The 288,358-nt window shown below is 37.2% G+C and overlaps 9 protein-coding genes and 1 non-coding gene across 16 annotated transcripts in view; 3 read left to right on the top strand and 7 right to left on the bottom strand.

Annotated features, from left to right (window-relative positions):
- Window positions 1-13,136: 13,136 nt before the first annotated feature.
- Window positions 13,137-15,242, bottom strand: LOC131962979 (small integral membrane protein 11-like). The gene is made up of 3 exons (XM_059328097.1): window positions 15,116-15,242; window positions 14,042-14,288; window positions 13,137-13,542 (listed from the first exon to the last, which is right to left on the bottom strand). The coding sequence occupies exons 1-2, from the start codon at window positions 15,128-15,130 to the stop codon at window positions 14,076-14,078; spliced, it is 228 nt and encodes a 75-aa protein (XP_059184080.1). The 5' UTR covers window positions 15,131-15,242; the 3' UTR covers window positions 13,137-13,542; window positions 14,042-14,075.
- Window positions 15,243-15,917: 675 nt separating this feature from the next.
- On the top strand, window positions 15,918-15,999 carry trnas-cga (transfer RNA serine (anticodon CGA)). Its single transcript has one exon. It is a non-coding gene; the product is annotated as a tRNA-Ser (tRNA).
- A 1,604-nt stretch (window positions 16,000-17,603) lies between these two features.
- On the bottom strand, window positions 17,604-28,331 carry gpr180 (G protein-coupled receptor 180). Its single transcript, XM_059327542.1, has 10 exons — window positions 28,098-28,331; window positions 26,647-26,790; window positions 26,467-26,561; window positions 25,303-25,408; window positions 24,021-24,201; window positions 22,018-22,067; window positions 21,768-21,925; window positions 20,724-20,921; window positions 19,828-19,905; window positions 17,604-19,199 (listed from the first exon to the last, which is right to left on the bottom strand). Exons 1-10 carry the CDS (start codon window positions 28,234-28,236, stop codon window positions 19,044-19,046), a joined length of 1,305 nt encoding a protein of 434 aa, XP_059183525.1. The 5' UTR covers window positions 28,237-28,331; the 3' UTR covers window positions 17,604-19,043.
- Window positions 28,332-29,415: 1,084 nt separating this feature from the next.
- Window positions 29,416-35,145, top strand: LOC131962938 (dTDP-D-glucose 4,6-dehydratase-like). Its single transcript, XM_059328053.1, has 12 exons — window positions 29,416-29,619; window positions 30,628-30,694; window positions 30,779-30,847; window positions 30,941-31,031; window positions 31,915-32,063; window positions 32,151-32,249; window positions 32,767-32,826; window positions 33,029-33,072; window positions 33,190-33,355; window positions 33,437-33,492; window positions 33,978-34,075; window positions 34,868-35,145. The coding sequence occupies exons 1-12, from the start codon at window positions 29,573-29,575 to the stop codon at window positions 34,957-34,959; spliced, it is 1,038 nt and encodes a 345-aa protein (XP_059184036.1). The 5' UTR covers window positions 29,416-29,572; the 3' UTR covers window positions 34,960-35,145.
- Window positions 35,146-35,886: 741 nt separating this feature from the next.
- On the bottom strand, window positions 35,887-63,375 carry LOC131963129 (ATP-dependent RNA helicase DDX3X-like). Of its 6 annotated transcripts, none has more exons than XM_059328274.1 (19): window positions 63,073-63,375; window positions 59,957-60,008; window positions 58,753-58,809; window positions 57,537-57,740; window positions 56,641-56,737; window positions 55,672-55,791; window positions 54,369-54,468; window positions 54,146-54,281; window positions 53,504-53,601; window positions 53,062-53,160; window positions 52,515-52,675; window positions 51,982-52,126; window positions 50,038-50,182; window positions 49,565-49,615; window positions 47,497-47,702; window positions 46,681-46,798; window positions 46,437-46,590; window positions 45,426-45,550; window positions 35,887-44,725 (listed from the first exon to the last, which is right to left on the bottom strand). In XM_059328274.1, exons 1-19 carry the CDS (start codon window positions 63,115-63,117, stop codon window positions 44,646-44,648), a joined length of 2,193 nt encoding a protein of 730 aa, XP_059184257.1. In that variant the 5' UTR covers window positions 63,118-63,375; the 3' UTR covers window positions 35,887-44,645. The 6 variants fall into 6 exon arrangements, with proteins under 6 accessions (XP_059184257.1, XP_059184256.1, XP_059184258.1 ...); XM_059328273.1 differs by having other exon boundaries at window positions 56,641-56,743; XM_059328275.1 differs by having other exon boundaries at window positions 47,497-47,673; window positions 49,560-49,615; window positions 56,641-56,743.
- A 6,962-nt stretch (window positions 63,376-70,337) lies between these two features.
- LOC131963151 (sodium/myo-inositol cotransporter-like) lies at window positions 70,338-93,413 on the bottom strand. Its single transcript, XM_059328305.1, has 6 exons — window positions 93,348-93,413; window positions 77,252-77,427; window positions 73,693-74,645; window positions 73,395-73,590; window positions 72,501-72,628; window positions 70,338-72,415 (listed from the first exon to the last, which is right to left on the bottom strand). Exons 3-6 carry the CDS (start codon window positions 74,327-74,329, stop codon window positions 71,220-71,222), a joined length of 2,157 nt encoding a protein of 718 aa, XP_059184288.1. The 5' UTR covers window positions 74,330-74,645; window positions 77,252-77,427; window positions 93,348-93,413; the 3' UTR covers window positions 70,338-71,219.
- An 18,913-nt stretch (window positions 93,414-112,326) lies between these two features.
- Window positions 112,327-193,030, bottom strand: ptgfrnb (prostaglandin F2 receptor inhibitor b). The gene is made up of 15 exons (XM_059327834.1): window positions 192,654-193,030; window positions 185,895-186,007; window positions 183,742-184,000; window positions 173,656-174,063; window positions 168,443-168,874; window positions 152,139-152,285; window positions 150,958-151,112; window positions 150,747-150,867; window positions 149,194-149,413; window positions 147,752-147,939; window positions 139,715-139,834; window positions 117,593-117,779; window positions 116,771-116,889; window positions 116,642-116,692; window positions 112,327-115,036 (listed from the first exon to the last, which is right to left on the bottom strand). The coding sequence occupies exons 1-15, from the start codon at window positions 192,703-192,705 to the stop codon at window positions 114,924-114,926; spliced, it is 2,685 nt and encodes an 894-aa protein (XP_059183817.1). The 5' UTR covers window positions 192,706-193,030; the 3' UTR covers window positions 112,327-114,923.
- Window positions 193,031-199,135: 6,105 nt separating this feature from the next.
- LOC131963126 (T-cell surface antigen CD2-like) lies at window positions 199,136-211,606 on the bottom strand. Its single transcript, XM_059328268.1, has 8 exons — window positions 211,525-211,606; window positions 204,816-205,106; window positions 204,647-204,723; window positions 203,376-203,559; window positions 203,222-203,281; window positions 203,044-203,121; window positions 201,648-201,895; window positions 199,136-199,468 (listed from the first exon to the last, which is right to left on the bottom strand). Exons 1-8 carry the CDS (start codon window positions 211,604-211,606, stop codon window positions 199,379-199,381), a joined length of 1,110 nt encoding a protein of 369 aa, XP_059184251.1. The 3' UTR covers window positions 199,136-199,378.
- A 17,311-nt stretch (window positions 211,607-228,917) lies between these two features.
- Window positions 228,918-235,529, top strand: pln (phospholamban). 2 transcript variants are annotated; one of them, XM_059328270.1, is made up of 2 exons: window positions 228,918-229,020; window positions 234,110-235,529. In XM_059328270.1, the coding sequence occupies exon 2, from the start codon at window positions 234,318-234,320 to the stop codon at window positions 234,477-234,479; it is 162 nt and encodes a 53-aa protein (XP_059184253.1). In that variant the 5' UTR covers window positions 228,918-229,020; window positions 234,110-234,317; the 3' UTR covers window positions 234,480-235,529. The 2 variants fall into 2 exon arrangements, with proteins under 2 accessions (XP_059184253.1, XP_059184254.1); XM_059328271.1 differs by having other exon boundaries at window positions 228,983-229,020; window positions 234,113-235,529.
- An 8,572-nt stretch (window positions 235,530-244,101) lies between these two features.
- Window positions 244,102-288,358, bottom strand: part of LOC131962987 (protein FAM184A-like) — an 84,518-nt gene continuing 40,261 nt past the window's right edge. Inside the window, exons 11-24 of the mRNA XM_059328112.1 lie at window positions 286,693-286,815; window positions 286,447-286,608; window positions 278,709-278,830; window positions 277,502-277,652; window positions 267,936-268,050; window positions 265,952-266,049; window positions 260,621-260,774; window positions 258,588-258,715; window positions 257,081-257,265; window positions 254,968-255,114; window positions 254,726-254,843; window positions 251,861-251,965; window positions 248,707-249,071; window positions 244,102-245,215 (exon numbers count right to left, since the gene is read on the bottom strand). Coding sequence (XP_059184095.1) covers window positions 245,101-245,215; window positions 248,707-249,071; window positions 251,861-251,965; window positions 254,726-254,843; window positions 254,968-255,114; window positions 257,081-257,265; window positions 258,588-258,715; window positions 260,621-260,774; window positions 265,952-266,049; window positions 267,936-268,050; window positions 277,502-277,652; window positions 278,709-278,830; window positions 286,447-286,608; window positions 286,693-286,815 — 2,088 coding nt within the window. The 3' untranslated portion in view covers window positions 244,102-245,100. The remainder of the gene's footprint in view (window positions 245,216-248,706; window positions 249,072-251,860; window positions 251,966-254,725; window positions 254,844-254,967; window positions 255,115-257,080; window positions 257,266-258,587; window positions 258,716-260,620; window positions 260,775-265,951; window positions 266,050-267,935; window positions 268,051-277,501; window positions 277,653-278,708; window positions 278,831-286,446; window positions 286,609-286,692; window positions 286,816-288,358) is intronic.

Raw genomic sequence — 288,358 nt, forward strand, 5'->3', positions numbered from 1 at the left:
CTTATTTCTTAATACTTCTTTTATTCACTCAAGCTTATGTTACCTTTAATGCTGTTTGGTTAATGCTGCCTCTTTAATGCTTCTGATTATTTTCTTATAGTAGCTTGTTTACAATCCCACAGTTTACTCCGGGTTCTCCGGTTTCCTCCCACAATTCTTAATAGATTTTTTTTTAAAAAAGGGACAGGACATGTATGAACCAAAGGAGGTCCAAATATAGAAGTAGGTTCTTTGGGTTAACTCTGGGTGCTCCGGTTTCCTCCCACAATTCTTAATAGATTTAAAAAAAAAAAAAAAAAAAAAAAAAAAAAGGGACAGGACATGTATGAACCAAATGAGGTCCAAATATAGTAGTAGGTTCTTCATTTCTGCTTATTTGTTTGTTCGTAATCTTGGTTCTTGTTTGTTTTCTTTTGCTTATCATGTCATCAACAATATATTTAAGAATTATTATCAAGAATTATACACATCCTCTCACAACCCAAATACTTCTGACATACATAAATTCCTCAACACCCCTCTTTCTCAGAATGATTGAAGAATTCCTCATAACCAATTATATATGTATATATAAGTGTACTTAATGCCCATACGGCCACAAAACAGCATGAAACTTAGACAAACTCAAAAAAGCCAAGGAAAGGGCAGATAAGTTTGCCATGGCTTCATGGGAAGATCAGTTCTAACTCTTCTTAACGAGCCGTGGGTGCTGCCAGCAGCCCCTCCCCCGTCCCAAAGCACTTGCAGTCACAGGCGGCACAGTCGCGCAAATAAAAACCCTTAAATAAACCCCTAAGTAACTCCGCCAGAGTGTCTCTTTTGAGTCACTTTTGCCGGTCCCAAGCCCGGATAAAGGAGGAGGGTTGGAATTGTTAAAAAAAACAAAAAAAAAAAACAAGAATCGACAGAAGAAAGTTAATTTGTAGTTCTAAACATATTTAGAGTGTGTTTTATTCACTTCTTGTGTCTCCCATGATGTTATGCCTCTCTTCTACAGCATCCATTACAATTACATGTAGGCAGCACTTGGTCAGTCAATTATGCAAATTTTGTGATTACGTCATTAAGCGACTTCTGGCAACTTTTAGGACAGCCGGCTGCTTCATGGTGTTGTTGTTTATTGCCTTCTTCTAAAATATACTCCTGAGCACACCCCAGTATTCTCAACTACACTGCTAAAAAAAAATTAAGGGAACACTTAGTTGTCACAGTATAGGACCAAGTCAGCTAAGCTTCAGGGACATCAATCTGTCCATTTAGGAATAACAAGGGATTGTGAATCAATTTCACCTGCTTTGGTGCAAATGAAAGTGACACCAGCTGCAATGGAAGGGTAAAAGCAAGACCACCCGAAGGTTTTGCATGTTCAAGTGAGAAGTAGCGTCATTTTCTTATATACTTCTATACAATCTGACTCCGTTTTGCAGCCCCCTGCTGACGATTGAAAAGATGGTCAGGTTTAAGGCATTTCTGTATTGGCTTCACTATTTAGATGGAAAGGTTAGCACTTAATTGTAATAATATTATATGGTTATTATGACATCATAATGGGCTGTGATATTTCTGAACAGTCAGAATATCATCTGTGTGAGATAATAACTGTTTAATGCAATTATTTAGTTCACAAGATCTATTCATTTATAATTTTATTGCCTAAAATATATTACAGTATTATTTTTGTAGTGTATTTCCAGCTTGTTAAATGTAAAGGAAGCCAAATGCAAAGCATGGTGGTACACTTAGGTATTCCGACAGAGTAACACACAAACGAGTAACTCGTCTTTCTGCAACAGCAGATAAGCACGGGGTTGACCCGGGCGTCCAGGAAACCAGAGTTTTCCCCAATCAAAATGTCCATTAACCTGGAGCACCAGGAGCTAATTGAGAGCGGTAGAGGGTAAGATATATCACCGTGTCATTTCAGCCGCATGGCTCGCCAACGTGCCAGGCGTCAGCAGACATCATAGGGTGACACGTCTGACATATTTGTAATCATCTGGGATAATAAGAAATGAAATACAGCAACAAAACGGCACCGTTTTCTGATGGTTGTGTCTCTCTTATCTCCTTGAAAGGGTGAAAGATATTCTAATGTGTCGCCCCAATAGCCTTGGCGAGTAGGCCAATTTTTGTTCCACATAATCCCCTTCACCCCAGCAAGGGGAGGTAATGTTTGTCAAAATGTGGCGAAGTGAACATGGAATTTTTCTCCCCCCTCCTCCTCCCCCTTCTTCTTCCCTGTAAAATGTAAAATTCTGAAGTTGTGTAAACAACGGAAGTTACTTTAAAAGTCGTTTACTTTGTTTACACGCGGGACACGAACCCAGTTCTCCTGGGTTCCTAATCCCAGTCAAAAATTATATGATCAAAGTCAATAAGATTCATCCTCTGTGCAAAATTGCTAAACTCAAGTCATCAGGTCATTCTCCTTATAAAATAAATTTAAGCTGAACAATTCCACCCTCTCTCTCTGCTTCCCTTCACTTCTCAATTCCATAAAGTGAATCTACACTTTTCTTCTCTTTCTTCTTTCCATCTGTAACAGAGTCCCAATATTAACACCTTTTTGTGAGCTCTGCTGCTCTTTGCACATTAGCAGCAGCAACATTTTATTTGTGTCTTGTGTGTTTAGCGTAACAATTTTGGTCATTTTATGTATTTTTTTTTTGTCAATTTGTGTCTTTTTTAGTCCTTTAGTCCAACATAAAATGTGATTTTGAATCTTTTTTTTACTTTCAAAACACTATCATGCTCAATAATTAAAAGAAGTTCTGTAATTTTATAAATCATATATTTTACCTTGTCTCCAGTTTTACTTGGTATATCATCATCAAACTGAAACTGGCCTCATGGAGTTTACAGCCAGAACTTTAGAGGTAAATTTACAGTAGGGCTCCACGCTGCTTTGTTTTCTAGTCTGGATGTGATGAAGAACTCACGATTTGGTGCTTTTGGAGACTCCAGAGGGTTAAGTAAAAGACGATGCATCCTGTTCTCCCTCAGGCCACAAAGAGCGAGTTGTTAAGCAAATCTGAATTGTAATAGGCGATTAGAATTCATTTCTGTGTCCTTTTTCTACACACTGAATCTGTGTATGACTTCATAGCTATTATGTGCAAATTAGTATCTTTAGTCAAAAGAACCCAACAACATCCAGAGGTTCCTTGAGGAATCCGTCAGCAAAGATTTAGAGGCTCTTTATTTAGACTTAGGCTCTCTTAAAAAATTAAAAAAGGGAAGAAAAACTCCTCTGCCCAGAGTTGTTGGTATAATTATTTGGCGAATTTAGAAGAAGATTTTACATGTAAGTTATATTTGACTTAGGCACATGGTTAATATTGTCTGTATTATTTGTTTATTTTCAGTTTGACCTTTTCTTCATTAAAATGCTGCCAAGTACAGATTGGCTAAAGTGCTCCTCTGTAAAGCTTTTTTCATTATTTTTTTTAAACATTAACACTTGGTTTAGTTTAGTGTTCAGCACCCTGGACAGCTCTAGGCAACTTCACTGAATGCTAGAGTAGATTTTAACTGACGAAAGCAGCATATTATTTAAATGATGCTTTAAAGCACTTTGTAACACTTGTTTAGTAAATATGTTTGTGATTAATACAATAAAAAACTCATTTGTGGCTCCCAGTGGGTTCCTCTCATCTGTAGATTCACAGTCAAGGCTTTACTTTCATAATGTACATTATCGCCTATGGGTAAACTTTTTCGTCGTCACCGCAAGGTCAGAAATGAGGAACAAGTGCCACACAGATTGTCCCACAACTTGAAGTGCAGGTAGGAGTGGAAAAGAAAACTCACTCAACGACAGTTGGAATGAACACGGCAATAATCATGGGAAGGATCAGTAATGGGAATCAAAGTCCAGTTGCTATTGCGTTCCTTCCGTCTGTCTGTCTCTCTCTCAGTACATTTGGCTACTCGGCCTCGTCTCTTCGCGTATTTAACTCTTCGTTGTGAATGTTAAACCTTCGAACCGAACCAACAGCCTTCTGTCTTCAAAGCAGTCATCTATCACACTGAGCTACCTGCTCTGACAGAAGTGATTGTTTCTCTTCGTATATTTGACTACTTCATTCTGTTATAAAGCTTCAAATTTCACCTCATAAGGTTTGAACCCATAACCTCCTGTTTCAAGCCTGTCACTTATCTGACTGAGCTATCGGCTCTGACAGACAGTCATTTTCCTTTGCGTGTTTCACGTCGTCACTCTGGCTGTTAAACCTCAAAATTCACCGCACCTTATAAATGTCGAACCAACAACCTTCAGAGCAGTCATCTATCTCTCTGAGCTACCTGCTCTCAAAGAAGTTATTGTTTCTCTTCGTATATTTGACTTCTTTGTTCTGGTAGCTTCAAATTTCACCTCATAAGGTTTGAACCCATAACCTCCTGTTTCAAGCCTGTCACTTATCTGACTGAGCTATCGGCTCTGACAGAAGTGGTTGTTTCTCTTTGTATATTTGACTTCTTCATTATGGTATAAAGCTTCAAATTTCACCTCATAAGGTTTGAACCCATAACCTCCTGTTTCCAACGTTGTCACTTATTACACTGAGCTATCGGCTCTGACAGAAGTGATTTTTTCTTTTCGTACATTTGACTTTATTTGGGATGGAAAGCTTTAAATTTCACTGCGGTTCATAAGTATGGATCCGCAAGGAAGACATTTCATGAGGAAAATCTTCTTTTTCTGTGGCTGGACTGAGGGGTTAGACCGCTCCGGCAACTATCTCGGCGGAGTTCTCGATGTCCACGGTCCAGACGTGAGGCTGCACGATGTGCACCTCGGTGTACGGGTGCTGGGAGGTCAGCTGCAGACAGCACAGACAGCACAGACAGCACAGACAGCACAGACAGCATGTAGCTCAGTGTGATAGATGACTGCTTTGAAGACAGAACGCTGTTGGTTCGATTCCTATAAGGAATTTTGAGGTTTAACATTCACAAGGAAGAGTTAAATACGCAAAGAGACGAGGCCAAGTAGCCAAATGCACTGGTGGACAAGTGGTTTGGGCAGTGTCCTCGAGTTCTCACCAGTGAGTGTGTAGCAGTGAGTTCGACCCCGGGGCCCCTGCCAGTGTCGGGAGGCGGCGGTGGGGGCATTGTCCCCACCGTTGTTTCTGAGAGATAAATGTGGGGGGTTATATAAAAAAATCACACGACCAGCTGAAATATTACTGACGAGGGAGATGCAATAGCAACTAGAAGACAGTTGGAAGGAACATGCAATAGCAACTAGAAGACAGTTGGAAGGAACATGCAATAGCAACTAGAAGACAGTTGGAAGGAACATGCAATAGCAACTAGAAGACAGTTGGAAGGAACATGCAATAGCAACTAGAAGACAGTTGGAAGGAACATGCAATAGCAACTAGAAGACAGTTGGAAGGAACATGCAATAGCAACTAGAAGACAGTTGGAAGGAACATGCAATAGCAACTAGAAGACAGTTGGAAGGAACATGCAATAGCAACTAGAAGACAGTTGGAAGGAACATGCAATAGCAACTAGAAGACAGTTGGAAGGAACATGCAATAGCAACTAGAAGACAGTTGGAAGGAACATGCAATAGCAACTAGAAGACAGTTGGAAGGAACATGCAATAGCAACTAGAAGACAGTTGGAAGGAACATGCAATAGCAACTAGAAGACAGTTGGAAGGAACATGCAATAGCAACTAGAAGACAGTTGGAAGGAACATGCAATAGCAACTAGAAGACAGTTGGAAGGAACATGCAATAGCAACTAGAAGACAGTTGGAAGGAACATGCAATAGCAACTAGAAGACAGTTGGAAGGAACATGCAATAGCAACTAGAAGACAGTTGGAAGGAACATGCAATAGCAACTAGAAGACAGTTGGAAGGAACATGCAATAGCAACTAGAAGACAGTTGGAAGGAACATGCAATAGCAACTAGAAGACAGTTGGAAGGAACATGCAATAGCAACTAGAAGACAGTTGGAAGGAACATGCAATAGCAACTAGAAGACAGTTGGAAGGAACATGCAATAGCAACTAGAAGACAGTTGGAAGGAACATGCAATAGCAACTAGAAGACAGTTGGAAGGAACATGCAATAGCAACTAGAAGACAGTTGGAAGGAACATGCAATAGCAACTAGAAGACAGTTGGAAGGAACATGCAATAGCAACTAGAAGACAGTTGGAAGGAACATGCAATAGCAACTAGAAGACAGTTGGAAGGAACATGCAATAGCAACTAGAAGACAGTTGGAAGGAACATGCAATAGCAACTAGAAGACAGTTGGAAGGAACATGCAATAGCAACTAGAAGACAGTTGGAAGGAACATGCAATAGCAACTAGAAGACAGTTGGAAGGAACATGCAATAGCAACTAGAAGACAGTTGGAAGGAACATGCAATAGCAACTAGAAGACAGTTGGAAGGAACATGCAATAGCAACTAGAAGACAGTTGGAAGGAACATGCAATAGCAACTAGAAGACAGTTGGAAGGAACATGCAATAGCAACTAGAAGACAGTTGGAAGGAACATGCAATAGCAACTAGAAGACAGTTGGAAGGAACATGCAATAGCAACTAGAAGACAGTTGGAAGGAACATGCAATAGCAACTAGAAGACAGTTGGAAGGAACATGCAATAGCAACTAGAAGACAGTTGGAAGGAACATGCAATAGCAACTAGAAGACAGTTGGAAGGAACATGCAATAGCAACTAGAAGACAGTTGGAAGGAACATGCAATAGCAACTAGAAGACAGTTGGAAGGAACATGCAATAGCAACTAGAAGACAGTTGGAAGGAACATGCAATAGCAACTAGAAGACAGTTGGAAGGAACATGCAATAGCAACTAGAAGACAGTTGGAAGGAACATGCAATAGCAACTAGAAGACAGTTGGAAGGAACATGCAATAGCAACTAGAAGACAGTTGGAAGGAACATGCAATAGCAACTAGAAGACAGTTGGAAGGAACATGCAATAGCAACTAGAAGACAGTTGGAAGGAACATGCAATAGCAACTAGAAGACAGTTGGAAGGAACATGCAATAGCAACTAGAAGACAGTTGGAAGGAACATGCAATAGCAACTAGAAGACAGTTGGAAGGAACATGCAATAGCAACTAGAAGACAGTTGGAAGGAACATGCAATAGCAACTAGAAGACAGTTGGAAGGAACATGCAATAGCAACTAGAAGACAGTTGGAAGGAACATGCAATAGCAACTAGAAGACAGTTGGAAGGAACATGCAATAGCAACTAGAAGACAGTTGGAAGGAACATGCAATAGCAACTAGAAGACAGTTGGAAGGAACATGCAATAGCAACTAGAAGACAGTTGGAAGGAACATGCAATAGCAACTAGAAGACAGTTGGAAGGAACATGCAATAGCAACTAGAAGACAGTTGGAAGGAACATGCAATAGCAACTAGAAGACAGTTGGAAGGAACATGCAATAGCAACTAGAAGACAGTTGGAAGGAACATGCAATAGCAACTAGAAGACAGTTGGAAGGAACATGCAATAGCAACTAGAAGACAGTTGGAAGGAACATGCAATAGCAACTAGAAGACAGTTGGAAGGAACATGCAATAGCAACTAGAAGACAGTTGGAAGGAACATGCAATAGCAACTAGAAGACAGTTGGAAGGAACATGCAATAGCAACTAGAAGACAGTTGGAAGGAACATGCAATAGCAACTAGAAGACAGTTGGAAGGAACATGCAATAGCAACTAGAAGACAGTTGGAAGGAACATGCAATAGCAACTAGAAGACAGTTGGAAGGAACATGCAATAGCAACTAGAAGACAGTTGGAAGGAACATGCAATAGCAACTAGAAGACAGTTGGAAGGAACATGCAATAGCAACTAGAAGACAGTTGGAAGGAACATGCAATAGCAACTAGAAGACAGTTGGAAGGAACATGCAATAGCAACTAGAAGACAGTTGGAAGGAACATGCAATAGCAACTAGAAGACAGTTGGAAGGAACATGCAATAGCAACTAGAAGACAGTTGGAAGGAACATGCAATAGCAACTAGAAGACAGTTGGAAGGAACATGCAATAGCAACTAGAAGACAGTTGGAAGGAACATGCAATAGCAACTAGAAGACAGTTGGAAGGAACATGCAATAGCAACTAGAAGACAGTTGGAAGGAACATGCAATAGCAACTAGAAGACAGTTGGAAGGAACATGCAATAGCAACTAGAAGACAGTTGGAAGGAACATGCAATAGCAACTAGAAGACAGTTGGAAGGAACATGCAATAGCAACTAGAAGACAGTTGGAAGGAACATGCAATAGCAACTAGAAGACAGTTGGAAGGAACATGCAATAGCAACTAGAAGACAGTTGGAAGGAACATGCAATAGCAACTAGAAGACAGTTGGAAGGAACATGCAATAGCAACTAGAAGACAGTTGGAAGGAACATGCAATAGCAACTAGAAGACAGTTGGAAGGAACATGCAATAGCAACTAGAAGACAGTTGGAAGGAACATGCAATAGCAACTAGAAGACAGTTGGAAGGAACATGCAATAGCAACTAGAAGACAGTTGGAAGGAACATGCAATAGCAACTAGAAGACAGTTGGAAGGAACATGCAATAGCAACTAGAAGACAGTTGGAAGGAACATGCAATAGCAACTAGAAGACAGTTGGAAGGAACATGCAATAGCAACTAGAAGACAGTTGGAAGGAACATGCAATAGCAACTAGAAGACAGTTGGAAGGAACATGCAATAGCAACTAGAAGACAGTTGGAAGGAACATGCAATAGCAACTAGAAGACAGTTGGAAGGAACATGCAATAGCAACTAGAAGACAGTTGGAAGGAACATGCAATAGCAACTAGAAGACAGTTGGAAGGAACATGCAATAGCAACTAGAAGACAGTTGGAAGGAACATGCAATAGCAACTAGAAGACAGTTGGAAGGAACATGCAATAGCAACTAGAAGACAGTTGGAAGGAACATGCAATAGCAACTAGAAGACAGTTGGAAGGAACATGCAATAGCAACTAGAAGACAGTTGGAAGGAACATGCAATAGCAACTAGAAGACAGTTGGAAGGAACATGCAATAGCAACTAGAAGACAGTTGGAAGGAACATGCAATAGCAACTAGAAGACAGTTGGAAGGAACATGCAATAGCAACTAGAAGACAGTTGGAAGGAACATGCAATAGCAACTAGAAGACAGTTGGAAGGAACATGCAATAGCAACTAGAAGACAGTTGGAAGGAACATGCAATAGCAACTAGAAGACAGTTGGAAGGAACATGCAATAGCAACTAGAAGACAGTTGGAAGGAACATGCAATAGCAACTAGAAGACAGTTGGAAGGAACATGCAATAGCAACTAGAAGACAGTTGGAAGGAACATGCAATAGCAACTAGAAGACAGTTGGAAGGAACATGCAATAGCAACTAGAAGACAGTTGGAAGGAACATGCAATAGCAACTAGAAGACAGTTGGAAGGAACATGCAATAGCAACTAGAAGACAGTTGGAAGGAACATGCAATAGCAACTAGAAGACAGTTGGAAGGAACATGCAATAGCAACTAGAAGACAGTTGGAAGGAACATGCAATAGCAACTAGAAGACAGTTGGAAGGAACATGCAATAGCAACTAGAAGACAGTTGGAAGGAACATGCAATAGCAACTAGAAGACAGTTGGAAGGAACATGCAATAGCAACTAGAAGACAGTTGGAAGGAACATGCAATAGCAACTAGAAGACAGTTGGAAGGAACATGCAATAGCAACTAGAAGACAGTTGGAAGGAACATGCAATAGCAACTAGAAGACAGTTGGAAGGAACATGCAATAGCAACTAGAAGACAGTTGGAAGGAACATGCAATAGCAACTAGAAGACAGTTGGAAGGAACATGCAATAGCAACTAGAAGACAGTTGGAAGGAACATGCAATAGCAACTAGAAGACAGTTGGAAGGAACATGCAATAGCAACTAGAAGACAGTTGGAAGGAACATGCAATAGCAACTAGAAGACAGTTGGAAGGAACATGCAATAGCAACTAGAAGACAGTTGGAAGGAACATGCAATAGCAACTAGAAGACAGTTGGAAGGAACATGCAATAGCAACTAGAAGACAGTTGGAAGGAACATGCAATAGCAACTAGAAGACAGTTGGAAGGAACATGCAATAGCAACTAGAAGACAGTTGGAAGGAACATGCAATAGCAACTAGAAGACAGTTGGAAGGAACATGCAATAGCAACTAGAAGACAGTTGGAAGGAACATGCAATAGCAACTAGAAGACAGTTGGAAGGAACATGCAATAGCAACTAGAAGACAGTTGGAAGGAACATGCAATAGCAACTAGAAGACAGTTGGAAGGAACATGCAATAGCAACTAGAAGACAGTTGGAAGGAACATGCAATAGCAACTAGAAGACAGTTGGAAGGAACATGCAATAGCAACTAGAAGACAGTTGGAAGGAACATGCAATAGCAACTAGAAGACAGTTGGAAGGAACATGCAATAGCAACTAGAAGACAGTTGGAAGGAACATGCAATAGCAACTAGAAGACAGTTGGAAGGAACATGCAATAGCAACTAGAAGACAGTTGGAAGGAACATGCAATAGCAACTAGAAGACAGTTGGAAGGAACATGCAATAGCAACTAGAAGACAGTTGGAAGGAACATGCAATAGCAACTAGAAGACAGTTGGAAGGAACATGCAATAGCAACTAGAAGACAGTTGGAAGGAACATGCAATAGCAACTAGAAGACAGTTGGAAGGAACATGCAATAGCAACTAGAAGACAGTTGGAAGGAACATGCAATAGCAACTAGAAGACAGTTGGAAGGAACATGCAATAGCAACTAGAAGACAGTTGGAAGGAACATGCAATAGCAACTAGAAGACAGTTGGAAGGAACATGCAATAGCAACTAGAAGACAGTTGGAAGGAACATGCAATAGCAACTAGAAGACAGTTGGAAGGAACATGCAATAGCAACTAGAAGACAGTTGGAAGGAACATGCAATAGCAACTAGAAGACAGTTGGAAGGAACATGCAATAGCAACTAGAAGACAGTTGGAAGGAACATGCAATAGCAACTAGAAGACAGTTGGAAGGAACATGCAATAGCAACTAGAAGACAGTTGGAAGGAACATGCAATAGCAACTAGAAGACAGTTGGAAGGAACATGCAATAGCAACTAGAAGACAGTTGGAAGGAACATGCAATAGCAACTAGAAGACAGTTGGAAGGAACATGCAATAGCAACTAGAAGACAGTTGGAAGGAACATGCAATAGCAACTAGAAGACAGTTGGAAGGAACATGCAATAGCAACTAGAAGACAGTTGGAAGGAACATGCAATAGCAACTAGAAGACAGTTGGAAGGAACATGCAATAGCAACTAGAAGACAGTTGGAAGGAACATGCAATAGCAACTAGAAGACAGTTGGAAGGAACATGCAATAGCAACTAGAAGACAGTTGGAAGGAACATGCAATAGCAACTAGAAGACAGTTGGAAGGAACATGCAATAGCAACTAGAAGACAGTTGGAAGGAACATGCAATAGCAACTAGAAGACAGTTGGAAGGAACATGCAATAGCAACTAGAAGACAGTTGGAAGGAACATGCAATAGCAACTAGAAGACAGTTGGAAGGAACATGCAATAGCAACTAGAAGACAGTTGGAAGGAACATGCAATAGCAACTAGAAGACAGTTGGAAACTAGACTTTGATTCCCATTACTGATCCTTCCCAAGGTTATTGCCGTGTTCATTCCAACTGTCTTTAATTGAGTGTGAGAGTGTCTCTCTCTCTCTCTCTCCTCCCTCCCCCCCCCCCCCCCCCCCCCGCATTTATCTCTCTCAGAAACAACAGTGGGGGCATTGTCTAGTTGCTATTGCATTCCTTCCAACTGTCTTCTAGTTGCTATTGCATCTCCCTCGTCAGTAATATTTCAGCTGGTCGTGTGATTTTTTTATATAACCCCCCACATTTATCTCTCAGAAACAACGGTGGGGACAATGCCCCCACCGCCGCCTCCCGACACTGGCAGGGGCCCCGGGGTCGAACTCTCTGCTACACACTCACTGGTGAGAACTCGAGGACTCTGCCCAAACCACTTGTCCACCAGTGCATTTGGCTACTCGGCCTCATCTCTTCGCGTATTTAACTCTTCCTTGTGAATGTTAAACCTCAAAATTCCTTATAGGAATCGAACCAACAGCGTTCTGTCTTCAAAGCAGTCATCTATCACACTGAGCTACCTGCTCTGACAGAAGTGATTGTTTCTCTTCGTATATTTGACTTCTTCATTCTGTTATAAAGCTTCAAATTTCACCTCATAAGGTTTGAACCCATAACCTCCTGTTTCAAGCCTGTCACTTATCTGACTGAGCTATCAGCTCTGACAGAAGTGGTTGTTTCTCTTTGTATATTTGACTTCTTCATTCTGGTATAAAGCTACAAATTTCACCTCATAAGGTTTGAACCCATAACCTCCTGTTTCAAGCCTGTCACTTATCTGACTGAGCTATCAGCTCTGACAGAAGTGGTTGTTTCTCTTTGTATATTTGACTTCTTCATTCTGGTATAAAGCTACAAATTTCACCTCATAAGGTTTGAACCCATAACCTCCTGTTTCAAGCCTGTCACTTATCTGACTGAGCTATCGGCTCTGACAGACACAGTCATTTTCCTTTGCGTGTTTCACGTCGTCACTCTGTTAGACCTCAAAATTCACTACATTTCATAAGTATCGAAGCAACAACCTTCTGTCTTGAAGGCAGTAATCTCTCCCTCTGAGCTATTTGCTCTATCTGGCTGCATCTTCTTTTGAGTTTTAAAGCTTCAATTTTCACCTCATAAGATTTGAACCCTCCTGGGTGAAAGTCAGGCGATTGGAAGCGATCCCCGACCTCCTGGGAGTTCGAAAACGATCGCAAAAAATAAGGACAATAACATCCTTTTGCCTGCGTACAGCAAATCCCCATGGTGCATCAGTGGCACTTTGATTATGTTCGATTAAACGCCACTACAATGATCGCAACTGCTCTGGTGACATTTTTCTGATTATTGCAACACCTCATGAGATCTTTTACCCCAAGGAATCCCAGGAAATGAAGACAGAACAACATTGTAGCACGTGGAACAAACTATTTAATATAGTCACAAAGCTGGTTCCCATTTACAAGGAATATAACAGAATAAATACCATGCTGTGTTCTTAAAAATAAGCAGATTTGACAAGCTTTGATCCTACCTCTATTCCATTGTACCAAATGAAACTAATTCAATATATAGTTCTTTTACGGAGTTCATAACTGTTTAAAATTACAAAACAGTCCCTCATGCCAGTCTCACTTCAGTGTTGTAATTTAATTGTATAAAAACTTTGTTGAGTCAAACATTTACATAAAGTTATATATATGTGTAAAAAACAGGTACTGATTCCACAAGCAGTTTGCTGCTGCCCACAGTCAGACATCTGGATCATATGTGGGGGGAAAATGGCTTGTTCCTCAGGTCAGTGACACATTTCCCTGGAAAAGAAAGAGGGAAAGTCAGTGAGATATATAAATGCAGGATGTGTGCTTGAGAGAACCAAAGATCTTAAGAGGTTTAATAGAAAAATCTAAATGCTTTAACAAGTTGGAGTGTTGAACTGTTTACTGTCATTTTACTGAGGAAAGCCTAGAGGTCACAACAGGTCATTTTATACAGTAAAAACTAGGACAAAAATGGGTGACACATCACATATGGGAGTCTCAATCATACCATATCATTCTCAGTCATACCCAATGTCTGCAATCCCATGACTACAGAAATATTCAAATACAATAAGCAAAAATCTGCATTTCAAAAAATATATTTAAAAAAGGCCCAGTTTCTGCCTTAAACTGCATGTGATTAGCATGAGGTGGGTATGTCTGTAAAGGGGAGACTCATGGGTACCCATAGATTTTAGGATGTGCCAGCTGATTGTAAATATTACTATGATTGCATCACTACTGCCTGTAAAACAGCTGAAGTTAAATGTACCAGCAGTTCCTGTGTAGAGCAGCTTCTCTCCTGTTTAGTCCTCCTTCTTGTTGTCTATGTCGTCATTGGCCAAATTGTCCAAGAGGTCCTGGGTCTGCTGGGCGAGCCTCCTCTTCTCAGCCTGCTCCTTCTTCAGAGCTTCTTCTACTTTCTTACCCTGGTAGATCTTCACCCCAGCGAACGCCAAACACAGCAGCAGTGTCTTCAGGGCCAGGATGTACAGGAGTACGGGGACATTATCCAAAGCCTGAGGACACACAAGGGATCATGTTTTTCCCCAACTGTTTTTCAGTGCTTTCACATCTAGACATACTAACTTTTCCACTGGCCTCAGGACACAAATGGAGCAGTTTTTCCTCCTTACTGGACTGACTTTGTGTGACTGGTCAAAAGGAAATTGAAGACGGATGAACAAAGCTCTGGAACATTCAAGGATCCTGGAGAGGTTTCCCCCCCCCCCTCCCCTCTTTCCACCCGAGGCCTCAGCTGTCCACACTGGAGGTGGGAGTTAATTTGAGTCACACAGAGGGGAGGCGGCGTGTGAAAGAGAGAAGCAGCTGCAAACCATGTGCATTCTGGGCTTGTAGATGTCTCAGGTCATAAGCACATTTTTCATTGCCGAGACTGTATTCATACATTTGACCAGTTTAAAAACAGCATGCTAGGTTTCAAGACATTTTCCTAATCATTACAGTACTCTCTTTCTCTACTTATTAACTTGCTACTTGTTATTTTTGACTGTTAAAACTGCTTTGCCTGTTATTTTCAACTTGTTTATAGGGGCAGTGTTAAAGCATTTCTGAGAGAAAAATCACAGCTACTCACACAACAAAGAAAAATGAAGAAACAGACAGACGGAATATGCCACGAAAAGACACTCATTTTCCGGACATAGTATTTATTATGCAGCTAAAATGTGAAATGTTGGATATGCAAATTCACTGAGCTACAGCAAAGTTAGCAATATGCTAACGACCCTTAAGACCAGGAAGGAACTAATGACCAAACAGCGATTACACTAATAACAAAACATGCTTATGGTATCTATAAAATAGTATATTAAACAATATTTACCTTCCAGTTGATCATTTTTGCGGATGTATTGTTGAAGTTTGTTGTTCACTGAGAGCCTCTCTGCTATTAATGCTGTCCTGAAGGAGGCGGGACTTACAGTGACGGACCAATAGAAATGCAGCTTTTGTTTGACGTAAGCTGTGCTGCATTCAATAATGAATGGACAATGCGGTTTTAGTCATTGGTTTCAGTTTCCCTTAAAACCCCTAATAATGTTGATAAACCATTGTGGCATAATACACATACACATGAATACAAATAATTTCGTGAAGTTTATTTCATTAAATTTTGTTTAAACATTTAAACAAGTCATTCGGTTAAATCATTACAACTATTCCCATTGAACCTGAACGCATCCGGCAGGCTGTTATGAAAAAGGTTCTAACAGACATAGTCACTCATCAAAAAAAGTTACTTTACATATAGTTATTTTTATGAACGATATCTCCGATACAACGCAAGGAGAAAAAACAACAAAACACCAGAACTTTCTACAATCACAAATTTATTTTTCACAAATCTAGAATGCATCATACACACAGATACAGAATATACCAGTAGTTAGTAAAATGTCACCTTTTATGAAATTGAAAAACATTATGCTGCGCTTTCAAACACAATATTCCCTTACTGTAACATCGCTTCGGTTGCGCATTAAACCACTAGTATATATATACATATATATATGGAAATATCGCTAAAATGAATAAAAAAAATAGAACAGACAATGTAGCAATACGTCAGCAGTAGCAATACTGCGGTCGATATTCATATAGTGACCCATAGCCCACACACATGCGTAGTCACGGTGGCCGAGAGGTTAAGGCGTTGGACTCGAAATCCAATGGGGTTTCCCCGCACAGGTTCGAATCCTGTTCGTGACGATTTTCAGTTTTTACTTTTCCACATTATTGATGCACTCTAACACTGTGTGATTCTTATTATATGTTTGAAGACCCGTAAACGTTTCTATAGACATGGATTTACCCATCATAGGAATTACCTTTTAATAACTCCTATAGCACCATCACTTAACCCTTTATGGTACACATTATAATGCCAGTTAGGAAAAATATGTTTGGATTGTTTTTTTTTTGTCTTAAAATAGACTAAATAAACATAATCTGAAGAAATTTTTATTTTAAAAAAATTTTGTGGAAGTTTTTTGGGGTTTGTTTCCTGTAGGCAACATTGTACCATAACGGTACACAAGAGAAAAATAACGTTTTTTTAATTAATTTTGACATCATTTGATAAACATGTGTAAAAGATTCAGTAGCTTCAACAGGGTACAGTACTTAACATTTTAAATTTAAAAACATTATAAAAGGAACTTTTTTAATGGGTGTCTTGTCTGAATGTTGCCTGTAGGAAACATTGTACCATTGAACCAACAGCCCATTGAAATGATTGTCTATCAAAAATGATGGTTTACTCACCTATCAGTAGGAATATATTTTTTCCAGATGCAAAAGGGCCACGAAATGACGTTTTGAGTGATTTTGTGTGGCACAAAATGGCAAAGCGGTTTCCTTTGGAAAAGTCTGCAAAATAAGGTTTCAATATAGCCTCCTGGAGATCATGTGACAAATTAAAGCATTGCTATTGGTTCCCTATTCTCTTCCCCTCTGTTTTAAAGTATTGCATCACTCAAAAACATGCATTGTAGATATTTGACAGGCCAAAAATGGGAATTTTGTCTGAGGGCAACACCGTACCATAGAGGGTTAAATAAGTGCAGTGCCTTCTGATCAATTTTAATCCAAATCTATCAGACAGATAATTCGCTTCAGATACATTGAAACAGACCTGAAAATACCTGCAAATAACACAAACTGGGGAACTTTAAGCAGGCAGTGTAAATGTAAACAGCTTTGCACCAAGACTCCACCAAACCTCAGCAGAAAAACAGCAATTTTAGTAAATATGATCAATGTAACATAATGAAGGACATTAGCAATAACACAAACATTTGGGATTAACTAGGTAACATTTAAAATCTATTTTATAACAGTTACTTTATTACAGATTACACAGGTCAAATTTCCACAGGTTGTATTGAAAATAAATACATGTTATATATGTAAACTGCAGTGTGCATACTGCAAAAATAAAAGAAAAAAATGACAGGACAACTGTTTCTTGTGTGTTTTTAAATTAAACCATAATCACATATGACAATCGGTGTGGTGTGAATATTTAGCAAACAATACAAACAGAGGCCCCTCATTTTGTTGTTTTTGAATAGAATTAGATTGTTATTGTGGGCAGATGTATTCTCTTGCAGCCACATACTGTGCACTCACAGTATAAACCACCCAGATAACTGGTTTACCTCCAACATTCACTTTACAAATATTCACTTTAAAAATAAATACACAACAATGAATAAATATGTCAATGCTCCATGTCAGCTATCAGTTTAAGTGGAGTCCTTAAAACAAGAGAAGTCATGCAGTGTGTCTCCAGCTACATACAGTTTACAAGAGAAGTCATGCAGTGTGTCTCCAGCTACATACAGTTTATATGATTTCACATGCTGTCAGCTCAGTAATTCATGTCGAGAGTGAAAAAATAACTCAAAGTACAGCTTGATCAGTGATGTGCAGGAAGCACACACTTATCTTTTGGCTCTTTGGATGTGCAAACACAAAAGTGCGCTAATCCTTTTTATTATGGCGACTAAAAATAATTTTGTTAACCTGTCCACATCCTGTAACCATCTGTCCAAACAGTATCCATCCTTCCACCTGTCCCTTCTTCAGTGTTTCCATAGTAACATATCAATCTCACCACATACTGATCCATTCACCTACACTAATCAATTCTCTTATTGGAAATAAATCCCATGAAAACTAACAATGCATTATCTGTTTAGCCAGTGCTTGTATATCTTATTACTCATTCATTAGAAATATTGCTGCTTCATTACCATAAACACACCCACACATGCAACAAATGTGACTTAATCCGCAGCTGAAAATAGTCTCCCAAAATGCACAATTTCCTCCCGTTTAAGCAGCATTTTCTAAAAACTACAGTGCCTACAGTGTTTAAGGAATTACTGAGCCTTTTCTGAAAATGAAACTGTATTTTTGACACATTTGGAATATTTTACATTATCAGTCTGGGCTGAAAAGTCAGAAAATGCAGTTGTTTTTCATGGGACTTGTTGACCATTAAGAAAATGATTGCAAAAGTCCAGCCTTATGCTGCGTTTACAACAAATGCAAAGCAATTGAACCCACAGTGCAATTGCAATAATAATTCAAAATGATGCTGAAATATCGCAACTCTTAAAATGCTTGTTTTCTTAAAGGAGTTGGGATTGATCAGGGCTATGACACAGTGAATTTATCGCTCAAATTGAAACATTTTATACAAAAGTTTTAAATATATGGGATTCACATCACACATTTTGTGCACAATTTTGCTTTGCATTTGGTGAACACGTCTCTAAGACAAAACTCCTACTTAAATCTATCTTTGGCAATTTGATCCTGTCAGTAACACTTCATCCCTGCAGCCCTAAATCTGACACATGTAACGCTTCCCTGTGCTGAGTGTTTTCTTTAAAAATAATAGTGATTATCAAAGCCAAGAGCGCAAAGATTGCATCTGTGTTCCTTCGCGAGTCTTTGATCCATTTGTAGATGCGTCCTTGGCCTGTCTGTTCTGAAATTGTACTTTGGCCTTTAGTTCTGGCATCCAGCATGTCATTTTCCATTCTGAAGTTCAAACCATCTTTCCTTCTGCTCAGCAATACCGATGTATCTAGAGGTAGGGTGTTGCTGTGACAGTCCTGACCTGCTCAGCACGGTTTCATATCATCAGGAGCTCTGCCTCATCCGACGCAGCGTTCAGAGCAGTGAAGCCTTTGTGTCGTGGCGTGCTCTCCCCTCGCTCAGAAGCGTGACAGTGGATGTCCTCAGTAGCGCCCCCTGTGGTTGGTCCTGGACATGGTGAGGGGCAGAGACACGGAGGACAGAGAGGAGACCTCCCAGTAGAGTGAGCGAGACAGGAAGAGCTGGTAGAGGATCACCATGGAGATGGACTGGCAGAGGATCACACCGATAGTCACCACCTAACAGAGAGATACATAGATACATTACTTTATTCATCATCATAATGTAATAAAAATCTGCACTTGAGTCCATTGAAAATGTAATAAAACCTGATAATGTAATAACTTCCCGATAATGTAATAAAGTGCATTTCCCAATAATGCAATACACTTTTTTACCAATGATAATATATATATAATATAATATGTAATAATAAATAGTAACAATATGATAAAATAAATAAAATAATTATAAATAAAATAATATAATATATAATAATAAGGCCAGTATAATAATAATAATAATAGTATATCACAGTATATAGTAATAATAGGAAAGACCAGGTAGCAGGGTTTGTTCACTTTTTCAGTAGTCAAATTCAAGCACTTTTCAAGGACTTTTCAGGTCCATTTTCAAGCTTTTCCAGGACCTTTCAACGGTTGTAAATGGCATGTTTTAGATGAGAAGCTACTTATTTACAGCCCCAGAAGCTCCACAGCTAAAGACATTTAATCAAATGTTAATTTCAGTCACCTTTGCGTTTCTTCCCGACTAAAAGATAATGTTGAACATATTGCAGTTGTTTAAAAAAAAAGAAAGAAAGAAAGTTTAGGTATGAGGTGAGTTTGTGTTTGTGGTTGTTCAAACCTTCTCCTTCTGGTGCTCGTTGAAGATGGACGACATGAGGAAGAGGACCGGATGGCAGAGGAACCACAGGAAGCATCCCTGCAGAGGACACAAGGAAGAGCACATGACCAGCCGACAAGATCGACAGAATATGTCATTTGTCAGTTACGCCCATAACGACCCATATGAGCATACGTTTTAGAAATGGCGCACAAGTCATTACACATCGTCACACTTTTAAAATAATCGCCTAAGTCATTTTTTGTCAAAATTGTTTTTTTTGCCTAAACCATCTCCTCATTGCCACCTATGGTAAAATCTCCTTCATCCTCAGTTGATCAGATCATGTGATTTTACCCCTTTAAGATAATGGCCTATGTCAAGTGTGTGACTTAGGCAATTTTCTGAACATGCCTTTGTCATAAACATGACATGGGATGTGTCATGAACATTAATGACACTTTGAAGTAACATTAATGCTCATGATACTTGTCATGTCGTGTTTCTGACAGGCTTGTGTGACTCTTATGTAGACACCTTCAAATAAAGTGTTACCATATCTTGCTTAAGTCACAAAGGCATGTTCAAAACATTTCCTAGTCATTTATTTCTCTTAAGTTACATCATTTACACACAGTGTTATTACTATGCCAATAGCCATTCTTTGTTACATCCTTTTTGAGTGAAATGATCAATAAATGTAATATATTACACTTTTGGTGAAGTTTTTTGTGTTTCCTGCAAAACTTGAAAAAATTAGTTCGCCGATTATTTTAACAGGGTGACGACATACAGGTACGGTCCAGGTTTGTAAAAAAAAAGGATGCAGTTTCATTAAATTTAGGCTGCAAAATGACTGATCTAGGGCAAAAAGAACTTCCCGGTGTGGTGTTATAAAAGACAGTTTTGTGTTTCACCTTGACGAAGCAGAGGTAGAAGTCTCTCTTCAGGGTGCTCCTCTCAGTAGAGATGATCTGGTAGAGGACGGAGGCCAGCAGGAGGGCCAGGCAGACCCTCAGAGCCATGAGGAGCAGCCCTGCCAGGCTCTGCTGGGCGTGGTAGCTGTGATGTTCATTCTCTGACTCGGAGAACTGCTCCCACAGCAGCAACGCTCCCTGAAAATGACACGCTTTCTTGTATTGATAGCAAAGCCACAGGACGGATTGACCTACAAGTCTTCAGATTCTGTCACCTATTATTCTGCATGACACAGCTCCTGGAATTTCAAAATAAAGGCCCCCAGAGGATAACAGAAGTTAAGCTTTCAAATAGAACATGTTTACATGTTTTAATGTAAAAAGAAAACATATTTTCTCTTTAAGCCCTGTAGAACCCGATAATGTAATAAATTCCCGATAATTTAACAAAAAATCTGCACTTGAGTCCATTGAAAATGTAATAAAATCTGATAATGTAATAACTTCCCGATAATGTAATAAAGTGCATTTCCCAAAAGTGTAACATTAATGGGAGGTTATTACATTATCAGCCTTCATTTCGCAAGTACTCATAATGTAATAATTCCCCAATATTGTAATACTGTACATTATCAGGTTCTACAAGCCCCCCTCCCAAATTAGAAAGGTTAACTCCTGTTATTTTGTCCTGACAAATATCCATGATCCAGTTTACTTTACACACTGTCCTTATCAGGGACATCCACACCTAACTCAATGCTCGGCACCTTATATATTTATATATTTACACTATTGTTTTAATGCATACAATGGCACTAAGTTGATGGTACAGTGAATGAATGACATGAATATACTAAGTGCTGAGATGATGAGAATGTATCTTGTTATTTACTATTTATTGTGCTTTTTTTTAGTCCAGTATGTGAGTGCATTGAATTTCGTTGTATTTTTGTGCAATGACAAATCTAATCTGAATCCTTATAAATTCATTTAATTTATGCAAAACAAAAATAGTAATTTACCTGAAATAACAGTCGTGCTCACCTGTATGACGACTCCGCCCACAGCGACAGCCGTGGAGGTGCGTGACTGCTCCCACTGCAGCGGTCTGGACTGAGGCTTCCTGCCCCGGCTCAGGGTCCAGCCCACACACAGACTCAGCAACATGTACAGCATGGACACCTGGGACACCATATCCCAGACTGCACAGGGAGCAGGCACACAACAACACAGTTAATCTGTTGGAAAATCTGAAATAATAGCAGATAATTGATAGTAGTAATAAAGAACATACACTCTGCCAGACTGCCCATCAGAGGAATACCAGCACCGTCTCTGGAATACCTGCACAACACCACCAGAGACAGAAAATCATCATTACAACGTTAAAAACACTTGATAAAATACATATTTGCAGTTGGTAATAAACACGTAAAGATTAATAATTTACTTTAGTACCTGTGTCTTTTTTATCTACTGCTGATTTTAATGTGTCTGAGTTTTTCTCTTAGTCTTTTGTTTTTTTGTTTCTGTAGCACTTTGAGATTTCTTTATGAAAAGTGCTTTACAAATAAAATGTATTATTATTATTATTATTATTATTATTATTAATAAGAAAAGCCACTCTCGGAAATGAAGGTGAAGGCGGACTGTGGTCAATAGTGTGATGGTTGCCTCCTGTTTTAATTAATTTTACCTGTCTTCTTATGTACTTATTTTAATTGTATTGTGTTTACTTTTATGTTTTATTGTCATAAGATTGTGTATCTTAATTTTGCACCTTTTTTAAAAATTGGTTGTTAGTTTGGTCTTGTAAAAAATGTAAAAACTCAATAAAAGTTTAATCATAAAAAAAGAAAAGCCACTCTCCAATTCACCTCCAAGTCTCGTTAATAATTACATTAAAACTAGACTAACAGATTTATCAGTTGGCAGATATTATCGCTATCTGTGCATCAGCTGTCCGATATGTGCCGTTATGAAAACTTTTTTACACAATTTATAATGCAGAAAATGTTGCTTGTCATGTTTTTTGTTTTATTCCTTTTTTAAAAATATAATCAGCAATTGACTGACACTGAACAGTAAAGATGTTTATTTAGCTATTTTTTAATTCCTATTTAATCTTTATTTTCTATGTTATCGTTTATAGTATAACTGATAATGTAATGCATTAATTGTATAATATTTAATGTTATGTAGTGTTTCGTCTTCTCTTTTATTTATTTATTTGCTTGTTTCTATGTTTTATTATTATTATTATTATTTTCTAATTTTTTATGTGCAGCACTTTGTGTTACATTTCTCTTGTATGAAAAGTGCTATTCAAATAAAGTCTGATTGATTGATTGAATATTTCCTCTGCTTTTAGCTCTGTTTTTGGTCTCCACCAGCTCCCACATCAAACCACCAGTAGGGTTGTCAAAAGTATCGATACTCAAAAAAGTATTGATACTAAAACGTCATATCCGGATACAATACTCATTTTCAAAAGTATTGATACCCTCAGTATACACAGTGTCAGTATACATAAGCATAGAGTTAATACGTTTACATAAGTGTTGGTGACTGAAAAGTGTTATTTTCTCAGAATGAAACAGAGAAAAGTCGACCTGCAACACACACAGCCGAAAATATTGTTCTAATTGTTATTGTTTATTGTATTTATTTATTTTGTGCACTTCCTCAGACCTGAAGTTTGTTATCATAGTTGCAGTTTCTTTTTGCACAACTGTTTTTTTATTATAAATATTTAACCTGTGGTTCTGTTAATTTTTACATGTTGCATTTTTCGGTAATGCTTTATATTAAGGTCCTTGTAATAACCATTAATTAACAAGTAATAAGGCCCTTGTAAGTCCTTACAATATGCTTATTAACATTATTGTGTGTTTATAAGCTTATATAAGTGTTAATAATGGCATTACAAACACCCATGACCCACCCATTATGTCTTTGCCATGCCTTTATTAATCTTATTTTGTTTGCTTATTGATATTAAAATATACTTTATTGCTCATCTATTATAAGTTAACTATGCTTTTTGCAACTACCGGATCTAAAGTGAGAACAATGCCTTATAACTTGTTAATTAATGGTTATTAAGGACCTTATTATAAAGCGTTACCCGTTTTTCTTGTTAATAAAAATATTTCTGTTAAATTTTGGGGTCTTTGTATCGGTATCGAGTTAAAAATTTTAGTATCGTGACAACCTGCATTATGCATTATGGCTAACTCTTTAGCTTTGGGTTGTGTGAATGCTCCAGTCATGTGCATGGTGTCACTGGGTTCCCACCTGGCCAGGTGGATGTAGTTGCAGAGGGCGGAGCAGCCCTGCAGGGCCAGCACCGTGGTCAGCACTTTGAGCACGGTGTGCATGGGACCTCCTTTCTTCAGGGCCTGGTACAGAGGCTGCACGTAGATACAGCTGGCGATGAAGTAAGCCAGCAGCAGGAGGAAGTAGAAGCTATGGAGACCTGTGAGAGAATGAAACGAGTCAAGGGGAAACATTTTGTCCCACATAAATGATGCATATCTCTCAGGAACAATCTCTTGATGCACTTTCTACCATTGAAATATTAAACACAAACATCTTTTTAATAGCAGCACACGAGCATGAAGCAGTGTGGGTGACTGTTGACTGAAAACAGTTTGATAAAAGCCTCAATTCAAGCAGATTTATGATTTGATTTATTAACCCTCTGAACCCCACAAACCTCCAGACAATATGCAGGGTTCGTACACTTCAGCAGTGGTCAAATTCAAGAATTTTTCAAGGACTTTCAATGTCCATTTTCAAGCTTTTCCAGTATCTTACACCTGTTGCAAATCACATGTTTTAGATGAGTACTTACATACTAAAAGGGGGAGATTTCACGTAACCATACCAACAGCGATGGTATTACACTTTTAGGAGGAACGGTCTTCATTTCAGATAGATTTTTGGTCATTTTATTTCTTTTTTAAGTAATTTTGTTTTTTTCTGTCATTTTGTGTCTTTTTAAAAAAATAATTTGGTGTTTTTTCAGTAATTTTGTGTCTTTTTTTAGTAATTTTGTGCCTTTAAGTAATTTAGTTTTTTTCTGTCATTTTGTGTCTTTTTAAAAAAATAATTTGGTGTTTTTTCAGTAATTTTGTGTCTTTTTTTTAGTAATTTTGTGTCTTTAAGTAATTTAGTTTTTTCTGTCATTTTGTGTCTTTTTTTAGTAATTTTGTGTCTTTTTTTAAGTAATTTTGTGTCTTTTTTTGGTCATTTTGATACTTCCTCCAGCGGAGGAATTCCTAATTCCTAATTTGAGTTTGAGACCCCTGATGTAGATCAGTACAGGAGAGGCTATTTTTGCCTTTCCTGTACCATCCAGCCATGGGGCTTCAGCCTATTCCTTTTTTGGTTGCTGTCTGATGGATTCTTTTGTAAAAACATGATTTTATTTTGTTTTTTCTTTGTTTTTGGAACCGAAATAAAGCATTCATTCATTCAATATGTGTAGCGTGCAGAGTCCCATTTTTCCCCAATATTAGTCCCACTTGTTGGCACTTGAAAAATGTTGTACAAAAACATTTTTGAGATGTCTGACCTGCCTCCTGCGCGCTGAAGTGCTCCAGAGGATTCCCAGCCGAGTCGGCGTTGAACAACAAGACGGTAAAACTCAGATCAGCGAGAGAAGGAATCACGGCGCTTTCCTGGAGACAAAGAAAACAGAATAACCACGAGACTGAAAAAGGATCATTCAGGAGTTTATTCAATTTTGAAGCATGCTGATAATGAAACACTGCTGGTTTAAGTGTGTGTTGCTAAATACATTGTGAATTTTATTTATTTAAGAGTATTCACACTGACATGTGCTTGACCGATGAGGACAATATTCTATAACTGCTCATTTATTTGTTTATGTATTAGATTTTCTGGTCATTTTAAGCACATAAATGTCAACGGCACAGCTAGAAGTACAGAGAACTCAAAAATGTTATTTTGTGCAGGTATAATGCCATGAATTATTGAAAAAAGAAAATGCAAATGTATTCACAAAAATTGGTAAAAAAAATGTTTTACAACATTTTCCATGTTAATTAGATGTTATTTTATTCACTTATTTATGTTGTAAAAATTTGCAAAAAGACACAGAAGTACCAAAAAAGACACAACATTATTTAAAAAAGACACAAAATGACCAAAGAAATACACAAAATTATTAAAAAAGACACAAAATTATTTAAAAAAGACACAAAATGACCAAAGAAATACACAAAATTATTAAAAAAGACACAAAATTATTTAAAAAACACCTTTTTTTAAAAAAAGACACAAAATTACCAAAAAAAGACACAGAATTACCAGAAAGACACAAAATTATTCTAAAAAGACACAAAATTACCAAAAAAAGACACAGAATTACCAGAAAGACACAAAATTATTCTAAAAAGACACAAAATGATTTTAAAAAAAGACAAAAAAAAATGTAAAAATGATTTAAAAAAGACTTAAAAAAAAAAAAAAAAAAGACACAAAATTACCAAAAAAAGACACAAAATTACCACAAAAAAAAAGTAATTAAAGGGACCTTCCACACACAACACGGTAAAGTGCCATTCATATAAAACTCACATTAGACTTTCATATCAAGGTGGGGGCCACAAAATATCGTCACGAGGGCCACAATTGGGCCGCAGGCTGCGAGTTTGAGACCCCTGCTGTAAAAGACAGACTCTGAATGTGATATATAAGGTGTGTTTGTTTCTACCTGACATGTGTATCTGTCAGCGTACAGGGCCTGCCAGGCTGTCGGAGACGACTGACGAGGGATCGTCTGGTTGTGTTCTTCTTCACTGAGAGAAACTGAAGCGGGAGGACAAACACAGTGAGAGGAGGAGACGGTGTGGATGAAGAAGAAGAATCAAATCAACACAGCTCTGGTTCTTACTGGTGTAGTAAGCTTTAGCGAGCCTCTCGGAGCAGCTGAGGTTGTCCAGCTCTGAGCCCATATCCTGATAGAGCAGCAGCCTGGACTCCTTCTCCACGGCCAGAGCAGAGTTGTCCAACCTGCACACCAGCAGACCCTTCTCACCTGCAGACACGCAAACAAGACAGTCAGAGAAATCTCACTCAAAAATAAACGCCATTTTGTGTCTGTTGTTGGGTCTTTTTTAGTTATTTTGTGTCTTTTTTGGTCATTTCTGTCTTTTTTGGTCATTTTGTGTCTGTTGTTGTGTCTTTTTTTAGTTATTTTGTGTCTTTTTTTGGTCATTTTGTGCTTTTTTTTTTAGTCATTTTGTGTTCTCTGTGTTTTCTTGGTCATTCTGTCTTCTCATTATCAGATTTCACGTAACCATACCAACAGCGATGGTATTACACTTTTAGGAGGAACGGTCTTCATTTCAGATAGGCTACTCATTTTTTTTTGGTCATTTTATTTCTTTTTTAAGTAATTTTGTTTTTTTCTGTCATTTTGTGTCTTTTAAAAAAATAATTTGGTGTTTTTTCAGTAATTTTGTGTCTTTTTTTAGTCATTTTGTGCTTTTTTTTAGTCATTTTGTGTTCTCTGTGTTTTTTTGGTCATTCTGTCTTCTCATTATGTGTCTTTTTGGTCATTCTGTCTTCTAATTTTGTGACTTTTTGGTCATTTTGTGTCTTTTTTTTTAGTCGTTATGTGTCTTCGTCATCACATGATTTTAAACATTAATGCTGAATGAATGAGCTAACCCTGAGATGACACGTCTTCATATTTAACCCTCTGGAGTCTCCAAAAGCTCCAAATCATTCAGACTTTTTCATCACATCCACACTAGAAATCAAAGCAGCGTGGAGCCCTACTGTAAATTTACCTCTAAAGTTCTGGCTGTAAACTCCATGAGGCCAATTTCAGTTTGATGATGATATACCAAGTAAAACTGGAGACAAGCTCAAATAGATTTAGTATAAAATGATAGAACTGGATGTAACCCTCTTATATGTTATATTTGCAACCTTTGTTCACATTTGAAACATTTAAAATTCTTTATTGAGCATGATAGTGTTTTGAAAGTAAAAAAAAAGATTAAAAATCACATTTTATGTTGGACTTAGTAACTAAGGACTAAAAAAACCACAAAATGACTAAAAAAAAGACACAAAATGACCCAAAAAAGACACAAAAAGACACAAATTCAAAAGACAGAATGACCAAAAAACCCAGAGGACAAAAACTGACCAAAAAAGACACAAAATGACCAAAAAAAGACACAAAATAACTAAAAAAAAAGACACAACAACAGACACAAAATGACCAAAAAAGACAGAAATGACCAAAAAAGACACAAAATGACACGTAAAGACATGAAAAGGATTCAAAAATGGACAAGATAGCCCTATAAGACTCCATAGAGTGAATGTTACCTTGGTACATGAATTTAGTGATGAATTGGCCATTCTGCTGTCTCGCTGCTTCGCTCTGAAAAAGTCCTGTTACAGTTTTACCAAAAGCCCCCGAGCTGAGCAGCGCTGCAGCCACAAGTGCTGCTAATAAACGCGACATTTTTCACTTCTGCACTTTGACGTTATCGATAAATAAAACGTGAGCTGATGAATTCAATGAGCCACGAAGCCAGAAGTAAACCAGCTGCGTCAAGCTGCTGAAAGTCACCACAGGTGACACCGGAAGTTAGGTCTCCCGATTGCCATATCGTCACCCTGTTAAAATAATTGCCTAACTAATTTTTTCAAGTTTTGCAGGAAACACAAAAAACTTCACCAAAAGTGTAACATATGGCATTTATTGATCATTTCACTCAAAAAGGATGCAACAAAGGATGGCTATTGGCATAGTAATAACACTGTGTGTAAATTATTTCACTTAAGAGAAATAAATGACTCAGGCAATTTTTTGAACGTGCCTTTGTGACTTAAGCAAGTTATGGTAACACTTTATTTTGAAGGTGTCTACATAAGAGTCACACAAGCCTGTCAGAAACATGACATGATAAGTACCATGAGCATTAATGTTACTTCAAAGTGTCATTATTGTTCATGACACATCCCATGTCATGTTTATGACACACTCATGTCAATCTTAAGTCACATTTTATTTTGATTTAGGCATAATACATACGCTTAAGTCACACACTGGACAAAGGCTAGGCCAGGCCATTATCTTAAAGGGGTAAAATCACATGATCTGATCAACTGAGGATGTAGGCGATTTTACCATAGGTGGCCGGCGTCATGAGGAGATGATTTAGGCAAAAAAAAAAAAAAAAAAATTAGACCATTGTTTTCTTTAATTTCTTGTTCATTTTAATGTCTGGTACATTAAAAGGTACATTTGTTTAGACAAATATTATAAAAACAACAAAAATAGTTCAAAAGAGTTTAATTTAAGAGATGATATCTAGAAATGTTCCATGGTTTTCTTAATAATAACCAAAATCATTATCCATAACCATATTACATTTGTAATTACAAAAGTCGCCATGTCATCTCTGTTCGGTAAAAATATTTAACTAAATGTCACTTTTATTTAGAAAATATTTTTCCGGAAGTTACAACTTCACTGCGGCTCACTTGACACCGTTACCTCAATAAGTCGGCCTGTCTGTCATGTACGAGAACCAATCAGAGCGCAGAATCCAGTCTCCATGCGACGAATGACCCGCCCCTTTTCAACGTGTCAACACTGCCGTAAAAGGGGCCGCAACTGTCGCAAATCACACAATGTAACCTGTGTACTGAAGGGAACTTCTATGCTACAAGAGCTATCTGTTAGCCTGCACGTGAAATAACGGAATATAAAAGGATTAATATGTCGTTTATACATCTGAAGAAGACCTTAATGTGAGCAGACAGCTAGTTTTCACTGTTGTGATGAGCAGAAGATGGACTTTAGCAGGACAGTTCTGGTGACAGGAGGCTCTGGATTCATGTGAGTGAACAGGAAACATTATATAAACATTATTATTTACCACTATTTATTATAACTAGCTCGCTCTTGAGTTACTAGAGTTATTAGACGACCCCTTAAAACCTAAAAAAAAAACAATTCCGATTTCTCTCAATAGTTGCCTTTATTGATGGTTTCTCAAACACTACATTACACTGAGTTGCTTAATACAGAATATTTGTATATATTAAAACATTGGGTTCATATAACATGCTATAACTGTTGTAACAGGCTGTGGTGGAGCTAATTCTGTCTATTTTATAGTCCTACCCGGTGGTTTTATGTATTGGACATAAATACATTGTATTTAATACGCTAAGTATACGTAGTTCTTCCCCCTTTCTATTGATTAAGCAGTGTAAATAAACTTCTGGTTTGCATTCTCAAAATAACTTATCATAAAGTAATCGCTTTGTATCTCAAAATTATAACTTATCTTACAAAAGACTTATTTCCTCAAACATATTGAGTTAGTGTCTCAAAATAATGACTAATTATCCCAAAATAATGATTTTATATCCCCAAATAATGACTTAATATCCCAAAATAATGAATGACTTTCTCAAAATGTCTTTATAGCTTATAATAATGACCTAGTTCCTCAAAATATTAACTTATTTGTGCATTTTAATCAGACACTATCTCAAAATGAGTTGGGTTTTATCAAGTAACTCAGGATAGACTGAGATACTAAGTCAGTATTTAGAGAAAAACATTTTGAGTCATGTTTTTGAGAACATTTTTTTGCATAATTTTGAGGTTTCTCACGTTGAGATATCAAGTCAAGATTTTGAGAAACTAGCTTCTCACAGTTTTTGAGATAAGTAATTAATTATTTTTTGAACAGGTTATAATTTTGAGATGCTGAGTCATTACTTTGGGAAAACCCATTAGATCTTTTTTAATCCCAAGGCTAAATTCTCTTATTTTAAAATAAGACGTTAAAATGGATGTTAACAAACCTGGTAAAACTCTCATCTTCCTCTCCAGCGGCTCCCATCTGGTGTGTTCGCTGGTCAGCAGGAACCCGGACTGGAGAATTATTAACCTGGATAATGTAAGTCTTCAGTGATGTGTGGTGGGACTGTTATAAATAAAGAAGAGTTTATATTTCAGTATTTCTCATCGTCTGACCTTCCAGTTGGATTACTGCTGCAGCCCCAGGAGTCTGGAGAGCGTTGAAGACAGGCCCAACTACACCTTCATCAGGGTGAGAAGGAAACATTCAGCAAGAACTTAAGAGGAGCACTAACATCTGTAGAATAACTCTCTAAATGCTCCTAAAATCTCCTTCCTTCTGCAGGGAGACGTGTGTAACTCACGGCTGGTAAATCACATTTTCAACACAGAAAACATCGATGTGATCTTTCACCTGGCGGCTAAAACGCACGTTGGTGAGCACCTGTTGGGATTTTCAAAGAAAACTTACCTTTTTTTCTCTAATCTAGCTTTTAAATGAGTTATATATTTTTTTAAATTATTATTATTCATTTATTTGTATTATTATTTATTTAGTTTTAGTCTGGCTTCTAATCAGGCTTTATTTATCTGCATATCTAATCTAATTATTAACTGTATTTTATTTTTTTAGTGAAGTCATTAATTAGGTTTTATTATAATATAAATTATTTATTTTACAGTTTTAGTCTGCTTTTAATAAAGCTTTATTTATTTGTATGTCTAATCCAAATATTAACTGTTTTTTTACTTTTTAATGTTGTCTTTAATTAAGTTTTATTATAATATAAATTGTTTATTTATTTTTACGGTTTTAGTCTGCTCTTAATAGAGCTTTATTTATCTGTATATCTAATTTAATTATTAACTGTATTTTACTATTTTTTTAATGTAGTCTTTAATTAGGGTTTTATAAAAATAATTTATTTATTGTCTTTTACTGTTTTAGTCCGGCTTTTAATAGAGCTTTATTTATTTGTATGTCTGTCAAATTATTTACTGTATTTAACTTTTTTATCTAGTCTTTAATTAGACTTTATAAATAATTTATATTTTTATCATATCTTTTTAACAGTTTTTTGATTTCTATTGTTTTTAAAAAATATATAATTTACTTTTTTTTACCCATTCCTTCACTGTAAAATGATGACAATAAAGACATTATTTTGAGAAAACATCTCATTATAATGATTATAATTATCCATATCTAACTATATAATCATTTGTAAAATCGAGTTGTTTGCGCTGCATTTTATTTGTATGAAAAGTGCAAAACAACTAAAGTCAGATTGACTCACGTTCTTTTTGCCCCTCGTCCAGAGTCGTCATTTGAAACTCCGTCTAGTTTCCAGCGTGTGAACATCGAAGGGACCAGAGTGTTACTGGGAGCCGCCCATCAGGCCCGACACCAGCCGCAGCGCTTCGTCTACGTCAGCACCGACGAGGTGTACGGAGCCGGTCTGGACCAGGTCAGACAACAGACAACTCGCTGGAAGGATTCTTCTTGTTGTTGTTGTTTTGAGTCATTCAGTGGTTTGTGTATTGGGTATTTGCAGGTGTTTGATGAGAGCAGTCCAGTGAGGCCTTCCAACCCGTATTCTGCCACTAAAGCAGCTGCAGAGTACCTGGTCAGAGCCTACTGGGACAAATATAAGGTAATACTTTAGAATACCTTATTCTAATGTAACTCTTTTACACAGCTGCTCATCTGTTACTTCTGGAAATGCTGTCTGTAAAGTCCGTCTCCTTCATGAACATACGACGCTTCTACAGCATCACTACAGAAGTAGGAAGCCAAAATAAACAGATTTTGCTGTGATTAAATTGCAATAAATGGGTCACAAGTGTGCCAAAATAACTACAAAATGATGCAGATGTGTGAAAAGTCTGAATTCATGCTTTGTCAGGTCGGTCCACGGCAAGGTTATTATCGTTAACGAAAACTAACGAAATAAAAAATAGAATTGTAAAAACATATTCAATAACTGAAATAAAAATAACAAGTTTAAAAAAAAAAAAAAGATAACTGAAACTGTATTTGTTTAAGTGTGTGAAGCCGCCAACCGATTCCAAGTCACTTCACCTTTTGGTTTTCATACAAACAAGCAATTTCATAACATCAACCCGGGGCTTCTTTGTATTTTAAATGCTGCTCTGTGTATTTGTTACCAGTTTCCCATCATAATCACCAGGAGCAACAACATCTACGGGCCCAGGCAGTACACAGAGAAGGTAAAGCACCTGCACTTTCCTCTAATACGTTCATCACAGTCATTTTATCTTACACTTGTGCATTACACAATAATAAAGATGCTACAAATACTTGTGCATATATATAACAGTTGGAACTGCAGGTTTTTCTAGTTTTAAACTTCTTAAAGTGATAAAAAAAATATTCTGTACTTACTTTGAAACATCATCTTGATCTTTTCAGGTCATTCCGAGGTTTCTCTCTCTCTTGCAACTGAACAAGAAATGGTAGGTTTGTTTTATTTTGAAAGGGCTTGACTGAGAAAACGTCTTCCGTATTTGTTTGACTTGAAGAGAAACAAAAAGCGGAGAGAATCTAGTTTCTAAACTCAGTTTCTGCCACAGCACCATCCAGGGAACCCTCCCCAAATCCCGCCATTTCCTGTTTGTCGATGACGCCATCAACGCCTTCCTGCTGGTTCTGGAGAAAGGGATTGTGGGAGAAATCTACAATGTGGGAACAAGCTGTGAGATTCCCATCATGCAACTGGCCAGGGAACTTGTTAAGATGGTGAGAACTGTTGGCGAACGCTCTCCTCATCTAAACAAACAGCACAAGTCGCAGATTTTCATGAAACTGTTTGTGTTTTAGGTCAAGAATGTGCCGGACTCCGAGGTGAACGATTGGCTCGAGTTTGTGCCTGACAGGTACAAATGTTTACTGAGGCGTTTATTTAATCCATTTATTTTCTATTTTTATGTAAATATGTATGTTTAGGGGAAAAAATTGTTAATTGAGTAGTGGAGAAGGGGTAGGTTTAAATAAGCATATGCTTCATCCTACTCCTTTTCGTTTTTTTTGTTTATTGCTATTGTTGTTTTGACTATTCTCATTGGATTTGTTTGTTTTTCAGTTTACTTTGTTGTGTTACTCGCACATGTTCGAAATAAAAAAAGCTAAACTAAAAAACTAAACTAAAAATCCAGTGAGAAGTGGAGTGATTTTCTCATAAACCTCTATACGATCAGACTTCTTTTTGCAACCAGATGAGTCGCCTCCTGCTGGCCATTAAAGAATGCAGGTTTTAGGCTTCAGACACTTGGTCCTCGCCTAAAATATTAAATATTAAAGTGTTTGTTTCATGAACTCATGAGGACAGTGAGCTAAGCGACCTTTGACCTCTTCTCTACAGGCCGCGTGTCGACCTGCGCTACCCAATCAGGAGTGAGAAGCTGCAGCAGCTGGGCTGGAGAGCAGACGTGTCCTGGGCTGAAGGCATCAGACAGACTGGTACAGTTACACACCACAAGCCTCTCCACATGCTTTTAATGTTTATTTTTATTTCTCTAAGTTTCTTGCAAAGCTTTGTTCTGTATTTCATATATAAAAGGTGCTATACAAGTACATTTTATTATTATTTTTAGTGGTTTGGTTAAGACCAATGGATAAAAATGTATTTATAGTTCATAGACATTTTACAAATGAACCGAGTGTAAACTATTTAAATAAATAATATATAAATTAATATTAATATAATAATATAAATAATATATAATTTACAAATTTACATATTTTTTAATCCAGTTTGGGTTAAAAAAAAAAAAAAATCACTTAAATTGTAATCCACCATAGGTGAAGATTTTAGCCCAAATTGTAAAAAAAAATGATTAGACCACCCTTGGTTTCTTCAATTTCTTCTTAATTGTAATGCCTGGAACAACTAAAGGGACATTTGTTTGGACAAATATAATGATAACAACTAAAATAGCTCATAAGAGTTTAATTTAAGAGCTGATATCTAGACATTTAACATGGTTTTCTTGATAATTGTTTTGGTTATTACCAAGAAAACCATGGAAAATGTCTAGATATCAGCTCTTAAATCAAACTCTTATGGGCTATTTTTGTGGTTATTATATTTGTTGCAACAAATGTAACTTGAGTTGTACCAGGCATTAGAAGAAATTGAAGAAAACAAGGGTGGTCTAATAATTTTTCCATGACTGCAGATATAAGCAGATGAAAAAAAATGTGTTTTCCTCTTTATATCGTGTGCTAATAATTCCCGTTTGTGTCTTTTAGTCAAATGGTACCAAGACAACCCAGACTTCTGGTCAGACACAAGCAAGGACCAAGAACAAATCACAAGCCAGCTTGAAAAAGCTGAAAAATAGGTGACAAACTAATGAGTTTTTAATGACGCAGCTGATTCATGTCTTAACTGTACAAATTTTCAAACGATTGTTGGACCAACGGGCCCTGAAGTGCCGGACTACAGGAGGGCGGAGCCTCCCTTCAACCAAAGTTTCTCATGGAAATAAATGCACTTTATTTTGATATTAAATTTATCGCTGATTGAGTATGAATGTAAAGTGTAATTTTTGAATGAATGGAGAGTGTGAACTTGGTAGTTCTAGCAACTGCAGGTGCAACTTTACATTTCAAATGTATGCATAATATCTTACAGCATTATACTACAGCAGAGGCCTTATAATAATAAAATAAGAAGGAAACTGGATCAAACTTCAAATCAATCTGTCATCTGTTTTGTACACATTGTAAGATTTTTCACAAAATGATGTATTTAACTGCAAATAAACTTGATTATTTAATAACTTAAGGTATGTGACATGCTTTTCTAAACAAACATCTAAAAGACATTCAATTAATAGGTTTAATAATTAACTTTTTTACATATTAAATTGTCGAAAAACAACTTCATCCGTGTCACAAATGTTTCCAAACGTTTTCAAACCAAGAGAAATATGTGATTTTGCATCATTTGGTCGTCTGTGTATGGCATAATTAATTTGTTCACTTATCCTTTAATTAGCCAGGAAGGTCCCATTGAGATATGCAAGTTATCTTCTTTCAGGGAGTCCTGCACAACCAGTTTCACATGAAATAAAATGCAATATTTAAAAATGCATATCATCGTTAAAGCAACACAATACAGATAGTAAAAAAAGCTTTTCTCATCAGACTTTTAAGTTATTGAAGAGACAAGCTGAGGAAACATTAGCTTCAGCTTTGTGTCAAACAGCGCCGGAAAATGATATATTGTTCGTTTAAGAAACAAGAAGAAATGGATCAAAACACTCTTTACATTTGCAAATCCAAACCTTTATTTGTGGTAAAATCAGAATAGATGCACAGTTTTTTTTCTTCGTGCAGTGCTCCTCTTCGTGCACAACTGCTAAACTAATACATAAAGCAAATACTAACTACCAGGCTGCAGGTGCCGTGAGTCCACTTTGAGGGGTCTGGCCAGTCAGAAATGTCGACAACACTGCCGCTTTATCTCATTTCAATTCAGTCACTAAACAGCAATCATTCCTAAATATGTCTACACACTTCTTATGAAATAACCCTCTAAAAAGTTTGATGAATTGAAAGTAAAATAAAGCTTCAAAGTGTTCGTTTGGTGTCCCCACTTTGTTTCCCAGAATGCCTCAACAAGAGAGGAGCAATGAATCGTTTTGTTTGTGCATACAAAAAGTGTTGTTTTTCACCTACGTACCTTATCTTTTTAGCATTGCATTCTGGGTCACTGAGGCTACTGTTGATGGACAATCAGATTTGTCCAGAATAATATAACTGCAAAATGTCTGCAGCTGCAAAATGTTCTCGTGTAAGAGACGGATGAATCAGCTACAAGCAATAAAAACTTGTATAAAAGACACCTGCTTCAGGTCATCTTTCCCCATTTCTGATTGGCCAGTAGCTTCCCCACATGAGCATCAAAACACTGATGCCTGAAAATATGCAAATCACAACAACATAGCAATAGAACCACAGTTAATTCTGTGTTATGAAGACTTTAAAGATCACCACTTGCCAGACATTCACAACAAGGGTATTAACGGGAAGGAAAAGTGTAAAGACTCCAATGAAAATAACTAAACAAAACAACAACAACATCTGACTTGGAGAGAATCTGGACACTTGTTTTTTGTACTGCATGTTTCTTTTTTTTTTCTTTTTTTACAAAATGGTCTTTGATCGTAACATTTTGTTAATTGTTTTTTTTTTTAATCCAAACCTTGGCATATCTGGTGGTATTGTCTCAAATTTTGTTTGCCAATTAAAAATGGCTGCTTATGGTTGATTATCATTATTGGCAATGGAACCTGTCGCACAAACGGGTTTATGGATCTGATACTGAGTCCAATGTGACTTTAAAGGTAACTCGTGTAGGATGTTTCTCTTAATATGTCACGGTCACATCAACTGCCGGTGCTTTAACTCTGCATGACTCCACGTGCACATCTTTACGTAATGTTCACAGAAAAAGGGAAGAGCCCTGTTATGGGAAGTACACATTGGGTGAAACTTTTAAACTAAATACTTCTATAGAATGAGTAGTAATGCCACCTCGTAAGAGAACGCCTGATTTTCAGACAACTGGATCAGCAAAAAGAGTCAAAAGTGAAGGCAAAACATCACCATAATCGCTTCCAAGTGGCAACTTCTGGGTCTAAAAAGTGAAGCCACTGTGGAAGTGACATAAACCTGCATTCTTTAAGGTGACCAGCAGAGGGCGACTCGGCTGGCAGCAAAAAGGAGTCAAAAAGAAGAAGGAAAATAACCCTACTTCTCACTTGATTTATCACTTGATTTATATATTATTTATAACTTGCACTAGCCTGAGATGAATGTATAATTTCAGATACCGATCTATGCGCAGTTAGCAAAAAAAAAAAACATACGCTGACAGCCAAAATGTCGGACTCAAAGCTTTAAAACTTGTCTATAATCGCTCCTACAATATAAGCCCCAAATACATTTGTTTAGTCATTTTAGGTCTTTCTATGTTCGTGATAATTTTTGTAATTGGTTTTAATTTTATTCTACAAAAAAAAGGTGTTGTGACAGACTCATGATTAGTCATGGAGGAGTATTCACATCCCCGTTGCATATCTGGGATGTTTTGGCTTCATTCTAGTACAGTGGTAGGAGGTTGGAGACGCGTTCTACATGAAAAGATGTGCACGTAGTATGGGTTTGCTTTTTAGTGGCTATTGAGTATTGGAGTATTGAGATTTCTGGCAAACAGATGATTTGAATTAGTTTTGGCACCAGTGACGAATTTTGTTTTTAAAACCTTTTTGCATTTGATCCTAATCCCGAGCCGTAACGGTGACATATGTAAAGAGAAACCCCTACACGTTGCATCTTTAACATTAAAAAGCTCACACTACCCCAGAAAAATAGAAATTTTCACTCATACCAATGACATTCAACATTCAAGTGCCAGTGTTTTTGTTTACTGTCTTTTGGTCAAGTCACTTTGTAAAATATCAACTTTTGTATTAGGCTTATAAAAATAAATATTTCTCAAAAATGCTTGATAAATTACACAAACTAGCAGCGAAAGTAGACTCGAGAACTCTGTGTGCAAACAGCTGATTCCTACGGTTGCTGTTAATTACATCTCCAACTGGTCCCAAAAAACGGTTTCATATCTGGAAGAATCTTTCCATACAACACACACACACACACTCACACACACACTCACACACACACAAGCGCACCACCTCTTTTTCACACCTGGCTGCGCTACACTTCAAACACTCACTCACTCACTCCTTCATACCTCTCTGAGGTTTTAAAGGACATGTACTACAGAAGACTTTAGTTGAACATTAAACTAAGTAACTGAAGTATTTATTGTAAAACAGGATGGGATTTCTACAACAGAGGGGCCTGCAGGCCGCAGCAATGGGAGCATAGCACCATTAATTGTTCACTGACAATCAAAGCACTCCTGCTGAAAAGTTAGTTACCATAGCGACGCTTTATACAGTGTAACCAACGTCACCATCTTCTCCATTAGGGCTGGGTATCACCCTTGAATTTAAGGCATCAAAAAAGGTTTTTAAGATATTTAAAAACCAAAAAAACTAAAGTGCTGGATTTCTAAATGAGAACTTTTCTTTCAGAGGAAATAAACTGGATGTCTTACTTGATGAAGTAAAGCTGCTAGTCCAAACAAATGATACATCTAAGCTCATTTACTAGGGAGGATATGGATTTGTTCACATTTACTCACACACTCCTGAGTGGGACAGCATGCTAGCTTGTGTTAATTGGTGCTGACAAAGACAAACAACAAGTGAGGCTGATAATAATGGCATTAGAGTCCAACATTTAGCCTTCATTCGCAACTAATGATTATTTTAATTATTAATAATATGACAATTGTTTGTGGAATTATTCAGTTAGTGGTTAACCTATAAAATATCAGGAAAAAAAATGTCCAAAGCGATGTCTTTAAATGTCTTGTTTCTGATGCTAAAAAGAGCATTTTCTGCCATTTTCCCTTAAACTATTTTGATTGCCCTATTTATAATTTAAGCAAATTTTTGATTATTCTTCTACTGTCTAATAAATTAATCTGTAAAAAGCTTCTGCCTGAATTGTTTCTGTATCTGTGCTGCTGATTACAAGACAGTTCTTAAAGCATACACAAAGTTTAAAGCCATGTTTTAATTGTGTTATTTAACAGAGAACACTTAAGATTAACACTTGTGGCGACTTCCGTGTACATTCATGCCACATGCACATCTACACCTGCAGCCTTTGCTATATTTCTACATTAAAAGAAATCGTTCACGGAATGATTTTAACTCTTTTATCTGTATATATAAAAAAAATAAATACCCAGCCCTAACCAACACACGTCAGACTTAAGTGAATCAGTGATTCAGTTATTTCAAGGCACCGCGCACGTGTTTTTCAGACTTTAGGCTGATTTCACTTGTGCCAGTTTCTGCTAACGCACGCGGCGCACGGACAGAAAACGGCCCGAACAAAACTCCCGCGGAGAATCTCGGTGACAGCAAAGTGAAAAGCAAGCCGCAAGTAATTTATCTGTATTGCACTTACTGCTGAAGTTCAGTACCCAGGGGGGCGTTTTGGACAAGGTGGGATGGGGGTTTGGGGCACAGTGGTAGATACATGTTGCTCCAACTGATAATTACAGCTGACAGATGTGATCCGCCCGTTGAGAAACAGACCTAAATGCATTGCATATATATGTGCGTACTCTGAACAACACTACATGACGAGATTGCTCTACAAACAAGATGAACGTGAGGTAAAGTGAAGTTTTACCTTCCATGACTCCCTGCTATATAAATCACAAATTCCTATCTGCACTATTGCATTAAAACAGCAAATCCCTAGTCTCTGCATCACTGCATCCTTCATTTGTTCACGGTTATTCCATCTGCCCTCTAGTGGCTGTTAGAAGGCACAGCAATGTCTGCACACTGAACCAGATTCCTTCACTAAAAAGGGATTCCTTTGAATTTAGGCAGCGAGAGCAGCACTTATTACTAAAACACGAGAGGCTGCACACAGGAAGTATGACAGTCAGGCATTTAAAACGCTTATTCGGTTCATGTTTAAAGGTAGACTCTGATTTTGTAACAACATCCAGGAGTGTATATTCATAATGAGATTCAGTTTGGCATTTGTCTGCCTGTGCAGATCCGTTTCACAAGTTGGGTGTTAGAAATTAGAAACAACTGCCAATAAGACAGCTGGTTCAGAAAACTAAAAGGCGTACTCACACTTAAAATAAAAAAAAGTGCAACTTAAAGAGTTGTGTTGATGCATAAACTAAGCAAATCCTTCATACTTGATTGTCATTTGCAATGTTATCTTCAACTTATTGTCATTTTCACACTGAACTACAGCTCTCTCTACCATTGCCGCAGGAGAAATTAAAGTGTGGTATTCACGTCATGGCCACAGAAAAATCCTCTGATAGTGCTAAAATCATCTATTGGGACACCCCAAACAGTTCTGGTCCACAATGCAATCGCTGTGCGCATAATTTTATCTGAACTTGACAGAAAAATCGTGTTTTGAACCACACTTAGCTGAAAGATAATGCAAACTTCTTTTCTATATTTGGTTCCGTTTTAAGTGGCCATTTTTTATTTCTAACATAATATGACAACTGTCCTTCAACGCAGCATCCCTTTACATTAAACTGGCCCCTCATTTTAACCACAACAAGATGAACTAGGTTTAGTGAGATATAGTAAAACACTGTCTGCCTGAATCCTGAGTCCTTCAGCATTACTCTGCCAGAAACTCCTCAAAAAAAGATGTTAAAGCCAACTCGTTTCCCTGAAGGAAACAGATCGACCTGAACACGACCTCTGATTAAAAAGTGGTAAAAAAATAAAATAAAATAAATAAATACAAATCACAGATGACGGGGAAAAAACAGAGTTCTAATATAACTAAAGCCTGCTGTAGAATTGTATCTATTTGCTTGGCATTTTTAACTCCTTGACCAAAAAACAACAACACTTGCATATGTTTTATTGTCTTGGTCCAGCCGTCGTTTGTCAAAGCCAGTGGGCAATTTGAGGGAATCTGTCTCGAGAGCATTAATTGGTAAATCAATCCCTATTATTTGTTTAGGTATGTGAAAACATGCATTTTTCATTAAATAATATGTCTAAAGAATAAATCTGCCGATTGTGTTCAAATTGCCCACTGAGACACTGTCTGGTCCAACGTCGAGTGATCAAACGTGATTTTCTACACAACAAGTGTTCACTTGTAATTCACATTCTTTTTTTAGTGGAGATTCTTCTCTTTCGGTTTTTAAGAAGAGTTGAACTATTTACATTTAAGCTATATTTTCACTTCGCTAAAGTTGTTCATGTAAACAAAACAAATTAAGACCCTGATGAAAAGTTAACAATTCCCCCCACAAGGTAGCAACAGAGCGTTTTTTGGGGCTTTTTTATGCTGCTATTAACACAATGGGGGATTGGACTTCTACCACTGAACCGTCCAAACGTGCAGTGGCGCTCCTTTTAGAAGTTTAATCAGGGATAAAACATAGACATCCGGTTCCACAGCAGGGCTCAGAGGGGCTAACCAGGGATCAGGCACCCATTAAGTCACAAGAAATTAATGAGGTGTTCCTATGTGTTGTAGATGTTTTGTTGTATTGTGCCAATTTTATCAGTTTTTCACTGCTTGATATTGCCCGACTCAAATCTACATGACTTTGTCTTTTTCTTGCACTTTTTTGGTCATTCGACGTTCCACGCCGATACTTGAGGGTGGAGTTAAAACACTGCACGACACAAACCTGACATTTTTAAATAGCCAAGCTATCGTCAATACGACCCCAATTTTAACAGCATCCCACACAAGTCCACTGTTCACTACACTTCTACTTTGGTCGCCGATGAAAGGACTCCGTGTTGCATCAAAGATGATGTCACAGCACTTTCATACGGCAACAACTTAGGGACCAAAAGGGTCTGGAGTTGAGTCAAACGGAGCCGTGCCAATGCAGTGCAAACTGTGCAATGCTGAGCTGCGAGGTGTCCTTTTAATTTGTAGCACATGCAGCACACATGCAGCTATGAGGCTTGAATGAATAGTAAGAATAAAGAGGGAATGTTCTATTTTCTGTGTGCAAGAGAAGGGCTAAAACTGGACCTTAAAATATGGCGAATAAATAGCTGCAGGGACAGTTTGGGGTAATTTTTAAACCTCCAACACATCGATCCAAGTCTGCACTGCCTTCTCCTTGCTACACAAGGCTGGAATTGCGAATCATATTACAGCAAGACGTGGCTAAAATGTGCTGTGAAGTTGTGGTATCACATCCCCTGGAAAGCCCCGGCTGGGCTGTCCCTGCTGTGAAATGGGTTCGGCGAGATTATCCAAGTCTTTACTTTGATCCCTGACCTCAACAGATCTTAAAAAGACCTAACAAATAAACTGGAATGACTTATTTTAGAGAAGACTCTTCATGTAACTCTCCAGGATAGAGTGAGCGAAAAACATTTTGAACTCTTTAAGCCTTTTAGTTGTGTATCCCCCTTGAAAGAAGCTTTTGGCAAACAAGGGTTTCAATGTTTGTGGTGGAAGCGGAGCGCGTTTCCCACGGAAGAGCATGGTGGCACTAAGAGTCAGCTGAGCAGCCACAGGCACTGACAACACTTGGTGTTTTCAGCAGCAGCCGTTTCAATTCCTGCACCCCAAAAGTGTTGAAGCAAAGCTTAGGTCCCTGGTGGTGACGTGGTTGAAGAATTTGTTCCTCTTTCGCTGCTTAGATTATAGTTGTACTGCGAATTAGGGCAGATTTCAAAAGCTTTATTTGTCGTTTTTAATTAAAAAGTGCTCCACCTGTCCGTGGACAACAATAGAGGATCGAATTGAGAATGAAAATCTGACTTCAAATGGGAACAAAGCAGGACTGCTGCTGCACATCTGGGCGTAATTTCCCCTCAGTGGCTCTGTGACTGACGTAATGCGACCCAACTATTAGTGACAAGATGCCTTTGAGAAACTCAAACTCAAGCTCAAACCAGAGTGTGACATATAGGTCAATTAGTAGGACTCGGTTTCCCAAAAGCATAAAACCAACTGTTGTCGTCTCTGCTCAGTGGCTACTAATGCAAAAAACTTCTCTTGAATAAGACGCGTATAATGTCTTTTTTTGACCCATTTTAATCACTCAGGATGAGGGTATATCAAAAGAATCTATAAATATGTACAGTGGTAATATGCTTTTGGGAATTAGCACATCAGAGTTTGAACTCTGATGAATTTGAACAGATAAGGAGTCGCTTTGAGTTTCCTCATCGCAGTTTTTGTTTAGTTTTTTTTTTTTGCCAAGGTTTGATTTAGTTCAAGCCTAGTTTGTTTCCTTCCAAATATAAATAAACAAAAAACATGTTTAAACCCATACATGACATTAAATACACATTTTTTTAGTCACAGTTGGCCAATACTTGCAGCCACTTATGTATTATGGCAATTAAAACAACGGAAATAAGAGACAAAGTTCAAATTCTTAAAGGCACAGTACAGAAACAAATGATCCTCCATTATGTTTTTGTTTCAAACAAAGGAAATGCTGTTTGCTAGCATCAATGCTAATGGGCGACAATGTCTGCTGGCGTCCAACTGGCTGGGTGTTTCAGTTTGTCCAGCCCCTTGTCCCTTCTGTCTCTGTTACACATCTTTCTCAGATCTCTGGAAATCAAGACTTCAAGATGTTTTAAAAAAAGGAGAAAAAAAATCTGTTTTTGTGGCTGCTTTCTATCAGCCGGTTCCCATTTTGAATTTATATGCAGACATATTTTCTTCAGATTTGACATCTTGTCTATCTCTGCGCTATTTAGTTTTAGAAAAGTTTTTGGCCGGTGATTTACAACATGGCCATGCGTTACATACAAAGATGACATGTGAAGGTACACAGGACGCCTGGCTGGCTTTGGGTGAATGCAGACAAAAACACAATGAAGCCAAAACTCAAAACTTAAGTGGAAAAAAAAAATGTGATTTCCCCCTTGTCTTCTACAGCTGTGTTGTAGGACTAACTCACCGTAACTATTCAATCCATCTAGTCATATGGGGTTAAAGGAACACCTAGAACTTTACTTCAATTGGTTATTTTTCTTCAAGCACTTGCCATAAGAGGAGAAAACTGTTCAAAAATGTCCCCACTGAAACTAAAGGAACTCGCCAGCTGGTGGCTAGCTATAGTGCTGAAAACTAAAATTGAATCCCTTTATACTGTGGTCGCTTGTAGAAGGTGAGATTTACCCAGAAATCAAGAGAAGGAAAAGATGGAGGACTATAAAGACGAAGGTGGAGATGGAAATGACAAGAATTTAAAAGATCTGAGCGAAAAGGGACGGAAGGAGGGCTATATAAATGAGTATAAATAGTTTAATAACATGCACGTGGGTTCTTGGGGTTATGAAGGGGAGGAGATGGATGGGGTGCAGACAGTGTGGAGAAAGAAAGGAGGATGAGTGAGAAGAAGAAAGAGGGATGAGTAGAGAGGGAAAGGAGGAACCCAGTTTTACTGGCCCCACCAGTCGACTTGAGAGTGTGAGTAGTTTCCTCCGTAGCCGTCACTGGTGTAGAAGTTACCGAAACCACCTGAGAGGGAAGAAACAACGCAGAGAACTTAAGGAAATAAAGCATTTTTAAGAGCAAATTTAAAATATTTTTCTGCTCATGCATCTTAGTGTTACAACATCTTCTCTTTTATTTATTTATTTGCTATCTATCAATCAATCATATATATATATATATATATATATATATATATATATGTATCTTTCATCTTTTACTTTTTATTGTAATTATTTACTTTTGGGTTTTTTTTTAACCTTATTTTTATTTATTTTATCTAATTAATTTCTAACCTGCCTCCAGTGTTTCCTCACTGCTTCTGAGATGGAGCTTCCTCAGTTTGTGCTTTGTTTTTACAAATCTTCAGAGTATTTTTTACGATAATGCTATTCTTGATGATATTAAAAAATACTAAAAAATATATAGAAAATGATGTATGTATGTCTGTATAAAGAAATAAAAACCATACAACAAAATAAAAATCAATCATAAATCTAAATGTAGTGTAAATTGCAAATCTCAACAGTTGCCAAATACAAAAAAAATTCCTCTTGACTCTTGAGTATTAGCAAAAAATAAAAAAAACAATATGTGCAGCACTTTGTGTTACATTTCTCTTGTATGAAAAGTGCTATACAAATAAAGTCTGATTGATTGACTGATTGATTGATTGAAGGTGTTCTCAGTTTACCAAAAGTAACAAGCTCAGTTTGTTTTAACTCACCTCCTCCAAAGCCGCGGTTTCCTCCGTGTCCGGCCTGGTTGCGTCCTCCACGTCCTCCGAACCCTCCGGCGGTTCCTCCGGCAGCCGTCTGGCGATAATCACGAGCTCCGAAACCGCCAGAGAACCTGGCGGCAAAATCAGACAAATTGTTTACATCCAACACAAGTGAGCTCCCTGAAAAACACAAAAATTATTAGACCATTGTTTTCTTCAATTTCTTGTCCATTTTTAAATTATCTAGCCATTTTCCATGGTTTTCTTGATAACCAAAATCATTATCAAGAAAACCATGGAAAATGTCTAGATATCAGCTCTTAAATTAAACTCTTGTTTAATTTAAACAATGGTGGTCTAATAATTTTGACCACTGTATACCAAAGGTCATTATAGTTAACGAAAAATAACAAAATAACGAAAACTAGAATTGAAAAAACATTTTCATTAACTGAAATAAAAATAAAAACGAGTTTAAAAAAAAAAAAAAAACTCTCGGTAAACTTTGGATGTTACCAAACACACAGCCCATTACAAAAAAACTAAAACTAACACTAAAACTAATAAAAACTAAGCATTTTCAAAAAATAAAAACTAATTAAAACTAGCAAACTCATTCTAAAAACCAATTAAAACAAACTGAGTTTGAAAACAAAAAAATTAAAACTAAAACTAATGAAAAATCCAATACTATTATAACCTTGCTGTATACATCAACATTTGGGGGAAAAAGTTCATGCCAAATGTATAAACAAGCAAAATCATACAAAAAAAATAATCAATTAAAAAGCTTAAATGTCCCTAATGAGGGTTAAGAGGAGAATGAAATGTTTAATTAAAGAAACTGAATAAAACAAAGCTGTAGTAATGTACTTTGGTCAGCAGATGGCAGTGTAACGTGTTGCTGGAGGCTAATCAGTCAGTGAAAAGGAGAAAAGGTGGAGATTGTGTGTGTGTGTGTGTGTGTGTGTGTGTGTGTGTGTGTGTGTGTGTGTGTGTGTGTGTGTGTGTGTGTACCTCTTAGAGCGCCCTCTGTTGCTGCTCTTGTGCTGGTGTTCATAGGCCAGGCTCTCCAGCCATGAGGGAACTTCCTGTTTGGCCTCTACCAGGATGTCCAGCAGGTCTTTAGTGATGTTCCCATTTTTATCATTGAAGAATGATGTGGCCAGTCCTGTAGGCGAACAAAACAACAACCCAGTAAGTCATCACAGACATATGTGTGGGTTTAACACAATCGATCTGACATCATCTGTAGTCTCACCCAGGTTTCCAACTCGTCCTGTACGTCCAATACGGTGGACATACTCCTCTATGTCACTGGGCAGGTCGAAGTTAATGACATGTTTCACATTGGAGATGTCCAGACCCCGAGCTGCTACCTGAGAGTGTTTAAAAGAGAAAGGAAAAGGTCACACACATGCCAAGAGCCTTATCTTTGCTACCACATACAGGAGCATCTCAATAAATTAGAAGATGATGGAAAAGTCCACCCTTTTTCTTCAATTTCTTGTTTATTTTAATGCCTGTTAGAACTAAAGGTCCATTTGTTTGGACAAATATAATGATAACAACAAAAATAGCTCATAAGAGTTTAATTAAAGAGCTGATATCTGGACACTTTCCATGGTTTTCTTGATAATAACTAAAATCGTTATCAAGAAAACCCTGGAAAATGTCTAGATATCATCTCTTTAATTTAACTCTTATGAGCTATTTCTGTTGTTGTGAAATATAAGAAAAAAAATATTTTTTTCTCATGGTTGCAGATGGACATACTTTTCAGAGGCCAACATTCCCATATTAAACATACTTTTTAAAATTGGTCTTTTGTTATATTAAATTTTTTTTTGAGACACTGAATTTCATGTTTTCATTAAATGTTAGCCATAATCATTATAATTAGAAGAAACTAAATAAATTAAGACATGAAATGTTTCATTCTGTGTGTAATGGATCTATATAATGTGTTATTTCCACTTTTTTAATTAAATTATTTACATAAATAAACGTTCTATGATATTCGAATTGATTGAGATGCACCTGTATGTGTGTAATGTACAGTTTGGGTTTTACTGACCGCTGTGGCCACCAGAATGGGGCATTTTCCTGATCTGAACTGGCTCAGAGCCTCCTCTCTGTCTCTCTGGGAGCGATCTCCGTGGATGCTGGTGCAGGCGTAGCCCTCCCGGTACAGGAAGTCCTCCAAGGCGTCCGCGCCTTTCTTGGTCTCCACGAACACCAGAGTCAACGAGTCCTTACCTGTCGAGCGGAGAGGAAAGAAACCTGAGATGAATCATTAAAAAGGCAGCTGGGCAAACGTGGCGGTCAAGATTCAAATAGCTGCAGCATTTTCATGTTTTTCAAATATCAGATTTTGAATGGTGCAAAGTAGAAAAGTCAGGTGTGTTGCCATGGATACACCACACCTGAAAAAAACCAACCAGTCAGATTTTATCCTGAACAAAACAGTGATGTCAGCTTGCAAGGAGCTTTGTGACATTTCAATACAATTTGATGTCACACAATCTGCAGATTTTGACACAAAAGTCACAATATCTTTTCTTGAGGTTCATAACAATAATTCACCATTTTAAATACTTTTCACAGGGGAAAAACTAATCAAAAATATGGAATATATGTTGACAATATTTTGAGTGTAAGTGCTGAGCTTCATCGCCCTGTTTGAACAGATTCTAATGTGTTCATCAGGCGTGTTTATTAGTGATACATGACCTTTAATACAAGGTTTAATGGTCAGCTGATAAAACACAGTGAGCTCATATGCTCGTTATTATAATAACTGACTATTGCTGTCCTAAATGGTCAGGGTTTATAGTCTCATATCTTTTACAACGACTCCATGTAATTTCTGACACAATTAATGTCTGTAGTATAATATCTAATGCACTTCGGAATGAATGCATGTTTTCCCCTAATCAGCTATACTGATAATGACAAAATCTACTTCGATTGGCTTGTTTTTAATCTGCATTAAATAAAAATATAAAAAATATAATGTACTGTCAAATAAGGAGGTTTTGGATTCAGTGTGAATAGGTTTTCTAAATTATTGTGCTTTTTTTTGCACAAATAATGCACTTTTAGTCTGAAAAAACCTTTATGTATCCTAGGTAGAGATCCTTAAATTATGTCACTGTTTTTGCCCTTTTGACAGGTTATAAAGAGTGAGTTTTATAAGGATATCTAGTCCTGGGAGTGATACATACACCTAACATGCAGTTTAAATTGATCACATCATACATTTTTTTCTACCAACAGAATAGTGAAACAGGCAGCAGGAAGTGCAGTGTGAAAAAGAAATAAATAAAATTATAAGAAATAATATCCAAGAGTAACAGCAGCACTGTGTTGTGGTGACTAGAGCCGCTGATGGAAAGAGTTTGTTTGTAGCACAAAACAAAACTGTAGTCTTCAACTTCTTGTTTATTTTAATGCCTGGTACAACTAAAGGTACATTTGTTTGGACAAATATGATAATAAGAGTTTAATTTAAGAGTTGATATCTAGACATTTTCCATGTTTTTTTTGTTAATAACCAAAATCATCATCAATAAAACCATGGAAAATGTCTAGATATCAGCTCTTAAATTGAATTCTTATGAGCTATTTTTGTTGTTATCATTATATTTGTTCAAACAAATATACATTTAGTTGTACCAGGCATTAAAATGAACAAGAAATTGAACAAAAAGGGTGGTGTAATAATTTTTTCCATAACTGTATATCGGTATCAGTGTCTCTTACTAGCAGAAATGTGATTCAATATCTTCCTCAACCCCCCTGCTGCTTATTAACAGATTATGAAATAAAGGGCAACTTGTGTATCCATTCATTAACTGTTGAGTCTACAACGTGAGCAACTCTCTCCATCAAGGCTTCGCTTCGGATACGAAGACACCACAGCAACGTACTGTACATAAAGATGCCACAAAAAAAACTAAAAAAAACTAAAATACAACAGGCATGTCTGATTCAAGCCGAGCAAACCGGACTCATGAAATGGTACACAGAACCAAATATAACCGAATAAACAAAAAGGGGATTCTCCATCCACATCAAAAGGGCAGGCAAAATTATTTCAAATATGAAATGACACATACAAGTTTCCCCATTGAGGACCTTACCAGGTTTCTCTATGTTGTCTCCAGTATTGTCCTGTACCTCGCTGGGGATGACTTTGGATAAAACCACACCAAAACCACCAACATGTCAACTGCACTCAGTCAGCAGCAGAAAACCAGCTCTGTATGTTTGACGCACCCGAGGTTTGCCTCAACATTTGTTCTACTACCACAAGAAAAATGGCGTATTTTCCCCAACCACAAACACGTCCCTTTTAAATGGAAGGAACATCAAATATTTGTTGGAAGCTACGGTCTTTTTATGGAACATTCTCACTGCTCAACGTTAGAAAATTGTCTAAATTTACACTGTGCTGAGATGAGAGGACAGAAATATGATAATGGTAAAAGGATTGGGGAAATAAAACCATTCTGTGTGTGTTTATGTGTGTTAGCAGAAGCTCAAATTGAAGTTTTATGCAGTGTTAGAAGACATGTGAAGGTAATAAGCTGTTAATATTTTCCGACTGTCTCACCTGTAGCACTGAGCAGGTCCAGGAGGAAAGACCTCTTATCGCTCTCCTCCACCCACACAACTTTCTGAGTGATGTTCTCTGAGGTGGAGCCCACTCTGCCCACCGCCAGGAAGATGTACTCCTCCAGGAAATCCCTGGCCAGGATCTGGAGGCGGAGCAGAAAAATATGTTTTTTTTAAAAATAGATTTTCAGCACTGTCTGGGCAAACTCGGTCCTAGTTTCACTGTTTTCATTTCAGGTCTTGTTTAGTCTGATAAGAATCCTCAGAGCCCCACAACACGCTGCTGGGTTTGAATGTTTTCTTTAGAAATAATTACACCATTTATCAAAGTCAGAAACTGTAAATCGATCTCCAGTAGGGCTGGATGATATATTGATATAAAAGATATATCAGTATATTTTTAAATGGGATATGGAATTAGACCATATCATATATCCATATAGTTCAACTTTTTTTTCTTTCTTTATATATAAATGCTGCCCTTATGAGGGTTTTTTCATATTTAGTTCTTTTGTAATGTTCGTTATTCTTTTCTCATGTAAATATGACTCTCAGAAAAAGATCGGCCTATTTTATTTCATAGGCTATTTTTATTTAAGATATCTTTTTATTTAAATATGGACTTTATGGAGCTTTGATTTTTTTTTTTGAAAAAAGGTACTCCTGTTGTTAAACAGTATTTATGTTCACTTAAATAAACTTAACTCAAACTTAAATTTGACTTTGAATGAACATTTGCTCTCACCTTGCGATAAAAATACCGGGATATATATTGTATATCGATATTCAGCCTATCTTCCTGTCTGGTTTGGTTCCTTAAGTTTTAAATGTAAAACCAAACTAAACAAAATTGTGTCGGGGGTAAGCAAAATAGTGGGACAACTCCAAAAGTCACTAACAGAAATGTACACAGAGAGGACAATGAGGAAGGCCAGGAACATTACAGCCACCCACCCCCGAACCAACCAATTTGAGCTCCTGAAGTCCGGGAGACGTTACAGGGTCCCACTAGCTAAGGGAGCCTTTAAAAAATCTTTTATCCTCAACACGACTTGCCTCCTCAACTCAACATAAGTGATGCACTAATTTTTAACTGCTCTTAATTGTCTTTTTCTTTTCTTATTCTATGTTTTAACTGCATTCTCAACTGCTGTATGTTTTTAATGAAATTCTGTATCTTTACAGTGAACCGAAGGCTAATTTCCACCATGGTGTATAATAAAGATTTATTGTATTGTTTTGTAAATATATCAGGATATGACTTTAAGTCCATATCGCCCAGCCCTAATCTCCATGCATCCTTCCACTTTCATCCGTTTATCCGGGGCCGGGTTGCGGGGGCAGCAGGCTAAGCAAAGTGATCCAGATGTCCCTCTCTGCCATAAAATCCAACTCCTCCTGGGGGACCGAGGCGTTCACAGGCTGTTCGCTTTCCGGCCATTCACCACAAAAACGCTTGCGTCACTGCTGACGCCACAGCAAACCGCCTGTCCGTCTCACACTCTGTTCTAGCCTCACTCCAGATACTTGAACTCTCAGTCACTCTCTCCCCACCCAGAGGGAGCAGGACACACTTTTCCACCAGAGAACCATCATAGATTTTTAAATTTCTCCAGTAGTCCTTGGAGAGATTCATGTTTGATGAATGCTTCTATTTGGCAAAAAAATACCAAATCTAATCTTAAAATAGTGGTATTTCATCAAATTGTTCAAGCATTATAATTATACTGCACAAAAGACATTTTGAGTTCCCCCTTCTTCTAGCCATGGTTGGTTTGTTTTCATAGAGTTTCCAAAAACTCAAGATTGTCAAGATCATGCTTTCTTCTTTCAGTAAGACGTTTTGCAAATGGCCCCAATAGTCATGACAACAGTCTAAAACAAAGACTTCTCCAAAGCCTCTGTAATGGGAAAAACATGCGACAGATTACTGTGAATCTACCTGGATCTCTTTAGGGAAGGTTGCGCTGAACATCATGGTTTGTCGGATGCCTTTGTGTGGCATCGTGTCCTGTTCAACGATGCGTCTGATCTGTGGTTCGAATCCCATGTCCAACATACGATCTGCCTCATCCAGGACCAGGTAGCTGAAGGGAAGAAGACACAAAGGGAGATGATTAACATGGCAGCAACAGTGGCATCATTAACCCATTTAAGCCAAGAAAGCATTAACGAATTTCTACCATTAAAACCGGGGGTTCTCTTGCGTTATTCTACCATTAAAGATGGGAAAGCAGATACGTCGTTTTGTAGTATTTGTAGTTTTTTCCACCTATTTTCGGTCGCCAATGAAATGCATCAGAATACATGTGGGAGTGTCGCAATGCAACATGGGACTTTTCCTGGGACACTTCTGTTGAATTTCCAGAAAAACTTCAGGTTTTAGGGGGTTACATTAAAATCGCCCAGAGGTTTTACAGGCATTTTTTCCAGGCGTTTTAGGCCTAAATGGGTTAAAAAGTGTCCATGGCTTACTTGCAGTAGTCCAGTCCAATCTTGCCCCTCTCCATCATGTCCACCAGTCGTCCGGGCGTGGCCACCAGCAGGTGGCAGCCTCTCTCCAGGTCTCTGATCTGCTGGCCGATGTCTGCTCCCCCGTACACCACACAGGGACGCACTCTGGAGCGGTAGGAAAACTACAGACAAAGAGAACAAGGTTGAAGAAACACACGGATGAATGTTTTCAGGCTTCAATACTGGTAAAAAAAAACTAAATTAAAACTAAAGCATTTCATAAAATAAGTACTAAACTAAAACTATCAAACTCACTCTAAAAACTAATTAAAACTAACTGGATTTGAAAACAAAAATTCACAACAAAATTAAAATTAAAACTAAACTCCAAACTATTCTAACCTTGGCAAGGAATTCACTATAACAATGAGGGCCCTCACAAAGATAGAAGTGCAAGAATGTGTGTGTGTGTGTGTGTGTGTGTGTGTGTGTGTGTGTGTGTGTGTGTGTGTGTGTGTGTGTGTGTGTGTGTGTGTGTGTGTGTGTGTGTGTGTGTGTGTGTACGTACCTTCCTGGCTTCATCATATATCTGGAGTGCCAGTTCTCTGGTTGGAGCCAACACCAGTGAGATGGGGAAGTGCTTACGGCGGCCATACTTTCCATTCTCCTGTGGTACAATGACAACACATCACTGCAGTAACAACAATTTATGTTATTTTTAGCACAGTGAAGTCAAAGATTCATAGTTTCACAGATATAAAATAGTTCTGACGTAGCAACATTTAAGAGAAGATAGAAGAGAATAAGTGTTCTTTGTTTTTTTTCCAAGGCATTTTATTTTGACAGTCTTCTTGTAAATTCTGTGGTGGACTCAGTTGTGTTTGCTCTTATTTTGAAGGCGGGTCTAACACGTTCTTATCGTACCTTTTCAAACCCGCCGGCAACCCTGATAAATGTGTTTCAGTCCATTTCAGAACCTTGAGGAAATAAAGAGCCATTACTTTTCTAACCTGGCCGGATGCTTTAGCTGCGTTCAGAGCTTCTCCTGGTCCATCAGTGTAGATCTGGCTGAGAATCGGCAGCAGGAACGCTGCAGTCTTCCCAGAACCTGCAGACACAAGGCGTTTCATATATGGTTTATAATAATAATAATAACAATACATTTTATTTGTAAAGCACTTTTCATAAAGAAATCTCAAAGTGCCACAGAAACCAGAAACAAAATAAACAAAAGACTAAGAGAAAAATCAGACACGCTAAAATCAGCAGTAGATAAAAAGACAGAGGTAATAAAGTACATTAAAGAAAACAGCTAAAGGAGGAGATAAATGTGCAGAGACAATAATAAAAACATCTAGGGACAACCTAAAAATGCCTGCCTGGACAAAAAAGTTTTAAGTCCTTTTTTAAAAGTGCAAATGTGGGTGGTGAGGGCGATCTTGTATTGAATTCTTGAGGTTATAGGAAGCCAGTGTAGGATCTGAAGAATGGGGGTGATGTGGTCGTATTTGTGAGTTTTCATCAGAGTTCGGGCAGCACAGTTCTGAATGAATTGAAGTTTCTGGAGGTATTTATTGGGTAACCAAGCCTAGACTAGACTAGATTAGACTAGGGAGGTTTACTGTGTGTGTGTGTGTGTGTGTGTGTCCTACCTGTCTGTGCACAGGCCATGAGGTCCCGCTTTGACTTGACAATAGGAATGGCATATTTCTGGACAGGGGTCGGTCTGGTGTAGCGACTCAGGCCGATGTTACCCATGATGATCTCACCCATGTCCACGTCTTGGAACTACACAACACACACACACACATGTATAAACTCAGGCAGAGTATACCACTCGTGCATTGCTATATAATAAAACATCCGGCAGCTTACACTCTCGATGTGGTGAGGGCAGTTCTGTCCTGTGGCCTCGACGGGAATGTCATCGTATTTCTCAAAGTTAATCCCAGTGTTACTGCCGGAGAACAGCTCGCTGCAGAGAAAACAGAGCACAAGAGAAGACACACATTTTAGCAGTGATTTATAATAAACACTTGTTTTCATTGTTTTTTATTTCTTACTATATTTGTGTATGATTTTATTGTATTTTAACCTGTACAGCACTTTGGTCAACTAAAGTTGTTTTTAAATGTTCTCTATAAATAAACCTTGACTTGACTTTGGGCATATCTTTCTTCACGCACTGCAGATTTTTAAACTATAGATTATTAGACACGGCCAATTATGTTCTTATTTGGTTTATAAAAAGTAAAATTGTGAAAACTGTCAATTTACTCCATAACCTATGGTCTTTCAAGATCCTGATTTGCCCAAAACATAGTCCAAAATCCTGAAGATAATCTGTTTATGACATACTATACTGTATAATGACATACAGTCATGGACAAATATAATGATAACAACAAAAATAGCTCATAAGAACCATTACAATAGAAATAGATTGTTGGCTTGTTTTTTTTACACTGCCATATTGGCAGGAAAAATGTGAGCAAATGAATGGTGACACTAGCCATGTTTCCATTAGAGTCGAAGCAAATTTTCAACCCAAATTTTTAAATGTTGCATTAAAGAAAATGTGAATAAAGCACATTTCCATTGACTGATTAAGAGCAAAAAAACAAAGCTGCATAAATGTCAGTAAACAGTAAAAGAAGAGGTTGCTAATCGGACAACTTTGGCCACCCATGAGAGAAAATTGTCTTCAGGAATTGCAATGTCATGAAATATGTGCTCTAACTTGCATGTAACAAACTTCAGTCTATAACATTATGTTTGATTTAACAGGAGTTAAAAACATTTTCACAACCTCATACCTTACTTCTTTGTGATGACTAGCCGTTATTAATCAAGTGCCATGACATTTTTATTACAGGCGAATAATTCCCAAAGACTGAATGACCCAAACCTGATAAAATACTCAACCCTTTCCCTGATTGTTCCATCATAAGCCTGGGGGTTTCGTGAATTAACCATATATAAATTCCACGTTATAAAGAACAGTGACGATTTAAAATTGAAAATGACTTTTTTTTGTGACGTCTGATCTGTAATTTTTTATCGTTTATTATTCTATGGCACAATAAAACCAGCAATAAGTCATTATTTCAGGATAAAGCTCTGGTGAACAGTTTCCCTGATATTTCCTGTTGTAAAAAAATAAAAAGCACAGACTCACTGTTCAAGTCGTTCGTTACGTGGTGTTGGTTTGGACCAGTCTCCCTCGTCTCTGGACTCCTCCACCCAGCGGCTGTTTCCTCCTCCTCCACCGCCGCCACCGAACCCACCATGCTCGAACCTGAACACAACACAGAGACGGCGACAAGATGTGACGCTGCTGGGATGTTCTCCAAATTCTACAAGTGACACTTAAATGTATTACAATTAGTGGTGCACCGATCGATCGGCCGGCACAGATTTCCTTAATTTTGCAGGATCGGTGATCTGCTGATTCTTTTACGTCAAACCGATCTTATCTAGCGATCTTATCTACCTCCGCAAAGGTCTGAAAGTGCGTCTGCATGTACGCGTACTTCTGCATGACTGAGCACGATACCAAAAACTCAGGACACTTTATTTATGGTTGCAGTTCTTTTGTTAGTTTGTCCTGTAAATTGTTGCTATTTATTTTAAGTTCAATATTTTATTAACTACTTCAGACATTGTGATTTCCTTTATTTGTTAAAAGGAAAGTACTGCTCTGTTATTGTTTTTCAATATAATAAGATTCAAACATTAAAAGGTGTATGCTGTGAGTTATAAAAAATCTGTATCAGCCAAAATCGGAATCGGCAGGTCAGGCTTTTTAAAAATCGGTGATCGGCCAGAAGATTGCAATCGGTGCACTCCTAATTACAATGTATTTTTTACAATGTTTGTATTTTTTGCAATGTTTGGAATGGCCATGTTGCCTCACTCTGCAGTCCTTGTTGCTTCTAGCTCCCTCTGTTGGTCAGGGGAAAGCAACAGCCATAGATCTAGTATGATATCAATAAAGTCATGCTACACGCTTTTTTCTTTCATCCAACACTTTAACAGACAAAACAGGTTTGTGAAACACCTTCTAAAAGTTGTTTCAGTGCAGAAAAAGAGGAAAGAAGTCCTGTGAAAGAAGGATTAAGTGTGACTGCGTGTCTCGTCTCCTTACCGTCCTCTATTAGCGTTCCCTCTGTCATTGAAGAATGCAGACTTCCCTCGGTTGTTGCTAAAACTGCCATAGGCGTCTTTGGCAGTGTTCCAGCCGCCTGCATCTGACACGAGGTGAATAAACCAAAAGTATTAGAAGACACCTTCATGCATGTACTGTTATTAGTGCAGGATTCAACAGGGTGTGAATGAGGAAAATATGGGATATATGCAACCAAAGCATGCACACACAATAATATATACATTACATAAAATGTCACAAAGTCCAAGGTGAGGTCCTTTAATGTCTTGTTTTGTCAGTCGAAACCCAAAGAAAGAAGCATGAAAATATCATATTTGAAACACTAATATCTGCATTTTTTGCCATATTTGGAAGATTTATTACTTTAACGCTTAATCAATTACCATTAAAGTTGGCGATTACCTTTTCTGTCCATTGATTCATCAATCAGTTGACTAACCGTTGCAGGTCTGCAGAGCAGATCTTACATTCAGGGTTCATACAGCAGCATCCAAGATACTCTCAGAGCTTTTATCACCACATCGGAACTTATAAATGTAAATGCAATTGCAAATAAATTGCAAATAAAAGGCAGATGGTTGTCCTCATGACTCTGCCGAACGGAAACAGTAAACTCCTTTTCATTTGAGCAGCCGTGTTAGTGAATCTAGCTCCGGTCATGTCGGGTCAGGTCTGTGACGCCAGAAGACAAACAAATACAATAACGGGATTGTTTCATGTAAAATATTTTGTCATGATTAGCGCATGAATCCCTGAGTTATAGCCTAACATTTATTTTGTGCGGCTACAGTGACATTTGTGCCAATTTGGAGAAATCCCCTCCAGGCTTCCTTGAGATATCCGATTCACGAGTGAGGAATAAAAACAAATCCCACCTTTATTTTCGTAGCCTCCGAAGGCCATTGGCTGTGCAGGGTTGATGGGGTTGAAGCCTCCGCCCCGGTTGCCTCGGTAACCGCCTCCGATGCCTCCTCGGCCCCGCTCCATGCGAGGCGGGCCTCGGTTAAACGTGTTGCCGCCACCCATTCGGTTGTCATGGTAGCCATTAACAAAGTTGTTGCGCCCCCCATCCCAACCATCTGGAGCAGGAGAAAAGAACAATAATACAACAGTGAAAATTAGATTAAAATTATGCGCATGGAAGCCAAATGCAAATGCAGAGTTACAGGTACATCTCAAAAAATTAGAATATCATGAAAAAGTTCAATATTTTTTGTCAATTATTTCAGAAAGTGAAACTCCATACATTACATAGATTTATTACACGTAGAGTGAAATATTCCAAGCCTGTTTTTCTTGTAATTTTGATGATTCTGGCTTAGAGATAATAAAAACCCAAAACTCAAACACAAAAAAGGATCTCAGAAAATTTGAATATTACATAAGATCAATAAAGAAAAAGGATATTTTAAACACAAATGTCATGTTTCTGAAAACTATGTTCATTTCTATACACTCAATACTTGGTTGGGCTCCTTTTGCATGATTTACTGCATTACTATGGCGTGGCATGGAGGAAATCAGCCTACGGCACCATGTTGCCTTTATAGCAGCCTTCAGGTCATCTGGTGTCTCTCTCCTTCCTCTTGACAACAGCCCATAGACTCCTATGGGGTTCAGGTCAGCCCAGTTTGCTGGCCAGTCCAGCCCAGTGACACCATGGTCATTGAAGCAGCTTTTGGTACCTTTGCCAGTGTGGGCAGGTGCCAAGTCCTGCTGGAGAATGAAAGCAGCATCTCCAAAGAGCTTGTGGAAGCATGAAGACTCTGAAATGTCCTGCTAGATGGCTGCTATGTTGACTGTGGACTTCAGAAAACACAGTGGACCAACAGCAGCAGAGGACATGGCCCCAAACCAACACTGACCCAGGACCAGCAGATTCAACTTCTGATCAATATTCTAATTTTCTGAGACACTGAGTTTTGGCTTTTCATTATCTCTAAGCCAGAATCAAAATTACAAGAAAAACAGGCTTGACATTTCTCAGTATTCACTTTTTCACTTCACTTTCTGAAATGATTGACAAAAAATATTAAACTTTTCATTATATTCTAATTTTCTGAGATGTACCTGTATAAGAAGTCCACTTACAGTTAGCTGCAGGCGCTATAGTGTAGCCACCCTGTCGACCCGCTGCAAAGGCATTTCCTGCAGGAAGATGCTGTTTAAGTTGTGGTTTTTATCAGAAACAAATGCACTAAATAAAAGGTACCCTGTGGAGTTTTGACCCCGTTAGTATGATGGAGCAATGGTTTTCCAAGTGGGCCTCCCATTTTGTTTGCATTGTGCATGCACACTTTGACATGCAAACAAGCGGGCGACACGGTTCACATCCTGCCACCAGTTTCACACTATCCCACCCATCAACAGTTGACAGGAGCAGTGCATTTGTGCAAAGACACGCAGCAATGCACCAGCACAGGCACAGGAGCTAGCTCACATGGACGTAAACAAAGCTCAATATTCTGAATAAAGATGCTTTTCCGAAGTCAGATTCCAGCACTATTTAGGCATATTAAAAGGTGCATTCAAAAGCTTTTCCAGCACCTAAGAGCTGTATGTATATACAGTAAAAACAGTATATACCGTGCACTGATTATTCCTCTTCTTCATCACTTTAAAATTACACTTTTTTGTGTCATAAACAACCAAAATTGTGTTTTCGTGACAGCATTCTACAGTGTGACAAATTAAAACAAAGTTTCGAAGTGTGTCACCTGTTTCTAAGTAGCTACAATTTAAGCGGTTTCAAGCACTCAGGGATTTCCAGCACCCGTAGGAACCCTGTATTAGCACTAAATGTAAACATAACTTAATGTTTCTGTTTGTTTACAAGAAAACTCCACAGGACAGCTTTAACTTGATGCTACACACCATTTTTGGAAGCGTCTTTGTTCCGTAAATGTGGAGGAATGTATCGATCTGCAGACAGAGAGAGACAGTGTCCAACATCATTTAATGATATATCAGACTTAAAGGACTTGATTTTAAATGATGAGAAACTTCAGAAGCACCCCACACAACCAGTGATCTGTGCACATAGTATGAAGCTAGAAACCATGGAAATCCAATATAAATTTCCAAACTCATCGTCTAATTTGTCCTGCCTGTCAGTGAAGTGAATGAAACCTTATCTTTCCCAATTAACTCTCTGTGGAGTACTTCCTCGTTTGTGGTCTTTTATCATCGTTGTGGAGGTAAAATGTTCAGGTTGGTGAATGTCTGTGCACATTCATTAGCAGGAGAAAATGAAAAGTCCGAACACTTCTAACAAATAACAGGTTTTCTTGCTTACGGTTGGTGCCTCCACCTTGTCCGTCTGCCGCACTCAAGTCTAGCACAGCGAGCTGGAGAGACACAAATAGGTGGAAAAACAAGGATTATTTTCAGCAGAACAAACTAAAGTTATATATCTTTAATCTAATGCAGGGGAGTCAAACTGATCCAGGTTTTTGATCCAACTGAACCAGTGCACACCTGATACAACAAATCAAATATTGAGTTATAGGAGTACTGAAAAATAAAATTCTACATAAATAAACTCATATTGAATATACAGTACATTGCTATTAATATTAATTTCTATTTTATTCATTACTTATTTTGTAAAATTAGCTGACAATGCAATAGAATGTTCGTATAATCTACAATAATGTTTAATATTTTATCTTAAAGATATTAGTTCAAGAAAGCAGTCTTATGAGTAGCTTTTGCAAAATCGGTGCCAAATAAAAAAGGTGCTCTATTTTTATTCCAGCTCAAAGAGTCACTATTCCGGCTACCATATCAGTAATCTGCAAATTTTCCCCCTTTAAAATATAAATTGTGGTCTAAAATAAAATAATAAATAAAGATATAAATATACAGATAAAATATTTTAAATAAGCATTCTCATTTAATTGTACATTCTTGTTAATATTTTAGTATTTTGCAAATACATTACTTTATTGTACTTTTATTTAGACTGTTTTATTATTATTTTAATGTTATTTACTTATATCCCTTTATTTCCTAGCATTCTTTTCCTGGTTTTGCTTTTTATATTTGTTTATTTTTCTTTAAATTTCCCAGTTTTATATTTATTTATATATTTCCTTATTCCTCTTTGTATTTCCACATTCATTTCCTTTTACATTGTTTTCCCCTTTTTTTAAATAGCACCACTATGGCTACATTGATCTACTTCACAACAAACAATAGCAACGTGATGAGAGGCAAAAGATTTGATGTTGGTGCATCCTCAGCTTTCTCTGAGTAGAAAGGGAAGCTTTTCTTTCTAAAGAATGAATTTCAGTATTGTGTCGGGATGCTCCTCAACACTGCAGCAACATTTAGTAAATTACTGAGGGGTTGATTTTCTCATTAAAAAAATTGCTTGTGCAGCATTTCCCCCCATCCTATAAGGGGAAAAAATACATAATTTGTTAAAATATTATGCATCCAACACTTTAATAGACACCTTGCTTATTTACCTTTGCAAAGTACCAAGTGAGAACATACAGTACTTTGCTGTTGCCATCCAACAGTCTGACCAGTCAGACACAGCTAGACTACGTTGCAAGTGACGCAGAAGAAATGAGCCTTTTTTTTTTCTTTAAAGGCGGACGCAGTCAAGGCAAACTATGCAATTCTGCGTTTGACATAAAAGCCAGTGGCCTAAATTGTAGCCCAAGCCTGCATTATTAGAGTGTCAGACCCGCTAGCTCCATCTCTGCACACCTCCATTTTATTATTGTATCAAGCTGCAAGACAAACGCAGTGAAGATAATAGTTGATGGGTGCGCTTCATTTGCTCACAGGGGGCAGCTGACACAACCACTCGGGTATAAACGCTTATTTTGCTCTGTGTCCACATTTAGCACACACCAACAGTAAAAAAAATAGCTAAATTTAGTTATTAAAGACTGTTCTTTTTTTTGAATGATGAATCAGATATTTTACTGCATTTAATAGCTGCAACTGTTGGCTGAAAATGCTTTATATATATATATATATATATATATATATATATATATATATATATATATATAAACAATATTTTTATTCAAGTTTTACAATAAAATTCGGACAAAACAAAAGTAAATGATAACATACATAAAGAATGCAGAGCAGAACCCAGCCTTCAAACACACACCCACTCACACCAGGTAGATTTGCTTGAAATTATATATATGTATACATACATACACCTGCATGCACATGTATGCATACCTAAACAACATGTACATACATATATTCTTATAAACACACCCATATACAAACTTATACATATATACAGGTAAACATATACACATAATAGTAATAATAATAATAATAAAGATAATTTTAATTTCATGACCCTATTTTCCAGATGCTATAATGTTCACATATGGTTCCCACAATTGTACAAATTCCTTCAGCTTTACTTTGGTAATGGAAGTCAGTTTTTCCAATCATGGCATGCAAAAGTCCAAAGCCGAACACTTTAGTCTGTTTCTTTATATGTTTAAAATCCTTGGGATAAATTCCCAGTATACAAAGTTTTGCACAGAAGGGAATCCTGAGTCTAAACACCTCAGATATACAATTGATAACCTCAATCCAGAATCTTTGTATCTTTGAATATGCCCACAGACAGTGAATAAGAGTACCTTCGTCATATCTTCTTTGACAATTTGCCACATTCAATGTTTTATTGTTGACACTAATATTGGTAACACTTTACTCTAAGGTGTCTACATAAGAGTGACATGAGTGTGTCATAAACATGACATGGGATGTGTCATGAACATTTATGACACTTTTAAGTAACATTAATGTTCATATTTGTCATGTCATGTTTATGACAAACTTGTGTGACTTATGTAGACACCTTCAAAATAAAGTGTTACCATATGTTATACCATATGTTACCATATCTTGCTTAAGTCACAAAGGCATGTTCAAAAATGGCCTAAGTCATTTATTTCTCTTAAGTGACATAATTTACACACAGTGTTATTACTATGCCAATAGCCATCCTTTGTTACATCCTTTTTGAGTGAAATGATCAATAAATGTTATATGTTACACTTTTGGTTTTTTTTCCTGCAAAACTTGAAAAAATTGAGTTGGGTTATTATTTTATCAGGAATATGACTTGACATATGATTAAGTCTTCCAGAGGTTATATAAACCCTTGTTAACCATTTAAATTGTAGTAACTTTATTTATGGACTGATATTATTTTGCACACCGCATGGTTTACTCCCCGCCCCGCACTGACTCCGGGACATGCGGGAGTCGAAATGTAGCGCACCCAACGCCAGCTAGCCTGATAGCATCTCGTTAGCGGTGTCTAGGCTAGCCGGCGAGCTAACATTTATCCCTGCCGTTCCCGTTATTATTACACTCTTCATCAACTGTAAGACACATAAAACTGTGGCGGCTTACCTGCTGCTCTAGCCCGTGGACATTCTCGACGGCCACATGACTCATAACTATAGAATATGGAGGAAAAATGTTGTCGTTGAAAAAAGGAGCTCTTTGTTAGCCGGGTTTGATGTGTTATTTCTCCTTTGCCCCTGTCTCGTTTCTGTGATTACAGACAGATGACAGCTATTTCATTGGTTTTAACAGTTATGCGTAACTTTGTAAATTGCTATTCTTGAATTTTACGTGATTAAAAATTCCTGTAATTTAGCTGCAAGGATGGTACTTCATGCAAACTCAGCTGATGTCGGTTTGCTCTTTAGCTGAAGCTGAGATGAAGCCGTCATGCACTGGTTAAGTTAGCATGGATACAGCGGAGAAAAACATCCGGTACTGACAAAATAAAAGCACATCATTACATTTATCATATCAGTCATAGTATTGTTTTCTCATGAATATGTATGTGTCAATTCATTCACTCTGCATATGTCCTGTCTGCAAAATTATTATAATTACTGGTATGGTAGGTATACATACAAAATAGTGAAAATTAAAAAAAGTTTATCTTTCGTTTCAGGTGCAAATTAATTTCCTTACTTCCGGCCAGCCGCTGGCTAACTCTCACTAAATTGACCGACGCATCCAAAATGTTATTAATCCAGAAGCCGCGAGACTTCAATAGTATTTTCTCGCGATATCACTACCACAATTAAAAACACGATTGTATGCCCCAGATTTTCTTCTTTCCATTTTCAGTTGCCCATAAAAGTTTGCAAAAAAGCCTTTTTATATACTGATATACAAATCTGTCATATGGTCTGCATACAATACATCCCAAACCTCCTTTTAAAGAGACCTTATATTCAAGTTATTTACACATGGTTTATAATAATAACCCCCAGTGGTGACCACTAAGAACTCAAGTTAATAATAATAACAATAATATAGGTAATAATATAAAATATGGGTAGTCAGCATCACTGTTCAGCCTGTGATTTGTACTTTTGGACTAAGATTTAAAAAATCAAAATACAAATTTCCTCTCTTACACATAGTTCTATTTCTATCTAGATTGGTGACTATAATTACATTTACGTGGGGAAAAAATATGTATTCGGAATGAGCTGTACCTTTAAGTGACTGTTTACTTGAGTCATTTTTATTCTGAAACTTCTACTTAATTTTTCATGAAGTAGCTGCCAGTTTTTCATTTAGTGCACCATGACCTTGTCTTGCTCGCCCTGTAAGTGCTGAGGCATATACGTTGCAACCCTGGTCATGCCAGCAGAGTGCAGTTTATGAATGGGAGATCAGGCCTGTCAGTGGCTGCGCTTGGAGAAAGGCTTCCCACTTGTGGCGAAAATGAATAATGACAGTTTCCACTCTGAGGCTTCAGTTTTGTGTTTCATATTTCAAAAAAATGTACAGAGCAAATTCTCAAAACCAGTGAAAAGAATATTTTTCAAAAGCTCTTTTTTTTTGCGAAGATACATGCTTTTAAAAGCTGCTTTAACCATTGATCACTTTCACTTTTAAAGGACCTGTGGTGTAAACAGAGGCTCTCTTTTTATGGTGCATTGGGTTCAACTCGGAAATTAAACTCCCTGCTCATCCACTTCCTCGTTTGTACGTGTCTTTGTCTCTTTATGACAGCAAGTAAGTACATGTATAACAGGCCTGTCATGATGTATGAATACCTGCTTCTAAAGAAAACATTTAAAAAAGACAGTTGGCGCCCCTGAAGCACTCTCACTGTCAGAAACATAAAGAAAGTATCAGTCAAATCAATATCTATCATCACTTTCAGGCATTAGACAGCACATTTCCTCACAGTTTAGCATTGGACCTTTGCACTGCTGAACAGGTTATTCTTTATGATTATTTTAAAGTATATGCACAGCAGATGAGTGATATCTGTTATCATACACTGAGTCTCTCTTATATTGAAGTTTGCTCTAAAGCACCTCTGCTTGCAGCTGTGAAGTGTGATGGTGTGATAATATAAATAACTTTCTAATTTGGACTCCTTTGTACAGCACCTGGTCCATTCTTTTTTATCAGTAAAATATCATTGTCTTGCCCCACATTCCATTCTGATTTGGTGCACATTCAGATGTATCATATTTCCATCTGGTACTATTTTGCAATATGAATCTGCATATCAGTGCAAAGTGTGTACGCAAAACACAATGCAAATTCCCACACATTCAAAAAAGGCTTTTCGCTGGAATAGAATAAGACACATTGTGGTTAACAGGCACAGGGCGTAAACAAAAGGGCAAATACGTAGTTGTAACCACATGCAGGCACACACACACACACACACACACACACACACACACACACACACACAACCTCACAGACACCTGACCTCCATGTCAAATTTTTGTATCCTAGGCTGGAAACTATGACTGAAAAGTGGGACAGAGCAAGCTATTGATCTGTTGGTTACAACAACAAAAAAAACAGTTTTTACAAGGGGCAATTCCAGTATTTAAATGAGGTGCCACGGGGGGGAACCAATGGGTGGTTATAAGCCTGAAATAAGGTCTGTAGTTAGCACAAGCTTAAGAGATGTTCAGGTTTTGCTGTACGACATAAAATACGTTAGTAAAAAAACCCATCTGTGAATTTAAAAACTTTTAACATTTCCTTACGGACTACAGTGGTTGTCGGGGACATTAAACGTCATCACGCCGGACATAGACAGCAACTCTCTCACTAGTCCGCCTCGCAGCCTCTAGACAGGTTTTTCAGTGCTCACATGCAAACTCTTGTAGATTATAAATGAGGTTAATAATCTATTTATTCCGCTACAGTTTCACTATCTTGTCAAAATTCCTAGTTAGCTTGTCGGAGAGCGTCTGAAGCCAACGGTAGTGACGCTCAAGTCATGTGACTGTGGTTTAGTTCACTATAACATAATGTTAGCGTTTTTCTTCTGTCAGCTGCATTAATGCTTCAAACATAATAAAAGTGTTCATTTGTGAAGATTATCCTGCTGAACAGAACTCGTCAGCATCAGAAACTGCAATTTTTTCTGCAATGATCCAAAATCCAATGCAAAAATCCCTTAGGTGGGTTCTCAATAGACCCCATGGAGATGCTAACTTCTTGGTTGGTCAGTTCTCATTATTCTTCTTTAATTCACCAAGCAGGCTTACTGCACTCATGTGGTGGCTCTGACTGACACTCTTCTACAACTCAGTCTGACTAAACACATTTTCCAGAAGGCGTACAACACATACGACACTTTGTATGTGACCAAACCGCAGTGGTCGGGTCCGTGGTTCACCAAAATTAAACACTCACTATGAATTCCGAGCATGTTTTAGGCTGAAAAAACTGTGACCTACAAACAAACACAAATACATGTTTTCCATGGTAAATAGTCAGTTCTAATGTGGTGGCTTATTTTATCCCCCTCCCACACACACACACACACACCTTTGTGTGGGTCCTTCTATCTTTGTGAGGGCCCTCACTGGAATAGTGAATTCCCTAGTCCCTTCCCCTAACCCTTAACCTAACCTTCACTATCACAACTAAATGCCCAACCCTAACCCTAACATAAACCAAATTGTAACCTTTACCCTAAAACAATATCTGAACCATCAAACAAGCCTTTAAAGAAGTGAGGACCAGCCGAAATGTCCTCACTTCACATAAAAGTCCTCACTCTGTTGGTTGAAAAATGTGGTCCAGTCCTCACTATGTAGGAAGTACAAGAATACACACACACACACACACACACACACACACACACACACACACACACACACACACACACACACACAGACACACAGGAAGTGCATTCAGCAGCTTGGTCTGATTGAATAGTGCTTTAGATATCAATCTGCTTTATTGTATCATGAACATTTTATTCTATGTGAATCAATATGACTTCTTCTTCTTTTTTATTTTTGTATGTTTTATTTTAAGACATGCCTTTGGCAATGCAGATTAGCAGGGCTAGCTGAACTGGCTGGGCCTAGATCAGAAAACATGGGATTCAACAGATTATTCAGAAGTATTGTCATTGGTTTACCTTGCTATAAGACAGCTGTGTTTAAGTTTATGTAAACTTTTTTTTGTTATTTTAGCGTAACTGGTTTTGTGATGTTCCAAAATTGTAATGATGTCATTCCCTATGCCAACCTTTTCCCTTGAAACTTGACATGCAGTTTGCCTGTAACAGACATGAGACATGTTCAAAACAGTGGCCATGTGAGTGTTTTACAACCCTTTAAAATCCATAGAACTGAATGAAGTAAAAGCTTAAAATGCGTTTACAGGAAATGTGAAACGTCCTGAAAAGAATCAATTCAATAACATAACAAAACATGCATTTAAGGGACCATACTTTTGCACATATGTTGAGTGTTTCCTGGCTAGATTGTTGATTTTAAACGTAGCAAAGTGACATTTCCTTAAAGACAGCTCAACTATGCAGCAGCCTGTATTGTAGGATTATGAACTTGAAAACACCAAAGAAAAAAAAACAGTGCGGTATGAGTCTACCCAGTAACTTTCCACTTTCAGCCTGTAACTTTCCACTGTGGCAGAGGCTGTTGTCAATATCATCTCAACTCACTGAGTGGTGCCATATTTGCTTGTTACGTCGCATACCATTACCTGCTGAGGCAGAAGTTTTGCTTTATCACTTTTTTTATTGTCCTTTGAATCTTCTTGTATAATGCTTATATATAGATTTACAGTGAATATAGCAATACATGCAGCCGAGTTAAATTACCGAAATAAGTTAAATTGCCAAAATTGTCTCAGAATCAAGCACTTTATGGTAAGCAAGAATAGTTTTAGGTTGCTATAGCTCTTTTTGTATCCTTAATAAAGTAATTACTGCCATTATAATACTTCATTTCTGCCTACATGCTCGGATATATACCTCTCTGTTGTTTCACCCGTTTGCTGCCTCTCCCCTTGTGAAAATAACCAAAGCCCTCGAGGGCATGATGCTTCATTCACAAAGACTAACTGACAGAACTGAGAAGCAGCCATAATAATTATATATTATTTTACAATTGAAAGCCAGCTTGGGACACGACGTGTGCCAAGCTGAGAGGGGCTAATGAAAAGATGTTAAGGAATGCTTTGTGGGAAATGTTGGAGCTTTTCCCGCTCTTTCTCTACCTGACTTCCCCTTAAGAAGCCCATGTTATCTGCACTGTGCTGCAGAAAGCTGCTGGTGTAAAATTCACTGCTTTTACCTTCTTAGTTTAGCATATGAGCATACTGAGTATAGCACTTACTATCCTCAAATTACTTGTGTGGCGACTGAAATGCTGAAAGGTGTCCTCTTGGATGCACCGATGTCAGATAAGATGTGATAAAGCCCTCTAAGGTGCCCTCAAACGACCTAACCCCAACCCTCGTGTACAGATTTTGGCGGAGCCCCTTAACTGAACCTGAACGACCAGTTTGGTTGGAAGTTTCTTGTACGCTATGTATAGATAAGGGACGGTTATATCACAAAAGCATCAAGAACAAGCCCAGAAAATGTCCTTAAAGAACAAGCAAGGGCACATTTCCAATGTCATGACATGTTTAAGAGTGTGTCACAAAATGAACCTGTACGAGCACTCTATAGCCAATAAAACTTCTTTAACCCTTTATCGGGCAAAGAACTATATTTGGTAACTTCAGGTAATATTTCGAGAAAAAAGTTGCAAATTTACTAGATTAAAGTGGCAAATCTACAAGAAAAAAAGTCGCAGATTTAAGAGAAAAGTGGGAAAAAAACTTTTTTCTCGCAGATTCACCACTTTAAATCTCATAAATCTGCGCATTTTTTTCTCGTAGATTTGCCACTTTAATCTCGTAAACTTTTTTCTCAAAATATTATTTTCGCATATTTTTTTTTTTACACATTCTGGCAGTATGTAATATCCTCCAATATTCTCTAGGGTTGAAATTTGGAATTTGGAAGTATTTCAAAGAGTGCCCTATTAAGGGTCAATGATATTATCCAGAGGTGCACATGCAGAGCTCAGGGGTTTTCATCACCACGCTGGTACTGAATGCATCATCAGTATGCTGAAATAACTAAAACATGATGCTGATGTGTACAAAAAGAATCTAATTCTGTGTCAGCTGGGATTGGCTCCAGTACCCAGAAACCAGAGTTTGAATAAGTGGTTTAGGATAATAAAGTACTAAACTGTTCAAATGCTTGGAGCCTAAATAGAAAAATATAGACAAAGAGAGCGATCCCGAGAACAAATCACCACCAGTCCCACGTTTGGTTTGTCGAGTTTCATGGAGAAGCTCATCCATGATCTTTTCCTGCTCCTGGATTTACTGTGCAATCGTGGCAATCTGCAGTATAATTACACACCTAACACTTTAACACTCTGTACTTTGATATCTAAATTTTAGCGTTTAACACTAGTGAAATACGTTTGTTCCCCTGACCCTTGGCCTGTATGTTCCATGATCCACTATACTTTTCATTGTTCTTGCTTTTGTTTTTATTTTCTGTTCTATTGTGTTTTCGAGGACACGTTTTCTCTCTTCCTGCTCATTCTGGCCATGAAGGCCAACTGTTCTACTTGTTACCTTTGTTTTATTGATTTTATTGTCTTATGGTATTGACCTAAACCTGCCAAAGGGACTAAAGATGGAAATTAGCCGTTGGCTATAATCTTGCATATTTACATGTATATGTTCATCAATATGTATTGTCCCTGTTTTAATCCTCTTGAGTCAGTGAAAGCATGGACGCGTTATATTTGCAACCTGTAAACACATTTGCAACATTTTAAACTCATTAAAAACATCATCTTCAGACTAATTTTTTAATGTTTGTTGTTTTTTGGTTTCATTTGGGTTCGAAATGTTGATCTCGTAAGTCAAAGTGAAAAAATATTTATCAGGTTACATTAATGAGATTGTGGAAAAAAAATAAGTATGATAACAATGTTAAATATGCATGTTTTTTCTCTCCAAATGGCAGAATGAAAAGTATGGTAAAAAATGTAAAAAAAATGTAAAAAATTGACAAAATAAAAGACTCCAAAGGGTTAAATAAACTCAAACTCAGCCACAGAAACACTCTACAACTTTCATACATGTCTCACCTTCCTCTGCCTCCGCCCCAACCCCCACTTCTCCCTCTTCTAACACTTTAAGATCAGAAACCAATGAGTTGCATGCCGTGCAGTTTATTAACCTAAAACGAGGCCCTGAAGTAAACCTGAACAACCAGTTTGCTTCGGGAGGCTTCCATCATTTCATATTTCTTTTATGATATGTAGTTGTATGATATGTATTGATATCTCGGCCCCAAAATGAATTTCAACAAGAACTTTATAGCAAATGAAGCTTTAATGAAAATCCTCACAACAGTAACAATGATAAATACCACTGAAGTTATCTTCAATTTAATCAGTTTCTTCAGAATTCAATTGTAATTGTCAGATGATCAGTCCAGGAGGAGGAGTTGCTCTCCTTCACATCTGAGATCAGGGTTAGCATCAGCTCTTACAAATTAATAAAAACAACATAATTTACATTCATAAAGATTTTAAACCGTTTATGTGGAGGACACAAGTTCTATTAAAGTTGTAGAAAATTATTTTTTACAAAAACAACAAAAAGATCTCATTAAATGCTTATTTTTAACATCACTTTTTGACTTTTTGATGAGCACTAGTGCATATCGTGTTACGATTATTAACAAGATCAGACTGAGAGTGCAGCAGTAATACACCTTTAATCTGTTTGTCAACTGCCAATAAACAGAAGAAGAGACTCTCTTTCATCCACAATGTTTCCATCATGCAGTTTTTTAACTAACTTGTCTCATCATCCCCCAGAACCTGGTCTTGCTGATTTGATCAAGTCATACTAAATTTGTGACACAAGTCCAAGTTATGTGACTCATGTCAACGACATATTAAACCCATGACAGTTACCACCAATTATAAGTACAGTGCAAAAATACATTTCATAATATACAACAAATACAAATTTCTTTGTAAAAAAAACTTTTCAAGAGTTGGTTCCTCAGCATTATCTTGAGCATATTTCAAATCTATTTGGGGTTCTTGATCCAATTTTGTAGGAAGAAAAAACAGATAAAAATAGATTTAGATTGCAGCCTAAACTGAATCTCACCTGCAAACCAGTCCTGTTTGTACTTTACAAGCCTAGACAGAGAAATAGATGAAGAGAAAGATCCCGACAGAACAAATCACCGCAAGTCCTAAGTTTAGGATGATTTTGGTTCGTCGAGGTTCATGAAGAAGCTCGTCCATGATCTTTTCCTGCTCCTGGACGGTGATGACCTGAGCTTTGGACGGCTCCTCGTGGGAGCCACAGAAACACTTGAGGACCTTCATACATGTCCCACCTTCCTCTCCTCCTCCAAGGCAACCTTCCTCTGCTCCTCTCCCTTCTCCCTCTTCTACCATTTTAGGGTCTGAGATCAATGAGTGGCAACCATTCTGGCTTTGAAGATGCGTTTCTGTGTCACTGGCTGTTATAGGGTGACCGTTGCTTGGTTGAGTATTTTCATGATTGGACTCAACGCCTTGGCACTTTTCTTTGCCGTTTCCATTGAGCATTGCAAGGTTTAGAGGCTTCAAAGCATTGAAATCTTCTCCAGCTTGGTCTTTTTCTTGCTGTTTTAGTCTCTTTCTTTTGTTTATCCCCCACAGAGTGGTGGTTCTGACTTGTTCTTCTCTGGGTGGAGGAGTGCAGAGACTCACAACAACCATCACCAAAGCCGACACCCAAAACAAGATGGCTGCCACATACATGAAGTGGACATCTTTGATGAACGATGGCCGCTCGTCAGGCTGATCGCAGTGAGGCTCGCGGTAAACCAACGCCAAAATCAGACGCAGTGCACCAAGGGTGAACCCTACCGAGCCGCCCCAGAAGGCTCCTGTCTCGTTGCAGCGACGCCACAGCACGGCGAGCAGGAAGAGAGCAGCTATGGGCGGAGTCAGGTAATCTGTAACTTCTTGGATGTAATAGAACATCTGGCCTCCTTGCATCTCGATGATGACGGGCACCCAGGCGATGCTGATGACCACCATGAAGACCACAAACAACTTGCCGACTATCAGCAGCTCCCGGGAGGACGCCTGCTTTCGTAGCATCTTGTAGATGTCCAGCGTGAATATGGTGCTCGCCGAGTTGAAGATGGAGTCCAAGTCGCTCATCAGAGCCGCGATCATGACCGCCATCATGAGGCCTCGGAGTCCGACGGGCATCACGGACATGACGAGCCGCGGGTAAGCCACGTTGCTGCAGCCGGACGCAGAGCCGCACACTTCGATGCAGTGCTCAGGGCTGATGCACGCCAACTCGTCAGCAAAGAAGATCCTGGAAATCATCCCTGGAAACAATGAGGACAAATATATATCAGCTATCCAGTGAGCCAGGATGTTAAAGACGCTCAGAAGATTAATTCATGACTCTACCTGGGATGACAATGATGAACATGGGGAGGATTTTCAGAAAGCCCGCCATGAGAGTAGAACCTTTGGCGTGGCCGATATTCTTCGCTGCCAGGACACGCTGTACAATCACTTGATCTGCACACCAGTACCTGGAACACACAGAGAGGACGCTTAGAAATAGGTTCGTCCTCTACAGCAGTGATTCCCAACAGGGGGGGCCTGACCCCCCAGGGGGACGCCAAAGATCCATGGGGGGTCGCGAAGCCCTCTTGATTTTAAGGGATGTAATAAATCTAATGTGTTAAATATAGATGAGTCAGCATTCAATTCATTAGTGGGACAAAAACAACTAAATAAGGGCTACATTAAACGTTTATTCATTTATTTATATAGAAAAATCACTATAGAAAAGTTTAAAAATAAAGGCTATATCGCGAGAATAAGGACATGTGTAACATCCCTCCCGCAGTATACACAGGTAACCTCACCTAGCGGTAACCTCCCCTTGCGGCAACCTCCCCTAGCGGCAACCTCCCCTAGCGGCAACCTCTCCTAGCGGTAACCTCACCTAGCGGTAACCTCACCTAGCGTAACCTCACCTAGCAACAGAAACAGAGAGCTAATGGAAAAATGGCGAAGCGTCAGGGAGACGAAAATGCTGAATATCTCAAAAAGAAAAAGAGGGTACCATGAAAGTCACATTGAGTTCGGCTTCGTAGAAGCAATGGACAATTGGGGGGTCGCCAAGGTTTACAATGGTAAAAAATGTGGGTCCCTCAAGAAAAAGGTTGGGAACCACTGCTCTACAGCATAGTGGTAAATCAAGGTTCAAGAGGCAAGGCCACACACAAATACAGCATAAGCATTAGACTGAACCGATCCAGTTTGTCTACCTAAAAAGACTTAGACAAGTACCAAATGGATGCAGGAGTCTGGCCCAGTAAAAAACCGGGCCAAGGCAGATCTGGATCCCTCGGGCCTCGAAGCATCTTCAGAGCATTTGGCTTGGGGTGGAGGTGCAGGTGGCAGGATTCAGAATACGTCAAGTTGGGTGAAGACAGCAAGATGGCAGTGATGTTCGGAGATGCCTGCATGTATTTAGCCTTGACCCCTTAAAATGACAATGACAAGGACATGGTTTAGCAAATACTATCATATACAGATCACACTAATTGGTATTAATGGTGTAACTTCAATGGAAATGGATAGAAACCTTCAAGTCCTCCCACTTTGAAGAGGCTGATGCCGGTGAGGCAGAGTGCTCCGGCGATCATGAGGAACGCCTGAACTGTATCGGTGTAGATAACGGCGACCAAACCTCCTGTGACTGTCAACAAAGCCGTCATGGTGATTAGGAGGATGATTGACAGGTAGAGGTTCCACCCTAAGGATTCCTGGATGAACAAGGCGCCGGAATAGAGATCCACGGACAGCTTGGTGAAGATGTACAGGACGAGAGATAACGCCGCAAAATACACTTTAAGCCGTTTTCCGCCGAACCGCTTGGACAGGTATTCTGGCATGGTGTAGACTCCAGACTGGATGTACACAGGGATAAATATCCAGCCTAACAACTGCAGCAATAACAGAGCGTTTAATTCCCACGCAGCCACGCTTAAGCCACTAGCAGCACCGGATCCAGCAAGTCCTATAAAATGCTCGCTTCCGATGTTGCTGACGAACAGAGAGGCTCCGACAGCCGCCCAGTTCATGGAGCGACCGGCGAGGAAGTAGCCGCTCACGGTGCTCTTATTGGATTTATACATGGCAAAGAAACCGATTGCTAGCACCACGATGAAGTAGATCACCACAACAGTGATGTCTGCCACTTCCATGATTGCAGCTGCCATGGTTGAGCACTTTTGTAGCTCTTTAACACAACAGAACTAAATGCTGGTTTTGTTCCAGGTGTTGGATATAAACATTTAAGTGCAGATACAATAAAAATAACACTAAAATCCAACTCCACAGCTAACTTTTAATCTGGTTTCAGGGCTTCAAACTGTTTCAGTTTAGCAGGAAAAGCATGAAATACAGTAATCTGCACATTGTTATATATACAGAATAAAGAAGTTATCAAGTAGAAGTATGAGATAATTCTTCTTTCGTCGTGAACCTCAGCTTTGGGAATCAATGCAGGTTGTGGGTTGGCAGCTTGGGAGGATCCTGCAAAAAAACACAAATGTATAAACAACATTAGCCCATTCTGTAACCAAGTTTGACACATTATAACAGAAACACTCAAATTTAAAAGGCAATAAGCTGTGGGACTATTGACTTTTCCCCCCATTAAAATCAGTATCATCCTCAAAAAAGCTGACATCTGTCTGGCCCTTGGTGATCTTAAGTCCCGCTCTGTTCGTTTCTTTGACCTTAAGTTTCATGTTCATAAATATCCCTGAAGTAAAATTATCCCGAAAAGAAAAGTCTAATGCAACCCCTTGTTATATCAAGACCACCGCAAGCTGTTTAAACACACAAAAACACATGTTTCTTTTCTTTCCTGTGTCGTCTTTCCGATGCACCTGCACAGCAGAGCCTTTCATAAAGCAAACTGTTTCCTCATCGCTGTGGCCCTTCCACACTGCTTGGGAATGACAAACAGCTGTCTGAGGGCAGTGGAGTAGTCGGCACTTAACCCTTTCTGCCAGGCTGCACTTTGAGACCGACAAAGCAGTTCAACAGGAACAAAAGGGTCAAAAAAACCCAATCGCTTGGACTCACTCCTCCAGTTTGCAGAAGGAAGTTTGCATAATAATGAAGTCGTTCATACTAGATGTATATAATATTATAGTCAGTGGTGGAAAAAGAAGATGACTGAATGTGCATGCATTGCATTTTCAGCTGTTGCCTTTTTCAAAAATTTGAATTATATTCGTGATACATATGGATGGAAATCTGCACAACCTCACCTATATAACCTCATAATTATTTTTTCCACTTTTACTGAATGGATCAACATTTAAAACCCCCAAAAACCCAACATAAAATCAGATTTTTTTGTTTCAAGCCAGCACTTCAGAGGGAAGTTGACGACTCAGCTGCTTAATTTTTACGTTGTGATGTCACAAACAAGTCATGACTCCAGAGGGTTAATGAGGGCATTAATTCAGTGATTAACAATCAAATCTTATCAATGCAAAGTAAAAAATATCAGACACCAACTCTGAAAAGCCCTGACACAGACAATGCACACGTGCCATAGTGTAACCCTGCAGCATGATATTTATAGGTCACATCTCAGCAGCTCTCTAGTAATAACTAGCTGTGTTTTCTGTTTTCACTAGCCTTGATACAGGACTGTAGTATGCGGGTCCTGCATCCAGCCTGGTGTTTGTGTTTGTTTCTGAGCAGAGCGTGGAGGACAACTGGGGTTAACTGCATGAATGCTTGCAATTCTTTTGGAAAATCTTCCCACCCCACACAGCTTCATTTGCTTTATTTTAGCTCCGTGCAGGCAGCGAGAAGAAATTAGTCCTTCCACGTGCAGGGTTTACTCATGATGCTACTTACAGTACAGTCAATATTGATTTACAAGAAATAAGTACAAGGCTAACAGGCTTCTTGAGGGAAATGTTGGATAACCAGAGGCTCAGGGGTTTGTCATTTAGCTTTAAGGCATCTGAGGTCCCAGTCTTATGGAGTTATATTAGTCATTATTAGATCTGTCAAACAGGTTTGGAGCTGCAAGGATTTTTTTTTACCATGAAACAAAGGCCGCCACTGCTACAGTATCTCAACATACTTTCAGTCCACATGGTTTATACACGAGTCCTCTGAAGGAACCTAAAAACTCCCCACCCATAGGTGTTTCCACTTATTACACCTCTGCTCAGGTTCAAGTGGGTGAGCCTTCAAACCAGGAACACAGCAGTTTTTAAATAACTACCGATCTAGAGTGCTGAACTGCATCTTCCCTTCAAATTTTATAAAATAAGCTTGGTTTGACTATCCCTGTAAACTTTTGTAAGAGAGAGTGTTGCAGCAATTTATAGGACACGATAACATATATTCTTATTCTCATTCTCATTCAAAATATAACCTGTAACTGATCGATTCAGTTATAGGTTTAATTTTTTGTGTTCATTAATTTTAATTAATTCAGATTTATTTTCTATTTTATACCTCAAAGAGACATTTTGTGCTTAAACTTAAAGTATAATAAAAGGTTTGATATCTCTATATTTTGTATAAAATCTACAGCTATTTCATACAGAAAAATATGGTAAAAAATATGATAACTGTAACTTCTATAAGCAACCTAATATTAGTTTATGAAGCACTGCAAGTGAGATTTGAATATTCATGTATATTCTTATAGAGTATGTGGCTGCTGGCTTTACAAGGTTGTACATTAGTAACTACACACTTTGCAGATTTAGATTATTAATTAATACAAAACATGATTCAACTAATACATTATGATATATTATTATTATTGTTATTATTAAGGATTACAATTAAAATGTGCACCTGTACCATCTGCAATAAAGTGCATGAATCACTATAATCCAGCTATATAATATACATGATTCTGCATAATGAGTACTTTTAAACTATAAGTTTAATGCAAAAACTGTCACTGAGACTTTGAATGCAGCACCTTTACATGTAACAGTTTACAGTTTGTTATTACCACTTTAACTTGTGAAAACATTTAAGCGCTTCTTCCACCACTGCAACTCTTATCAATGAAATACAGCACGACACAAAACTCGCCTGATTTTATTTCTACCGCGATATCTAAAGTAGTAAAGTGACACGAGACTTACGTGCTGCACGCTGGTGTCCTCCGTCCCGGCTCCCAGTCCGTCTCCGCTGTGGGAAAGTTTACTGACAGACTGGTTAGAGTTCCGGACTGGTTGGGAGCCGGTAGGGTCCTCAGCCTATTAACCGGAGCGGGAGCCTCCGCCCACAGCAGCATCATCATCATCATCATCATCATTACCTGGGCGAGGGCGGGAAGAGGTGGATGATGTGCAGGCAAGTGGTAGATGGTAATCTGACTTTTATTTTAAAATAAATAAATAAAAATAAATAGAAAATGAAAAAAAAAAAACACCAAAACAAAAAAACGGTAGGCTATATCAAAACAATAACTTAAAAAAAATAAAAAATATATATATACTTTATTTAAATAATAATAATAATGTAAATAAATATAAATAGATATAGATATAAAATATGCACAACTGCTTCTAAAAATTCAACAAACAAAATAAAGAACTGGAGAAAAAACTGAAGAAAAAAAGTAGAAAACTAATAATAGTAATAAAACAATATTAAAACAATAACAACAAAACCATAACTTTGTATTTTGTTCTTTTTTCCCCTCACACATTTAAATAATAATAATTATATAATATGCACAAGTAGTTCTAAAAAGTAAACAAATAAAACGAAGAACTGAAGAAAACCAGAAGAAAAAAAAGAGTAGAAAACAAACAATTTAAAAAATATGAAAACAATAACAACCAAACAATAACTTATGCGAAAAAAACTAACAATGTATCCATCCATATTTATGTATTAGTCTACTATAAACTTATTTCAAATATAGAAAGTTTGAAAAAGTAATTTATTAAAAAGTCATCTCCCTTTACCAATAATAAAACTATTAAATTGAGAACAATCTACATTCATTCACAAAGAAAAGATATATCATATGTTAGCATAATCTCACTTTATGGATATTATTAGGCAAATGTTATGGTATTTTAGGGATAAATATTAAGGGAGTGCATTTTTAAAATATGAATAGACCTACCAGTGAATGACTGACAATAAGACATTATTATTGTATATATTTTTTTACATTTAGAGTTAAATACTCAATGTGTAATTTTGATCAGATTGAACTCTAGAAAGCAAAAACAAAACAAAACAAGGCAACATTTAGCTGAGAGCAGGGCAGTACAGGAAGTAATAGAGGGGAGTGGCAGCAGGTGTCGGCACGACAGGTAGTCCGGTTGAGCTCTTATTACTAAGTAAACACAGCATCAACTCAAACAATGAAGTTCTGATGAACTAAAATTTGTCACATGATTGTAAAGTGTGGACTTTAGACTTAGACTGCTCTTCCAACAGCGCAAACAATTCTTCAACATTTAAAAAATAATATATAGGGTGCTCATCACTTCACCAGGTGTAAAATTCAGCTGCAGTGCATCTGCCTACTAACATGAATAAATGGATTGTTTTTACATTTTGGGGAATATTTGCTTTCCTGCAGAGAATTCTGATTTAGACCACTTAAGTCAGCAGCTGGTTAGCCTAGCTTAGCATAAAGACTGGAAACAGGGGGAAACAGCTTTATTGAGCATGATAGTGCTTTGAAAGTTTAAAAAAAGGATTCAAAATCACATTTTATGGACTAAAGGACTAAAAAAGACACTAAATGACCAAAAAAAGACACAAAATGACCCAAAAAAATTCACAAAATGACTAAAAAAAAGACACAAAAAGACCATAAAAGACACAAAATGAGAAAACAGAATGTCAAAAAAGACACAAAATGACTCACAAAGACACGAAAAGGATTCGAAAATGGACAAAACAGCCCAAAACTCCATAGAGTTAATCTGACTTTTATGTTAAAATAGATAAATAAAAATACATTTAAAAAAAAATGGAAAAAAAACAAAACAAAACAACGTTAGGCTATATCAAAACAATAACTTTGGTATTTGGCATTGGTGGCCGAATCTACTCAGTTTACCACAACTCCACCTGGTTTCCCATAACTGACTAAAAGTCAAGCAATAGCACGCCCCTTCATGAAAACACCAAAGACATTATGCATCAACCAAGCCGTAGCTACCTGAGGCCCTGCAGGTTGGGCTGGGCAAACTACAATTTATATAACTTTAACTTCCCTGGAGCTTTGTTAGTTGGCAGAGTGGCTTCGGTGGAACACATGCAATAGATCACATAGACAGTTGTGGAAATACAAGGACTCCGTTTCACAATCCACATTCACAAGTTTTCCACGAGGCTAGCCTACAAATGTAGTCTCAAATTACATGTGTAGGGCAACATGCCATTTATTCAGCAGCTTGAAGCAACCCGTATTTGCGTTTCCAGTTAGGCGGCCCTCTAGTGGCCATAGTGGTTAACACACTAGAGATGATTTGGAGTAGAAAGAACAACAAAGTCCACATAGGTCAGACAGGTCCTATAAAACACAAGACTTTGACCCAGGCTGATCTTCGTTTCAGTTAAACCCCCTCCAGACATATTTTAAAGTATGTAAAAACCACGCTGCTATGATTAAAATTTTATTTAACCCTCTGGAGTCCACAAAAGCGCCGGAGCACAACTTTCCAAGTTTCCTTGTCCAATTTAATGCATTAACCTTTTTTCAGCAAAGGTATAAAAAAAAAAAAAAAACACCTCGACCAAGTGTAGTATCATGATTTTACTTTTTTTTTGCACAGATTTTTCTAATTTAGCTTTGTGCATTCAGCATTTTTAATGCAATCTTTAGTTATTTCTTTGTGTGTTTTTATATGTTTGTGTGTGTGTGTGTGTGTGTGTGTGTGTTTATGTGGGTATTTTGTGTTTAATGTGTGTTTTTGTGTGTGTTTTGTAAAAAAAAATCTATGTTTTTGGTGTGTTTTTGTGTGTTTTTTGTTTTTTATGTGTTTTTTATGTGTGTTTTTTTGTTTTTTATGTGTTTTTATGTGTATTTTTTCGTGTTTTTATGCGTGTTTTTAGTTTTTTATGTGTTTTCTTTGTGTATTTTTTTGTGTTTTATGTATGTTTTTTGTAAAAAAAAATTTGTTTTTTGTGTTCAAAATGTTGATCCAGTAAGTCAAAATTAAAATAATAATCAGGTCATATAGGTGAGGTTGTGCTGAAAACAATGATACCAACACGTCATGGTAAATATTTTTAAGTGGTTTATACAGGCAGAATGAAAAGGAGTCAAAAACCGACAAAATAGCCCCAAACTCCAAAGGATTAACATGGTTTTCCCAAATAAAAAGTTAAGGAAAAACTTTAAAAAGCAGATGTGGGTACATCTACTCTTCCTCCACAAACATGTCTAACAAAAATGAAGTATGATAGGTTTCACTAAAGTATAGCTTTTAACAGCGATTGTGTTGGTTTGCATTATATTTTCTGTCCACAATATCATTTCATCAATACCTGTGGTTCTAACAGTGTTATTCAATCAAGTGCAAAAGTTTTTAGGAAAACAATGTTGAAAAAAGATCTAAAGGAGTCTTGATCACCACTTTACAAGTTTTCTGTTATTCAACCTGTTTTCAGTGTTTCACTCTATTAGTTGAGTTCATGGATTGATGAGTAAACCAAAGGTCACCGACCCAATCAGGGCGAGCACACACCGTGCAGCTTGTTGGATCTCACATGCATCTCGTGCACAGACATATATGTGGAGGCACACAAATGCAAGCGCGTACACACAGTTACTTATAAACCCAAATGTGTGAGTCATGAGAACGTGGACACTGCCTGACTTGGCACTGAGTATGTGTGCCTGTATGTGTATTTAAAAATGCATGTATTGTGTAAATTGTGTGTGGTTTATAAGTATGTAAGTATCTTTGCATTTCATTTTATGTGACTTTATTTTATTGAGTTGCTGAATGTATGCGTGCAAAATATGTTTGCATGTTTTAAATGATTTTGTGTGTGTGAGCGTGTTGACCGTGAACACCTAATTACCCATTACCAAGCATCGTGACCTTACCAGGACAGCAAGTTTTTGCTTTCTGCACACACACAATGATTTCGCAGTTTTTTAAACAAAAAAAAAAAGCTGCAAACTGGGTGAATCTGAGTTGGACAGCTTCTGACTTCTCCAAGCAGCAACTCTAACCGGCCTGAAAAGTGAAGCCAATGCAAAAAATGCCTTACACTGCATTCTCTCTAATAGCCAGCAGGGGGCGACTGCACTGGCTGCAAAAAGAAGTCCAATTGTATAGGAGTTTATGAGAAAATGGCCCTACTTCTCACTTGATTTATTACCTCAGTAAACAAATCCCTAATGAGTTTATGGCCTCAATCATGAGTTTCAAGTCTTCTTCAATACGGCATGATGTTCATGTTGTACATGTTTAAGAAAAATGAAAATTAGGGTCAATATGACGATATGTTGAATGTTGAATGTTCAATCTAATAAACTTTGTAAACGTACACTGAATTCTGAATCATCACATTGTATTTATTTTACGTTTGACCCCGGCGATCCAACTTTCTTTGAATCAGCGTTGTAAATTATTGAGTTATTCATTATTTCATTTAGAGAAAAATTGATGATAAAGTAGGGTTTGCTTTGGGGCGGGGCTAATTTGTGATCGACAGGTGCCTAGCGCCATGCGCGCAGATGGCACTAGGGACGGGGGACACGTCCCCCCCAGATTCAAAGCGATCCTGAACCGTCCCCCCCACTTTCAGCGACAAACATTGTCGATAAAACAGAGGATTAATGTTCCGTTAGTTAGATTATTTACATTGCAGCACATAGAGAGTCCGGTACAGACTTTCAGTGTAAATTTTCAGTGTAAATTGATAAAACACCAAATAAGGCGTTACAGTGAGAATGTGTTAGACCCGCCTTAAAAATAAAAGCAGTGTGTTTTCTTTTTATTAGAGTTAATTGTGGAGTCTTGGTTCACGTTCAGTTTACTGAAAGACACTCAAGGGTCTCATTTATGTTCCCTACATACAAAAACAGATTCATCTCCCACATACTGTCATGCATCCTTCATGTTGACATGAATGGAAGCTTTTGAATATTTCCATGTGGTTTGATGCTAAAATATGTTGCTGTTTTCCACCCTTTTGATGTCAAAACACTTTTGAATTGAGCATAACGTGTGTGAGTAAAACATAAAATAATTATATATTGCTGCTGTTGCTCCATTCAGCCACTAGATGGTGCTAATAAACAGCACTCGAAGCATAGAAGCATTTAAGTATCTAAAGCAGGGGTCTCAAACTCAAATTACCTGGGGGCCGCTGGAGGCAGTATCAACATGACCAAAAAGAGGCACGAAATTACTAAAAAAAGACACAAATGACCAAAAAAATACACAAAATGACCCAAAAAATACACATTAGAAATTACAGTATCAAAATGACCAAAAAGAGACATGAAATTACTAAAAAAAAAAGACACAAAATGACAGACAAAAAAAAGACACAAATGACCAAAAAAAGACACAAAATGACCCAAAAAATACACAACATTAGAAATTACTAAAAAAAGAACACAAAATTATTTTAAAAATACACAACATTACAAAAAAAAAGACAAAATTACCAAATAAAGACACAAAATTATTAAAAAAAGACACAAAATGACCAAAAAAGACACAAAATTACCACAAAAACAAAAATTACCAAAATTACATTACATAACATTTCCCTTTCTTCCGGTAACAACAACACGGCAGATAATCAACGGCCCGGTAGCAGCTGCCTGTCTTTTTGTTAACGCCGTCATATATTTTTATTAGTTAAATAATTTTTACCATAAGTTTAACAATACATATCTTTAAATCAGTTTCATTACTGTTAATATTTGATCTGCCTTATTGTCTGGTTGTCACCTGAAAAGTACTTGGAGTAACTCGTACAAAAGCACCTCATCTTAGTTAATATTGTACTTTAGAAGCACAAAAACAGGTTCAAGTCATTAAACTGCCATGAAACTGGACACACGGTGAACCGTTTAAGCTGCTTTGAAGTTACCAATACACTTTAAACATTATTTTTTCAACCAGTTAAACATGTGCAGATTATTATTTTGTGGGACAAAGTGCAGTTTAATGTCTCAGGCTGTAGATGGCGCCACTCGTCCACTGAACAAACAGCACCACAGCCTCTCAGCTCTGATTCCCAAAATTTTTTTTCATCTAAAGTGTCTGATATCTGACTTCCATTTACCAAACTGACAGCATCACATTACACACTGCTACAGTGTTATAGTGCTGTAGATTAGTTGCTTCTGGAGTGTGGGAGAGATATGACCAGATTTAATGTCACTTCCTCCTCTCTGGTCGCTGCATCGTAGCTCTACAATGTTTTTCTGCTCTCCCACTTCCCTTCAAACATGAAATCTGTCTCCACAAAGACTAAGAAACGGCAGCGGGACTCTTTTCTTCACCCATCAAATATTAATAGACCATTTTTGTGGTGAAATACTGACTTGAAATTTCAAGAACCCACACTGTCAATCAAATATACACAAACGGGTATCCCTACTGAGGGAAACCAAAACATCAGATAAAAGGCAGTTTTTACAGACTATATTTAATCTCATCCCTCAGCAGCCCCGCGAGTCTACGACGCTGCTGCATGCAGCTGATTGACAGACGGAGACAAATAGCTACATGACTTTTCGGCTTGAAAACAGTATTTTAAAGCTGAGGAGTGAAAAGTATCATTATCATCTGCTGGGGTGTGAAAGGAAAAATTGAACAAAATCACTAAATATTTATGTGTTCCTCTTTGCCACTCAAGGCTGGATTATCAACCACCAGTTGGTTTGAACTGGTTTGTTGTTGAGCTGGTAATGAGGCGCAGCAGGAGCTTGAATGGAAAAGGTGTCTCACAAAGATTTTAGATCTGGTTAGTATCAAGACTTTACACGATGTAAACTGGTAATATAAGTCTAAAGGTCAAGCACATTTCCAAAAATGCAGAACTATTCCTTTAAAATCCTGTCTTGTCCTATTTATAATCTTGTTTAAAGCTATTATGCAAATTGTTACATTCAAACGAAACTTAGAAAAGCAGTACAAACACATGGTTTTCACGAGGTAAAAGGGCTTTAACAATCGGGTGTTTTCATAAATGATAAATTATTTATGTATTTCTTTACTTAATCTATTTATTTTCAATTTTTTTGTAAATATGTATTATGTAAATATGTATGTTTAGGAAAACAAAATTGTTAATTGAGTAGTGGAGAAGGGGTAGGTTTAAATTAGCATATGCTTCATCCTATTCCTTTTTCGGACATGTTGCGTTCACATTATAGCTTTTGTTTTGACTATTGCTATTTTTGTTTTGATTATTCTCATTGGATTTGTTTGTTTTTGAGTTTACTTTGTTGTGTTACTCGCACATGTTTGAAATAAAAAAGCTGAACTGAAACTTGTATTAGGTTTCTATGAGTAGAACATGTTTACGTACTTTAATGATCAAAAAATACATTATTTTTCGATTATTGTCCGAAACGCTTCATATTAGCTGTCTCTTTAAGCTGCCATCCCAAAGAAACCATCTTCTCTGATTGGTTTGTGTTTAGTTATGCTTATAACTTTAAGCCTCAAAACAAATCAAACAGGTGAGTTATATAAAAATTCACCCATTTTACAGTTTTCTTGAAGGGGAAAATTAACTAAAGAGACAAAAAGTGTTTATTGAATCAGAATGGCAACATGTTTATTTGTGCTGTAAAGTTGGGCGTTTTAACATGGGGGTCTATGGGGGTCTATGAGGTTTTGGAGCCCTCAAGAGGCTTGTTGAGGTCCTGCAGGGTTAGCTTCATGTTGATGTGAAGTTAAGGAAAATCATTCTTAGTTTTAGGTATTTATACACCGATGAAAACACAGTTATGAATGTCATGCTGCATTACAGACAACTTGAAAATTTCTGACCTACTAAAGAGAGTACAATGTAACGCCAGTCAAAGTCGGAGTTCCTACTTGAGGCAACTTCAAGCATATTTGCCTGTATTTAATTACTCATATTACATTTCTGCCAATAAAACCAACTAAATCCTACACACTGCTGCTGTAGAGCCTAATGGACCTCGTATCAATATCTGGTTTTGCAGGTGATATTGTGATTAAATGATGCAAATTCCTTTAAATAAAATCAGCTTCATCAAACAGGTTACGCAATGCATGAAGAGCAAAGGGTCGGGGTCAGCTGGGAGCGCTGGTGCTGCTGAAAAAGAGAGATTTCTCTGCAGCACAGAGACCAAAGAGAAGAAGAAGGAGGAGGGCACTATTCTTCTGACACAAACAGAGCCGAAGCTCTGAGAGTTGCTGGCGATGGCAGATGGTGGAGGGAAGGAAAGGCAGATGGAAAAATCACTTCCAACATGTTTATCATCGTCAAGAAGCGTGTTTGGTGTGTGTGTGTGTGTGTGTGTGTGTGTGTGTGTAAGGGGGAGATGATCCCCCCGGGGTTAATGAAAAATGTGATTGAATTTTGAGGAACACCAGCACTAGAAGTCACTCTGGTGGGCGAGAGGCTGTAGATTGTGGATCTTATATATGTTTTTGTCTCGAGTTTCAGTGAATCTTTGTGGAGACCTGCAGAACGTGAGATCAAGACAAATCTGACTCACACCACCCTTCTTAGCATTAAAAAAATATATATTCCAACTGTGCCACTCCCCAAAAACACTAAATGTAGAATAATAGTAAGGATATGTCTAGATTGGCTGTGCAGAATAAGATGTCCCTTGTTCAAAAGCGTCCAAAAAAACACAGGAAGTCAGAATGGATAATCTACAGCCATGGAAAATTTTTTTTTAGACCACCCTTGTTTTCTGCTTGATTTCTTGTCCATTTTAATGGTACAACTAAAGGTACATTTGTTTGGACAAATATAATGATAAACAAAAATAGCTCATAAGAGTTTATTTTAAGAGCCTATTTCTAGCCATTTTTCATGGTTTTCTTGATAATGATTTTGGTTATTAGCAATAAAATCATGTAAAATGTCAAGATATCAGCTCTTAAAATAAACTCTTTTTGTTGTTATCATTATATTTGTCCAAACAAATGTACCTTTAGTTGTACCAGGCATTAAAATGTTAAGAAATTGAAGAAAACAATGGTCTAATATTTTTTTCCATGACTGTATCAACAACTAATTACCAGTGATGGCCAAATTAAGCTTCATAAACCTCTGACTTTATTCTCTGAGCCCACTAGATGGTGCTTTCTGTTCCACGAAGGGTTAAAAAACACTGAAGTGCCATTCCTTTTTTATTTTTTCTTTAACCCTTTTTAAGTGTGCCATCTAGTGGGGTCAACAAATACAACTAATGGTTTATGAAGCTTCATTCAGACATCACTACAGCACAGATAACAGCATACAACAATAGCAGGATAGACCAACATGTAATTATGAGAAGCACTATATAATGTGTGCTAAACTGGTGATATAGAGAGCAAATTAAATTATGTATTTTTGTAGTCCAACCCAGAATTTTGCATCTCCAAAGGGTCTATTGAGAATTCTCCTATGGGATTTTTGCATTGGATTTTAGATCATTGCAGAAAATAAGCTCTGTTGCAAACACACGTTTCTGATACTTGCATGTTTTTTTTCCTGCAGGATAATCTTCACAAATGAACACCACTTTTATTATGTTTGAAACGTTAATGCAGCCGACAGAAGTAAAAGTAAAATGTGACGGTGAATTTAAAGGTTCCATGGGTAGAAAGATGGTTGTGTGTACTTTAGGGAGTTCAAGTTGGACAAAGATTCAATATTGAGAAAGTCAACAGTGATTTGAAACAGGACACAAGATGTGAGTCCTGAGCTGCTGAAACTTTAATGCATACGTACAGTCTGATGTTGCCAGGGCAACAAATGAACGTTCACAGCCTTTACTATGGTGAGACATGCCTGTTAGTGGAGAGAGGTGGCTGAGAAACTTGAGAAACACAAATGACTTTGTGACCTCTGCAAACACAGCGCTGACAGCGTGAAGCACAGAGTCTGAAGACTTCTGTATCTGTCAGTGTGTGTGTGTGTGTGTGTGTGTGTGTGGCAGAAAGACTTAAAGAGCGAGAGGCTTAGATTGTTATAGAAAGTTGTGTTTGTCACAATTCATACTCCTTCTCAAAGTCATAACTCGTAGCTCATAACAAATCTGAACACAGACATGATGCACATATTTTTAGGGCCGCTGTGACTTATACACCCTGACAAAATCAAAGTTGCATATAAATGTCCGTGAATCCGCTTAGAAACACACCCTTCTTTAAGAGTAACTCCTAAAATTGCTTGAGAATAATCACATTTTAAGTTTTTTTTCCAATGTTAAAGCAATTCAGTGATAGTTGTCTATACAGGTGCATCTCAATAAATTAGAATATCATAGAAAGTTTATTTATAATTGTTTTGTTTTCTCTGTTTGTTAGTTCTCACGTTGGTTTGCGGAGCCGATTTAGCTGGAACAGCAATAAATATTAATCCTTTATCAGGCGAAGAACCGTATTTGGTAACTTCAGCGGGTATCCAAAATAAAAAATAAAAAATATTTTGAGAAAAAAGTTGCAAATTTACTAGATTAAAGTGGCAGGTCTACAAGAAAAAAAGTTGCAGATTTAAGAGATTTAAAGTAGCAAATCTGCTTGGAAAAAAAGTCACAGATTTATGAGAAAGAAGTGGGGAAAAAAGCTACTTTACTCGCAGATTCACCACTTTAAATCTCGTAAATCTGCAACTTTTTTTCTTGTAGATTTGCCACTTTAATCTAGTAAATTTGCAACTTTTTTCTCAACCCCATTTTGATATCCACTGAAGTTACCAAATATAGTTCTTCGCCTGATAAAGGGTTAAAAACGTCAGTCGAGTCTCTGACCATCTTTCGGAGGATGTGCTACAGTGGAGTTGGTCAAGCTTTTGACAAAGATTGTAAAGGAAAAATAACTCTTCAACATCCGGTGGTTGGGATTTAGCTTCTATCAATTTGGCTCCAAACTCCCAAGATGGCAGCTCCTGTTTCCGACATACTTTGGCTTCATTTCTGTACAGTGTAGCATCTTTAAACACAGCTCCAAAGTTAGGGAAACTGTCCAAAACTTTGAGCGTGATTATAATAAAGTGAGACAAAGAATAATAATACACAAACTAAATCCATTAATGGCAACTTCAATGCTTTGTGAAATACTCCAGCAGCTGTTAATGTTTAGGTTTTATCAACAAAGTGAAGTCTCAAAATCAAAGTTTTCACAAGGAAACCACTAATCTTCAGCTGTCTGGGCTCAGACAGAAACACTCAGAGGTTATCACGTGTTTACGGTCGTAGAAAACCTGATTCAGAGTAAATAATGAGCCGAGCACTGTTGTAACTCATCTAAGAGCTGCGAATAACGGTGATAACTCCAGTTTATTACTTTTGTTTGCTAAAAAAAGCAGTTTTTCCATCATTAATTCATCGCTTATAATAAAATAAAATGATTCAAAATCCTAAGAATAAACATAAAAGGGCAGCATTTTGGCCGAACTTGTACTTTGGAATGTGTGGGGAAAAACTTGATTAAATGTTAACAACTGTCTTCCTGTCAAATTATTTCTCATATCTGTGGGATTAGGTTAGTCCAGATATTGGTCCAATGTAAAGTCACAGAGAAGGAAAAGAAACACAGACACACTCTTAAATTCTGCCTCTCAACCTCTTTCCCTCCTTGATTGTTCCTTCTTTCCATCTCTCTCAGTTGTTTTAAATAAGGGCGTCTTATTGTCTGGGGGGACATTTGATCCTCTCTCTCTTTCTCTCTCTCACACACACACACACACACACACACTCTTAAACATGCTGACACCAAATGCTAGCTCAGCTTTTTTAACGGAGAGAGAGAGAACTTGACAGATGAATGAGGAGGAATAAACCCCATCCTCTCTCTTTCTTTGTTTTTCAGTTTCTTTTGAAGTAAAAAACTGATGCAGTGAGCCAGAGCTCTTATGTAACTCATGAGAATGGGTGCTTGCTTACATGTATTTGACTTGGTAACATCTTTCTTAGAGGGCATTGTGGTTCGTTAAATGCACATTATGAAATCCATTTGAAAGAGGAAGAAAAAGCTTCCAGTGTTGGTCATTCGCCTGTTTGAAGATGAGATGTTGTACTCTGATTTGCAAACAAATTTTCACACTTTTTTTTGTCAAAAACAGACAGTATAAAAAAGCCTCTGGGTCTTAAAAGTGAATCCAACGTAGAATTACTTCAAACCTTCATTATTCCTAATGGCCAGCATGGGGCAACTCCAAAAAGTCAAATTGTATAGAAGTCTATGAGAAAATGATCCTACTTCCCACTTGATTTATTACCTCAGTAAACATTCTCATAATGACTTTATAGTCTTGATCACTAGTTTCAAGCCAGTTAAGTAAATTAGCATACAGTACAAGTACTTTGCAACTAATATTTCTCACATTAAATAAGTCAATATTGTGAGTGTAAGAACACAACAACGTTTACTATATTTTTGTGTTCGGGACCATAAAATGACGCAGTATTTTCCAGAATTACATCAACCAGCCCAAAGCTATTTTTATCCCCATCTAATGCAAGCAAAAGTACCCCAACTGTCCAATAATACCAGCTGATATTACAATATGCACCATTATGAAACTTTTTTTGCAGAACATATAATGCGGAAAATGATGCTTGTGGTGATTCAGAAATGGGGTGAGGTATTTTTTAAAATGTATTTTTATTTAAATATTCAGCAATTGGCTGATGCAGAACATAGAGTCCTGTTGTTTATTCAGCTGGGTTTATTTAACATATGTTTTTTCCTCAGTTATTGCTTGAAGTGGCAGACAATCTAATGCATTGTATGTATAATGTATAATAATACAAAATAATGTTAAATATTCTTGAATAAAGTTTAACAAAGCAGCCTTCTTTAAATAATCACATCTGTGCAACTTAGCTGAAAAATCCGGGTGCAAAACAGATTCCACAAACCAATGGGTGACCACAAGTGACAAATAAAATGTTGGTTATGGTTTGTGGACGATTATTATTATTATTATGGTGAATTAAAAAGCCAGCATTAATCTCTCTGACCACGATCTTTTCCTAAACTCCAGCTTCAAACTACAAAGAGGTGCTTATGTTGGCTTCAGCACTTCAACACACACTGTGGCAACTGAATTATAAATGAAAACCTTTGTGAGCAAATAAAACAAAAAGCTCATTTCTATTCTAAATCAATAACATTTCTGCACTGCAGGGCTCCATCCTCCTGGGCCACTGCGGGGAACACATTCTGTTGGAGTAAGAGGTTTTTTAATGAGCCAATAGCTCAAATATATGGATGATAACTTCACCCAGGAGGGAAATTAATAGAGAGAATGGAACATTAAGATAAAATACTTGATTCATTTTTATTTTTATTTTTTTGCTTTTTTGCTCTGCCCGAGATATTCAGAGCATAATTGAATGTTTCCAATAAATGAGAAAATGAATTTTGATATGGAAATTACACATTAATATCACAGCAATTTTAGAGACCAATTAAAAACATTAAAAGGAAACAAATTAATATATTTATATGACCAATGGATCAAATGATGTGTAATGTGAAGGTATTATAATATTCATAAAGTGGACACAAGCAGGACTCGTAATAAATGCTGCTAACATATGTGTTGGGTGTGTAAATCTGTTAATAATACAAGGTTAATATAATAATATGTGAGTTGTGTTTTTTCTGCCCTCATGTGGCCAGCAAACAAACAACAACAACAACAACAACTGATGCAGACTTAAAGGGGGAAAACTGTGATAATAAAGCTTGAAGAGTCTGATTTTTTCATTTCTAAAGCATATTTTTTTAAATCCTCTGCATGCTTTATTGACATTTTGAGACCTTACATAGACTACAATATAAGTCCAATCATTACTACTTTATACACTTGAATTTACAAATTAACATCTATAATCTGATTGCTAGAGATCAAGGTTATTATAGTTAAAAAAAACTAACGAAATAATGAAAACTAGAATTGAAAAAACATTTTCGTTAAATGAAATAAAAATAAAAACTAGAGTTTTTAAAAAACGATAACTAACTGAAACTGTATTGCGTGGTTACAAAACAAACAAAAACTTGTTTTTGTCAACTTTTTTCATTCATAATTCAGTGTTTCTTTTTGAACATGCAACACATGGTAAATATGTTTACTGAGACTTGGATGTCTGCACTCGAACCAAAATTCAAAACACCCAGAACTGTAAGAGTTAACCTTATTGGGGCTGAGATGGATAAACCAAAGGAAATAAACGCAAAATTTATTATGACCACTTTGAATCTCGCACCCAATGTATAGCCCATTACAAAAAACTAAAACTTACACTAAAACTAATGAAAACTAAACTAAAACTAAGCATTTTCAAGACATAAAAACTAAACTAAAACTAGAAAACTCACTCTAAACTAAAACTAACTGAATATGAAAACAAAAATTCACAACGAAATTAAAACTAAAACTAATGAAAAATTCACAACGAAATTAAAACTAAAACTAATGAAAAATCCAAAACTATTATAACCTTGCTAGAGATCACTGTATGTTATGTCGTCTGTTGACCATAAAAGCAGAAAGCTGCAGAACAATGCGTGGTGGTTTGGCGACAGAACTAGACTGGACCTCCACCAGCCGCCACCCCTCTCTGTGAGGAGGGTTAATCCAGTTAGTCCTGGTTCAGACAGTCATTTAGACCCTCTGAGTGACGAAGGCCAGTCAGCTGCTGTATGCACAGCGCCCGACCTCAGTCAACCTGAATGTGTGTGGACTTAAATAACCTCACGGCCTCATTGGGCTCTATGCACAGTTACAGTCAGGGATTAATGGCCTCTGACATGAAGATAAAGATAAATGTAAACATGATGCTCTGCTGCAGACTTAAGTTATTATTTATGAACAGAATCAATTCTTCCACAGCTTTAACCCGAGCTTCTCGGTAATACACGTATTGACTTCACTATAAACAGAAAGGCCCTAATGTGGAACATTTTAACATCTATGCATCATTCATCAGTATAAGTGGAAACATAGAAACTATAAACAAATAGATTCATCCATTAAAGGTTTGACTGCCTCTGCCGGACATCAGGAATAAGAACTTTATGATCAGTAAATAAGAATACAATCAGATTAAATGCGAATTCACACTTTTTCTACTTGTGTGGAAGTGCCTTAAACCTGCATTTTATCTAATGGCCAGCAGGGGGCGACTCGACTTGCTGCAAAAATAATCTTACATAAGTCTATGAGAAAATTACACCACTTTTCACTTGATTTATTAGCTCAATAGACATTCTCATAATGAATTTTCAAGTTTCCAGTCGTCTTGAATGCAGCATGTTATTATTGTCCCATTTAGAGTTAAACAGACTATAAATTAGGACATGCTTTAGGCAAGAGTAACATTGTGATTGACAAGTCACCATTACTGCAACAACCAGGATAGATCAAGCCACATTAAGGTAAAAAAAAATTTTTTTTAAAAGCACAAGTGGCAAAAGCTGCAGTTCCTTGACTGGCCACTTGAGTCTGCCTCCAAAAGTGAGTCAATCTCCATAGACTCCCATGTTAAAATGCCTAATTTTACCGCAGAAATAAACAGCCTGGTATAAAAAACGGTTTAGCTTTCTATAGCTAATTTCACTTAAAGGATGAACCTTTAAATAAATAATTTATTGAGATTATATTAAGGCCTAAATTATGCATAATTAAGGTTGTGGCTGTTTTGATTGACAGGTAAGAGTTTCGGCAACCAGGCTTGGTTTGGCCCGCCTCAGCTCACCAGATCCACCTCTCCGCCCATTTTTCGGATCAGTCTATGATCTGAATGCATGAGTTTGTTCCTTGCAAACCTTTAAGTGCACCACCCAGGGGAAATACCTTTCAGAAACTGATACTCGTCCACATATGAATGATTTATGTCCAGTGAAATGTTGTGGCGACTGGGAGTTTCTGGGGTAAATGTTCCGGTTTAAGAGCATCACTGAAGGTACAGTCTTTTTTAGAACAAGTCCTCAAATCGTAGCAAATCTAGGACTGCTTGTACTTGGTCCAAGCTTTGTCATTTTTCAGTGTCTTATTCTGAAGGAGACATTTCACACTCACCTTTGTCGTCTATGTGTGAAAACGCTCCTTGCACCAATCAAATCTGTTGATCTGGTCCACGGACCTGCAGGAAGTGAGGTGAACATGATCAAATACATGACATGACTTGCTTTGCCCTCAGTGTGGTGTGAACACAGTGTTTAATTTACTAAAAAGACATTGAACTGTCACTAATCACGAGGTGTCGATGCTTGAAACAGGTCACAGCAGGAACCAACACCAGACGGTTAATCAGTCATTTCCTTGTGTTTTATGACTCAATTTAACTAGTCAGACTTTAAATATGCCCATGTTTGTACAAAGATTACAACATTTACACATATTACTCAGATTGGATGGGGCAAGGTTGTCTGGATGGACATTTTGGCAGTTAAATAAATAACTAAATGGCTGTTAAACCCATAAAATAAAAACATCAGACACTTCTCTAGCCGTGGCTGCAGTGTAAAACATAGCATTTAGATGCATGAAGTCGCTGTTTTATTAGAAACGTAGCTGTAGGCGGGACTGGTGCAGCTTTGAGGAGACAACCCAGGAGGACCAGAGAGAGCATGTTAGTGAGAGAAGGAGGTCGGTGCATCTTATAAACCTGAGGCGCAGTTTGACTTCTGTTCTCAAGGGAGGGGACCCGACAGAAAGAAATCTATCCATGTGAATTCTCCAAGACGCTGCACTCACCACATGTTATACAACACACAGGAACGTTTCTATCAGGCATGTGAGCTTGCTTGTTAAATTATATATTTTTAAGGTTTCGCTTTTGACACTCAGCAACTACAAAGCAAAGAAAAGCTGCTGCACAAGTGCCTTCAGGCTGCATTCTTTCTAAAGGCCAGCAGGGGGCGACGCCAGCAGCAAAAAAAGAAGTCAGATTATATAGAAGTCTATGAGAACATACCCTACTTTTCCTAATGAGTTTATGGTCTCAGTTGCTGGTGTCAACTCTTTTTGGGTGTGTTTGTAGTTTATAAAAAGGTAACTGCAACATGTTACCTGACTTAACTCACTCCACCCTCTCGTCCAAATATGGTCACTTCTGGCTCCCAAAAAATAACATGGCAACTGCAAAAACGCCAAACGTATCCACAAACCAATGTATGAAGTTATAGCGGCTACATCTATTTCTTTTATGGTTACTACATTTTGTTGATAAGAGTTCTTCTGTAAGCTGAACTCTATTTTGATCTTGTAGCAAAAAAAGGCTGTTAAATAATTACTTTTAAAAGTAATATCACCAACATAGTAAGTAATATCTAATTCCTTAGAGGTTTATTGAATGGGATTTGGTGTACTTTTAGCCATGCTAGAACCTTTTTGCCCTTGGGTGAAATATCTTGCCAAATATTAGATGGCTTACCGAAATTTGCCAAAAGGTGCAAAAAGTCTGAGTGTCTTTATCCGGATTGCTCTTCCTATATTTTTCATTTCAACAACAGAACCAAGGAGCTGACTTCCTGTTATCGTCCAGACATCAAGCAAAGAGAAAAGAAACAACAAGATGGAGAGGGCGGGTTGACACAGTTTACAAATAAAGTGAAGTAAAGTCTGATCTTATTGTTTTACTTGGTCCATTTAGTCTATATCCGATTAAACCTTTCTTTTTGCACTCTGAGGCAAAATGTTAACTTCTTGGGTACAATATCCATCCATTCCTCAATAGTGGGTGGATCTACTTTTAACCATTGTCTTGTAATGGCTCGGCTAATGATCTCCGGGGGATTCATCCTGGGTTTTCTGCAGCAGACACAGTCATAGCAAAGAGGCTAAATCTGAGTTTCTCGCCCCCTTTTGGTTCCTCAGAGGAGAAAGTGTGAACATTCAACTGCTTAATTCAGTCCAAGAGCATCAAACTGCTATAACGTTCAATTTAACATTCAACGTAATAAGATAAAAAGCCTGTAGATCCAAAACATGCTCATTGATTTGTTCAAAGAATACTACAGAGCTCCCTTTTCCTCTCAGCTGTTTTCACATATGGACTAAAATGATGCGTGTTTATATCATGCAGGGTGGATGTTAGACATGAAAAGATAACTTGTGAACATTCATGTCGTTGGACATCTGAAGACGGTTATATGATTGACTCTGAGAGCTAAAAATACTGTGCATGCAACCTATATTTAGCTTTCATTAGACTGAATGACGCTCTTCAGCTTACATGATGTTTCTTCTCTATTTAGTTCAATATATATAAATGCATTCAGAAAAATCTGTCCGGGGCTATTAAACACACTGCAAGGCTTAAAACGTACATTTTTCAGTTTGTTTGGCTTAATAAAAATGACCCTCAGTGATAGAAAAACACATCATTTCTCCTCCTTCCTCCTCCCATGTGAAGATTGAGCGAGCCACTCCTGCCCAGGCTCTGCTCTCTGCATTAAGTAAAGAAGCAGCACTGCTGGGTCAAACTCTCAGAGGAAAAGAGGTTAATGTAAGTTGGCCTCAGGCTCGATATGAGCATCAACAGAGCATCATAACAGCCAGAATAATGAAGGGTCAGCATGATAATGATGCGATCTGACACTATATAATGCATATACTCTGACTGCTCTGTGAGGTGTAAACTGGAGCGGATGAAGGAAGAGCAGCAGATTAAAATGATTGTTATGTTTTCAAATCGTGCATTTATTCTTCTTTGCTTTGCTAGAAAATGGAAAATATATATAAATTAATTTTGTCTGGTAGCATAGATAACAGCCTCAGTTTCCCCTTTGCATAAACTTTAACGTCATTTCAGGCTTACTTTTACACAATAAACACAAAATATGGTTTATATGATTTTGTATTGTAGACTTGATGTTCAGTTCTGTTGGATAACAACATTTTCTTGTTGACTTACCCTTCCCAGGCATGCTGTTTAGTTTATAATTTCAATAGATGTAAAATAAACTTATTTTCAGTTGCAACTCCTGTCCTCCACCATGCACAACATGTGACTGGTGCAATGAGCAAACTGGCTCCACCTGGTCCAGGAATGAACCAAACACCTGCTGCAGCACAGAACCTTGTGGATGTTTACTGAAGTGAATTTTGCAAATCCAGTTGATAGTTCTTTTTAGATATTTACTTTGCCTTGTCTCATTTAAGGGGAGACACTAAAGGTGAATAACTCATAGATATCACCATGTAATTGCCCCAGTAGATTACTTACATTACGTTTTTTTTAATCTTATAATACGCAAATGATGCATTATGTGCTCAGTTGCATAACTTTCCTTAAAAGAAACCCTTACGTTGAATAAAAAAATGTTTGTGTGATTTACAGTAAAATGTTTTTACAGATGGAAGTTTAATATCTTTTTTTATCACTCCATAAATCAGATAAATAGATATAATAACTATAACACTTCTCCAGTTAATTACTTAACATAAAGATAAGTTAGCATTAGATAATGCCTCATTTCCAAATTAAAATTTAAAATTTCTAAATGGATTCTTTCATTCCATATATATAATTTCCTGAACGACATGCCACAATATATATATACATATATATATATATATATATATATATAATTTTGAAATTTGCAAATGAGGCACTACATATTTGTAAATGTTTGTTAAATTAAGGAGAAATTAAGACACAAATTAAACATCTTGATGTGTATTTTGCATGTTTTCTTTCCACCAGTCTGAACATTATACATAATGGAAGCAAACCCCCAAATCTCAACAAAAAACAAAAAAACCCCACATTTAAACCTCAAACCTCCCCATGTAACACTCCCATATTCCCACATGGGTATCAATAACAGAGTGTCTTATCTTATCTAGATTAGAGATAATCTATTGAAACAAAAATGCACTTGAATGTGATTATTTTTCTTTATATATATTATTTTAAAGCCATCCTTCGTGTGCTGTCATGCATGAGCAGGGGGTGTGAAGTGTGTGTAATGACACACAGGATTAAACGGTGGGTGATTGTGTTTGAAGTGTGACATGTTTTTCCTCGCCCTCCTCCCTCCCTCCCTCCCTCCCTCCCTCACTCGGGGTTTATGTGACCGTGAAGTGTCGTGATTGACATGACGAGTCGACGACCGTGTTTGCACACAAACTGCGGCATCACACTGCGATGATGACTTGACCCACATCTTCTCTCTGCTGTCCAAACATGGCAGAAACAGCAGATCTGGGTCACAACAGGTTACACATTGCATGTGTCTGTTTATCCACTGCCAGCAAACTGCATTGTACTCTAGCTAGAAAACTCCCTCTGCAGCTGCAGCCAATAAAGTTAATTAAAAAGTCAAATGAAAAATCTAATCACAGGTTTTTTTGCACAGATTTCATTGCCGTATTTTCAAAAGTTTTCTACTAAATTACCAACCCCTGCAGCTTTATCCCGTGCTCACACTCTTATTTTTGTGTATCTGCAGCTATTGTTAGCAGAGAGGTGTTAGGCCAGAAGGAGGATCACTTCCATCTCTGTATCAAACTCTCAACTCACACTTTGTGTTTGCAGTCTTCATTTGTAAAATGTGTCAAAAACAGTTACCTGTAGTTTTATATATGCAGCAAAGAAACTTGCTTTGGCTTTCCCTGTACGCATTTATATTCTAGTCATTGACTTTTCAATATATATTTCATTAAAAAAGACCATATATTAATGTTTTACATTATCATCATAGATTTTTGTAAATATATATATAGAAAATCCTGTTTACATTGCCTGTATCAAATTCAGATTATTGTCATATTTTGAATAATAGTCACCATCCCTTTATAGTCGTTTGCATCAATTGAGATGGTTTTGCATCTATTATTAGTGATTTTGTGTATAATTTTAGACTTTTTATGTTTATATGTGGTCATTTTGTGTCTCTTTGTCGCCCTTTCTATGTCTATTTTTCGTTTTTTTTTTGCACCTACTTGTGGTAATTAAAAACCCTATTTGAACTGAATGAATTATTATTAATATTATTATGCAGGGGAAAAAATTGCTTTTTGGAGGTTATGTCATACTTAAAAAGTTGCAGAATTTTAAATGTGATTCATCTTATATATGCAGAAAAGAAACTTGCTTTGGCTTTCCCTGTATGCAATTATATTCTAGTCATTGACTTTTCAATATATATTTAATTAAAAAGACCATATATTAATGTTTTACATTATCATCATAGATTTTTGTAAATATATTTATAGAATATCCTGTTTACATTGCCTGTATCAAATTCAGATTATTGTAATATGTTGACTAATAGTCAATATCCCTTTATAGTCATTTGCATCAATTGAGATGGTTTTGCATCTATTTTTAGTCATTTTGTGTATATTTTTTAGACTTTTTATGTTTATGTGTGGTAATTTTATGTCTATTTTTAGTTTTTTTTGCACCTACTTGTGGTAATTAAAAACCCTATTGGAACTGAAGGAATTATTATTAATATTCTTATAACTGCAGGAGGAAAAATGTCTTTTTGGAGGCTATGTCATACTTAAAAAGTTGCTGCATGCAATTATATTCTAGTCATTGACTCTTCAATATATATTCCATTGAAAAACACCATTAATTAATGTTTTTACATGTCATCTAAATAGATTTTTGTAAATATATGCTTATTTACAGGTTCACAAGTGACAGATAAAAGTGTCGTCTTATTCTGAAATTGCTCCATTAAGAATACCCTGTTTACGAATTCAGATTATTGTCATATGTTGACTAATAGTGTGCATGTAATCAGTGTCTCAGGATGTTAGAGGACACTCTATGGGTCAGTGGACAGAGGCACAGAGCATGCAGCGGTGTGAAGAGTTCACGTCCGGAGGCTGACCCCGGAGCAGCCGGTCCACTTCTCTGCATTATACGATCCAATGAAGCCAAGAATCTCCCCGTAATAAATCAAATGTGATGTGTGTAAATCCAGGCCAAGGCATGCTGTTCGATGAGTTGTGAGCCTTTTAAAGTGATCGAGGATTAAAAGGTCGAGTCAAGTTTTATGAGGAAGTTTACAACAGAGTAAAGTGATATCTACGTCTGTGAGCTGCTTTTATATCACATTCCTTGATCTGAAAGCTGCAGTGAGAGGTTTATTCTTATTTTTTAAACAGCTCCTGTATAAATGTTTGTTGTGGACATCACAGTGCTCAGTTTGTTCTCAAACATGAACTCAAATGTGTCGTCACTAAAGCGTGAAGAAGCTGATCAGGGGCGAGCAAAGTCTGCAGCAAACGACAGTGGCAGCCTCTTCACGGCTTCAAACAACTTCAAACACAGACATGTCGAAGCCATTCTGACTTGCCTTATCCCTTTTGCTTTAATGCTCCCTTGAGGAGCATTAGCTCAGAGCCCTGCAGCCTTGGAATTACAGCAATGATGTCAATACACATTGTTAGTGATTAGTGCCTCTGTGTGTATGTGCGGGAGTGTGTTTGGTGCACTGTTTTGTACATATTTTAAGGACTGTGATAATAAAATTTTCAACACTTGAGTCCACAGGGGCTGACTTAGTATTTTGGGGGCGTAAAGCAAACATGGTGCCACTGGTGGACTCAGGGAAGGGGAGGGAAGAGGGGAACTGCACCCCTTGGTGGCACCATGTTCTAAAAAAAGAAAAAGGCAGCCAAAGTGCCCTCTTTAATACCCCTAAAGTGGATAAAATGGGATGCAGTGGCCTCCAGGGTGCCCTTCCAGTGGAGAAAAGAAGATGCAATGCCCTCTAGGGTGCCCTTTAGTGCAGAAAATGAGATGCTCAAGTGAAGAAATGAGATGCAGTGGCCTCCAGGGTGCTCTTCCAGTGGAGAAAACAAGATGCAGTGCACTAATGTGTGTCTTCAAATGGAGAAAACACAAATACAGTAAGCCAAAAATGTGCTGTGCTCTGTGCAGCTAGTGCCCTACCTATTTATTTGCCCTGCCCTTTGACTATATAAATAATGGACGTAGTCACCATGACATCACCCGTTGGTTTGTGGCCCGCTGGAAGCATCGAGTTCAGCGTTACACTCATCGCCATCTTGTTTCCGATACAGGAAGCAGACCATATTTGGACTGTGGAGGAGGAGAGGGATCTGATCACTGACTACAGCCTCTCTACACCTCAACCTGACTGAGAGAAGCTGCTGCTAATTCATGTTAGCATTAGCTGGAGCATTAACTGGGATGTTAGTTTTGGCTAGCAAAAACAAAACAAAATGTTCGTTACTGACCTCAGAAAACTGACCAGTGACTCCTTGGAGTGTCTGTTAGTCCAACCAAACACTGCAAAAGACATTTTTACTGAACAAAACGTTCAAATAAACTGTCATTAAGCGAAAATACAGTGAAAGGGTCAAAGTTATGAGATCAAACCGCTAAACGTCCTTTTTTACACCTATATAACGTTATATATAACTTTATTGACACGTTGCCGTGGATACGCATTGTTCTGCTTCTCTCCTGATGACAGCTCGTCTTGTTAGCCACCTGTCAATCAAAGGTAGCCACGCCCCCAAATCATACATTTCTTTATCTTATGTTTTCTTCTAAATGGGGCCATTATTTCCGCTATTAACATCAAATTGCCTTGAAGATTTTATACTAGCGATTGAGACCATAGTGTTGTCCTAAAATAAAATTCTGGGGTAATAAATCAAGTGAGAAGTTTTCTCGTATTGCATTGAAATGAATGGTCAGAATTTTTTTGCAGCCACACTTGGCGCCCCCTGCTGGAATTTTTGGTAGAATGCAGCTTAAGGCACTTCCTGGTTTGGCTCCCTGCTGAGACCCGGAGGTTGCCGCTTGGCCCCGCCCCTACGACCACCTGAGTCTGCCACTGCATGGATTACTATCAGTCGTTGAATAAGACCCACCAGTCATGGATAAATGTTTAAATTTCAACACATAAACGATAATAATACACTAATGGGATATATTTAACACACGGCTCCAAATGTGGCTATAAATGATATCATTTTTTGAAGGGCAAATTTATGCAGTACATCTAATTGATATTTGTGACGAGACCCCTTTAGTGGTCCTCGGAGGCCTCAGATGGTTCCCTATCTCTCCCTCTTGAGTTGACTTCCCATCTGGAAGCGGAGGTAATTGGCAGCAGTTGCTGCAGCCTGGACGCTCACAGAGATATTAGCTGGCACCGTGCCACCGTGAGAGACAACGTGGAGTCATACCTACAGTACCAGTCATTTGTGTATACTTGGATGTGTTTGCATTATGTGGCTGTGTGCCTGCTGAAGGACTGGAGCGCTGCCATGGTGAAGACTCAGCACCATACAAGGACAAGTCATGCGGGAGGAGGATCAGGCTGCCTGCAGGGTGGCACTGCAGCTCTGTGACGCTGCTGCCCAGGTGGACTGCAGAGAGTCCAACAATCAAGGTCAAGTGTTGGTTATCACTGTATATTTGAATGCTGTCATACATGCTAGTTATTATACAACTTAGAAACATGCCTCCTGCTCTACAGTGGTGCAGGGAGACAGGCTCCAGCATGCTCCAAGAAAGTAAATTTTATTTATAAAGCGCTTTTCACAGGAAAAGAAAACCACAAAGTGCTTTACAAGGGTATAAAACAACATACAGGCAAACACAGAAAAAGATGTGTCTGTATGTGACATGTCCCATGTCTCTCTGTTTGGTTGTAGAACCACATGGATTTCGAGAAAAAAGTTGCAAATTTACTAGATCAAAGTGGCAAATCTATAAGAAAAAAAGTCGCAGATTTACGAGATTTAAAGTGGTAAATCTGTACGTAAAAGTCAAAGATTTACGAGAAAAAAATGGGAAAAAAAGCCATTTTTTTTCTTGCAGATTCACCACTTTAAATCTCATAAATCGGCACATTTTCTCTCTCGCAGATTTGCCACTTTAATCTCGTAAACTTTTTTCTCAAAATATTGAGACCCCTCCCCCGGGTCCGTATGTTTTTTTTCTTTTACACATTCTGGCAGTATGTAATATCCTCCAATATTCTCTAGGGTTGAAATTTGGAATTTGCAAGTATTTCAACAAGTGCCCTATTAAGGGTTAAAGCCTGGACTTCTAGTTGACCAGGTACATACAGTCAACTAAACGCCTGTCTAAACAGATACGTGTTAAGTTGACATTTAGAAGAATCCACAGATACCGCAGACTGTAAGCGTGCAGGCAGAGCGTTCCACAGTTTGGGAGCTACTGATTCAAAGGCTCGATCACCCCGAGTCTTAAGGCAATGCGTGGAACAGACAGTAGATTCAAGGTGTTTGATCGGAGGGAGCGAGCTGAGGGATATGGGTGAAGTAGTTTAGCTTGTTTATATTATTGTTTTGAGGCTATTTGTAGATTTTATGCATCTCTTTGCAGTTTTGTGTTTCTTTGTGGTCATTTTGTGTCTCTTTGTAGTCGTTTATGTCATTTTGTAGTTTGTTTTTTGTCATTTTGTAGTTGTTTGTCATTTTAGTTTGCTTTGAGTCTCTGTAGTTTTATGTCGTTTTTGTAATTCGTTTTGTCTCTTTGTAGTTTCTTTGTCTGTTTAGTCTTTGTGGTTGTTTCATTTCATTTTTGTAGTTTGTTTTGTGTCTCTGTAGTTCAGTTTTTGTCATTTGTAGTTAGTTTTACATAATTTTGTAGTGTTTTCTGTCGTTGTAGTTCAACATATTTTTTGTAGTTTGTCTTGAGTCTTTGTAGGTTTTTTTTAACGTAATTTTGTAGTTTGTTTTTTGTCATTTGTAGTTGTTTTATGTCATTTTGTAGTTTTTCTTGTGTCTTTCGAGTTTTACATCATTTTTGTCTTGAGTCTTTGTAGTTGTTTTATGTCATTTTGTAGTTAGATTTTTTTTGTCATTTGTAGTTGTTTTATGTCCTTTTTTAGTTTGTTTTACATATTTTTTGTAGTTTGTTTTGAGTCTCTTCGTAGTTGTTTTATGTCATTTTGTGGTTAGATTTTTTGTCATTTGTTGTTGTTTTATGTCATTTTTAAGCTTGTTTTCCATATTTTTTGTAGTTTGTTTTGAGTCTCTTAGTAGTTGTTTTATGTCATTTTGTGGTTTTGTCTTGTGTCTCTGTGGCTGCTTTAACCCCTTTACATAGTCCACACTTATTGCACTTTTCAAATGAAAAACAGATGCTTCAAAAAATAAGGCTGCAGGCTTTGTGCATACAACCAGAGTGGGAGTTCGCCATTCTACAGTAAATAATCAATGAAGCTGCATCGTATGCATCATTTCAGAGGCGGACAACATTGACTGGAACACATCTGATTAATAAAAGTACAATCCTGCTGCTGCACATCAGTGTACGCCTTTCTCTCTCCTATCGGAGTGTGTGTTACTCTCTTAATGTGTCTGTTTGTGAATGTTTTATAAATCAACTGAGCGAAAGTCTACAGAAGATGAAAGAGACTCTGAAAATGATCTAACTGCTCTGAAGTCCATATCTAAGTGTGTGTGTGTGTGTGTGTGAGCGATAGCACAAGAGAGAAATTTATGGAGAAGCGAGGTCAAATATCTTCTACCTAATAATAAATCACACACACACACTCTGCCACCCCACATCTCATACACTCTCTGTCTCCCTCCCCCAGCCCTGTGTTGACATAGTTTCTATGGTGAGGGGACGGTGTTGACGAGTCATCGCTGCATTCCTGGGATCACACTCACACACACACACACACACACACTTTAACATTTACTCTGGGGGGTCAGTGAACAGTCTCTCCCAGTCCAATATTTGACTGCTGCTGCCCCAATCAGAACAACATCACATCCATCCCAGAGGTCTGCAGTGTCCGGAGGCAGAGTGTGCTCTCAGTGGTGGAAGACAGATCTCTTACTCACACTCACTACGAGGAGTTTTTAACTGTTATGAAACAGTCTCAGTTTAATACGGACGCCTCCATGGCCAGATTATGAGACAATGGGCCCCTGGGCACAGACATGCAAGTGGCAACCCCCCACTCTGTCTACACAGGAACAAGACACCCAAACCTTAGAGTCTACTTTTAGTCATTTTGCATCCCTTTGTAGGTGTTTGCATACATTGTGGTGGTTTTACATCTATTTAGAATAGACTTTTTGTGTCTCTTTGTGGTCTATTTTTAGTTGTATTGCACCTATCTGTGGTCTTTCCTTTTTTGTGATTATTTTAGCACCTATTTTTAATCATTTTACATCCCTTTGTAGTTGTTTGCATCTATTGTGGTAAATTTACATCTATTTTAGTTGTATTGCACCTGCTTGTGGTCATTTTGTAGTTGTTTTGCATCTCTATGATTTTTTTGCACCTTTTTAAAATCATTTTGCATCCCTTTTTAGGTGTTTGCATATATGGTGGTGGTTTTACATCTATTTAGATTAGACTTTTTGTGTCTCTTTGTGGTCTATTTTTAGTTGTATTGCACCTATTTTGAATCATTTTACATCCCTTTGTAGTTGTTTGCATCTCTTGTGTTTATTTTACATCTATTTTTAGACTTTTTATGTTTGTATGTGGTCTCTGTACGTCTATTTTTTAGTTGTATTACACCTGCTTGTGGTCATTTTGTTGTTTTACATTTCTGTGATTATTTTTGCACTTATTTTTAATCATTTTACATCCCTTTGTCGTTGTTTGCTTCAACATTTTGTGTATATTTTTAGACTTTTATGTCTCTTTGTGGTCTATTTTTAGTTGTATTACACCTACCTGTAGTCATTTTGTAGTTTTTTTTTTTGTTTGCATTATTTTTGCAGCTATTTTTAGTCATTTTACATCCATTTGTAGGTGTTTGCATATATTGTGGTAATTTTACATCTTTTTTTAAAGAATTTGTTATGTTTGTATGTGGTCACTTTGAGTGACCACATGACTTTGTTGTTGTTTTGCATTTCTGTGATTATTTTTGCAGCTATTTTTAATCATTTTACATCCCTTTCTAGTCGTTTGCATCATATTTAAAAAGTTACCTATAATATTAAAACATAATAATAATAATACACAAGAATTTATTAGAGGTAGAAATAATTAGAAGTTGATTATATTTTATATTATAAATCTTAATGTGTTAAGTGACACAAGTTATCAAATAGAAGTAGAAATAAAAAGCAGAATAAAATATAAAAAAAGTCACGCTCAGTACCTCTGAACTACAGCTCAGGAGTAAAGTGTTAGTAATGGACAGTATTTGCTTTCCTGGCCCCGAAGATTTATGGTCCCCGTGTAGGATTTCTGTGTCGGGGCCCCTTTTTATCTGCAATAACTGATGAAGTGTTGATGAAAGTCCTGAAAAACAGAAACATGATATATCACACTACACTTTCACTGTTTGTGTTTAGTTACTCTGGAAATGGCTTGATAAAACCCAGACTGGAGACACACCTCTTAAGAAAGCGTTAGACACAAAAACACACACAAATATACCTTAACACACACATATCCGGTTTAAATTCTTTAACTTAGCCCATTAATCCGAGGCCGAGCCAAAGGGCGGAGGGGACTTAACTTGTTTAAATACTTCAGTATATTATCACTTCACAGTAGCTGCAGATGCCTCGGAGCCGCTGTGGAGCATTGTGGGTAAACTGATCAGGAATGAAGGTGTGAGGGACAGAAGAGACGAGGAAACACAGCGCCTGTGTCACCTCTCCGTCGCTGCAGAGTTGGAAGTTAATTGCAGTGAAGCTCCTGCTGCTGGCGCTGAGTGACTCAGCCACATGGACGCTGTCAGTGAGATCTCACCCCGAGCCGGGCGGCCCGCTCCGTCAGCCTGCAGCCAGTCATCACAGGGTGTTGAAAAGACGCGCTTCGGGTGTCTGGGGGTTGAAGACGTCCATCATCTCGCAGCCAGGCGAGTCAGACTGCAGCAACTCCTGCAGGGAAAAAGCTGCTGAGCTTCTTGTCAGAGTGACCGGTGTGCTGGGACGTGCTGGGGTGAAGGGTCATGCTGTGAAATTCTGGATTCAAACAGCTCAAGGTAAATTAGATTTAAGAGTTTTGAAAGGGTGGGCTGTGGGAAAAGTTTGGTTTATGTGATGATTTGTAACAGGGAGCGTTATTGTGTAGCTTTGCAGTAGTTTTATCTTTTAATTCAAATCCAAACATTCACACTTTGGTTGTACATTTTAGTGTCACACTGCTACTTCTCCAAGGAATTTCATCCCCCACAAACCTGACGTAGGTTTCTGGATTATGTCGCTTCTACATATATTTCCTCATTCATAGCCAGTGTTTATTAACGAAGCTAAACAACGTCCTTCTGTGGAGGCCACGTTAGTTCATTTAGGGCCGAATGTGATTTAGGGTTTAGGGTTACCAGTTATCACCTTGTGTCTCAGCTGAATGACCTGAAGTGTTTCTATATGCTACAAGTCTGTTTTTTGACAATATGCCTATAAACACAAGGCAATTTTAAAAGGAAGTTAATAAGTATATTTATCTACATTTTGCAGCACACTCTGCTCCGGACCCTGCATCACTCAAAAAAAAGAGGCTGCAGTCTTGTTGAATTCAGGCCACAAAACCACTGATCTAGGCGTTATAAAAGACAGTTTAAACAGTAAATAAATGTGCGTAAATGGAAGGGAAGTAGTTACAAGGACGACATGACGACTGGAAGTGATAGTTTTGAAAAATCTGATGCACAATACCGGTGGATGCACACATGGGACACAAACTCATTCTCCTGGGCAAAAATCTGTCATTCACAATAATCACGGCCACTAGAGGGCAGTAGAGGACAGGTTTAAACGTAGATATGGGTCGTATTTTGCTGTAAGAACGATCTATGGGGTCGTTTTTTGAGGGGAGACCAGTCACGAAGCAAGACACGGAGACTTTTTAAGTCTTGAGTTGCTGCAAAGAAAGTTTGTCAGCTCCTTTGCTACTTCAAACTTTTAAATTAGCAAACAAGACAGAACCGATAAAAACACTTGTGGCGTGAAAAATGTTAATCGAGGTGCAATGCTGATGAGACATTTGCAGTCCAGACACAGGGTTAGACTAAAAAACATGTTTTTTTGTTATTTTTACTGTTGTTGTTTTGATTGTGTTTCAGCCACGCCACTATAAAACACAGTTCTTCCGTTATGAGCTTTTCCATTTGGGTATGCCAAATAAGGAAAAATTCCACCCAAAAGGGCAGTTGTTAAAAGGTAAAAGGAAATCCTGCATAATATGTATTTAAAAGAAAAGAAAAATAATTTACTTTCGTAAAATCTCACATTTAACTCATTTTAATGCTTATTGGTGGGAAGCCAGTGAGGGATCATGTGCTGCAGTCGTGGATCCTCATCTCATAAGTCCTCCAGTTTTATGGCAGTATCATTTATATTAAAAAATGAATGAAAAATTAAACATTCTGGGTGAAAATTTGATGCTCAAACTCAAAACTCATTTGCATTTTCTCCCATATTCAAATATGAGGATAATTGTCTGAGCCTTGGCACATCAGGAAACAACTTTTAGGTGTAAAATCTGAATGCAAATCTGTTTATTAAACTGTTTCTGATCCAAGAAGCAGTTTTCTGGGGAGAAAAATAGCTTCTGTGTTTAAACGGGCAAGAAACAGACAGCAGAGTGGCGTGATGGAGCCGAGGCTGTTTGCAGCTGCTGTAAACATCAGCGTTGATTACAATGAATACGAGAAAACGTGTCGCCTCTGGTAGACTCTGGGGAGAACAGGCTGCTTATTTCTCTCCATGTGCTGCTAAATTTTTCTGTCTGAAATTTCATGTTATGTGGAGCAACCCTCAAGTTGTGACACGTTTCGAGTCGGAGCCGGTGGGTACCGCCACCAAATGTGCCATCTCCAAACAGCAGGCAAACAAGACATATCCTGTGCTGGGTTTCTTGTTTTTTAATCTCACACACACATGGCTGAGTCAATTAAGGAAGACAATGATTTGACAAAGCCACATTACCAAATGATCCAAAACAGGCATGAACACACACACTCACAGAGAGAGAGAGGGGAGAAAACTGGGTCAAATGGACCCTGAGAGAGAATGAGTGCAAGTTAGGAAAGCCACAGACCGAGCCAATCGACACTGGATCTTTCTTTTCTCTCATCTCCACATGAGATGGAGATGAGAGAAAGAGAAAGAGCGGTGGAGGAAAAGAGAGGGAGAGAGTTGGATGGAGAAATTGTTGTTAAAGAGGTGTACAAAAATATCAAAACCCAAGGGAGCGACTAAGGTTTCAACTCATCTGCATTTCTAATGAAGAGAGATTGGTGTGGCGAGGGGAGAAGAAACGGAGTGAAAGAGAGATTGGTGACAAACAGAGAAAGACTATAAACAGACAGAAATAAATCCCATAAGACTAACAAGGGGATGGGTGACACAGTAAGAAAGACACGGAGGGAAGAGGAAGAGGAAGAGATATAGCCCTGGTCCAATGTTGAATTATAAAACATTTATTCCGCCAGAACTTTTTGAAGTTATTTTCTTTTTCAGATGTTTGCAAGCATAGAAAAACCTGATTGATGGCTTGCCCAGAGACGGAGAAGAAAAACCAAATTGGCCCACATTTGTCACAAGTCTCAGAGCAGGAACTCTGATCACGACCACAGCAGATCCTGTGGAAAAAAATAATTCAGCAGCCGCATTTCAACAGAGAGAGAGAGAGAGGGGGCAAATGTGGGCCAGCCAGCGTACTCAGCAATTAAATATTTTTATTGGTGTTATTCAGACAATAAAGCAGAAACGTGTCGAACAAAACACGGAAATGGTGATTTGGGTGAAGCGGAGTGGCATCAAAAGAAACCCGAGCCTGAACCCTGATAATTTAGTTTTTAGTTGATGGATTTATAATCAACATAACCGGCGAGATCCTGTTGCTTCTGTGCATTGGATTTTAGTTAACTTTTGCTTGCACGGCTTACAATCTGCAAGATCACAAAATGCAAGTTAAAGTAAAAGTAGAAGGAAGGGGAGTTTGCAAATAGGGCTGCAGGATATATTGTTTTAGCATTGACATTGCAAGTCATATTGCATGATGGAAAATTACCTCAAACACATTATACTACAACTTTTTTGCTGCTTGACACAGTAGAAAACTCATGGGTATGGGTAATCACATGGGTAATCCAGGGATTCAGGGACAGCTGCTCAGTGTGGGAGGATCCCTGATGTCTGACCCTCACCAGGTGCATTTCCTGCGTGCCTGTGTGCCACAACAGCTTCTTAATTTAATCACTTCATATCTGCTTCATCTTGCTCTGATTGACGCATTTAATCCAAAAAAAATGCTACATTTTATCCCAGGGAAGCATGCATGCAACTGTAAAAAATGATCAAACGCAATTTTTGCATATTGCAATATACACTACCGGTCAAAAGTTTTAGAACACCCCAATTTTTCCAGTTTTTTATTGAAATTCAAGCAGTTCAAGTCAAATGAACAGCTTGAAAGGGTACGAAGGTAAGTGGTGAACTGCCAGAGGTAAATATAAAAAGGTAAGCTTAACCAAAACTGAAAAATAATGTACATTTCAGAATTATACAAGTAGGCCTTTTTCAGGGAACAAGAAATGGGTTAACAACCTAACTCTATGGAGTCTTGGGCTATTTTGTCCATTTTTGAATTATTTTCGTGTCTTTGTAAGTCATTTTGTGTCTTTTTTTGGTAATTTTGTGTCTTTTTTTAGTCATTTTGTGTCTTTTTTTTGTCATTTTGTGTCTTTTTTTGGTCATTTTGTGACTTTTTTTTAGTCCTGTAGTCCAACATAAAATGTGATTTTGAATCTTTTTTTTAACTTTCAAAACACTATCATGCTCAATAAAGAATTTTAAATGTTGCAAATGTGCATTCATTACAGAGTACACTGAGACATTAAACTGCATAATTTTCAATTAAATTCTGGAAAAGTTGGTGTGTTCTAAAACTTTTGACCAGTAGTATACAGTCATGGAAAAAATATTAGACCACCCTTGTTTTCTTCAATTTATTAATGCCTGGTACAACTAAAGGTACATTTGTTTGGACAAGAAATTGAAGAAAAAGGGTGGTCTAAAAATTGTTTCCATGACTGTTTGTATACTGCAGATAAAAATGTCCAGTGTGCAAGAGCTGAAAATTAACAAAACTTGCATTTATTAGGAATCTGTGCAAAGCAAGCTTTCCAGGGGTCAAATCAATTTAACAGGATAATGAGTCAGGCCAGATGTTTTGGAATCGTTTAAGAGGTTGTATTTAGGCGCTTTCAGGTTTTGCAGGGCGACGGCGTTCTCCGGTCAGTACGGTGCGATGCGGAAGAGACACTATTTTGCAACGCTGACCCTAAAATGTCAATCAAATGCTGCCTTTGTTAATGCCCATTCAGAGGCTCCCACAAATAAGTCTATTTCTATATACGAACAGTGAAGATAATTAAATATTCACTTTGACATTTTGGGAACAGCACTTGTTTGCTTCACGAATTAACATGTTATATCTCTGCTTTTTCCCCCTGTACACAAACAGAAATGCAAAAAAAAAAAAAGAACAAGTTGTCTGAGGTGAGCCAAAACTCTTTTTTTGTCTTCTCGTTTATATAATTAATAAGTATTTCTTAGTCAAACAAAGTGCGATGACAGCAGCTGGGCTGTTTTTTTCTCAAAAGTTTCTCATCACTGCTGCAACTCTGACAAGCACTTTTAAAGATGAAGCAGCTCAGCCTGACATCACCGGCTTCTGCTTCTTGGTGTAATGCAGAAAAAACCCCGAATCGTTATAAAAAACACAGTAAAAATGACTACATCTTACAAATCTATTTATTAAAAAAACATCATGATTCATCATACTCATTGCAGTAAAATGACAAAGTAAAAGGACACTGGGGAAACCTTGCAGTGTTCAGTGGCGTGTTTCAATGCTACGTGTGTTTTTACTGTTTGGCACAGAGCCCCGTTCGTTATTCACCTGTGTGCTCCAGTGCTGTGAACGTGTGTCTTTATAATAGTAAAACCCATTTTGAATACTGCAACAGCTCCATCACGTAGAGGCACACACACACACCTGTGGAGTGGGTTAATGGAGACGCATTGGAAGATTCTGAAGTTTGTCACCATTAGTCAAGCCAAAACACACATAATGCATCAGAGTGGGGTTTCAGCTTGACCCCTCAGTGCCCCTCACTTAAGAAAAATATGGTTGTTGCTATAATTATTGAAGGGTTTGTATATTTGCGCAACTATGAATAAACTCTAGTTTTATCAGTCAGACATATGTATGGGTTTGTGCACCGATTGGATAATAGCTCAGTCCTGGCTGCCTGGCCAGACTGGAAATGTGGCAGTTTTTTGCACAAAGTCAGAGCTGAGTGCAGCTTTCAATCGCAGGTTACATGAAGTACATATCCATAATTCCCTACAGTAGATGGTGGTTGAAATCCCCCCAGGTTTGGCCGTCCGACAGCCCTGTTTATGTTTAGGCTGTGGAAACAAGTGTAACCTAAACTCTGTTCGAAAAGCCACCAGACTCCATTGACAAAAACAGTATTTTTACATTACAGAACACAGAATTTGCTCATCCACCGTTGCCTCAATTGCTTGGTAAGTTTGTGTTATTTTTGACTTTTTCCCCCCAAATAATCCTTTAAAACAACAAAAAAGTCACACAATCACAAACAATCTAAATCGTAGAGAGAGAAGTTGGACAGAAACTATATGTTCTGCAAGGTAAAATGCCTGTTTTTGTCAATGGAGTCTGGTGGCTTTAGATAGAGCATATACAGTCATGGAAAAAATGATTACTTGTAATCTAAATATAGCGTACACTTAAAATTTTATTGCTTTTAAAAAATACATGTTTTGCTGCTTAGCTTGCATGTTGACCACCATCTACTGTAGGCAATGCACTGACTATGCAAAGTGTTTCAAACAACCCACTTAAAGAAATCAGAAGTATCCCTTTAATGTTTGAGGGTGAAAAATACATCAGGCTGCAGCTTTACATGAGCCGTGAAAAGCCTATAAAGCCTTTTAAAAACTATTTAAAAACATTAAACAAAGCCCTGTCCAAGCCCAGTCAGTGAAGGAGGAAACACAGCCTGGCACATCTTATTACAAACCTAACAGGTCTGTTTGGATCCTGCTGGGTTTGGACAGAAACTTCCTCACTTTGTGTGTTGTTGTTGCTGGAACTGTGAGTGGGCATTCACGCAGCAGTCAACATTATACAACAAGTCATTAATTTGCTGTAAAAACACCACATAGACTAAACAGATGCCAGCTGATATATGTTGGGAACAGCTGACGTTCATATTCAGCTGGTGGTGTTTTTGTTCTACAGTTATGATTTTTTTTTGTTTTGGCTGTTAAGTGCAAGGTAAAACTTTTCTCTACAAAAGATAAAACATCTCAAATGATTAGAAAAAGGGCATTGAAATCTCTGAAACCATCTGGTTATAAATGTTTAAGGAACAGATTTTAGTACAGCTTGTTTGACAGTGTAACTCAATGTTTAGGCTAACTTAAAACTGAAAACGGGACAACATGTCTATCGTTTTCCATCCCACGTTAGATGAAAACCAAAGCCGCTACAGCAGGACAAAACCTGAATGCAGCATTGATAGCTGCTAGTTCTATCACACTTTTTATGCTAAACTGGTTACAGAAAACCCTCTCCTATGAAAGAAGCCTTGGTGGCAAGCTAGCTTGCTAATTCTTTTAAGCTTTCATGTTGCACTGGTTACAGAAACTGAGCCTAGCAGCTGCAGCTTCAGAGACGGACAAGCTAGCTCGCTAACTAGCCAGAGCTAGCTTGTTCTCACTAGCTAGCCAATTCTTGTCCAGTTTGTGGTCAGATAAACAGTAAACTCATCAATGCAGCATAGCTTTTATCGTACAGAAGTGGACATGGTTTTATCTAAAGTGGCGGCTAAACCAAGAGTGTCAACAAAAGATTTACTATAATGTTAACTGCCCCTTAAACCCATTTAAATAAAGTGATGTTTAAAATTGTTTAACATTTCGGGAAATAAGGTTATTTGCATCTTTTTTGACGGTTATGCAACAAGATTCGTATCAATCGAGTCAGAACGTGGCTAGCTTAGTATAGACAAAAGCAGAACAGGGTGCCAACCAGCGCCTCTAATTAACACATTTTATCTCATTTATTTAATCCTTTTCATCAGACACATTTCAGATTAAACAAACAGCCTATTACATGTTAATTAGCTGGTGCTGGCTGGCATTTTAATTCACTTTGGACAGAGCCAGACTAGCTGTCTGCCCTCCAGTCTTTATGCTAAATTAGGCTAACCACATCCCAACTCTAGCAAATAAACATATTTCCTAAAATGCAAACATGAAACTGAGAAACATGCATTTTTTCCCTGTTCACAACATGAAAGTAATCGGGTTTGTTGCACAGAGTCATGATGCTCACAGCGTGAGCACACCAGAGTCTGGATTAGTGACAGCTAGCTTTAAAAAAAAGCGGATGTAGGAGACTTTGAAGTCGTCAAAATGTAACCCAGGAAAAGTGTTCGTGTTGCTCATGAATGACATCAGTCTGTCATTATAAAACAGTACATGCAACTCTTTGTCTCACATACTGTAGCACAGCACTCACACATTAACACACACGAGACTCTGGTAAAATAACAGCAGGATACATTTCTGAATATCTATAAAAGAAGAGTGCTTGCTGTCACCACTTTTAGTGGCTGTTCAAGTGTTGATCTGGCGATATGAACCAAGCACACCTCCGTTAGTTCAAATATTGGCACCACGTACAGTATATCTCACACACAAACACACTAACTGCATATCTCCTTGTAAAGCTTAAAAATGTCTCTTGTTTTAAAATCTCTTAATTTTTCAAAAACTAGAGCTGAGAATAAAAGTAAATATCGTCCTTTTGTTAAGGTAGGAATACTCTGGGGTGGTAGTCGTAGTGCAATACCTCTGGTGTGGAAAGCACGCGGAGCACTTTCGTTTTCTAGGACTTCTGCTGCCCGTATGAACGTGACGTTTACTCCGTGACCTCCTCCGCGACAGAAATAAGGCTCAGGCTGCCTAAACCTCCAGCCTCTGCAAATATAAAACAACATGTGACTTAAGAGGGACATTTAGAGGCGCGGATTGAAGACTTAAAAATGCCATTTTTCCGCCTCTCCAACCCCGACCACCCTTTGAATTTTCCTCAAAAAAGAAAATTCAACGGGGTACGCTGGGGTGGTTTCTCTGAGAGACTTCTGCAAAGAGCCTTGGCATCGGAAAAAGAAAAGAAAAAAAGAAGAAGGTAGTCCAGCCTGAGCGCTTCATGATTTGTCCCTTGTGGTTACACAGGCAGCAGAGCTGTTTAGTGGTCCTTTATTCCCAAGTGGCAGTGATGTCTCAGAAGCCTCCTGGTCCTCAAAAATTAAACTCTGGATTCTTCAGAGTTTCTTGTTGTCTAAAGAGGGAGCAAACGTATCCGTGTAAAAAAAACAGATTTTAATGGATCTCCATAGAAGTCTTGTTGGTGCTTGTAAAAGCCCCCTGCTCCTCCACTGCAGAGCCGAGAAACCCCGAGCACCTTTTAAAGCACTGCGATTGACCGGTCAGGCTTCTGTTTCCAAAGCGACGTGTCATTTTTTACTCCCAATGTCCGTCGCATGGAAACAACTTGGTGTCCCAGTAATCGTCTATGGGCGTGTGTCTGTTGTGTGTGTGGGGTTTCCTGTGGGCGCTGCAGTGTGTGGGTGCGGGGGAAACTGTTTGTCAGTCCATCTCCAGGTCCATCAGTTTGTTGCGTGAGCGGGGAGTGTGTGTGGTGTTGCGGCAGCAGCACTGGGCGCAAACCAGACCCAGGACCAGAGAGAAGAGGCCCACACCTGCAGACACACGGCAAGGGTTACACAGAAAACCAACACAAGTCTCAAGAGCACTCAGGTCAAGACAAACAAGTGCTGAGTCGGGATAAACTATCAGGAATTCATCAGATTTTTGGCATTTTTGCAGTTGTAGCGGCTCAATTTTAAAGATATACTGAAGATACTGATATCATATAAAACTAGAAGATATAAGGAACCCATTGGAACCAAGCAGGTCAGGTTCCCAGCTTTAAGACCTGCTATCTCCCCCTAAAAATCCACTGCCCACAAGCCCCAATTCTCAATAAAAGTTGGACGAATAATAAGAGGTTATTACTTGCCACCGATCTGCCTATAGACTAAACCACTGGCATATTTTTATTTAAAAAGGGTATTCTTCAGTCTGTTTCCATCTTATCTATGAGGCTTTGTACTTCAGAAGTTACCATGTTGGCTCCCAGGACTTATTCCTGTTAGCTATCCTCAATTTTGTATTTGTTAAAACTAACAGTGTGACTGAATCCTAAAAAAGTAGCGCTGATATTTCACTTTTATACAAAACCTTGTTTCTAAAAGAATTGGGAAAATGTAATAAAAATGACAGAAAGCAATGATTTGCAAATACTCTTTAACCTACATTTAATTGGTTTAATTTAAAGTACAAAGACAAGATGATCAGCCTTAGTTTTTTGTATATAATCACTCATTTGATGCATCCTGTTTTTCTCTTAAACAGCCTCTCGACTTTGGCTAGGAGGAAGAAATCAAGTATTTTCAAGTCTAACACTAACCTGATTCATACATAACTATACTGACAAGAGAGCTACCATGTTTACAACAGCCTAAAACCTTACAATAGTGTATTTACTATTGGTTAACTATAAGCCTGTCCATTGCAGGAATCTTTCCAGGAAGCTTACCTCCGATTTAACTGGAAAATCGAGGGTGTAAATTCAGTTTTTGGCCTGTAAAACTCCCTAATCTTGGGATAGTAACTTTCTGTTGGCTCTGTAACTATTAGTGTGAAATTAGCAGGCCTGAACGTTTGTGACTCGACAAGTCCCAACTTCCTTCACCCAGTAAAAGTGGCACTAAAATCAATATTACAGCCCGTTAGCTGCCAGTCTTCAGCCACAAATGCCTCAACAGCAACTTAAAAAACAGCATCAGTGCCAATTAAGGTATATTTTATTAATTGTTATTGGCTATATAAAGCCTAAACAAATTCAGATTTGTGTCTTCTCAAATCCACTGTGCACTGGTGGTGCCAGCTATCAGACATGTGTCCTAAATAAGCACGAGCATTGCACTGTCAGCGAGTTGAGCAGGAAAATAGCAACTCAGACAGCAGTTTCAGTGGAGATGTCCACACTGACAGCGAGCGTCAGTGAGCCAAGTGAACTAAAAAAAAAAAAGTAATTTTGCACATTTTCTGTGACATTTTGCTGCTGCTCTTGGCTGGAAAACTGCATTTAAACTTGAATATCTTGGTCGTCCACCTCGACATTTCAGTAAAAACAGGCTATAATACTGTTGTTTGTCAGTCTGTTTGGCAAAAGCAATAAAGTGGATGACGACAGGTTACAATGCTCAAAATAAACAAAACATGTATGATGGTTACGTTACCTATTGAGGCTGCTACTCCATATAAGAGAGGTAACTTTAGGGACTCCCACACTGCAGACAGAAAAGAGAGTTTAATAAGAGCATATGATGGAAAATTTGAAATAAAGTCAAATTAATCTGCGAACTCACCAGCGAATCGGACTGTAAGGAAGACTCGAGAGGACGTCATCTCTCCGGCTTGAGTCCAGGATCCCGTTGAGGCCGACAGGTACCAGGGCGTGGCCACACAGTGATACTCACCGCTGTCACTGGAAACCACACACAAACTATGTTAATCCTCTGGGGTCTATGGTCAGATAATGTGGCTTTTTCAAAGCGCCGAAACAAAAAAACGAGGTCACGTGGAGCGCTGCTGTCGACTTCACTCCAAATTACAGACTTAAAACTTTTTTTTCAGTTTTTTGTTTGACGTCATGTAAAACCAAAGATATGATATTTTTAATTTGATAGTACAAAAATACTTATTCAAATGTAAAAGTAGGATGGGACGAGGCAGGCATGGCATTTTGTAAAAATGGAAAAAAGGGCTCTAATCATCTAACACTGTTCCTATAAATAAGTATGTTTTTTATGGTCATTTTTAATGTATAGTTTTATTATATTTGAATTTTACCTCTATATGTTCATATTTGTAACCTATGTTTACATTTTTCAGGTCTTAAAAAGCAGCATTGAGCATATTTGTGTTTTTTATTGTCATAAATAGTATAATATTATTTCAGATTTCATGATTTTTGTGTATTTTTGGGCTCAATATGTTAATAAAGTGGTTTAAAGTGAAAAAATAAGTCAGATCATGTTGAAGTTGTGCTGAGAAAATACCAAATACCACAACGGGTATAGTAAATATTATGTGGGATATAAAGGGCAAATAGGCTCAGACCCCAGAGGGTTAACTCATTAAAAACTAATCATGTTTGCTGATGACGCTCCGCTGTTAATCACACCCACCTGTCCTGAGTGCCGTGGATGTTCAGCATGTAGGTGTGTGTGTCTTTGCGCTCTATAGAGACGTCGCTGGACGAGTTGCGAGCGTCTTTCCTCACGACGCCGAAGCGATCCACGCTGGCCACCTGGGTCGTCGTCAGTCCGCCGCGCAGCCTGGTGAAGAACCAACGCACCTCGTACGCCAGGTCGTCTGAGGGAGACAGACAGAGAGAACTTTAATTAAAGCTGTGATACAGGTGAGAGGCCTGGCTTGTGCAGCTCAACAATCCTGCTGCGTTCAAAGACATTTAACATGTGAATGCTTGATAGAAAATGACATAAAAGACAGATTTTTGCTTAAACTTAAGATCAGCCTGTTTGAGTTTAAATGCAGTTTTCATTAAATTGCCTACTCTATTAAAAAAAAAAAAAATCTCTTTCTCCCGTTTCTTCATTTTGCATTTCAAAATTCTACTTACAACCTGGTTACGTTCCACCTTGTCATTTTTTCCCCTGGTCTTAAGATTTTGTTCAGGAGTGTATATTTGTAATAAACTGCATCTTTTCTTTGTGGTTATTTGCCAAAAAAACTTTCAAAACCCACAAGTCTTTCCATATTTCAGTTTCTGTAGAAGAAACTCCTGATGCACCAGTTTAGTTTGGTGTTAGATGCATGTGTTCAGGCCCTCAGAGCGTCTTTGAGCTCAAGAACAGGATATTTTTAGGTGACCAAAATGATACAGTTAACTTAAATAAAACAGAAATCACACTGTGAAAGGGTAAAAGTTATAAGACTAAAAGACAATCATAAGGAAGCCACATCATTAAGCATTCCCTACTTTATTGTGTCTTTTACTCTAAATGGAACCATAATGTACATAGTGAACATCATGTGGTATTTAAGAATACTTAAAACAAGCGATTGGGACTATAAAATATTAATTTTTTTTTTAACTTAAATGATAAATCAAGTCAGAAGTAGGGTTATGTTCTCATAGACTTCTACACAATCTGACTTCTTTTTGCAAAGGAATGGAGTCGCCCCCTGCTGGCCATTAGAAAGAATGCAGGTTTATGGCACTTCCACACTTGCTTTATTAACTGAACCTAAGTCCCGCCTCTTTCCCCTCAATGCACCAATCACAGCTGGACAATGGACGGCCTTTAACATCTAACAGCTTCAAAGACACACTTTCCCCTTTGAAAGTCACATGACATGGTGACATCACTTCCCCCAATGTGATGTAATCAAGTCAGTGAGGGGTCAATCTTTAGTACTGGCTGTTAAAAGAGCAGTTTTATTGGACAGAATGGGTAAAAAAGGCACAGCTGTTGAAAGATTTGTGATAACTTCCTCAGTTGGACAGTTCGGTTGCTTCACTCCCACTTGTGCAGGATGACATCACCACTGGTTCCCAAAAAGTTCAAGTACCCATTTCAGGGAATCTTTAAGGACCCGGCTTAAGCAAACATTTACTTTGCCTGCCTACAATTAATAATGTTACAAAAACCAGGTAGAAGTTTCCACATTTATTATCAATGGGTCAGTTGTGAATTCTGGACATTTTAATGCATCGTTTAAATAACTTTAACCACCTTTAAACCGTCAGAATTATTTATATCGTATCAACGTGACTACACCTCAAGTTTACAGAGAAGTCTCACTGTACAATATGGAAATTGAGGGAGAGAGTTATTTTTGGACCTCCAATGCAGCCCCGATTTCACTATGATGACTACAGAGGAAGAGAAGATAACCAAAAAAGGAGAACAACTCCATTATCGCCACATTTATTAAACACACACCGGCTGCTGTTCCTTTCTCCCAGGATGAAGATGAAAAAAAAAAAAGACAGGCAGATGGACACGCGACAGAAAAAGGAGGATAGTGATGACAAAAGAAAAAAAAAACAGGGACAAGAGAGAATTTGTGATAATAGATGTAATCTTTGGGAAGGGGGCGAGCTAATTATTTCCAAGAGCAAGACGAAGGAAGAGAGAGAGAGAGAGAGAGAGAGAGAGAGAGAGACAGGGAGCTGGAGAGACAGACAGAGAAGCACAAACTAGTCATTAGTCTGTCAGGGAGAGAGGGACTATTAGCACTGTACCTCCTACACACACACACACACACACACACACACACACACACACACACACACTGAAGCACAATAAAAACCCCATGCAGCCTGAGTCATCCTCTGTCATTTAGGAGACAAATAGAAGATACAGATGAAAAAATAAAGAGAACATTTGTGAACGACAATGTGGAAGGAAAAAAAAAAAAGAAAAGACAAATGATGATGAAAAACAATTATGGCAAAGAAAAAAAAAAGGGGGAGGGGAGAGGATGAGAGATGGAGAAATGAGGAGAAGAAAGAAGAGAATATAATGAAGAGAAGGACTGAGGAGAGGAGTGAACTCACCCACAGCAGAGTAATGAATCACATCTCAATTTCTCTCTCCCCTCTCTTCCCTAATGGTTTTAATATTCAAGTGCTACATCATTAAAAATCAGTAGTAGCACGAGCAGCAGCAGTAATAACACCGGCCTTGGTTTTAGTTTAGTGTCCCGTGGTCTTTTATGTGGATCGGTATCTGAAAACTTTGTTAAAGGGATCGTTGGGAGCCTTTGAAGTGGCGTTGAGTGAGCTACTTATCCGACAGTTGATGCCTTCTAAAGTGTATTCTATCTACAGAATATTTTCACTGCTTTACCTTTCTGTCAAACAGCCCTGGAAAAGTTTATAGAGGGGAAGCTGAAGCCATTCAACGCTCTCTTCCTCGCCACCAGGCCTCATTGACAAAATCAGTAATTTTACCTCGGTCGGCTTTCGGCAGCTGTAAATAGGCCTGTCGCAATAATAACTAAATCGACTTATCGTTCGATATATAAAAATGGACACGGTAGTTTTTTTCTGAACTCAATATATTGTAGTTTACATGAACTTTTTGTGCTTTTTTGTGTCATTTAAAGTAAAGCTGCAACTGTCTGACAAGCAGTATGAATTGCCGGAAAAAAACAAAACCCTATATTTCCCAAGCAGCCATTCCAGCTGTTTGTTATTTTAATAATAAAATAGTATAAAACATGTTTATATCAGTGCATTTTTTTGTTAACAGAGCCTGAAAGTCTGTTTTATTCTTTTTTAGTTGTAGTTTATTAATTTATGTTTTATTTATCTAGGATACTTTAATATTTATTTTCTACATTTCAATTCCAATGTTTAATATTCTCAAGATTTAAAAATCCATTGCTGTGGAAAAGGATGAACTTATTATGCTCTAATATCGTTATAAAACTAAAATGACGATACATCGATACTATCTTTTATCGTGATAGTTTCTGGGAAAATATGTCGTCCTAAAAAATTTGTTAATGTGAGCTGTAAGTGCAGTTCCCCCTGCATAAATGCATTAAACTGGGATGTCCAGCAGCAAGATAGAGCATAAACTAATATTAATTTAGCAAAATATGTTTTTTTAAGTTGCCCCCATCCACATCTATAGATTGTTTAGCTTCCATACCAGTGCTCCTGCCTGCTTCTCCAAATTGGGGGCGTGTCGACCGCCATCTACTGCAGGTAATACACAGATTATGAATGATTACTTCATATAAACCCACTTAAAAATAATTCCCGACTATCCCTTTAAGGCCAAGTGACACTACAGTCCAAGTAAAGTTTTGCTGTAGATATTCATGATGATGTTAGTGACGTCTGACTCTAAAACGTCTCTATATATCCCAAAAAATGCATGAAATCTGCTGCTGTCCCCGGACAACTAATCCTGATGTTCTGACATTTTATTTAGTGCCACCAAAGCTTACACTCGTACATATAAACTTTCATGGCAGCTTGATATGTATATTTTATGAGGACATTCAAGCTCCCTAGAGGGACAAATTTTCCATTTTGGACACTCCACAAACAGCTTTTATAGCAATTCCCTCAAGCCAGACTTAAAAGTTTTCACCCCACGACTATAATGTAAACTGTCACTTGCTGTGTATGTCCATTTATGTCTCTATATTATTTTTACTGAAGTAGATGCACATAAGGTATAATCAGAATAAGAAAGTAATCAGAAAGAAAAATACCTCAGCTCCTTATCTACACTCTAAGTCACAAAAAGCTTCCGTCCACTCTGATTTAATTGATGATGAAGATGATGATGGTGGTGGTGATGAAGATGCATTGGGACAGTGAGGAAAAGGGGGCACCAATTTTTTTTTGTTGCCGAGCGCTCCATCCAACCAAAAAGGAGGAAACGGGAGGTGACACCGGGAAGAGGGGGGGTGAATGGGTCGACTGACCACACACACACACACACACACACACACACACACACACACACACACACACACACTCAGAGCCACACACACACACAGCCACGCCTCAAGACTCGCTGACCAGAATCGACTGATGAGTAAAGTTCTGACATAGAGAGAGGGCTGATGTGCCCATTAACATCCTGAAGAAAGCCCGCATGGTCCCTGAAAGCAGCATCAACACTGTTACTCTGGCACAATTATCGCTGTAGGGAACACAGTGTATCGTGTACTACATGGAGATGAATCATCAACTATTTTGAAAATCATAATTTAAAGGGATTTTTTGATGGTTCTAGTTTCCCAAATGAGGGAAACGGCAACATTTTATTCTTTTACATCGCGGTAAATTGGGCTTTTGGACTGCTGGTCGGACAAAAACGGTTGTTTGATAATAGAAATAATACTCCCACACTTTTGCCCTACATATTAAATCAGATAACACAAGTAAATATGTAATTGCATTGTGTCTTTACAGCAGGACAATGACAAAGACTGGGGGGAAAAAAATCACAAGCGGCAACTTCTGAGTCTGAAAGCCAATGTTTTAAACCTGCATTCTCCTTAATGGCCAGCAGGGGGCGACTCCACAGACTGCAAAAAGAAGTCTGATTGTTTCCAAGTCTATGAGGAAATAACCCTACTTCTCACGTGATTTATTACCTCAGTTTACATTTTCCTAACAAGTTTATGGACTCAATTACTAGTTTGAAGTCTTCTTCAACACAACATGTGTTCATTTTGCAAATTTTGGTCCCATTTGAAGTAAAATAGAAGATAAAGAAGATTGTGCTTCAAGGCGAGGCTATTGTGACTGAAAACTTCATCTTGGAACTTCTTTCACAGTGTCTTTGTTGTAGTTAATTGTAACATTTTTTATGTCACTTCAGCATTAACCCATTTAGGAAAAAAATGCCTGTAAACCTCTGGGCAATTTTAAAATAACCCCCTATAACCTGAAGTTTTTCTGTAAATTCAACAGAAGTGTCAACGCTTCCTACTAAATAATAGATTTTCAGCCTCTGTAACAGATAGAAATGAAATTCAAAAAGCATTTGAGAGCTTATAGCTGTTATATCTGAGCTCCCTCCGCTATAGTCTTCAGCCATGATTTTAAAGTTTTGGAAAAGTCCCATGATGCATTGCGACACTCCCACATGTATTCTGATGCATTTCATTGGCCAAGAGACCGAAAATAGGTGGAAAAAACTACAAATACTACAAAACGACGTATCCACTTTCCCAGCTTTAATGGTAGAATAACGCAACAGTGCCCCCGGTTTTAATGGTAGAAATGCAGCAATGGTTTCCCGTCTTAAATGAGTTAATGGTAAAAAAAAAACTGTTTTTCAAGCTGTTTTCTGCACATTGTCCACACATGGACATGCCTTCACGTAAGCCTTTATTCCACTGAGAGGCTGTGCATGAGCAGGGTGGAGGCTTTTCTGACAATAAACTCCCGTCCGTCTATCAGTCAGGGCTCCCATCGGTACATGTTCCAGTAAAAGAAGAACAGGCGGACTTGATATGCGCGATGAAGGACGGGTATGAAGAGAATGATGATCTCTGGGGGAGTGGACTCACTGTGACCTGGTGCGAGGATCACGTCCTGAACTCACACCTGGTGCGAGTGATGGCAGGATGGATTACACCAGGAATAGTTCAAAGGAAGGAGCCAAGTGTGAGACATAACATCACACAACTCTGGATCAACTAGCCACCTGAGAAAAGTATCATAAAATCTGCAGGTTCTGCTTGCAATCACAATGTCTGACATGGAATATTACAGCTGCAACAAATGATCTATGAAATGAAAAATTCTTCATCCAAATTTGATGAGTGGTTGTTTTGTTCAACCATAAGTTGAAAACGCCACAATATAAATGTATAATTTTAGTTATAACAATGGAAATAAATGTTTTTGCCATTTTTTCTTGAAAAATGACAGAATCAATCAATCAATTGTCTAAATAGTTGTTTTTCTATCAACTAATCAATTGATTATATCATTTTCAGATTGATATTGTCCCTCAAAACGAAATTTTCCTTCATTCATTCTGTTTTTTTTAAGTTGCAATTCTTGGACCACGACAATGTCTGGATTTGTGGAGTTTTAGTCATCGTTCCTCTGAATATTTCTGTCATGTTTTCAGCTGTTTTTTTGGTCCATTTATCAGCAGGATTATGGGAAATCTACTGGCCAAATTTTTCTAAAACTTGGTGCAAAAGCAAAAGAACAAAAGAAAAACCGGTTAAATGTTGGAGCAGATGATTTTTTTTCTGCGTGCTGCATTCATGCTGTGTCGCAAAAATCAGAAAAATGACTCAATCTCTTATTTTGAAAAGAAAAGGTGCATTGCAAACACCTACAACGTTAAATGAATGAACTGTCTTGTTGTACCTGCTGTTATGACCTCATAGTTTCACCTCCAAATAAAGTGAATAATGTGGATAAACTGCAGGCTTGTTTACTACCTGTTATTGTAGCAGTGTCATGTTTCCTGTTTAGCTTTGGTGAGTATGATTTTCAAAATAAGATCCAAAACCTCAAAATAGTGTCTGCTTTGCTGTATTTTCATGTACATAAAAACAATTGTGCTGGCAACACATTTAGATATATTTACTTGAACAGTATGTATGAAAAACTATTTTAATCCCTTATATAATGACTATGACTATATTCTTATATAATCACATCATTTAAAAGCTGCCTGGCTGACAGGCAGAAGATATGTGTGTTTCTCTGATAACACCAGGTTAGTGTCTGACATTGCCGTTAATGATCAAAGACGCATTTTGCATAATTCTGCAGGACTGACGCATGAACTCGGCTGCTTGTTTCAGAGACGACACCCATACTCGAGGAACGGAGCTATAATTAGAAAGCCTCTGCTTTCTCACAGTTAGCCTCCATCCTTTACTTTCTTTGTTCTTGACGGCGGAGAGGACGGAGAACGGGGAGAGGGAAGGAGGGAGGGAAGGGGATTTGAAAATGCTTAGTGACTGAGGAGATTATTTTGTTTATCACACACTCGTAAATCAACAGCGAGCGGCCCTCAGCAATGTGAGCAACACATTTGAGCCGCGTCTTCGGAGAGCACGTAGTGTCGCCACAGACGCCCCCGCCCCCTCCTCACGGGAGGTGCTATAGGAGCATCTGATCCTCCAGCAGCCTCCTGCCCACAGCTGTTCCTCCTCTCAATGCACACTCTTATCGTCCCCCCATACTCGCTCTCTGCCCCCCTATATGAACTCATGAACTCAATGACTCCCGTCCAGACACTCAATAAGCTATAGTGTACACTGCTTTACTGCACAGAGACTCTTCATACGAGGGGTGCAAAATTCCAGGAGCTGCAGCAACTTTGCATGGGAATTAATGTGAATAAATGGGAATTTAAATACAGTTCCATCCACCTTCTATGCCAGGTAATGGCCAAAATTGATCTTTAATTGACTGATTATCTTAATAATCAATTGATTTTGTTCCATGAAACTGAAAAATCTTCTTCAAAACAAATCTTGTGATAGAGAATATCATAAGAGAAACTCTGAATCTGCTATAACTATTGCAGTTTGATATAAAAATCTAGTTTTCCGAGATTTTTTTCCTTCTTTTTTTTTGTGATCCAAATATTGGATTCAACAAACCATAATGAAGCTCTAAAACACCTGAGCAATTAATGGGAATTTATGGGAATAAACAATTTAAATATAGTTGCATCCAGCTGCTATGTCAGGGAATGACCAAAGAGTATCATTAATTGACTGATTATCTAAATAATCAATCAAAACTCAATTGATTTTGTTCCATAAAACTGAAAAATCTTCTTAAAATCTCATAAGAGAAACTCTAAATATGCTATAACTATTTCAGTTTGATATAAAGTTCTATAAAAATCTCATTTCGGAGAAATTTCTGGTAACTTTTTTTTGTGATCCAAATATTGGATTCAACAAACCATAATTGAGCTCCATCCACAGAGAAATAAACTACAAAAGGCCCACAGACAAAACTTGTCCCCAGTGTTTTCATGTAAGAAACATACACTACCACTCAAAAGTTTGGAGTCACTTAGAAATGTCCTAAATTTTGAAAGAAAAGCACATTTAAAAAAAAATGAAAATACCACACATACAGTCTAGACAATGTTAATGTGGTAAAGGACTATTAAAGCTGGAAACAGCTGATTTTCTTATTAAATATCTATTCAATTTTGTCCTGTGTTCCAGTGGCACATTACGTTACGTTAATTCTTGTTTACAGTGTTGAAAGGCTCATTGATCATTAAAACACCTGAGCATTATGTTAGCACAGCTGAAAACTGTTTTTTAGAAGCAATAAAATGATCCTTCCTCAGGCTGGTTGAGTATCTAGAGGTAAAGTGGGAGATGTGTACAGGTTAAAATTATTATTTCTGCCCTTGTCAATGTCTTTACTAAATTTTTGACTCATTTTGTAACTCATTTCATGAATAAAACAGTTTTTTTAAACCATTACATCACCTGATTTACATACTAAGTTTATAACAATGAGGTCACACAGCCCAGTTGTGGTAATATGGTGATATGTTCAATGACGGTAGGAAAACCTTGCATCAAAGTTTTTCGAGTGTAATGAGCCGAGCAGTCAGCTGACGACACCCCGGTCCGTCAGAGCGTCACAGCGTTGTTAGCTTCATGACTATTAGCTCTGCTTTAGGTGGTGAAACAGCTTCGATAAGCAGGAGGAGGGAGTCGTGCTGATTGGACGGCTGAGGAGGAACTACTGTGCATCTCTAATAGAATATCTGGTTCCTGTCTGGGCTAATAAAACTAAAATGGCTGTCTGTGGAAATGAAGACAGTCTGATTGGATTTCTCTGGATTAATCCCTTGAGGAGAGTCCAAAGCGAACAACTGCCTGAAACACACACACACACACATACACACAAAAGACTGACAATTACCACTAGTGCTCCTAATGAAACTGTGTGTGTTCTCTGCTCCATAAAGCAGGACGCCACTGGTAGAGTGGAATACTAAACACTATAAAAACACTATTTAGCCTCACAGAAAGAAAGCCACTGGGAAGCAAAGTTCCCCTCTTACTCGCTGCATGCTTAATAAGACCTCCAGTAAATGAATGCAAATTTTATTTGATATCTGGCATGTTTTACTTGCAGATGCCTTCGGAGTACACGGCATGAATACACCAGTTACCCTGACGCGTGCTTCATTAGGCCAACATCTATATTTCTTATTTTAGCAGCGAAAAATACAAGACATGATATCTTTAGCAGGGTGGAAAAACTGGCAAAGATTGGATTGAAGAGCTCAAATGTTGTTTCAGTCTTCAGTGTGCCATGAATCAAAGTGCTAGCTGAAGCATTAATGAATCCATCTCTAATATCTCCCATGAATCATATACTACAGTGTCACATTTGTTTAACACAAATTTAAGCCTTATGAATTAAACACATTTTGTCTCAATAAATGCACAAACTTAAAAATTGAGTATTTCACTAGAAATTCAAAAAATAAAATACATTTCTCTTCCGATAAGTTTCAAACTGCAACTGAAAAATACCCATTAACTTACATGGAATAATGTCAGTATCTAACCTCCATCATTTTGGGTTCTGGGACAATTTCATAAATAGATTTAGTAAGTATAGATCTTGTCCAATATACAGTCATGGAAATAAATATTAGACCACCCTTGTTTTCTTCAATTTCTTGTTCATTTTAATGTTTTATATTTGTTTGGACAAATATAATGATAAGAACAAAAATAGCTCATAGGAGTTTAATTTAAGAGCTGATATCTAGACATTTTCCATGGTTTTATTGATAATAACCAAAATAATTATCAAGAAAAACATGAAAAATGTCTAGATATCAGCTCTTGAATTAAACTTGTATGACCATTTTTTGTTGTTATAATTATGTGTCCAAACAATTGTACCTTTAGTTGTACCAGGCATTAAAATGAACAAGAAATTGAAGAAAACAAGGGTGGTCTCATCACTTTTTCCATGATCTGTGTGCACTGGGACCCACAGGAAGTCTAGTAAATGGTAAATTAACTGCTTTTGTATAACTTTTCTAGTCATAATTTGACTTTTTACCCAGATTTGAGCCACATCATTTTACCCATTTTAGATAAAAGATTTACATGATCAGATAAAAAGACTTTAGTCATCAGACAGATGGATTTTAAGGGCAAATGTTCGCAGCAGCTCCTTCCCTGGTCTGCCAAACACCACTAGAGAATCAGTGATTTTTACCATGAAACTGCTTTATTCAGTGTTTTTAGTGGCTTTAGTCATTTGGTCTGTTTGTTTTGGAGAGGAGAAGAACACTGAAAATAATTCAGCTCCTGGTAAAAACCTTGAAAACACAGAAGGAATTCTAACTGGGAGAAAGCAGCAGAATGGCTCCATCTTTTGTTACCGTTTTGATTGAGAGAAAATTACATATTGCACGTTTAAAACAGCCCTGGACTGTCTTTCAAAAACCAATGCAGCATTTTTGGTGGTAGCAGCCGGTAAATTAGAACCAAAGTATTCTTTCAGATTAAGGCAAAAACTCTCTATAAACATATCTGCATATGAAGGTACAATTTGGAGGCAATGGAAAAAAGATTTTGGTACCATAAGTGTTCTTTCGTGTGACTGTAGTCCAAGGTTGGTTGCATGCAAACACTGAGAGAATATGATTGGTTTCTGTAAGTGATAACAGGTTATTAAAATGGGACAGAGGTTGGGAATTTGTTGAAAGTGAAAATACAAAAGTAAAATCAGATATCAGGCGGCTGAAGTCCAATAAACACTGCTGTCTATCTTTGGAAACATTGGAGATTTTGGTTACCGTTGGACCTTTGAAACACTGTTAACCAGTTACCATTCGGTCCTTTTTTTGAGAATTGGTGGTTGTGGGCTGTGGATGTTTAGGGGGAGATAGCAGGTCAATAAGTGGTGACATCATCTGAAAGCTGTGAACCTGAAGATTCATTTGGGATGCAGCTCAGCACTGTGTGTCAAGTTGTTCTGGTCATAAATATTAAATCGAAATGGACTTAATGAATTAATTATCCATTTACTGAAACCTATTATGGTGTATAAAGAGTCATAACATTAGTGTTGGCTTTCTAAAGTCCATTTCCATGTTCAACTATGTCCCATGAGTTGTTGCAGCAATTTTTAGGTTGATACCATTTGCTACACTTTTGGTGCTGAATAATGCAATTTTATTTACGAAACTGTGTTGTTTTTGCATTAAACTGCATGATGTCAGCATAAATGAATGTAAAGAGGAAACGTGTGGGAACACAGAGAGGCTTCCTCTGACATCATGCTATCTGAATGAAAATAGGCTAACTGCAGTAACTACGCTAACTAAGGGTAAAACTGAAAAAACTGCTTCAAAGTTTTTTAACTGGCCAAATGGGTTATAGTTAGGTACGTGATATGACACTTATTTCTACATGTATTGATGATGTAATTTTTATGAGTTGGACTTTGTAGTTAGTGCAATTTTTATCATTATTTCTCTGAAATAAATCAAATTTGAAATCTAAAATGTGACAAGATAAAACAGACATAAAGGAGTTAATTTTTAGTTATAACTCAATTTTGACCAAAAATGTAGTTACTGCAGTTAGACTTTGTGGGGCGGAATAGATTCCTTAGATCTTCTCGTTTCATATAATATCAGAATCTTTAGTATACTCCTAAAATTGAGCCCACTGCGGCCTCAGGAAGAAAAAAAAAAAAAACAGCGAGTTTGCAGACGGGACCTCTGAATAGTAACTGGTTAAATGTTGTTGATTGTAAACAGAAAACACCCGAGTTGCTGGAAAGAAAACCGCAGAGTGATCTCACTGAAATCACTGAAGATCCTGTGAAAGCTGCCTGTCCGCTCCCATTCCTGTTTAACTGGAAGAGCTAATGGAGTGAAAATGATGGCACCGCTCTGCTGTTTAGGACTATCTGCTCAACAGTTTCAATTTGTGTTTTACTGTCCTCTCCTCTCCTCTCCTCCACTTCTATCTCTCTCTTTCTGTTTGTTAGCCACCATTTGCTCCAGTTTCTTTACTACCGTAGAAATGTCCAGAGTGAGACGTCGTTTGATGTCTTCAGTCTCCTTTCGCTTCTGCACAACACCTGAAAAGAAGCGCTAGTTTCCATTTTTTTTCCAGTCATCTAGAGGCCACTGAATACTGGAAAGGATTTTTGACAACAAATTAATAAATGACTAGTGAATAACTTGCAGGAGACTTCACATCTCGCTACTTTTGGAACTCGGAAACGGGGTGAGCTAATAACAGAAGCAGCTGTGGTTTTTAACTATTTATCCCCCAGATAAGTGAAAAATAACATCAGATTTTGGTCCTTTTTATCACTGCACTTGCAAATATAAATGGTATAATAGCACACAGCAAGTTAACACCAATAATGGCTTATGGATTCTTGAGAAAAACAGGCCGAATCTGCATTTCTGACTGTTCATAGCACTCAACTACACCCTGACCCCAAGAAAGTTGGGAAAACAGAAAGCATCAAATTCAGAATTCTGTCTCCAAAAACAACAGTTTATCAGTCTGAACATAAAATGAATATATGCCACAGGGGATTAGCAAATTATCCCATTCTGTTTATTTACATCTTCGAACAGATATCTAGAAACAGATCTGATATCTTAATGTAGAATCTGATGGTTACGAGGGAAGATTTTGGTGTCAGAAGAAATCCACTAACACTAATTTTGTCGACTGGTTGGTCAAAAAGTTCCTCTGCAAAGAATCAATCCACTTTAAATCTTCTGTGCTCATATGTTTCTTGAAAATAAGCATCAAAAGCATAAAAAAATCACTAATTGACCAAAGAAATCTTAGATGAATACCAATGAACTCGACCAATCAATCGAGTCCGTAGTCTGAGTCGTATCTAGTGGGGGAATCAAACGAAGTACATTTACTCACGTACTGTATCTAAGTACAATTTAATACTTCTACTTCACAACATTTTAGAGGCAAATATTGGACTTTTCACTCCACTACATTTAGCCAAAAGCTTTAGTGACTTTTCAGGTCGAGATCTTAAACATGATCAAATTTAGGGGTTTAGACTTTTATTTTGAAATGAATCCTTATAACAGTATATTCCACCACTGGACCAATCATATTTGAGCAGGTTTTGGCAGAAGAGGTTGGACGAAATGTATCTGGGAGGCATTTGATCCAGACTGCAGACGAAGAAGAGATATCTGTTGTCCAGTTATCTCCTCTAGCCTGCAGCCTCAGAATCAGCCATTACCCCAAGAGGCAAATCGCCGTCAAATGGGCTTCAAGATTGCTGAAGCTTTATTAAGGCTTCTTTATAGACCGTGGACACTGGTGGCTCCACATGGACCCATTGAAGAATAGAACATCAATATTATCGTCTGTTATTGGTTCACCAGAAACAGTTAATGGAGCGAGAATCCTGAATCCTTTCGGCCATCCGCTCCCATCTCCTCACCACTTCATATTCTTCACTGTCCGTCCTCTTTTCAACAGCTCTTCCCTTTCTCTCTTTCTTTCTCTCTCTGCCTTCCTCTCCTCCTCGTCTCTCTCAACAGGAAACTTTGCATGCTGTTCCCGAGCCACTCTTCCTCCATTTACTGCCTCCTCCATTCACTCGCTTCCACTCTTGCTCACTTTAACAATCTGTTTAGCTCCCTCCACTTTTCCCCTATTCACTCCCACCTTCTCTGCCTCTCTCTCCATCTCGCCGTCTATTCTGTCTCTACCTCGTTCTGTCTCCCCGGCCGGCTAACGGAGCGTGAGATTGGCTAATTAACGGCTGCCTGTCGGCCCTGCAAAGACAGCTGGGTAATTTGGTGAGAGTGGAGAGGAGGTAGGGAGGGAGTAGAGACTGAGGAGGAAATGAGGAGCAGAGGAGCCAAAAGAGGAGACGAGGACGTATCATTAAACTCACCACACAGAGTTATTTTAAAATACGGCTCATGTTGCCAGGTGTTTGGCTAAAGTGCAAAAAATCCTGTTTGTATTTAAAAACTAATGTTCTCCTCATTAAAATACATGTTATTTGTCTTATTGACTGAATGAACTTGACAGAAAGGACCCAGAGATGTGATGATGTCATCTGACAGACTTCAAGCCAATCAGGTTACAATGTTAAATGTAATAAATATATGATAAAGTACATGCTAAAGCTGCAATCATTCATATTTGGGCCAGTTGGGGGCAGTGAAGCAAGCTGTTCACAACATATTACCACCTTACAAAGTTACAGAAATTATAGTATCATGTGTTTGCCAACAGTTTCCATCCCTGCAGACATGCAGCAACACCCGGGATGAAATTAAGTCCCGTCCCTTTAAGGCCTGCAACCTGGGCTTTATTCTGGACACATCAAATCTGTTACATGAACCGCTTTCTCCCATGTCAAAAACATCTCCAGACTCCGACGCTCACTGCCTGACTCTGTGGCTTCATCACCTCCCATCTGGACTACTGCAATGGGGTCCTGTCAGGGGTCCCAACCAAATCCCTGAACAGGCTCCAATACATACAAAACTCCACCGCCAGACTTCTCTCCCAGTCCTGCTAAACCCTTTCCCGGGCAAAGAAAACATATTTGGTAACTTCAGCGGACATCCAAAATAGTGTCCCCATGCCTCGCCATGCGGTCTAAGAACCACATGGATTTCTCCAGCAGCTATCTCACAGATACCATCGCATCTGTCCAATCAGTATAATAATGATAATGTAATAATAATAATAATAACTCAATTGACCCTAATTTGCAACATAAAAATGAAACCTTTTGGAAAAAAAAGTCACAAAAGTAAAAGTCTTGAAATGTCCTCTATAATACTTTATGGTTGGACTTTTCAAATTCTTAGTATTTTATTGAGTGCCCCATAAAGGGATAACACCCCCCCCCCTCACCAAACTGAAAACCTTTAGGGCCCGTGCCTTCAGTGTTGCAGCCCCTACCCTGTGGAACTCCTCTCCCGGCCGAAATCCGTAATGCCGCCTCCCTGGACATATTAAAGAAACTGTCCAATCATCATCTGTTCACAAAGGTTTCTGGACTCACTAAACCCCCTCAACCTGCCATCAATGCCCACTTGTTTAGCCATGTCTATTGTATTGTAAAGCGTCCTTGGGTTTCTTGAAAAGGCGCTATACAAATTTAATTTATTATTATTTTTTACCATTATTGATATTTACTCCAATTTATTTCGGTTTTGGACATCACCAACTCCAAAGACGCTGAGACATAGACATGAACAAAGCACATTACTCCTATTTTAGCTTCACTTTAACCCATTTTCCACCAAGGGAGTTCCAGGCTTGGTTCGGACCCGGTGCCTAATCTTGAACAGGTTCTTCGTTGCTTTTTGACTGCTAGAGAACTTGATCTCGGCCAGGAAAACTGATTCTCTTTACTGGTCTTTAACCACTTCATCAGGGTCTGGGGGCGGGGTTATCTCACCAACTACTGACTAACATCTTCAGTGTTAATAACAACAAAATCACCGTTGATAGAATTCAAGACGTGCAGAACAAATGCGTACATGTCGTGTTTGGATGCCAAAGAAGGGTCGCACAGCCAGGAGCAACATTTAGTAAACATTATCACCAATTACGCAACATGATAATCTAAAATACTGACACAACGGATCAGTTTTTCATCAGTTTTTTATCGAGCTGTCACTCTCGGAAAAAACGGGAACTCCTAAGAGACTTTTTGCAGACACATGGGATGTTCAATGCTCCACAAAGAAGTGTTTAATAAAATGGTAATAAAAGGGACTAAATACATCCAGGTTTTTTAATTTTTTTTTACATGTGCATACTGGTAGTAGTATTAATAGTACATTCCTACATTACATCACCTGTTTAAGGATGCGATGCTATTTGAAAACAGGCTGGAATACAGGATGTCATTTCTGATGCAAAATTTGCATTAATGTGATCTCATTTTTACACTGAATCTAAATTAAATCATCTTGATCGACACTTGACAATTGTGCCTTATTTTCCGACACTACAATGAGTGTGTCAGTGTGTGTGTGTCTCTGTGTGTGTGTGTGTGAGAGAGAGAACAAAGCTTTATTTTCTCCCTGGAGGATCAGAGTGGTATGCTGTTATTTTAATAAAAGAAGAGCAGAAAAAAAAACCTGCAGTATGTTGAAAAGATCCAAACTGTCACAGTTTCAGCTTCAAAAAGGAGGGAAAAATATCTCTAATGGTGATGTCATCTCACTACCACTGATTTTAAAGTAAGCAGCGCCTCACAAACACACACTGTCATGACTGCAGCAACATGCCAGTCATTCCTTTGGTAACGGACGATGTGAGCGGCACGCAGAGATAACAAGTCGAGGCAAAACAACACAGTATATCTGTAGTGACACATACGGACACATTTATCCACATTCAGCACCATCACTGGTCAGAAATCTCCAGACAGGAAGTGATGAAAGTCTGAAGTCTGAAAGAGAATTTAAAGCCACTGATCATGTCCGAAGCTCTCTCGGGCTCAAACCACAGCGGGTCACCTCCCAGCTGCTGGCTGCTCTTTATGATGGAAGCAGCCAGAATAAATTCATAAGTAAATTAATTAATATGTTAAACGTACTAAAAAACAATATAAATAATGGAATTTAGGTATTTGATATTGATCAAATTTTCTTCTTTATTTACCTTTAATTAATTACCCAATTTGTTTACCTTCCAATTGAAATTTCACTTTTATATGTATTGATTTATTTTTATTTATTTTAAAATAATAATAATAATAATAATAATAATAATTATTATTATTATTATTATTATAAATGTATTTATTTTTGTATAATTTTATCTATATATTCTTATTTTATTTAAAAAGTATTATATTGTTATTATAAAAGTAGTTATATGTATTATTCTATCTATACATTTCTTCTTCAATATGCAAATAAGGGAAAGGGAAAATTGTAAAAATGAGGAAAATAAATAAATAAACAATATGAATACATTTTCATACAAATACATTTAAATAAATACAAGATGAGTGCAAAAAAATGTATTAAAAATGTAATAGAAAGCAAATAAATATATAAAGTAATATCATCAATTAATAAATAACTACATTTTTTAAAAATTGTTTAGTACATTTAATGGAATATTATTTATTAAAATTATTTATTGACCCTTTATGTATTTTTAATTTAATTTAAATTTTTTATTTTACCCGCCTTCATAATCTGGGGCTTTCAATGTGTGAAACTGTGACGTGCAACTCCAACAAGATTAATATGCCAACAATCGACAAGTGTTGGATGGAACAAACAACATAGTGCTGATTAAAGTGTCCTTAGCGCCTCGACAAGACGAGAGTGGACAGCCAGCGAGGTGTGAGCCGGCAGACTAATGACCCAAAGAGCAACCAGTCAGTCTGAGGCCTCGCTGCACCGGGACAAAACCTGACAATACTGTGATAAACTGCACAGTGAGGCTCTGAAATAAGAAATGATCATTCCAATCACCGGTATATAGACTTCACCACAGCACGACACGGCGTTCACGTGAGGTCACACAGTTAAGCATTTACCTGCAATTGATAGCTTCACTAATAAAAGGCAGCACAGTAAATATAATCACTGACTGACTAAGCAGTGAGAAATAATGAGGGTGTTTTTGTGTGTTTCACCATGCCCATCATAAAAACAAGCTCCAACAGGAGAGCTGTTTCCAGCCATCCCTGAGGAATGTGTTACACACACACACACATATACACACAAAATTGCTGTTGCTCAACCTTCTCTGTTCCCTTCTCGTCCTATTGTGTCAGAACAATGAGCTACAAAGGTGAGCTGGTAACTAATCAACCATTATAGTCATTTGTAAAGCAATGCGCACACACCTCCACACACACATTCTTGTAGTTCTATCATTTTGAGGACCTTCATTGACGTAATGCATTCCCTAGCCCCTTAAATTAACCCCAACCTAAACCTCACTGTAGTCTTAACCTTATAACAACAGGTCTTAACCCTCAAACATGTCCAAAAATGTCCTCACATTCCAAAAATGTCCTCACTGTGTTGGTTAAAAACCTGTCTCGGCCCCCGCTATGTATGACATACAAGAACACACACACATCCTTGTAGATCTATATTTTTGAGGACTCTCATTGACATAATGCATTCCCTAGCCCCTTACATTAACCCCTACCTAAACCTCATGAGGAATGAGGATTGGCTAAAATGTCCTCACATTCCAAAAATGTCCTCACTGTGTTGATCCGCACTAAAACTCGGCCCCCACTATGTATGACAAACAAGAATAAAAACACACTCATCATGAGATGTTTGAACGCTGTCTGACACAGCTAATAATACTCAACTGTAATAACCGTATTGACCCACAAACTGAACATCATGTTACCACACCCTAACAGATATCTTTATAGTGTGTGTGTGTACGTGTGTGTGTGTGTGTGTGTGTGTGTGTGTGTGAGGAAGTGAATGTCTGACTTGTCCAAACCCTGCCAACATAACACACCTTTGTTGATACATGTCCCTCGATACCTGTTTCCTAATTGGGTCATTACATAACTGTTTTACCTGTGTTGTTCACACTCGTCACACCTTCGGTTACTTTCTCTTTCCAAGCCCGTCTGAGGACCTAAATCAGCCACTAAAGGGCTGAATATTTTTGTCTTTACTGGTAGAAAAGTTACACTTGTGAGCTTTATGATAGTGGAACTCTATGGACTGTAATGTAGTTGACTAAAAGTTTCAGTTTGTCATGAAACCTCATCACACACGTCACACACACCATGAGTCAACATGAGTCACAGAGAACGCAGAGGAAACTTCTTTCTTAAAAGGTCACTTCGCACAATAAAAAATTAATAGGCTTTTATAAGTCTTTCAAACTAACACAGCTTAAAACAAACTACCAGGCGTTCTATCTCAGCTGCTGCTCTCTGGTGAGTGGCAGTTTCATGATTATAAATAATAAAAATTATGAAATAAAAATAATTACGCATTTACTGTATCTATGACCCTGATTCTTAAACTTAAAACAGAATGTGATCATTTACTAATCCTTTGTGACGTATATTAAATAAAAAACTGTCCAAAGACAATTTATTTAACCTATTAAAACCAGATTTTACTTTGATTTAGTTGCAATAAACTGATCAATAGGATGTCGAAATAACTCCATCCTGATGCAGATTGGTCTGAATTCAAGCTCTGTCAGGTCTGTAAGACGACAAGGAAACAACTTTTAAAAACGCTCATTTTCTTAATGGAGTCCTGATTGATCAGGGCTACGATGTGCAGGAGAATCTCTCTGCTGATGGGCTTTTTCGTGGCACGGCATCACCCAAATTTGAGAAATTTCAACACACAAATTCACATTTGCATTTATTTGCATCTTTGCACTGACTTTGTATGTAATCATGCAAAAACACAAATCATTTTTTCCACCTCTGCCTGTTTGCTTTTCATCCATTTCTCCAGGATGTTGCAGGAATAAAACGTCTGTCTCTTGTTTTACCATTTAAATGGACCATACAGCATAATAAGCTTGTATATCCCAACTAATACAACTTCTTACAGCACTGTGCTGCCTGCTACACTGCTAATAACAATAAAATATATTTATGCGAGCTGCATCAGTCCTCTCCTCCTCCCTCCCCACAGCAGACACGACCATGCGTAACTCCCCCATCAGCTGTGATGCTGAGGGGGGATTTCTTCCCATGGTGCAGCTGTCTGTAAGAGCACGCTCCACAACCACCAACTCACTGATCCCTGCAGCGATGCACGGCTGCGAGTAAACATTTATGTATGTGCATACATTACGTGCACTCCTGTGAGGACACAGGTGCCAAAAAACGTGTTCACATATGTCTAAACACTGGGGGAAATGTTTTCCTGCCCTGGTTGTGTTAATAATTCCCACACACACACATACACAAGGACTGTAATGTGCATTATCTTCTCACAATGAGGATGCAATATAGAAAACACATGTTGGACTGTATAGAAGGATGCAGGGAGAGGAAGAGACGGCGGGCTGGTGACAGATGGGCAGAGGGAGGTGGCGAGCGATGTGTGACGTCATGCGATAAGTTAAAGGGTAGAAAGTGATGAGGGAGGACAGAAGATGGATGGATGTTCGGAGAGAGGGAGGAGAGGACAGGAGGGGGTGGGAGAGGAGAAGAAATAGAGGGGTAGAGTTGTTGCAGATGGTCCGTTATTAAAAAGGAGGGGAGGAGTAGTGGAGGATGCACAGCAAATAAGTCATTTTTCAAAATACATATATTCTACAGTGAGCTGTTTAGCAGTCAGGGCATTTATTGTACTGTACAATAATGATGTTGAATATTTCCTTTTATGGGAGCTCTTTTTACTATATTTCAGAGGAGGGCTGCATGACACGGACAAAATCCCAATCTCAATATCTTACTGAAGAAGTTACTGAAGTAGAAGTACAAAAGTTTCAGCATCAAAATGTACTTAAAGTATCAAAAGTAAGGTTGTCAAAAGTATCGATACTCAAAAAAGTATCTGTACTAAAACGTTGTATCCGGATACAATACTCATTTTCAAAAATTATCAAGTATCTGAAGCTTGTTATCATAGTTGAAGTTTCTTTTTTCATTATAAATATTTAACCTGTGGTTCTGTTAATTTTTACATGTTGCATTTTTCTTTTTCATTTCTGTTAAACTTTGGGGTCTTTGTTTTTTTTTCTTTGTGGTATCAAAAATGGTATAGAGTATCGAATATTTTCCTGAGTATCGGTATCGAGTTGAAAATTATAATATCGTGACAACCCTAAAAGTAAGAGTACTAGTGATGCAGAATTGTTTCATATTCTAAATAAATTATTAGATTATTTGTATTGATGCATTTATGTCATCAGTGTTTTAATTTTCACAAGGCAGGGCTCATTTTAACTACTTAATATACAGTTGTGAAGTTTAATTTAAAAAAAAAATAGTCTTTAAGAATGCTCTGTCTTCTTATTTTAGCTTCACTTGTACACAATGATGTGTTATTACTATGATAATGTTATATATTACTTATATAAAATTATCTATTGTCTGCTATACTATTAGTTATGAGCTGTTGTAATATAGTCTTATCTGTTGTATTCTTACTATTATGCAATAATATACAATTATTAGTGTGATGTTATATTGTCTATACATATACATTTATATAGTTCTGACGATATACATCTTGTTTAGCAGAAATCTATTGTTTTTTACTGTGAAATTTGTAAACTGCACATTATTTACTTATTGCTTTGGATCCCAGAGCACTATCCTTATGTATTTTGTTTGTTTTTATCCATGATGAATGTAAAGTTACTTTCTGTTATGACACCATAATGTTGACAGTGTTTAAGGTAAAAGCTAAGAGACATAAATGTCATAATCTACAGTATTTCAAGCTGCAAACTCACAGCCCACTAAAGAAAGTGAAAGAATTTAGTGGGATGTGTTGATGTGTGTGTGTGTGTGTGTGTGTGTGTGTGTGTGTGTGTGTGTGTGTGTGTGTGTGTGTGTGAGAGAGCAAAGACAGAGAATTTGTTTCATCTTTACAACCATTTGAAATGCAGGAGTCACATCATTCTTATTAGCAGTGCTGCTGACAGGTTGGCAACTGAAGAACGCAGCAGAAGTTCAAAGTGTGTGTACGAGTGTGTGTTACAGCTTTCTTAATGCATGCGTGTAGCAAAATACTCAGGAGAAAAACAGAAACGGTAACTGATAACTGAGGTTTATGAGAGAACAAGTGTGTGTGGTTTACCTGTGTGTGCGCCAGTCTTCGGGGAGGATCCAGAGACGCTGAGCGAACACTCCATCTTGGCCGTTTCCCACGGATACACACTGGTGGTGTCTGATTGGATGGCGACGGAGAAGGACGGGCCTGCAACACCAAACACAGCAGCTGAGACGAGCCTCATTTAAAGGATGCAAATATCAGAGGAACTCTACTGAGATCAAAGGGATTCCTTTAAACGCAGACAGTTTTTAAACCTACATAAAGTCATTTTCTGCATTCAGGTCTCTGAGGAACAACAGCAGACGTGTTCAGATGGAAATCACTGCTTTATATAGGTGTGACTACTAAGATGTGATGAAATCAACAAGAAAGAGTAAGTGTGGATGAGAAGAGATAATAAAGAGTAGATTAAAGAATAGATAAACACCACATTTGAGCTGTAAACACAATTAATTAACTGTACGTGGATGATTCTAATGATAGCATAAATGAAGTCAACAATGCAGTTCGAGGGCCCTGTTGAGTTTTAGACTAATGCAGTTGTTATTTTTATGCCCAACATCCAAATCAGCCGTGTTTTTGTTAAAGTCGAAGCAAATTTTGAAGCGAAAATTTGAAATGTTGCATTAAAGAAAATGCGAATTAGAGACGTTTCCATCAAACTGGTTTAGAGCGAATAAACAAAGCTGCAGTAACGTACTTTGGTCAGAAGATGGCAGTGTAATGTGTTGTTGTAGGATAATCCGTACAACAACAAAAAAGAGGTCGTTAATTGGACAACAAGAGACCGACAGAGCGGAAACAGCTGATTGTGCGAGTCAAAACGTTTTATTGAATTTCTATGTTTCCATCAGGCTTTTCTCATGCGAATCTTCATGACTATTGTGTAAGTACTTGGGTCCATCTGTGCACCCACAGGCGTGTTGATCTTAAAATGAGGTGTGTTCAGGTACATTTCTATCTTAAGAAAGTTAAAAAAAAGTGATTGCACCACTGACCAACCACAATCTGGTCTAAAGTCAGTGGTGTAGTATATTCCTGCTATTTAAAGGCAGCACAGGGTTCACACCATGCATACACTCTGCTTACACACTGGTAAGGTCATTAAAAATGATCATTCTGATTAATAGCAGACAGGTTTTGTGTGTGTTAAATAATGTGGACATAGCAGACTGTTTGGCAGCAGAAAGGTGCTGTTCACATTAGAGAAACAGCAGCATAACTTCTGCTTCCTCCTTCAAATTTACAACTAGTTTTTATTTTTGTTGCTTTAATGTCCCATGATATTTGCTGCAGTGACATTACTGCACACATGGAAAACTAATACTACTACTACCTGGAAAACAATGACTGAGAGCAGTCTCTCTGATTGCCTACCAATGCACTATGGATCATCTAAATGGGGCTCAAAAATCTATCCTGACCCCACATAATGTCATACCCAACATTTAGATGTGTATTTCTATGTATACATCCTCAGATTGGAAAAAAAATTAGACCCCCAACTGGTTTGAGGTGAATTTGGTTCACCATTAGCATTATGTTACCTAAAAATAATGAATAAATCGGTTTTCAGGTTGGGTTTTGTCCATTTTTTTCTGGTTCTGTTTAGCTTCTCTGCAAATGTAATTCACAATGAAAGTATTTTTCTTTGTATATCAAGTGGATACTGAAGGAAGCCAGTATATTACATTAACCTGCCAAGCTAACGAAACAAAATGTAACAAAAGAAATGCAACAATAAACATTGAATTTAATGCAAACACCTTTTAGATTTTGAATTATCTGTCGTGCAAAGCAGACACAAGACTTTTTTCAGACTTGATTTTTGGCTCGTGACAGAATAAAAAGCACAGGTGTTACTAAAAACATTAAAGTGTTGCAGTGAGTCAAACAAGTGTGACAGTGAGTCAGCATGCGCGCTACCACGACCCGTTAATTTACACCTGCGCTGGTCCTGCTGCGACACGTCTTCATTGAAAAAAAGCCCAACTGTGTGGTGCATTATATTTTAATATTCCTTGTGAAAAGGTTTGGGCTGGCTGGCGGTGTCTCTATAGACAAGCTCGCACAAGAGAAACTTTGACTCGACTGAATGTCATTTTGCTGTCATCTCACCATCAAAACAATAACAAAATAAGCACTTTTCACTAAATAGATTCATGTTAAAGTGAGAAAACCGCAGTCAAGTTGTGGTTTCCAGTGTGTGGATACTTTAAAGTCAGCCGATAAAGATGTTCTGACAGATATCCCCAAGAATGCTGCATTACTCATGTCGTCATGCTGTATAATACATGCACTCCTGCTGCATAAACACCATGGGGAGAGATATAAAACATCTTCTCTGGGTCGTGGCTCTGCTGAGCTGTAAGTGAGTAAATCACTCTTTCTAAATTCTAACATTCAGGAAACACTGTATGACAACGAGATATTAAACTCTCTGTAAACATTTTGTGTTGCAGCAACGCCAGTAAAAACAATTTACAATGTGCGGGCATCAAGCCTCAAAACCAGTTAAACCAACAGCTCCTTTTGTACACCTCTTCAATACAAAATACTGCCTTAAATGTCGATGCATTGTCTTCGGTTTCACTGCTGTCAAGGCAGAATAAAGCCTTTGAAACAGCTTTCAAACTACTCAACAACAATAATGTCTCATTGGGTTCCAAGACTACCAGTGCAGAATTCATTATCCTCACAATAAACAATCAAACTGCATTGTGTCCACTAAAGTACACAGTTTCAGAGGCTCTTGCACTCTAGGTAATGTGTTTGGCTATATGTGCAATAATATTTACTAGCTAATTTCAGTGCTGAGATCTTTAAATGCCAGGTGGTTTTCAACATGGCCCCACTTTATAACAAAATTATATAAACCACTTACATGGAAGCAAAAACAAAAAGAGCACGCCCCAAACAATCTGAGCAGGAAAAATGGGTCAAAATGGAGGTTAACTCTGCAGAATCTAATAAACATTTATCACCAGTGTAAACCATTTAACCCTCTAAACCTCCCAACCTCCATTTCCAGCTGTCCTTGAATGCATCATGAAATAGTAACAAAATCTAAGCCTCAAATTGGGATATCTCATTTAAAATTTCGCCAAAATCAAATAAATTCTGCACCTTTCAGCGCAACTTGGAAGCCAGAAATGACCCAACTGAGACCAACAGCCACGTGCCCAAAAAATCAATAAACTGGAATGTATCCATCTGTAGGCTGATTACACAGATCAGAGAGGAGTGGTCAAGAGAGAGAGTGGAAGGAGAGGTTGTAAAAATGTAATTTTGTATGACATGTGGAGCCCCTATTGTTAGTAACACTAGTGGGCACTTTTACAAATATTGGAATAAACTGGAATTTTATAAACTTTTTATATATATATAAACATTTATCACCACTGTAAACCATTTAACCCTCTAAACCTCCCAACCTCCATTACCAGATGTCCTTGAATGCGTCATAAAATAATAACCAAATCTAAGCATAAAATTGGGATATCTCTGTTAAAATTAAGCCAAAAATACAGTGTTTACATGAACAAAATTCTGTAAAAAAAATTTAATTATACACTCTGAAGCGCAACTTGGAAGCCAGGAATGACCCAACTGAGACCAACAGTCACTCGGCAAATATTAAATAAAAAAAAAAGACACTTGAATTTATCTGCAGGCTGTTTACACAGATCAGAGAGGAGAGGTCAAAAGAGAGAGTGGAAGGAGAGGTTATAAAAATGTAATTTTGTATGACATGTGGAGCCCCTATTGTTCATAATGTTACTTAAACTAGTGGGCACTTTTACAAATATTGGAATAAACTGTAGTCTATATATAAAACATAAAAAAAAGAATGAAAACTCAACTTGCATGCATTTTTTTTGGCATTATAAGTGTGTAAAACTGCACAAAGGTCATTGTTCAGTTTTCTCTACTTGTAGCCATGATTGTGCTGTTTCCCCAGAGGTGCAGGATGTATATAAACTGTGAAAAACAAGGTCACAGTGAGTAAAATGTGACCTGGGCAAAATAAATAAATGCATAAAAACTCCCCAAAGCTGCTCTGCTAAAATACAATATGAGTGCTTTAAATTATATGGTTTTTGTGGAGATCTGACTGGTAATAATCCACAGGAATGAACTATAAAAATCAGATCCAGGTTGTAAAAATAAAGAACTTCCTTTAAAAATTTGAGTAACTGGAGATGTTTGAAAGATCAGATTTAAAGCCATAAAACACAACTTGGGAAGAAGGATATTTGTAAATCTGTACATCGATCTCACTCGTAGTGAAAAGATGACATGTTTTTTTTTTCTCCGGCCACTCCATATTTATGTTTCCACCCATCCACAAAAATCACTTAAACACTGAATTATTTAGCAGTAAAATGTGCTGGTGAGACTTTGGATTTCCATATACGGCGTCGTAGAAGATCCCAGCACAGGCAGAAACACCACAACACGTCTGAAACATTCAAGATACAGCTGGAACCTTGGGAGCCATGCCAGTTTGTGGATGTGTTCATAGCACACACACACACACACACACACACACACACACTGAGTGCACAGAACTTCCGTCCCCCAAGGCAAGTATAAGGGGTTCTTGAAAACTGCTCAGCTTGAAGCTTGAACAGTGTGTGTGTGTGTTTGTGTGTGTTGCTCTGCGTGGGGTCAACTCAAAATGTTCAACTTGGATACACACACTTGAACAATTGAAAAAAAATTACACACACACACACGCAAACACACACACATACAGAGACACACACGCAGGCGGGCAAAGAAAAGGAAAGCAGCGGTGCAGATCTGTGCAGCTGGCTGATTGGCCAAAGGGCTTCACTTTGAAGATGTCCCAGAGAGAGAGCGAGGGAGGGGCGAGAGAGGTAGAGGGAGACAGTGGGGGTGAGAGAGTGAGAGGGAACGGGGGAGGGAAAAAAACAGCAAGTGATAGAGAGAGAAAGAGGAAGTAATGCTCAAGGGCTGCTGGCCTCCCCAGAGAAAGATAGGAGATCTTCAGTCCATCTTTCTCTCCTTTGCTGTCATCTCTGTTTTTTTCTGCACCATTTCTTCACTCCCTTCTTTCTTTCTTCCCTCCCACAAACCTCATTCAGACGGTTCAGCCTGTCTGCTGTCAAACATGTGGGACAAAGTGATGAGGCGGGGGGAGGGACGACTTCCAGGAGAGCTCAGTATGTACCGGACTTCTGAGGCCGAAAACAATTTAAATATTTGAAATGAAAAGGTGTGACTATCTATCTATCTATCTATCTATCTATCTATCTATCTATCCATCCATCCATCTCTCTCTACATCTCTCTATCAGGCTGAAATCCAATTATTTTGTGCTGATTTATTACCACTTTTCGTCAAAATTATGCAATAAAACATGACTCTGATCGGCCTGATGGGGGCGCTATAAGGAGAGTTAACATATTGAGCTACTGAATCAGAAATTATCTGTCCAATCGTTCCAGAACTCGCTGGTTAAGTTTCATAACATTGTCGAACAGAGTGTGTAAAACGATTTTGAAATCTCTTATATGGCCAAATATCAATGACAGTTATTAAACCTGCTAGTTATCTTTGATGCAGGTGTCTGAAACTGTCAAACTACGACCCTACCTGCCTGATATTTTGATATTTTCCGCTAAAGACTTTTAATGTGAAGCTCTCAAACTCTTACAAGCTCATCCTCCTTCCCACCACACCTCTTTATGCTTCGTCATCTCTCCCTCACCCTCTTTATGTCTTGCTCAACATCTTATTCTCCTCCTCTCTATGGCCACATTCCTACACTTTTATTCACTCACCTATCAACCTGTCAATCACTTCCTGTCTTTCCTCCCTTTCCCGCCTCACCCTTTGTCCTTGTCCCCCTTTCCTTTCCTCCCCTTCAGCCCACTTCTTCTTTGTCGCCTCTCTCCTCTTCCTCCTCCTCTCTCCTCTGACGCTCCTGTTCCTCCTCCTGTCTCCCACTTCCCAGTCAGATCAAAGAAAGTTAAGTAGGCCAGTGGCTGTGGTGGGCGTCAAAGGGCTTAAGGTGTGTGTGTGTGTATGCATCTTTATTTTTGCACTATTTTTGTTATTAGAGAATTTATGTTGGTTAACATTAACACTGTGTGGGTGGAGGAATGCGTGTATAATGTACAGAAGTGCTAATATATTTCTATCTTTAGACCGTTACTAAAGGGTTTTCAGAGTAATTAACATACACTGGTCAATGTTGAGGCTTTCAGACTAGTGCAAAGAAAACATTTAGCTGCACAGTTTATTTATTATGTAGATTTCTCCTTAAAGTTATGATTCTCTTGCAGCCCGAAAGAGTGCATAATTATTGAGTTCACATCTGATTTGCACATCTAAACATACAATTTCAGGAAAAATTGTAATGCAAAAAATATTGTCTTAATGTAAATAAACAGGGGAAGTTTCATGTTGATATCTATAAGTTAAAAAAAATTACCCTCTTCACCTCTCCCTTTAAGTGAAATTTAAAAAAAGTGCTCTTATACTCATCGAGCATGTGCAATAGCTAAACTCTAATATGCAATATCATTCAATATGTTCAATATACCTACTGCCTCATACTCCTAATTTTATTTATTTATTCTTCTTCTTAATTCCCTTTCTTCTTCTTCTTCTTCTTCTTCTAATACTTCTTAATTTTAAATTTTTCTTCTACTTCTTAATTCTTGCTCTTCTTCTACTCCTTAAATTTAACTCTTCTTCTACTCCTTAAATCTAACTCTTCTTCTACTTCTTAATTCTAACTCTTCTTCTACTCCTTAATTCTAACTCTTCTTCTACTCCTTAATTCTAACTCTTCTTCTACTCCTTAAATCTAACTCTTCTTCTACTCCTAAATTCTAACTTCTTCTATTCCTAAATTCTAACTCTTCTTCTCCTTAAATCTAACTCTTCTTCTACTCCTTAATTCTAACTCTTCTTCTACTTCTTAATTCTAATTCTTCTTCTACTTCTCTTTTTATTTTTTTTAATTTTTTTTTATACTTTATACGTAGATACTTATTTACATATATTAAACAGGATTATGAAAGAAACATATCATTATAAGCAACTCCACCATGTAATGTGTTAATTGTACTGTCATTATACTTTGTGTTGAATTAATAAAAAGTAAAAAAGAAAAAGGCTTTAAATAAAGACGAATGAAATATTCCCATCATTCTATTATAGAGCAACTGTCATAAATGAGCGCAGTGGGAGGATTAAGAGAAATGTAAAGAGTTGCCTATGGGATACAATTAGAAACAGGAAGAGAAGGACAATGAGTATATGACCTTGTCACAGAGAAGCAGAGTGGGTTGTTTTAAGTGTTTTTTCCACTCTCAATTCACATGTGAAAGTTAACTCAAAAACTCAATACACATCTGAAAATAACCCTTTTTCTCCATCTGGTTAGAATGCTACTAATCACTACATTACCCATGAGCCACTCTGGCTGTTGTCTTCTCCATACCAATGAAATGAGACTGATTTAAGTGTTCTGCCAACCAGAACTACAAGTGCAGAAACGCTCATTTGAAGTTGTTTTTTGCACTTGTAGTCCCAAAGCTTAGTTTATATCCAGTGTTCATTCAATATCTTTCCCCCCACAAACAACAGTTGCAGAGATTAATGCAAAAACTGACTGAAGCCAAGTCATATTCCACTTAAAACTGATTATACTGTTGTACAACATTTCTATGAACGTTTTATGTTGTGAGGTTTTCTGTTACTCTTGGTACTCAGAAGGAAAAGGCAGTAAAGGGCGGTGAGTGAACTCTATTTCCTGTATCATTATTTTATTAAATAATAATAATAAAAATATCTGCACTTTTTGCCATTACTGCTCTACTGAATTGTGGCATACCATATAAAAACATACACCTGTTTTTTTTGGTCCCACTGACTAAAAAGCCATTTATATCCAACAGTTATCAATCTCCAACACATCGGAGCCTTCCGTTAGTAAAAGCGCCTCCATGCTAGTTAACCTGGGAGCAAAACACACCAATGGACACAGAACACACACACACACACACACACACACTGACGCACCATTTTCCTGGAAGTCGATCTTGACTTTGTTGGACTCTGTGGTGGCTTTTTTGTCCCAGGTCTGTCCCGCCCGCTCCTTGGTAAACGCCGCCATGAGACACCAGTAGAAACCTCTGTCGGACAGCTGGACGCCAGCCAGGCGGAAACGAAACTCTGCTGCACCGGACTTCGTCAGGACCAGACTGTCTCTGAGTGGACGCAGAGAGAGAGAAAAATACTTTTAGAAAATAAAACGCAGACTCCGGTGCAGCACTGAAAAGCTGCGTTAACCCTCTGAACCCAGGGTAGTTTCAGGGAATTTTTTGCGCCTGTCACATTTTACTCACTCTGGCCTAATTTATATAATAATTAATTTCTGCACCTCTATGGAAACAGCACAATTATGGCTAGAACAGAGAGAACTCAAAGATGTCTTTTGTTCAGCGAAACATGGAATAAGTACATGAAGACAGAAAGATATGTTTGTAATTTATTTTACAAAAAATTGACTGAGTTAGTTGATAAAATCTATATGTATATAAATCTATATAGACAAGAAAAAGAAAGGGGTCTCAACATGCTATAAATATTACTATTTATATTTTTTCACAGCTCTACTCTCTTGTCCTCTCCTCTCTTGACTGTGTAAAGCAGAAGTTTTAGTCTAATTTTTGCAGAATTTTTGTCACATGACTGTTGGTTTCTGCAAAGCAAATCTTGGCTTCAAAGTTGCGCCAAGAACCGCAGAATTTAATGACTTTTACAGGATCTAGTTAGTGCAAATGCTTTATTTTGGGTGAAATTTTAAATGTAAAATAAATACATTTTAATAAAAATCAGTATTTTAAGCTTAGTTTTGGTAATTTTTCCTGATGGAAGTTTGCATCATAAATTAATTTGGGTAACACTTTACAATAACCAACTAAGTAATGTTTATAGATGGTTTATAGACCAATTATTAACCATTTACAAAGTGCTATACATATTTAATCTTTAAATGTTTTTAACCAATTTCTTAAAGGAAATCATTTCAAAATCATTAACATACTTAATATGGTTTTAAAAATGTTGAAATGAGTGCAACTAAAACTATTAATAAACTATCAATTATAATTTAATTGTTTGTTAATGGTAAAGTAACTATAAACTTACATTAATATCCCATCTAGTTGCCATTTTTAAATGATTTAGTTAGTTAAACATTAATAAATTATGTATTTACCATTCTAAATGGCCTATATGCAGTTTATAAATGATGATTAAACATTATTAAACTAACTGTTTACCATTTATACATGATGGTTATTGTAAAGTGTTACCTTAATTTGTTAAAAGACTGTCTAAAAACATAAAAAAAAATGCTGGATTTTCAAATTTCATAGTTTCTGGTTATGAAAAATGCAGTATTTTTGCTGTTTTTTTGGTTTTGGGGTTCTATGGGTTCATGTCAACACTGTATGTACCTCCTGTTGGGGTCTGTGGCTCCTCCGTGCTGCAGGACGCTGTCTGGGCTCAGAGAAATGATGGTTTTCACAGCGGCGTCCAGGCTTTCCTGCGACTGGATGTGCACCGAGTAACCCACCTCCCCGAGGTTCTCCGTGGTCGCGGTGCAGCTCATCTCAAAGGTAGCTCCGCCCACTGCAGCTTCACGGAGGCGCTTGGCGGCGACGTTCAGAGTCGGAGCTAAAATACCAAACACCATCCAATCAATCAGTGGATTAATCTACTTTAAAATATTCAGCTCACCAGAGAGTCTGACGGTGGAAATCCCCAACAGGAAGTGATAAGCGATTAGACCATGAACTTCTTCTGACACACACACAGCAATGTACTTACATCATAGCTCAATTAGTGAAATTGAGGGCACAAAGCTCAGCGAGTGTGTGCGGGCTGAGACAAGAGGTCTGTTGTTATGTTGAAGGTTTTCACTATGAAGTCTGGGAATAACATGTAGACATTAAAGCTTATTCATAAAACTCAACAGCGGGCTGACTGTGACCGCCTGGCACTGCATTACAGTTTTCTTAATCATGAAAGTGAATTAATGCTTCGTTTTTTTCTGATTTTCTTCCAAAAGTGCCTCATTAAATCACAGAATACGACCTTGAAGTAAATGTTGATTTCCCTATGGAGCAAAAATCTTTTTTTTTCTGTGCCGACTAGTTTTTTATCTGCATGTTATACCTCAAAAAGACCACAAATAATATAGTTTCTGGTATCATTTCTAGGGACATTTTCAGCCATATTTGTCATTTTTCACTTTTGTTTTGGCAATAATTTTGGCTGTAATACTGCAAATGGCATGATTTTTGGAAGGAGGTTTTTTTTACTTGATATATTTTGTAATTAAAATTTAATTTTTTTCTAACGGGTCTAAAAAACACTGTGTACACATTTACTTTCCTTTCAGACCCTTCGGGCTGAAAATGTCCACTTCCAAAAAAATGCTATAAAAACTGTACAGATTAATATTTTCTTCTACTTTTCCCCACATAAACCTCTTATACAACTTCCGCCCTGCTCGAAACTACCAAACATTTAATCATTTTGAGGATTTTGACCCTTTAAATGCCAGTTTCATTACATGTCACTGTTTTTCAAAGAAAGGGGTTTTTACATTTTAAATCTGACACAAAAACTAAAAATGCATCAAAATCAATATTTTGTTCTTAATCTTTGGCATAGCCATGACTGTGATAAGAAACAATGCCCTAGCCAAAAATAATTTATTATATGGAAAATAACTACATTTTTGTGTTTTTTCTCCTCCATAAAAACATCAGTGACATCGTGCAATCAGACTGGCATTTAAAGGGTTAAAATGCCAAAAATGTTTAAACATTTTGTAGTTTTGACTAGGACAGAAGTTGTTTAAGAGGTTTATGCAGAAAAAAGTAGAAAAAAATATTAATCTGTAAAGTTTTTATAACGTTTTTTTGGAAGTGGATAGTAAGTTATAGCGGGCCCAGAGGGTTAAGGGTCCAAGACCAGATTCCTATAAATACAGTTTCCTTACTTTTGGTGTCCCACTTCACAGCCAGCTGTGAGCTCTGGTACTCGGCCGTGTTCACCATCTCGCCCTGGCTGTTCACGCTCCAAGCAGACACGGTGCAGACGTACTGGCCCCTATCGATCTCCTACAGACAGAGGAAAGAGTCAGTGAGGTTCAGTTCCAGCTAGAATCCCTCACAGATTCAGAATAACTGACTTTGTGTCATTCGGTTCACCTGCGTGCGGAGGAATCGCAGCTTGAACGTGTCGGGCTGGACTCTGCTCAGAGACATCACGCCGCTCTTCAGCCGCTCGGAGTACATCGGCCCCAGCAACAGGTTGCCTTGGCCGTCCAGGGAGCCAATGGGATGGGAGGCCTGAGGATCACTGCCTGTTTTAGACAGAAAACAGTTGGAGAAGTTTCATAAGTTTAGATGGGTTGTAATCTATAATTACAATCTTGTTTGATGTGTATTTTCATAAGCTAGACGACCTGTCAATCACTCATCTGTACATTGAATTTTCAGTTGCACTTGTAGGAGAAATTACTGCTGGATATCGAGCTATTTAGTTCAACTTTAGCATGCATTTGGACAGGGAGGAAGTCCACTGATAAAACCACCCCCTGACATAGACCGGTCACAATAATTACTATATTTGTCATGTAACAGTTAGGAGAAATTGAAGAACTTTTATTTTGAAGAGGTGACTTTTATTTTGGTGACTCTCCGGTCTCCTTACGGTTAGAGGAGTCCTGTTTTGTTATCTGCAAGAGCAACAATCCTCATCCTTCTTTTATTCTTGTGGCTTTGCCAGTGAGTATGTTTATTTGTATTTGTGTATTTGTTTAGGAGGACAAAATGTGTAATATATAACATTGTTCTGTGGTTAACAGGTGGTCAGGAAACGCATCTAATAAAAATAACAAAGAGTCCATTGGAAGTTCCACAGCCAAAAGTTTTCCCCGTTCTTCATTATATGCTATTTCAATGAGGCTTTCCCTTGTTTCATTTCTGACTATTGCTTGGCAACAGAATACATTACAACTAAAATGGTCTGGGTGTGTTGATATGGATATGTAGAAGTGTGGTATGAATGTGTGTATTGAGAAAATTATTTGTGTGTGTGTGTACAGGGAAAGAGTCTTTTTTGCTCATCATATTCTGCACATCCCCGTCTTTCTCGCTTTCTTTCTCATGCCCACAGGACCCCATAATAAAGTTCACTGGACTCCATCCGTCTATCTCCAGTCCATTTCTGCTGATGCTCCACAGTGATTACATAACTAGGTCAAGCACATATCACCTTGTCTGATTTAACAAGCCCCTTTCAGCTCTTTCAGACGTTTCAAGCCCAGATATTTAACTAACTTTAACTGAAACGGCTGAAAGCTGTGGACAGTGTGAGGTTACAGTACCAGGCAGGGTGGTGTGTTGCCAGGAGACGCCCAGTCGGCCTCCCACAGGTAGATGGGTGATGTTGGTCACATGACAGGCCAGCTCGGTGGGTTCAGCCGTCATCTGGGGGTTCTGGACGGCCGCCAGGGTCACCGTGAAGCTCGGCTCTGAGGAGGAAATAAAACTCAATTTGTTATGCAATTCAAGCATTTAGACACTTAACAACAGACGCATTAACGGAGCAGTTCAATCAAAGGAATGAGCTCGTTTCAAGCCTCTATAATTACACCTACATGTGGCAGGGCAGCTTGGTCAGCGGGGGAGGCAGAGCTGCAGCTATTATAGCCGAACCCTGAGACTCTTGTCAATACATGAAAACAGACAAGAATGCAACAACCCAAAACCTTTGTCAGACCAGACAAAAGCTGCATATTGTGAAGTGAAACGGAGAGAAAACATGCAGCCGGTTGATAAATGTGACCACGTGGTTCATGTGTTTGGATTAGCAAACATTTCTTTAACACATACTGGAGTGTGCATATGGCTGAACCTATATATAGTATTTAATTATCCCTCGTCTGTAGCAGCGAGGCTGAAATTAATACTAGTTTGAAGGGAAGAATCAGCACCCTGCTGACTGAACAACAGCTCAAACCTAATAATACCGCATATCGACTTACAGCACTGGGCTGCCTCCAGAGACGCCATTCAAGTCCCAGTGGGGCGTTTCGTTCACTCACTGCCAGTTATTTTTTTATTTTACAACAACCAGCATCACCAGACACACGCAAAGTACAACCTCTTATTCTTCTTCTGTGGTTTGGTCCTTAAATAGAGCTAAGTGAAAGACCCTGGGAACAGAAATAGACCTGAAATAACACTGTTTACTGAGTGATGAGGTGTGTGTAACGGTGTTAATAGTGTGTGTGTGTATGTGTGTGTGTGTAGGTGGGAAGGCAGGTCCTCTCAGTCAGACATCCAGATTGCACCTTTACGCCTCAACGAACAGGAAACACACACAAAGATTTCCACCTGCCGAACTGTGAGTTATCCCACACACACACACACACACACACACACACACACACACGCACACACACACACACAGCAGAAGCACTATTAATACAAGCACATGCGTAAAAGAGTGCTTGAGTGTGTGTTTGGCAAAGGAGGGTGGGTTTGTGTGATGTCATTTGGACGTCACACACACACACAATGCCTCATGCATTGTCACCATCTGCCGAGGACCACACACACACACACACACACACACGCTTTGATCGATGAGAATGTGTGAAGTTTCTCCGCCATTAGCCACGCTTGCTGCTCGCTCACACTCTGAAATGTTTCCGTATTGAGTCGAGCGTTTCAGCAGCTCTGCTACAACACAGTGGAGTGGACAGGAGCAATAAAGAGTGAAAAAGGACATTTACATGCATATTAATATATTTGGTGGAAGCCAATAACAACATGTATATTTACAGCAATATTTTGTGCCAAAATTAACTTATTGGAAACATCTTAGTCCGTAGGCTACAGCTTAAACAACTCCTTTTCAACACAGATTTATCCATCCATCTCTATATATTACTGCTTTTGTCCTCTCCTCTCTGATCTGTGCAAACAGTATTCAGTTCAATTTAAGATTCACTGAATTTTTATCACGTGACTGTTTGTCTCAGCTGAGTCAAACAAGGCTTCACTGTTGCGTTGCGGAGCGCAAAATTAAATGTTTTTTTAACCAGATTTGGTCAGTGTCATTTGTTAATTTTTTGGCGAAATTTTAAATGGGTGAATGATTATTATTGATTCCTGGATTTATTGGTTTTATGAACACATTGTTGTTTCATTCTACAACAGTTGATCTTTTTTATTCCCTGGATAACAATTAAAAAGGACCATGCAGGTTTCTACACCATTTATCAAAAATTATCAATGGGATTTTCACATTTCCAACAGTCCTCGAATGTATCATGTGTGACAAACGCTCCCATTCATCTGCCCCCAAGAAAATGAACAAATCTCAGCTTTAAATAGTGATATTTCATCAGAATCATTTAAAATTTAGCCATAAATAAACTAATCGCACTGACCAGATTTGGTAAAAAACATACAATTTTGCGTTCCTGAACGCAACAGTGAAGCCTTGTTTGACTCAGCTGAGACAAAGTCGCATAACAAAAAAATCAGTGAATCTTCAAATGAACTGAAAGCTATTTGCACAGATCAGAGAGGAGAGGGCAAAAGAGGTTGTAGAGGTTGAAAAATGTTAATTGTTAAATATATAAGTGTAGACTCTATTTTCCCCTTAATATTTGGTTAAAATAAATGATAAAAGTATGTATTTCATTGTATTAATAATTGATTATTATTGCTTTTACTCTGTTTACCTGCTTTTTCCTTTTTCCCTGGGTTATTAAACATCAATGGTTGCTCCTGTATCCCAAGACTAATGGGGGACATAACACTGTTATAAATGATAAAAGATGTTTTTAAGTTCTCTCCACATCTAGCCATGAGTGTGCTGTTTCCATAGAGGTGCAGGAGTTATGCATTGCAGTGAAAAACGAGGCGACAGTGAGTAAAATATTGCAAGAGAAGAAAAAAAACGCCCCTGAAACTGCTCGGGGTTGAGAAGCTGTAACTGCAGGTAAAATCCTCACAAACATGGCAGAAAAAAAGTCAACCTTCTCTCAAAAACATGAGCTTTCTCTACAGGCAGATCCACCATGACCACAAGTACAATCCTGCAGATATAAAAGCGCACCAGGAGCCCTGTAGAAGTGAACAATCCTTCAACACCCTGCAGTTTGTGTGAAAATAAAGCTGATGTTAAAGAGTCGGCGGTGCCGCTGACCTCATGTCACGCCCTCGCAGCTCGGCCCGACTCTCCCGGCCATTCTGCTCTGTCTGGAGTTTAGCAGAGCAGAAATTGTGTAAAAACTAGCTTTAAAAAGAAGAAAAGGCTCCATTAGAGTCTGGCTCGGGGAGGCACAGCGAGGAAAAATAGGTCAATGTCAATAACACAACAAACTGCTTTCATCTGCATGGCGCTGCATGTGTTCATTTTAAGAAGCGGCTCTTGGTTAGAGGCTCTTAGCTGGTTTGCAGTCAGTGTAATGGTGATATTAATTTGCCACTGACTGGTTTCAAACGTTATGATATCTCATTCATTATTTTGCTGCGACTCACAGAGCAAATCATTAGCAAACACGCCGACTGTTAGACGGTGAAAGCAGCACTACTGTTTTATTTTCATTGCCAATTTATCTACCAATTATTTTCTCAGTTAATAAACAATTAAAATCTCAGCATTATATCTGACAAAACAGAGAACATTCAGTGGGCCCCCTCATGTAGATCCCTAGAATAATTTGATGAAGCCTTTTTTTATTTTTATTTACACCTCTTTAGTCTTGAGAGACTGGTCAAGAGTGGAAAAAATAAAATAAAAATAAAATATTACTAAATAATACTCTAAAGAATATAGATAAACTTGCATACTAAAATAAAAAAGAAACAAATAAATAAAAATGAAAATAAATAAATACCGCCTGCAGGTTTCTAGCTATATTAAAGCTTTTTTTGCATTATATACATATGTATATATATGGGTATTTAATACATTTGCATGTCTGATTTGACAGGTTATCATCAAATACTCTTTTTTAAATTATTTGGCAAAATGCTCTTTAAAAACCAAGGTATGTTTGTTGAGTTTTTTTTTTTAATACTTTTACAAGAAAAAAATAAAATAAAACTGCAGATGAGTTTTTTTTCTTGCATAGCAGAGCTCTGATCGTCCTGAACTCTATTAAGAAAACAAGCAATTTTAAAAGTTGTTTGCTTGTTATCTTGCAGCAGACAGATCTAACAAAGCATGCATTCAGACTTTTTACACATCGGCATCATGTTTTAGGTATTTCGGCATATTTTTTATTATTTGGGTTCATAGTGTATTGGTGCTGTACGGACAGACACAGACACAGTTCCTGCAGAAGATGATGGATTCAATTAGCAGCCAAACCCATGGAAATAACAAACATTTAAAGAGTCAGAACTGTTTTTGATTATTACCCCTTTTTGTCATTTTCCCCCATCGGTATAGAATTGGTCTACACTCGCAAATCATTGTAAAGATGCTGGTACCAAGAGTGAGAACTGAATTAGGTAAGAAAGCTTTTAGTTACGCCGCCCCTTTATCATGGAACAATCTGCAAAAAGAATTGAAATTGTCTGAGTTGATCACAATTGGTGAATTTAAATAGATTCTAAAGGATAAAGAAATTATTTCCCGTGATCGGTGTGACTGCTCCTTATAAGTCTCTACTTGAGGCTTTTTCACTGATGTTGTGATGGCTGTATTTGTATTTAACTGTTTATGTTAACGGTGTTTAAATGTTGTAACTTGTCACTTTTTATGCTGCTTTCTTGGCCAGATCTGTCTTGGAAAAGAGATTGTTTTACTTGGCTAAATAAAGGATTATATATATATTTGTGAAAAGTCTCATATTAGAGCACAAAATGAATGAAAAGGATTGCTGTATCTCAAACTGTTGAACTTGTCCTCAGACGTTCCCGGAGGCCACAGAGCTGCTTCAGTGTCTCGGTTTGTTGAACCAACAGTCCAAAACCCAAAGAAATTCAGTTTATTATCATGAAGGATGTTGATGGGGGCCACAGTCTCCATAACACATGGACACAGACACACAGACACACAGACACATAGACACATAGACACAGACACACGGTCCAGCAGGCCGTCAGCCGGGCTCTCTCTGGAATGTGTGTTTTGCGTTTCGGCTCATTTACAGGTGGGCCGTACGCCATCATGATAATATGTTTGCTAACTAGCAGAAGAGTGTAAAGTGAAGCTTTGGCAGTGACGCTGCCTCCGAGCCAGGCCGGGAGTTCAACTCCCAACCACGGCCGTTTCCAAGAACACGAGAAATGCTGCAATCTGCCAAAACAACCAAAGGCATGAGAGGCACTCTGGTTTCACTGGAGTGTGCAGGCGTCTGTGTGTGTGTGTGTCCGTGTGTGTGTGTGTGTGATAGGAAAACCAGATCTGGATAAGCCACTCGAGCCGTTCCCTCTTTCTGTCAACACGCCGTGCGTCCTGCAGGACGGAGGGGAACTCCTGGCTGACACACACTGAACAGATGTACAGTTTAACATCACACGTCACAGCCAAAGTAATCAGATTACTGTGGCAGATTACAGGGATCTGTTACTATGACGACAGGATACCCATCAACTTTGTTAGAAACAGCAATTTCTACACATCGAATATAAAGATGAATATCAATATTTACGATATATTTACGATATATATACGATAACATTAGAGCACAACTTATTTTCACAATTTCACATAGAGCTATTTATTTTATTTTTATTTATTCTTTATTTAAATGATTAGCAATTAACTGACATACACTGGACATAGAATGTGTTTATTTAGATTTTTATATTTTTTTATTTAAATAGTCAGAAACTAACAGATACTAAACATTTGAGAAACATTGATGTTTATTTGGCTATTAATAATTATTTACCCTTTAAATGGTCAGTAATTAACTGATACTGAATATAAAACTAAAGTTTATTTAGCTTTTTATTTATTAGACTATTGATTCTATTTTTTATTATTATTTAATATTTATTTTGTTTTTGAGGTTTTCATAATTTTTTTGTGTTGACATTTTATATGTTTTTAATTTTAATGTTCAACAATTTACTGACACTTAAAATACAATTCTGATGTTTATTGGCTATCTTTATTTATTTTTTTATATTTTCTTAGTGTTCATTTCTAGGATAGATTGACAGTGTAATACATTGCATGTATAAATAAATACTCTTAAATAAAGTTATTTGTTTTAAAAAAGCAGCCTTCTGAGTATCAACCGACATATTGTTAATCTGTATATTTTTCTCCTCTAAAATCACATTAAAAAAATCAGTCAGTTCTATTCAGCACTTACTATTTCATTTCATCAAACTGTTTCATAAGCAAACATTCCATGTTTTTATGCGACATGCTATGCAGATGTTTAAAAATTGAGAAAAAAATGCTAAATTTGTCATGCAATGCTGTATAATATATATGTAAAAGGGGCTCAATAATAAATACTCCTCAAATAATACATGAAGTGTGAATATCACGCCAACATTTGCTCGGCACAGACAAAGTGAATGAAGGTGGAAGCTCTCCAGCAGTATAGAAGCTAAACATCATAAAACCACAGACTGGAGCTCCACACAGCCTGTGGCCATGAACAGCCTCCTTAATTTAGCTGCTTTATATTTCACTCAACGAAGGATTTTCACTGAGTTTAGGAAACTGCTGGAGAGCTGCAGGAAGCGTCTTAAACTGTGTCCTTAGGGAAGAAAAATGCTAAGTGGTTTTCATCAGTCAATCCTGTATGAATTAAAAGTTAGCACGACTTGAGATCATTACAATGCATTCGACAGATGCTTTAGTCGAAAACAACTTACGAAAATAAATACACATCAGGAGCGTTTTGCTCAAGGACTTGAATTAAATCACGAACTTAAGATTGATGGGGAAACCTGGTGTACGTATAGCTGCAGATACCTGATCAGGGGAGATAAATACTGCAGAACTGGGTGCATGCTTGATATAATTTCCTCCCACAATTTCCTGGAGCTCCACCTGGCCCTCGAAGGGTCAGCTGAGAGGCTCAATCCCTGCAGGGAGTCTGCACCGAGGTCTCGGGGTCTCCTCTCGATCTGTAACGCTGGAGCACTTCCAAACGAGTGGAGTGTGACCTCACCCAGTGTGGGGGAGCAGCTGAACACAGAGATCCACTCATAATGGATGAATTCCTCCTCTTGAGGCCCAGACGGGCTGCAGAGGAACCTGATTTCTACTGTTAATGTTCTGGACTCTGCTGTTGATTCTCTGGATCACTCCCAGCATATATCTCAGATTGTCACTAAATATAGAGGCTACAATGAAACGAAGAATCCAGGCTCAGGGGAGTGTTGGACCAGACCTCTAGTTGGGCCTGGAATCAATCCTGCAGAGGAGCCTGATTTCTACTGTTAATGTTCTTTGCAGCACATTTGCAGCAAGTTTGCAGCAAGTTTGCAACACTTTTGCCGCACGTTTGCCGCAAGCTGAACACAGAGATCCACTCATAATGGATGAATTCCTCCTCGTGAGGCCCAGACAGGCTGCAGAGGAGCCTGATTTCTACTGTTAATGTTCTGGACTCTGTTGTTGATTCTCTGGATCACTCCCAGCATATATCTCAGATCGTCACTAAATATAGAGGATACAATGAAACGAAGAATCCAGGCTCAGGGGAGTGTTGGACCAGACCTCCAGTTGGGCCTGGAATCAATCCTTTGCCTCATACAGCGAGAGGCTGAGGGCCCAGTTAATTAAAAGCAGGACTAGACTTGAAACAGGCAGCCACCTGTCTCTTATGGACCCTTATTCCAACACAGGAACCTGGAAAAAAACGCCACTGTCTCAATTACTAAACTTTTGGTGTGCAATTCCTTGTTCAATCTACGATTCTATAGAAGTCTGAGAGTGAAGGCTGCAGCTTTGATTCTCTGCCCGACGCGACCTGCTGGGTCAGAATCAGGCCAGTCTGGACTTCTTCCAAGATTCCCTCGGGCCTGAATCGGGTCAGTTGTTAGTTTGATCTTATTCCGTTTTTATTCATGCACAGTCGCCTATAGATACTGCCTGTTTGTTCAGCTGCTGTCATTTCAGCACTTTTGCAGCACTTTTGCACAGTATGCAGCAAGTATGCAGCAAGTTTGCAGCAAGTTTGCCGCACGTTTGCAGCATGTTTGCAGCACATTTGCAGCACTTTTTCCAAACACAGTTTTACGGAACTTTTGAGAGCAAAATGGGGAAAAAAATGGTGTTGTAGGCATATATATAGGCACGTCAAGTTACTGAAAAACTTTGCAAAAGTGGAACTGGTCTTGTTTCCTTCTAGTTTAATGTGAAAATTCAGAATTTATTGTATTTATTTAGTATTTGTAGAAAACAACGGATACATTTGAATAAAAAACCTTAACTGACTGAGTACAAAAAAAGTCATTTATCTCCATTCAAAATGCCACATTTGTTGGTGTGAAAGAAGCTGCTAGAACAGTAAAAACCTGCTACTGATGCCAAGTAAATGTTAGCAAAATACTCTGTCTATATAAAATGATATTCCCATTTATACTGTATATTCATAAATTCTGCTACGCGATGAAAAATAAGAAATATGAGCTTGAATAAAAAACAAGCAGTCTTTTTTTGAGTGAAGTGGCTCCACTGACAGCGATTCCAGCTGACACAACAACACGCACACTGGGGAAGTGTAGCCAAGGGTGAGAGGAATTACACCCTCTTTAGCTAGTGTGTGTGTGTGTGTGTGTGTGTGTGTTCCTGCCGAGGGGAGCTCCTAAACAAGTTCTCCAACTCTTTTTTTTTTTTTTTTTTTTTTTTTTTTTGAGCTTCCTGGTCGGCTGTGCTTGCAGCGAAGCATCGTGGGAAGAGTGGGCAACCTCAAGGCCACACATCAATAGAATAGGAACTGACTGGTTGACAGCACACACACACACACTTGGACACACAAACAAAGTTTAAGCTCGTACTCAAGAGGAATGAGGATGAATATATGAGCAGTAGGCAATTAGAAACGTTGTGTGTGTGTGTGTGTGTGTGTGTGTGTGTGTGTCGGCAGGCGCAGTGTGAAGGAATGTATACCCCCAGGCTAAAATGTAGGAGTTCCACCAGTGAGAACAGCCTCATACCCTCAGTATGTGGGACACACACACACACACACACATCCACACACACAGATAAAGACAGTGTTTGAAGCGTGCATGTGTGTGCAGCATTTACTCTGCGGAGAAAGCCTTCAACAAACCTACTTTCACTCACACATTTGTAAAATGCCTGACTGACACACACACAAACACAAACACGCACACACACACACACACACACACACTAAGTAAGCAGATAACAATACTATCCTTAATGTAAACACACACACATGTGCACAAATCGTATGGCAAAGATTGACAAAATGTTCTAGATCACGCTGGTTGATATTTCAGCTGTGCCCTCACGCTAACTAACAGTGTGTGTGTGTGTGTGTGTGTGTGTGTGTGTGTGTGGTTGATATTTGTAAATGTAACATGGATCCTCGAGGCTTCAGGAATCTTCTGTGTATCTACAAGAGATGGTTGTTTTTTTTTAACTAAAGGCTGCAGCTGACATACAGTAAAGGATGGAGGGTTCTTTTTCTATATATATATATATATATTTATATAATCACAGATGTGTACAGTAAATTATTGAAAACTGTTCGTATTACGTCTCACATGGTTCCCCATTGCTTTGTTCTGAAACTACACGGGTTAATTAAATGGACATAATTGGTATCATTTCTGCAGAATATCTGAACTGTTGGTGTGTAATACAAGAAATTCAAAGAATTCTGTGTATGGTTTAGTGGCGGAGTTATATCAAAAGAAGAAAAAAAATGTTGCTGGCAGCTTTAAAGTTGCAGCACCATGTTTGATTTTTAATAAATATTGAAAGAGATGGATAAAAAAACTCTACATTCATTAAAATTGCAAAATTGTGCATTGAAGGCTAGTTAAACACAATCACACCAGCTGGTACTAAATCCGTTTACTAAGTTTATTTAGTTACCACAACATCGCTGAGAAAAATGCAAAATGTTGGTTTTTACCAAAGGGTTTTTTTCTGCCACTGTATGCAGGGTTTGTACACTTCAGCAGTGGTCAAATTCAAGCATTTTTCAAGGACTTTCAAAGTCCATTTTCAAGCTTTTCCAGTGTCTTACACTGGTGTAAATTGCATGTTTTAGATGAGTACTTACATACTAAAAGGTGGAGATTTCACTGAACCACACCAACAGAGATGGTATTACACTTTTAGGAGGAACAGTCTTCATTTCAGATAGGTCTATAGATGGATATAGTCAGATTGCAAGAGAAATACAGTAAGAATTTCAAGCATTTACAAGCACTTTATCCAAAATCCAAGCACTTTTTAAACCTTGAAAATACAACATTTAAATTCAAGCATTTTCAAGGATTTTAAGCACCCGTACAAACCCTGTGTATGTCTTGTATGAGTGTCCAAACAGGTGCTGGAATTGATCCATATAACGTTCATGTCCTCAGCTAGAATGCCTAATGCTCTAATGTTGGGAACCCAGAGCTCTAAGCTTCAGGCCATCATCATATCAGCCTGTCAATATGCAGCTTGGATCCATGCAACTTGTGCCCACAAGCTCTGCACGGCACTTGGGTTCAAGGTTCATTTGGCCACAACTTGATCTTTGCTTGTGTTGCACGAACAAAGTCGCCCTTGAACCTGAAGTCAAATTCTTGCCATTTCTGTGTTGAAGAACTTGTAAATAGACTGAATAGAGGGGAAGTTGTTGGTCACAGAGCAGGGAAGTCTCAGCAAAAACAACGGAGGAAACTTGTGAGACAGGAAGAGTCAGAAAAAGCTTCAAAAACACAGAAAGATGTTGGAGGAGATAACCGTCTGTCAGTCATGTAGTGGAGGTCAAATCTGACAAGGACACTAAATACATGGAAGTAAACGACCTCTGCAGCAGGTTTAATCATTTATATTCAAATTTTAAAAAGCACATTTAGAGGAATTTCAAACTCCAAACTTGGATTTGATATTGTGAAGTTGTTAATTGTTAAAATAAGTGTTTTCTAACTTGACTCGCATCTAATTTCTTGCACGATTAACACAGAAATGATTGAATGAAAGACGAGAGAATGATCAAAAATATAAAAAATGTGCAGGGATTTATGAGTAACTGAATGCCACAAACCACCAGCAGCTTTTTGCAAAATTAAATATTTTATCTATTTACACTATAAAAAAAGACAAATTATCATTGTCAAATTTACAAAGGTACTTGACGAAACTTCCATCAGGAAAGATGAATCTGAATCTTAAACTTAAAATAGTGATATTTCATCACTTAAAATGTTACATTTTTATCAAAAATAAACAGTTTGCACGATCAAGATCCTGCAGAAAACATAACATTTTGCATCCACCAATATTCAGGATACTTGTGGGCAAAATGTCTTATATAGATTCTATTTTATTCAATTTTTTTTGCTAAAATGTTTTGGTTTTTTTATGATTCATGTCATTAAAGCTGTGTTATTCTGCACAAAAAACACTCGAGCTGTCCGTGATTGTGCTGATTCTATAGAGGTGCAGGACTTTTATATTTCAGTGAGAAATGAGTAAAATGTGACAGGAACAAATAGAAAAAAACCTTAAATTGCTCGGGGTTCAGAGGGTTAATAAATATTTAAATTAGTGTGATTTTTGTTTGAGTCCGCATCGTGTGGCAGCCGTCCATTCCAAAGTCTTCAGAGGGAATAAAAGCGCTGTGAGGCGTTTTTGAACTAAAAACTGACGATATTAATGCCAAGAAGCACCAAAGCAAACTGGACTCCATAAATATCATTAAAAGTCTTTATATCTCTTAAAAAACAAGGACAGAAAAAAAGAGCAAATCGCCATTTCCCGGAAATAAAATAGACACTTTGGCGCTTCGGCTCACATTAAACTTTAAGCGAGTCAATCTGCCAAAACACTTTCTGGGAATTCCCAAAAGAATTAAATATAGTACTGTGGCTGAACTGAGAGCGATTATGTAACAAGTGTTTATTTATTCATTAAAGTCCATTTCATTCATTTTCACTGGGAATTGGGAGTTTGACAGGAATCCAACTGTGATGACATAACAGCAGCTGGTTTCTGATCAGTCAGAGCTTCAATCTGCCCGTCAGTGCTGCTGCTGTCAGCGCTGACATGGCTCAGTTATAAAAAAATCATCTATTTAAGAAGATTTAAACATTAAATGTAAACTTTAATAATGTCATACTGTAAAAAATTGCAACCCACAGGAGCATATTTCTGAAATTGTCAAACTATTCCTTAAAGACCAAGAGCAAAGTTGAAGCTTTTCACATTCAGTTCAGATCTTTATGCTTATTAAGTCAAGTTTGACACAGTTAAGTAGCTCTGTGTAGCTCTGTGCAGCCCTGGAGCGGTGGCAGTCGGCGCTGTGGGCCGACTGAAGTGTGGATGCACATTAAACTGCAGCTCAAGCCACGAAAGTGAAGCGTTTTTCTTTACTGAAAAATTGAGAATGACATTAGATGCTATAAATGATCTTTACGTCCAGGGTTTGACTGAACTAGCTCAAACCTTCCTACTTGGTGCTCAGAACTTGTTCGTGCTCGTCTTTAATTAGATTGTTTTAGTGCCAATTCATGGAGCGCACCAAACTGAATAATGCTGCATGCCAAATATTTTAAATTCCAAGTATTTTCAAAGGTTTACCTTGACGTCAGACAGGACTTTCCCATAGAGAACTGAAGCAGTTATCATTAGTCGTGTTTCCACTGAGGATTTTCTGAGTACTTTTTAGAAAGCGGCTGAATGTTTGGCTCCGCCCACTAGTTAGTTCCCCCCGGCCTCTGTTCCCATACAGGTACTTTTGTAGCGTCTAACCAACGAAGTCCGAATGTGATAACAGACCGATGTGGCAAGCAGTGTTGCCAACTTAGCAACTTTGTCTCTATTTTTAGAGACTATTCAGACCCTCTAGAGACTCTTTTTTTAAAAAAGTGACAAATATAGTGACTTTTTTGGGGGTTATCAGAGACTCGTTCCTACTCTTCTTCACGTGTAGCAGGCGCTGTCCCAAAGCACTCACAAGCAGGAAATGTTAACTCCTCAGTCCTCTTAAACGCCCCTTTGCAAATCTTTTTTTCTCTGGTCCACTTACATTTTTGCACTGTGAAAACGAACCAGACTAAATACAAAACGAATCAAATGTAACAATTTCACTCTGATTTGGAAGAATCAAACGGACTTGGGCTGTGAAACGCCCTTTAAGGTTTAGTTCAGATTCACCAAAGACACACAACAACACAAACAATCTAACCAAGTGGTTTTCAGACTTTTTGGGCCCAAGGCACCAAAGTGCAAGCCAAAATCTCAAGGCCTACCTGTACTCCCATATTCTTTCAGTACTACTTCCAGTAGTCACATCAACCTTGTAACTATTTCACTTCCAGCATTTATTTACTGTTTAAACTTCTTCTATAAAGCCTTACTTTGAACTGTTTTGAACTTAACCTGAACCTGGTTTGGTAGCCTAAATTCAATGCAACTGCAGCCTTTGTTTGTTTATTTTTACAACCGCAAACCATATGTTTATGTATGTGTTGGTTTTTTTCTGAATGATTCGTGATATGGGTCATTTGACCAAAATCTCATTTGGGTCATTGTTAGTTATTTCAGCAGGTGCAAGTGATGTCGATCAGCCACAGCACCTCCATCTAATTCTTTCTGTGCCTGAAGTGAAACAACCTGCGACCGCTTGACAACATTTACCACATGTTTAAAACAGAAATTACTACATTTAGCTATGAGGACGTGATGATCTGCTGCCAGTAGCAGGCTCTTATTTTGGCAACACTGCTGTGAGCCATACTGCATTAATAGTGCATGGTTGTCACTAAATGTCACACCACACCTTTTTTCATCAACACTACCACAGGGCCACATATAGGACCGTGCACTTAACCAGATATGATGAAACTGCAATTTTAAATATGTTAACAGTGCAGTAACTTAACATATTTCATGCTCAAATACATGTAGAACAGTATAAATAGGAATACAAAAGGTTTGAAGCAAATAAAAAAGAACCACTTTTTTTTCAGTGCAAGAACAGCAGACCAACATTAATTGCAAGAAGTAATTTTGTGCATTTTTACACAACACTTTTAAGATTTCATGCTCAAATGCATGAAGTTGTACTGAGGGCCACTTCAAGTGAGGGTGCCGATTTTGTCGAAGGAGTCTGGTGGTTTTGGAGGGAGTATAGATAAAGGCTTCAGCTCTACATCAGATGAAATCCTCCACTTCAAAAAAAATCTGAACTATCGCTTTAAACACATTAAAATCAATTAGTGGTATTATTCCAATAAGCCTCATTGGAGTCTAAATCAAAGAGAACGTGAAAAAAAGAAGGAGTAAATGAGCATCCTAATTTTTATCATTACGGTTATTTGGGAGGAAAGAAAATAACTAATTCCACATCTAATTGCATATCCACCACATCATCTAGCGAGCCAGCTACACCCCCAACATGATAGAAAATTCAAAAGTCAGTGGAAGAAACAGACAGACAGGGAGACCACCCACCATGTCAGTAATTGATTGCTGTGTCGACTGTGTTTGACACCACTGCTCTTTAGAGGCAGGATCAGAGCATCACACACACACACACACACATATATATATATATTTATACACACATATTTCCACACATACAGAACACCCAGAGGTAGCAGAGTGCAGGACAGGCATGACTAATCAATCGTCCTCGCAGCAGGAGTCGACAGGCTGACTAGAGGATTAAACAGTTTCCCCTTGAGACTCAAGATTCATCTGTGGCGCCGCAGCACTGTTACACATCCACAGATCATGAAATCACACAGAAACAACATGCACATGCTGCTTTACATCCACTGTTTCCCTCGTTTTTCCACTGTGTCGGACATCAGAAGTGTCCCCAAGCACACACACACACACACACACGTCTCCGATGAATGCTGCTAAAAATAGCCGACAACTCAAATGTAGAGAGATTTGAAAAAGTACTCATCGTAGTGCTGATCCAGATCGACAAAATTCAATATTTTGGAGCACAAACCTTGAAATTGATAATGTAATAGTTCAGGGATGACTACTGGGGCTCTCATAAAGATGCATTTTAGAGAAAATATCATAAGAAATGTTCATATAACCAGTTCATGACACCTTCATTCATACACAGTTCATTCATGACTTGGTTTCATGCTGAAATTCATCAATAAGATTTTAAGTATTTATGATATTACTGTATTTTATAATAATCACAAGGTCATAATTGTGTGTTTTCTTTTGAAACGCATCTCATTTTCTAGCAAGGGGGCTGCACAATATTGGAATAAAAAGTGCATTTTTTATTCTCTTGCAATACACTGTATATTGTGTTATGAAAAAACAGCCTATGGGCAGTTCTCCCCTCTGCAGCAGATTAAATTAAATGCATCAATCTGCTGCATTTCAAGAGCAAAATCAAGAAGCTGGACCTATAAGAACTTTCTGCCCTTGTGGATTAGTTTGTGCTCTGTTAAATGTTTTTATCATAAAATAACACATAATTGTGTTATTATGAGACCCACTCCTGTCTGGTGTTTAAGTGCTGTTCCCACGTTCTCATGAGGGACCGGATTAGTTTAAATGAGGTGCCTTAAAAAGACTCAAAAATCAATACTGAACTTGGATGGATGCATTTGGGTCTGCAGGTGGTAATGACACAAAAAAGTTCAGTGGAGAGATCCACAAGGGGATCCTCCCACACTGACCCAATGAGTTGAATCCCCCAAAAAGACACCGCAGAGTGTTTTTGGTTCTTTATGAAACTGGTGTGTGACATGTTTGACTGTAGCGCAATGGGAAACACTGGATTAGTGTTCTGCAAAAATTAATCTGTGTATGTATTACACATGCACAAATCACAATGTTGAAACGATGTATCCTGCAGCCCGATTCTTTATAAATCTGATTTCTGCACTTCATGTCTTAAAATGGGGTTGTATGAGGTACTTTTGAACCACCGAAACAGAGGCCCACCCTAAAATGTTATACCTGTTTATGTGTACGCTATAAAAAAAACGATTTCTCCACTGATTTTTGTTGCTATCCACAACTATATTATTTGGCTCTACTTTTTATCAGCCGTAGAACGTAGAATGTTCCTACGACAAAGCGCCGCAGATCAGCGACAATGAAATGCCGGAGACAAAAGGAAATCTTTATGAACCAGTATATACAGAAGTAGTTTTGCAGATGGACACTGACCAGGCTGAAAGAGAGAAACTTCTGAGGAAACTAGACTCCAATATATACCGTATTGCAATACTCACCATATGGCAAAATGCTTGAAATCGCATTAATAATATCGTGTCGTGACTCAAGTATCGGGATAAAATCGTATCGTGAGGCCAATATGCTGATTCACACCTCGTTGATACTTTTTGTGACAGCGTCAGGAAACACATCGACTGTGGGTAAATAGTTCATATAACCTCACTTCAAAAAAACCCAAAATATCCCTTTAAAGCCTCATTAATCATCCAAACATTAAAGAGAAGCACAAAGCAACAACAACAACAACAAAAAGAAGCTGTTTCTACTCACTGATCTGCGCCACCTTCACCGTCACGGGGCTGGAGGTTTTCTCCGCTGCCATGTGCCACCTCCCTCCTCCTCCGGAGCTGCGTCCTCCTTTCTCGATGAAGGCTCGGACGCGGCAGGCGTACGCCCCTCCGTCCTCGCCGCTCACGCCCCTCACCCCCAGCCTGTACTCCTCCGCCCCCGTACGCTCCAGCGTGGCCTCCCCTCTCTTCCCCTGCGCGCCGCCGGAGGACGTGTTGGTGATGACCACGCCGCTGCGCTCCATGGTGATGATGTCGCGGCCGTCGGCCAGCCAGGTCACCTCCAGGCCGAGCGCCGCCAGGTTGTCGGCCGCCACGGAGCAGAGGAGGGTCAGCGACTCGCCGGGGGACAGGAGCAGAGGGGAGGAGGAGGAGGAGGAGGAGGAGGAGGAAGCCTTCACGCTGAGGGACTGACCTGAGAGGACGGAGATACAGACATCAGTCACAAAGTCAAATCAAAGCACTTTTCAAACATTTTCAAGCTTTTAACCCTTTATCAGGCAAATAACTATATTTGGTAACTTCAGGTAATATTTTGAGAAAAAAGTTGCAAATTTACTGGATTAAAGTGGCAAATCTGTGCGAAAAAAGTCGCAGATTTACGAGAAAAAAGTGGGAAAAAAGCAACTTTTTTCTCCCAGATTCACCACTTTAACCGTTAACAGGACACTCATTGAAATACTTGCAAATTCCAAATTTTAACCCTAGAGAATATTGGAGGATATTACATACAGCCAGGATGTGTGAAAAAAACCATACGAAAATAATATTTTGAGAAAAATGTTTATGAGATTAAAGTGGCAAATCTACGAGATTTAAAGTGGTGAATTTTTTCACGTAAATCTGCAACTTTTTTCGCGCAGATTTGCCACGTTAAATCTCTTAAATCTGCAACTTTTTTCTCGAAATATTACCTGAAGTGTTCCAAACTGATTGTATTATATTATTATTATTAAACTGAGTACAACAAGATTAAAAACAGGTTAAAAAGCCAAAGCACAACGATACATTTAATAAATGCCTTTTTTAAAAGAGTCTGTTTTTTGTGGAGTTTAGTAACTTTATGAGACTTATTTTGGTGAATTGGCTATATTTTTCTGTTTTACAGATGGTGCCCCAACAAGCTATGATTTAGAGTAAACCAAGTCATATCATTTATTATAATCAATAATTATTTATGATACTTTTTAATAATTCTGATAGCCATCTAACCACACTTTTGAAGTGTTGCTCAGGTTCATTCTTACATATTTGATATCCTTATGGGAGGGATAGCATTTATGATAGCGCCCTTTTATTTATATATTTGACGCCCTGTGCAAGGTATCATTTATTCATAAAAGAGGCATCCTTAATTCCCAACATATCTACACACAACATACAGTATATACAGTGTACTGATTATTCCACTTCTTTATCACATTAAAATAGATGTTATGGTTCTATAAACAGCCAAATAAAAGTTATATTTTGTGACGGCAGATTACAGACTCTACAGACAAACACTAAAAGTCTCTGTCAGTAGACTTTCTGTTCTGTTTAAACTACATTTCAAGCTCTTTTTAGAGGCACTTTGTGATGTTTTCAAGGATTTTCAGAACCTGAAGGTACCACGAGGCTCCACTAGTTATTAGCCAATTAAAAAAAACACATCAGAGGACCGATGACATAACAGCACTTTGTAACTGAAGGGGTGGCATCAAACCACGTCCAATTTATTAGAAGAATAATGATTAAATTTTAATGTATACAGCTCAATATGAAGGTCATGCTATCCACCAGGGGAAAATTTAAAGCTGGCGAAGATGAGAAAACATGATTTTAACCTTCTGAACCCGACAACCTTATTATCTGGATTGTTTTGTTTCTAATCATTCAGTTTTTTTGAAGGAATCATATGTAATGAACACTTCAATCAGGAAAAATAACCCTAATTGAAGCTTAAGATAATGATATTTCATCAAATTTCTCAAGAAACTCACTGAAGCATTCTTCAGTGCAACTGGGAAGCCATGAATGCCTGAATACAGTAAAAACTGGACTGAACTGCAGGCTGTTTACACAGAACTGAGCGGAGAGGACAAGAGAGGTTGTAAAATGTCAATATTTCAATATGTATAGCCTGTGCAACCTAAAAAAAAGTTTTTTTAGATGAATTATGGCACTTTAATTGTGTTATACTGCACAGAATGTACTTAAAGTGCACTCAGATTGTTACATATATTCCAAATGTATTATTGGATTATTATTTTTGATGCATTTATGTAAGCAGTGTTATACTGTTGTCCAGATAGGGCTCATTTTATTTACTTAATATACAGGTGCATCAAGTCAAACAGAGTGCATAAAGATGGACATACTTTTAAGAGGCCAGCCTTTCCATATTAAACATACTTTTTAAAATTGGTCTTTTGTAAAATTCACATATTTTGAGATACTGAATTTGAGGTCTTTAGTAAATGTAAGCCATTATCATTACAATTAGAAGAAATTAAATAAATTAAGACATGAAATGTTTCATTCTGTGTGCAATGAATCTATATAATGTGTTATTTTTTCACTTTTTGAATTGAATTACTGACATAAATAAACTTTTCTATGATATTCTCATTTATTGAGATGCACCTGTACTGTTATTTGGTTAATTCATCATGATTTTAAATTGATTTGTCATGTGAAAAGTAACTGAAGCTGGCAGCTAAATGTAGTGGAGTAAAAGTACAATATCTGCCTCTAAAATGTTGCACAAGCACAGTATTTGAGTAAAAGTATTTAGTTACATTCCACCAGTGCTTGGAGTTCAGCGAGATAAAAGACAATATGAAGCACAGGTGTATTTCTGGTTGCATCCTCTCAGCAGTGATGCAAAAGAAGAACGTTTAAATCCATTTTAATAAAAAAATTCTGTACATCTTTAACAGTTGGATGAAGTTTGAAGCGTCTCCAGGAACAACCTATAGCAGTATGTGGGGAAGAGTCTCTGTATGGTGTCTGGGAAAGGACAAAAGACACAAAGCCCACTCTGTTTGACTTTTCTCATCCTCTTTACTCAAGCCAGTAAGTCAATATGAACTGACTGGCACACAATGGACCCGAGAGCCAGACCTGCGTGTGTGTGTGCTGCCCGTCTCTGGTTTCATTACAAACCGCTGGGTGTTTTCCAGCACTTAAAGAGGATATGGTAGCCCCGAAAGATATAAGATATGGTGGCCACGGCAACCGCAGCGAATGAGGCGAGAGAGGGTGTGTGTGTGTGTGTGTGTGTGTGCAGGGGGCCTCTGTGAGGACACAGAGAGACAGAGAGACAGTGAGGGTCACGAGGCTCCCGAGACAGAGCGAGCCAGAGAGAAGAAAAAGTCTCCCAGAGGAGAGGATGCCATTAAAATAAAGACAGCCACACAACAGAGAGAGAACTCTCCCACGTCCCTCATTTCTTCCAGTGAAACACACACAGAGCGGGGACCTTTTTATATCCACAACCAAGACTGAGATTTGAGGATTATCTATCGCTCCCTTCAGAGTAATTATCTGCAGCATCTTATTACTACAGCACCACTACTACGGGCGTAATTACTGTTAAGGATGTGCAGGGAAGCCCTTAATGCCGAGTTTATGTTGCACAGGATCACCTGGACGCAGCATCTGTGACCCACAGGGCCTGAAAAACCTGCACATTTAACAGTGTGCAGAATTGTCTAGAATTAGCTCGTCCGCGTGTTCACATTTGAGTTATGACTCAGAGAAAGAAAAGCGCGAGTTTCGACACTAATTATGCCTCATGTCTCACATCTCTCCCTTCACGCCCTCTGCAATTTAACAACCTCTGATGTAGACGACCCCTCTGGTTTTTAAAGGGAGCCGTTTGAAGTCTGGATTCATCACCTGCTGCTAGCTTTTTTTGTTACTGAATTTAAAATGTTGTCAAAGATAAGGACCGGGCAGCGAGCACTGACCACCGTGGCTGAATATAAATGTCCGAAACACCTGATAATGTCAAGTTTAAGGTATCTTTGCTTGCCTTAAAGGGACAGTGCACCCCAATATCTAAAATACATGTCCTTCCTCTTATCTACGGGTGGGCGATACGGGCAAAATATTTTATCATAATTCTAGATTAGAACCCGACAGATATATTGGTTGGCAGATATTATCATTATTAGTTAGATTATTAGTTTTTTTACACAATATATAATGCAGAAAATGTTGCTTGGTGTGATGTAGAAATTGTCTTAGCTATTTTTTATTTTATCTTATCTATTTATTTATTTTTTTTAAATCGTCAGCAATTGACTGAAACTGAACAATAATGATGTTGTTTTTAGCTGTTATTTTATTTCTATTTTGTTCTTTATTTGCTGAGTCATCATTAATAGAATTAGCTGACAAAGTAATACACTGTTCATATAACAATTTTAAATAGTAATCAATAAAAGTTTAATGTTTGAGAAAGTAACTCTTTGGATACATTTGGAAGTTCTAAATACATTTATTTTTAATTCATTTATTTTTAATTTTATGTTTAGTATGTACATTTGTTAGTTGTACAGTTATTCTTAGAGATATATTTTTCTGTACTTTTCCATATGTTGTTGGTGTGCTTGGTGTTTTAATCTTTGCTGCTGCTGTAACACAGTAATTTCCCAGTTTGGGATCAATAAAGTACATCTATCTATCTAAAATAAGAAAATCAAATGTGATAATGTGAAGTAAAACATGCCATTTTAAACAAAATTTTGATTAAATTTACAGAACAATAACTGTATCTTGATACAAACTGTTCCACTGATATAGACCTGTATATATTTTAATAGAAGTTTTTGGCCATATCGCCCACCCATACAGTGAATCTACTATCTTTCTAGATTTGTGAATAGTAAAATAGTGACCTAGTCGAGCACATAAAAAATTTCAAACTAGCTGCAGGCATCTTGTTGCAGAAGCTTCACCAGCAACAATGATTTTCATAGATGCATATGATGAAAAGCAGCCCAGCTCTTCCCTGCACCGTCCTCCATGCTCCATCTCCAGTGTAAACACTGCAGCGAGCAGCTTTAATGAACTGTGAGTCCACAACTCTGCTTCATAAACAAAGTCATAAAAGGTATAAGTCTGGTGTTTTGATGTGACAGAGCAGAGGCAGACTGAACACAAAAAAAACTGCATTTTACACTCACTGAAATAATTTATTTTTCTCACCTGTAGGCGTAACAGCAACAGTTCCCATCTCCTTTTTGCTCTCCACGATTTTTATCCATTTCCCTCCGCTTTCATGCGTCCACTCAGTCCCGTTGCATTCATAAATCCCTTCATCAGACGTCGTCACTTTGGAAATCACCAACTCAAACAATCCGTTCTTGCCGGGAACCAATCGGATGCCTCCGTCGGCGTATCGCCGGGCGAACTTGGCCCCGGTGACCACGTCTCCCTGAGGGCCAAACACCAGAATCTCCTCCGACGTGGCTCCCTTCTTCACAGACCAGGTGACGGACAGGTAGGTGGGGTGGGTGAGCTCCCGGGTGACGTTGCAGGAGAGCGTGAGGTCACTTCCTTCTGGGACGACAGGGGGCGGGGTCAGGGGCGAGACCTTGAGGGTGTTTGGGATGACTGACAGGGGGAAAAGAAACAGGAAAATATCAATTTAACTGACAGGGAAGGTAAATATCACTACAAGTGTCAGAGATGAGAACGAACACACACACACACACACACACACACACACACACCCACAAGCACACACAAACACGCACTTACATGCACACAACTATGTTGGTTAATATTATTATTATTTTTTTTTTTTAAAGATTACTCACAGATTTTGGAAACAGCAAAAACCTTTAAATATAATCCAACTGAAAAACTAATAAAAAAATATTTAATCAAACAAGATAAATTAATAGAATTATGTATTTTATATATATTATAAATAAATAAAATAAATACCGATATATATATATTATTTTCTTAATACATTATGTATTTATTTATCTTGTTTTTAACATTAATTATACTAATAAAATTAGATGTAATTAAAACAAAATATATTGAATTCAATTAGAAAAATGTAATTATTACAAATTAGTTAAAGAGTTAAAATGTTCAATATGTACCCCTGTATTTATTTATTTATTTTCATTTTTAAATTATAAAAAAAAAAAAAAAAGTATAATAATAATTAACATTGTGCCACAACCTTCTGAAAACATCTAAATATATATATAACATTTTAGTAAACTATATTCCATTCAGCATCGTCATGGTGAAACAAAACGCAGCTCAATCATCATATTTTACACTTTGATCATCTGGTTTTCATAATAGTTGGAAACCATAATTAAAACTGAAAACAAAATTCAACTTCCTGGCTTGAACACTAAAACAAATTCAAACTGAGATTACAAGTTGGTTCCAACAACTTTTGGACGTCTTGGTCCAGCCTGTATATCAGACCCATTGCTCATTAAAAGTTGGTTTTTGTGTTGATTTTTCCCCATTATTTTTGATTCTTCTTTGGTGTTGCTCAGCAGCGAATTTGCATTTTCTCCCCATTTTTCTTCATCGTCCATCACTGGAGGCACATTCTGAGCTGCGCAGGAAGATCTTGTTTACTGCAATAATCTCTTTAAACCAATTTCCTCTTGAAAAAAAAAATCCCACTTATTTTTTTTTTGGGTGAAAATCAGCTAAAAGACAAAAGCAATGACATGACGACATAATCAAGGTAAGAGCGGCTTTTCTCCTTCCTCCTGCAGAGCCCATCCCCCCGCAGCACCAAGCTGCCTGAAACAGACATGTTGCTCTTTTGGAGAAAACAACCTGCTTTGGAGGACACGTCTCTGCGTTTGCATGTGTTAAATGCAGGATATGATATTTTTCAGGGTTTTCCTCGACCAATATAAGGATTAGGCTTGTGTAAAATCAGCGTGTAGAGCATCAACAGTGATGAAATGACTGCAACCACATGTAATTGTTGTAGTTGGTCCCCGGCGGAGCTCTTTAGCTTTTTTTTTTATCATTATTATCTACTCTAGCACTTCCTCTTCCTCTTGCACTTCCACATTAATTGTATTGCAACTGATATTATTATTATTAATATTATTATTAATTAATCTACTCTAGCACTTCCTCTTCCTCTTCCACATTAATTGTATTGCAGCTGATATTATTATTATTATTTAATCTACTCTAGCACTTCATTTTTCCACACAGAAAATAATAATAGTCCATGATGATAATTTGTATATTATCAAAGATTTTTAATAAATAATATGAAATAATAAATCAAAATGAATTAAACACATTAATTGGATTGGAACTGATATTATTTGTATTGTTATTTAATCTACTCTAGCACTTCCTCATTTTTGCACACAGATAATAATTATAATAGTCCAGAATGATAAGTTGTATATTTTCAAAGGTTTTTAATAAATAATATAAAATAATACATTTAAATGAATTAAACACATTAATTGGATTGCTACTGATATTATTATTATCTACGCTTGCGCTTCCACATTTTTTGCACACAGATATGGTAATAATAATCATTGACCAAATGATTTATGGTGTTATAACTGTTATACTGGCTTAAAAGTTTATTTTTTCAAAACAAAAATAAAAAAATAAAAAAAACAAGATAAATACATAAAATACATAATGCATTTATAAAAAATATATTTTTAAATAAATAAGATAAAATCTTAAATTAAAACTAAATAAATTGGATTAATTAATACAATTGCTACTGAAATATATATATTAAAATTTCAGTAAACTATATTCCAGTCAGTAACTCTTAATTTATAACACATGATTGTGCCTTTTCCATAGAGGTGCAGCATTTATATATTACAGCTAAAACTAGGCCAATGGGACAGGAAGCAAAGAAATAAAATAAAAACACCAACTGCTTGGAGTTTAGAGGTTTCAGATTAAACTTAGAGTCGGGATGAGGTAAAGTTTTGGGTAAACTCTCGTTAAGGTCACTGGCTCATGCATGAAATGAGGAACAAACAGCTCCAGATAAGGCTGGACATGCGTGACTGTGTTTATATGAAACACACCCAGAGGAGTGTTCATAAAGGTGAATGACTCGCCTGCTCAGGTAACACAGTAAAACTCTTTCACTCCCACAACAGCAGCTTTACAACTCGTTTTGTTCTGTTGCAGAGAAGAAAAACAAGGTTCCGTGTTCTGCTGGAGAGTGTGAGCAGGCCTCAACAGAGCAGATTTATACCACTGCTTTGTCTCTCCTCTTGTTATGACACATAAAGGAGGCTGATGAGTCACTGTGTGAGAGGAAATTAAAAAATTGGGGAAGTCATCACTGCTGGATGTCCTGCTGGGAGCACGACTCTGCTTTTGAATGCAACCACGACAACAACAACGGCAATAAAAATGACTTGCACCTCTGATTTTCACAACAGGGAAGGTGAAGGAAGAGACATTAGATGCTTTGATGAATGGAATGTCTGCAGTGGAGACATGGGGGGTTAATAATAAAACTGAGGAGCAGGCTGGATGACTGCTAAACACAATTACAGCCTCTGTTTTATCACCATCAACAACTTATTTTGATCCTTTAAATGTGAAAAATCACAAAAAGTAAATTAGCAGTGAGTGCAGGGGTGTGTCCACATTCACCACACTGACTTCAGGTGTGACAATTAATGAATAATCTACTTCTAAACACAAAACACAACATTTTAAAAGGCTCTAAACTCTTTCCAACATGAAGTTTCGTCCCAAAATACTTCACATGAATGGTGAATAATCCTTTCTGGAAGCTGTGCTGTACATGAATCCAAGAAGTGGCAGATGGCTGGGAATGAGGAATACCAAGCAGTGCATTATGGGAATTACAATGCTGCATTCATGTCCAGTGGGAAAGGAGAGATTTTAAAGCAAGAAAAATAACGGTTAATGTCAACTTTAGATGGTAAATAAAACATAAAGGGATAGATTGGATTTGTAAGTTAGAAGTTAGGCACGACTGTCCACTAACTTAAACACTATCCTAAGGTTAGGAAAAAGAAAGCACTACTTTAAACCATAACTTCCATAACAACGGGAACTGGTTGATCCAACCTAATTCAATCATCCATTATGTTGCTTTGTCACTGGTTAAACTATCATGGCGTTCAAGAACTGCAGCTCATCTTCTCTGCTGGTACTCCTGCCTGTTTCTCCCCACTTGGGGAGTGTGGACCGCCATCTGATGAAGGTAAAACACTGACTATGATCTCTTCAAAGCCACCAGACTCCATTGACAACATCAATCCTTTTACCTTGCAGAACACTGGAGTTGCTGGCCTGCCGATGCCTTGACAAGTCAGCTTGTTTGGTGTTTAAGGGCGCTATCACAACCCAAAGTTTCGTCTGTTTCAATCACACTCTGGTGCGGTTAAATCCTTGTTGCTGTTTGTCGTGGCAATTTTGTGGATTGCACTAAGTTAATGGTTGAGCCGGCTAAACACGAAGCACTCAATACTCAGTTCAGCACGTTTTATTAGCACAGTCATACTTCTTACACCGCACTGTCCCAAATGGCTCTTTCACAACACAACAAAGCCCCGTACACCGCTCGACTTATAACTGTTGTAATTCTTAACATTGGCTCTCCAGCAAGAGTCAATGCAGCCCTATCATACATGACCTAAGGTCAGAGGTCACTTATTTACACGTATCCCTCTCTCATGGGGTTATCAAAGTTAAGTTCACAGTTTGAGTTCCCATAAGACATTGTGTGTCTCGAATATCAAGTAGGTTGCCGCCTACTTCTTGTCCCCATCATGGCAGGAAGCTCTACATTTCCATTACAGGTTTGTTGTGAACGCTCCAATCGTACTCCGGTGCAGACCATAACAAACCGCTCTGAGACCACTTGCAAGAGGGAGCCTTGGTCTGCTTCCAAACGATTGCACTGTGAACATAATCCAACCCAGTTATGGGAAATGAAGCAGCAGATTGTGGGCAACCTGCGAGATGTTCACAGAGCGACAGATGCAACATGACTGGGAGAGGACGGATTGATGTTTGCTCAACATCTGGGCTGAAGAACAAACAGGAGATGCTGAATAAAGTCCACAAAAACAATGATGTTGATGAAAGAGGAGAACTCGAGATTTCTGTGCACCAAAGATCAGTGCAGAGTCGAGGTAAAAAAAACATCAGCAATATTTCATGGTGCGTTCGGCTCCATGTTGCTTCGTTTACATTTTCCACCATCAACTTTCCAACCAATAAGAAGTCACAAAGTTTATATCCAGATCTCAATCTACATTCCTGCACTGTGAAAGCAAACCAGATACATATAGACTTGAAGGAAAATGTCTTTTTGACTAAATGGGAGAAGATGAGACACAGTTGGGAATACTTGAAATGTATCTTATTCATATTATTTTCTCTTGGATCTGTATACAGTGTAATTTAATAATGGACACATGTAGCCACAACTGTTGTACTTTCTTTTTTTTTTGTTGTTCTCTTTTCAGTTGTATCTGATTTTTTCAGCCGCTCCACCCAAAGAATGTAATACATGGATTTATATGTATACTTTGATGTTTACATGTTGAGTTGAAAAATTGCAATACAAATTTAAGTTTAAAAAAAAAAAAGAAGAAAGCAAACCAGACTAAATACAATCAAAAGTATCAATTAAACTCTTATTTGGACCAATCAAATGGACTTTGGTTGTGGAAGAGCTTTTAAGGGTTTAACTCCAAACTAGATAACACCAAAGAGTCCTAAATGGAACCGGTTCAAGAAACCGTGATCCCTCTTTTTCGTAGAAAGTTTCTTGAACTAGAACCAGTCAGGATTCTTGGAAACTTGTTGCTGGAGCCCAAAAAAGTGACACATAACTGATGGATTTCCGCCTCTTGCTGGTCGTCTCCGCAGTCCAATCAAGGATTTGTACGTAGGATGAAGACATCATCTCCCAGCATCGTTGGAGCCACAAAGTGTGGACATAACAGGACAACATTAAAGGGCGAGTTGGTTTTCCTCCACTGCTGCTGAGCTGCAGTGATGTGAGTGTCTATGTCAGATAACGAAGGCAGTGCGAATAATCTGCGTTTTGCTCTATCAATTAAAATTAGCCTGAGAGGAGTTTGGAAAACCCGCAGCGACCTGTACTTCACTTGTTTCTTACATAACCAAACAGCCTCAGCGGGCCAGTGGAAGCAGTGTGTGTGTACGTGTGTGTGTGTGTGTTTCTCGACTGGTATCGACCCTCCAGCAGAAAAATCTGACTCGTCATTTCTGTTAACAAGCGTCTCGTTCAAACACACAAACACTCTTCATACATACCCAATGATACATATGCTCTACATATACACGACACCATCTCTGTCGCACATAAACAGAGCTGCCTAGTTAATTCAGCTCTAAATTTAACAAGGTGTCTGGGGAGCCGTGCTGGGAAGCAGAGAGCAGCTGAACATGATGGTGCATTATGGAGCTAACTAACCTGCTGTCAGACGATCCCTCTCCGTGACTTCAGCTCTCAGATTTGGGGGTTCGGAGCAGAAAATGTTCCTTAAACTGCTCTTAGATTACATTTCCAGAATTAAGGAGATGTGAGTGAGTGTTTGGGTCGGCAAAATATGTGTGTAATTACTGAGTGGATAATAACTGTGAGGAGCGAAAAACTCAATTAAATTCAAAGGAAAATGCTGAATATGGGTTTCTATATTTCCCTCTATTTCTGTGTCAGAAATAGTACAAATTAAAACTGTACACAGCGCGGTCTGTAGATGAATCTAAAGTAAGTAGAATTATTTTTTAGGACATATAAGTCAAACTGACATTAGTGAAAAATGAGTCCAAGTTCAAAAAACCTCAAGGATTGGCAATATTTTGAAATATTAAGTAAATAGATTTCAGTGGATCTTAACTAAAAAAAATATATAGCCAATTTAGTTTAATATTCTATGTGATGTGAATATTAATTGACCAAGCTTTTATGAGCGTACAGGGCTCAACACCAACATTTAGATGTTGGTTGCCAAAATTTAATTTAATTCATCTTATGCTTTGTGAAATTAAAATACTATGCAGTTAAGTTTCAGCTTAATAATTAAAATATGTCATAAAATACTAAACTTTACAACCACAGACTAGAGACCTAGAGCATTCAGAGGATATATGGGGTTTTCTTTGCTATATTGACCATAATTATGTGGGTTTGTCAGCAGTTTACAGAGCAGAAGTGCTCACCATTCAAAAATCTACAAAATGTCAAACGTTTTTTTTTTTTTTTTAAATAGCATTTCATAGCATGGATTTCTCCATGGTTTCATCAAGGTATTGATATCTTAATGTGGTATTTAGAAGGGATTTTTGACCATTTTTTATCAATTGTAAAGTGGTCAAATTTGGCACCAAATCTGTGCGAACAAAAGGTACCAATCCAAAAATTGCTGCAACAACTTAAAAGACATAATTGAGACAACAACTCTGACACACGGTGCTGAGATGCATCTAAAAAATAATCTTGAGGTTCCCAGGGTTCAGGTGATGTAAGCCACTTCTTTGTGGCATCTACTGTTGACCTGCTATCTCCCCCTAAAAGCCCCCTTACATCTCTAAAAGCGAAAAGAAAAAGGGGTGCAGAGTGTGAAGGAACGTCTGAAATATCTGTTGTGGTTTGAGGTTGGAAAAGTTTTGCATGTGTTGTTTTTTAGATTATAAACTGTGCAGAATGTTAAGGTGCAGGACCTGTATTAACCCTGTAAAACAGATCTGTCTGAAGACTTTTATGTTGTGGTTCATAGCTGCAAAAGTTTTGTACGTGTTCTAATAATATTCTTGTGTTAGAGGAAATGAGAGTCCTTTAATTTGCAAATGAGGAAGCTGAAAACGAACTTAATGCTGGTGCAGTGAAGGCTGTGAAGAGGAAGTGCTGCAGCTGATTTTATTACACATCAGACGAGCGATTTTCTACTTCTTCCTTTTAATGTTTGACTTGTCCAGACAGTCAAATTCTTAGACCACAGGTTGTATTTTTTTTTGTGACATATAATCGTTCGTTTTTTTATGCAGATGATGTGTTTATATTCCTTCCCTGCTGTGCTTCTTCAGCAGCTGCTCCCATTATGGTGCTGAATATGATATCAATTTAATGTCAGCAAGAGTTTTCTATTTAATGAAGGTGTACTTAAAGTGGGCAATGAGGTGTACTTAATAGAGATCAAATAATGGGCAGCACAGTCTTAAAAAAACTGCCGGCCTGAACGTCAATTTAGAGGTTTTGGGCTATTTTTCTCCCATTGCATGTCTTCTTTCAGAATAGTGGAAAGAACATCCAAAACAAACATTTCAGTGTATATTTCACTATATTTTGTAGATTTCGTTGTGAATTACATTCAATATATTGTCTGTAAACATATTCTGAAGGTTTTTAAAGAGGGTTTTGTCTATATATCATTCATACCCTGATTTATCCAACATTTTGTGCCTAAAATCATTCATTTTTTATGGCTTTTCACAGTATTTTCTGATTTATTTAATTATAAATGAAGACATCACAATTTTCTTCCACAAAATACTTTGAATCTAATTTATGAAATTTGCTTTATCCAATTTTCAAATGTATTTTTAATGAAAAAATAAGCAAATAAGTGCATATTTAAGGAGTTAACACCTCATTTGCATATCTAAACATTACATTTCAGATAACTTGTAATGCAAAAAAAATTGTCTTAATGTAAATAACAAACTGGGGAGGTTTCATAGTAATATCGATAAGTTAAAAAATACCCCATTAGGTGGTTGTTAATGGAAGAAACAAAACAATTTGTAGATGAATCGATAATAAATAAATAACAGTTGTAGCGTGAGCTTCTCCTCCTACATCACGGCCAGGAAAATGACACCAACTGTTGACAACTGTTCCGCTCATTACAGACATGTAATTTAACATTTCTCCCCGTGAAGTGCTTTCATTATATGCCATATGATATTTATATTCTTTGTTTCTCTGCCCAAACCTCCCTCGTCCTGGCCCTCATACGACACAAGCCAAGTACTCCCACCTGACATCTGCTCCCCACCACCACTGAGTTGAGGTGTGCATGGTGTCTGTGTGGAAGCCAAATTAGACGCCAGTGATTGTCTAAAAGCAGTGGGAGTGTGTGTGTGTGTGTGTGTGTGTGTGTGTGTGTGTGTGTCTGTGAGGGAGGAGATATACATGGTCAGTAGAGCATTAGTAAGTCATGGGGATAGCTGTTAAATGAACCATTGTAGCCAGCTAGCTTCATACTCACTGTAAAACACAGTCAGATAGCCCCAGTCCGAAGATCTACACTTAATATTTGATTATAAAAAAAATGCAGATTTTGCTCCTTGAAACAGAATTTTGATCTCGACACTCAAAGTCTCAGTTGAAACAGACTTAATTAACCCTCTGAACCCCACAACCTGCTGCTGGGTTGAAAGCTAAAACTTTTCTTTTGAAAAAAAAAAACCCAAACATTAAACTTATTATCATAGCCAGAAATTGTCAAAAGTAAATCAATCTAATTTTCATTTTTCAGACAGAACTTGAAGAAATCGTAAGTAACGGACGTTTCAATCAGGGAAAATAAGCAAATCAAAGCTTAAAATAGCAATATTTCATCAAAATCACCGCTTTGTCTCGTTTAAAATTCCGCCAAAAATTAACAGTTTCCACTAACAAGATTCTGTAAAAAACATTAAATTCTGCGCTTCTCATCACAACTGAGAAGCCATGAATGATTCTGCTGAGACCAACAGTCGCATGACAAAAATTCAGTGAAAGTTAGAGTGAACTGCAAGCTGTTTACACAGAGCAGAGGGGAGAGGACAAGAGAGTTTGGAAGTAGAGTGGGTTAAAAAGCAACAAACTCAATTTGTAGAGCCAATTTGATTTTTTCCAATATTGGTAATATCCGTGAGCACTTGGAGAACTGTTGTATGTATAGATATTCAATTTTTTTTCCATTTTTGTAAAATAAATTATCAAAGAAATTCATCTTTTTTTCCTTTATATAAATGTTTTTATGGCATTATTATTGTTTTACTGCACAAAATACTTATGTATACTTAATACTGCTTTTGAGTTCTTATATCTATTTAACTTATATTTATACTTTGTAGTATATATAAATATTGATTATAATACAGTTATATTGGGTGTGAAAAAAAAAAAAAAACCCTGAAACTTCTTGAGCTTCAGAGGGTTAAAAAGGACCCAAAACACACACGCGCACATACACACACACACACACACACACACACACACACACACCTCTCCCCTACCAATGAGTTGGACCGGAGCCTCGTAGTTGCCGCTGATGATGGAGTCGGTGCTCGGTGTTGTACAGAAGTAGACACCGGCGTCCAGCGTCTTCACCTCGGAGATCTTCAGCTCCACCTCGTTGTCCTCGAGACGCACCACCGAGATGTCGCCGGACGCAACACGCTTGCTGAGCGACGCGTGAGAGTAGCCGGCATCAAAGGTGGAGATTATCTTCATCTTCGTCCCGCCCGCCTCCTTGGATATCATCCACTCGAAATCCTGCAGGGAAGAGCAGAATAGAATAGAGTCTTTATTCTCATTGCACGGTAGTATAAAAAAATACGTTAGCACAACGAAACTGAGGCACAGCTCTCCAAACAGTGCAAAAAAGATAAATATTAAATAAATAACCAACCAAGGCATGCACCTACCAAACAAACGAAAAAAAGGAAATCACACAAATCACAAAAGCAAGGGACTATAACATAATAATAATGATAATAATAATGATGATAATAATAATAATAATAAGTCGACTGGAGGAGCACTATATGATCTATATGTTCTTGGTGATTCGTAGAAAAGATATTAAAAGGAGTGAGATTTCCATGACTAACCAACATCCACAGCTTTTGATGTATGTTTTATACCGTTTTGCATATAGCATAACTATTTTATGATCCATTCAGAGCTCCCTCCATGTTCTTGAAAACAGAATACTAAAACATGTCATATTTTATAGAATACAGTGTGTGCGTGTGTTTTTAAATAGAAAAAAAATACAAAATAAATCATTAAATCTAAAAAAGGGGGTTAAGACTTCAGGTTGAGAAATGCACTGAACGCTGGGAAAAATGGATTGTGTATACACCTTGAATAGTGTGACATTATGCCATCATGTATGTGTAAAAGAATATTTTGATTTTAACTGTAAGACCCAGGATGATCTCATGTTCTTTGTACAGTTTTTTAAAAAAACGTAAAAAAGGGGGGCGCCACCAGTGCAACTACTATAACAATAAGTATAATAAAAATAAACACAAAAAAATGATTTTAAGTAGAAAAAAAGAGTGAGGAAAAAAATAATTAATAATAAAATAAAATACAAATAATTACATTTAAAGAAAGGGGGACGCCTCCAATGCTACTACTATTACTAATTAAAAAAACAATACAATAAATTTAAGTCGAAAAAAGACAGTGAGAGAGAATAATAATAATATCTAGAACATTAATAATGGAATAAAAATACAAAATAAATAGATAAGTAATAATAATACAATTAATTTAAGTAGAAAAAAAAAGACAAAAATAAAAAAATAGAATAAAAATGAATTTACTTAAAAAAAAAAAAAAAGAACACCACCAATGCTACTACCACTACTACTACTACTAATAATAATAATTAAAAAGAGAAAAGAAAAAAAAAGTGGTAAAAAAAGTGCAGAATGTTAATGTTAACAAACCTGTCTGAATACTTTTATGTCGTGGTTCATAGCTGCAAAAGTTTTGTACATGTTCTAAAATGTTCTTGTGTTAGAGGAAATGAGAGTGCTTTAATTTGCAATTAAAAAAAGCTGACACTAAGATAACGCTGGTGCAGTGGTCGCCTTAGTGCTGGCAAGACAGGATGGTAAGAGGAAGCGCTGCAGCTGATTTGATTAAATATCAGACGTGGGTTTCTCTACTTCTTCTTTCTAATGGTTGACTTCTCCAGACAGTCAAATTCTTGGACCACAGGTTGTATTTTTGGTGTAATCGTATTGTTCATGCTCTTCTATGCAGATGATGTAGTTTTATTCCTTTCCTAAAAGTGGAGATCATGTTGAAAAACCTTGAGCGGTTCTGACGTTCAGCCCCAGCTAGGCAAGAATCTTTGGCTTTCTTTTTACCTTTTTACCCTTTTATTTTTATTTTTTATCTCCAACTCTGTTTTGGATTGAGTTTTTATTACTATTTTATTGTTTTACTGTTTTTAGTATTTTATTGTTTTCATTGTTTTTACTTATACCTATTTGTGTATGATTTATTCTATTTTAATAACTTTACAGCACATTGGTCAACTGAGGTTGTTTTTAAATGTGCTCTATAAATAAAGTTTGACTTGACTTGACCCTTTAAACCTGCGATCCGTGTTTCATAAATATCCCATACGGAGGTGTAAAAGACTCACCTGCTCACGAGGTCCGCTGTAGTCCTTGACATCACACCTGATGGAGACCGGCTGACCCTCCACCCGGATCAAAGGGCCGGGAGACACCGTCACCACCCGGGCCAAGCACCCATCTGCAGGTACACAGAGACACAACTCAGTATTTCATAACTTCTGCTTGTTTAGAGTTGCTTTTGTTCTACAATCAATTTTACAAGCAGGAAGGAATAAATGAGGCTGAGCTGATAAAACCCCCCGACCTTTATTCTGAAGGCTGAGACGAATCAATGCTCAGCGCAGTGGCTGCATAATAGTGTTAAAGAAACAGAATTTATGGAATGAATATATCTTTTAAATTGGCAGTTCACCCCCAAAATCAAAGCCTAACAGTATTTTCCTTAGTTGTAATTTAATTGTGCTGGGATGCGGTTGGCAAGTGTAGCTTCTGAGAAAGAAAATAGTTCCAACATGAAACTTCTCCTCATAAAGTCAGTGGATTATCTCGATTAACTGATTTCTGAAAACAGACTTCTCTTCTTCTTTTTGGTGCCATCCAGTTCTATTAAATTCTATTCATAGAGAAGTTTATGCATGCATATAAAAACCTGCCTTCATTGGAACATATGGCATTATATAAAATGAAAGAAATACTAAGGGAAGCACTATTTTACATAGTTTACAAAATGTAAATTATATACAATTCTTCCCTTTTTGAAATTTTATTTATTTATTTATTGCATATGCAGATGCATTTGATTACTTAGTTTGGAACAAAAGCATTTCTTTTTTTTTTTTTGCATTTTTTTCTTAAAGGAACAGTACCGCTCTTTATGTTCTTTTCCACAGCCACATGAGAAAACTGCATTTATACATCAACTTTCTCATCTGCCTGCAGGTATTTTTGAATATGCAAAAATAAATTCTCTGCAGCTGATATCTCCAACACTGAGCGTGTGAACCAAAACATCTAGATTGATTAATACAGCTAAACATAAGTTAATTTGGGGGTGAGCTGTCCCTTTAAGGAAAATATCTGATGTGCTAGAAGCCAACCATAAATCTGATAATGTATAAGGACACAACACATATGATCTTAAACACTATTCCAACATGCAAAACCACCATGCACACAGGGCTTGTTGCAGCTTGTGCAGAGTTGAACAGTATTGATAAAGATGATGACCATGCTGAATCCTGAACTGCATTTTTCAAAGTATTTCTGCACACTAACACACTCATGCCCACATCATTTTACTTGGCAGCAGCACCAACCACAGGTTATGTCAGCACTCCTGCAGAAGCAGCAGCGAGAGACCAAGGGCTATAGATATAGATATGAAAGTAACTGCCACTGTTTATCATATCCTGAGTGCCGTTTAGTGACAGTGTGAGGTTCGGTGGGCTCGAGCCACCTGGTTCACATTCCTCCTCCGTCAAAGTTGAGTGTAAAAGTGACATTCCAGCTGAGTGAAGCATGTAGCAACACAGCTCGCTCTGACTGCTCTCTGCATGCTTCCTGGTTGGTGGAATCTTGCTGCAGGCCTCCACAGCTCCCAACCTGACGTCTGCTCTCAGATCAGCTGAAGGTAAAGTGGAGATGCTCCACGCTGCCGGGTTTGTTAATAAACTACAGCTGAACAGGATCAGTTTGTTGGCAGCTTGCCCGGTTACAGTTCACAGTGGAGAAAAAGTCAGCTACTTCTTACCAATACCTGCTGCAAACTGGCTTCAGCCTTTGCTCAGTTTCTTCCAAATTTAAATCATTTTATGTAGAGCAGGAAACTGGATTGGTCACATCGTGGTTATTCAGCTTAATAAGGTCAGTATTAGCACTGATACCGGAGTAATTGCAGAGCACACTGGGAGCGCTGCAGAACCTCTAAAAATAGATCAACAGGTCGGATACGAGCAGCAGACGATCAGACAGGTTGCAGGCAAAACCCCAGGTACTTTTCCTTTAAATTAACCCCTCAGGTCCCAAGTTCAACTCAAAAACCACCTTCTAAACCCTCAGCATTGTTCCAAAACAACCTCACAAAACCTGAATGTTAACGTTTCCGACATAGTTCATTTCTCAGTCTTTGTAGCAGATAGAGACGTCAAATAAAAAAATGTTTTTTTAAATCTATAATAATAATTATCAAATTTCTCCACCTCATGCTTGTGTGTGTGTGTTTTGGGTGATCTTGCAAACGTTGCATCTGGTCTTAATGGGTTAAAATAAAAAAGTTCACATTGGTCAAATTCAGGCATCAAATAAAGCATTATTTTGGTTTCATAATGGCTCAAGTGCTGCAGGTTATACATGCAAATAAAAATATAAAATGCGTATAAAAACCTGCCTTCATTGGAACATATGAATAGCAGTAATACTACAAAATTGAAATTATATATAAATATTTTTCTTCCATCTTTTAATTTAAACATTTTTTTGTACATGCAGGTCCATTTGATTCCTTTTTTTTTTATTTTATTTTATTTTTTTATACATTTTTAACTTTTTTTCTTTAAGGAACAGTAACACATTTTTTTTAATTTTTTAAGATATATAAACACAGAAGATTAATATTCATTATGATGCCTAAAGGCTCAATTCGATTTATATTTTATTTTAAGGTTATGCCATTGTGAGACTGTGGTGTAAAGAAACAGATACATTGTATAGCATGAGATCTTTCTTTCGATTACAATCATTGAAATTTAACGCTCATTTCAAACAATTTCCTATTGTAATTTGTAATCATAATGTATATGATTATGTTTCGATTATATTACTGTTTAACTGTCCTGTTTTGGTGCTTAATACCTCAAAGTATTCACCAAATTAAAACCAACTTTTATGGTTCTGCTTGCAGCCAATCCGGACAAGCTTTTCTGATTTAATGTGACACGTGATTGGCCCACCAGGAAGCCCCGCCCTAAATCATCTATTTTAAGCTAAATGGGAACATAATTAAAAAATTCCACATCATTAGGCAATCAGTTTTTTAAACAATAACCTTCACATTTTGGGCACATTAAACTGTATTTTAATTAGGTTTTTCATGCACATTTACATAAACCATGAGTAAAAACTGTGTGCAGAAAAGAGAAGTTTCTGCAGAAAAAAGAGTCTTCTTACTTGTCCTTTTCACAAAAATCTGAACCAGGATCAGCTTTTGTTTCAAAAAGTGCTTTATAAACAAGCTCTGTGCCTGTATGGTCCATCAATACTTGAGAGACTCCATCAATACTTGAGTTTTTGGCAGCTGGCCTGGTGTTATGTTGTGTGAGCCTGCTGAGTGCGAGCTTTTTCTGCTGCTTTCTGTGCTTTAGTAAGAAACGAGTCACGATGAAATACACGCCACATAAAACCTACTGCATGTTTCTCTATGTGTCAGGAGTGGTCTGTATGCTTTAGATGGTTTAGATAATCTTTGTATCAGACTGATGGATCTTCACACGTTGCTTTCTGACAACCACAGCGTTACTGTAGTGTTGAAAAAGTGATTCATTTAACACTTATGACGTCAAAGGACGCTTCTAATTCTATCATACGCGGGTTGGCGCTGTACCTCAAGCTAATATGACAAAATGATTAATTCATCTCAAGAATTTCCAGCATGAAGAGCATCTGAGGTGCAGAAACCCAAACACACTTTTTTGCATTTCTGCAGCGCCACATCACAGAATCATATCTAGCCGTATGTGGAGCGATGATGGGCCCATTCATCACCTACAAAATAAGAGACTCAGATTTTCTTGGCCAGGTGCTGAGATTTATAGTTTTCAAACTCAATTTCCAGCCCGCCTGCTCTCCGGGAAGGAATAGTGCACAGCCAGCGGAGCCTGAAGACACGCAGACAGTTAAATAATCAAGTCAAGAATCTGGAAAAGACGGTGACGTTTTTATCTCTGTGGAGCGGGCGGGCAGGTGTGAAGCTGGAGGCTTCTTTCACTTTTTCCCATGAGAAGATTGTTCGCATTGTCGAAAAATTATGACGCAACCGATGGGAAAGGCTCAGCTTAGCTTAATTTAGCTTAGCATAAAGACTGGAAGCAAAGGGAAACTGCTAGCCTGGTTCTGTTTAAAGCAAGCGAAAGTGAAGCTAATGCTGGAGTGCATTAACCCATTTAGGCCTAAAACTCCTGGAAAAATACCTGTAAAACCTTTTTAAAATAACCCCCTAAAAATTCAAATTCAACAGAAGTGAAATTCAACAGAAGTGTCAACGCTTCCTACTAAATAATAGATTTTTCAGCATCTCTGTAGCAGATAGAAATGAAATTCAAAAAGTATTTGAGAGCTTATAGCTGTGGCTTTCATGGGAATTTGAGTTTATTTGTCCTTCAATAAAGATTTTTTTTAAAAATCAACGTGTTGCATTGCAACTGTCCCACATGTATTCTGATGCATTTCATTGGCCAAGAGACCGAAAATAGTCGAAAAAAACTACAAATACTACAAAACGACATATCCGCTTTCCCGGCTTTAATGGTAGAATAACCCAACAGCGTCCCCGGTTTTAATAGTAGAAATGTGGTAATGCTTTCCCGGCTTAAACATGATTTCTAATGGCCAGCAGGGGGAGACTGCACTGGTTGCAAAAATAAAGCTGTATAGAAATCTATGAGAAAATGACCCTCATTCTCAATTGATTTATTACCTCAGTAAATATCTTTTTAATGGGTTTATGGTCTAGATCGCTAGTTTCAAGTCTTCCTTAACACAGCATCATGTTCATTTTGATTTTTTTGGTGCCATTTAGACAAAAGTTGAGTAATTAGCTTCAGGGCGTGGCTACCTTTTGACAGGTTGCTATCTTGGTGCACTGTCTGATATTCATCTTGGAACTTTGACCCTTTCACAGTGTGTTTTCAGGTCAAGTTATGCTAATTGTTTCTTTTCTGTCACTTAAAAATGTATTGTTAGGCGTTAAGTTGTACTAAGAGACACACATTTTGAGTTGCGTTAGCTCATACAACTCCTAATTTGTTCTGCATTTGCAGTTTCCAAAAAAAACCAAAATCGTGTCAACCAAAATTCCAGTCTAGAGATCCCAAAACGGTAGGTTTTTAATACATTCAATGTTCTAAAAGATGACTAAATCTGCTCACCAGAATCTCTAAAGCCTACAAATTAGCACGTCATATTGTGCTTGACTTTAATCTGAACATAAAAGTGTTTTATGGGGTGTTATGTGCAGGACAATGTGTTGGCCAGAGAGGTATTTGAGCCAGCAAAAACCTTGCTTTCCCGACTGTGATTCTGACAATCTGGTGTAATAGTTTGTCATTTAAAGAATGATTTAACCTTGACACAATTTCACTGTACATCTCAACTTTCACTCTAAGCAGCACTAGGCTCTCTTGGCCTGACCCGACAGTCAAAAATGCCAAAAAAATTAAAGCTTATTTTCTCATTATCTATTCCAAACCTCAAAACTGTAGCTGTTAATGGGTGTCAGATGTTATGCATTTCAGGGGTTGTGTTAAAATGTCTACATATTGCTGGTTCCACAGTTGAACAGAGGCCATGTTAAGGGAAGTAATTTGTTCTCTGTGCAGCGTCAGAATACACACACCTACAGAAACACACACCACAGGAGAGCTGGCGACATTTGATCATCTTACACTGCACTAATTTAAGCCAAGGCTCTCTCTCACAGACACATAGGAGAGCCTCTATGGCATTCACTGTTATGCTCACAAACATATGGCAACCTCAGTATTTGTTAAGCCCTGTTCTGCCTTGTTTGGCCCTGAGGAAGGCCAATAAACAAGCCCTGGTTTGTCCCTGTGACGAAAACCAGTCTAATGACTAAGCACTGGCCTGGATCTTTGGTTCAAACCAGTCGGATAATTAGTCAGCCTGGTTTGACTCTGGTATGACTACACGAGAAAAAAAAAAAGGCTAATCATGATGGCCAGCTCAGCTTGACTCCCCAGCAGGATAATGGGACCATGTCAGAGCCAGTCACCTCATGTTGGACCATTAGTCTTTATGGAAGTTCATGGAAGTCCTCTTGGATAATGAGAGCATGAACAGGGCGGACATTAAAGTTGGAATATTTTCTCTCCTTGTGATTTTAAAAAGTGATATCTCCACTGTATCTTCTCCCCACATTAATATGAGAAAAGGGAGGGTTTCCCTTTAATGTCTTATCATTATGGTATGCTGGTGTTTTTTTAATCAAGCTCAGTGAACAATTGGTCACCCATCAAAATGGACTCACATTATTATTTAAACACAACTATAAAACAGTAGAGTAAAGGTTGGGATATATCAAGAAACCTCATGCCAAACCTCGTTAGACAAATTGCTATTTTGCCATTTTTGCTTCTCGTCACACGTGGTTATCTCTAAAAACTCATCTTTTTCAATTTTGTCAACGTCTTACATTCACTTTCAAATTCGGCATCATTCAAAACACCCAACTACAAGTATTTTTCACTTAAATGTTAACTTTTTAACCCTTTTCGGTTGTAGCACCTCCGAAGTTAGTCTATGAAAATACACCGTGGGAAGCAGCAGCTGGCGGTGCGAACCAGTTGAAAATGTTGAAATTAATATAAATCAAGCGCTGTTTGATGGATTAGATATATGCCGAATTGTCCAGTAGATGTTAAAGACACAGAAAATGCTTAAATTAATTTTCCACAGTGCATACACGTTTGCCGACAAGCAATCAAACATTAAAATGCCACATTTCTAAGCGGGGTTCTGCTCTAATTGCTGGAGAATGCCGACACGTATCTGAGTTAATTAGCTATCAACAGTCAAGCAAAGACGTTTCTTACCGAGCATTAAAAGACCAAAGACGAGTGTGAGGAGACAGTTATCCATTTTCATCCCTCTCTTCTTCCACTCTTAGCAGCTTTTCCTTAATTTCCCCCCGTTTTCTTTGTCCTGTGTGTGGGGTAACACCAGTCCTCTCCCGCCGCTGTCGGTCAATCCAATAAAAGTGTTCAGATGTGAGCAGTCGGTGCGCACCGTGCACCGGGCGGAGCCGCCGAGCAAAACGGATGCACACACGCGTTATTCCTAATCCCGTTAAACGGAGTCCAAATCCCGACTGGAGCGTTTACACGGTCCACACACACACTGACACTGAACCGGTTTAACGTGTGCATGGGAATGAGGGCGAGACTGATAGTGAGGGAGAAAGAGAGAGAGAGAGAGAGGCTGATAGAGGAGAGAGAGAGAGAGAGAGTGGCCGGAAGTTAGGTGACGGGCTGGAGGAGGAGTGGAGGGAAGCAGGGAGGTCCCAGGTGGAGAGAGAGAGATTTCCCTTTATCAATCTCAAAGTGTCTACCGCTTTATGGTGCACATATTAATCTTAATTACATGTCAGATAGTGTCCAGTCAGACTGGACCACCCCTGGTATGATAAATTCCTCCCTCATAGAGTCTAATTTACTGCCACTGCTTGTATATTAGTGGGCTGTAAAACCAACATATCAGTGTTTGCAGTGTGTGCACAATTTTCTTCTTAATCCAGGTGGAAAAATGATAATTTTATATCCTGTTTAAACTGCCTTGAAGGTAAATTCATAATTGGAGACAGGAACCAGTTAGTTTAGCTCAGCAAACAGACTAGTCGTCTCGTAAATCTCCAAATTGTTGATTTTACACTTGTTTTTTTGTGTGTGTGGTTTTTTTTACACAATATATAATGCCCAAAATGTTGCTTTGCTTGATTAAGAAATGGTGGTAGCAATTTTTTTAATTATTATTATTTTAAATAAATAGAAACTGAACAGTAATGATGTTTATTGAGCTATTTATTTTATTCCTATTAATTCTTTATATTCTCAGTTATCATTTATGTCATTGGCTGACAATGTAACTCATTGTATAATAATGTTAAATATTATTTATTATAGTTTTATGTTGGAAAAAGTAGCTCCCTGGGTTAATCAGTGCACAATCCACATAAAAAAAGTCTATTTTTCAATCAAGCTAAAAAAAATTAAAAAAAAATACTATATCAGCCACCATATCAGTTATCAATTTATTTCCCCCTCTAAAATCAGTCTTGGACTCAAAAAACCCAAATGGTCGGGCTCTAGTATAAAGCTGTTTTGTATGTATTGCCAATCTAAAACTAAGCTCTTTTAACGGGTAATAAACCATATTTCAACATCATTTTATTCCCCCTGCAGGCTGACACATGACTGTTGTCAGTTACAGTCTGTGGTGTATTTACACAGACCCGCTGGGCAGGGCAAAGTTCACCACCCAGACAGAGGAGGTGAGGAGCTTGGGTTAGTAACCTCGGAGGTGAGAGGTTAAAACGTCCCGGGTCATCTGCTGCCATACCTTTGAGTGTCCTATTTTTAAACAGTGTGTGTGTGGCAGCGAGGAGTCACGTGTGCAGCCTTCTACTGTATGTGGTCTCAGCGAGGAGGCATCTGTTCCTCACACAACATCTGCTCGGAGTGACACACACCGGACACACTGTTATTTTACTGCCCTGCTCCCCTATCACTCATTAACCAGCTCCTGGATTCTTGGCACTAGATGTGGTTTTAATGGACTAACAGACTTTTGTTTCAAACCAGTCACTGCCAGCCACCTCAGATATGACGCATTAATGCGATAAACCTGAAATATTTTTTTTTCCACTGGAGACTGTTGACTGTAAGAAAGCAGATAAAGCTGCAGGGAAACAATAATGAGCTAATAAACAGTCAGGTTGAGTCAGAAAACCAGCATGTTGGTTTTGGGCTACTCACCTATATGACTTAATTATATATATAATATAATTTTTTTTTTCATTTTGACTTACTCTATCAACATTTTGAACACAAAAAACACAAAAAAAGACAAAAAAACACACAGAAACACACAAAATTACAAAAAACACACTCAAAACACAACAAATACATAATAAAAATACAAAAACACACAAAAGTTACAAAACACACACACAAAAGCACACAAAATTACAAAAAACACACTCAAAACACAACAAATACATAATAAAAATACAAAAACACACAAAAGTTACAAAACACACACACAAAAGCACACAAAAACACAAAGAAATTACAAAAAAACACACAAAAAAAAGTAAACACAAAAGGTTGCACTACAAATGCTAAATGCACAAAGCTAAATTAGAAAAATCTGTGCAAAAAAAAAGCAAAATCATGTAACTATACTTGGTCGAGGTGTTTTTATTTTTATTTTTTTACCTTTGCTGAAAAATGGTTGATGCATTAAATTGGACACGGAAACTTCTGGAAAAGCCAAAACTTTAGAGAAACCAGTCACTGCCAGCCACCTCAGATATGACGCATTTATGCGATAAACCTGAAATATTTTTTTTCCACTGGAGACTGTTGACTGTAAGAATGCAGATAAAGCTGCAGGGAAACAATAATGAGCTAATAAACAGTCAGGTTTAGTCAGAAAACCAGCAGGGCGTCAAAACCTTCGTGTATTAGAGGAAGTTAGTAGTACTGCTTGTAGTTTTAGTGGTAGGAATGGTTTTAAAATGAATTATATCTTTATATACATATACGGACATTAATTGTTTGGGGAATTTTTGTTGAGAAAAATGGATTCTGGCAACAGCAGTCATTAAAATAAATAAACAGAACAAAAAAACACAAACAAAACAAATGTATGCAAAATAAATAAATAAATAAATCACAGAAATTGATCTGACAAAATATTTGCATTGATCACCAACATTTATTGAATTAAACATTTAAATTAAACTAATTAAACTATTAAAATTTAATGAATTTTGATTAATGGCAGATATTAGCATCCCATTGTCAAGATTGTGTGAACTTTGTGTGATTTCACCTCACATGCAAACACACTGACCTACTGCAGAGAACATGGAGCTACAGCGCCACCTGCTGGCCGCAGAAATATGCCTTTGACAATACCGATTCAGGAAATAGTGGTAATGTTTAAATCTGGACTGACATCTTAAAGGGGTTGAGGGTGATTTTTGATTTGGTGTTTTCACTGTGCAATATATGTTATCACTATATTCCCCCCTTTACTTGTTAGTTAATTGTTTTTTTTCTCCTATTTATTACCTGCAGCGACTTGCAAATATATGGCATTCCTCAGTCCATAACTTGAAAGGCTTTTTCCTTAAAATAATTTTTTCTCACTCTGAGCCACAAATCTTCACTTCAGCAGCACTTACATATCCCAAACCTTCCAGTTTTCTCACTTATAGAACACGCAAATTACACACAAATCATGGCAAAAATGAGATATTAGTTCTTTTTTAATCCTATTCCCCTGCAGCATTCCCCTTCAAATGAGAAGATAAAAAATCATACTGTAGAAACTGCATGAAACCTGATTAGCTTGACATTCAATCCAATGCTGAAATAAAAATCACAATTTTGATCACAACTAACTGACCCAGTGTGCACGAAGCTACAGCACCATCTAGTGGACATAATGTGTCAATGCAGGTTTAAAAACGGGAAACATTTGAAAATGTGGTTGTCTTCTCTCTATTTTTTCCCCACATCATATTATTATATACAGTACAGGCCAAAAGTTTGGACACACATCTTCTCATTCAATGCGTTTTCTTCATTTTCATGACTATTTACATTGTAGATTCTCACTGAAGGCATCAAAACTATGAATGAACACATATGGAATTATGTACTTAACAAAAAAGTGTGAAATAACTGAAAACATGTCTTATATTTTAGATTCCTCAAAGTAGCCACCCTTTGCTTACTAGAATATAAGACATGTTTTCAGTTATTTCACACTTTTTTGTTAAGTACATAATTCCACATGTGTTCATTAATAGTTTTGATGAATCTACAATGTAAATAGTCATGAAAATAAAGGAAATGCATTGAATGAGAAGGTGTGTCCAAACTTTTGGCCTGTACTGTATATGTTGACTTAAACATGCATGCTGTTTCTAAAGTTTCCTCCCCAAAAAAATGCTCTTCTTCTTCTTCTTCTTCAATGTAAAGCACTCCTGTAGCGATTACAGATGTCTCTTATAGTTATGTACTTACTTGATTCCTGTGGTCTAAGGCCAGAACCTTCAGGTTTAATGCACTTATTGTAAGTCGCTTTGGACAAAAGCAACAGCTAAATGACATGTAATGTAATATAATGTGCAATCTATTAGAATTAAAGAATTCTGCATGCATTGTTACATGCAACCAAAAAATCATCAGGAATCGAGCAAAAGAGAAGTAACTTCCCACTCTAAAAAATCAACATGCACTACTACATGATTATAGGAACAACATATATAATTAGGTAGCAAAAAAGAAGCAAATGCAATAAAAAAAATACTATGTATATTTAGAAGATACACTGTACTATGATAGTGCTCAGCACCATATTGTGCACCAGTGTTGAAAGACAAGGTGATAATTGCATGCACTGTCAGACAACGTGTCAGAATGTGCTTTGCATACATTAACATAGAATATATTTTCTGCAGGTTTTATTCTCAGCTGATGTGTTAAATCAGAGGTATAAGGTCCCGGCTTGTGCAAACTGGATAGCTTTTTTTATGCTTCTAGACAAATGTCTAAAGTTTCATAATAAAACAATTGTTAATGCATTATTTTGGAGGGCACAATATAGAGGAATCAAAGGTGTGAAAATAAGCAGCAGAGTGTGGGTGTAAAGTAAAAAAGCACCAGAACACAATGAGGCACAGAAGGAGGAAATAAAAATATAAAATCCCTTTAAATTGATGAAAAAAATGAGATCACTTTAGCTGCAAACATGTCAAATTTTGTTAACTTTGGTTGCTAAAAGAAGCTGCAACTACAGGAAAACCTCCAACACACACACACACACACACACACACACACACACACACACACGATAATAATCTTGCACTTGCAGTAGCTCAGCACGTAGAGCTAACACTCAAAACCACAAACACATTTTCAGCAAAAAGACACAGGATATGTGACACACACACACACACACACACACACACACACACACACACACACACACACACACACACTGTCTGCCTGCGTTTTTCTGTGCATTCAGCCTGTAAAACAGCGAGCTGCAGAGGAGAGAATGACACGGTGTGAAACAGTAATTTCCCGTCTTATCGTTTGTCATTTACACCATTTACTTGAAAACATGACTGCATTCAGTTTCAAGTCATAGTTTGAGGACACTTTGATGGATACAATGTGAATTCTTTGGTATGTTGGTTTTGCACATAAATAAAAAACATGTTTTCTGCATATACATAACAGTTATTGACATGATTAGTTTGATAATTCACAAGCAAACCCTGCAGGAGGACAGTTTAAAGCTAAAATGATACATAGTTTGTCATGTAAATAAAATGTGACCTGTCTTTATGTGATTTATTACAGTCGTCAACATTTAATTTATTCACAAATTCACATAAAAATACAAAACAAAGACTACAAAGAACTGCAAATACATGTATAGTAAATATTTGGTATCATAAAAGGCTGCGTGAATGTGTGAAATGAAAACATCAAAACAAAATAACATTCATTTTTGCACTCAGTAAGAAAATAAAATCATGCAGGAATCAAATAGCGACTGTAACAAGATAATGGTAAATGTAAACTTTGCATAAATAATGTTTTTTATAGGAACAGTTTGATATTTATGGGACTTGTTTCTGTCAGGAGTTAGATGAAAACTTTCCTGTTCATGCCTCAAACCTGCATCCTTTCTCACAACCAGCCAATCATTAGAAAGGGAAGGTTGTATAGAATCTATGAGAAATTGACCCTTCTTCTCACTTGATTTGTTGACTTAAAAAATACTGAAATGGTATATTGAAGAATCAAGTCTTCTTCAATACAGCATGATGTTTTGTAACATTTAGTCAACTAAAAACTGAAAATTACTATTTTAAAAAAAAATACAAAATAAAAATTTTAAACAGCACTTTGAACAATAGTCTGAGAATAAACCTAAAATGTATTTTATGCCATGTGGAGCAGAACAATATAAGAGCAGAAAAGGTGGAAGCTCTTCACATAAAGTTACTTTTTGTGTGTGAAATGAACATTAAACAAGGTTCAGTTCCAGTTATCACACAAACAGAAATACAGAAATCACATTGCAGTAAAATCGTAAAGGTAAATTTGTAAAAATATAATGGCAACAACAAAAATAGCTCATAAGAGTTTCATTTTAGAGCTGATATCTAGACATTTAACATGGTTTTCTTGATCATAACCAAAATCAATATCAAGAAAACCATGGAAAATGTCTAGATATCAGCTCTTAAATTAAACTCTTATGAGCTATTTTTGTTGTCATTATATTTCTCCAAACAAATGTACCTTTAGTTGTACCAGGCATTTAAATTAACGATACATTGAAAAAAACAAAGGTGTTCTAATCATTTTTTCCATGACTGTAGAATAAGATGGATCGAGGAGAAACGTCTTCAATGCATTTCCTGGCTAAATTTGAATGAACACATTAATAGAGGAGTAGAGGAGCAGGTGAATCCAGAAAAGAAGAGGAGTGACTCCTTAACTCGAAACACTCACGCTCTTGTTGTTCTGGGACCTTTCTTCCTGGGCTGAGGAAGAGGAGGAGGCTGCTCCTCATCAGTTGTATCAGCCGGCCTGGGGGCCTGAAGAAGAAGAAGAAGAAGAAGAAGAAGAAGAAGAATGAGTCACTGCTCTGATGTTTACACAAACAGGTAGTGGTCGACCGATACAGGTTTTTTAAGGCCGATATTGATTATTTTGACATCAGTCTTAACCGATCCCCGATATGTGCTGCTGATTTTTTTGGGCCGATTCTTGAAGCCGATATTCCCTTTTTTCCCTTCATTTACATGACAAAAATGACACAATGTAACAAATGTTACACAAGTCTCAATTTAAACAAAAAAAGAAACATTTATTAACAAATATATATAATAAAACAAAACATATTAACAGTTGGATAGCAAACAATGTGTATGTTGTTCTAGGCCTGGAGGTGATGGCGCCTCAGATGATCCACATGTTTGATGTGTTTTTCTTTTTTACGGTATCAGCCAAGGTTATTATAGTTAACGAAAGCTAACAAAATAACGAAAACTAGAATTGAAAAAACATTTTTGTTAACTGAAATAAAAATAAAAACGAGTTTTTTGAAAAACGACAACTAACTGAAACTGTATTTTGTGGTTACAAAACTAACTAAAACTAACTAAAATTATAGTGAAAATGTCCTTTGTTTTCATCTTTGTCAACTTTTTTCATACGTAAACCTTTTGGCTGATATGAAATTTATTTCATCTATCTGGTTTTATGACTTAATAAACTTATTGGGGCTGAGATGGATCAGACAAAGGAAATAAAGGAAACATTTATTGTGACCTCTTTGAATCTGGCACCCAAAAAACACCCCATTACAAAAAAACTAAACACTAAAACACTAAAACTAATAAAAATTAAACTAAAACTAAGCATTTTCCAAAAAAATAAAAACGAACTAAAACTTGCAAACTCACTGTAAAAACTAATTAAAACGAACTAAAATTGAAAACAAAAATTGACAACGAAATTAAAACTAAAACGAATGAAAAATCCAAAACTATTATGGGGTTGGGTCAGTTGCCATGGAGCTCTCTTTGTCAAACAACCAGAAGAATGTGATTTGTTTTGTGACACTGTTAAGGAGAAGAATATTTTGCTGAACTGGAAACAAAAAAATCCTCCAGTCTATCAAACTTTAATGAATGATATAATGAAACATTTGCAGTTTGAAAAAATAAAATTCACCCTGAGAGGTAAGATAGATACCTTTTACACAATCTGGCAGCCATTTATGGATTATTATACTAAATATAACCCCATGAAAAATTAACAAATGTAAATTTTGGAAAACTTGACATCCTCCGAGTTGTAGTATTAATATTTAAATCTATTTTATTTGTAAACCTTATTTTTGTTTTGATATTTGATTTGACTCCACCTAGGTTTTTTTTTCTTTTTTTTTGTTTTGTTTTTGTTTGTTGTGGGGTTTTTTATTGCTTTTATTTTTCTACTATCATTCTGTTTTTTCGTGTTGATTTAAGCATAAATGAACATGTACACTACCGGTCAAAAGTTTTAGAACACCCCAATTTTTCCAGTTTTTTATTGAAATTCAAGCAGTTCAAGTCAAATGAACAGCTTGAAAGGGTACAAAGGTAAGTGGTGAACTGCCAGAGGTAAATAAAAAAAGGTAAGCTTAACCAAAACTGGAAAATAATGTACATTTCAGAACTATACAAGTACGGTAGGCCTTTTTCAGGGAACAAGAAGTGGGCTAACTCTGTGGAGTCTTGGGCTATTTTGTCAATTTTTGAATTATTTTCATGTCTTTGTAAGTCATTTTGTGTCTTTTTTTGGTCATTTTGTGTCTTTTTTAGTCATTTTGTGTCTTTTTTAGTCATTTTGTGTCTTTTGGTGTCTTTTTTGTCATTTTGTGTCTTTTTTTGGTCATTTTGTGTCTTTTTTTAGTCCTTTAGTCCAACATAAAATACGATTTTAAATCTTTTTTTTTACTTTCAAAACACTATCATGCTCAATAAAGAATTTTAAATGTTGCAAATGTGCATTCATTTCAGAGTACACTGAGACATTAAACTGCATAATTTTCAATTAAATTCTGGAAAAGTTGGTGTGTTCTAAAACTTTTGAACCTTTAAACCTTTTTGTATGTGAACGAAAGAAAAAAACCCAATAAAGAGAAGTTTGAAAAAAAAACAAAAAAAACGCAAATATCAGCCCGATATATCGGTCTACAAAGAGGCTTGAGACTAGCATGAGTCCTACCTGTGCAGGTCTGCGGGGGCTGGGCTGGGGCCGGCCGGAGCTCTGCTCGGGGGCCCGGGGACGCTGCTGCTCGCGGGGCTGCTTGGAGCGGTGCTGGCGAGGACCCGTGTGGCCGGCCGGCTGCTGCTGCTGGGGGTGTTGATGATGATGATGATGATGTTGTTGATCAGGAGGACAGTTATGTTGATGTTGATGTTGAAGATGTTGTTGTTGTTCGTTGGTCCACGCCAAACGGAGCTCCCCCTCGTCTGTGGAGTAAAAACATCGTTATAGAAGACGAATCAGAGCTGATTTCTGGTTGACAGATATTATATCTAAGGTTTATCAGTATCGGTGTACAGGTGCATCTCAATGAATTAGAAAATGATGAAAAGTCCATTTCCAGTAGTTCAAGTCAAATAGTCCCAACCAAGTATTGAGTCATATAGATGGACATTCTTTTCAGAAGGCAACATTTACATATTAAACATACTTTTTAACATTGTATTTTGCCATGGATGACCCTGTCTGATGTACTTGTTCTGTGTGTATAATTATATGTTTGTGTTTTGTTTTTCACTGAAAAATCAATAAAAAGAAAGTTAAAAATTAAAAAAAAAAAAAAAAGTTTAAAATTGGTCTATTTTAATATTCAAATTTTTTGGAGACACTGAATTTCAGGTTTTCATTAAATGTAAGCCATATTCATTATAATTAGAAGAAATGAAATGTTTCATTCTGTGTGTAATGGATCTATATAATGTGTTATTTCCACTTTTTGAATTGAATTACTGACATAAATAAACTTTCTCTGATATTCTAATTCATTGAGATGCACCTGTATATGCTGTCTGATATGTGACGCTATGAAAACTTTTTTTACACAATATATAAAGCAAAAAATGTAGCTTGGTGTGTTTAAGAAATGGTGTTAAATTTTATATTAACAGTTATCTTTTTTTTTTAGCAATTTATTTTATTCTTATTTATTCTTTATTTTCTCTCTTGTCATTTATAGAATTGGCTGACAATAAAATACATTGTTTGTATAATGAGTAGCAATGTTAAATATTATTTAATAATAATTTATGTTTGAGAAAGAAGCTCTCTGGGTTCATTTGCAAAGCGGTGAAAAATTGGTGCAGAATCTACATAAAAAAGGTTTATTTAAAATCAGTATCGGTCAGGCTCTTTAATACTGTGGCAAGAAAATAAAAGTGGATTTTTCTTGTTCAAATAAAGTTCTAAATATTATATATAATAATACAACAATATAAATTTTTATTGTTATACACATTATAAATAACACACATTTTATCACCGTACTCCAAAAAAATACCTTTGAGGCTATTTGTTGCCATGACAACCAGGCGGTAAACAAACAAACAAACAAACAATCACTCAAACAAACCCTTACCCTTCAGTTGCATGCGTTTTTTCCGTCTGGTGCAGACGCAGCAAACAATAACGACAATAATCAGCAGCAGAACGACACCTGATGAGGATGGATAATAATAATACTTTGTATTAGACATGTACAGTGCATATTTAACCATAATTCCACTGTATTTAAGAGTTAAAAAGAGCAGACGTACCTCCTCCGGCGCCCACAATAATCCAGGTATTGATTCCGAATAGTTTGTCAGGGAATAACTCTTAAAAAGGAAGAAGAGAGGATTCCATTGGACATTTCTTCCAGCTGTGATAAGCATCATAAATGAGCTGTAGTGATCTCTGAATGATACTCACTACGCGTAATGCACGTCTGTTGAACAGCATCACTGCTCATGGAGCTGACGCGGTTAGAAACGTTGCAGCTGAAGGAGTTTGGTTCCAACTGTAGCTCCGTTCGTGTCAGAGTCTTACTTTTCTCCAGTGGCAACACCTTGTTGTTCTGAAGCCATACGTAGTCCAGTTTGGAATCCTTGGGATCCTGGTGGGAAATGGAAATGATGAATTAAAAGTGTTTCATGTTTCTTGCGACCGTATTATGTGGATGTCGAAGTTGTGCGATTTTGGGTGGCGCCTGGGAATGTCTTAGTGCACCTCCAAGATTTTGTAATAATGTGGCCCAGAAGTTGGTACACAGCACATAATTTAGGTCCAAGCAGCATTTTTTCATTTTTTGTTTTGTTTGACAGCAAGAACAGAGGTGCAGATCAATGTTTTTCTTCTTTATTTTCCTTTTTATTCAGTTTTTGCACACAGTACACGATGGTGTTTCAAATACTACGTACGCCAAAGTGTCTGTATTGAGGAAAACGAGAAAGAAGTAAACATAACAAAACAAATAAAAATCGGGAAATAGATCGATAAATTAATAAATAGAGAAATAGAGAAAAATAAATAAACAAATTGGAAGACATAATAAATTAATAACAAATAATAAGTAATTGAATATTTAAAAATAATAAATAAATAATTAATACAATTTAAATAATAATTAAAAAAATACATAATAATAAATAATTAAATAATAATAAATAAATATTAAAATAATAATTAAATAATAATAAATAAATATTAAAATAGTAATTAAATAATAATAAATAAATATTAATAATAAATACATAATAATAAATAAAGGTGCCAAAGATGCTGTGTTCTCTATGTCCCTGTCCCAGATTTCTTTTATTTTTACAGGAAAGTTCAACTACTAAAATAACATGAACAAAAATGGCTGAGCCCAACAGCTTGACAAAAGCTAGCTTGACACCTGATGAGCTGAGTCTCTTCTTTATGAGCCTTTTTGCCGTTTTTCCTAAAAACTAAAGCCAGAGAACCAGTTTAATTCAGATATCCTGAGGTCAAATGAGCAAAAAAAGCCTTTGCTTGTAAACTTTTTTCAGCAACTTAAATGCCCCGCAATCAGCAAACAAGACTTAAACTTTAACTTGTACAAAGAAAATACAAAGGTTTTCTTTTTACACCAAGCTGGATTTTGCTCAGGTTTTGTTTCCTGACTTAAAGAAACTCCAAGGATAGAGCAGCGTGTGTCTGAGTAGTACTTTTGTTCTTACCTGAGGAACGAAGCAGGTGAATCTGACAGATTTTGCTTTACAGTTGTCAATCGTCACTTTGGGCTTCAGGACACGGTCTGTGTGAATGTGAACATATTCAACAGATGAGGTTACAGTGAAAGCTGCTGTTGATTTCTGGGATACACAGTAACATTTATAAATGACCTACCCAACACACATAAAGTGGTGCTTTTCAAAGTCTCCTTTATTTTTTTTCCATTTGAGCCAAAGACCTCGGGGGTGTATGTCCCTGAGTTGCTTTTTTTCAGATTTGTCAGCTTCAGGGATCCATCTGCAGAAATATCCTCCTTCTTCCCGGTGATAACCACGGCTTTTTTTTTAGAAAAGATTGTTTCAGTGTCGCGTTTCCATGACAACGAGTCCCCCTCGCCCATTTTGTAGATCAGAGGCACGATGTAGTTGTCTCCCGCTGCAGCGTATATGCATATATCCTCAGAATCTTTGGGACAGAAAGAAAGGTGAAAGAAAGAATGAAGAAGGAGAATTTAGCAATGAGACGATCACATGGCAACTGTAGTGCTAAATGATAACTTTTCTGCTTCAGAAGCCTCATTATTGACCTGCTGTGTGTGACACCCAGTTAAATAGAAGACAAAATACAAACAAGTGCTCAGTACATTTCAGAGCAATCTATATTTTTATATTTTTGACATTAAGACATATGTGTGTCAACAACTCAAAAATGTCCAAAAAAAAGTTGAATTTCTCCGATATTTATATGTATAAAAATATTTAAACTGGAATAAAATATAATTTAGTCTGCAGTTCTGTCTGATTTTTAGTGAATATTTATCATAGCATCAGTATAATTATAATTTTAAAATGTTTTATGGAAGTTGGAAAACATTTCAGCGGTGTGTTTACCAACACATCAGACGTGTACACAACTCAAAAATGTCAACAACAAAAAAATGAATTTCTCTAATAATTAGATATTTTTTAAAACTGGAATAAAATGGAATTTAGTCTGCAGTTCTGTCTGATTTTTAGTGAATATTTGACAGAATCAATCATGTCTTCACAGTGTTGCTGAGGAGCAAAATGTAATGTTTTTAACAGGATCTGGTTAGTGCAAACGGATTATTGTTGGCAATGTTTTAAATATCAGTTTTAAGCTTCGTTTTGATTCCTCGGAAACTTCTGTGACCTAGGCAAGTTTTTCCACACAAAGTGTTTGTAATCTTTACTCAGGCTGTTTCTAAGTAATATTTATTTAATAGAACCACTTTTTTTTTTTTATGAAAATACATAAGTAAATAGCAGATTCACTGATGTCCCTCAATTACATTTTACTTGGAAATATCAACTAATTAAGTCAATGAACTGGTTTAGTGAATATTACTTGGAACGAATGATTCAATTTACATACAAACTGAGGACACAAAATAACAAACAATCACTAAGTAATGCACTACATGAAAAACTGCTATTTTAAAGTAAAAGCACTGAATCCGTATTTATTTGTAGAATTTATATAGATGATTGAAATAATAATTACAGGGCCAAAAAAATTTTCAGTGTATCAAGAAAACCATGGAAATGTCTAAATATCAGCTCTTAAATTAAACTCTTATGAGCTATTTTTGTTTGTTTGTCCAAACAAATGTAGCTTTAGTTGTACCAGGCATGAAACTTCTGAGTCAATTTGATACTACTCGAGTCATTTTAACACTGTTCTGCTGATTCGGCTCACAGTTTTTTCTCTAGCCAACACGAGATTCTTCTTTTCAGATCAAAGCACATGAAGCAGAGTGAGTGAGAGCGCAGGGGAACCAACACCATCCCACCACCTCCTGCCTCTTCTGCTTTTGGACAAACGTTCCTCTGCCGGCTGAGTAATTTCACAAAAATGAACAAAAGTAGTTTTGTTGAGAAGATAATATCTGATTCTGTTTCCTCCACCCACTGTAGTCTGTCTAACTGAGGGATTAAGAGGATAAATAACTCAGTTTATTTATTGTTTCTTAAATCATTTGACCTGTCCTTTCTATAGTTTTAACCTGCTCATAGCCTTTTCCTGCTAACATGAAACCGGAAACAGAGTGAATCTGCTGCATTATGAAGTGTTACTTCGTTCATCGACACAAAAATGATGTTTAAATGAAAATCAAGGTTATTGCTTTCACACAAAATATAACCAACTAATAGATTTCTATGTATTATTCTACAGTAAGATACCTAGGAATGAAAAGAACCCAGCTGCAACATTAAAGTGTAATGCATTATAACATGGAAACAATGATTAGACCACCCTTTTTCTTCAATTTCTTGTTATTAGGTTATAGTTGAAGGTATATTTGTTTGGACAATTATAATGATGACAACAAAAATAGCTCATAAGAGTTTAATTTAAGAGCTGATAGAGACATTTTCCATGGTTTTATTGATAATAACCAAAATTATTACAGTGAAAAATATTGGATTGAAGTTTTTCCACACAGAAAGTGTTTGTAATCTTTACTCAGACTGTTTCTGAGTAATATTTATTCAATAGAACCACTTATCTTTTTTATGAAAATACACAGGTAAGGCAGATTCACTGATGTCGAATAGCCTATTGCTGCAAACATGAAACCGGAAACAGACGAAGTTTTATGAAATGAGACTCTGAAGCCGTCCTGCAGCGATCATTTCACCTCGTCATGTGTGTTTGATATCCTGTTGTCTCTGTTGACCACAGTCTGCTGAAAACACACAACAATACGTGTGTGTCGCAACATCCGACCTTCATTCCCCTGCACAAAAGATGAGCTTCAGTCTAGTGAAAACTGTCAAAAAAAGGCTAATAAAGACGTATTTTTTCTACGGCATAAAACACACGGATTATATATATGATTGCTTTATGCAAAAATTAAAACAAAAACTTAACATTTCTGTCGGTTTGCAATCACAGGATGCAACTTTGACTTCTAAGTTTCATTCTCTGTGAAGTTAACCGACAGGAAATTAATGGTAATGTGAGTCATCGTGTGATGAGGTAGAACATTAATATTTTCCAATATGACGATTAAAAAACCCCAACCCATATTGGTGCTTTAGGTTTCTCATTTGAGTCAAGATAAAGTCTTTTTCTGTGGCAGTGACGTAAATGGGACACTTTTGGCTGTGTTAACATGTATGACCGCAGCTCCTATAATAACTCTATAATAAACTGTTAAGGTAAAAAAGCACAAAGGACAAAAATGTCCCATTGAAGGCCACTAAAACCACAATTTTGTATCCCATCACAGCATAAATCCAACATTATATCAGGCTTTCAATCTGATGCTTGTCCTCTGCTATTGTCCATGTTTGATCATTAATATATTTATAGAAACAGTTAATTTTTCTATACAAATAATGGTAGTATTATACAAATAAACTGACTTTTAAAGGGTTAAAATTGCAAAAACGAATGAATATTTGGTAGTTATGATCGGGACTGAAGCTAGTTAAAATATTTTACTTAATAAAAGTGGAAAATGATATCAATGTATACTTTTTAAGGCGGTCAATCGATTAAGTAAATTTTCTGTCATTTATTGCAGTTAATCACTTTAAGTTAATGTAAGACTGAAGCTTATAATAATGGATATTTGTCTGTTAATAGGAGATTCCTGGGCACCATAGAACCATTTTAATTCAGAATTCAACAGTAGAAGAAGTCGACAAAATCTGACAACCATGAGAGAAAATGAAAGAAGTCTTCAGGAATCGGATTCAACTGGAAACTAATAATTAGTGTTTCACGTCAGAGGAAACAGCTGATCAGTCATGAGAGTTATATGTTCACTTCATCAGTAATGATTCAGAAACAGTGTTTCCATTTCCCGTTTAGCACATTAACTATTTTAAGAAGAAAGAAAAAAAACACCTCAAACGAGCGTTAAAACTTTAATGTGCATTTGCGGAAAGTTTCATTGAATTTTTATGTTTCCATTAAGCTTTTCTCAGAAATTTGTTGATGAAAAACACAACTTATAGTAGTAGATAGTAGTATTTTCTTCAGCCCAGAACTTTTATCTTGCGTTTACAGCACTAATCATTTTATAGGTGTTTTTTGACAATTTTGTCCTCTAAGGGCATCAGAGGAACTTTTTGAAAGGATGCACAAGGGTTAAAAAAAAGTGCAATAATGTAATCCTTCCATATTTTATTTTGACTTCTGCTCAGCCGTCGTTTTGAGGTATCAGGGGTGCCCCCTTTTTTGAGTCCAACCCCTTAAAGACTCTGTGAACACTACTGCAGAAACACACTACATCATGGCTTTTAATCTAACAGGAAAATTAAAAAAGTGCATTTCTTGTTTTGTTTTTATGATTCTCGTGGGACTATTTTGGTTCCCAGAACTCCACACCCACTTGTAAAGATTCAGGTCATGTCGGGTTCTTTACTGTAAGATTTCTCCCTTTTCTTTTTTTGTTCTACATCTGAAGTTACAGGATAAAATCATCAACACCCAAAACAGAAATGATTTGTTGCCATGAATCTGAGAGGAAGTTCGATGATGCAATTCGTGACGTCTAAAAGTTACTGAATCGGAAAAAAGCCCAAAACTTCATAACTTAAAGTGCAAAAACAGCCTTTAGACATTTCATGAACCTTTGTAACTCCTCTTAAAGGTACAATTTCACCTGTAAAGATTTGATTATTAAAGATGTGACATATTTAAATGTCTCCTTTATTCCTCTAAGAGTTCTAAGAAGTCTTAATCATAAGAAAAAAACAACATTATCTAGAGATAATGATCCACCATTTATTATGAGAGCTGTGTAGGAATCTGAAATACAAGTTTTTGATGATAAATTTAAATAGTTTGAGCCAATAATAACCACAGCGCAAAGTGTGATTCCAGGAAGCAACAGACGAACCACAAGCACAACCTCACACCTCCGGGGATGAAACTCTAACTTGCACAACATCAACTTTGACATTTAGAAAACTTCAAACAGTTCGTCTGCAATGGCAAAAACTGATTAAATAAATGATATGAAATGAAATAAACTCATAAAAAATAGATAATGGCTGGGCATTACATAATAATCATTTTCTTCTTAACATAAAAAATATTTTTCTAATTATTTTTGATCGACTACAGATCATCCAGATGAAGCAAACCTATATCTTAGCAGCTTCTAAAATAAATATAAAATAAAAATAATAATAATAAAAGATTACTAGAGGGTTTTAAAAATGTATTTCTACAACAAAGTCAAATAATTATCTATATTTTGCATCAAAATGTAGCTTTCACAGTCATGGAAAAATTATTAGACCACTCTTTTTCTTCAATTTCTTGTTCATTTTAATGCCTGGTACAACTAAAGGTGCATTTGTTTGGCCAAATATAATTATAACAACAAAAATAGCTGATAAGAGTTTAATTTTAGACCTTATATCTAGCCACTTTCTATGGTTTTTTTTATACTGGTTTTGGTTATTATCAAGAAAACCATGGAAAATGTCTAGATATCAGCTCTTAAATTAAACTCTTATTAACTATTTTTGTTGTTCTCATTATATTTGTCCAAACAAATCTACATTTAGTTGTACCAGGCATTAAAATTAACAAGAAATTGAAGAAAACAAAGGTCTAAAATTGTTTTCCATGACTGTATTTGCTGCATTTACACCATTTTATTTCTAAATGCACAAGTTCTTTATTATTTAACACATTGGAGTGGTGCTGTTGCTCTTGTGTGAAGCTGCATCTGTAGGTCACCTGTACTGCAGCTTCCTGTTCGAGCTGCGTAACCTCATTTCAGACCGACGTTACCACATCAGCAGCGTGTTCCTGCTGCAGGTAACGCTGCTTTGTCTTTCTCTGATATATTTATGGCGGAGGTTTCAGCTCGCCTTCACCCGCAATCACTAACTTTGTCTTTTTCAGCTACAGAGAGCAAACCAACCTGTAACATCATATAATAAAAGCTCAGAACTCTGTGGGAACTGACTTTACCCTCAGCTGCATGATCGCTTTATTGGTTCCCCTTTTTGTGCCACAGCCATGAAAAAACTTCATACTTCAATACTGTTCGTTTTTTTTATTTTGTTGCCACTGTTTTTAAATTATTTTATGCTTTCTTGTAAAGTGACCTTGGGTGTTCTGAAAGGCGCTTATAAATAAAATGGATTATTATTACTTTACTGTCGAAGAAAATCGACAACTTGGAATAAAAACTTAGAATTAATAAAAACAGTCCATTTTAAAGCCAGTATTCTTTCACAAATTTAACCAAATCACTGCATATCTTACATCAACGCAACAGCAAATCTGATTTTTTCCCCCCATTTTTAACCTGTTCATTTTAATAATTTGAGCAGAATATATACCAAATGCATTTTTTATTGTAATATGCAGCAAGTAATGGCGAATGGTTTACACTCCAATAGTTAGTTTAAATATTTAAATCATAAATATAACAATATTTAAGTAATTTTCCTCATTTTGATCATCATCCAAAGACGTTTCATTTGAAGTAAATATTGTACTGAAATAAATGTAAATGTTAAAACACATCAGAAATATAAAACAATACAACACACATTGGAAAATGATTAATATATAATTAAACAATTATCCCAGACTGACACATGTTACAAGACCCTTATTCATATTTTTTATATTATAGGAGAAGTAATAAGTATAAATAAAATGTTTGAGAGGGACTTTTTAGTTGAGTTTTCGTTGAAAAGAAGTTCCAATTAAAAATAATCTTCTAAGAATCCACTCGGTTACAGGAAGTGGATTTGAAGTCTGAGACTAAAATAGATCCCATCAAAGTGTAAACTGGTTTAATTTCAAAACCATCCTGAAGTTATAATATCTCATATTATATCTACTTGTTGAGGAGTATAAGTGTTGGGTGGTGTCGTACCTGTGGAGGAGATGAAGCAGCAGCACAGGAGGAGCAGAGAGATGGAGGAGACAGCAGCCATCTTCATCACCATCCTCATCATATGAGAAAGAATGAAGAACAGCCGCTTTCCATTGTCATGGTTGTTTCCTGTCACAGCAGTTAGATCACATCCTTTATGTGTGTGTGTGTGTGTGTGTGTGTGTGTTCTTGTACTTCCTACATAGTGAGGACCGTAACACGTTTTTAACCAACAGAGTGAAGACAATTTTGCAAAGTGAGGAGGACATTTAGGCCGGTCCTCACTTGTTTGAGAGTTCAGACTGTGTTTTAGGGTTCAGGTTAACATTAGGTTATGTTAGGGTTAGGATTTGGCATTTAGTTGTGATGGTGAGGGTTAGCGTTAGGGGCTAGGGAACATGGTTATTATAGTTAACATTTTCGTTAACTGAAATTAAAATGAGAGTTTAAAAAAAAAAGATCATTAACTGTATTGTGAGGTTACAAAACTAATGTCTTTTGTTTTCGTCTTTGTCAACTTTTTTCATACATAATGAAGATAGATAAGACAAAAGAAATAAAGGCAAAATTTACTGTGACCTCTTTTAATCTCCCACCCAACAAATACCCCATTACAAAAAAACTAAAACTTACACTTAAACTAATAAAAACTCAACTAAAACTAAAGCATTTCAAAAAATAAATACTAAACTAAAACTAGCAATCCCACTCTAAAAACTAATTAAAAATAACTGAATTTGAAAACAAAAGTTCACAACCCAATTAAAACTAAAACTAATGAAAAATTCAAAAATATTAAAACCTTGTTAGGGAATTCACTGTTCCAATGAGGGCCCTCACAAAGATAGAAGTACAAGAATGTGTGTGTGTGTGTGTGTGTGTGTGTGTGTTTATGGTTTCTAAAGGAAGTGATCCAAGGGGCCGTATCTACTTTCTTTGTCAGTGTGCTGCATATTTGACTCTTCAATAACAAAAAATTAAATTGTCAGATCATCTTAATACAAACAAATCTCAAAAAATTACATTTTTAGATTTACTTTTAATTGAGATCTGTTGGAGAAAACTTTTCTTTTGTGTTGTGTAAGTTTTAGGTCAGCCTTAACTGGAATTATAAACTGACTCACAATTTCTTTCTAACTTCTTTGTTTTTTCATTGCAACACGCCTTTTCCATCCGCACTGCCTCACTTATAAACAAGCCTGAACTTGAACAGGGTTTGTGAAGAACAATTCTATCAATTTCAAACGTGACTATTTAGGTAGCTATGAGCATCTGAAATGACTTAAATGTGCAGTTTTTATACACTGTAAAGCCACAACATGACAAAATGACTCCTAACGAGAAAAAAGGCTGTTTTGTACAACTGTGGTGCATTTCTTGAAGCTTGGGGATTTTTAAATGAAGAAAAGTTCAAAGTTTTTGTCATCAAGAAGCAACAACAATTCAAACTTTTGTGACTGTGATCTCACAAATAAGTGTTGTGCAATTTTAGAGTTAATATACAACTTCTATGGTTAACTAATTGAGTAATTTCTAAAAATAGCAGAAATGTCAGAATGTGCTGTTTTCAGCCTGTCAAATATGGAGATTTCCTGCTATTTTTGTGTTTTATATCATATTAAATTGAATATTTTGGGGGTTTGGACACTCAAAACAAGACATTTAAAAACATTTGCTGTGACCTCATTTTCTCTTGAGTGCGTGAATGCTGGGAAAATATGTCTAGCTTCAGTTATCGTGGTTTCCGATCACAAACATGATCTCTGAGCCGATATCTCTGAATTTCACTGTGCAGTTTGGAATCTGCTCATACAGAGGAGCACTCTAAAAAAAGCAAGAAGTAGTGCATTTTTGAGGAAAGAGATTAAACTGTAATGATTCAACTTTCAACTGAAAATGGAAGTAAAATAAAGTCTATGAAAAAAAGGGGAAAGGAGTGGCAACAGATACTGTATCTAACTCACAGTGAAAGTGAAAGTAAAATAGTTAAATAACACGAAAATATAGGAAAACAAGTAGTAAAAGACATATTTTATCAAACTGATTTTGAAAATTAAATTAAAATAAATAATAACACACAAAAAATGAAACAAGTAGCAATAGTTATTTTTAACTAACTCGTGCCAAAAATTTAATTAAAATAAATAAACACTAAATAAAAGGAAAACGAGTAACAGATATTTCATCTTACAGTGAAAATGAAAGTAAAATAAATAAATTACACTAAAATATAGGAAAACAAGTAGAAAAAGAGATATTATCTAACACAAAAAATGGAAGTAAAATAAATAAATAGCATTAAAAAAAGGAAAATAAGTAGAATCAGAGATATTTTATCTAACTCACACTGAATAAACTACACTAAAACAATGGAAAACAAGTAGAAAAAGAGTATCTTACTCACACTGAAAATAAAATAAAAATAAATAAATAAATAAATAAAATAAAAGGAAAACGAGTAGCAACAGATTTTTTTTATCTCACTTACACTGAAAATGAAAGTAAAATAGATAAATAAATAAATAAATAAGACTAAAATACAGTAAAACAAGTAGAAAAACAGATATTTTATCTACCTGAAGTTGCTTTTGTTTCTTTCTCTTTCTCAGGTGTCTCAAAGCAAGAAAAGCAGCTTTCAGCCCCTTTCAACACACACTGCTCTGGGTCCTAGTGCTAGACCCTTTAGACCCTTTTAGACCCTGTTTCCTCGCCCCTGGACACACCTACAAGGAGGCAACTGAACAACATAACTATTTTACAGATTACAGAGAAAAAAATGGTGATCATTTTGTGTAAAAAGACACTTTCCCGTAAGTGTTTTAGACACTTTCCCGTAAGAAAAATGAGTTGCTCATGTGTTGCTCACTCTCTTCTCTGAAATCAGTTTGAGCTGCTTCTCATATTCGTATCATTCTGTGATCATTTGTTTCTAAATTACTTCTCCTAATGGACCCTTAGGAGCAAGAGATAAGCTAAAAAGAGAAGCAATACTTGAGAAGTATGAGGAGATTCAAATGAGGAGATCTCATAGAAGTATATGCCCCTGATCTCAATTATGTATCAATTCAATTCTCCTTCAAAATAACTGAGACATAATTGAGATCAGGGGCATATACTTCTATGAGATCCCCTCATAGTATTGCTCAAATGGTTTCCTAAGGGTCCCTTAGGAGAAGTAATTTAGAAACAAATGATCACAGAATGATACGAATATGAGAAGCTCAAACTGATTTCAGAGCAGATATTTTCAAAGAGGCACTAACTACAGAACTGTGTGATAAAAACACTGTAAACTGGCAGTGTGATACCACTTCTCTCTTATTGTTGACAATCTTTAGCTTCAGTTCACACAGGAAGCAGAAGGAAAATATAAAATATGTTTTGCTCAGAACAAAACTGATCGCAACGTTTCACTTCCTCCTGCTGTCTAATTCTTATTTCTGTGTGTGAGCTTGTAGAGTTATAGTTGAACTATATATATATATTAGGATGTGGGGAGGTCATTTCATATATGGAACTTGTTGTTGACTCTCTGGTTGTTGTGTTCCGCCCCTGCATCTAATTTTTTTTTTACTGTAAAGAGCATGCAGAATGAAGCCTGACATGGAAAAACTTTAATTTGCTGTTACAGTCATTTTAAGTAGTATTCTGAGTAGTATGTATGAGTAGTGAGTTACTATTAATTGAGTGTCATCAGCATGTGATGGGCGTTCAGCAGAGTAAGCAACTCACTGTCCAAAGCCAAACACCCACCAGAAGGTGTGAACAGACCACAACACTTCCTCTGCCATTTAAAGGAAACGCCTTTAAAAAAGGGCTGATTTAATGCTAACAGTAAGTCATTAATATGTTTAATTTGCCACTAAGGAGCAGCAGAACAGGCTTGAAACACTATTATCACCTTAACAAAAAGCACCAAGAGTCAATTTGGTAAACAGTGTAATTTTACCTGCAGTTGCCCACAGGGTGGCACTATTATACTGCATGTGTAAGGAGTTCAAAAAACCACAACCACACTTCAAATATTATGAATGTAATGTTGCATGAAATATCAGTTGTGTTGTCTTAGGGGTCAAAAATGACCCGCCACTTTGTTTAACAGCAAAGGAAACCCCCTCAATGATCTTTTTTCAACTTGAAGTTTCCATGACTTTTCCTAGAATGACGACCACATAAGAAAAATTTGCATTTGTTCATATTTCCATGAAAGCTACACACCAACAGGGGACAAATCTTGTCGTAGGGGTCATTTTTTGACTAGGTAGCTATACAAAAAACACAAATATGCAGTACCTTTAGTGAAAAAAATATTAAAAATAAACCCCTACTTTAGTAAAATAGTACGATTAAACTGATTAAACACAGTTTTTCAGCACTTTACGAGGGAAAAACTTGATATTCCCAAAGTTTGTGATGAATAGCAAGTTGTTACATCATGCAAAAATAGATTTGGGTTTTAAAATTGAATCAAACTGCTTTATTTAAGGGGTTTAGTGAAGGTGGGACAAGTGGTGTGTACAGAAAGTTAAGACAACACAAGAGTTAAATGTCAAAAAAAAAAAAAAAAGTGGCATTAGATGCGTTAACTAGAGTAACTTCCCTCAATGTCTAATGTGTATTTTCATATTATATACAGTACCAAACGTTTTGGACACACCTTCTCATTAGTAGTTTAATATTAAAGACATCAAAACTAAAATGGAACACATGGAAATAATACGTAGTGAACAAAAAGTGTTAAACTAACCAGAATATGTTTTTTATACTTTAGATTCTTAGTAGTAGCCTTTAAACTTTTGATTTTTTTTTTAACCTTTGATGGCCTCAAAAACATTAAGAAGACAATAAATTCCACTAATTAACTCTGAAAACTATTCCAGGTGTTTTTTCATAGTTTGGATGTCTTCGTAATTAATCAACAATGTTGAAAATAATCATTTAAAAAACCATTGAATGAGAAGTGAGTGGTCCTGTAAGTGACGTACAGTGGAAAAGTTTGCCAGCTCTGTTGTTGCTACATGATTTGTTTACAGACCTTTAATAGCATCAGGAAGTAATGACTAATATTAGATGTTTTCTTCATTTTGTGTGTCTGTTATCAACACCTGCCAGTCACTAAGAAGCACTTACAGGATTTCCTCGTGTTTATTTTAGGTCACAGAGTACGCCTGAAACCAAGTGGTGAAAATAAAGAAACGGGTGCAGGTGTAAATTTTAATCATTATCTGTCAGAAATATACAGAAACAGCTGCATCTATTGACATTTTCTTGTGTTTGACTATTATATCGTTATATTAAGATTTAAAAGTATAATATGTTACTTTTTTTGCACTGAATTGTCTAAAAAAATGACTGTGTCATATATTTGGTTGAGTACACTTACATTGTCCCAAATGTTTTCCAACAATTTCAAGACAAATCTCTATTTCTCTTATTATCAATCACCCTGTTAATGGTGTCATGCATCAGAGTTGTGGCTGTCTGCCAAAAGCTTTCATAAATTTACTTTGTATCCAGTTTACAGCCACATTTTCGAGATAAACTTTGAGATCTTGGCTGTTTTTAACCCCATGATGAAGGATTTTAGTCATTTAAAGTCTTAAGTTATCAGAGAAACAAGCTGAACAAATGTAAGCAGCAGCTTGAAATCAAACATCTGAAAAACAGAGTTTTTAAACAAACTGCTTTTTTCTTTGTTTTTACTGGTTTTATCAGCAGGACTGAAGACGAGGAGACCTCTGCGGATAACTCGGCTCGAATAAAAACCTCCTGAAGGATTACCAGGATAACTGACTGAAATGACAACAACTCCCATGATCCCACGCTGCTTGTCACCAAACTCCATCTTTTGTTATTGTTTTGATTGATACGACCCCCAGGGGCAGAAGAAGACATATTGTGCGTTGAACATAATTAGAAATTGTCATAATTATCATATTTGAGATATATTTAACACATTGAGAGATTTTTATTAAAAAAATCTTAATGAATATTAGGACAAAGGCAATGGTTTACAGGTAAAGCTAAGGGTTTTAAGCTTCAAATGTTTCTTTTTACGTCATGTCTCTATCTGCTACAGAGGCTGAGAAAAAAAATATTTAGGAAACGTTGACAATCTGTACAGTTTTTTGAGAAAACTCAGGTTTTGATACACTGCTTAAGTTTTAGAGGGTGTTTTTTGAGGCGGACTGAGGTCTGACAAGGTTAAGAATGAAGATCTTTATAAAAGAAATTCTAGAAAGTGAAAGAAAGATCAGTGTCAGACAATTCCTGATTGTTTTTATGTAACTTCTACACATGTTAGGAATATAAAAAGACTGTGTTCGACTGGAATCGGAGCACGGGGGTTTAAATGGAATTAGCTTCTGGCTGGATTTGGTCCCAGCTCAGTTACTGTGTGCTGCTTCTATAAACCTGCTGGAACTTGAGAAACATGATTTACGACAACTCTGTTTTATATGACAACATATAAAAGGTTGAAACAGGTAGTTGGGATTAGATGTTGTGATGGAGCACGTTGACAGTAGCAGGACATGCTGTTTGAGTTCCTGTGAGGGACACAGATGACCCTCTTCTGTTAAATGGGCCTTTATAAATAGAGCAGTTATTTTTCCACTGCTCTGATCCAACTTGTCTGTACATCACAAGCAACCCCTTTAGATACCTCAGCCTCCAATCACAGTCTTCCGTGTTAACTTCAGCAGCCAATCACGGCCGTCCAGATGACTTCATCATCATATCTGAAAGCTCTAAATAACTTGAGCCAATCGGATATTTGAACAAGACTGCGTCGAACCAAATGTTTTTCACTCTGGAGAAGTGTTTCTCCGTCCTTCAGCTAGATAACATGCAACCTGTTGCCATGACGCCCTTCACACAGATACTGAAGAGCATCTGCAACACATTCAACCCCCAAAACCACAAAAATACTGCTTCACCTGACATGTGATCAGGATTAAATCTAACAAATAATCATTTTCTCTGTCATCTAGGTCACTCTATTTGGACAGCAACTAACATTTCTAACCTAATACCATAGTACAAATGACATGTGAGCACAAAATGTTCATGAAATACTTCAATAAATCAAATGCTTTCTGCTTAATATGTCAAACTAATAAATCATGGACCAAACATTTCACAGACTTTACGAGTTACTGTTGCGACTCCAGGTGACATTTACATGAATTCCCAATCGAGAACTCATTTTTTTCAATAATTCTGACACATACGGTCATGGAAATCTTCAATTTCTTGTTCATTTTAATGCCTGGTACGACGAAAGGTACACTTGTTTGGATAAATATAATAATAGCCTTTTAAATGCCTTTAAAATGTTAGTCATTGTGGTCTCACTATTAATTCATTCTATCAGATTTAGTTTCAGTTTGACCTGCAGCTTAATCAAAACGAAACACGTTTACAGGACTCCCAGGAGAAGTTCGGCACAGCCACGCTGCCTTTGTGAATCTTTTTATAAACTCTATGTGATGACATAATATTGATGACACAATGGAAAGAATGCCCACTGTGATCCAGTGACGGCCAGTGATAAGAACATTTAGTGATGCATTTAGTAGCCCGCACTATCTGCAGCGTCCCTCCTGTAATCCTTTCTGCACGTCACAGAAGGAGCAGAGTTCCTGTTCACTGATGCTCCGTTCAGTAATACTAGTTTATTAAATACAGATTATCTGGGTCAAAAGAAGTGTATGGAATATGTAAAAAAACTGAATAAAATAGCATTGGGGAATACAGGTGCATCTCAATAAATTAGAATATGATGGAAAAGTCCATTTTCAGTAGTTCAAGTCAAACAGCCCCAACCAAGTATTGAGTCATATAGATGACATTAACATTTCCATATTAAACATACTTTTTAAAATTGGTCGTTTGTCATATTACATTTTTTTTGAGACACTGAATTTGAGGTCTTCATTAAATGTGAGACATAATCATCATAATTAGAAGAAAATTAATAAATTAAGACATGAAATGTTTCATTCTGTGTGTAATGGATCATTATAATGTCTTATTTCCACTTTTTGAATTGAATTACTGACATAAATAAACTTTTCTCTGATATTCTAATTTATTGAGATGCACCTGTATAACGTTAATGCAAAGACACAAATAAATGACTCAGGCTAAGTTTACATGATGACGGTCTGAACAGAAGACGCAAAAGTGGCGTCGCGTCTTCACTTTTTATTCCGCGTTTAGACGAGTGTTTTCAGGAGGAAATCTGCGTGTATACGGTGACGCAAAAGTGTGCGCACTGTAAAACCCAACTTGTTGCTTCAACTTAAATATTTGAGTGTCCATGCTGCAAAGAATTTTATGTCAAGACAACAAAGACAACGGAGTTAACTCAAATGAATCTTACAATTTGACTCAATATTTTAAGTTAAATGACTTTACACAAATCTTTGTTGTATTGGAAAGGAAAAATGATGATAACAAACAAGCAACATTGGGTTTTACAGTGTGGAATTGGATTGTATGCAGCCAGGCAGCATCACTTAAAGCGATAAGAGCGTCTTTGGGCATGCAGAAGTTTTCACACCACGCATTTTCATCAGCTACTCCTTCCATAAAGTTCTCCACCATCCACTAGATCTCCTAGGTCTCGTCCAAAGCCGTCTGGCTCACCTCCGACTAATTGTAATTACAGATCCTTCTCTGTTCACTAACACTATCTGTACATATCTTGTACATTTGGTGGAAAGACTCCTGTACGTTTATTAGAGCTGCCAGAGCAGCTTGAAGGTCCGATGCATGGATATAATCCCACATTATTGTTTATTTCCCTGTACTGGAGCATGTATGTGATGTAAACATGTACGCAACGTGAGCAGATCTGAGCAGAGTTTTGCGTCTTGGCAGTGTAGACGGACACTTTCCACTCTGGAGGGAGGTTTCAGATTTCTGCGTTAAGCAAAAGGCACTTCCAATAAAATAGTTTGTCGTTTTTACCCGCAACAGGCCTAAAATAACATTGGGGGATATTCTCCTGCTGTTGACTTCCAAGCAAAGAGTCGAATAAAAGTTTGATTTCTGCAATTGCATCACATGGAGTTTGAACTTTTGGCTCTGAATCTAGAAGTTAGGAGACAGACATTAATGCTAACAGACAGCTAAAATTAAGAGTTTTAAGATGCAGTTTTAATCCCTCATCAGTGTTGAACGATTAATGTATCACAAGGGCTTTTCTTTTTAGTTTACCTGCAGTCTAGTCCAAGAAACATTTCTTATGCATCGTGACTGGACTTGTAGACATATATTTGTCCTTCATGCAAAAGTATTTTACACAAAACTAAAATGAATACATGCAGCAACTGCTCTGATCTCACAGGAGATAGGTCCCAGTAGATTTGGGTTTCTATTTACAGAAGAATTATAAGTGTGTCCAAAAATCCGGTGCAGTGGATTTGTTGTTATTTTTAGAGGCTTTAGAGTGTCCCGAGGCATTCCGAATTTGAGTGATTGTTGCCGGGTATATCTCTGGGGAATGCCGTCGTTTGGAGACGCTGGATTTGAGTGATTATTTTGGAGACGTGACAGGGGACGACGGCCATCAGGTGCTGAGGATTTGCGAGGTTTTATTTTTGGGAGGCCCAGCTGCATTTGTTTTATGTGGTTTTATTGAAGAAGTGTGATGCACATGTCTGGATTAGTGTTACAACAGTAGCCTGCTGTGGTGGCTTTCGCTATTGTTGTCCATAAGTAGACTGGGTTAGAAGTCATTTGAGATTCAACATCGGGTGTGTTCCATCTGAAATGGCCGGAGGATGCCAACTATTGTGCTTGTTGGATTTGTGGCGTTTCATATTTAGTAGGTTGATTTATTTTGGTTGAGGTATGTTGGCTTTGTGGATTATTTCCGGAGATGTGAAAGGTGGATGGCTCATATAGGGCGTGCTGCATTTTTAATATTAGGTCAGAACGACAAAGGATGCCTGCTCTGGATTTGAAGAGTTTATTTTGGTGGACTGTGTGCGCTGGATTTATCCTACGTTGGTGGGAGAACTGGCAGCTGGGACGGGGTTCAGTAGCTGGGGAGTCTTCCTTTGTTTTTCTGTGGGACTTTTGATCCCTGAGGTGAAAACTCTTTATCGCTTTTTGAGCAGAGCAGAGCAGCATCACAGCAGCTGGGAGGGATTCAGTGTCTTGCTTGAAGACACTTCAGCAAGCTGGATGCAAAGAGTTACGGGATTAAGTCTGAATATCTGCAGGATGCACAGTTCTTCTCCAACCAGCATGCTAGCTTGCGTTTTTCGAAAATGGCTCTATTAAGGCTCTAGTTAAGATAAAGAATCACTGATGACATAGGAACCAAAAAACAATCTCACATCAGTGCTTTTGGCTGCAAAACACACATGGGGTCTGGAGGTTTTAAAGACACTCTGAGGACATGGATATTGGACAATTCTAGCATTGCATTGCCAGATTAATCAGTCCAATAGACCTACATCCAATCAGGGCAACAAAACATGTGATGTACAGTGCAGGCCAAAAGTTTGGACACACCTTCTCATTCAATGTGTTTCCTTTATTTTCATGACTATTGACATTGTAAATTCATCAAAACTATTAATGAACACATGTGGAATTATGTACTTTTTTATGTACAAAAAAGTGTGAAATAACTGAAAACATGTCTTATATTCTAGTAAGCAAAGGGTGGCTACTTTGAGGAATCTAAACATGTTTTCAGTTATTTCACACTTTTTTTGTTAAGTACATAATTCCATATGTGTTCATTCATAGTTTTGATGCCTTCAGTGAGAATCTACAATGTAAATAGTCATGAAAATAAAGAAAAACACATTGAGGCATGCATATTAGGGCGGCTCTTGGTCTGTTTTCAAGCAGGAAAAACATGATGCCTGGACACAAACTGACTTACAGATACATAGTTTCTGAACAAATTTAAGGCAGAAAATAGGCAACTTAATAAGATTTCCCGAGTTGGGAAGTCGTTCTTCAAACTTCAAAGTGAAAGAATAATTAGCTTATCCACCTTGTGATTTTGATCCCCTTCAAAATGTAATATATTCTTCCTTCCAAGTTTAATGAAAATAGGTTCAATAGTTTTTCTGTAATCCTGCAGACAATCTCTTCACTTACAGAAGCTTCTCTGCTCCGTGTTGTTGATCAGTCAGACTGACATGTTCCCCTGCAGGCTGTAAAGTCACTTCCTTCGTGTTCAAACCCATCATGTCACTCATGTTGTATTTTGTATTGCTGTGGAAGCTCCTTGTCTCGACTAAAATTAAAAAAAAATCAGTTGGATGTAAATAAAACGTCTCCAAAACTGTGAAAATATGATGTAACCTCCGCACACAAAAACCTGAAGCTGATTGAATTCTCTGCATGTCTTAATTTGGTGGCATGAACAATCCAAATAACTCATTAGAATAAGATCATCAGATTAAGGTGTATGTGGTCTGTGTTTCGATTGCAGTGGTGTTGTAATCACATTAGGTTCAGAGCTTTAGTGTGCATACTGATGCCGCCAACTCTGTGTCAGAATCATCAGGGGATTTTATTTGTACCGCTGCTCAGTGATGGATTAATTACCCATTTTAACAAAGTGAAAACCTGAGCTTGGTGTATCATTTTCACATTTTAAAGTTGACCGAGTTATCCTGATTAAAATTGATGCATCATACAGTACTTCCAGCACTACCCGCAGGGGGAACATTTACATATTTAAGCCTCTACATTGACGCTAATGTTTATTAAAACCTGTCCTGTGCTGCCTGGAGGAACCCTTATCCCAACACGGCTTCAAAATTAGATTTTTCTAAATTTAATCTTTGTGAAATTCTATTCAGGACCACTTTAATGTCATTAGGGTGAGTTTCAGAAGAGAATTGTTGTGTCTTGGGTTTGTACTGTGCTTCAAAAGCTCATATCTGATAAACCCCGCTCTTAGACAGAGGCCTCTTGGGAAAAGCTAGTTGTAGGCTTCTCCACATAGCTGGCTATATCTGGAGAACAGAGAGAGAAAAGGGGGAAGAGAGAATGTGTGTGAAGCTGCCAACAGCAGCAGTAAGTCCTCCAGAGTAAACACAGCTGATGGGGTAAACCCTCCCTCCATCCCTTTTCTCCCCTAATGCCCTTTCTCTCCCTCCCACTCGCTCATCATCTCTTTGCCTCGACCTTTTTCCCATATGTTACAGCAATATATGACAATTACATCAACAAGATGACAAGAGGGGGGTTTTGAATGAATGAATGCTAGTGTTATTAGCTCTAATGCAATCAATCCATATCTATTATTAGTTTCAGTTGCGGCTCCGTACAGGATTAAAGGACGCTAACTTAGGCCGGGCCTTTGGAAGTGATATTTCCTCAACACTTCCTTCTGTAAAGTCCCAGCAGAGCCAAACATTCCTGGTTTATTTACAATATACTGCATGGTTATGTGTAGCCAAGTGTCTGTGGCATGAGTAGGCATTGTTCACTTTGTGTGTTTTCAGGTGGAATAAAACCACCTAGAAGTGGACGTAGCCACCAAGATGTTGTCCCTTGAGTTTTTTGTAGCTAGGAGTGACCATCCTTAGATAGATGAGAGGGTGGGGTTGGATAGCAAGGTATATCTGTAATTTATGTTCACTCTAATGTTAACTGAGATGCTTTTTTGGCGAGCAAAGAACAGGCTTTAAACAACATGTACTTTCAAAAATGAACAGCCAACTCCTTAGTGTCTTTAAGTACAACTGAACACTAAATTAGACATTAGGACATTAGAAATAGGTGACCAAAATGTTACAATTAACTTTGATGAAGCGAAAACACACTGAAAGTCACTGTGGTAGCGACCTGTCAATCACAATGTAGCCACTCCCTAAATGACTTCATGCCTTATCTTCTGTTTTACAACATACTCCTTTGTATTAAAAATGCTTAAAACTAGGATTGAATCAAAACCTCATGATCACAAAAAATGTTAAGTAGGGTAATTTTCTCATAGACTTCTATACACCTTCAACAACTTCTTATTGGGACAAGTGGAGCCATCAGAAACACAGCAGTTGTGCTAACATAAATGCATGCAAGTGCATTGAATTTTAAAATTGTGTGCAACAATGTACCATCTGAAACACTTTTAATTCATACCCAAACATGGCGACACTAAGGGAGGTGACTCCACTGATAATCTTGAGATAAGAGCAGGAAAAGCAGCAACCAGCTCTGTGTTTTATGTCTATTAGTTTGGAATTTATCTTGTGCATGAATTGTAAAAGGTCGGGTTGTCCCCAGCGTAATCAAGATAAATCCCTTGGTTTCATGAGAATGTGGCCAGCAGAGTCAATAACGTGACAAGCCAGTCAGTCAGTTTTTGGTTTTCATGTTCTGGACTTACCACTTTGGTCAAAAGAGACCACATCTTTTCTCTTCTGGCTGGCAGCAGAGGCATTATCTGTTTTCTCTGGCCTGTCGGGGTTTTCTGTATCCGTCAAGTTGTTTCTCTCGCTCTGCATCTTCCTCTCTTTCTAGTCTTAGGTCAGAGCAGCCCGGCATTTCACCATGTAAGGCTGCAGAGCTGAACTGCTCCCGGAGAGGAAGGAAAAAAAAGAAAACTATTTATTAATTATTTTTCAGCTGGAAATAAAAGCAGTGCGTTTGTGAAATGGAGCACAAGAAGATGATAAAAATGGATCGTTGAGTAACTTATAATCCATCAGATATACATATATATATCTCACAGAACAGATGATTAGCTTCCCAGTGCAATTCTTTCTTTTAATCTTCTATGAAAGGTTTGTTGGAGCAATGTTCAATTTCAGGATTCCCTGTTCACACTCCACTTCTACTCTAATATACATTTATGGTAAAACATTTTGCCCCTACAATTATGCAGCGTTTGACTCAAATGCAGACTTTCCTTACCGAGACAATGTCTGTGCAAGCAGCTTATTACTTGAGCCTGACATATATCAATCTGCTGATTTTATTAGCCGATATTGGGCTATCACAGACATATAGGTACGGCCAATATGTTGTCTGATATGCACCAAAACCACAAAATAAAAGGCAAATTGCAATTTCAATCTGGGCTCAGGCCGTACCAATCCTACGGGTAACTAAACAGATTGCAAACAACATACACCTGTTACTAACCTTTACAGCCTCCCGTCCTATACTTGGTTTGACCCAGTGACATCACTGATGAGGTCATTCCCAGCATAAATGCAGGCGATGGTTGGGTGCCTCTTCCTTTTGTCTGTGGAACACATGGTGGGTATGGTAAGTCAGTAAGTAAGTAAGTAAGTACGTAAGTAAGTAAGTAAGTGAGTAAGTGAGTAAGTGAGTAAGTGAGTAAGTGAGTAAGTGAGTGAGTGAGTGAGTGAGTGAGTGAGTGAGTGAGTGAGTGAGTGAGTGAGTGAGAAAGTGAGGGAGGAAAGAAAGGAAGGGAGGAAAGAAAGGAAGGAAGGAAGGAAGGAAGGAAGGAAGGAAGGAAGGAAGGAAAGAAGGAAAGAAATTAACTTGTGCAATGCAGAAATAAACCAATAAATAACTAAACTTAACAATACTTGTCTGTTTTTTAATTTAACCTAAGATGTTAATGGTATGTCAACCTTAACCAAATATAATACAGAAGACAAACAAACCTAGCACAGCATGTGTCATGTGAGAATCAAAAGTTAAATTAGACTTTTACTATACATATACATTTATACATACATATACGTATGTTAGTAATATACTTAACTTGCATTAAGAACGTAGCGTAGTAAACTTGTGTACATATGTTGCTTAAAAACGTCTCTATTTCAAGCCAAACAATGATTTTCTTCCTTAACTTAAATTTGTTTTGTTGCTTCAACCTAAACAATTTCTATTTCACAACATCAACCACATGCTTAAAACTATGACTGCTTCACAACATCAAACAGAATATCCATGTCATTTTGTGATTAATTAGCAATTGCTCAGTTTTGTCATTTAGGTGTGAGGACATTCTGGGTAAATGCTAATATGCTCAGACAGACAAAGATTACCTCCATAGAGCAAAAGAAACAAAGAAACCTAGAATTTAAAATCATCCCTTCGGAGCCAGGTGACCTTTTGAAACTGTCTTTTTAACCAGAACATTTCTTGATACTGCACTGCATGTTTTGTCATCAAGTCAATGTTTAGTTTTAAAAGGCCACCTTTATCCCTCAGGGACAATACCTATTTTATTATAAAGGCCAATCCAAAATCTTAAAACTTCTAGACTGTAACCATACTAAAACTCCAGCTGGCTGCTTTCCCTATAAATAATAGAAAACATAACCACAGGCTCAATTTGCTAGGGAATAGCTGAAGCAGTTGTTTAAGTTTAAAAGGTACTGATAGAAAATTGTTATTGTTGAGTCCTAATGAATTGAAATTCCATTAAAGGAGCATTTTTATTTGTTAATGGTATTTTATTCAATTCCATTTTTGTTTTCATGTACATGGATGTAATGTTTTGTCATTTTAATACACTTAAAGTGTTCTGTTTTCAATACACTTGTATCTCCTTTCCCAGAGAGAAGGGGGAATCACTTTCATCTTATCTTTGTAAATATACAGTTGTCATAAAGAGGATGATAGACATATCTTGTACTGATACTGTATAAAGTGTGTATCAGCAGTGAGTAGCAGTAACAACAAAGCTGACTGCCCAGTACATGACACACAGCCTGTTTACATGCAGATTCTCCTTATAAGGCAGATGCAAAGCTTTCTGGGCCATGGCAGGGGGGTTATTTTTACTTTTTCCGGACTTTTTTGAAGCGCCTGTCTCTTTTGATTTCTCCCAAGTGGAGGATGCTGTCCAGGACTTCACACACGTACTTTACCAAAGACCTAGAATCTGTTGTTTATCCTCTAGATATGTTTGAACCTTTATCCATAATGATGCCAGTTGGTACACTGCTTTGGAGAATGTCACAAATCATATTTCAGAAATGACTACCTTCATGTTGAAGGTTGGCGGCAATGGCAGTCTCAGGGGCAAAAAGATAAAGGCTACAAACTGCATGCTGTGGGGCACCAGTGATCACAAAAATGAGTAAACAATTTTTTATGAAGACACAATAAATTATGGCATGGGCTTGTGCTCTAGCTAACAGCAAACACAGCTATATTTTATCCTCCACACACTATGAAGGAATGGATGTAGCCACCATGACATCACCCATTGGTTTGTGGACTACCCTTTTGAAGCCTAAAGTTTGCCCCTGTAGGCTGCTGCCATATTGTTTTTTTGCAGCCAGAAGTGACCATATTTGGATAAAGGTGGAGCTGGGGGGGAAGTCCAATGAGCAGCCAACTCCTTAGTGTCTTTTAGTTCAACATTACACTGAAAAAAACTAAAAAATGTCATAACACACTGAAAGGGTCAAAGTTTTAAAACTGCAGCAACCTGTGAATCCCAAAGTAGCCACGCCCTAAAAAAATGCCTGCTTTATACCCTATTTAACTCTAAATGGGATCATAATTTAAAAAATGAATACGCTAGTGATTGAGACCATAAACTCGTTCGGAAAAGGTTTAATAAGCTCATCAATCAAGTGATAAGTAGGTTAATTTTCTCATAGACTTCTATACAATCAGGCGTTGCCACCTGCTGACTGTTGGAAAGAATGCAGGTTTGTTTAAAGATATTTTTTGGGACATTTTTTAAGGCTTTGACACCCCAGAATGCAGGTTTAAGGCACTTCAGCATGAAGCACCCGTCAGACCCGGAGGTTGCCTCTTTATTCTCCAACAGCAGCAGAGATTTTTGGACGGGTGAATTAAAACCAGTTCCAAGACCAATTTAGATAACAAGGCTATTGGGTAATTGTGTCATTGATGCTTGAACAATATCAGGATCCCAAAGAACCAATCCCTGGACTCTTTCATGGTGCGGTCATGGCCAAACTGTATATTTAGAGGCGCCATCAGCTGTTCAGTGTGTCTATCAGAGTGCCAGGATAATGGAGACAATAGAGTAGTCCAGCAATGATGTTTGATTGGAGGCCAAACTGCAAAGTAAGCCCTGGAATCCAAACATGGTGACCCATCCATCACGGTGAGGATGCTCACCAATGGCGGGAAAGGCAGTCCAAAGAAGTGGATGACCACCGACCCCGCCCCCTTTACCTGCTCCATGCACTGAATTAGTACCTGCTAGAGCACTTAGTATTACAACTTGAACACATTGTTTGAAGTGCATTTTTAGGAGTCAAACCAAAATATTTGAAGAAGACAGAAGTGGGCTGGTAGATGGTGGCATGTATAATTCACCAGACACGGTACGACCTTGGTTATCACCACTCTCCGAAAATCTTTTCTAGGATGTCCTGCCTCCCTCTCTCTCTCTCTCTCCCTTTCTCTTCCCCCCTCTCTCTCTCTCTCTCTCTTCCTCTCTCTCTCTCTCTCCCTCACATTGTGTTTACAGCCTGGGAGAGCGTTGCATTTCTGACATTTCTCTCTCAAACTCCAACCAGCTCTGTTCTCATCTGAAAGGTAAGAAGCAGCATCCTCTACAGATCAGTTCTTTAATCTAATTTTATGAAAAGTATATTGGGATATAACAACTTTAAAAGATGCATATGAGAAAATAATGCTTAAAATGAATCATTTGAGTGGATTAGTAATTAAAATACATTAAGTATATTAACTTCTAGTGGATTAAATGTTCAGGAAACAGTTACTTATGGAATCTCAAAAGCTTCATGAAGTTAAAGTTAGTCCTTTTCTAAACTCCTTGTTCAATGAGACACATTATTGTTCTTCCTGAGAACGTAACAGCAGGCTGTGTTTGGAGTTAAGATGAAGAAGGGGAAAACTGTATTAATCACTGCTTCTTATAAAAAAGTCATTGTTCACATGGAGTAAACAGCTCTGAGAGCAGGAGTGGGGAATGGAAACTGGACTGAAGCTCCCAGAGGGATAAACACTCATCTCTACTTCTTACATTCCCATCCAGAGCACATGATTTGATTTTAGAGCTCTGAGGACTCAAATCAGCTCAATCTAAACATAGATTTCATAGTTTAAGGTTACAGTAGCATGTGCGAACAGATTAGCCTCGCAAAGTTAATCTGGCTGAATGTGGCGGCAACATATTAATGGTTAAATTGATTAAATGTGTTAAACTAGATGCTAAACTTGGGGAAAATGGCTTTTCTTTACTCCATAACTACAATATAAGGTATAAAGATTTATTTCCACAGCAAAAACAAACAAAACAAAGACCAATAATCCCTCAAATACTGTGGTGTACAGTTGAATGCACTTATTGTAAGTCGCTTTGGACAAATGCGTCTGCTAAATGACATGTAATGTAATGTAATACGAAACGCCAAGTACAAGACATCAAGGGCTCATTGTCCTTAGAACATTTTTATTTATTTTTCTTCAATTTCCTTGTTTTTCATGCATTTTTTGTTTATTTTCTTGCTTTCTTGTATTTTTCTAAATTATTTTTGGATTAGTTTCTTTTTTTTTGCTGTTTGTTGAGGAAATGTCCCTTGTTTAAATGTGTAGCTTCTTGACCTCTCTCCACAAAGATAGCTTATTTGTCATTATCTTGATTTTATACAAATATAAAATAAATAAATAAAGCAAGTGGAGGGTGACACTAATTGGCTAGTAATTGGCAAATACAATACATTAAATATACTATACCATATATATACATTTATTTACTTTTTACAACTTAGCATAATTGTTAACTCTTTCATCTTATTGTTAAATATTTTTTCAAATTCATTCATTGGATTTGTATTGGATTAATGCTCCTGATAGTATCAATGAACTACTGTTCCAGTCATGGGGCCGGCTTAGTAACATAAATAATCTGATTTGAAATTGGCAGGTTATCATTGCCACATCTAAATTTAGACATTGAAAGGCATTTAATTTACCAGCAGGTGGGTGACAGTGAGCATGGCCCACTTAGGATAATAGGTCAGCATGTGTCCGTCTAACCCACATTTTACTGTGTGTATCACTGCTGTAAAACTCTTGTTTTCTTCTACTTTTGACAATTTCTCTTGCAGAAGATACCACAGGGAATTTCTTTTACATAAATATCTACATTTTGATTAAATCATAACTGCAGACATACGAGGGGAAACTTTCCTTAATGTCTGCAGGGATGGGATCTTTTGGGATACATTTCTGTGGCTCAAGACAACAACTACTGGTGCTGACAAACACTGATAAAACTCACACTCATGGCATGACTGGCATCTAAAAGACTTCACCCACACATTCCCCCAGATGTAACATTATTTCAGTCTTTAACCTTTAAAATGAAAACAGTAACTTTTATATCTAAGTACAAGTCGACACATCACACCCTCTGTGTTGGTCACACTGGAGCTATTTAGCTCCTGGCAACAACGGCTAACAACAGCTGATTGTGCTGATAAAAGTACAGCCTTTCAACACAACAAGAGTTATCTGTGATTTAACGGTAACAACATTCTGGTCCAGTGAGACGTGAGATGTCCAGACAGACAGGAGACAGAAGAAAGTAGCAAGTGATGACAAAAAAAATAGCTTTCTGGTCCCTTTTGTGGAGGCAGAAGTTCAATTTGGCAGTAGATGTGTGTGTCATTAAGTCCCAGATCCCCAGATGTCATCAGACGGAGGTAAGCCGGGGTATATTTACTGTCAACGTTTAACTTTTTCACTCGTTTCTCTTTTGTGGAAATGAGGCTTATTTCCACACGAGTCACAGAGAAGAACGACAGCCCGTCTCCTCCTGTGAAATGATTGACAGTCGGCACTCGGCAGAGAATGAGACAAGCGGAGGATAGCGTGGAGCACCAGTCACTCACATGTTGTCACACTGTGATGAGCTGCAGAGCCCTACACACAACAGCACCATCCCAATTTAACCCCAAAGTGTCAAAGGTCAAAGTACTAGAAGGACAAAAAGGATTATTTCTCTCACTAAGTGGGAGACGTACATGAAAGCTCCATTAATGACATGTTGTGTTGACAGCTTCAGGACCCGAGAGCTACACGGGGGCCTCACAGGAATCACAGATATTTATTGTTTTAAGTCCAGTATGAGCCGTGGTTAGGGGGAGGCTCGGATTTTAAACACTCCTCTTATGTGACACGAGGGAATTGAAGATTTTTGTCGTTTATTTTGACCACCACAGCTGAATGGGGAAGCCACTGTTGAAATTCCTCTAATGGCCACTAGATGGAGGCAATACGAAAATCCCCCTGAGTGTTTGATTTTGCAGGATCAAGAAATTGCAAGTTTAGCTTCAGGTAATAGGTTTTTGTCCAAAAAGCCAGCTGGCAGCTACAGCGTGGTTTAGGTTTGGGTAAATGGCTGCGTAACAAACCATCTAGCAGCATCGGGTTAGCATAGTAATTTACAATATGTGGCCACAAGAGGGCGCCAATTGGGCATCTGCAAATTGGAGGGAAGATGAGAGAAATGCTTAATTTTTTCTTTTTATAAAAAATGTAATATTAGTATTGTAAGTATTAATATTATGTGTACCCCATTATTAAATAAAAGTATAATTCTTTATTTTTATAATATTTTTTTAGTTAGTTATTGCTTTTTCACATTGGTAAAATAACTCAAGATTAACTTAAGATATTCTATAAGACTAAAGTGATCAATTAAGGAGAAAAAACACTCTTTATAAACAAATTTATAACAACAAAAAAACCATCTAATATTCTCTGATATTAAAAAAAAGCTAAAAAGTAATTAATTAATTAATTAATTAATTAATTAATTAAAAAAATAACGTATTTATCAAAGAACCACATCGCTTATTTTCTAGTGTTAGATCAGCCTTATCAAACCAGATGGTACAGTTTGTTGTGTGTGTAATGCCTGCAGTGGAAGACCAAATCAAATGATACTATGCACTCAGATTCAGCTATAAGAAAATACCTGTAATTTTTTTCCAAAATATTTTTCTTCTTGTAAATATATTGCTTTAAACTTGGAAATTCTGACTGTTTTCTTGGAAAATGACACCCTTTCCTAGGCTTTGAAATGTATTGTTTTTTAACCTACCACAGCATCATCTTATACAATATATTAGCTACTGCATTTTGCTTTTTTTATCAAGCTCGTCTCCTGTTGAATTATCTATTATCTATGTTATCTTAACACGTAGCAATGCTTACTTTTCTCTGAGGTAGACCATGAATGACATAGACCACGAATATGCCACTTGTTTCTGTTTAATTCAATAGAATTTATGCTTTATAGTATATTTAATTCAAACTAAACTAAGCCTCTAAAATCAGCCAATTTCAGGTTAGACTATTTCAAACATTTTACTGTTCATGCACAGAAGCAGCGGAAGTCTTCAGGGCTTAAAAATCAAACCCCAAAAACTTCCTGCTGTCAGAGCCGGCACGGCAGTCGGGTCAGAAGTTAAAGGTCTCAAATCAGACTGAGTTATCCCGTGGGGCATGAGGAAGTGTGTGTGTTAAGGTGTTAACATGTCAAGTGATAATGGGTGACTCAGAAGCAGATGAAGTTTGGAAGAAACAAAGGTGAAATGATAAAAATAGATGTGTTGAAAAGTCTGTAGAAGGCATCAAATAGCTGAAATGACTCTTGTTATCTGTACTGATTCCACACTGCAGTGAACAAAAAACAATCCACAATGGACACTTTTCTTGAGTGACACCCTCAGGACAAACCTCTGCAGACAGGATATCTAATGCACAGATTAACACCGTAACATCTTTAAGTGCAAGGCTCCAGGAATCCAAAACCGCCTGTGTGACGTTCTCCTCTTTTGTATTCTAATAAAATAATGCACCCAGCAGAGGCCGCTAGCAGGACTTTTAATCTCGTTAAAAATAGCTAAAAAACTTGGCAGAGCTGATGTCCAAGTGGTAAGATGTTCGCTTTGTGTGGGGGCCACTAATGCAAAAGCACGGTCACCTTGTCACGGTGACTTTGATCTCAGGAAAGTCCCAGATCAGATGACAAAAGGGATTTAGCAGAGTGCAGGGAGCCTGCAGCTGCACTGTGAAGCTCATTTATTATTTCTGCTCACAAGATTTTTTTACACGCTACTTTCTGCTTTTATTCATTCAACACGCAAAACAGCATGCGAGGCGAGGAAATTATTATTAAAGGGTGAAATTTTAAAAACTAAAAAAACAACAACAACTACAGTCTTCCACCTACAAATAAAAATGTCGTTCATAGGCAATAAAACACAATCTTGCTCTTGTGTTGCCACTACTAGTGGTGGATCATTTCCCCGGTTTACTGCTCAATCCTCTCTGCTCTAAAGGGTAAATATCCTTAATCCAAATGCCTGATATTTTAGTTAATGTCCTTTCAATTCAAAATGTGAACGCACACCTTGTCCTTCACATTGTGTTGCTGTCCCTCCTACTAGAGTCTGGCTTAACACATCATCAGGCCTCAGCTGGCGCCTCTGAGAAGCTCTCTTATCATCACACCATGTGCTGCGATACAGAAAGGTCACACAAGATCTCAACCCAGAGACATCACCCAGAGGAGGGTGCTGAAGTGAAGGCAATGTGAGACTGAATAGTGAACTATGTCTTTACAACCTTTTCTTTCTCTTCTTTGCAGCAGCAGAGAGAAGAGTTTTGTTGCTGTGCAACCAGGACTTGAACCACATCCGACCTGAGCTCATCTCCTCACAAACAGCAGCAGTTTGATTTCACCTCCTCAAAACCAGAAGCAGCTCAGTCCAGCTCCACTCGGTCCAAACAGGCCCAGCAGCCTGACTGAACTCTCTGCTCTTCTAATCCAGCCCATCAAAATCTAACCAGCCTCCATGGAGCGCGTGCAGCACATGACCAAGTCGGCCATCCGCCGAGCGTCTCAGATCGAGGTGAACCCGCAAGCCAAGAGGAACCTGCAGGAGCTGTTCGTCAACTTCACCCTCATCCTCATCTGCCTGCTGCTCATTTACATTATCGTCCTGCTGAGCAGCTGAGAACTGCAGAGCCGTGTGCTGAGGGAGTTTGGCATGGCTGTGCTGCTGTGGACGAGGGTTTTGCTGAGATACGGGCACACCAGATTTCCAATGAAGTAATAATACCAGGTCCATATATCAGTCTAACCCTGTTATCAACATCTATGAAGAAGGATCGTTCATGTAAAACAATAACGGCTTCACTCTCTCAAATTGCCTCCATCAGAGCTGATCAGGGATCAGCTTCCTTTCCTCACTTACTCAAGGGAATGATCTAAGGTGACCCAACAGTTTAAACTTCACTGATATACTGTATGTATGAGTATCCGCCTGCTGCTCATTCAGACCCTGCTTACATTACAATGTGTTGATTTAAGTTGATTTATAAAGGAGACTCACTCCATTTAAGACACACTGTATGACAATATCCCCTGTGAGGTTATAATAACTGCGTGTATGTGTATAATACTTAAATATCAATACATCACTATTGTTTAATTTCCATTTCCCATGAGCCCCGGTGCTTCCTGCAGCCCGCCACCAGCACCAGGAGAAAGATAAACATTCTCGAAATTATTATTTTTCCATTAATATTATTATTTCCTCCTTCATCCGCCACTGTCAGAGACATGGCTTTAGTGTCTGTGACGTGAGGCGTCTGTATTTTGAACTTCAACGCTGACATCTTGGCAGATATCAGAGCCTAAAAAGCCAAATTAGGCAAAAAGAAAGTGGGACAGGAAAGCAGCAAACACCGAGGCTGACTGTGATCGGCTGAGGCACCTGTCAAAATAAGTAAACATGCCAAGTGTGATGTCTCTTTTAGCATTAGTTGACAGATGAACAACTGTGTTAGAAAGAGACTTTCCTCCCCAGAATTTGACCCCAATGCATCAGTTGTACAACACCTTTTTACGACCCATATTTACATTTGAAGTGCCCTTTTGTGGCCTAGAGTGACCTCTAGTGGTGTGAAGGCAAAGGGGTAAGTGAGGAAAAATAGTATAAAGCACAAAAAGATCCAGATATGAAGGGCAGGAGGGGTGGTGAGCAATACGATATCGATTGTCACTAAACTAAAATATGATCTGACAATTTTATGAGCAACCTTTCCAGAAAAAAGACAAAAAAAATGTGGGAATATCAATTAAAAAGTATTTGAGGTGTTTACCTGCTAATATGGAGGTTAATTACCTATCCTGCAGCCAGCCACCAGGGGGCGATCCAGATGTGTTGGCTTCACTTCTGGGGAGAAAACCGGAATTCAGGTCCCACGTGAAAACAAAGTTAACAGTGTTATTTGAACGCAACTTGTAACCATGTACTGTTTGTCCTTGACATAGGAAAGTAGTTTTTGCCTACACCTAACAAAACTGCGACGATTCACTAAACAAGCATTAAATTAACATGAGGGCGTGCTGATCTCCTGCCACTAGTAAGAGAAACGATAGGAACAACCGACCTATAAGGGTGGTATGGGTTTGAGGAGTTTTTGGTTAGTTATCTGTAGCATGTCTGAAACTCATTGTGACCTATTCTCACCTAAGATAATATAACGGGGGTCATCACACTATAAAATATGTAAAGTATATCTTAAATCTTTAAGCAGCTTACCTGCAGGTGTTTCTACATGAGCCTATAATTCACTGTGTAAAGTAAGGACTACTTTGTTTGGGCTATGGTTTTAAATAAACACACACATCCTCTGATACTGTTCTGAAATATACAGTAGAAAATGCTGTTTATCAGTTGTTACGAAGACTTCACTTTGCATGGCGTGATTTCACTTAATGATTTTATCTGTTTAAAGTTTTGTTTGTTATCATGACTGTTATAGACTATTGCTGACATTTTTTGGTTATTTACAGAACTTATTCTGACTGTAGCAGCAAAGGTGTATAAAAATGAACTCTATAAAGAAATTCTTAAGTCTAAAGTTCATTATGAAGTCCAGAATAATTGAATATGTAATTACACAAATCACAATTTAAACAAATTTACCTGCCACATTTATTTATGGTTTATCTCTAATATATTTGCCAAGCTGAAAATATAAAAATGTGATTGCATTTACATTTTGAATGAAAATATTAAGAAGTAGTTTTGTTCTTCTATCTATGTCTGGAAGATTGTACCACATGACTTTTAAACTAAGGAACACCAAAGAGATTGCATGTCAATGAAAATAAAATGTGTTTTTTTCCTGCGGCAAGTGTGGAAAACTGTTTATTTATGGTGCATTTTAATATTTGACATTTTTGGAAACATAGATTCAGATGTAAAAATGCCGGTCAAGTATTTGAAAATAGCTTCAAAGGATGATTTAACCAGATTATAGGTGTTTGTAGGTTTGGTTGAAAGACTATTGCTTCGGGGTCAAACACCCTGGATTTATTTAAATCTACAATGTTTAACATTTCCATACTAAACATTATATGTACTATATATATAGTGTAAACTTTACAACAGAACAAATGCCCTGTGTTTATAACGTTTTTTTGCTGCCCTCTAGTGGTCATAAATAATGCAAGTTTAACAACACAATCAGATAAAGGTATTTGAAAAGTCCGATAAGAATGCCATTATCATTGTTTCATGTTGTTTACATCGTTTAGAGCATAATCTATTTGACTGAATACATAAGTTATTTAAATATATTGTAATTCAAGCTGGATCGAGGTCAATAATAGTAGTTACTAGAGGGGTCTAAAACTGATATGGAGTAAGTTTGCCTCCTTGTAATTTTAATTTTAGTAGTAAAAATAATAGTAGACACACAGACATGATATGTTACTCGTTTGACATTAAAAAAAAAAGCTAGCAAAACATTAAGTAGCTGCGTAGCTAATAAATTAGCTTACTCACAGGGTTGAGAAGAGACACCAAAAATCCACAAAAGGCTCTCAGAAACTTGTCCAGTTGCCCAAATATCTTCTATTCTTCAACAATTTAAAAATCAAACGATAATTAATTCATAAAAACTTGCCAATAAAGCGTTATTTTGCCAGCTTTAATAGCCGTTAATGGTTATCATAGCTAACTTTTGGCTAGCTAAACTCGTCATTCAAGAAGTGAAATATGATTGGTTAATTTAATAGCTGGCTGGGAAAACCAATCACAGACGTCGCTGACATATGGTTTTTACCTAGCAACCAGATAATAGGCATTATCCTGATTGGTCGAGAAACAGGGGCATTTCTTTCTTTTCTGTGCTATATTGAAGTAATGTTGGGAGGCTAACCTTGACATTTTCAGAATTTGTGGTATTTTCCTTACAAAAAAAATAAATAAATTGAGAAGTAATACTCTTTGCAATTGGATTTTGATTTTGCTGGAGGGTACTTTTTACGTGAGACTGAAATGCAAATGTAGTCATATGACTGTCTTAAAACACAAATCTGCAAATAAAATGATTTAACTACTTTTTAATGATATAAAAAGTGCAATATATGTTTTCTTACCTTATGTAGCTGTCAGTCAACTATGTAATCTTACATATTGCAGACTTGTTTTATCACCAGATACAGTAACTTAATTATTAATTAACAATATTGATATCTCTCTGCGCTAAGTTTAATCATTTATTTGCATAAATGCATGTGCATTGTACCTGCTTAAACCAGCTGCATCCAGCAGGTGACGATGTTCCTCACACACACATACACACACACACACACACACAAAAGAGCACAACAGAAAGCTTTATCTCACAATCATAATTTTACTGTTCCATAACATACAACAGAAATTATATAAATATAAATAAATATTGTTGCTATAATTATTATATATTTTTACTTCAAAAATGGCAAGACAGACATCATTAAATGATAAGTCACAAGGGTGACATCAAATCACTTTCAACTCAAATACAAACTGCAACACATTTACTATTTCAGTTTAGTGCAAAGATGTCACAATCTTCTCTTCCAGTTTTTCAGAAATTTTTGGAAAAACTGAGTTGAAAGTGAGATGAACTAAGCCCTGATCAGTATATCGTCACATACAAAAAAACTTAACAGACAGTTCATGTTTTTAATAAGTTGCAGTTTGCATGGTTCACTGATGGTCAGCTAATGCTAGTGTTTAAAAAAAAATCCAGAAGTTTTCTCTGCCAGGTGTTGAGAAACAGTTCATTTTGAAAGGTTATAACATTTCAAAAGACTTTCATGAACCTCGGGGTAACATGGATAAAAGGTCATGTGATGGCAATGCCTGCATTTCTGCTTGTGACCACTAGAGGCTCCAAGAAACATCTTTAGCTTTGTGGTATTCTCCTTTAAAACAACAGTCTAGTCAGGAGGCATAAATACATGCATCAAATAAACCAAACGGGTCTGAATTAAATACATGAAATACAAAGAATTGATAAAAATAAATAAAATATACAGAAAGAAAACCATAAATGGGAACAGTTATGTAAAACACAACAAAAGAAACAGATAAATAAATATTCTTAATTTCTGCTATTTCATAACACTGTTTTTGCACTTCTGTTTGTTCATAATTAACAATCTCCCCCACAGAGGTTCACTTAGTAGCTGTTCTGCGATTTTTATCCACATGATCCTTCAGTAGTTGGAGTCAAACTGTTATCAATCTATAAAATCATCATGTCTTGTGGTGATAAGAGCTCTGAAACAGCTCCTGAATAGATCTAGAGGTGCGATTATTCAGATCAAGAATAAAAGTGTGATTGTTTCTCCACAAAGGGTGTTCAGCCAAGTCTAGCACTGCTGTGCTGTGATTGGATAGTGCTACTGTGCTGTACTGGCTTGTACCCATTACCACAACATGTCCTTTAGTTAACTAACAATGCACTAATTCATTAAAATGTACTTAATTTAATACTTCATCCACATACGCTTGTCACAGTGTAGGAAAGCTCAATGCTATGACCAGATGAGTGACAACTTATTTGGACTCGTTAACACAAAAATTCTACTTTTATTTAATACATTTATAAGCTGAAATTAAAAGTATTTCTTTGGGAGTCACATATATGACACACAAAGCCATATGTTAGAGTTTACTTCATGATTTACAAGTTGTCTGTTAAATTGAGCAATCTGTTAATCGAGTCTGGAAAGGGCAATACAGGTGCATCCTAATAAATTAGAATATCATAGAAAAGTTTATTTATGTCAGTAATTCAATTCAAAAAGTGGAAATAACACATTATATAGATCCATTACACACAGAATGAAACATTTCATGTCTTAATTTAATTAATTTCTTCTAATTATAATGATTATGGCTTACATTTAATGAAGACCTAAAATTCAGTATCTCAAAAAAAAAAAAAATATTACAAAAGACCAATTTTAAAAAGTATGTTTAATATGAAAATGTTGGCCTCTGAAACGTATGTCATATATATGAATCAATACTTGGTTGGGGCTATTTGACTTGAACTACTGGAAATTGACTTTTCGAAGCATTAAGTTTTAAGTAGTTTTAAGACATGTCAACTAGTACGAGCCAATCAAACCAGTGGGCGGGGCTAAGAGGAACACTCCTGGAGGACAATATTGCAGAATTACCTCTGAACATCAACGTTTTAGCCAACATGGACGAAAAAAAGTCCTTAAAGTGCAAATAAAGTGGAAATTTGAACATCCACTGCAATTCCACAGCAACAGAGCAACTCCATCTGCTAACGAAGACCATGTGATAGAATCAAAAGCTCCAGAACAACCACTAAATGGTTTCCCAAAGTCAAGAATGAATGTGTTTTACATTACAGCCAGCTGATTGACAGAGACTTTTAAAGTGAATCGAGATCCTTCACAATAAACTTCTTGTCTGCTTTTATTGTTTCAAATGTAAGTTTAATATTATTTGACAATAAAAAGCCTCTTTAAGTTGATTATACCACAATAAAATGACTGGAAACTGATGGCTGCTTGGAAGGTAAAAACACATTCAGACTCACTGTTTAAACAGGGCAGTCTCCCAGAATGTGCTTCTCAGGAAAATAAAAGGAGTGGAGGTAAAATTGGATGTGATTGTGAGAAAATGTATTAATAATAAAAAACTAAGAAGACTTCTGCATTGTCAGGTGCAGATGTCTAAGTGTAAAAGTCATTATATTAACACAGCTATCTGAATAAATATAATCTTCACAGTGTGCATGGAGGAATGAACCAACTGTAGTTCAGAGATCCCAGAGAGGATACCGTGGTCTGTATTTATTACAGGTCAATATTTACAATTTTTACCATTTATTATGCTGCATCAGCTTTGATGACATTCAGCATAACTAAAGCTTTAATGTCATTGCGCTGCATTCATGTCATAAAGGGACAGTTGGATATTAGGGGGCCATGATTGGGATTTCCCATATGACAAAAATACAGACAGGTCCTGTCTCAGTCTGGTTTCAGGAAGCATTTTTTAAATATGTTTGAATGTTATCAGACCTACAGGCAGAAGAGAAAATCGATATACAAATGACATCTTCTCATGTGGCTGTGGGTTGAAAGGTAAAGACACATTCATATCCAGAATGTGGTACTGTTCCTTTAAAAAAAAAAATGTAGAAATGTAAAACTAAATAAATAAATATTTAAAAATGTTTTGGTTCCAAAATAAGTAAACAAATGGGCCTGAAACAAAAAAGGAAAATAGTAATAATAATAATAATATAATTTACATTTGTATTAAGTAAATAGAATAAAATAAATAAATATTTAAAAATGTTTTGGTTCCAAAATAAGTAAACAAATGGGCCTGAAACAAAAAAAGGAAAATAGTAATAATAATAATAATAATAATAATAATAATAATAATAATAATAATAATAATAATAATAATAATAATAATCATATAATTTACATTTGTATTAAGTAAAGAGAATAAAATAAATAATGTTAAAAATGTTTTGGTTCCAAAATAAGTAAAAAAATGGGCCTGAATCAAAAACATATGTGTGTGTATATATATTTGAATTAGAATTTGTTTTAAGTATGGAAAATACTTAAATGGTGGTTTAATTAGTATCATTTTTATTGTATATAATGTGATAAATTATGTTCCAAATGAACCTAAAAAAAAAAGAATAATTTCAAAATGTTTTGGTTAAAAAATAAGTAAACAAATGGACCTGAATGTAAAAAAGGGAGAAAAAAGAATATATATTTGAATTTAAATGTTGTAGATAAGGTGCTTCTATGAGTATTATTCTAATTTCATATAATGCCATTTATTCCAATAAAGGCAGGTTTTTGTATGTATGCATAATATGTTAAATGTATAAAATCAATAAAGATGATGTTTTTGTTTACAAAACAATATCTACAGGGGCTGGATGAAAAAAACTGAAAAACAGAAGAGTCTAATGCAATCCAGGGGTTTAATGTTAGTTGGGACTTTATCAATTGTTTGTGGTGGGACTGTATTGGATTGCATTATTAAGGTGCGTCCAGTGATTGATGACAGTACAAACACTTCCTGAACCACTGAGGCCTCAGTTGATTCTGTTATGGAGGACGAGCATCGACCGATGCTGTAATGTAACTGAAGTGTTTGCGTTGTGGTTGAATGAACCTGGTCTCACAGGAATCCGTGAAATAGTCACGGATTCGCTTAACTCAAAATCCGTGGAATAGCCACGGAATCACTCAAATTTCCGTGAAACTGACACGGATTTCGCTACAATGCAAGTTAATGACAGTCATATCCCGTGGCTATTCCATGGATATTTTTTCCTATTGGTTTGTTCCAAGTCACGTGACTTTCAAGGTCCCGGCGGTCAGAACAAAAAACATGGCGGACAGTTCTGTCATTTTTAGTGAAAAAATCAATATTTTGACTTAGTTTCTGCATAAAAATGGATTTTGATCACATTTCTAGCAAGAAATATATGTTTTATTTTCTAAATATTCACTCAGTGAATGTACATAATCACTTTGTATGTTGGAATAGCCACGGGATATGACTGTCATTAACTTGCATTGTAGCGAAATCCTTGTCAGTTTCACGGAAATTTGAGTGATTCCGTGGCTATTCCACAGATTTTGAGTTAAGCAAATCTGTGGCTATTTCACGGATTCCTGTGAGACCAGGTTGGGTTGAATGGACCCCGGTGGCGTCAGCGTGAGAGGAAGTCAACTCTCCACCCCTCACATCTCTCTATCAAGAAGTAAGAAACATGATGACCATGCAGTTTGGAAACTGTACAGGTTACTGAATGGACTTCATGGACCTTCAGGTCATGAAAATTACGCGGCACAAGAACTATGTAAACTTTCAAGTCAAGTTAAAAAACAGACAGTACGACAAAAAACGCAGATATGAGGATTTCAAGTGAGTGACAGCAGCATTATGAGAGTGTTTCTGTTTTCACATGCTCTATGGCCTGCCCCACAGGCAGAGACACGTAGCTAAAGACCTCCGTCACCGACATGAACTCCTGTAGTGAAAATAAAGTGTTAACCAAACACTCCTTGGCATTCAAAAAAAGTCGCAAGGAGTCGATAATCTTCGACATGTCGCTGACAGAACTCTCCCTCTCGATGTCTCTGGCATCACAAACAGACCGTAGAAAAACAGTAGCTTGTTACATTATAAATATTGTAATAATAAAAATATGAAGGGTGTTTGATTCACTCCCGCGTGATGTTTCCCCTCCGGAGACTGTCGAGGCGTCTGGGATCGTAAATCAAGCGCCCCCTCGGCTAGCTCCGAATTTGAAAATGACTTTCAAACATTTACTGTATGTACACAGTCAGAGTAGTGGGACAGCAAGCTAAAGTTAGTCTTTTTTTTTTGCTGGTGTCGTTATTGTGGTATACTGTAGGTACTGCAGAGGCCAGAAAACAACCAGAATCAACAGCTAGGTCTGTCCTTTTTCCTCAAATACATGTTTGAACGTGTGTATTTACACATGGAGACATAACATGGGCGAATAAAGGCGGGTATCAAGGCAAAAATCACTTTGTCCTGGCTGAACTTTCAAAGCATTTCCAGTCAGTTTATAGCTTGTAAGACACATGTCGATGTAAAGAAAAAGAAGATGTAATATGCAGCTGAAAACATTTACTATTAATCTACAGTATGTCAGGTTGGTCACACTTGTTCTTGGTCTTTGTATGAGCTTAAGAACCCAGCTGTGGTTTTGGTCACGGAGAGCAAAGGAGGTTTGAAAAGTTTCACAAAGTCAGATTCACATTTATTTCAATGGGGCTTATTCTTTAAAGTTTTGGCCATTATTTCATCAGTTACCAATCAGTTATTCTCAAGATTGTGGTTGGGTTTTTTTTTTACAATTTCACCATATTCCCGTATTTAAGCAATAACTTTGGTCAGTACAATGCTGTTATGGTGGGAAAGTTGGTCAAAACTACCAACATACTTTAACAATAACACTGTAATATGTTGGGATTTTACCCTTTGTACCCCCAAAATTATTTCAATAGGTCTTTTCTAATGCTAAAATAACATTTATTGTATCCAGAAACTGTAGAAACAGAAATTAAAGTTGGATTTTTAAACAGTCTGTCCGGTAAAATAACCAAATATAAGCTTTAAATAGTGAAATTTCATGAAAATCGCTTTATTCTAAATTTCTCAGCCAAAAATAGTCTTAACAAACCAGAAATTTCAACTGAAAAAAGTGCAAATTTAAAACTGCCATAATTGCAGTTCAGACGGTTAATACAATAATTTTTATCAGTAGATAACAAAGTGATTACTTGTGACAATCAGAAAGCTGATAGTTCCTGACCTGAGTCAATCTAAGCAGTAGCTATAGCTTCATGTGTCTTTTCTTCTTCTTTTTTTATTTTAAATGTTTCCAGCAACAACAAAATTCAGAACGTTTTTACACTAGCTTGAGGTGGTTTTTGTCTTAAAAAGTTAATGCACTAAACGGGAGATGGAATCGTTTTTTCTGAATAAGTTCTGATGTAACGAACATTTAACTCACATGGCTGATCAGCTGTTTCCGCTCTACCAGAAAATCCAAAAGAAGAAGAAGAAAAGGCTGTTTACTGTCAACTTCTTTGTTGTTTTCTCTCTCTTCTTCTCCTGTTTCCTGACGGATTAGCCTACAGCAAGACATTACACTGCCATCTTCTGACCAAAGTATGTCACTGCAGCTTTGTTTATTCGCTCGAAACTAGTTTGATGGAAAACGTCCCTAATTTGCATATTCTTTAATGCGAAATTTCTTTAATGGAAACACGGCTCGTGAAGCTCGTTAATACCTCCACACCTCCTCTATTCTACATTTACAGTTTCACTTTTGCATCTCAGTTTGTCAAAATGTAAACTAATGGGTTCTGAAATCCTTAAAAAATTTAAAATTCTATTTATTTCTAACCACTTATGTTGCCGAGTGCAGCTTTAAAGCTCATACAAATGTCCCGTATGGAAGTGTTTATATTCCCTCACCTCCTGCACACTTTCATGATGATGCACTGACAAGCCACATTACTCATCGTGCTCACCATGTATGGAAGCCCAAAGGTTGCACTCCCCCTGCACATGATTGATGGGAGCGCAGTGATTAGCAGTGGACGTTTGATATTAATGTCGCCCAAATGACTTTCAAAACCTACAGTTTGATTGCTGTCCAACTTTAGCTCTCTGTCCCGTTACCTCATTTTTTGACACATTTGGGATTTTTTTTTTTTGCCGGTCAGAAAGAGAAGTACTGGGAGTACAGCTCCTCTTCTTTTACAACGTCTTCTTTGCCTTTTCCTGCCTCCACCCCCCTCGGGTCGGACGGTGTCGTGGCGGTGGTCTCAGGAAGGCTGAGGGAGGGAAGACACACAGTTTGTTAGAATGACGAGAAGGAAGACACAGAGAGAAACTGAAATTCACAGACAAACTGATACATGGCAACTTTTTAGACACCAGAAAAAAGCAGCAAATTCCCTTGTGGTGACTGTGGGCAGTACCAGTGTCATTAGAGGGTCCAGTGGGTGCTTTGTTTGTGTTTTTATGTGACTTTGGGAAGCTAATACTTGGCCACATGCTCCAAAAAAAACAATCGGCATCATTTCACCTTGTGCAAGATTTACAGGAAATACAGCGATAAAACTGTTCAGGGCTGTGTAACGGCATGCAATAAACCTTGCAATGTCCTCATGATCTACACCTGAACTGAGATTTTGTGTTTAGGAGACCGTTGCAAAAAGATGCGTCCCTGGAGAGTCTAGCTCCATCCCAGAGAAATCACATGCTCAGTGGAGCGCAAAGAGACCAACAGCCCGGCAGAGAGGAGGCACAGAGGGATGTGATGAGGAGTCGGTGGCCGGGTCGATGTGGTCTTTTAGGCCATGTCCCGGGTTTTTCTTACTATTATAAGGCTTAGGCACAGCACCCAAGTAGTTTTTAGCACCACCTAAGATGAATGAATGTAAAATCAATGTGGAGAATCAATCTAATAGTTGAAGTTATTCCCTGGCGGACTTCTTTATGTTTTGTTCTAGCCTTTTGGGTGTTGTTTATACCCCCTTTTCTGCAATTTCTTAAAAAAAAATAGCTCATAGCTCATAAGAAAAAATAGCTCATAAGAGTTTAATTTAAGAGCTAATATCTAGACATTTTCCATGGTTTTATTAATAATAACCAAAATCATTATCAAGAAAACCATGGAAAATGTCTAGATATCGGCTCTTAAATTAAACTCTTATGAGCTTTTTTTGTTGTTATCATTGTGTTTGTCCAAACAAATGTACCTTTAGTTGTACCAGAAACTGAAGAAAACAAAGGCGGTCTAATCATTTTTTCCGTGACAGTATTTGCAGCTTTCACAACTTTTGTACACAGATGTTGCAAAAAATGGTTTGAAAATTATGCAAAAGTAGTCATTTTTGATTAATAAACAACGTTTTCTTGGGGTATGACCGGCAAACACTGCACCTAAGTCTTCAAACCTCAGGAAAACAATGATGTCAAGAACATTTTTGACGTCCCTTCTTGTTCAGCTTGTTGGTGAGAAAACATGAGTTGGCAGGAAAGACGCTGGGTAATGTTACAGCAGGTGCAAGCTACCTTTAGCCTAGCCTGGATATCAGCTCTGCTTCCTCTCTAATTAATGCTGCTCACGCGAGTAATCTCCACCAGGATGGACCCATCCTTTGCATCTCTTAAACGCAGAACCTCAGTTCAGGTGTAGGTCTTAATTATAGTTGTAGTTTGTGGTGTAAAGCTGCTAACTGCTGTACAGCTAACAGTGTAGATGCGTTTACTTCTGTACATTGACTATGGATTAGTACCTCATTTAACTCTCCTTCAAAGAATTCAAACTTTCCCTCTAATTTGTTCTTCCCCTACATACAAGGACACTTTGACACATGCAAAGCAGGAGCTCGGGATCAAAACATACGCAGCTACTTGCAAACTTTGATCCATTCATTTTCTAAACCCAGCTTACATTCAGCTCTGATTTTGACTTTTTGCACATGAGTTAAAACTTTTCCTCCATTCCATTCAAATAACACTAAAACTATAAGACAAACAAGTTTTAAAAAAAGGAGAAACAAAGTGTTTTCTTCCTTTGAATTCTGTTTTTCTGAACAAACATTGGGATTTCAAACTAACTCTTGTGTTGGGCTGGTTTTCAGCAGCAGACCTCCCAGTGTTTCTAATCAGTGCTTGCAGCAAGCAGCCCGTCTTCATCTCCTCTTATACTGTGTGTCCACTGCCTTTTTAGCTGGGGGAACAAAAGCGTTATCTTTATGGCTTCACATATGCAACTTGTACTTTTAAGTCACTGCAGCGCTTTTAAATCACTCACTTCTTTCTTTGTGTCAGAGTTTGAAGTCCCATTGAGACTGATTTGTAATTGCAAACTCTCAGGGTTGGCTCCTTATTACGAGCCACTGAGGTTTGAGAGCATATTTCAAAAAAAGATTACGTCGGAGATTATGTGATAGTTCAATGACACGAAAAGGGAAAATGAGATGTTAGAGCATAATGGATCAAAAAGAGATTATATCTTCATTATAATTCTCTATTGACCCTGTGCTAATGGAGTTAGACTGCAGCATTGGGTGAAATTAATAGATTCCCATGCAACCCCAGGCACGAAACGGATACAGCATCGGTCCGCATGTCATCAACCATGTTTCATGTGCTGTCAAAGAAAAAAAATCCTGTTTTATGAGCAGCATTAAACAGGGTGGCCAACATTAAGAAAAAGCTTAAAAGAAACGGTTGTAGCCTTCAGGTGTGAGAAATGAAGCCAATACAGAAATACCTTAAAGCTGCATTCTTTCTAATGGCCAGCAGGGGGGCGACTGTTTAGTAGTCTATTCGAAAAGTACCTTTCTCATTGGATTTATTACTTCAGAAAACATTTTCCTAAGGAGTTAACGACCTCAATTGCAAGATTTAAGTCTTCTTCAATACAGCATGATGCTCATTCTGGAAATAATGGTCCCATTTTGAGTAAAACGACGACTAATTCCCATATAAAAGTGCATCTCAATAAATTGGAATATCATGAAAAAGTCAATTTCTAGTAGTTTAAGTCAAATGGCCTCAACCAAGTATTGAGTCATATAGATGGACATACTTTTCAGAAGCCAACATTTCCATATTAAACATACTTTTTTTTAAATTCTTTTGTAATATTCATTCTTTCTTGAGACAATGAATTTTAGGTCTTCATTAAATGTAAGCAATAATCATTATAATTAGAAGAAATTAAATAAATTAAGTCAGAAAATATGTTTAATGCTGTGTGTAATGGATCTATATTGTGTTATTTCCACTATTTGAATTGAATTACTGACATAAATAAACTTTTCTATGATATTCTAATTTATTGAGATGCACCTGTATTCTCGTTAATTTTCATGGAAAGTTTCCACCTTTGAAAATTCCCGGAATTCCCAACCCTACACAAGAGCAAGGCAAAGTGAAAGACTCAAAAAAAGGTTTTGAAACTGCAGTCCACACCAAGACCAGACTCAAGTGCAACAATTCTGGCTGCAACACCACAGAGAGTTTTAATGCAGATTTTCATTCCAGATTAGCAGGAAAAAAAATCACCATCTGTCACATCTGAGCCGGTTAATAAACATCTGTTTGTTTGTATATCTGTCTTTTATGAAACTTAGCCCTTCTTCAGGTCTGGGGGAGAGGGGTGAGGATAGAAGGGAGGGGAACTAAGACGTGAGGTGAGAGATACAGGCAGTGAGGGCAGCAGACATCACGTAATTCACTCCCTGATTTAGGTGAAGTGAAAGTGAAGTGAGGGCAGCAGTGCCAGGAAGACAGATTGGTTTCTCACCTCCTAAAGCTTTGCAGGCCCTGATGCTGCACCAGGGCTTCCTGAGGATGAGGAGCATGAGGAAGAGCAAGGCTTGGCATGGGATGATGTGGAGGATGAGGAGAAGAGGGAGGAAGAGGAGGATGCTGAGGAAGAGGAGAGAGAGGAAGAGGGCTGAGCAGTGGCAGGGCTTTCCTAAGTCTGGGGAGGGACCTCAGGAGGGGGGAGTGAGGAGGCGCAAAGCTGCCACCCGGTCCTACCTCCTCCACCTCCCGTCCCTCCTCTTCCTGTCCGCCATGACTCGAGGTGGGAGGGCTGACGAATTGGAGAGCTGACTGGCTAGGGAAGCTGGTGAAGCGGTGACCTGATTGGCTGCCTGTTTTTAACTACAGACACACATAGAGAGGCAGGGTTGGGGATACGATGGAGAGAGTTAGCTTGTAGCAAAATGTTTCATCTCAGTTAACGAGGGCTAGTAGACCACATCTGGGCATTAGGCGGCCCGGGGGCCACATCGGCCCGTTGGCTGTCCCTGTCCGGCCCGCGAGAGGTTACAACGAAATTAGAAACCAATACAACCACAGTGCTTTTATTTTGAAGGCGATTTACGTATGTGCATGCATGCATAAGCACCTGCACAGATTTATCTTGTTAAAAACTCTTGTTTGTAAATTGTTTGTTTACTGCACAACATACATGCTCTTTTTGTGGTTTGAATGTATGTTGTGTTTAAAATAAATTGTTTTTACTGCTATATTTGACTAACTCCACATTAACATAGTCTTTTCATAACATATATTCTTACCACTAACAGCTCTAAAACCATATCATTTACTGCATTTATTTGGGAAAATGAATTGCCCACCCCTGTACGACACTCCACAGAATTTTGGTTCTTCAGAAAGGGACTAAATTATGGAAAACCTTTCCCCATCTGGCAAAGAACTCAATCTCTATAAAATGTTTCAAAAGATGTCTAAAAGCCCATTTAACTGCTGTTTTAAAACGCTAATTCAAACAAAAATACACTTATATCATGTTCATATTTTTGTTTTTATATTGTTATTTGTGTTAATGTCATTATCACTTGTTGTTGATGTTATACATGTTTTTTTTCTATTACCAGTTTGTTATTACTTTCTTATAACTATGAAATATATTTATTATTTGTTCATTATTTATTATTTATTATTTATTTATCATAAATTGTTATTACTTTCTTATAACGAAGAAATATATTAATTATTTATTTATTATTTTTATTTATGTATTATAAATTGTTATTACTTTCTTATAACTATGAAATATATTTATTTATTATAAATAGATAAATATCTAAATATATTTTAATTAGTTATTGTCATTATAACTTGTTATTGATGTTAAACATAATGATCTTTCTATTATCAGTTTGTAATTACTTTTTATAACTATGAATATATGTATTATTTACTTATTATTTTATATTTATTCTTATTACGTGTTGTTGATGTTATACATATGTTTTGTCTATTATCAGTTTATTACTCTCTTATAACTAACTTATAACTATGAAATTATAAAATTCTAGATGGAGGCTTGAAATAAGTCCATATGGGTTTTCTGCCTCTCCCTGCACTTTACGTTATTTGTTATCTTTGCCATTTCATGTTATTATAACTGTGCAAATAACTAAACCTAAACCTAAGAGTAAAGGTGCGCTGGTTCTTCATATTACCACTAGGAGCTGCCAAAGTCAGAAACGTACTAATCCTGCACATGAGAGCTTAGGAGTGTAAGTGAGGGAACCAAAAGCCGTGTATGTTATCTAATGCGAACAACCCTGGCATGAGGAGGAGGAGGAGTAAGGAGAAGAAGAAGGAGAGGGCTGATGTTATGATGCTGAATTCAAGCGTTATAGTTTCTGAACGAGTCCTGGGATCAAACAGCAGGTATGACAGCTGTGTGCACATAAGAAGGATGATGAGCGGCTTTGTGCACAGAGATCAGTCTCTATGAAAGACTTGATGTGAGACCGTGTGTGTGATGTTCAAACGCGCAGGAAAAATGGGATGTTTTGGTGAATCATGGTGCTCAAACAAAGCGCTAAATATAAGGTAAGAATAGGAGAAAGACGAGGAAAATCAAGCACAAGGATCTCTCGCAGTGTGGTGCAGATTTGTTGTCCTTCATTGTGTGGTTGATATATAATACAGACAAATAAATGATGGTGACAGCAGACTTAATGATCAATAACCTTATTTGGCAGCTATATACTGTTGGATAACTGTGCCAAAATGCATGCAGTGGCTGCTTGGTGTTATTAAGCCCTGTGTGTGTGTGTGTGTGTGTGTGTGTGTGTGTGTGTGTCAAATGTGATTGAATATGTTATATACAGTCACTAAAAAAATTGATAAGACCACTGTTTTCCCCTTGTATTCTTGTTCATTTAATGCCTGGTACAACTAAAGGTACATTTGTTTGGACAAATATAATGATAACAACAAAAATAGCTGATAAATAAATATATTTATATTATGTATTACATTATATATTACATATTTATTTTTGTTATTGTCATTATAACGTGTCATTGATGTTATACATGTGTTTTTTTTCTATTATCAGTTTGGTATTACTTTCTTATAACTTACTTATAACTATGAAATAATGAAATTTTAGGTGGAGGCCTCTCCCTGCACTTTACATTATTTGTTATAGTTTTCATTTTATGTTATTATAACTGCAAATAAATAAACCTGGTTTTCTAAATAATGATTTTGGTTATTTTCAAGAAAACCATGGAAAATGTCTAGATATCAGCTCTTAAATTAAACTCTGATCAGCCATTTTTGTTATTATCATTATATTTGTCCAAACAAATGTACCTTTTGATGTACCAGGCATTAAAATGAACAAGAAATTGAAGAAGACAATGGTCCAATAATTTTTTTCCATGACTGTATATATATGAAAAGCATATTGAACTATAAGTGTGGTGTTAAAATAAAACATGACAAAGCGGTGGTCATATACAGCAGTATCAGTGACACGTTGTGTTCCCAGAGGTCTGAGGTGTTGCTGTGTGAAGGCCACTCAGCACAAAGCGCCCGATGATGTCACACACACCCACACGGCGCCCGTTTTCCCCGCCACTCACACTGACAAGAGGCCTCCTGGGTAGGAGAGCACTCACCTTGATAAGAGGGTTGATTACACCGACGTTGGCACTGGAATTGAAGACCTTGTTGAACCCCGTGTCTCTGTTGACCAACTCCAGCTGGTAGAACTTCTTGTCGTCCTGTAAAAGAGACGTGTTGAAGTGAAGTGAGCATTAACTCTCTGAACCTTGAACCGTTTGGGGGCGTTTTTGCTGTTTTTTTACATTTTACTGGCTGTGGCCTTGTATTTCACTGCAATATATAAAAATAAAAGTGCTGCAGTTCTATGGAATCAGCACAATCATGGCTAGAAGTGGGAACAACTCAAACATGTATTTTATGCAGAATAGCACCATTATAATGACATACATCATAAAAAACAAAAAACAAAACCCTAGTTTTTCTGTTTGTTTTTTTCCATATTCATATAAACAACATCTTCCCAAGTGCCCATGAGTGTCATGAATATTAATGGGGAAAAATTGAGTCTCAACATATTAGAAAAACGGAAATATTTACAGCCTTTCCTGTCCTCACCTCTCTGCTCCGTGTAAACAGCCTCTCCTGTCCTGTCCTCTCCTCTCTGCTCTGTGTAAACAGCTTCTCCTGTCCTGTCCTCTCCTCTCTGCTCTGTGTAAACAGATTTTCAGTTTGTCACGTGACCGTTTGTCTCAGCAGAATCAATCATGTCTTCACAGTGTCTCTGAGGAGCAGAATTTAATGTTTTTAACAGGAACTAGTTATTACAAATGCTTTATTTTTGGCGACATTTTTAATTAGCCACATGGAATAAAGTTATTTTATTTTTACATTAGCTTAGTTTTTGTTACTTTTTCCTCACAAGAAAATTTCATAACCTATGAGCCATTCGAGGACTGTCTTAAAATTTCAATTTCCGACAATAACACCTGTTTTTACGGTTTCTTTCTACAATAAACAGTTTATTTTTGGCTATCATTAAAAAGAAAACATACTTTCCAATCATGCTGGCAGGTTGGCGAGTTTCTTCTCTCAACCTCATACAGTAATTATGTTGTAAAAAAAACATCCTTATATTAACATGAGAAATGAACTTAGAAGTTCCAGACGATCTTGTGATGCCAGACTAGACGAGTAATTCAGACAACCCCGCTTGAAAAAATCTGAACTGTCCCTAAAACTTTTGGTTGACTGGCTGGCTTTAATCATGAATCAGAAGACTGATGAAGGCCCTCAGACGCAGTTTTCTCAGCGGCTTCTTTCACTGAGTAAACTGCATCCACTTCAGAAAAGCACAAGATGTGAAAGACTTGTCAAAATACTATTCCCTAGGTCAAGAATGAACTTTTCCAATCAAATATTTTGCCACGTTTTGATGAAAATATGCGAGTCGGGTGGAGACAGTGTTCTGTTCCCTCTGAGTGTCTCAAACAGCAGCAGAGTGGTGCGTCTTTCTCCGGGAAAACCATCTTTGATGACACAGATACCGCAGGGCACATTTACTGGAATTACTTTATCGACTCTAGATGATAAAATCTGCCAGCAACAGTTGTGATGTCAGCCGGCGTTTAAAAGAAGAAATACTGAGTGTGCACATTGAGTTCTGTGGACGTTGTGAGATTTATTTTTTGCTCCTTTGTTTGTTTCAGCTGTCACCCTCCGCACCAGATGACTACTCAGCCTTACAAAGCCTAACTGCAGTAACTACGCAATGTGTAAAACTGAGAAAAACTGCTTTAAAGTTTGTTTTTTTTAACATTTTTTAAGTGGGCAGCCAAATGGGTTATAGGTAGGTAAGTGATCCAACATTTCTACATGATGGATGATGTCATTTTTATGCAAAAAAAAAACCTTTGTCCCCAAAAATGTAGTTACTGCACTCAGGTTTTGCATTACTGTAAAAGGTATGGGGAGACCATAAGTTAGTAGGGGGGTCTCGGGGCATGATCCCCCGGAGAACATTTTTGCCCTCAAAGCCTAAATTTGGTGCCTCTCGCACATTCTAATGCCACTATTCCATCTAAATCATTGCATATTTTTTATGCAATGATTATTCTTTAATTATTGTAAAGAATAATAAGGGGTTTTATATGTTTTATTTAAGGTGTCATATTTTGACAGTCTTTTTGCAAATTCTGTGGTGGACTCTGCTAACACATCCATGTGCTCTTATTTTGAAAGCTACAAGTGTTTGCTTTTATTTTGAAGGCGGGTCTAACAAGTTCTTACCGTAACACCTTATGGTGTGTTATATTAACACTGAAAGTCTGAACTTGGAGCTCGGAACAACGTTAAAAAATTCAGACATTTGTGTAGACCTTGAACGCACCATTAGCCGCCGGACTCTCTATGAGCGCTGCAATGTAAATAATCTAACTAACAGAAAATTAATCCTCTGTTTTACCGGCGATGTTTGTCACTGAAAGTGGGGGGGACGGATCGGGATCACTAAGAATCTGGGGCGGACATACCCCCCTGTCCCTAGTGCCATCTACGCGCATGCATGGATTAAAGTAAAAAAAAAAAATCTTCTGACTGAAATTTTATTCGCGCTACAGCCAAGTCACGTGCAGTGTGTGAAACATGTTTCAGGTTAGGTTACTTGATACCTGCTTAAGAAATACTAATGCATAAGAATTCAGCACCAAATGCAGCCATCATATTTAAATGCTCAACCAACACTGTTTTACATGAGGAGGATTTTAAACAGCTGTTCTTTTGCATCTATTGCATTTTTTTTGTCTTTTCAATTCTTATTATTTTGCAAAGCTCGTCTTTACTCTCTAAAATAATCAAGCATCTACATAACTTTTCATTACATGTTTTGATTTTCCTTTTTTTTTTTTCCTTTTTTTTTTATAGATAAGAAAATAGAAATAAAAAAATACATCAACAGGATTAAGGTAGGATCCAATACTCACCACCAGCTTCTTGACCAGAGCTTCTCTCTCGGTGACCATCTCTCTGAGCTCTGCTATAACGTGCAGGTCTTCTGGTCGGCTTTCTCTGTTTCTCAACTTCTCCTCTGTTCCCTCCAACCTGGACACACAAACAGAGCCTTCTTACACGGAGAGAACAATTGTTTCTTTTCCAGCAGAGACAGAAAAATGCTGACAGAGCTGCAGCCCAAAGGAGCAACAACACAGACGTTTCTCTGACTTACAGTATTTGTAGCGCTGTGATCTTGTCTTTCAGCAGCTCCTGGGCCTTGTTGAAGTCAGCCAGCATGATTTGCGTTTCTCTGTGATGGACTATACTTATCTCCCCCAGATCCCTCTCATGTCTCTTTGAAAGGTCTTGTTCATGGGCCCTGCAGCAGACAGACGGACACAACTCATGAATTAACCACCAGGCAGCACCGGGTCATGCAACTTGTATTTGGGGCTTTTACTGCACATCATGGATATATTGCTCACAAATATATTTAAATTTACAGAACTAGGAGACTGACGCCGCGGATTTACTAAATTATAGAGGAGGGTGACAAGATGTGCAGCTGCGAAATTAACTCAGCCGGGACCCAGAGAGCAGAGCTGGAACAGGGAGTGTGGAGTTTCTCATAATACTAGAAAGAAATGTTATCCGTGCTGCATGCACTAATGGAAACAGAGTAGAATCAGAAAAAGAGGAAATCTTAAGCAGGATCAGAATGACTGCAGACGCGTTAACACCACAGGTTGTTAAAGTTGGAATATGCCAAGTGAAGAACAAGATCCTGGAACATTTAAGACAAAAACCCTGAGTCCTAGTTTCTGCTCTTGTATTAACACCAACTGTATATTAAGTGGTGGAATGTAACTTATATATAGGGCTGGGCGATATAAAAAATATATCGATATATTTTTTAATCCATCCATCCATCCATCCATCCAGTTTCCTCCGCTTATCCGGGGCCGGGTCGCGGGGGCAGCAGGCTAAACAGGGCATTCCAGACGTTGTGATGTGGAATTAGAGCATATCGGATATATCGATATTGTTCAATTTTTTTTCTTTCTTTAGATATAAATGCTGCCCTTACTAGGGTTTGTCATATTTAGTTCTTTTTTCTCACCTGTTTTTTTTTACTTCAGAAACACATGAGATCTAACTATTTAGATCAGATTTTTTAAGTAGATATACAGAATTTTTTTCTTCTAATTTGCCTCTCTGGGGTTCCATACAAAAGTCTTGTTAATTATATGCAAAAATATGGGTGAAATATAGATGCATAACCTAGGGCTGGGCGATATATCAATATAAAAGATATATCGATGTATTTTTACATTTTTACTTTTTTTATATATACATTCTGCCCTTACTAGGGTTTGTCATATTTAGTTATTTTGTAATGTTCGTTATTCTTTTCTCATATAAATATATTTATTTCAGAAAAAGATTGGCCTATTTTATCTCATAGACTTTTTTTTATATAAGTTTTTTATTTATTTAAATGTGCACATTATGGAGCTTTGATTTTTTATTTTAAAGGTACTCCTGTTGTTATACAGTATTTATGTTCACTTAAATAAACAGTTTCAATAATACTACTTGTGACATGTCATATTTGACTTTGACTGAACATTTGCTCTCACTTTGCAATAAAAAAATCAGGATATCGTATATCGATATTCAGCCTAAATATATCAGGATATGACTTTTGGTCCATATCTCCCCGCTCTATTACAGAGTATTTCTACTCTGGTTTTGCTACTTTTACTTTAGTGGAATGATCTGAGTATTTCTTCCAGCCCTGGTTAAATATCTACAGTAAGCTAACAGCGATCCAGATCTCATTTCAAGAGTTTGTTTGTTGAAGCGTCCAACAGCTGCCTGTATTTTCTTTCCCTTTAAATACTTAAACAGCAAGATACCATCTACTTTAATTATGGGAAGTGTAGGATCAAGGTTTCTGGGACTTGATCTATACAAGAGAGGGAAAGTCTCTGTATATATATGGCAAACATTGGCTTAAAAAACAGAATCTTCAGAGGTTGTGTACCTGCTGTTGACATCACAGTGTTTGATTCACTGTAAAATAATCAAATAATGAATTAAAAGTCACTCATCGTGACATCAGAAACACGTCATGGCCTAAATACGCTTCAAAGCATGATGCTTTTAATCAGGAGCTGTTCAGATGGTTATTCCCGTATGACACGAGTCAGGATTAGTCGTCTGCAAACTGGGTCAAATACTGCTGAGTCACAGTTCGGTTCTGCCCCCTTTAATAATATATAACACACATATATATGTTAGAGAATGAACTGTGTGCTCTGAAAGGGATGTTTGGCTTTTACCGTATCTGGTGGTTGGCCTCGCTGCGGACTCGTAGGACCTCTTTGCCCTTTATCTCCAGCTCTCTGGTCAGAGTGTCGATGGTCTCGTTCAGCGAGTGGATCTCGTGGTCCAGGTCCGTGATGCGGTTGCTACGGGAACATAACTCTGCTTGCAGCTCTGAGATACGAGAGAGGAGCTCTTTTTCCTAGAAGAAACACATAAACCGTAGAGGTGGGGGGTTAAAAATCCATTCAGCATAGTAATAATAATAATAATAATAATACATTTTATTTGTAAAGCACTTTTCATAAAGAAATCTCAAAGTGCAACAGAAACCAGAAACAAAATAGACAAAAGACTAAGAGAAAACTCAGACACATTAAATTCAGCAGTAGATAAAAAAAGACACAGTACATTATTAAGAGATTAAGGTGCAGAGACAAAATAAAAACATCCAGGGACAATCTAAAAATTATCACGATATTTTGCATGGCAATACTATATGCCAAATATCGATATTTAGGGTCAGTATTTTCGCCTTTCCAGAGGCCGTATCGGGCTGACATTTAGGAATATGGAGATACAGGTACATGGAACTAGGAGATCTAAGTAGGGGTGCACTGATTTGCAATTTTCTGGCCGATCACCGATTTTTAAAAAGCCTGACCTGCCGATTCCGATTTTGGCCGATACCGATTTTTTTATAACTCACAGCATACACCTTCAATGTTTGAATCTTATTTTATTGAAAAACAATAACACAGCAGTATTTTTCTTTAACAAATAAAGTAAATCACAATGTCTGAGGTAGTTAATTAAATATTGAACTTAAAATAAATAGCAACATTTTACAGGACAAACTAACAAAAGAACTGCAACCATAAATAAAGTGTCCTGAGTTTTTGGTTTCGTTATAGTGCAACATACATACAACACAGTCATGCAGAAGTATGCGTACATGCAGACGCACTTTCAGACCTTTGCGGAGGTAGATAAGATCGCTAGATCAGATCGGTTTGATGTAAAAGAATTGGCCGATCCCGCAAAGTTAAGGAAATCGTGCCGATCGATCGGTGCATCCCCTAAATCTAAGGAATAAAAAAAACCTTCAGAGCAGTGAAGCTTCAAGTTGAGGAAAGTTTGCTAAAATGCTGCAGTTGTTGTTGTCCATAACTGTTTGATATCAGTTCAGTTTGACTGATGGTTGTTCAGTCTGTGGGTTTGACTCTCATTGTGGAGAAATGAAAAGACTCAAGTGAGATGAATAAACTGAAAATTTTCTCTTATTGGACAAAACAATTCTCGATTGAATTGAATTTTGTGGACACAAAATGCAGTTTAACAGTTAAATCGCAACATATTGTATCGCATTACTCACCATATCGCAAAATGCTTAAAATCGCAATAAATATCGTATCGTGACTCAAGTATCGGGATAAAACCGTATCGTGGCACCAATACACTGATTCACACCTCCAAAAGACACAGAACAAAGAGAATAAAAGAAAAGAGAGAGAAGCTGGTTACCTGCTGGCGGCTGTGCTCGATAGCGTTCTCTAGATCTCGTTTGGCCGAATTGTTTTCTTTGAGGTGGATCTGCTTTAGATGCTCTATGGACGCAGCGTGGAGGTGGTTTAGTTCTGCACGAAGGGACGCTGCAAGACAGAGACACCAGATTTAAAGTGAGGAAACATTTACTCAAAGCTGGAAAGTAACTAAAGCTGTCAGCTAAATGTAGTGGAGTAAAAAGGTCAATGTCTGCCTCTAAAATGTAGTGAATCAGGAGTTCAAAGTTACAAAAAATGGAAAAGTAGACTACTTATACCATTTATCACAGCCAGAACCTGTAAACCTATCATGAGATTTTCAAATTTCTGACTGTTTCTTAAACCCATCCTGTGTGGTGAGCACTTCTTTCAGGAAAAAATAACCAAATCCAAGCTTAAAATAGTGATATTTCACTTTATTCTACATGTTCCATTTAACATTTTGTCAAAAATAAACCATTTCCACTAACTAGATCCTGTAAAAAACATTAAATTCTGCCGAACTGGGAAAGTATAATTGACTTAGTCAACACAGTTTACAAAGAGCAGAGGGGAGAGGACAAGCTAGGTTAGAAGTAGAGGTAGTTAAAATGTAAATAGCTCAATATGTTTAATATGTGGAGTTGCTTTTTCTAGTGTTAGTAACACTTGTGGGAACTTGGGAAAATGTTAATATAATGCATTTTTTTTAATTTTTGTGTTTTTTGAGCTCTCCCATGATTGTGCTGTTTCTATAAAGGTGCAGGACTTATTGCATGTATAATAAATGAATATATTGCAGTTTAAAACAAGGCCACAGTGAAAAAAATGTGACAGCAAAAACTTGCCCTGAAACTGCTTCAAGCTCGAGGATTGATATGAAAGGTAATTATTTTCTCTTATGTTACAGGCTGTCTCTTTCTGTCAGATACTTCAGCAGAAAGTTCAGTTTTAAATAATTGTACCTGCTGACAGTTGATCTGTCGCTTCTCGGATAATCAGTGCAATTAAATCCAGCTTGACACTAACAGAGAAAAAACATTGTCTTCTTCTTCTTCTTCTTTCTGATTTTGTCCAATTATGGTTTCTTTTACAATTCAACATGTGATTTGAACGTCTTGCAGAGATTTGTGTCGCCTCTTAGTTCTTGTTCGTTGTGTTTCCTTCCTGTCTTTAAATAGTCAAGAGATTCAGAATGTTTCTGTCATCACTACGGGAATTAGCATCAACACAGCAGGTAGAAACATAATCACCACGGGCAGAAAAGTCCCTGCCGTAGTTTAAAAACAAATGGTTTTGGGACAGGACCTGCAGAAAAACGTAATTCGATTCTTTCGCTCTCCAGCGCAAAAGGCCAACTATTCGAATCAGACTGCCTGTTGGAGGTCCTGTGGGAATACTTCAGCAAATCACTTTCATATTTTCTGGGGCTGTCCCTCTGTGGCTCCATTTTGGAGAGAGATTCTTGGGGTCCTGGAGACTGTTTCTAAAAAGAAAATGTTTCTAAACTTCAAAATCATGTACCTATGTGATCTGGACGGACTTGAATATGCTAAGCGGGACAAATACCTTTTGAGAGTGTTGTTAGTGGGGGGAAAAAAGGCTCTGACCAGGAAATGGCTCAAGAAAGACAAACCGACAATAAATGATTGGATTGATGTAATTTACAATATATATGTTATGGAAAGAATTCCATTTAAACTAAGAAACCAAACTGATGTTTTTGAAGAGAACTGGTCAAAATGGCTCAGCTATGTGTTAACTGTAAGACCTGATTTCATATAGATCGCAAAGATAAGATCAAACCCTCTATTAAGATTTTTTTTTTTTTTAATTACTTCGCTATTTCAAGCAGCATCCTTATATTTTTATGTATGATGTGTGTTTTACTTAATGCACAATCCTCCCCTTGTTATGTTTATGTTTATGTTTATGTTATGTTGTATGTTCTTGTGCCCACTGGCACTTATGTGTATGTTACTAAGAAAAAACGAATAAAAATTAAATAATAAAAATTTTAAAAAAATGGTTTACCCAGCTTTGCTTTGCCCTCGTCCTCCAGCTCGAACCGCAGCGTCTGCAGCTCCTGGTCCGACTGCTGTCTCAGGATGTCCAAGGTCCTCCTGTGCGCCTCCTTCAGAGCGTGGACCTCCTCCCTCTGCTCCTGCTTCAGACGCTCCTCCAGGGCCTGGAGATGGAAGAAAAGGACCAGGATGATGTAACAGATCACATCTAAAATACATTCCTCCACGCGGGGACACAGTTGTAAGAAGCCGAGGGAAGCTTTCCCACATAATACTTGAGGAAATTTGGAAGAAACTGCTCTTTTTGTGAGGCCATGTTATTAGAAAATTAAACCCAGAAGACAAACAATGAGCAAACACTGTAGCTGTGTCCCAATTTGATACTTGTTCTCACTGAGTTTGGAGTCTGCAGCTTGTTCACACAGTAAGAATGACAGAATTAATCACACTCCAAACAGTCAGTCTGCAGACCTAATCCGCTTCATTACTGAGCGTGCTATTAGACACCGTTTGCACCATAATACATTTTACAATGCATTACAGAAATGGAGGAGCTGCTCACAGCTACAATACATCAGAAGGAATATTATATGATATATTGGTGACAGCTTCACACAAAGCTAAGAAATAATGCTGTTTTTTTTTTTTACACATTTCCTGCATTAAAAGGTTGTTTTTTATCATTGAAAACGGCGATATGGGCCAAAAAAAAAATCCGATAATGATTATCTGAAGACTACCTTTGAAATGTGATTTCTTTAACAAAAAAAAAACTGTTAAAATTCTTCTTGCTTACCAGGACAACAGCTCTCGTTTATTTTCTTTAAACTTAAGCATTTACCGTCATTATGCACTTTATGTGCACTTTATGTGTTCTTTATGCACACTGTTCATTGCACCTTATTTGTTTCATAGCACCAACATTTTTATACTGCATATTCATATTTATTCTGCACTGGAATTCTACTCCTTAATACATACTCCTTCTTTAGACACTTTACTTTTATTTTTACATTACATTTTATTGTATTTTTTATATTTTATATTTTATTGCTTGAAGTATGCCTAGGTTGTTCTTTTTATTTAATTGTGTTGTTATTGTCTCTGTGTGTAATGCTGCTGCTACACTGTAATTTCCCAGCTTGGGATAAATAAAGTCTGTCTGTCTGTCTGTCTGTTTATCTATCTATCTATCATTCAAGAAACTCCCAGTTAAACTTCAATGTAGTGACATTAAATGGGTAAACATCAGTTTGTTTTTTCTTTTTGAGATATTATGAATACTCGATAATGTAAAATTGCACATCGTCAAAACAACGCTAACGATATTATTGTAGACAATATATATCGCTCAGCTCTAGTCAGAAGTACGGAAGCCCTGAGAGTCAAAGAAGAAAACAAAAACATATATATATTTTCAAGTCTGATATAAATTGTTTTCTGTCCTGCCGTTATGACTTAATGGCTGATGAAAAATGTTTTTTATTTTTTATTTTATTTAAATGTGCACTTTATGGAGCTTTGATTAAAAAAAAGGTACTCCTGTTGTTATAAAGTATTTATGTTCACTTAAAAAAAGCTTCAATAAAACTACTTGTGACATGTCATATTTGACTTTGACTGAACATTAACAAAAATAGCGGGATATATATCGTATATCAATATTCAGCCTAAATATATCGGGATATGACTTTTGGTCCATATCGCCCAGCCCTAGCATAACCCACTAAAAACTCTTCATAAACCATATTATCAGTGGTGTATTGTTTGAGAAAAAAAAAAGCATTTCTTTTCTACCTTTCATTACCTGCATTATTTTGTTTGGAGTGCATGAAATCACACCCTGAACAGCCTTATGTCCCATAAAGGTGCATGATGTGACCCATGAGCTCGACCAGGACAAACAACATTAAAAGCTACCTGATACAATCATTTAGTTCAATGGGGCAGTAAGAAAAACATCAAAGTCTCCGCCTGCAGTGTAATTATATGAGAGCTTCAACCATAAAGTCAACAATAAGCTGTTACCACACTGGCTAATTTTCAATATCATTTAACAAGGAAGTGTGCGAAATTAAAGCAGATGAAGCAAATTAATAGTTCCACAATACTAAATCATTCTCAGCTGATTTAATTGCTTTATGAATCTTTCAGCTCCGATTGACTCCGCAGCAGGATCATTAAATTAAAGTTAATGATATTTAAGCATCTGAAACACTTTCTAGACTGTTTATTTTAGTTGTGTCTTGTGTATTGTGTTAGTACTTTTGAGTCTTCCCACTAATACTTACTTCTCTTACACAAGCACACAAAGAAATAATTAGTGTGCTGCAGACTAAATGGGAAAAAAAGTCTCTGACTAATGCAGTTTCCCACTGTATGAGGCTCTAATTTCCTCTCAGGCGGAAATGACCACAGGATAATGTTGTGAAGCGGACAACAAATCAAGTTACACGTCAGAGGAAATCTTCAATTTTAAAGTCCTCATAATGAGGATCTCATCTTGCACCAGAGACACTATTTTAAGAGCTGCTGCTGGTCTCAGACTGCAGGTGAGAACACTGTGAAAGTAGGTTGAGAGCAGCAGAAGCACACTTTTCTACTGAAGAGCACATTTTCACAGGTGCACAGTGTCATAACAGGCCTGAGTGCAGCCCCATCAGACCAGGAGCTAAAGCTATTATCTGTGCTCTCTTCAAAGCCACCAGACTCCTTAGACAAAAAAACAACTTTTACCTCCCAGAACACAAGAGTGACTGATCTAATGCCGCCTCAATGGGTTAGTCTGTTTGTGTTATTGTGCAACTTTTGTGTTTTTAACTCCTTTTATCTTTCTTCATCTGTATCTTTCTGTTTTGCACTTAGTGCACACATAGGCTAATAAATATTTATCATATATATATATATATATATATATATATATATATATATATATATATATATCCTAATGAAATCCTAATTAGATTACAACTAATGGTACATTTGTTTGAACAAATATAATGATAACAACAAAAAATAGCTCATAATTTAAGAAATGATACCTAGACATTTTCCATGGTTTTCTTGATATCATTTCTTAAATTAAACTTTTATCTGCTGTTTTCAGGCATTAAAATGAACAAGAAATTGAAGGGTGGTCTAATAATTATATATATATATATATATATATATATATATGGTGAACTCTGGTCATTTTAAAATAAAATATAAGAACAAATATAATTTTAAAAAAAGAGAAAGCATAACAAAAGGACAATAATATACCCAGGCTTGAATATGACAGGCCAATAAAATGGAAAGGTGACAAAACTTTTTTAACATATTATATAATGCAGAAAATGTTGCTTAGCATGATAAGAATCTTTTTTTAATCCTTTGTTTTTAAAAAACAGTTAGCAATTGACTGAAACTGAACAGTAATGATGTTTATTTAGCTATTTAATTTATTCCTATTTATTCTATATTTTCTCTGTTATAGAATTGGCTGACAACGTAATGCATTGTTTGTATAAAAATGTATAACAATGTTTTGTTTTATGTGTGAGAAAGTAGCTCTCTGGGTACATTTACAGAGTGGTGAAAAATCAGTGCCCAATCCACATAAAAAGGTCTATTTTTTTTTCCCAGCTCAAAAGATTACTATATCAGCCACTATATTGGGTTGGGCTCTAGTCTAGACATTTAATAAATGCGACCTCTTTTAAAAGGTTACATCAGATTCGCCACAGTTGCACAGTGACACAAACAAAGTCATCGAGGCAGCTCCTGAGTCCTGCACAGTAAAATTACTGCTTTTATCAATGAAGAGAGCATGGATCAGTTCCCCTCATGTAGACTTTAACAGGGCTTTTCTGATGGTAACGTAGAGGATGAAAATAATTATAGGGTACACTCCAACTACTATCTATTGTAGTAATACACTGACTATACAACCACACTTGAATGAATCCAAACTATCCCTTTAAGGTGCCAGAACTAAAGTCATTGGCTGCGTAGCTCAGAGGCAAAGACTTCAGTGAAAAGAAGCCTGTTTACTGTTTAATCCCCAGAAATAGTGATTCCATTATGTTGTGATTTGTGATTTGGCTTCTGATTTTGATTCAATTTTAGTTCTGCGACTACAGTAAACATGATAAATCCCAGGCCATGTTTCATTAACCCTAAATATAGCATTTTTATTTTTTTGTGATACATTTTTTATTGGTCTTTGAACAATATTATATAGAGATATGGTTACAAATTGATACAAATTGAAAGATCCAAAATAAGTTGGATATATACAGTCATGGAAAAAATGATTAAACCACCCTTGTTTTTCTTCAATTTCATGTTCATTTTAAGCTATTTTCCCTGGTTTTCTTGATAATTATTTTGGTTATTATCAAGAAAACCATGGAAAATGTCTAGATATCAGCTCTTAAATTAAACTCTTATGAGCTATTGTTGTTGTTATTATTATATTTGCCCAAACAAATGTACCTTTAGTTGTAAAATGAACAAGAAATTGAAGAAAAAGGGTGGTCTAATATTTTTTTTCACGTTCATGAGAGACTAAACCAAAAGATACAATACTGGTCAAAAGTTTTAGAACACACCAACTTTTCCAGAATTTAATTGAAAATAATCAGTTTAATGTCTCAGTGTACTCTGAAATTAATGCACATTTGAAACATTTAAAATTCTTTATTGAGCATGATAGTGTTTTGAAAGTAAAAAAAAGATTCAAAATCACATTTTATGTTGGACTAAAGGACTAAAAAAAGACACAAAATGACCAAAAAAAGACACAAAATGACAAAAAAAAAGACACCAAAAGACACAAAATAACGAAAAAAAGACACAAAATGACTTACAAAGACATGAAAAGAATTCAAAAATGGACAAAATAGCCCAAGACTCCATAGAGTTAAGTTGTTAACCCATTTCTTGTTCCCTGAAAAAGGCCTACTTCTGAAATGTACATTATTTTTCAGTTTTGGTTAAGTATTTTTTTATTTACCTCTGGCAGTTCACCACTTACCTTCGTACCCTTTCAAGCTGTTCATTTGACTTGAACTGCTTGAATTTCAATAAAAAACTGGAAAAATTGGGGTGTTCTAAAACTTTTGACCGGTAGTGTATAAACAAAATAGAACAAGAACATCAGCCGCATCCCCAGAAACAGTGCTTCCATTATGTTGATTTGGCTTCTGATTTTGATTCAATTTTAGTTCTACGACTACAGTAAACATGATAAATCCCAGGCCAAAAAATGCACGTTTCATTACATGCTTGATCAGTGTGTGTGTGTGTGTGTGTGTGTGTGTGTGTGTGTGTGTGTGTGTGTGTGTGTGTGTCTTACCCTTATCTGGTGCTGCCTGGCCTCCTCCATGGTGCTCAGGGCGCAGCAGTGGGCCTCCTGTAATCGATGCTCTCTCCTCTGATGTTCTCTCTGCATCTCTGCGAACACAAACACAGATATAAACACGTCCACTGTGACGCCTCGCAGGATCATCACAAGCAGACGTGTTTCCATTCTGTCCAACGAGACGGACAACGTGACAATCTGTCGCAGCCGCACACTGACACATTGAGGATATCATTCACTTTAGGAGTGAAAATAAATCTCAGCTCGTCCTGTTTCTTTGTTTCTCTGTGATTCATCGTGGTTGTTGAGTGCTGGTCCACAAAAAGCCTAATTAGAGTTTGTCTACTGCAGCTCTTCATGTAACAGCTTACTGCTGCTCTTTCTGTTTAAAGGGATAGTTTGGATTTTTTGAAAGGTTTTTTTTTGTGTATTTTTTTTTTTTTTCATAAGAGTTTTTCAAAAGAGAGTTTTTGACATGAGTCAAACAAAACATAGGTATAAAATAAATAGCACAGCAACAGAATAGCACTAATTCAGTTTTTAGACATTAAATCAAGAAAAGGTTGCCAGATTTTAAAAAAGATATCCTCTTTAAAAAGTACTTGGCCATAATATGTGTAATACAGGTGCGTCTCAATAAATTAGAATATCACAGAAAAGTTCATTTATGTCAGTAATTCTATTAAAAAAGTGGAAATAACACGTTATCTAGATCCGTTACACACAGAGTGAAACATTTCATGTCTTCATTTATTTAATTTATTCTAATTATAATGATTATGGCTTACATTTAATGAAGACATACAATTCAGTGTCTCAAAAAAATGTCATCTTACAAAAGACCAATTTTAAAAAGTATGTCCATCTATATAGTTTTGCATACTAATACTTTTGGTTGGGGCTATTTGACTTCTCCTGGAAATGGACTTTTCCATCATATTCTAATTTATTGAGATGCACCTGTAGTATATGAAGGTGGGGACGCCCCCAGGTTGGTAAAGCAGGCAGGAGCACCAACACAGAAGCTAAGAAATGTACATTTTCAATGCTTCCTGCTGCTCAGCCAGCCCTGTTTAAGTAAACAAAGAGGAAACTGAAGCAGTTTTATGCTCTCGTCACAGCCACCAGACTACATTGACAAAAACAGTCATTTTACCTTGCAGAAGACCAGAGTTGCGGCTCTACTGCTGCATCGTTTGGTTCGTTTGTTTGAGTCATTGTGTGACTTTAGTGCTTTAGAGGGTCAGTTTGGATTCTCCAAAGTCACACAATGATGCAAACAGACTAACTAATGGAGGCAGTGGTGTTCTGCAGGGTAAAAATTGTGTTTTTGTCAATGGAGTCTGGTGGCTCTGAGGAGAACATAGATAGATTTAACAGCTTTAGTTCTCTGTTGAAAAGAGCTGATGAGAAAACAGTCAGAGCCACCAGACTCCATTGAACAAAAACACTAATTTTACCTTGCAGAACACCAGATTTGCTGCTCTACAGCAGCCTCGGGGTAAAATTTGTGTTTTTGTCAATGGAGTCTGGTGGGTTTGAAGAGAACATTTTTCTATCAGCATTTCTGATCATTTTTAAGCTGCTGAACAGCCTGTTTGAGTTTAAATTTAGTTTTCAATAAATTTTCTTCTTGATTTCTTTATTTATCTCTTGCTCCTGTTTATTCTTTTTGCATTTCGAAGCTCTACTGACAAGCTGGTTATGTTTTACCAACACTAAAATGCGAATACTTGCAATTGTTTTCCCTGGTCTTAAGATTTTGTTCGGGAGTGTATAACGGCTTTAGTTCTCTGTTGGAAAAAGCTGTCTGAGCTCATGGTAAAACAGTGAAAATATGCTAAATATAGCATACAACTATTGTTAGGTGCTGCCCCCATCCACAGCAGTACATTACTGAGCTTCCCAAACTATCTGTTCAAACTTTGACCGAAAATAACCATGGCTCGATATCTGAACACAAGGTAGGCCGGCTCACCTTTCAGCTGTTGGCTCAGCAGCTCCCTCTCCTGGTTGAACTGAGACTGCAGCTGTTGGAGAGCTGACTGCGACTGTGACAGCTGCAGCTCCAGGGACTGTTTCAATAGAGAGATCTGGACGTAGAACAGAGGGAAACAACACAAAACAGCAGCTACAGTTACTGATGTTACTAGTCCTAAAAACCCAAATCTCAGCATGGATTCTTCTCTGTTGTTCTAAAGGTCTTGGCATATTGATGTTATATTCTGGAGGTTTTTTTTGTTGTTGACCATTTTTATCCATTCTCGATATGAATAAAATTCCATTATTTAGCACCAAATGTGTGTAGCAAATGGTATCATCCCAAAAATTGCTGCAACAACTTCTGGGACATAGTTGAACATGGAAATGGACTTTAGAAAGCCAACACTAATGTTATGTCCCTTTATTCACCATGATAGGCTTCAATAAATAGAAAATTCATTCATTAAGTCATTTTATTAGATATTTTTGACCAGAACAACTTGACACAAAGAACTGAGCTTCATCTCATCAATTAATCTTCAGGTTTACAGCTTTCAGATGATGTCACCACTTCTATGTGCCATTAATTGTTGATCTAGTAATCCCACAGTGCTTTTAAAATGATCCCTTCTTCTTTTAATTTATTTAAAATGTAATTTTGTTGTGTTTTTTTTTGCTTTTGTTTCTTCCACCTTTGTCAATTCTGTATTTTATTGCATTTTTTGCACTTTGGTGCGGCTCAGCTGTCTGTAAATATATATATATATATATATATATATATATATATATATATATATATATATATATATATAAATAAATTTGACTTTGACCTGCTATCTCCCCCTAAACATCCACTGCCCACAACCACCAAAAAGATCTTTAAACGGTAAGAAGTTAAGAAACAAATATCTCCATGAAGTGAACAACATGCTCAACTTCCTGCACACATTTAATTAGGTCAGCATGAAAAAGCATCTTTTCTTTGTGTTTCCGTCTTTAATCCTCACATTAAAAAACGTTTTTCTCCAGATTGTTTTGACTTGATTTTCTGACTCACTGCTGGTGGTATCAACACTTTGGATAAAAGCCAAACACTGAGAGCCGTAGATGGAGATTTCACCCTCGTCTCAATGAGCCGACAGCTTGTCAAACATCGAGCGAAACCAAATAACATAAAGCCAACCAGAGTAAGCCTCATCACGGCACACAAAACTGTTTTGTTTCGAAGGAGATATGAGAACTATTAGAGGCCGCGCTGACGGCTCTGGCCCTCCACACGCCACTCTTCCTCAAGCTCCGCCAGCTAAATCCCCGGCAGGATTTAGTGCTGGAGGAGTACTACATTAGTGAGTGCAAGGTAAGATGGATTTAAAATGAGGAGATGAGGAGCAGGGCTGGGATGTAGTTTGTGAGGTTCTACACTGGATATGTGACCTTTACAGTCCGTCCTGCCGTCTTATGTCCACTATATGAAGCATTTGAAGGAGAAGAAAAGATTAAACAACCTGCAGAGCATGTGTCTAACCTTTGATGTCTTAATTAAACACAGACACACACAAACAGCAGCCCGGGGCTACAACCTCGTATTGAAAACGAAGTCATTATAGATAAGGACGGCACATCCACCCACACACACACAAAACACAGTTAAAGGCGTTAATATATGCACTAAATAATTTATTTTCCACTTAACCTGCACGTGTAGCTGCCATGCCGTGTCAATTACACGCTGGAGGCTGATGGGAGGTTTGACCAGCTAATCACAGACGTCCTTATTCTTTCAATGGGGCGCGCTTGGACGCCATTTTTTTTGCTGCAATATTAAAGATTTGACCATATGCCGTTTTTGCAGAAAATATGATGTCACAGTAAATTTTACCTTTGACTTTTTGAAGATAAAATCTCATTACACCATCATTTTATCCTGTTATGTGTCAAAATCTGTCATAATTGGTGGGAACGCTGGGAGCATTATTATCCGTGATTTCTTATTATTATTATTTTTCGCCCATTTTTTTAAATAAGCTGTAAGAAACAACCTATTTAACATGCGAAAATATGTTTTCTCCAATCTGTAAAATGCAAAGTACTCTCAGGAAAACAAACACAAAAAATATAAATAAATAATAAATGCCAAATAGACGAAATGTTTGTGTATAATGTGTATAGAATGAATATATGTCTTATATTTTAATATTCTTTATTCTGTTTTCCATATCTATGTGTCTTATCTTTTCATCATTTCAGTCTCCTTCTACATTTTTCATCCTAGAAAATTCTTTCAAACATAAGAATAGTCAGCTCCATTAGGACGTGTGTACATGTATATTCCCATTCATATTTTCCATAATTTTAGAAATATTCCACTTATTATTTTTTCTCCATTCATGCATGGATTACTAATTCATACTTTCAGCTACAAACTTGATACAAACCTTAAAATGTTTCCTATTAAAAATATTCCACATTTTGTCGAAATGTTGGTATTATTTGGTATGATTCAACTTTTCACTGATAGTCACGGTTTTCAACCTTTTCCAAATTCTTGTGATAAATTCCTGCCAGCATTCCCACAACAATTTCTTCAGAAATTGCACTCTCTAGCTATTGGAATAATGTTTATGTTATAGCCGAAAACTTGTTTTGTGAGGTCACAGTGATGATGACCTCTGACCCCCAAATCTAATCAGGTCATCCTTGAGTCCAAGTGGACGTTTGTGCCAAATATCCCGTTCACTAGAAACTGAAAGATGGACGGACGAAAAGGGAAATTAGAAATATCAATCTCTGATATAAGCCTGTTTCAAAATAAAAGCCTCTCTGTATAACAATGCTTCAAATGATTGTCAAAGAGCTGATAAGTCCTCCATCACACAGCAGACTCTGTGTTGACACTTTGACAGCTGTTCGTTTCTCTCCTGGATCACGTGTGAACTCTAGCAGAGCTGCTTGACTCTGGAAATGTGAAGTGAAGTGTTTTATCTGAGGGGAATGTGAGCGTCTCCCTGCGTGGTCCCGTCTCTGAGCCTCCAGTGGTGCTGCTGCTGTTTCACTGGAGCTGAAACTAGGTCAATACAGCACAGATCACTCTAGTTAGACCTGCTTAATTTTGCCTTATTCCTGGACAGTCACATCTATATAATAATAATTATATTGTGTACACATAAGGTATGATAACAGCATTAATATGTCTATGTTGATTGATCTTCATTCTCCATTATTTGATTATTATTCAATCCATAACATGAAAAAAAAGTGAAAAATGCTTGAATCAAAGGTTTTGTCCAACCAGCAGGATGAATAAATTCAATTTACAAAGAAATTCCTCACATATGAGGATCATTAAATTATATAACTTTCTTATTACTAATAAGAAGATTATTATTATTATATATATATATGTAAATAATCTTCTTATTTAGGACTTATTTAGAAATAAATATAAATATAAATTATATAATTAATAATCATATGAATAATATAATTAATAATTATAAATAAATATATTACAATTTATTATGACTGTATTATAATATATTATATTACACATATAATACAATTAATTAATAATAAATTCCAACTTAAGAAAAAATAAATAAATAAAATAAAAATAAATAGCTCCCACCCTTGGCAAAATGTATGCCATATACTTTAAACACAGCCAAATTGATTGAAAAATATAAAATAAAAAAATGTTCCTTGAGAGGCAGTATATATATATATATATGTGGATAATACTTTAAACTCTTGTGTATTCTTTTACATAAAAATATTTATGTTGCCTTTACATGAACAGTTGAAAAACATGTTTATTATTCTGCTTGACGCATGTTAGAAGAAAATGGGTTGTGTGGAATAAAACCACACTTACACACAGAATCAATTATTCAATGACACAACTCAGAGGCAAAGGCCTTTGATGAGCAGAGACACACACACACACACACACACACACACACATTACAGACATTCATACGCGCAGCTCCTTCGGTAATTCTGCTCTGTGACATTGTTTGATGTTTATTTTCTGCATGATCAGTTTAAAATGCAGCGTTCTGTACTGCGATTCATATTTTTTATACAGTGATAAAAACAAATGACTCACATTCAGATTCAGAGCGCTCACTACAGAAACCTTCATGAAATAATTATTAATTCTTAGAACAATATAAAATAGCCCATTCATCCCTCCTTGTCCAAATTGTATTGTCTTTAATTTTAATAAATAAAATGAATAAATAAAAAATGTCAAAATGTGTGTCACATGCATCAAACACATCCAAATTGGTGGAAAAATACAAAATTTAAAAAATAAATTTTTCCTCGAGACAGGCATTTTTTCATTTTAAGAACGATACAAGAACAATCCCTCATTTCACCTACTGAATTATTCAAAATCAAATCCAAATTATTTTATTTATCCCTGAGGAGAAATCCAGTTAGTCTGGTAACTCTGGAAAAATGAGACAGCCTGATGGCTGGAGGAGCAAAAAGTCCTAGAACAAATTATGTGTGATGAACACTTCAGTCAGGAAAAGTGGCCAAATCTAGGCTTAATATTTCATCAAAATCACTATATTCTACACATTCTACACATTCAAAATTAACATTTTGTTAAAGAAATTGAGCATTTGAACTAACCAGGTTCTAAAAAAACAACTTGGAAGACAGTCAGTCAGAAATTCTGTAAGACTTTTGACTGAACTGCAACTGTACACAAAGCTGAGGGGAGAGGACAAGAGAAGTTGTCAAAATGCACAAAATAATTTATTTTACACTTCACCTGCACGTGTAGTTGCCATGCCGTGTCAAGTACACGCTCGAGGCTGATTGAGCATACTGATTGAGCATATTGATTGAGCATATGAGGCATATTGAACATTTATTAATATGAATTTATCAGAATGCAGCTAGAACAGAGCAAATTGACACTGAAAAAATATCTGCAGGGAAACTCAAAACGAGACTTAAAGCTTGTAAATAGAGAGGTTTAGGCAGCGGGCTGGAGACTTTCGTAGGCTATGATGCACATTTTAGTTGACTAAAATGTAAAAAACATTTTTTATATGCTGTGAATAAGCTACACAATTTTACAATTGAATACAAATTGTTTTTGGCCTCTACCAGGGATGGGCAACTGGAGGCCCGGGGGCCACATACGGCCCGCACCCTCACTTGAAGTGGCCCTCAGTACAACTACATGCATTTTTGCATGAAATCTTAAAAGTGCAGTGTAAAAATGCACAAAATTACTTCTTGCAATTAATGTTGGTCTGTCAAATACTGTTGATCACAGTAAGTGGTTATTTTTCATTTGCTTTAAACATTTTGTATTCCTATTTATACTGTTATACATGCATTTGAGCATGAAATATGTTAAGTTACTGCACTGTAAACATATTTAAAATTGCAGTTTCATCATATCTGGTTAAGTGCACGGTCCTATATGTGGCCCTGTGGTAGTGTCCATGAAAAATTGTGGCCCCCTCCAGCATTTAAGTTGCCCACCCCTGGCCTATAACATTAAAAAAATGATTTTTTTTTTCGTATAATTTTTGTTGACAGTCACAAGGAGCCACTGCAGACGGCCTGAAGAGCCACACGTGGCTCCAGAGCTGCAGGTTGCCTACCTCTGCACTAAACAAATAATAATAATATGATAAAAATCTGTTGATTTTGATCAAACTAAGAATGTATCTTTTGTGTGACTTTGTGTAAAACCACAAACAAGACAACAAAGTCGGACCGTGACGCCGTGAGCTGTTTCGCGTCGGAGCGTCGAGGACGTCTGAAAAGTCGCCAAGCTCTCGGCTTGTCAGAAAACGTTTATCTGAGGCCACCGGCGTCTTGGCAAAATCAGGACGAGCCTCTTTCAGGTTTCAGTTGTGACTCAGCTGAGCTCTGAATTCCCCGGAGGCAGCGCGCTCAGCACGGACGGCTACATGAGTATAAGTCGACAAGCGTCTGAGCTTCAGACTCAAACGGTTCATGTTGCTTTAATTCTGACCTGCTCATTTCCACCTTCGCTCCCAATCGAAAAACAATCCAGCAGCTGGAGCTATAAGGAGTTATTTTCATGTCGCACACAAGCACTCTCCACATCTTCTCCTGCAGTGTGTGTATGCATGAAGTGCCTATGTATGTGTATGTATACATATGTGTATGAGGAGAGATATGGGCCTCAGGGAAAAACTCATTAAAAAAACAGAAGCTTGTTTTTTTCATTCTGCATCACTCTTGGCGTAGAACACAGAAAGAGGACTAAAATAGCACAGGAAGAGAAGTTAAATCCTTTAGTCTTTTCAGGCCCGTTTATTGTTGTGGGAATTATGTGAATTTTAAAGCAGGTGAAGCGCTTGTTTTCTGGCAACGCTGTAAATCACACGAGCAGACACAGTGAGAGGCAGCAGAGCCCCGGAGAGAGAGAGAGAGAGAGAGTGAGGCGGAGCTCTATCTCTCCTCGGACAGACACGGTTTGTGCTCCAGGCTGTCTCCGGGCCTCAGCGTCCAGCCGGGCTGTCAATCAAAGTCATTCCCAAACTGGGTGGAGGGGTGAGGGTCAGTGGTGTGGGTGTCCCTCTCTCTATCAGAGCCGGGGGGGAAGATAGATGGATTGATATAACCCTCTGAACCCCAAAACCCGCTGGCTGGCTTAGGAAAAAAAAAAATTGCACCATTAATCATAGCCAGTAAATAGACACTGTAAAAAGAGTTATTATTTTCAAATCTTCAGATTTTTGACAGTCCTGGAACAAATTATGTGTGATGAACACAAGTGGCCAAATCTAAGCGTAATATTTAATCAAAATCACTTTATTCTACACGTTCTGCATATTAGAAATTAAAAATGTAATCAAAAATGAGCATCTGCACTAACCAGGTTCTGTAAAAAAAAAATAAATAAATAAATTTTGCGCTGCAAAGCACAAGTTGGAAGACATGAAAGTCACGTGCCAAAACTTCGTAAAACTGTGATTGAACTGCAACTGTTTACACAGAGCAGAGGGAAGAGGACAAGGTTGTAAAAAAGAGGTATAGCATGTGGAGCCCCCATATTTTAAAAATAGCAAAAATAACAGTTTCTGGCACTTGGAAATATTTTATATATGTAGATTTATTGTTTTTCCAATTTGGGAAAAAAAATGATCAAAGAATTTCAATTTTTTTCCTTTTTTAATATGTGACATAACTGTGTTATACTGCACAGAAAACATTTTTGAGTTGAGTTTTTTGAAAAACAAACAAAACATGTACATATATAAAATTTAAAAAAATATTTATACAGAAAAATAGACCAAGTTATATGTTTTTTTTTACTTTATATATATACAGAAAATCTAAAATGCTTCCAATAATTCCTATGTATTTTGTCATTATAATTCCTACTTTGTTCTTTATTTATTCCCTTAATTTATTTTATTATTATTTGACAGAGTTCCCTTTTTCTAGTCATGATTGTGCTTATTCCACAGTGATGCACAACCTTTAATACTGCAGTTAAAAAAACAAGGTCATGGTGAATAAAATGTGAGAGAAAGAAGAAGAATGCAAATGAACTGCTTTGTGGTTTAAAATATATTCCGAAGTTCTGCAGTAAAGAAGAACTACTGACGGTTGTTGACACTGCAACACTGATAATAAGACCTGTACCTGTACTTTATAACAGCCTGTGCACCTGCCAGTGCCAGGTGTGTGATGGGAATAAGTGAGACACGCAGCAGGCTGAGCTGGCTGCAGAACAATGTGCATGTGGTGCGAACCTTATGTTGAGGCTTTTGGAGATATATAGGGAAACAAATCTGGTCCGTACATATTGTGTAGAACATTGAAACATAAAAATATAATGCAATTTACTTACAGAAACTCCTCGAAACACAACAGCCATCCATATCAGATCAATATTTTAGCAGATTCTAGTGCTGGCCTGGAGTGAATGGCTGCCCTGTTCTCACTGTAAAGGTCTCGTCGAGTGACACAGCAAATATCTGCACGTCTTTGCAGAATATATATCTATATATATACAGATTATTACAAAATAAATAACAAAATTCTTAGACCAGCCTTGTTTTCTTCTTGCTGTCTTGTCCATTTTGATTCCTGGTACATTTGTTTGGACAAATATAATGATAACAACAAAAATAGCCCATAAGAGTTTAATTTAAGAGCTGATATCTAGATATTTTCCATGATTTTCTTGATAATTATTTGGTTTTTATCAAGAAAACCATGAAAAATGTCTAGATATCAGCTCTTAAATTAAACTCTTATGGACAATTTTTTTTGTTGTCATTATATTTGTCCAAACAAATGTACCTGTATTAAATTGTAAATTTAATTCTTATAGATTATGGTTTTACAGAAGACGTATTATGCCCATTTTTCGCTTCATATTTGTATTAGTATAGTCTACAGTTAAGGTTTCTGGTGGTTTTTATTTCATATTTCTACGGGCTACAGAGGCTGAGAAATTGCATAATTCTTCATATTTTTTGTCATTATGATAGATTTTTTTTTTAGGGCAAAGGCAATGATTTACAGTTAAAGCCAAGGTTTTAAGCTTTTAAATGATTTTTTATTCCATGTGTCTATCAGCTGCAGAGGCTGAGAAATAAATTATTTAGGAAAGAGGTTTTTTTTTCTTCATTCTGTGCAGTCTTTCAGAAAACCTTGAAGTTGTTTTTGAAACAACACGGTTTTAGAGCGTGTTTTTCTAGGCAGACTTAGGTCTTAATGCAACATAAGAAGGGAAGAAAGCTAAATCTTCGCTTAGCATGCTAATCGCGATTAACAGAATTTGCACATGCAGACCACTACTTGATACTTTTTGCTTTGATAGCAGCACTGACCTATACACACAATTATTTGCTATTTAATCCTAACCCAAGACAAAATGTTATTTCATTGTTATGTGTAGGGAGAGCACACACCACGTCTCCACCGCTACACTCTATCATTCTTTCTCTACGAAGGGCAACAAAATGAAGATGGTTTAAAAAAGTTAAAAGTAGATTATATATATTGTCTACTCTGCCTGTTGTCATAATTATCAATACTTCTGACATTTTATTTCTTTGATTGTCTAAATATTCAACTATTTCTTTTTATTTATTTACAAGATTAACACTAGCTTTATAACTATGATATGTCAGAACTACTTATTTCTGTATTTAATTTATTTATTGTAATAACACTTTTTTCTTGTATGATGCTCAGGATGTTTATTGTGATGTCTCTTACTTCAAATTCTGTCAGGAAATGTGATGTAAAATTATTAAAATGGTTAAATAAAAAGTAAAAAAAAAAAAAAAAAAGTTAAAAGTTAAAAAAGGGTTTATATGAAAGGACTTGTGTAAAAAGTCAAAATTAAAGTGACGAGTAAAGGAGTAACAAATTTAATCACGATTAAAAGCGATAACTTGCAACTAATTATAACTGTTACAACCAAACAAAATTTAATACCTCAACAGGTGACGTTTGTTACGTTTTAATACTTTTTATTATTTCATTTACTGCCTTTTAAAACCCTGCTATGGTCCCGGCCGCCTCGTGTATGTGTGCTACCTGTTCCAGCAGGTCTTCCACCTTCCTCTGCCAGCCCTCTCTGGCCGCCATCATCTCCAGCTCTTTCTGCTGGGAGAGCTGAGTCAGCGCCGACTGTTTGTCCGCGTCATACTCCTCGGTCAGCTCCTCCTTCAACAGACGCACCTCCTCCCTGCGGAAAGACACGGCCGCAGTTAGGAAACTATGATTAAAGTCCAGGACACAACAGAGTAATGAGCTTCAGTCAGAAAGACGTGAAGAACAAGATGGACACAGTTTGACCTGGAAGAAAAGATAAAGAGCTGAGGCTCATCGACACGTCTGTGAAATCTGACGTAGAAGTCATTCTTCCTCTCCACTGCAAAAAGCCACCTCACAAAAACAAGAAAAAAAGTACAAAAAATAGGTGTATTTTGCTTAAAAATAGCAAAATGATCTGCCAATGGAACAAGAAAATGTGGCTTGTCAAGACTTTCCAAAACAAGTGAAAATATCTAATCTTAACAAAGCTAAAAATACCTTAAAATTAGTATATTCTTTAATTAATTATTACTTTGAAACAGCAGTTTTATACTTGATGAAACAGCTTTGTAACTTTTGATATTCTAGTTTCAAGCATGTATTTACTCAGTTTAGGTCATAAAATCTCAGTAACAAGCTGTAATATCTTATTTAGATAATTAAGGACCAAAACACTAAAACAAGCATAGTCAGTCACTTTACACATGTCATCTGGTAATAACTGATATGATTGGCTAAGAGCTATGTACAGACGCTTATGATAGACATTCGTATCGCCCAATAAACGACTCTGGACGATTGTAAACCACGCCTCCTCTACGGGGAAATGAATGGCTGGTAACCAGACTTTATCTCATTTGTGATATAGTCTGGCGTTAGCCAGACTACCATAATTTACTAAATGAAGAAGACTTGAAACTAACAATTGAGACCATAAAGTCATTATGAGAATGTTTACTTTCATTTAAACTGCCTTCCGATTGTGTTCATGTCCAACTCTCTCTTTTTATTAATAACCATGTGTTGAGTGCATTGGCAAAACAAGTCAACTTGTTGTGGTAATAAGCAGTGTGATGAAGCAGAGGGGGCGAGATGTGACAGAGACGGATGAGGAAACAAATGGGAAAAGCAAAACACGCGAAGTGACACTGACAGGCTGTCACTTGTGTAACACATATGAGTTTTTTCTTTTTCTTTTTTTTTTTACCGCAGTGCATCTCTCCACTTCTGATCCAAGTCATCTGCCATCTTATCCATCTTCTGCTTCTCTTCTGTTCTGATGGACATCACTCTGGCGTCGTGCTGCTGTCTCTGGGTCTCGATTTCCTCCTGAAACACAAAGAGGAGCACAGGTCTGAGACAGAACACTCCATTAGATCGTCTGTTTGCTTTATCATCCTGCCTGCCTGGTTTATCAATCCTTTTTTAACCCATTGAAGCCTGGAAAGCGAATACGTTGTTTTGTAGTATTTGTATAAGCTCTCAAATACTTTTTGAATTTAATTTCTATCTGCTACAGAGGCTGAAAAATCTATTATTTAGTAGAAGAGTTGACACTTCTGTTGAATTTCCAGAAAAAACTTCAGATTTTATGAGCTTATTTTAAAATCGCCCAGAGGTTTTAAAGGCGTTTTAGGCCTCAATGGGTTAACCTTCCTCACCTATTTAACCCTTTATCAGGCAAAGAACTATATTTGGTAACTTCAGGTAATATTTCGAGAAAAAAGTTGCAAATTTACTAGATTAAAGTGGCAAATCTACAGGAAAAAAAGTTGCAGATTTAAGAGATTTAAAGTGTCAAATCTGTGTGAAAAAAGTTGCACATTTACGAGAAAAAAGTGGGAAAAAGCAACTTTTTTCTTCCAGATTCACCACTTTAAATCTCATAAATCTGCATTTTTTTTCTCGTAGATTTGCCACTTTAATCTCGTTTTTTTTACAAATTTCTTTTTTTATTCTTCTGGCAAAAGAAAAATATTTTTGTTTATATCTGTTTAAGTACATATATAAAATTTAATTAAATTTTAATTAAAAAAAAGAAAAGTGAAAAAAAAACAACTTTTTTCCCCCAGATTCACCATCTTAAATCTCATAAATCTGCGCATTTTTTTCTCGTAGATTTGCCACTTTAATCTCGTAAACTTTTTTCTCAAAATATTATTTTCGCATGTTTTTTTTATACATTCTGGCAGTATGTAATATCCTCCAATATTCTCTAGGGTTGAAATTTGGAATTTGCAAGTATTTCAATGAGTGTCCTATTAAGGGTTAAGGCTCCAATACGCTTCATTACAACTGATGTCAGATCAGATCATTTTACTCCTTTTTAAGCTCCTATGATGCACTTTCAACTGTCTTTCTCAGCTTGTCTACATATCATATTTTTATTTTTTTGAAAATTATATTTATTGAGTTTTTAGAATTAACATGACACATACATTAATGAGGGTTTACATGCCCACATTCTTAGATAAAAAAAACAAAAACAGACAAGACAAATTACCACTAAAACAAAGAACAAAACAAAGTAAAACAAAAAACCAATAGATACAAAAATAATAATAATAATAATGACAACCATAAAAATGACAACCCTGTATTTCCTATGTAGCTGCTGTGTTGAATATTACATTTTCTTTATACACTTCATTGTCCTTTTCAAGTGTTCAACATCTTGATCGGTGACTTTCAAGATATTCAATAAATTGTCCCCATAGCTTAAAAAAAGCTTTCATGTCCTCCAAGTTGTGCTTTGAAGCGCAGAATTTTAGAAAAAAAAATTTTCTACAGAACCTGGTTAGTGCAGATGCTCAATTTTTGATGAAATTTTAAATTTCTAATAAGTAGAACGTGTAGAATAAAGTGATTTTGATTAAATATTACGCTTAGATTTGGCCACTTTTCCTGACTGAATCACACATAATTTGTTCTAGGACTGTCAAAAATCTGAAGATTTGACAATAATTTCTCTTTTTACAGTGTCTATTTACTGGCTATGATTAATGGTGCAAAGCTATTTTTCTACATATCATATTTAAAAAAAGTTATTACTGTAAATAAAACGTGTATTTTCAATAAATAGATGGACTCCAGAGGGTTAACTCCAACAGTGTGATTTAGTGAAGAGTGCTGAATCATTAGTAATAACAATGTGAAGCCACTGAAAGTCAGAAAATCTCCTCAAATTGCTCCCTGACCAGATGCAGCATTTCAACAGCCGAACATTGGATGAGTCATAATGGCCACCTCCACATCTATTTATACCGCCGCAGCTACAGGGCATTCACAATGAGCTGGTTCCCAGGCAGGAACCAACTTCACCAGGTCAGCCGTTTCCTGCTGCGGGAGACGCTCCGGGTTTATCTGCTGATGAGTTCATTAAAGGACCTAAAAGCTTCAGTGTGTTCAGCTGCCAGTTGAAGCGCTTGAGTGGTTAAATCCAGCATCAAATGTTGAGGATCCCAGAAATTATGTGCAAAAAGACATTTTTCCATTTCAGTGGAGCTCAATAGGTGGAGAAAAATAAAAATCAGCAGGGTGCAAATCATTTGGATGGAGCAGGGATTCCCATTTGAAGCCATTCTTCAGTGTTTAAATGGTGTTTTAGGGCTGAGCAGGTTACTCAGGGGTTTGGAGAGTTAAAGTGATGAGATGCTTTAGTTAGCCAAAGGGAAAAGGGAAAGAATAAGGAAAAATATTGTATATAAAAAACAAATGCATGTACATATATACAATTTAAAAAAATAACTATATACAAAAAAGTAGAGCAAGTTAGACAGATTTTAAAAAATGTGGAAGTACGATGAATTATTCGAAGCATTTAAAAAAAAAATTCTATATATTTATTTATCTACTTTTTAAAATATGTATATATTTTCATCTAACTTCCCTTTGGCTTGCTGAATCATCTAATTTTTCATATTTCAACTTTTTTATAAACATATATATACTTTTCCATATAACATAATGCTTCTTATTCTTATTTATATTGTCATTGCACATTTAAAATTTGAAAATAAATAGATAATTCAGGAAAATAGAGCAAGTTGTATGGAAAAGTATATATATATATATTTTTTTTTAAAGTTGAAATATGAAAAATGAGATGATTCAGTAAGCCAAAGAAAGCAAGTTAGATAAAAATGTATACATATTTTAAAAAAGTAGATAAATAAATATATACAAGCAAATTAAAATGCTTCTAGTAATTCATTGTACTTCCACATTTTTTATTTATTCCTCTTTTTTTTTTTTTTACAAATTTATTTTTTTATTCTTCTGGCAAAAAAAATATTTTTTGTTTATATCTATTTAAGTACATATATAAAATTAAATAACATTTTAATTAAAAAATAATGTATAAAAATATATATAAAATGCTTCCATTAATTCCTATTTATTTTGTTATTAATTACACATTTTGATTTGCTTTATTCTTTCATTTATTCCTCTTTATTTTTTTTTACATTTTTTTTTATTTTCACAGATTTTTTAAAATTTTATTTCTTATTTTCCCCTGTGACTCCATAGAGCTGGATCTCTCAGAAAACATGACTAACAGTCTTATTAGCATCAGAGACAGAAAATAACAGACGCTGAGTGGAGGTGAGTCACATTTCACTGTAACTGAACTCTGTAATTTCATCATAATAATTCTGATTATTCCATTGTGCTGTGACATGTGTCGTGATTGAGTCACATCAGCGACAAATTATATTTCTGAAGGCAGAAAAACTGCAGGGAGGTCGAACAACATGACAACAGCCTGTGGCGCCTGAAGTGATGTATTATTAAATATGCCAATATTACAGTGTGAGCAGAAGAAAAGGCGGTCAAAGTGGAGTGTCTTTTATTTCTAATTAATTGTATACAGAAGGGTAGTCTATTCAGTGGTTTTAAACATAGGGGTCGGGCCCTTAAAAGGGACACGAGATAAATCTGAGGGGTCCTGAGGTCCGGGTTGGACCCCCTTTTGCCTTCAGAACTGCCTTTATTCTTCATGGCTAGGCCTGTCACGACGATTACTATAACAACTTATCGTTCAATATATAAAAAAGGAAACAATATTTTTTTCTGGACTCAATATATAGTTGTTTACATTCGTGACATTTTCTGCTTTTTCTGTTATGTTTAAAGTAAATGATTGACAGCTAGTATGAATTGCGGAAAAAAAAAAAAAATTCCCAAGCAGCCATTCCAGCTTTTTATATGTTATTTTAATAATAAAATAATATAAAACAAAATGATTATTTATCTCAGTGCTATTTTTTGTTAACAGAGCCTGAAAGTCTATTTTATTTGTTCTGGTTGTAGTTTATTTATTTAGGTAATATTTATCTAGGATATTTTAATATTTCTTTTCAACATTTCAATTCAAATGTTTAATATTCTCGAGATTTAAAAATTCATTGCTGTGGAAAAGGATGACCTTATTATGCTCTAATATGGTTATAACACTAAAACAACATTGATACAACAATACTATCATTTATCGTGATAGTTTCTGGGAAAATATATCCTCCTAAAAAATGTGTTATTGTGACAGGCCTATGTCTACATGCCTAAATGATTGATCAGCTGCCATGTGATTGGCTCATTAGACATTTGCATTAACAAGCAGTTGAACAGGTAAACCTAATGTAGTGGCTGGTGAGTGTATGTGGGATTAAAAACAAGGGTGGTCCAATAATACCTATAGGGCTTTTATTGTGAAAAGGCAGGAGTGGATCTGATGTCAAGTTTGAAAGGAAAAGTTTCTGTTTTTCTGCTTGTTTAAGTGTAGAAAAAGTATTTTTCTGATAAGTTTGATTATCTCGCAATAGGCAACATCTGTATTCAGGATGCTTTGGTTTCCTTTTTCCATTTTTATACACGGTCTATGTTTCTAACCGAGATGCTGTTTAAACTGAAAGTGCAGAAATGTGAAATTTGTCTTCAGGCAAACATACAGTTCAACCTATGTGGAGAATGTATGTATTTGTGTCTATAAATAAACCTAACAAGCATTGCTGCACAATATAGTTCTGAAAAATATTCTGTTAATTTAAACAATTCCATACTTTAAACCAGGGGTGTCAAACTCTGGCCCGCGGGCCAAATTTGGCCCGCAGTGTAATTTTATTGCGAGGCAATACCAAATTATTATATTATTATTGTACTACAAAAGCTGACCCACCGGTAAAAGGTTTATTTGATCAATGTTGGCCCGCGATTTTATTCAAGCTTTAAATTTTGGCCCCCCTGTGTATTTGAGTTTGACACCCCTGCTTTAAAGTGACAAAAGTTGAGCTGAAGGTTTTGGCTTCCCTGTCCTTTTATAAGAGTAATAATGTGCTGGTGGGTAGCTGCTGAACAATAGCTGGTCTACATTCACCGGCTCATTTGGCTCAGTGTGAACACAACATACAACCCTTTTTTAACAGTCCAAATCCTGTCTTTTTATAGAGCTCGGGCTCTGGTGGGAAAGCAAAGAACACCACTCTGCAATTTCATCTAATTATCACTGCTCATCCCGTCTCTCTGTCCTCTGTCTCCTTTATAATCTCTCCCTCTGTCTTTTATTAGACTTTCTCTATTCACTGACTTGCTGTGTGAGATTCCAGCAGCTGTGACTTTTCCACTTATTCACAGTTTAACTTCACCTCTGAAGCCTGTCGGAGTTCATGTTACATTCACTTCATTTGCTTTGTCTTATTTACATATCAAACACTTTTTTTTTTATCCTCTTAATTTTTGCAATCATTCAGTTTTCCCAACAACTGACAACTATATCCTAAATTAATAATGCTGCTTATGATTGTATTAATAAAAAAGAACCAGTCTCTTTCCCTGTCTTACACAAACACACACACACACACACACACACACACACACACACACTATCTCTCTTTCTTCCGGTCTCTCTCTACCAGCAGGGTTCCTTTCAAATGCAAGACCACTCAACTCAAAATAGCCTCATCATCATTATCTCACAGCTGGCCACTTATTTCTCAGTTAAATCTTATTTCCTGCTTACAAAATGTTCTTCCTCTCTCCCATCTCTCCATCCTTCCTTCCTCACCCTTTTTTTTTTTCTTCCCCGCTCGACTTCGGGGCAAACTTACACTTTGATTTCCTGCATAACCATCAGCAAACATTAATGTGTTTGACTCGGGACGCTGTGTTACCGGCTGAGTGCCTGATAGACGTATTGATTTCCTGTCACGCCGACTCGCCAGATTATGAAGCAAAGTGCTGAGTCAACTTACTGACAGATCACCTGTTTGTTCCCAAACATACAAAATATGTAACAAAATTACATATTTTTGCAGGTCAGACAAGAAGTAAGCATCTCCATGAGGTCTATTGAGAATTCATTTATGGGATTTTTGCATTTTATTTTGAATCATTGCAGAAAAAAAGCTTTGAAGCAAACACGTTTCTGATGCTGACGCGTTTTATTCAGCAGGATAATGTTCACAAATGAACACCACTTTTATGATGTTTGAAGTGATAATACAGCCGACAGAAGTAAAAAGATAACGTTATATATATACAGTCATGGAAAAAATTGTTAAACCACCCACAACTTTATTTTAGTGCCTTGTACGAAAGGTACATTTGTTTGGACAAATATAATAACAACAAAAATAGCTCATAAGAGTTTAATTTAAGAGCTTTTCCATGTTTTTTTTTGATACCTTTAGTTGTACCAGGCATTAAAATTAACAAGAAAATGAACCAGAAAGCAAGGAGAAAACAAGGGTGGTCCAATAATCTTTTCCATCACTGTATGTCTAGGGCTTTTATTGTGAAAGGCAGGAGTGGATCTGATGTCAAGTTTGAAAGGAAAAGTTTCTGTTTTTCTGCTTGTTTAAGTGTGTATTTTTCTGATAAGTTTGATTATTTCGCAATAGGCAACATCTGTATTCAGGATGCTTTGGTTTCATTTTTGTTCAGTCAGAGGAAGTGGAGACGCGTCGTCCATTTTTATACGGTCTATGTTTCTAACCGAGATGCTGTTTAAGCTGAACGTGCAGAAATGTGAAATTTGTCTTCAGGCAAGCATACAGTTCAACCTATATGGAGAATAAAGTTTCCAGTAATAAATGAATAATGGATTAAACTTTTCTTCCATATCCTCGTTATAATTATTAAACAGTTCATGATCCTGTACTGAGGTTCTTTTAAGCTCTAGATCAGGGGTCTCAAACTCAAATTAATTGGGGGCCGCTGGAGGCAGTTTCAAAATGACCAAAAAGACACAAAATGACAAAAAAAAAGACACAAAATGACAGATAAAAACTAAATTACTTAAAAAAGACACAAAATGACCAAAAAAAGAAACAAAATGACCAAATAAAAGACACAAAATGACCCAAAAAATACACAAAATTACTTAAAAAGACACAAAATTATTAGAAAAAGACACAAAATGACCCAAAAAAGACACAAAATGGCAAAAAAAAAGACACAAACTTACTTTAAAAAAAGACACAAAATTACCAAAAAAGACACAATATTACTAAAAAAAAAGACACAAAATTACAAAAAAAAGACACAAAATTACAAAAAAAAGGACACAAAATTAAAAAAAAAAGACACAAAATTACTTAAAAAGACAAAAAATTATTAGAAAAAGACACAAAATTACCAAAAAAAGACACAAAATGACAGTACATTTCCACTTCTTCCGGTAACAACAACACGGCAGATAATAAACGGTCCGGTAGCAGCTGCCTTTCTTTTTGTTAACGTCGTCATAGAAACAAGTGTAACAAAGCTCCAGCTGGAGCAATAAAGGGACCTTCCACACACAACACGGATAGATCTATTCATATAAAACTCACATTAAACTTTCATATCAAGGTGGGGGCCACAAAATATCGCCACTAGGGCCGCAACTGGCCCGCGGGCCACGAGTTTGCGACCCCTGCTCTAGATCCTTTATAGAGTGTTTCTCTCACCTGGAGGTCAGTGAGCAGGTTGCTGGTCTCCCTGACTCTGGCTCTGGTGGCGTCCAGCTCGATCTTGAGTTTCTCCTGAGTTTCCCTCAGACAGTTGATCTGCGTCTGAGCTGAGCCCATGTTCTGCTCCCCCTCCCTCACCAGCTCCTGCAGGTGGGACACCTGGAGAGATCGGGACATTACGGGTTATCACACCGTCACCGTCACAAGACATCACAAGATCTGACTTAGAGCCGACTGTCGTACCTCCTGATTGGCCATGTTGAGCTTGGCCGACAGCTCCTCTTTCAAGTTGTCGAGCTGCTGCTGGAGGCGGTCTCGCTGCTCCTCCAGAGACAGACGCTTGATCTCAAACTCCTGACTCAGTTTCTGGAGGAAGAGAAAAAAAAAGACAGAGGATGAAAAACGACAGCATCATCATATCGACGTCGTTTTAGTTTTATAACGATATTAGAGCATAATAAGCAAGTATATCAATTCTTTCATTGAACAACAAAAACATGAATGTTGAGTTAAATATTACTCATTTCCCACTAGACCTTTCATGATAAAACATTTTTTAGGACAATATATTTTCCCATAAATTATCACGATATATGATAGTATCGTTGTATTGATGTCTTTTTAGTTTTATAACAATATTAGAGCATAATAAGTACATCCTTTTCCACAGCAATGAATTTTTTAAATCTCGAGAATATTAAACATTAGAATTAAAATGTGGAAAATAAATATTAAAGTATCCTCGATAAATAAAACATAAATAAATAAACTACAACCAAAAGAAATAAAATACTCTCAGGATCTGTTAACAAAACATTGCAATGAGATACTCATTTTATATTATATTATTTTATTATTAAAATAACATATAAACAGCTGGAATGGCTGAAATATAGGTTTTTTTGGCAATTGGTACTGCCTGTCAAACATTTGCAGCATTACTTTAAACACAACACAAAAAAGCACAAAAAGCCACGCATGTAAACGACAATATATATAGTCAAGAGAATCTGTGCATATGTTTACCATGAATGCCTAGCAGCTCTTTCTTTTGCATTATTCCCGCTGAAATACCCTGAAAGTATAATCTCTGAAAGGGGAGGGGAGCTAAGAAGCCACTGTAAATCCCATTTACGCTGTAATATGGAGTTGTGGCAGTTGTTGAGTGTGAAGCATGGCCACTGAATGAATGTTAGAACACAAAGAGTGGATCTGGTATGTTCATAAACTGTTTAAAGACGTGGATGTAGCCATTGTGACGTCCTCCATTGGTTTGTGGACTGCTGTTTTGAAGCCTTGTATTTCAAAATATCCACTAGAATCCTTATTGTTTGTATTTCAGTAGAATCGAACACAAAATTCCAACCAAAATGTTACTATTTTCTTCTAAATAGCCTTTTTTACTCTAAATGGGACCATACTTTACAAAATAAACATCATGCTGTATTGAAGAAGACTTAAAACTAGAGATTGAGACCATAAACTCGTGAGGTAATAAATCCAGTGAGAAGTAGAGCCATTTTGTTAATTAGACTTCTTTCTGCAACCAGTGGAGTCGCCCCCTGCTGGCCATTTGAAAGAATGCAGGTTTAAGGCATTTCTGCATTGGCTTCACCTTTGAGAACTGGAAGTTGATGCTTGGGTATCAAACTGTTTTAGTTATAAAGTTTCCCATCTTGGTTTGAACTACAGAGCCTCTGTGTTGTTTTTTAACCCCTTAAAGGTTGAGTTTGTCCGTTACACACCACATGATTGGTTGGTGCCTGTATACTAGGGCTAGGTTTAAAAAATCGTTGATAGATTTAATTTTTCCTCATCGATTCATAAATTCTGAGATTGATCTTTATATACAGGGGGCTCCAAAAGTAGGTATACAGTCAGGATTATTCCAGTATTATAATAGTGGTGC

The sequence above is a fragment of the Centropristis striata genome, chromosome 24, assembly GCF_030273125.1.
Source record: "Centropristis striata isolate RG_2023a ecotype Rhode Island chromosome 24, C.striata_1.0, whole genome shotgun sequence".
NCBI lineage: Eukaryota > Metazoa > Chordata > Actinopteri > Perciformes > Serranidae > Centropristis > Centropristis striata.

Excerpts from the sequence above, each read along its gene's own strand:
- LOC131962938 (XM_059328053.1), top strand. The coding sequence starts at position 29,573 with ATGGACTTTAGCAGGACAGTTCTGGTGACAGGAGGCTCTGGATTCAT. Across the intron at positions 32,250-32,766 it reads CCTACTGGGACAAATATAAG|TTTCCCATCATAATCACCAG; the intron begins GTAATACTTTAG and ends ATTTGTTACCAG. Across the intron at positions 32,827-33,028 it reads CCAGGCAGTACACAGAGAAG|GTCATTCCGAGGTTTCTCTC; the intron begins GTAAAGCACCTG and ends TGATCTTTTCAG.
- ptgfrnb (XM_059327834.1), bottom strand. The coding sequence starts at position 192,705 with ATGAAAATGGATAACTGTCTCCTCACACTCGTCTTTGGTCTTTTAATG. Across the intron at positions 150,868-150,957 it reads TGCGATTCCTCCGCACGCAG|GAGATCGATAGGGGCCAGTA; the intron begins GTGAACCGAATG and ends CTCTGTCTGTAG. Across the intron at positions 116,890-117,592 it reads ATCCACGGCACTCAGGACAG|TGACAGCGGTGAGTATCACT; the intron begins GTGGGTGTGATT and ends TGTGGTTTCCAG.
- LOC131963129 (XM_059328273.1), bottom strand. The coding sequence starts at position 63,117 with ATGAGTCATGTGGCCGTCGAGAATGTCCACGGGCTAGAGCAGCAG. Across the intron at positions 53,602-54,145 it reads CATGGCCTGTGCACAGACAG|GTTCTGGGAAGACTGCAGCG; the intron begins GTAGGACACACA and ends TTGTGTCTGCAG. Across the intron at positions 49,616-50,037 it reads GGACCTGCTCAGTGCTACAG|TCATCCCCAGCGAGGTACAG; the intron begins GTGAGACAGTCG and ends TTTTATCCAAAG.
- pln (XM_059328270.1), top strand. The coding sequence starts at position 234,318 with ATGGAGCGCGTGCAGCACATGACCAAGTCGGCCATCCGCCGAGCGTCT.
- gpr180 (XM_059327542.1), bottom strand. The coding sequence starts at position 28,236 with ATGTCGCGTTTATTAGCAGCACTTGTGGCTGCAGCGCTGCTCAGCTCG. Across the intron at positions 26,791-28,097 it reads CACTAAATTCATGTACCAAG|GTGAGAAGGGTCTGCTGGTG; the intron begins GTAACATTCACT and ends GCGTGTCTGCAG. Across the intron at positions 25,409-26,466 it reads CTGACAGATACACATGTCAG|GAAAGCGCCGTGATTCCTTC; the intron begins GTAGAAACAAAC and ends CTTTGTCTCCAG.
- LOC131963151 (XM_059328305.1), bottom strand. The coding sequence starts at position 74,329 with ATGGCAGCTGCAATCATGGAAGTGGCAGACATCACTGTTGTGGTGATC. Across the intron at positions 72,629-73,394 it reads CAGACTCCTGCATCCATTTG|GTACTGGTGTGCAGATCAAG; the intron begins GTACTTGTCTAA and ends TGTGTGTTCCAG. Across the intron at positions 72,416-72,500 it reads GTTCATCATTGTCATCCCAG|GGATGATTTCCAGGATCTTC; the intron begins GTAGAGTCATGA and ends CATTGTTTCCAG.
- LOC131963126 (XM_059328268.1), bottom strand. The coding sequence starts at position 211,606 with ATGATGAGGATGGTGATGAAGATGGCTGCTGTCTCCTCCATCTCTCTG. Across the intron at positions 205,107-211,524 it reads CTGCTTCATCTCCTCCACAG|ATTCTGAGGATATATGCATA; the intron begins GTACGACACCAC and ends TCTGTCCCAAAG. Across the intron at positions 201,896-203,043 it reads AAAACGCATGCAACTGAAGG|ACGAGGGGGAGCTCCGTTTG; the intron begins GTAAGGGTTTGT and ends TTTACTCCACAG.